General features: G+C 33.5%; 8 protein-coding genes and 1 pseudogene across 11 annotated transcripts; 3 read left to right on the forward strand and 6 right to left on the reverse strand.

The window, feature by feature from the left end:
- Positions 1–28,408: 28,408 nt before the first annotated feature.
- On the forward strand, positions 28,409–186,670 carry LOC129946199 (netrin-B). Of its 2 annotated transcripts, none has more exons than XM_056056292.1 (7): positions 28,409–30,480; positions 132,210–132,398; positions 170,426–170,575; positions 170,668–170,766; positions 185,423–185,488; positions 185,620–185,854; positions 185,926–186,670. In XM_056056292.1, the coding sequence occupies exons 1-7, from the start codon at positions 29,322–29,324 to the stop codon at positions 186,065–186,067; spliced, it is 2,040 nt and encodes a 679-aa protein (XP_055912267.1). In that variant the 5' UTR covers positions 28,409–29,321; the 3' UTR covers positions 186,068–186,670. The 2 variants fall into 2 exon arrangements, with proteins under 2 accessions (XP_055912267.1, XP_055912268.1); XM_056056293.1 differs by having other exon boundaries at positions 170,668–170,770; positions 185,926–186,062.
- Positions 186,671–194,434: 7,764 nt separating this feature from the next.
- On the reverse strand, positions 194,435–194,542 carry LOC129948636 (small nucleolar RNA U3; annotated as a pseudogene).
- Positions 194,543–195,785: 1,243 nt separating this feature from the next.
- LOC129947307 (uncharacterized) lies at positions 195,786–197,746 on the reverse strand. Its single transcript, XM_056057824.1, has 4 exons — positions 197,166–197,746; positions 196,897–197,101; positions 196,651–196,735; positions 195,786–196,590 (listed from the first exon to the last, which is right to left on the reverse strand). The coding sequence occupies exons 1-4, from the start codon at positions 197,176–197,178 to the stop codon at positions 196,324–196,326; spliced, it is 570 nt and encodes a 189-aa protein (XP_055913799.1). The 5' UTR covers positions 197,179–197,746; the 3' UTR covers positions 195,786–196,323.
- An 8,549-nt stretch (positions 197,747–206,295) lies between these two features.
- On the forward strand, positions 206,296–207,519 carry LOC129945572 (ubiquitin-conjugating enzyme E2 G2). The gene is made up of 5 exons (XM_056055384.1): positions 206,296–206,507; positions 206,578–206,659; positions 206,719–206,837; positions 206,894–207,034; positions 207,094–207,519. Exons 1-5 carry the CDS (start codon positions 206,465–206,467, stop codon positions 207,210–207,212), a joined length of 504 nt encoding a protein of 167 aa, XP_055911359.1. The 5' UTR covers positions 206,296–206,464; the 3' UTR covers positions 207,213–207,519.
- Positions 207,520–210,821: 3,302 nt separating this feature from the next.
- LOC129945520 (protein arginine N-methyltransferase 1-like) lies at positions 210,822–212,260 on the reverse strand. Its single transcript, XM_056055306.1, has one exon. It carries the CDS (start codon positions 212,124–212,126, stop codon positions 211,041–211,043), a length of 1,086 nt encoding a protein of 361 aa, XP_055911281.1. The 5' UTR covers positions 212,127–212,260; the 3' UTR covers positions 210,822–211,040.
- Positions 212,261–216,180: 3,920 nt separating this feature from the next.
- Positions 216,181–225,287, reverse strand: LOC129946698 (uncharacterized). Its single transcript, XM_056056972.1, has 4 exons — positions 225,047–225,287; positions 217,145–217,749; positions 216,817–217,083; positions 216,181–216,752 (listed from the first exon to the last, which is right to left on the reverse strand). Exons 2-4 carry the CDS (start codon positions 217,713–217,715, stop codon positions 216,334–216,336), a joined length of 1,257 nt encoding a protein of 418 aa, XP_055912947.1. The 5' UTR covers positions 217,716–217,749; positions 225,047–225,287; the 3' UTR covers positions 216,181–216,333.
- A 15,489-nt stretch (positions 225,288–240,776) lies between these two features.
- Positions 240,777–242,839, reverse strand: LOC129945825 (uncharacterized). Its single transcript, XM_056055756.1, has 2 exons — positions 242,256–242,839; positions 240,777–242,205 (listed from the first exon to the last, which is right to left on the reverse strand). Exon 2 carries the CDS (start codon positions 242,161–242,163, stop codon positions 240,811–240,813), a length of 1,353 nt encoding a protein of 450 aa, XP_055911731.1. The 5' UTR covers positions 242,164–242,205; positions 242,256–242,839; the 3' UTR covers positions 240,777–240,810.
- Positions 242,840–251,773: 8,934 nt separating this feature from the next.
- LOC129946367 (zinc finger protein 467-like) lies at positions 251,774–275,729 on the reverse strand. 3 transcript variants are annotated; one of them, XR_008781571.1, is made up of 8 exons: positions 275,030–275,729; positions 262,091–262,198; positions 258,726–259,201; positions 258,441–258,624; positions 258,151–258,371; positions 253,205–253,376; positions 252,811–253,131; positions 251,774–252,751 (listed from the first exon to the last, which is right to left on the reverse strand). XR_008781571.1 is itself a non-coding variant. In XM_056056522.1 (8 exons), exons 2-7 carry the CDS (start codon positions 262,187–262,189, stop codon positions 252,868–252,870), a joined length of 1,416 nt encoding a protein of 471 aa, XP_055912497.1. In that variant the 5' UTR covers positions 262,190–262,198; positions 275,030–275,729; the 3' UTR covers positions 251,774–252,751; positions 252,824–252,867. The 3 variants fall into 3 exon arrangements, 2 of the variants coding, with proteins under 2 accessions (XP_055912497.1, XP_055912496.1); XM_056056522.1 differs by having other exon boundaries at positions 252,824–253,131; XM_056056521.1 differs by having other exon boundaries at positions 251,774–253,131.
- A 2,563-nt stretch (positions 275,730–278,292) lies between these two features.
- On the forward strand, positions 278,293–285,410 carry LOC129947537 (moesin/ezrin/radixin homolog 2). The gene is made up of 6 exons (XM_056058130.1): positions 278,293–278,603; positions 278,775–279,238; positions 283,658–283,760; positions 283,828–284,037; positions 284,259–284,495; positions 284,563–285,410. Exons 1-6 carry the CDS (start codon positions 278,520–278,522, stop codon positions 285,232–285,234), a joined length of 1,770 nt encoding a protein of 589 aa, XP_055914105.1. The 5' UTR covers positions 278,293–278,519; the 3' UTR covers positions 285,235–285,410.
- Positions 285,411–288,358: the final 2,948 nt, after the last annotated feature.

The following is a 288,358-nucleotide window of genomic DNA, read 5'->3' on the forward strand; positions in this document are numbered from 1 at the left end:
AAAACGTTCAACCAACTCTGTATCCAAGTCTATTATTCGAACGGTTTTCGCTGGATCTTTGAAAAATATTCGAGCTGTTTTGCCATTATTGGTGTTCCCTCTGTGTTAGAAAATCAATTAAAATTCCAGGCTCAGTTCTCAATGCGTCCTGCAAAAGTTCTTTCTTTTGTTTAACCGACAGTTTTTCTTCAAAACCTTTGGCCTGTTAGTTTTTGCTTTTAATTTTGTACGATATATGTAAAAGAGCTTCCATAAAGCTTTGCATATGTAGAAAACTGATGCAGCCCTGTTTTCCATCAGGGCATTGCATCTACCATTGTTTTAAAAAAAGAGTGGTGTACAAAAACCGTTTTTACTTCAAAATTATGCTTGAAGTTTCAAGGTTGTTAATTTTATTTTCCATTCGGTTAAACTCTCTTTTTATCGTTTTAATATTTTATTTTTCAAACTCGGATAAGATGTTTTCGAGTTAGTCCATATATGATCGTTACTAGTTCTTTTCTTTAAATATAAGAGAAATATGCACGTTAGCACCATATCGGTAGCACTCGCTTCTGGATTTGCTAATAAGTTTTGTTTATATCGCGGGTGCCCTCCACTTCCATTTGATCCCCATTTCCAGGAACACACGAAGGAATCGCCACTAAAATACGATGGAAAAGAATCTCGAACATTTTCTTAAGCCATGATTCTTTAGATTTTAAAAATCGTTCTGTAGAATTTTTTTAAAGAGTTGGCTTACAAAAGCCTTGCTGTATGCAAGAAATGAACATTCTTGACATTGCGTATAGTAAAACAGCATTTTCACAATCGGTAACTAATGTCTTCAACAAGTTATCATTCAATGTAAAAGAAAAACTGTCTTTACGTTACAAACGCAAAGGGCGGATTGGTATCTATAAACGAGAAAAAAGAAGGTTGCGCAATGTAACGGCATTTAAATTTAGGTTTCTTTTGAAACCAATATTAAAATCATTCGTGACAAAAATTTTGAGATTTAACTTTACATAACTTTTTTTCATAAAGGTTTCAACACATGGTGATTTTCACTGAAAAAAAACACACTTTTTTGTTTGAATAACTTTATTATTTAAACTTTCATGTAGGTATCGGTCTATCAACAAAATTTATAAAAATGTATGAACAACTTCTCTTAAATACGACAGCTGTGGTTAAAAATGGCATGAACACGTCGAAACAATTTAAGTCAGAAACAGGTGTCCCACAGGGTTGCATTTTGAGTCCCTTGGTTTTCTCGCTCTTTATAAATGACATTGAAGATAATATACCAGGTGGTGTTGTGTTTGGTGATCTAGTTATCAAGGTGCTCCTTTATGCGGATGACCTTGTTATTTTAACTGATAATCCTGTGACGATGTAGTACACGTGGCATGATAGTTAGTGCGTTGGACTGTCATGCAAGGGGCTTTGGGTTCAATCCCTGCCTGTGCCACCTTAATTAAAAAAAAAAAAAAATTTCGCGGGTACTACCTCTTGCGAGGAATTGACAAATCCTTCAAGAGTAATTCTTGTCATGAAAAAGTGCTTTCTCAAACTAGCCGTTCAGATTCGGCCTAAAATTGTAGGTCCCTTCCATTCCTGACAACAGTACTCGCACACAGGAATGGTTGAGAGTTGTAAGTCACTAGGCCCTGGTTCACAACGGACTGTTGCACCACCCCATTTGATTTTTTTGAATCCTGTGACGATTCAACTCCAAATTAACAAGTTAAAACAATATTGTGATTTGTGGAACCTTCAAATAAATACTGCGAAGTCTAAGATCATTCAGACACCATAATCGCAGTGCACGCAATGACCGTTCTTGGAACTTGAGCGGTTCAAATATAGAAGTAGTGAAGGACTTCAAATATCTAGGTTTCACAATAACACACAATTGAACTTTCCAAGTCATATAAGAGATACATTGACCGCAGCAAAAGCAGCTATTAACTGTATGTGGTCAAATTTTTTCAATAGCAAAAATATAGATCCGGCTTCGAAATTTAAAGTTTTTGATTCAACCGTTAAAAGCTGCCTTTGCTATTTAAATGAAGTTTATGGCTACATGCAATTAGACAAAATAGAAACTATCCAAAGATATTTCTTCAAGCGAATCTTTAGACTCCCATCTAATACCCCCAATTATGCCATACACGTTGAGTCGGGACTACCACCAATTTTTTTAAAGAATCTAAAAGCGAATGCAGACTATATAATCAAAGTCATGTAAAGATCTAACAAAAATTTGCGGAAATGGATTCTCCTAACAGCCTTACGCTACAGATAGACACCTTTTAAAGATTGGAGTGAGTTGGCCTCAGAACATAACTTTCCTTTGACGTTTTGTTTTTATAATCTAGATTCGTGGAGGAATGAACTTTACGATTGTATTTCTGTTATAGATGACAACATTTTTTAGACATTTCTCAATCGGGCAAGGGAGTCCGAATCTAGATCATTATACAATACAGTAAACTTAAATTCTCTTTGGGGGAAGCAAATTATTTTCGAACCGAGTTCACTTTTGTTGAGATAAGTATGATATTTAAAGTTCGCACGGAGATGCTTGAGCTTAACTATAGACCTCACAGAAATGATATAAATCCTAATTGTACATTATGTACCCTCAATCAAATTGAAAATGTTTTCCACTTCCTAGCGTTATGTCCGATCTTACAAGAGATCCGGCGTTTCTACTTCAATAAGAGCTTCCTTTCGTTTGAGGACTGTCTTGGAGTTTTGAATGGTGAGGGTGGTTGGAAACTTCTTATCCGTTTTTTCTCTGAAGCTGTTGCGTATAGAAATTCATTCGTGGACATCTAATGTAATGTTCATTCTATTATAATTTTGTTTTAGCTAAAATTAAAGCCCGTTTCAATGTTGATATTGAAAGTCTTTTACTGCTCTTCCATTTTTTGTATGTATTTTTTATGTATCTAAATATCAATGATTAAACCTAAAAAGTTACCAATAAGCTTAACTATACCAAACTAATATTTATTTCAAGATATATGTTAGTATTTTGTTAAACTGAAAGCCTGTAACATTTATTATTTTTAAATCAAATATGTAAATCGTAAAATCTGGCATACTTAATCATAATCAGTATCTTAATCTTAAATTATTTTGTAAATTGTTAATTTTTATTATATAACAGCTTAAAAATAACTTCTCTCTCAATGTTTAAAATTTATATATAACTGGCAGACGGCTTAATAGCCTTCTTGTAAATCTTTAAAATGTAAGTGAGCCTGCATTTTTTTGTGAAGAAAAAATAAAGATAACAATAATAATAATAATATTGAAATACTTACCTGTACTAGATTTTGACATCTTGTCTTTATCTAATTCCACAACTTTTATTTCAATAAAATTACTCGTAAACGCTTGCTTACACTGAAAAGGTAAATTCAAATGTGAAGGAAATTTCAATGCATTGCATTACCAAACTAACGGAAATAATTAAAAAAAATACCGTTCCTTGCTATTGGAGCAATAGGTTCAATGATAAACGGCTTTTTGTTGGTATCAAAAGACAAACAAAATCCTACTTTTGAACGAACTATTATACCTACCAACTATGAATTGTCATCACTTGCACCCGAAAACATATCTTTTATTGTTTTAGGTCTTTTCACTTTCCGTAACTGAATTCACTGTCACAATTGTCAATAAAATACTTATAATTATGTACATTGTAATTTTTTTCATTTCATCAAAGAATTGTCAGCTAAAATTTGTCGGGAAATTCTTGCTAATTATGGAAAAATGCTTGACAATTTATTGTTATGAAAATTTCTTTATGAAAGAAAAAGATGAAATTTGTCGGGTTTATGGAAGAGATTTTGACAGTTGTCAAGTTGTAAATCAATACATTGTCACCTGTCACAGTTTCAGAAATGGGCACCTGGTGTAAAATAGAGAAACAAATTTGTGGATCACAATAATAGATCCAAGCATAAAGCAGGATCTCGATTTGTTGATGTGACGCAAATAAATAGGTGATCTGGATCACGGTAGAAATAATAGTAGAATATTAGCTCTACTAAGAGGTCAACAAATAACTTTTGTATTCCCAAAATTGGCACATATTTGTGAGTTCTTTAAATAATGCGCAATTATTATGAATGGACAATATTTTATAATTCTTCAAACCTAAAAAGAATCAAGGTAAAGGGTCCGCGTGCCAATCTTTAATAAAACTGTAAAATGTATCAGCGATTTAGATTTAAATATAAGATGAAAATTGTCAAAGTACCCAGTAGGACCACCAATTTCCATAATACTTTGAGCAAAGGGAGACCAAACGACAACAAAATTTTCTTAAAATCTTATCCGAAAAAGTTAAAAATTCTTTCACATTTTGTATTATAAGAGGTATGGAACTCTGAGTTGGCAGCCTTTTTTAACTAAAGGCCATTTTGTCTAAGTTTAGTTTTTCATCTTCTCAGCACTGCAGTATTAAGAGAAATGATAACGTTATCATGTGTATGTTAAGACACTGTTACATCCACAAAAACTGACTAGTGTGTTTTACAAGTTGGTGGAATAATTGATCATTACAACTTTAAAAGCGATTTCTCTGCTTTCAACAAGAAGATGAATCGCGATGACGCAGCATGTCACACCAATCGTGTCATAATTTATTTATTAAAGGAAAGTTTGCTAAACGCATAGTTTCACTTTATAGACCTGTGAAATAGCCTCCAAGATCGGTCGATTTATAACAGTGAGGATATGTTATGTAGTTAGTTTACTCTCATAATAATTATCTTACCCACACTTAAAAAACTTACATATATACAAATAAAAGATGGCCAAAATGTTCTTTAAATTTTAATTAAAATTTGTTGTGGCATTTTTAAATCATTATAAGACTTTGAAAACCTATCAAAACTAATAAAGTAATTTATTGAGTCATAGTGTGTGTGGTAATAAAACTTATCTACACTATCCAGCTCCTGAAATCCACACAACCGCACACATTCTCATATGAACATCATAGTTCCCATTTGGTAGGTGGTAGATCTACTTTGGCCAAAATAAAAACTTTAAGATAATCTGTAGGAGTGTAAGGAGGTGTTTCTTAACTAGAAAAACAAACCCATTATTCTGCTGGCAAACAACCCTTTTCTAAGTGCCACATCTATGAAGATGACTTTCGGCTTTTAGGGCGGAAATTACACTCATGTAACCACCACATAAGACCCTCCTAATGACAACACTGCACTTTGCAAAGTTTTAAAGTAAATTGCACCAGACACCGGATATTATCCGGTTACTTTACATTCTGTGCATCGGTATAGGTGTAATGTTGTCCGTTATTTTGACACCATAAAACCGAACAAAAAACCATCAACGTTGTTTTAGAAATTTTGCATCATTGAGAAAGGTTTCGAAGTATGCATTGCATAGGATGTAGGTGTTAGCAGGTGCTTGAAAATTGTGTCTAACCTTTAAAGGCAACATTTTTAGCTGAAAATGAGTACCTACATAAAAGTTAATTTAGTTCAACCGCCAAACAAACAATCAAAACCTGCAAACGCGAGAGATGATTGCATTCAGTACAGTACGAGTACAGCATCAGTACAGAACAGATACAGATACAAAAGAGCATAGGAACGTTGTACAGTGTGATATGAAAGTGGTCCGTAAAAGTCATTGTGATTCCGCATATCCCTTTCAAATTATGCTGCATAATTAAATTAAATGGTGTACTTCCGTTGCTCGACTTTATAATGTAAAAAAGAATGAGTTCTTTTTTCTGAAATGGGCTCTTGCTCGCACAATGATGGTGATGATGATAAAAGAAATTTAAATTTTTATTCTGCCACATTTTTTGGCTGCTATTGTGATGTGTGCAATGGCGATGTTGACGATGACGACAAACATCCTTCTTCATAGTCGTGCGTAGTAAATTGAATGGTTAAATGTTAATGTTAACTGCGCTGCTTTTGTCGGTCTCGGTATCGGTCTCGGTAGCAATAGCAACCCTACGTAACCAGACCTGAGAGCTGGAGTTGTTGTGTAAGTCCATGAATCTCTCTTCAATGATCGTCATCACGTTTGATTTTATATATGGCAAACAAAAAGGTATAAAAGTAGGTGCCTTTATATAAATACACCGAAGTCATGTTCATTTTATATGCAATCAGAAATATGCTTTCCTTTTTATGAGCCAATTTTTTAATTTTATTTACTTTTTTTTAAACACAAGGGTAATTAATTTGGGCTTAATTTAAAACAAGGGTTTTACTTATTTGATTGAAATTTCATATGGTCCTTAAGAACTCGTGTATGTATATTATAAATTGTATATTTCCATAGGTACTGAAGAAAGTTAAATGCATAACAATTTAAACGCATCGATGGTATCCCCTGTTGCACCTCGAGTAGTCACGCCCGTCCCCATTCGCATTGAAGTTTCCTCATGTGATTTAATGGATGGGGGATAAGATCGAGGAAATTATTTTTAAAATTATTGACACTTTTTTTCAAAATACATATCATAGACCCTATATTTTGTAACTACATCTTCGATAGAAATAACGCGAGCGAAAAACTTTTCCTGCAAAACTGATGCGAATTTTCTCTATTTTTTGGAGTAAATGTTTAATAAATTTAATGCGTTGTTACAGCTTTTAAAGTGCTGAACAACCTTAAATGTACGTCGGTCGACAGGAGAGACGCTTTGATCGAGATTTCGGTGTTGTAGGTCCCTTCTTCATGACAGCATGTACTTTGTTTTGCCCACATTAGCCGCTAAACCCATTTTTGTCGCCTGTACACTCTCACAAAAGACATCGCGCTAAGAACTTCCGATTGTGTCAATGTCATCAGCATATGCTAGTAGTTGGACAGACTTTTAAAAAAATAGTGCCTCAAGTGTTGATGTGGGAGTTTTGCACTGTTCTTTCAAGGACGATGGTAAAGAAATCACATGACAGCGTATCACCTTGTCTAAACCCTTTTTTGACAGCGAAGTGAAGTTGTGAAGTTATTTCCAACTCTTCCAACCAGAGCAAATTATGCGTATTCATCTTGCCGACAATTTTTTTTTTTAATTGACAATGAAAATAATATGACAATTATAATGGGATATTTCAAATTAAACGTTTTATTGGAAAATATTGTACCTTTTATTGGAGAATTGAAAAACCTGCCGTATTTTAAAGTTGGATTTCAAAAAGCGTAATTTAATTGCAAGACCTTACCATTTACGATAATACGTGTGCAGAATCATTTCATCTATAACGATAGCATCGGTGGTATTGAGCGGCTCCCGGAAATTACGCCAGAATTTTTTTTTGGAAAAAATGTTTTCTGCTTTAAATTGGAAAAAGAAGCAACATTTTTTGTGGAAAATAAGCCAGAAACATTGGAAATTGTGCCAGACAGAAATGGAAAAAAAACAGACACCAAAATGGGAATTACTTAAGTTTTCAATAATTTGTTTTATTTGTAACAATTTATTTAACAAAATAGAAAAGAACAAAATATTTTTACAATTTCGTACTCATAACTTTGCATGTTTTTTTGTTCTGGCGTAATTTCCGGGAGCCGTATTAAGCTTAAGTGGTAACGTCACACCAAATACGTTATTTGCAATACAAAATTAGACCTTGCTATGAATACACTCATACCTACTTTGCCATCAAATATGGTGATTAAGGCTAATAAAAGCTATGAAAACAAAAAGTAGCACCGAAAACCAAAGAATAAGAAAAGGAATTTATTAAAGGAGACAATTTGTCAACCAGAACTGTCACATTGAGTAACAACAAAGCTGTGTAAGAAGAAGGCTCCAGAAAAGACATTATTAAAGGTATTTATTTAAAGATTGCACCCCTCCACTTCAGTAGAGTAAGGAGTCGAGATTCAAATATGTATCAAAGCATTTTGTTTTGCACCCAAAACTCACGTCCTCCATGGAACTAAAGCATAAAATAGGAGGTAGTTTTAACGGGGAAGCCTATGTCCCTGAGTTTTCATCCGTCCGTAATTTGTCTGTTAAATAAATTAAATATAGTAACCTAAGAACTAGGAGTTGTAAATATAGGCCTTTAGGTTAGGTTGAAGGGCTGGCGATTGATGACCTTATCGCAATACTTAGATCAATTCACATCCATTTAAATACCTAGGAGAACTGAACTTCTCTATAATAGTGATTAAAAACTATGATACTATCGATTGTCTCGTTTAAGCCATTTTGACGCTATGATGGAGCCTAATAGGATGTTTTCTGGAATGTCTTCCAGTTCTTCAAGATTATTGAAGAAGTGACTGCCTAAGAGTTAGAAGTGGGCTGTGGCTAGTTGATCATACTTTTCACTGCAGCAAGCCGTATTTTACTTTTTTGACTAATCAGCAGGTTTTAACCTATTATAAACCTCTCAAGCAATAGTATTTTTTTTTTCTAGATGCGTGACAAAGCTTTCAAGGCATTTTCTTCTTGGAGTGAATTTGTTACCAATGATGCTATTTCATTTACAGAATGAGTTGGCTAGGGTTGAGTCTATACGCGTTAACTTATTTCCAGGTATACTATACCGTGGTTTGTTATTAGCAGATTGTAAGGAACTGTACCTTCTTGGCGACAGTAATTGACAAGCATCGATTTGGTTGTTGATGCAGAAAATGATTCTGTTTAGCTTAAATCATCAGCTTGATGATAGCATTATCATTGAGACCTGTTTTGCAGCGTATGCCACTGCCAATACTTCGGCTTAAAATATTCTGCTATAGATATAAGGAGTTGGCAAGATTGAGAAGATTAAGTGTCTCAAAGAAGCAACCTGATCCTACTCCAGCATCTGTGTTCTTGTCTTCAGTATATATGAATATTGATGACTGATTCATGTCTGGAACATCGTCAACCCATACGTTCCTCTCATTAAAGTTGGTATTAAAGGTTCCGTTGAAGTGAAGACGTTTAAATTTAAGCTTATGTACTTACTTTATTTAATGATAATGCGGCACTAGGTCTTTTTGTCCAAAACCATAAATCAAATCAAATATATCATATAGCCCAAAATTGTTCACAAGAACCAAAAAGAAAAAAAAATAGCCAAAAACCCTAAAGTGAATGTCTGAACAAATTTTAAATTTGACAAAAGGGTTCGGATTTGTGACATTTAGTTTAGGTATTACGACGATTATGGTTTCTATCCTTTCTTACGTTTTATCACCCAACGAAGTTTAACCGAAATCATAAAATGACAAAGAGTCCAAAAAAGAAAAGCGTCGTAGAAAATATCACTACATATTTCACTGGGTGCTCAGTGCTCACACTGTGAGCTAGAATACCAATTCGTTTTATTTCACTTTAAAAATTGGTCGTTTATCGCTTTCTGAGAGTTAAATAAGGCCAAACATATTTGTTACGCTTTTTTGACGTTCCAAGTTCTTGGACGATTTGTAATTTTTTTCGTTTTATGTTTACTTTATAATTTAAAAGTCAAAATTTCGTTATGCTCAAAATAAACTAAAATTTTGTCAGATTGCCCGAATGTTGAAACGCATGAAATATTTAGGGTGATATGTCAATTAGTAATTTGGGCGTTTGACATTGATTATGGACTCAATGGCATGACAATGACAAATTTTTAGGCGATGAAGTCATTTTTGGGCGCTATGATCGTTTTAGTATTTTATTTTTTTTTAATTGGGCTATAGGACCAAACTCATTTATTTTATTTGGAATACCTTAAAAAGGTTTAGTAATATTGACCAAATCGTTCAACAGCAAAATTTTGATAAAATTACACTGGGCACCAAGACATTTTTAATTTGGACGGTATGTTTTAGGGCCAAAAGACTTAACGCCGACATTGCTGTTTGATAATGTCGTCATTTAATTTAATAACGAATATTCTTTAAAAAAAAAACTTTACTTTTTCAGAAAACTTCATGGTCATATAAGCTCTAATTTATTAGCTTTTTTCGTAAAAGTCTAAAAGTCAGCTGTTTGAAAATCATATTGAACTCAAAGGAAATGACATTTTACTACAACCTTTAAAACAGGAACAGAGAAAGTAAAATGTTTATAAGTTGGTGAAATTACATTTCAAATTATATAAGTACTTTTCAAAATTCCGACAATTTAGAACTTTTTAAAATTAACACTAACTCGAAAACTATGTATTATGTAGCTTAAAGTAATTAACATTTGTAGATGTTTTTATCGGACTTAAAACAAACATCAAATAAACAAAAATTCTTACAGTATTATTGATTCACTCAAAATGTAACAACTGTTTGCATGTAAAATTCACAAAAAAGCACTTCAACTTCTTGAGCTGTTCAAAGTCAACTTGCATATTTATTAAACTTAATATTTCACCACTGCACTGCATCAGTTAAGTAAAAGTCTATTTATTATCAAAACACAACCAAGATGATGAATGAGAGAGTTTACTCGTTCACTTTATATTGTGAAAAAAAAAATAAATAAGAGTAACCTTATCTTCGTAAACTCTATTTTTGTGCTTCTATATACCTCCCAATAATATGTAGGTACGTTCTACAAGATTCAGGCGACAAAAGATACAACTTGATGTTTAACTTGTGGTTCTTGAGGAAGTTGATTTCTGTTTGAAGAACAAACTAAAATACATAAAACTTGAGATGGTTTCATTTCTCCTTTTTGCTCTCAGCTTTTTGCCAGTCTAAAAACTAAACCATAAATACCGCACTTACAGCTTATAAGACCCAAAAAATAGACATATATAGATATCTTTTTATCTTGAAGACTATTCAGAGGCATCAAAATAAAACTCAAGTAGAACACTGCACCACCACCGCACCGTAGTCGTAGTCTCAATCTCAATCTGATGGTTGAGATGGAGATATTCCAACCAAATGGCAACGTCTTGGTCTAAGTATTATGAAGGTACATAAAATATATAATCATCTTCATGCGAATTTTGATGTATCTTTTGCCAAAAAAAAAGATTCTATAAGTAAGTTCAAACTTAAATATTTAAAAGTTCTACAGGTTTTATAAGTTCATTTTATGTGATATAAGGCACGAGTATATGATGGAAGAGAGAGGGGGGATGTTTTGGGGGTTTCACAACTGGCATAGATTCCCTGGTGATATATTTTTTTTTTTAAGATATACAACATGGCAACGACATAATGATGCTTTTTACTGCCATCACTAGGAGTACAAATCGTTTTGAGCGTCTGCATTGAGTTTTGAAGTGGATCAGGAGTTTTGAAAATGTTTAAAGGACTTTTCCAGGTATAGTGCTTCAATTGGATGAGGTTTGATATAAATGTTATAATCGTATAACTGAGATGATAAATTTTCTATTTTAAAAGCTTTTGTTGGTCGGTCTTATACACACACATATCTTATGTAAACATAAGACTAAATTAAATATTCTTAAATAGGGTTTGTTACCATGAAATGTAGGTTTTTTTGTATTCGGGTTTTAATTGTTAACCAGTTTTGAATTCATTAATATTTAAGGGGAAATTTGAAATAATTGAACTTTAACATCCATTTGGATTTTTATGGAAATAAAGAGGCCAAGCCGAGGAGTTTTCCAATAAGAGCCTTCATTTTGAAAACTCCGCTATTTAGGAGGATGTCAACTTTAAAGCTGTCATCTTTTGACTATTGTCAGTACAAACTACCAAATTGCCAAAAATGAGAGGACACACGCTTTAACAATGCATTTAAATTATAAAAAATCACTTTTAAAATATATAAAATATACCATATATGAAATTCATTGTTAGATACCGTAAAAGTTTTATTTTAGAAGCTCCTTAAATAAATAAATCGATTTTATATTATTGAAAGACCACACCCAGGACAAACCCAAAAAATAAATCCACTTCTGAGTAATTTACTAATTTATGGGATTACTTTTATTTCAGGTGGCATTGTTTTTTTTATATTTTTTCATAGAAAATAACGACGACAACAAAAGTTTTATTCCAAAAAAGAAACATATCACCCTCGAAGATAGATGACCAACTTTTGAAATTAATTGCACAAAGAAAAGACCAAACGTAAATTTCAGCTAGCTTATTCGGTTGTTAGGTGCGGATCCATTAAAAAAAATAAAAGAATCATAGAATATGGGGGATGCTTTACAAATTATAAAAAATTGGCCTAATTAAGGTTTTTCATTGTTTTAATTTAGTCTTTTGAATATGGGCCATCCCATAGACGATAATGTCGTTGTTAGGAAAAGTTTACATTGGCCATTTATAACAGAGGAAATGAATTGCCGCTTAGTATACAAGATAAGAATAAGGGTAGATTTTTCTTTCTATTTTGTTGATACTTAACAGAAATTAAAATAAAAATACATTTAAAGTATACGTTATCTAGATTTTTTGAAATGAATATTTCCCATATGAAATATGCTTGCTTAGAAAAACAGGTCATTCCCAATTTCAGGTAAGTTCTTGAAAAGGAGACACATGTCCTAGGCAGAATTTATAACATTTAATAATTCTTTTTTATTTATTTTTCATGTAATTTAGAATTTCTTGTGAAGATTTAATCTCACCATAGTTTTACCAGGGGTACACTATTTTTAATTTTATTTAACTACAAATACATCTTTAATAGCAACACTGATGTGCAGGAGTTGTGGTTTTAACAAGACGGTGCAAGATGTCCATGTTCCATAATTGATTTATTCAAGAAAACTTTTGGTAACCGTATGGTTTCACTTTACGGACACCTGAATTCGCCTCCAAGATCATACGATTTAACGCCGTTTCACTATTTCCGAAGACGCTAGTATAGGTACGCCATTTAGCTCAAAACGATTAGCCATATATGTAAGCCTTCAACATTGAACTTCACTTTAGGTAAATCCTGAGCCAGCTGTAGTGGTTATAAGCCAAGAATCCTATATATATCCATTTTGCGGTTTCATAAATAAATGTACATAAAACTCATATAAAATGTTGTTTTTTATGATATTTCTTTTGTATTATTAATTTTGCACATTGCTTATTATGTGTGAACGCGTAGCCCCACAAAAAACAAGTCCAAAAAGGTCAGTTATCATATGACCAAAGCTCTAAAATAACGGCGACAATAGTTAATTCGTCGTTTTCGAATAAGTAAGGTCCAATCACACCTGCGGACCAAAGAGTGCACTAAACAGGACATTTTTTTTGGATGTAATGGCCTCTCTCCAATTACTTAAGGATTCTCAGGACCCCAAATACAAACATTTTATTTAATAACATAACCACCAAGTGGGAAATGTGCTTCGTCGCTGAAGAATTTTTTTCCTAAAAATCGACGCCCCCCCCTCATTCGACGTATCTAAAACGTTGTAATCAGTTGGCTTCAGTTGTTGTGTGAGCTGGGCTTTATATGAATGTAGGGGTAGATCCAAATGCAAAATACGACATAATGTGCCGTAAGACAGAGCTAATTCTTGAGACCGATTCGACACTTTCACTTATAGCGGCGATACTTTCAGTGGAACAACGAGACGATGATGCACAGGCCTTTCAATATCTGTCACCAATCCAGTCTATTTAAATTTCTTCACAATTTGGCCTATTACTTGAGTAGTTTTACGATTATGTAAGCCATAATCACCTATTCTTAAAGGACGATATGTGGCTGTGGCAGAATCACCATTTTTGCTTCTAACAATTTGTTTGCGTTGCGTGATATTTAAGCGGTCCATTTTCGTAAATGTTAGACTTTCAACTGAAATTAAAATTGGGTTTACAACATAGTTTGACAGATTTTTAATTCCAGCCCTATACTTTTGAAACCGTAAAATGGATAACCCGTTTTTATAATGCCTAAGATTTTGAATCTGTTTTTCTGAAATAGATTACTGCACGATTATTTTGAAAATCGTGAATATTATGTCCGATTTAGATCCGCACGTTCCAATCCTATTTTAGACACTTCTGATGGTGTCCCCCAAGGTAGTCATTTAGGCCCTCTCCTCTTTATTTTTAAAATTAATGACATTGACATAGTCCTTAAACATTGTCAACGTAGCAGCGCTGATAATGCGAAATTTCTTAAAATCATTTTGCAAGCCATGAAGACATATTCTTCCCAACCTGGTGTACCATTCATTTCTTAAAGCGCTACATAAGCAAATGCCAGACATTTACCATTTCGCATGAACGGATTAAAACAGTTCTTTATCATAACTCGCTTTATAACCATTCTGTATATAAAGTCGAAAACATAAGGAATCTCGGCCTTTAATATGACCACCAACTGAAATTTCTACTTCACATTGATGACATAGGTCATAGGGCCTATTCAATATACTTCAATATTTGCCACATAATCAAGAATAGAAAACATCTAAAGAAGATTTCTTCGTTTTGCACTTTAGTACCTTTCTTTTTAATTCAATACGTTTTCTATGAATTTCCTAATAGGGAGTCCATACCTGCGAAGCATATTCAAGACGAGGACGAACATGACAATTGTACAAAGAAAGAGTGCAATAAGGATCATTGAACTTCGTTTTATAAATCCAAGCATAGAACTTGCCTTATTGACAATAAAATTAATGTGATTTCTAAATTCTAAGTTGAAACTGAAATTAACACCTAAATCTTTAAATGTGGACACGAGACAGAGTTATTGCTGTGATATGCAATAATCAAGTACACCGATTCGTTTTTTTTTGTAAATGTTATCATTTTAAAGGGTTGAGGACAAGGCTATTTTTCCCACACCAAAATGTGAAACTATCAATGTTGGTTTGTAAAAGAATACGATCAGTGTTAGACTATTATTTTAAAATCCTCATGTCTGAGAATTTTACTTGAGCGTAGGCAAGACGATACATCGTTAATAGACAGGATGAACAAAAAAAGGGCTAAATGGCTTCCCTAGGGAGCACCAGATTGAGCAACAAAAGGTTCAGAATGACAATTTCTAAATTTTACCTCATAGGATCTGTATTCAAGGTATGACTTGATCCAAGCTAAGAAAAATGCTGGAAAACCAAGGGCCTTAAGTTTAAATAAAATAATTCCGTTTCTAAGTTGGTCAAAAACTTTAGAAAAGTCAGTAAACGGAGTCAACTTCATAACCTTGTTCTAAAGCGTTTTAACATATGTTTCAGAATGTGAGAAGATTTGTAACGGTTGATCTTTTTTTGAGATGAGATTTTTACTAAAAAAGCTACACTTTCACAATCAACTTGTTCAAGCAATTTACGAATGCAAGAAAGCTTTGCAATGGGCCTGTATTTTGTTATATCCACCTTGTTACCTTTCTCGAAAATTGGTGTTAGAAATGACTTCTTCCATATACTGGGAAATTTGCTTGTTTTTAGAGAAAGTTTGAATAATGCATTACTACACTTTTTTTAATACTATCAGGGGTATACCATCGGGACCGGCTGAGCAGTCATCACTCAACACGGATAAAAGATCAAGGACCGTATACTCCGTAGCAGAGGTATGTTACTCCAGCTACCTTGCGAAAAGGGGTGAAGATTATAAAAAAAATATACTTCATCAACTTCTTCAGGGCTATTAACAAATGACTCACAGAAATTTGTTGCGAAAGAGTTACAGATATCAACAGTTTTATCTAATGAAAGATTTTTTAAGTGAAGTTAACTGTAAAACTATCTGATTTCTTCACTAAGTTTATAAGTTTTCAAATTTGTTTAGTATTCTCTTTCAAACAGTTGCCCATATCAATATAATAGATACCATATAAAAATGAGATAGAGGCTTAAGTTCAACATAAAAAAAAAGTTGATTGGAGACAGAGTTTTGAAATAATTTTTCCATGCCTTATTTCTTTTTTTACGCAGTAAACGCAATTATTTCGTTTACCAAGTGTGACTTAAGTTTGTATTTCTTTAAAGGTACATTTTTTTCCGAACAATATTTAAGGATCTAATACAAATTTGAAACTGCTTCGTCAATGTTAGAAAATGCTAATGTATCAGCAATTCCAGAAATGGTTAAATCTCGAGACAACAACTGGAAATAAGCTCTATTGAAATCAAAATTATATAAGCAATGAAAGGAATTACTGTCTTCAGTATAGCGATTACTTAAGTAAAAAAAATTCTAAAGGGGGGTGATATTTATCATATTAGTGATTCCTGATCTAAATTCTAAAACAAGATTACTAATAGCGTCAGGAGAATATACTAAATCGAGAATTTGATTTTTTGAGTTTTTAATACAGCTTGTGTGTTGTAAGTCAGGAAGAAGAGATAGTTCCAATTTCTTGGAAAAATCCTTTGATCTTCTTACCCTCTTATTATGATCGCCTCCATCTTGTAAAAGTCAACTTATTACAAAAACGTATAGAAATTGCTGACATACTTTTCATATATCGGCTTCTCTCTACAATATAATTTCTTTTAACACTAACACCTGCAATCTTGCCTCTTCTCTTTACCACCACACAACCTAGCTATGACCTTAAAGAACTTATAAACCATATGCTTCTGTTGGCCAATTTGAATCAAAATTCATTTGATTTCACATTTCATTAACCTATAACCTCAAACTACTTTATCCGCAACCCTCCAACTCATAGCTTTAAGTTTACATTAAAGTTAGTTTTCAAGTTATAGCTTAAACTAAGAGAAATTACTGATATTTAAGAATGTATTCCAATTTAAAGTTCTATACCTCTAACAAAAACATCTTTTCAACATCGAAAAGGAACATAATTTTGGTTCACATTGAAAACGGTTGCCAGCAGTTGTACCTATTGAAAAATTCGCTTCGAAATCCGCTGAAGGTTGCTTTCTTGGTAATTACGAGAAATCGCCTTATTGTGATACAGCTGCATTTATTTGAAGAACATTTACAAACATCCACAAAACTTCTATAAAATCTGTGTCCTCCATGTAACTTTTCATTTTTTAACATCGCTTCGTTTCGAAATTTGTTTCTGCTGAATTCTTTTCAGTTTATAAATCCCTAAAAGGGACCTTTGCACAAAACTTATTTTCGAACTATTATGCATATGTTGCGAGTGTTTTAAATTTTGCAAACCGAAAATTACGGCGCAAAATCTTCAACATCATACCATCACTTTCTGCTTCAATGAACACAGTTTAAAATGCAGAACAACAATCTACAACATCTGCTTGATTGACAGCTTGAAGCCACCACCTCCTTTTCCTAAATAATAACTTTTATAATAATAAACACAGGCGTTTTATGACTTAGCCTAAGCCTACGCAACGCACATATCAATTGATAATATAAGAAACATTCCGTCAAAATATTCTATGTTGAATTTCTTTCACAAATTCGCTTGGATCTAAAGTCCATTAATCATATTCATCATTCACCAATCTGCACTATCATCAGCTAAACACCTTGCCTTGAATTGCCTTTCCAATTTGCAACACAAACCATTAATAAAGATATATACAAGATCCGAGTTTCACTAATGCTATACATTATATACTTTTAAAAGATAGCATTTTTGCCTTATAGCTTGCGCTCCTGTATTTGCTTAAATCCTCCATCAGCTCTCAGAAATTCCCATCAAAACGGCCTTTTGGTCGGCCGTGTTGGTCCTACCGAGAAATTTAATTAAGCAATAAACCGTAAATTTATAGGTGTATATACATAGAAGAACTTCGTTACAGGCATCTCACTATGCCCCTCCGGTCAAATGAGGCTTAAACCAACTCTTGTTATAGCCACTTAACTCTATAGGCCGCATCAACATATACGAGACAAAAGAAAAACAAATATTGATCCGTCTTTTGATCCGCAAGTTTATCTAAATTACCACGATACCGCAAGGGAGTTACCAATCTGACTTGGGGGATAAATATAAATATATAAATAAAAACCATAACCTCGTGTGATCTGCCTTGATTGGCGTTCATTTCTCTTCTTTTCTTCACTCAGCTCTCAGCCAATACACCAGAGATTATTTATAATTCCTCTTTGCTATCGTGAGATTGCATCAAACGATTTGATAAACCGGCTAATATGACTCGCGACTTCACAATGTGAAGTTTGCTCCGTGCGGACAAGATATGTTATAACTGCTGCTGACCATCGACTATCGACCGCCACCACCGTCCTCTGGGCTTTGCTGAAATCCAGTTTCTGTATTTACTTTGAAAGATTTTCCGCTGTTTGGTTTTTGAAAATCCCATTTGGAATGGTTGGAGCACCCTGTATGATTTTGTGTTATTTCTTTTGACACACACAGTTTATGGTTTCTTAGGGCCATTTTAAGGATTCGTAAAAAATAAACGAAAAACAACAACCTCTACGAAATGGTCTCCGAGCCAATCCAATTGTTGCATTGTCCTTTATACTGTGCTATCGTTCAACATCAAGCATATTCGTAGTCCGTCCATAGCAAAACTAGATAAATATTGTTAAGAAATAACAGAAATTCAATTTACTAAGATTTTGATCAGCTAAAGAATAAAAATGACCTAAGATTAGGGTTCTGCCGGTCGAGGTAAATGAAAATTAAAATGTTTGTAATTTTTGATTACATTCTAATTAATAGATTATTTTAACAGTCAATATCGTACTTCCACTTTTTCAACAAAATTGCAGCTTTTGCGGCTTGAAAAACCTGCACGTTATCTACAGACATTGATAGTTTGGTGACGATTATAAAGCTTGTTTCTTCATAAATGAGTCAAGGAAAAATGTTTCGGTAAATGTGAAAATGGACTGCTAACCAAGCTTTTTACCAACGATGAAAAATGAACTAAAAGGTGTTGCTTAGAGGTCCTTAAAATGAAATAGAACAAATATGATTTGTGCAGAATTACTGCCACGCTGGCTCAGACTTGCGTAGTCTAATGTGGAGGTAAAATTTGCATTGCCTTTTTGTTCGTATATCGGCAATACCTCGGAAAATTTTGTCGTCAAAGTTTCCAATCGTTTCAGGCTTGCCAAGGTTTTGGCAAAAACTTTCCAAAAACCCGAAAGTTGTTCGCACTGGACATTTACCCGTTTTCGTTTCACATTTCAATTTTTGAAACATAAACTGTAAAATAATTGTACACTCTGCAATGAGTTAAAGAAGCTGAAAATAGAAGGTACGAACTTAAGGAAGTGTATACGTCTTCTACTAATTCAAGGTTATTGATTCTATGCTCACCAAGCATGAACTTTATCAAACAAAGCTTATTTCGATGGAAAGTCTCCGGAAGGGCCGATATTTACGTAGTTTAAAACGAGTTGGAAATTTTGCACGAATGCAAAACTTAATATTTATAAAAACTGTATGAACTAAACTATAACTTCTTATAAATATGCCCATTTTTTTCTATTGCCAAGCAGTTCTGGTTCCTTTTCGGCCTACAATTGCAGAAGGTAGCCTTCGTATTCTCTAACCCACAGTTTTATTTTCTTATTTAACACGCCTTTGATGGAGAGATTGCAATTGAAGAAGCTGAATGCGATGTTCATAGGGAGGCGAATCATAACGATCTTCCCCAGGAATACCCTTTAGGGCAAAGCGATTGAAATAATGTTGATTCAATACGTTTTCTATAAATTTCGTAATAAGGTGTCCATACTTGCGATGCATATTCAAGATGAGCACGAACATGTCAATTGTACAAAGAAAGAGCTACATAAAGATTATTGAACTCCTTTGCCCAGCGTTTTATAAGACCAAGCATAGAAGTTGCCTTATTGACAATAAATCTAAATCTAAATCTTTAAATGTGAGGACGCGACAGAGTTTTTGCTGTGATATATAATAATCAAATACACTAACGATTCCTTTTTTAGTAAAAGTTATCGTCTGTCACCAAAATGTGAAACTATCAATGTCGGCTTATAAAAGGATACAATAATGTGTGAACTTTATAATCTTAAAAATGTTCATGTCATCAGCAAAAATGAGAACTTCACTTGAACGTAGGCATGACGATACGTCGTTAATAGACAGGATGAACAGAGAAGGGTCAAGATGGCTTCCCTGGAGAACACCAGATTGAGCAACAAAAGGTTCTGAAAGACAATTTCTAAATTTTGCCTCATAGGATCTGTTTTCAAGGTATGATTTGATCCAATTTAAGAAAAATGGTGGAAATCCAGGAGCTTTGAGTTGGTCAAAAGCTTTAGAAAAGTCAATGTGTACATAATCAACTTCATAACCTTGCTCTAAAGCGTTTGAATATAATATGTTTGGGAATGTGAGGAGATTTGTAACGCTTGATATTTTTTTCACGAAACCATGTAGCTGTTCGCAAATCGGATTTTTACTAAAAATGCTACACTTTCACAAACAAGTTGTTCAAACAAGTTAGGAATGCAAGAAAGCTTTGCAAAGGCCCTGTAGTTTCTTATATCAGCCTTGTTATTTTTCTTGAAAATTGGTGTTAGAAATGACTTCTTGTATATACTGGGAAATTTGCCTGTTTTTAGAGAAAGTTTAAATAAGAACGTAAGAAATTCAACTAAGGCATTAATTCACTCTTTTTTAATACCATCGGGACAGGCTAAACAGTTATCATTTAACGCGGATAAAAGATCAAGGACCGTAGCACAGGTGCTTGACTACATCTAGTTTGCGAAAAGGAGTGAAGATTATGAAAATATACTCCATCAACTTCTGCAGAGCTATTAACAAATGATGAAATTTGTTGCTCAAGCGTTACAAATATCAACAGTTTTATCTAATGAAAGGTTATTGTAAGTGAAGTTAATTGGAAAGGCATCTGATTTTTTCTTTAAGTTTACAAGTTTCAAAATTTTTTTGAGGATTCTCTTTCAAAGAGGTGCCTATATCAGTAACATAACTAGCGTATACAAAATTACAAAGAGACTTAAATTCGTTAAAGAATTCAACATCAACAGAGAAGTCGATTGGAGACAGAGTTTTGAGAAAATTTTTCCATGCCTTATTTCTTTTGTTACTAAGTAAACGCAATTTTTTCGTGTACCAAGGGTGGTTAAAGTAAGTATTTCTTGATTTCTTAAAAGGTAGATTTTTTTCTAAACAATTATTAAGGATCTTATAAAAAATTGTTTGACAGCTTACAACAGCTGTTTTGTTTACATTTTATTCAGCGCTATATGTTTCCGAAGGTTATTTTGTTTGGTTCATCTTTGGATTACTACTAGTTTTCGACAGGTTTTACATAAAACTTATGGCTTACGATAATTTACGCGAAAATTTGAGTTTTCCCTGTAGGTTTTCGGCCAAAACCCATAGTTTCACGAAAACTTGTTTCAGGATTTGTTTTGAAAAGCTTAGTATCGACGTAGGCTAACGAATCCTTATATCTTATAGTCAAGCGAAATTAAATGGCACGATATTGGAGGCAGTAGCGTCAAACTATGTGGGAACCAAACGTTTCCTTCAAAACATCAATTCTGTCACGAGCTGTGTGACGATTCGTCTTGTGCTTCAACAACAGCTGTTGCAAATCATGTTTGTTTAATCGATGATCTTGGCTCTATAGCGATCGCCATTAAGTGTAACGTTCTGGTAAGCACGGCTTTTAAAGAAATACTGTTCAATTATTCTACAGCAAATAGTTTCTTTATGGGGATGTTAAGATGTACCAACACACACTCGACAAATATTATACCTTAAAATATTACTTCATTGCTAAGCAAAACCTGCATTTGCACAACATGCGTTGTTCAGGTGTCCATGTGTAATTTGATCAGCTTAAAAACGAATCAATTGACAGCTGAAAAAATGGCACTTAAAATAGTGTCGTTAACTGAAAGTTCTATACCCCTAAAATCAAACCTAATTTCACATTTGGTAAAAAATTCTAGCTTAGGATTTTGTTCAAAAATACATCAAGATGATAAAGAAATTGAATTAAATGGGACTCTTGATTCCATCAATAGGCACTACAGTCTAAACTTAAACTATAATGTCGATTGAGTTTAAATTTGGAATTTAAAGTTTAATCAGATTCGTGTCAATCAAACAAAGACCAACATTAGTCCTCGCACAATTTTTTGTATTAAAAATTGAAACAAAAATCAAAACCCCCAGGCGATTCTCGGAAAAAAAAATTATAAATAAAGGTTTTATTTTCTTAAATTAAAGAGCATTTATAATTTCGAACATAGACTCACTTTGCAGGTTTATTTATGTATGAATCTTAAAATTTAGGTACTATTTTAAAACAAGCAATTTGAGTGCAAAAGCAATTTTGTGCGACTCAGTCGTGCGTTTTATTTTAACTGAAATTTAACACATGGATTTGAAAGACTCTGATTCATGCAGAATGATGCACCATTCCAAATTATTGTGCACAATAAATTCCAAACTGCGTTCTCTTTAATGTTGTTAATTTTATTGTATTTGAAAATAACATAAGTACCTATCCGAATCATTGATTTAAGAGCTTTTAAAACTTAATTATTTTTAAAGAGGCTTAAGCAAGGAAGGCATGCCACACTATAAACTACTTTCCTTTCGTTTTTAATACTCTTTTTATGCCAAACACACATTGCGAGCGATGGGAAAGAGAGAGCAACTCCTAATTCCTGAATATTGAAATGACAGGAAAAAACAAACAATAAAGCCCATTCTACATTCGTGTCGTACTGCTAAAGAACTAATATCTGTACTTACAAGTACGACCCAAGTTGGAACATTTCTGAAGACACGAGTAATAATGTTGAATTCTTGTTAAAGTCAAACTTTGGTGAGACAATTTTCCTGCATTGCCTTAGGAAACTCAAAGATCTCGTAAAATTTGCATTTATCTGACATTTGTTTTCGTTAAGCTCACATTGAGTAATTTAAATTATTTTTATAAATTTCAAAATTATATGAACAGGTCCATACGACCTAGTCTTGTGGACTGTTTTTTTTTAATGAATTGTGTATGACACTCTCATTGAGTGTCCTCATATGGGACCTGAATCTGGAAAAGCTGGCAAGATTTGTATCTAAGACGATAAATATTACCTTGCACTGGATGTAAACTGCCGATTTGGCTTGGCTTAGACTTGAGGCTCAACGTTAGCACATCATAGTCTACCTATAAATCGACTCAGCCAGCAGCGGTGCTATGAACTAGTTGGTAATGGCGGTGGTGTGGTGGTCCGCGAACGCCAGATTTGTTCCGGGAAAACGGTGTGACACTACAAATAGGTATACGCGTCTTTTAACGAGCATCTATCTATATGGGACCCAGTCACTATGTGCAAACGTGTAGGTCAGTATTTTGCTGTTCCATTCCATCTCCATATGGATGTTATGCTGAAGCTGGAGCTGGAGACTGATGGTGATCTCACACACGGCACACGGAACACGGGACTTTAACTGGGACTGGGTTTGGTATTGGGATTGGGACTAGGGCGATTGCAATTTATGGTGGGATTTACCTGTGCTCTTTTATATGCACAGCCAAGCAGAAGTTATTTTACCTTTTACCGAACGTAACGCAATGCAACACAGCAACAACAACAACAAGAGTAGTGTGTCGTCTGAGTTTTCTTCTTTATACTCATTTCACTCGTGTGGCGTGTCAAGATTTTGTGTGAGTAATCGCATTTTTATCTCAAACCATATGCGCCGCGCCGGCCGTGCTTGCCGGTTGGACCGCATGATGCATTTCTTTCGACCGTCAAGCCATCGCATCGTACTGAAATTCGAAAACGTAGAAAACTGTACATAGGTATAGTATTAAAACAAAGTATCAATGAATCAGCATGAAAATATAGGTCTCTACAGTTTTTCAAAAAACTTACGAATTGAGATTTTCAGATTCAGATAACAAGCGCACGCTGTCAAGGTTACGCACATTAGTGTTATTCTTTGTGTATAAATATTAGTCAAGTCGGTCGAGTTTATTTGAAGTGGAAAATATTTGTTGTTATTTTATTTTCTTCTTGGTCAGAAAACCAGGAGTGAAAAAATAAAAATAACGTCGATTTAATTTGAAACGATAATTGAACTTCAAAGAAATTGCAAATTGATTGAGAATACACAACTCAACTTTGGAGGGAGCAATAAAAGATATCATCTGTCTTTTGTCAATTTCTGCTAAATGAATGGTTTTGAGATGTTAAATGCATGTTAAGCTGTCAAAGCGTGAATAAGATTTTTTATAAATAAATTTATATTCCTAAAACAAGTTAATAATTTGCTTGAATTATGCAAATTTGTTAAAAAGATTTCAATCTTTTGTGTGTTGATTTATGGGTGGTTTTTGATATTATTAAAACAAGATCCAAACGGAAAGGCGATAAGGTCATAAATAAAGTTCATGCTACGTTTATAGTCCAACCGAAGAATGCTGGAGTGAAAATTATGTTTGAGATTCATTTTTCAAGAACTAACAAACTTTTTAGAAACTCTATTGATTCAATGTCAGATTTAAAATGTCGAATAAAGAAAACGGGACCTTAAATCGGTAAATATTAAACAATCTCAGGGAAGAAGGGGACCTACACTTTTTATTACAAGAATTACTCATGGATGAGTTGTCAATTCTTCGAAAATGACAGTACCCTTGATAAAAATGTAGGTGGTGGATGCAGGGATTGAATCCAAGATCTCTCACATGACAAAGTCCTACGCACTAACCACCATGCCACGGGTAATCTCAGGTAACAATTTTTCGAATTTTTGTCCGTCGGCAGCTGTTAAAGTGAAAAATTCAGGTATAAAAATCCAGCATTAAAGTGCGAAGTCCCTAAACAAGGTTGTGATTTTGATTTTTGTGTGTTATTTGTGATGGGCCCGGCTAAAAACTTAACTTCTTCACGAGGTCCATTTTGCACTAATCAGTGTTAAAAGAAAATGCACCCAGGAAGATATTATTTTTTTTAATGAAAACTATGCTTTAGTCACTTTAAATGAGAAAACCCTTAATCTGCCATAACATAAGCACCTTAAACCAATAGTTAGATAAATATTTATATTTCGGCAAACATATAAATACCAGGGCCAGAGGATCCTTCGCTCTGACAAAACTGCTGTTTTACAGCAGTCGGCTTGACCCCAGAGTGAAGTTAATTTGCTACATGACCCTCATACTACCGATGATCCTTTATGGCTGTCCTGTGTGGTTCAACGTTGCCCCTTCCCAGATGGAGAAGTTTCGGGTGTTCGAGCGGCAGTGTTTACGAATCTTCTTACGTGCATTACTATTCCAACGAGGTCCTATATAACGGGGCTCGATCAACAGACTTGACAATTTCGTGAAAAAACTAGTTCAAGGTCACATTGCAAGAGCTATGTCTTCGACCAACAATTTAATTTTCAGGGTGTTCTATCCGAACAACGCTTGAGCGGCTTCATTCCCCCAGAGGCTGTCCTCTTTTTAGATAGATGCGGTCTTATCTACCACGTCACACGAAAAACCGCGGCGACTCCTGTACAATCGGGACGTCATGGCACAAGGCGGAGTTGAGCTCCTTCGGTTCAGTAGGGCTGTTACCGAACGGGACCGAACTGATAGGATGAAGCAGTTTTGGTGGATTCAATCGGCACTTGATAGTTGGTAGTTGGGATGGGGTTGTAAGCCTTGTCCGGTTTAGTTTGAAGTAGAATAGGCTTGGTGGCCCAAACAAAATTAATAACAAAAAAAAATAATAGAAAAAAAGTGAAAAAAAATGGGATAAGGAACAAAAATTAAAAACAAAAAATATAAGTTAGTTAGATTTGCTGCTGTGGTTGTTCTACTTTTAAGTAGTTTATAGGTAGAATGGGTATAGTTAAAGTTTTTTTAAGGGAATAATTTTAAGTAGTTTTTACGTAAAAATAAAAAAGGATATTGATATTAGTTTTTTTTTTTTTAATTTTCTAATGAATAAAAAAATAAATAAAATTGAATTGTAGTTAAATTAAACTCAGGGCCGAAAGGCATTAGAATTAAGTATTATTGTTTAACTTAGAGTGCCCGTATGGGACTAGTAAGTTAGTATTAAGTTATGGTTAGTTAGGCTAGTTTTATGAATTTTTGTCTAGCTTTAAGATAGTTTTAATATTTAATGAATTAAAAAAAAGGGCATTGGACTGTCATGACAGAGATTTTGGGTTCGATCCCTGACATCTAAATTTTTGTTTCACGGGTACAGCCTCTTGCGAGGAATTAACAAATTCTGCAAGAGTAATTCCTGTTATGAAAAGTGCTTTCTCAAATTATCCGTTCGGACTCGGATTAAAACTGTAAGTTCCCTTCATCCCTGACAACAGTACTAGCGCATAGCAATGGATGAGAGTTTTAGGTCACTAGGCTCTAGTTCTCAACGCACTGTTGCTCCGCGTTTTAAAACTCGAAAAAAGACTCTTGAATTAGTCTTTTCGATGTTATGTTAATTTATGAAAAAGTTTGTTTACTTAAAATTCGTGATGATTTTCCAAAACAACAATCCCTTTCGTTTAAAAACGTTTAGCGTTTTCATTGGTTGTAAACCTTCACCTGCCCAACATAAATCGTAAAAAAAAACAGCTGAAGCTTTTACGCTTAAGCGATTCTGAGCAAATATATTTTTGATCTTATTAAGTTTCATTAAGTTAGTCTCAAGGTTATAACAACAAGTTGTTTGAATATATTGAAAGAAATATAAGAACAATGTTGAAAACGTTTTTTTCGTAGTTTGTGGACATAAACTAGTATCTCAAATCGGATTTTGAATTCGGAATATCACTAAAAATTTATTCTGAAACGGATTATTCAAAAACATTAAGAAATAACATTGTAAGGTTTGCAAAACTACAAATAGACTCAAATTAAGACCCCTTATGGAGAAATTATGAAAACTAAGTGAGATACTAAAATGATTAAAACTGTATTTAAAAGATTAAGACTTGTACTTTGCAAAATTATCATACAATTTATTGTTAGAAGATGTGTTATGTTTTAACTTAGCCTTAAAAAAACTGCTGTTGGTTGTCTTTGCCATTTTTAAAGAGTCATTTGAAAAACGTCAACCAGTGTAAACTTGTATGGAGCCTACTGTTTTGTCGGGTCTTTTGAAAAGTTTAAAAAAAAACGTCTAACTCGAGTCTGATTAAAACCTTAATTTCCAAATTTCAAGTCAATCGAGCGACAGTCAAACGGAGTTTCTGGACCCTTTTTTGTCGTCTTCTTTACCATGGCAATTTTATGTTTGATTACAAGCCTATCGGGTATACTAATTAATTTTTTAACATCTTGATTTTGTTCACATCTTCAATTTTTGTTTTCAATTTCCTTAAAATACAATTTAGCTTAATAAGAAAATATCATTTAAATCTTGTGAAGGCAGCAATTCGAAGTTTTACTTTCGTAAATTAGGCTTTTTATTATTTTAGAATCTAGGAATATTGGTATTATTTTGATTAGATATTATTGAATTAGCAGTACCCGTGGCATGATGGTTAGTGCGTTAGACTGTCATGCCAGGGATCTTGCGTTCAATCCCTGCATATGCCATCTTAAGTTTTTGCACGGGTACTGCCTCTTGCGAGGAATTGACAAATTCTCCAAGAGTAATTCTTCTCATGAAGAAATTCTTTCTCAAATTATTCGTTAGGGTTCGGCATAAAACTGTAGGTCCCTTCCATTCCTGGCAAACTAGGTCACCAGGCCCTAATTCTGAACGGACTGTTGCGCCACCTAATTTATTTATTTTTATTATTGAATTAATTAATCTTTCATTTGAAAAAAGGTTAATGTATGTATATGAATTGTTGGTCTGTATCGAAAATTAATAAGCAACTCTAGGATAATTCTCCCTAACCGCTATGCTTAACTATTGGACATCCTTAGCTCTCTATGGGAGTTTTAAAATAATTAGGAGACTATTATAAATGAAAAAGCATAACTTGACAACTATTATCGTCTGGTGCCCACAAGTAGAAAGACGTTATTTTCAAAGATATTTACAAAGGCAGTTAGTCAAGTTCTGTTTATAATCAAAGCTAAAAAATTTCCTTTTTATTATTCGAGTTCATCAGTTAAAAGCTTAAAATTTCACTTGGCCTTCTTTATCATGGAAGTGTGGTTCTCAGGTGGAAACAATAAAAGTTGCTCAAGACAAACTTAACATTTGCCTGCATTTCTTTTATATTTCGCAGAATGTTATTAACACTAACCAACATGTTTCGCAACAATTACCAATCAACATTTTCTCCAGCAACACAAAAGTCTCCACTCCATCAAACATCTCAGTTTTCGCTCTCTAACGAAGGTCACATTCTCAAATCACGAACATCAAATTTAAGAGTTCGCTGTTGTCTGCAAAAAACAGAGAATCCAAATCAGAGCACAACCAAACTCACCACACACTCATTCGCCTTAGCCGAGACACCTTTTAGACCGCTGCACACAGCATCTTTGTATATGAAAACAATACATATACAAAGACAGCATCTTTGCAACGAAACAAGATTTCGACCAACTAAAAACCACCACCGCCACCACCATCATCGACATCGCCATCGACACCACTGTGGCACTGTCATCGCATAGCACTGAAGCTACAACAGAACAGCAGCAGCAGAAGCAGCAGCATCCATCCATTAGCTGATGTAGCTGCTCATGGACCATCAACGTATCTGTGTCTGCTTTCGATTTTTAGCGCAACACGATTCGGCTAAAAAACGTATCTACGGATTCTACTCTACGACTACGCTACGTGCAATTACGGAACAGACGACGACGACGACTTCGAACGGTGAATGAATGCGAACGAGTCTTAACAGCATCAGCAGAGCACCAGCAGAGCACTAGCATCAGTTGACTGTGAACAGCCGGCTAGCTCTGTCGTGGTATCGTGAGTACCGTGTTTTTGATTCAAACAAAATATATTCTTCTGTCGGATTATTTATCTCGTAGTCGTAGTTGCGTATACGTAATTATTCGTCTTCTAATCGAGAAGACCTTTCGGCAGGTAGGACGCCTAACGAGTACCAATATTTTTGTTGTTGCTTTTTTAAATCGGTAGCGGATAGTTTGTCAGACTCGTTGACGCCTCGACCGGCCTGGCCCGTCACTCATCATTTATTTTTAATCCTCGGGCGTGATGATCAGAAAAACGGATTCCCATCAGGTAACAGATTCCTTCCTCAGCACGTTACGTTGTCGATCTTTGTGCGAGGAAGCATAATACCTAGTTACAAAAATTGTGCATCCAAGTGTGTGGAACGGTTTTAAATTATAAATATTAGTCAAGTGGAAATTATGAATTAAACGCCCATCAACGATTTAAAGTAGAATACCTACCGTTCAATTAATTGTTAACCAGTGATATCGTTGGTCGATCAAGATTATAACTAGCGAAGTGGGTTCGGGTGGTGTAAAGTTTCTGATATTTGAACCAAACTAAAGGAATCTCCTTGCATATCGAATTTGAATCTGTATTTGAAAAAAATATTTAACAAGTCCTTGCCCTGTTTTTAATCTATCATGAAAGTGATTTTCTGTGCGTGTCTGCTGATCGTCCAGTTGGCGATCAGAGGCGGGGCCATACCCTCCGACGCGTATCTTAAAATGTTTGCTTCCCAATCGTCTGTGGACCCGTGTTACGACGAGGACAAAGCCAGCAAGTGTATCCCGGACTTTGTTAATGCCGCTTATGGCAATCCCGTCGTCGCTTCGAGCACCTGTGGCCAAAACGGTGCCGTTCGCTATTGTGACGTTGCGCAGGGCAACGAAGAAACCCAATGTCATGTGTGTGACGATTCGAACTCTAAGCGACGTTTTCCCGCCTCAGCAATGACCGACCTTAATAATCCCAGCAATGTCACCTGCTGGCGGTCGGAGCCCGTTATGCCAGCAACAAGCATAGTTTCACCGCCGGATAATGTGACACTCACTTTGTCCTTGAATAAAAAGTACGAACTGACCTATGTAAGCTTACAATTCTGTCCGAAAGCTCCAAAGCCTGACTCGATCGCGATCTACAAGAGTTCCGACTACGGCAAGACCTGGCAACCCTTCCAGTTTTATAGTTCACAGTGCCGCCGAGTCTATGGGCGGCCAAATCGAGCAACCATAAGCAAGTCAAATGAACAGGAAGCCAGGTGCACTGACGCCCACCGCCACATGGGCGAGGGCATGTCCACTCAAGGCACTCGGATAGCCTTTAGCACCTTGGAAGGACGTCCCTCGGCCAGAGACTTTGACTCCTCGACCGTTCTGCAGGATTGGGTTACTGCCACCGATATTCGAGTGATCTTTCATCGTCTGCAGATGCCTGCGGAACACTTCCAGCAGACAGGACAGACTAATCAGGACAGCAACGGGATGACAGCGCCTGCATCGAGAACCAAATACACCGACGACTCTCTGGGTTCTAATGCCATCGATCCGCCCGTGATTACCGTGTCAACTTCGATGGCCATCACATCGATGGTCGGACAGCATTATGCCGTGTCGGACTTCTCGGTCGGCGGACGATGCAAATGCAACGGACACGCTTCCAAATGCATTACAGATCGTGACGGATTACTGACTTGCGATTGCAGGCACAACACAGCCGGCAGGGATTGCGAGCGCTGCAAGCCGTTCCATTTTGATAGGCCTTGGGGCAGAGCAACTTCTCGAGATGCCAATGAATGTAAAGGTAAGTGCGCTGCTTATGACAGTACAGTTATGACGTGTATATAGTGACTTGTTGTTACACATGTTTTTATTTTGTTGTTGTTTTTGTTTTGTTTTATTTTATTGAATGGGGGATCGGGTTCAATCGACCAATCGACCATAGCTGTCAGATTTGTGCTGCTGTTTGTATACTTATAAAGCTCAGGGTAAGGGTAAGGGGAAGGGTAGGTATTGGTACACGAACAATTAATAAATTAATAACCATATGCGGATGGTTGGGAATACTTTTTGCTATACGTCAAAAAAAGGGGGTGGAAATTCCTTTCGTCGCCATCGTCGTCTTTTTATGTGTAAAAACCTACTTTCCTACCTACATACATATACGTTTCAAGGTACATATTGTACTGTTCTGTATTTCGAGTAAATCTGTTCCGGAGTTCACGCTTGTGTGGCTCTGGATGGATGGATTTACCCTTAATGGAGGGATGTGTTTTCGGTTTCAGGACTTTCCCTGCATATAAAATCTGCATTCTATATATATATATAAACCTAAAGGATGTCCTATACTTATGCGTAGGTACATAGATTTATATGGTATATTGTTTTGTTCGACAGATGAAGGCAAAGGCAATAAAATATAACGCTCCCTCAATCGCACCCAATCGGTCTGTGATTATACGCTGAATGCCTACTTAATGATTTTATTACGCTTCACTCGACTCAATTGCAATGAATTGGACTCTTGGTTTTGTTCTTGATGCACATGTGATTGTCATATTATCGCCCTTAGCTGATGCTACTACGGAAATATTGAAATGTTTTTGAATTTTTGTTTGTTGTTGTTGAATTTTGTTTTACAAATTCAAAACGGAAACACTCGCACAATGCGTTTTGGAGAAAATGTTTGACTGTTGTTGTTTTTCAAGGATGTTGTTCTTTTTGGCTTGTTGATCATTGGACATTTTGGGAATGGCGCAATGTTTGGTTTTTATCAAGGTTATTATTATGACATTGAAGTTTTAAATGCTAATGCGTGGTAATATTTCGACAAAATGTCAAGGATTATTTGGGTATTGAATAGAAGTTTAAAAATCCGTGAAGGAAGTCCACAGACATATTATGGGGCTATGGGAACATCATTTTCTACGTAATGTTCCCTGTCGACGAAATTTTGAAATAATTATGTATATGTTTTTAATTTAATTTTCAATCCAAAAATTACACATTGAAATAATTAGAGCCCTGGTTTTCTAGAAACAAAGTTCTTGATATGGACCAATTCCAACGGAGAATGTTGATAATATACATTTCTTATTTTCAAAAATGGGAAAAATTCCGTATAAAACTTCTAACGCCGCAGTATATTTTTTTAAAGTAGGCTTTCGTTTTTTGTTAATAATGAAAGTTCCTCCACTTTGCAATATTTAAAACAAAAATAGAAAAAATAATGTTACACAAAAATTCGGTAATACGATTTTTCCTAAGTCTGCTTAAGATTGTTTCAGTTTCTTTGTAACAAGTTTATTTAATTTTGTTTTTATTTACAATAAAGCATAGCTTGCTTTGATTTTAGATCAAATTTTACTTATATCTGATTGAAATCGTTTTGCAGATAATTTTGTTCCATTTTTTAAGTTAGATTATGTAAGTTTTTAAAACATTGAAATAAACTAGGCAACGGCCTAGTCACTGATAAAGCTTCGGTTCCCATCGATCACCGAAATCAAGCATCAGTGAGCATCAGTGAGAAATAAATAATATTCCTAATTTTTTTCGTTTCTACCTCTTAAAATATTAGCACACAATTTTAAAGAAAGTTTTGTTAAGGCCTTTACATTTAACTAAATAGCAAATTATTGACATCAGTTAGGTATCAAAACCATGTCTAGGTAAATTGTGCAATTGACATTTTGTAAAAAAAGATAAATTAACGCTAGTAAATATATAAACACAAATTACTAAACATTAAGAAATTTACTAAGAGACTTCAAAATTTAAACCAAACTTTTTTTGTTCTTACTATCAAATTGTTAGTTCCCTTTTATAAAAAAAAACTTTCATTCGAACATGTTTTAATAGTGACAGTTCGTGAAAATGAACTTAGCAAGGACGTTTCAAGTTTCAAACGAGGTCCTCTAGAATTCCAAACTGTAGACTGGACCATTCCATAGACTGTTCTTAAATAATTAATGGCACAGTTTTCATTTGGATTTAAGAAATTGCTAAAATTTAAAGTAGCTATTCCGTGATTTTAACTTTTGACAAATTGTCAATAAGAGACAATAAGAAGATAAAATCGTTTAAAAAGTCGTTAAACATTTTACTAAATTGTTTAAAATTGTGTGTCATTTGTTCAAAGTATAAAAATATTTAACTTAAGTATTTTTAACGATCTTATCTTATTACCTATTAACTAAAATAATATCACTAAATTTCTTCTGTAACTTTTAGTAATTTACTAAATTCATGTGAATTCCGGGTTCCCATTATTTCGAAAAAATAGTTTCGTCTGTCAATTTTAGGTTTGTTTGGTTGTTTGCTTTTGAAAACTGTAACTACTTAGCCCGGATCTGATGCACGGTTCTTAATAAAAAAAAAGGTATTTAACTATTTAGAAGACGATTCAAATTTTTGATAGCTTTTAAATTGCTAAATATTAAAAACCGCTAACTAAATTTTAACAAATCAATTTGTATTCAATTTGTATGCAATTTTTTGATATTGATTTCGTTTGTCAAATTGAAATTTTGGGTATTGTATTTCATCTTTAAATACATTTCATTTTACGAATAACAAAACATCAAAATATGCAAAACGGATTTTAAAAAAATCAGACAAATATTTGTCTATTTTTTATCATAGCAATTTAAACACCAAAAAAGTAAAAATTTAGATGATCCCAAATATCACACCAACCAAAAACAATGCTATTTTTTATGTATCAAAAAAAATAATTTTCAGTTCAAATACCTAACAAACCGAATATAATGTTACCTTCAAAATAATTTTTACTCGACAATAAAAATTAATTTTCGACCCAAATATCTTGAAAACAGGATAATTAACTACGCCCTTAAACTTATTTTATCTTATACCAAATATTTTTTTTAAATAAAAAAAAAAGGGAATCATGCCAAAAGTTTAAATTTAAATTATGTTTCTTGTTTCTTTTATAATTTCTTTTGTTCTTTAAATAATAATTCTAATTATTAGAAAAAAAAAATTTAACTACAAAATATCCAAGGGCCCAAATAGGGAGTTTTCAGTGTTATTGCCTGTTTTATTGAAAAATCTATCAATGGTATAGTTTGATTTTAAACGAATAAGAAAAACGATATCCGTAGTATGAATACTACCGATAAAAGTTAAAGTAGACTCTTACTACGGATGGGTTTTTGACATTTATACGAGTCTCGAATGGATCTTATGTGATTTCGTAAATGTTGGTACGATTGATATTGCATTTGTATCTTGATGCCTGTGTTCGTTCGGTAGTTGTGCATTTGGAATCATGTGTTTTCCATTGGGAAAAGAAATCAATCTGTTACTGTTGATATTATTTAGTTTTTTTTTAATAAAAATGAACTTACTGGGAATATTTTGCAAGAGAAAACTATATGTTTCCACCAGAGGGTTATCTCAGTTTAGATTAAAAAAATCTTTTTTGTGTTTCCACCGCACAAGAAGATTTAAAGATGATTAAGTTTGACAGCACTTTCTTAAATGCAAATGGTGTTTCGATATTTCTTATGAAGTGCAAGTGAAATAGTTTGATTCGTTTTTAACAATGAAGAACTGAATAGTTCAGCACCATATAAAACAAAACTATATTTTTTGTCTACAAACATGGAAATAAACAGACTATGCAATATCTGCAAAAACAACTCCTCCACACAGGTTTTTCTTCACAAATCTCGACTCAACTCCGATCCCCCACCGAAATCGAGGCGAATCAAGCTCATTTCAACTCGATTTAGGTACATAAAGAATTTAAGCGAGCTTCAAAATGCTTCAACAAAACATGTTAATGTAGTAGTCTACGAACAAACACCCTTTTGGATGTTTTTATTTATGTCAAATTGTTTGATTAAGACTTTGAAATTGACAATCACATAACATAGACGTAATTTATTGATTTTGATAGTCAACTATCAAATATCAGCTTAAACGATTTCCCCCCTGGTCTGAATTCACATATTTTTTTTTTATTTTTTGATGAATTATTCTTGCTAATATTCAATTGCATCAACTTTCAAATATAAACACCGGACTACTGCGGAAAAAAAAACTAAACAAAAATATTTCTAACCTCAAATATTTTACAAACACAAAATGATATTTCATCCAAAATTATTTTATACATCAAAGAATAACGGTCGAAGTGACATAAATACCAAAAAATAAAAACCTACGAGAAACTTCTAAAAGTTGGTAAAAATTATTTTTCGATTCGAATAACAACAATTGGCAACAATTAAAGATGTTGACTTCAAAATAATTTTATCTTGTACAAAAATCTTCACAAAATTTTTACAAACTAGCATCTTTGACAGTCCAGTTTCCACGTAAATTGCGTAGGTTAGGTGTGTTTTGGGTTAAATTCAAAAGTGATTTCTTAAGAAATTCCTATGGAACTTTTCAATAAACTCGGGCTCATCGATTCCCAAAACTGAGAAGCATAGCACACAGTTGATTTTTACCACCGAACCAGATATTTTATATTTTGTTGAAAGAATTATTATCCTTTGTTTTAGAAAACATTTTTTCATTATAGCTTTAGTAAGCTTTACGAACTATTTGCTTTCTCAGTAAGATGTTTACTGAAATCTAGGGTTGGATTCAGGCTTACACCGTAATATTTAATCTCTTTCGATGTTTCCAAAAGATTCCAGTCATAACTATATTTCCGTAGTATGTGAGGCTTGAGAACATCACTATTTTTGATTTTTAATTGTTAATAGTTAGTCCCCATCGCTTACAGTTACTTGATACTGGAATATCATCGTTATGATTAATAAACAACGAAAACAGCAAGGCACTGAGAAAACAGACTAGCTTCACAACCAATACTTGTTCGAAACCACTTAGAGAAGATACTGCAATCCCAAACAGCTGTATTCGTGTCCGTTTTCTTTTTGTTGATTTCCTATTATAAATTTGGTAGATTGGCCAACAAAAACTTTGTTGGGATTTAATTTAAAATATTACTGTAGAATCTATGCATAGAAGAAATTCACACAGGGCAAAATTTAAGTTTGAATTGACTTCCTTTTTTTGTATGCTATGAATAACCCTAAAAACCCTAACCCTATAATAATGGAATTTAAATCCACTGCATAAAATATATTGCACCAAAAGGAATGGCTAAGTATATTACGTTTGAAAAAGCCAAACAGTCTGAACTTGTATTTTGTTTCAATCTCTTTTATTTCGAATCAAACTTATACTGTGACTGTCTGTTTTGAAAATTTGTAGTGTATGGAGTTTTTAAGGAACTTTTTCTTCTTTTGTGAATTTTGCGTTAAATAAAATTTAAAAAGCCATATAAAAAACTTTTTGACTTTATGTAGATACTTCTATTCTATACGTATGTATGTACATCATAATAAAGTTTAGGTTTCATTTTTTTCGAAATGCCAGTTGAATGTTTTTGTATGTTAAAGAAACTTTTTGAAAAAAAAAGGAAAATCAATTTCCAAAGTTTTGAAGTTGATTTTTACTGTGAATTAAATTTAAATTTAATGAAATTGATTGTTTTGACAAAATAAAATATCTGTGATTTGATATTCAAAGAAAATGAAAATACTTGTGTTTTTCAGGAAATGTGAAATCAATTGGTTTACTTTTTAAATAAATTACATTATTGTGACTACAAGCCAGGGTCGTAGGTACTTACATGATATTATTTTATTGTTCAAGTGATATTTTCCTAATAACGATTTTTTCACAAACATTTTTAAAAATATAAGTATTTGGTTGAAAAACTTTATCTTCTTTATTTTTTATTATTTAAGAAACAAAGCCTCACAATATCAAAATAAATCAAAGTATTTATTTAAAAAACAAAATGGAAAAACAAATTGATAATTACTCCAAAACAACAAAGGTTTGATAACAAACAAAATTTACAAAAATTGACACAACGCTCAGAGAATGCTAGAATTTCTGTTCTAGTCTACCGATTTCTTAACCATCAAAATTCTTTACTTAATCATTCTTAAATTCTCTAGAAGTTAATGGTAGGTTAATGGTTAGTGCATAAGACTGTCATACCAGTGGTAAGAGGTGCAATCTATCTTTGTCAGACAAACCCTTCTAGATAAAATCTTGTTCAGTTTTCGCATAAGAACGTTGGGTCTTCTTTATTCCTGAAATTACACAGGAATGGTTAAAAGTTTTTCGTGCTATTAAAAAAATTTGTATTTATAAATAAATAAATAAATTAGGTTGGTGCAACATTCCGTAGAGAAGCAGGGCCTAGTGACTTACAACTCTCAACTATTCCTGAGTGCGAGTAATTTCAGGGATGGAGAGACCTACAGTTTTTTCAGGACAAGAATTACTCTTGGAGAATTTGTCAATTCCTCACAAAATTTAATACCCGTGAATATAACTTTATGTGACACAGGCAGGGATCGAACCCAAGACCTCTCGCACTTACCATCATGCCACGGGTACTACTATTAAACATTTACTCCTTTTCTAAATGTCATTTTAAACGTTTTTCAAGTAAAACCTAAGTCATAACATAAAATGGAATTATTTGTACGTTTCAACAACGGATTCAAATGCTTTTTTTATGGTCTTGGTTGTGAGTATTGGCAAGACTACCATCCTGCACAGCAGCAGCTTAGAAGTAATAGTTTTTTTTTTAATATCTACACAAAGTTGTACTTCTCCCACAGACTTATACTAGTTAAGATTTTTACTCTTGGCTTTTAACCGATTTTGTTACAATGAATTTCTTCTTACCTAGAAAACAGCGTACCTATATGCGCTCTCTCCTAAATTTTTCTTGCTATCTCTGGCGTAATACAGGGTAGCTACTTAGGTCGTCTTCTTTTCATCCTCACTATTAATGATTCATCTCTTATTTAAGGTTATTCGTTACCTTTGACTCTTATATGACTTCCGTGTTCAAAAAGATGATAATGCTCAAAGCTAACTCAGCACTCAGAGGTTAAAAAACGTTGGCCAAATTAATTTTCTCTCTGAATCATTTCGGTCTATCCCCTCCTTTAATACACCTATCATGCATTGTCCTTTTACCAAGGCGTACATATTTCAAGAATAGAAATTGTTCAAAGGCGTTTCCTTCGATTTGCTCTTAGAGGCTTATTTTGGCATGGTGGTCTTGTTATTGAAGGTAGTGGATCTTCAATATCAAGAACGCCTTAAATGAATCAATCTCATCACTCTTGAGAAGACCGGTAACAGATATCTGACATGTCGTGTATACCTTGTTTGATTGTTGTCGCTATCAACTGTCCTAATCTATATAATCCATCTTCCTTGATACTAATCAAAATAATTTGTGAAATACTCAGCTCATCTTCCTCTATCCACCGTACTTTTTATGGCTCAAATGAATCATGCATATTTAAATAAAAACTTTTTCGATTTAAGCCTTCTTCATCATTATCAAAGGTGTCCTTTCACCAGCCGTATATTTAGCTATAAGTAACTTAGTTTTTAAGCAACATTTTTTTAAATCTTGAATCAAGTCGAATATACGGGGATTTTGACCCGATAAAAATTTAAAAAAAGATTTATAGAATTGAAAAGCTGGAAACGAAACCTCTTATACCGGAAAGCCCAATGCAACATTTAAAAAAAGTTATGTTCAAAAATCAGCTAATATCAAAAAACTATTCCAGCACAAAACTTCCTCGGTACTCTATTCAACATATTTATGCATTAAAAAAGAAAATGCTTATTTTGGAACTCAAAAAAAGTACCTACACCATAAATAAAAAGGACCTGAGCAAACATTACTTCAAAGTCTGGCAACTAGCAACCATCATCATGAGGCCAAATAAAGATTCATATGGTCTGTGTTTTCATTAAATTAAAATTTAGAGAGACACTTCAGTGAAACTTAAAAATGTACTTTATGTAAACATAAGTAGAAATGTTTTTTATAAAAATATTAAACTTCTTGTTCCATGTTCATTATTAATTAAATAAACATTTTTGATTCCACATAATTATAGTAATTACATAAAATTTGAGTCTTATTAGTTTTTTTGGCACGATCTACAAACTTGAAATCATTGCTCTGGCACATTTTCTGCTCCAAAAACTAAAGCAACTCAAAACATCCAAACATCCAATTTAAGATGCTTGTGCTCATAATTCATCTGCTTTAAATATAAATTCAACTCTAGCTATAACGAGGAGCATCCATAGCGATAGTCGTTTTGCCTGAGGTCTGCAGAGTGGCTGGCCGTTGCGCTAGCCGCTCGTGCTTAAGAAAATAAATTCCCGAGATATCGCATTTTGTATCTGTATCTCTCGTTTTGTTCAAAATTCGAAAATAGTATTCGTATTGTTGGACGATGCGATGGCGCTTTGTTTATTTACGAACGCTGCAATGTTGTATTTTCTTATTTATGAATTTATTTTTTCATTTAAAATTTACGATTTGTGAAGAAATGGCCTTTTCGCACATATGGATGAAGTAGATACAAGGTACCTTAACTATCCAGATGCGTTGCATATATTTAGTTGTTGGTTTTGGTTTCGACTTTTCTCGGAATAACATTTTGTCGATTGTTTGTAGGATTGCTAGATTACACCTTCCTCCTTTTGTTATCTACACTTCATTTTGTTTCTGATAAAGTCAAATGATTAATCGAATTTTCGTAAATTTTAAGTCTCACATAAATTTTGTTGATGCATATTTCGATGCCGAAAACCCGCGACTTGAAATTATTGTATCATCCCAAAAAAAAAACGAAAGAGAAAAAACAAATGAGTCTGTCGGAATCGTGAGGCAGGCAGCCAGGCTAAGGCTGACACGAATAATGGATTTTAAAACGGATGGGATTGGGCTGTTGGTATTTAGTGTCGAATATGTCCAATTGCTAGTGTCACAACATCAGGCTCTTAGTGATGGCATTTTAAAATTCCATTAAATCTGTTGATTTGTATTTCATTTAATTGGACTATTTATGGACGGACCGAAAGGGAATAAATATATCGTAAGACAGTTTGATAGGCCTCTTTTTTTGTAAGGGGTTATTCACTTGTTGTGGCGAGGCGTGAGGATAAAATAGACAAAAAACACTTTATAGTAGACTGAGATAATTTAATTATAGATATTTTTTTGTTTCTATATTTTGAATGAAATTTATGAAAAATATGAGTGGTGTGTGGTTTTGAGAGAATTTAAAGAACTATACTATGATAATTTGTGCATAGATCTTCATCAACATTATGACGGCAACAATAAATAATACATTTTATCAAGTCTTCAACATATATTTTGGAGGAAACATTTTTCTTGGAGAGACTGGTCCAATTGAGGGTTAAAGGAAGGAAAAACATTTTGACAGTAAGTGAAAAATGTGTATTTGTTAGAACTTTGGTATTTCCTTAAATTATTCGATAGGAGTTTTCCAAACATCTCCAGTTGATGCCAAAAAAACACTAAAAAAAACGCTTGTTTAATTAGTTTCTAGAAATGAGAGCAGTCTGCCTTAGTAATTTGTATTAGAAGTGAAAAGTTGCCAAATAAAATGCTGTCAAATTTATAATGAGTCCAGTTAAAGATGTGTCTTTTTAACTTAAAGAAAAATAGCATATAAATAATAATTTTCGAATTTCATAATCGTGAAATTATAACAGTTTTTTGATTTGGGTAGCCCTTAAGATGTTAAGAAACACAAAAGTTAAAACAATTATCCCAATAAAACTGCGGGTAATGAATAGGTACAACGACTATTTAATCGTTGCTTATGAGCATTTTCAACACTTTAGGTGTTTTCAGTAAAATTCAATCTCAAGACCAATGGGTAAATCTCCATGCCTTGACAAGACCTTACCGGACGTGCAGCAGCTTAAAAAATTGAGATAAGCTCGCTGTATAGTGTTGCCATAAGAAGTGATAAATTGTGATATTAGTTTTAACTTTGTTGTGTTTTTGTTAAATTATTTTAAATTTATCTTTTTATTTGTGTTATTTATTTATTTATTCAACTTTTTATAACAACAAAAAATGTAAAAAAAACTAATAAATTTGAAAAAATCGCTTGAAGAAGCTAAAAAATAGCCAGCGAAACGTCGGGTAACAGAAGATGAATTAGTTTTTTATTAATTGCATCAAGAATATTGATCATTAAAGCCCAATCAAACAAACATTATATATTTAATCAAGAACTTATTATCCAACAACCAAACCCATAAATTGACTTAATAGTTTTTATGCTAACTTAAAAAATAAATATTCGTACAGAAAATTTTTTAAGAGATACAAAAAGCAGCTTGAAGACGACCAATTTAAAGGTGTGCATACGTTTTTTCTGATTCTTAGGCTAAAATTTAAAAAAATCAGTAAACGCAAGCCTCTCAATAATTTACATACAAGTTTCAACCATCTAAAACTAATTTAACACAAGAAAAAATCCTTACTTGACGAAGAGCGGTAAGTTATACGATTAGAGTTTTTCAAAACTCAAATAAGCTGGAAAAGGAATGGTTTCACTTGTTTTTTTTTCAGACGAAAAAATATTCCATTTCAATAGACAACCATCAGGTCTTTCATTTCTACGATTTAAAAAAAAAAACTGCTTTTAACGTATTATCAAAGCCGTGAAGAATGTGTTTTGATATGAAGAGTTTTAATTCCGTATGGAACAACTTTCTCGCAAAGAAATGTTAATAAATATTCTATCATTTCTTGACCCTTAAACATAGCCTACCAACATGATAACGCGCCTTTTCACTCGGTGTGTTTAATTAAAGCTTGGATAGATTTGCAAAATTTGAATTTTCTTCAATGACTGTAGTTTTATCAAGTATCAATAGTTAATAAGAGTGATCGTTAGTTTAAAGACAAATGATTCTTAATTTCTGCAATTAAGGAGCACAATTTCGTTGAACTATATCAAAACCCTTTATACCGGATCTGATTAACAAGATTATCAAAAGTAAAAATGAAAGTATCCACTTCTAAACTTAACAAATCTTGGTTTTATTGCAATTCAATAACAATTTTAATTTTTGTATCTATTCAGTTGACTTAAAAATTTTAAAAATCGTTTCATAACATTTTAAGGAAGTAGTTAACATAATTTTTATTAATAGTTGTCTTTAAAATAAAAGCGATACAACTGTTAGAGTAAAACAATATTTTCTAAAAATCTTCAAGACTCATTTTGGACTGTGGTGTGGCGTTTAGTAGCATGAGAGTCTTTTCCAAACCGATACTTGAAAACTGTTTTCCCCAAAAAATTTTACAAAAAAAAAACACTTATGCATATTTTATTGCTTATTAAAACGAGGAAAAGATGCAATTTATGACAATCTAATAATTGTTTTATTGACTGATATGTTATCAGTTGCTTTTACTTGAAGCTATTTTGAAAACTATTCGAAGCAATAAATCGATCGAAAATAGAACCTTAAAAGCCATTTTAGTCGATTTTAAATGTGGATAAAGATTCTAATTTACTAGATTTTTTGAAATAAGCTCACAATTATTATACGTGTTTTTTTTACATTCTATAAATAGTAGAAAATTCCCAAGAAAACAGATTTTAAAATTGGTTCAACTGAAAGAAGATCTGTCAGAATAAAAATTAAAAAAAAAAAACACAAACAAAAGAAAGTTTTGTGAAAATCAAAAGTTAAAATTAACTTAGCAAAAAAAACTAACTAAAACTAGTAAAATAGACAATTTTCAAAAAGAAGTGGTAAGAAGCATCTGGAAATTGAGTTTCTATAAAAAAAAAGTTAATTTAACACTTGCTTCAAGAAGAATTTGTTCGTAGACTACTACATTAAATTAACATGTGGTATTGAAATGACATTGAAGCTCGCCTTAATTCTTTATATTCCTAAATCGAGTTGAAATGAGCTTGATTCGCCTCGATTTCGGGGGGGGGATTGGAGTTGAGTCGAGATTTGTGAAGAAAAACCTGTGTGGAAGAGTTGGTTTTACAGATATTGCATTATGGTCTATTTATTTGCATGTTTGTATACAAAAAATATAGTTTTGTTTTAATGAAATTAACAAAAAAAAATGCACATGGAGTAGGTAGCATATTCTTATATGGTGCAAAACTATTCAGTTCTTCATTGTTAAACACGAATTAAACTATCGCACTTGCACTTCATAAGAAACATCAAAACACCATTTGCATTTTAGAAAGTGCTGTCAAACTTAATCACTTTTAAATCTTTTTGTGCGGTGGAAACACCATGAATATTTATTCAATCTTAACTGAAATAAACATTTGGTGGAATTATAGAAAAACTTAAATATCTTTCCTATTGTTTTCTCTTGCAATATAAGCCCAGTTAGTCCATTTTCACTAACAAAACTAAATAATATCAATAGTAACAGATTGATTTTTTCCCTAATGGAAAACATACGATTCCAAATGCACAACTACTCAACGAACACAGCCATCGAGATTCAAATGCAATATCAATCGTACCAACATTTGAGAACGAAATCACATAAAATCCATTCGAGACTCGTATAAATGTCAAAAACCAATCCGTAGTAAGATTCTACTTTAACTTTTATTGGTAGTATTCATACTACGGATATTGTTTTTGTTATTCGTGTAAAATCCAACATACTATTGATAGATTTACCAACAAAACACGGGTATTATTTGTTATGTTTAAAAGTAATTTAATATGTTTAAACATTTTTTTTTTCGGATAAATAGAAACGTTACATTTTTATACTATATTTTTCAAGCTAATTTTTAAGTATTTTATGCATTTGAACAGCCTGAAAAAAAACAAACATAAAATCAAGAAATTGAATAATTTAAACTAACTTTGTAAAGGTTTATTAATTTACACTAACCTCAGTAATTTATAAAACCCTATTCTGTTAAACGACATTAATAAATCCATCACTATTTAAATTTAACAATTGTTCTTTTTATTATAGTGATTTAATAAAATAAATTAATATTTATAATATTGATGAAATATTGCTATTATCAAAAAAGCTTTAATTGAAAGTTTCGATTGGTTTGGATAGTAAATGGGGGTGTTACAGTTTTGTCCCAAATTCTAAATGTTTTATTTTTTTTTCAATTTAACATGACCGAATTTTAAAGTAAATATAGAATCAAATCAGATCTAGTTTTTACACTCTATCGAAATGTTTGCCAAATTTAATTATAACACAACTACTACAATTGTTAACAGTCATGCAATACAAATTTTAATTTGCACAATATCTTTCCTGAATACAAACAAAAATATATACGATATCCATTTTAAATTAGAATACAAAAAAATACTATACATTTTAGGGTTATTAACCTTTTCAAACAAATCAAAAGAAAGAAAATATCATTTAAAAAGTTTGAGTAACTTATTAATTAAAAGGGTTTTTTTCAAAACAAATATACGTCAGCATAAAATCAAAAGTCAATCTCAAAACAATGTTATCTGTAACTTAAAAGTTTGATAATATTTCATTTTTTACTTGCGACGTATAGGAACTATATGGCAAATTTTGCATTCGTAAAATTGTTCCAACTCTAGATTTTAATCAAACATGATATTACGATGGTAGAGAAGGCGAAAAAAGTGCGTCCCCCGATTCCCTCCGGTCTGTTTTGTCTGTCTGTCCACGCTCCTACAGCCTAAATCATTACGTCGATTGAGTTCAAACTTGGAAGTTTAGGCTTTGAGCAGATTCTTTATTTTGATAAATATGATAACTGAATTAATTAATCAAAAAAGTAATATTAATGCTAAAGAAAATTAAACAAAAAAATAAAATTCAAAATAATTACCTAAAAACGCATTTCAATGGTTAAAAACAACAAAAAAAAATGTCAAACTTGTAAGTTCAATACAAAATTTGTATGTGAACTTATTTTTTAAAAATATTGTTCTTCTTTTCAAAACAATTGTTAAACTCGTCACAAAATACAAAACAAAATTATAGCTGCAAAATGTAAAGGCTAGAAATTATATATATTTTTTTTTTAATTTCAAGTTCTATTCATTGACTACTTCCATTGAATTTAAAGCTATAGTCTTGATAACCTAAAATTGTTAGTAAAATGAAAATTCCAAGACAATTTTTGTCCGCGTGGATGAAGAAAATACTTAATATTTGAAGGCATTTATTTTCAAACAAACCATTGTTTGTAGTATGTTTAATTTCATCAACACCTCCATATTTTTAAAACTTTCTGCAACCCGTTCACCAGTAGGAAATCATTGTTCCTGAGTTTTTCTAAATCATAGTTAGAACTTTGAAATAGAATATTGATAAAGATTTATTTGCATTCCAAATGTAGATAATTCAAAAGAATAACCTTAGAACGCAAATTTAATGAAATTTTAAACTGAACTAGAAATTTCGATTGAAACAGTTGGTACAATATGTTAAAGTGTCGTAATCGCATTGACGGAAACGGGTTACCCTTAAATCCAATTTGTTTGAGTGTCAAAACAGCCCCGAACATTCATTTATGTTAATCTACTTTGATAACCAAACCAATTGAAATCTTTGGACTAAAATTTAAATGAATTAAAAAAAAAAACAGCAGAAGTCACTAGTGTAATCAATTAAAGGTACCCAATTACACATTTTATTAACTTCCTAAAATCCCATGAACTTTTGACAACCCCTTAAATTAGGAAGATCAATTATTAAAACGATTTAAAAATTATATACCCATCTAATTGTACATCCAAAACATGAACAAGTCACTTCTTCAAGGCATAAGGCGAATCTAAAAAATCCTTCTGTTCTCTTTCATTAATTTTCTCTTTCCCCTCTCGCAAATTGTTATTAATATTTTTTGACAAAAATTTCTTAACATTAAATTAATTTTTAATGACCTCTAACATTTAATATATTCACCCAGTGTCTCATAACATGTTCCCTTAAACGTTATATGGATTTCGGGTAAGTTGGTTGTTGCTATATTTCCCCAAAAATGTTGCCAAATTATTTCAAAATGTATTGCTTGCACCGTCTTTATAAATCTCCTTATGAAACAACAACACATAACACACAAACTTAACAAGCGAATAGGTTGTAGGTACCCTTTGTATGGATATGAATATATATTAGGGATAACGAGCACCCCCCAGTTCCAGCTCCAGCTTCAACTTTAACTCCAACTTTACAGCCAGCCATCAGCGCAACACCACACCACACCAACGAACGTATGTGGCAATGGCACTGGTTCAACATAATCACACACACAAAAAAAAGGAGCCATGTAGTCAAATGCTAACGCTACCCTTCTTTATTTGTCATGTAATTCAAGGCATTGTGAGTGTAAGGGCAAAAGACCATTATCCCATTCATTCATAATAATCATAATCGTATGTAGTATGTAGGTAGCAGAAGCGTAGGTTTTGAAGGTAGTTAGAAAAAGGACCCATACCCCATTATATCTACCTATGTCCTTATCAAGAGACTATATATGGAGTGTTCTTTTTGTTATGAGAAGGGTTTGTTGAGCCGAGCTGAGCCGTCGACCTACCGACGACCGTCATCGTGGTCCTTGTTGTTGTTTTGATAGCAAAAGGTGTTCTTTGTCGTCCTTTAATTGCTATTTACAGAGATTTCTGCTAATTCCCAACCGCCCCCAAAACCCACCTTTACCATTCCTTCTAACTGGCAATATGCCTTCCCGTTTATGTAGGCATAGATATGTAGATACATATGTACCTATATATCTGCAAATAATTTGCATTGTATCTGCGGCACTTGACATTCGTTTATTTGGCTGCAACAACAGCAACTGATGTAGATAGATACTCAGCTTCTTATGAGCTTGTACTTATACCTATAGTAGCTATATAAAGTAGCTTAAGCAATGTGTTTCTTTGGCCGGCATCTGAAGTCGGTGTAAAGCACCGAATAAGTGTTAACAGATACAACATACATCATTTGTGTTGATGGCACAATCATAATACAAACGTCTCCGTCGCGTCGCATAGCCATCGTCTCTTCGTCGGCTTGGAAGCTTGTGCCATCTATTATAATGGCAGGTGTATACTGCTGTGCGGCGGCGAGCGGTAGATGGTGAAGGTGGGACACGGGACGCAAGAGAGGCGGACACATCAGGTCGACCGCGACGATCAGTATACATCTTAGCCATCAGAGATACAAAGATACTTCTTGTTCGCCTTTAGAGGTGAGGTATACCTTGCCTATTCTACACTCCATCTTCCCCGTTGCCAACTCTAGGTCTATTCACCAGCTCCTATGTCTATGTCTATAAGCAGAAGCGGCTTCGACTTTGAGTGCAATAAAACACTATAGCAATGTGAGCGATGGTTTATGTTGGTTGTTTGGCACTTGGTGCTGGCCTGGAACTCGTCCTGCGTTTGTTTTGTTTTTGCAAATTGCATATTTACATTTCGTTTAGAGGACCGTTTCGGCCCAGCCTGGTCGGCCAGGTCGGCACTTGGCACTCGGCTGGTCGTGTGGATGCAGTGGCGGTGTTGGCGGTAGTTGCTATATTGGTATCCTTTAATTCATCACTCTGGAATGGCCGAATGCAGCTGGCTGGTTGGGTGCCGACTGCCACTGCCACTGCCGACACCATCAAGGGGTACCTAACCTATACAACGCTAATCTCTGTACTGCTTTTCATTGTTTACCTACCTACTAACAGTTTGTATTTTTGTATGGATGCTTGCTCAGGTTCAGGTCTTTAATTCCATTTGATGATGCGATTCGGTTGGCGTACGATTAAGTGATGTCGACTAAAATGACGACGCCGAAGTTAAAGTAGGGGGATTGGGGGTTATCATGGGAGGCTCTGCGTGGTAGGTAGCGGTGAAGATCTATTGATTTTTTATTCATACGCCGCGCATCTTCCCATCTCAGAGAATAGGACCATCTTCTCCAGGGAATTGATTTGTCGACAGTTGGCCGAATTTTTTTGATCCGGCCCGAAGCGGTGATTAGGTGTGAACGAATGAGTTCGAGCAATCAAGATGGAAATTAATTCTTCGACTTCCATTTCCATCAGACATCAGCGCTTTTCTTTTTAAATTGTTTATGACTCAAAAGGCTAAAATGAAATGAAATGAAATGAAAATTGCCTGCAGATATATTTATTTTCGAATTTGTGACGCACATTATAATATCTATGGCGTGTTCTTGTAAGCAGAGGGAGTTTCTTTTCTTTTTCTTAGAACACTCGATCTGATCTTCTGCAAGCGGGATGCTGAGTGATCGAACTCATTATTTTCTGTTTGATTTGAATGTTCCTTTGGCTCGAGGCATTCTCCTAAAGAAACCCAAAGCACGGGCTGCACAAGGCACAATCAACCGAAGAGTATTAGGAAAAATAAACCATCTGAATGAGGTGCGATCATTAAATTTAATTTCCTTCAAGATGAGTTACCTCTCTTATAAAACATATACCCACGGATGTATCTGCATCTACATTTTAATATAAGCACAAGAGAGGGCGTTGTATATTATTCTGTTCTCACATCAATGAAATCAAAATGAAACAAGTGAAAAGCTTTTTGAAGAACTTAAGTATATCGATATGTGAAGCAACAACGCATTCTGGGATTCTTGTAAAAATATAAAAGAAATATTTGTAACATCGCATCAGTTCCAATTCCAATCCAAAACAGAAAAAGAAAAAGAAAACTCATCTCAACTTAACTCCTCGATTGAAAAAGATAAAAATGTTTGTGTTAATAAGGTATTTAGACAGAATTTTAAGAAAGATACAAAGTGTGGTCTTTAATTAATGTTTTTATTGCTTACATTTACAAAAATGAAGAAGTAAAATCTATAAATAGGGGAGAGGAAATACTCAATATTCTATAGCAATGTGCAACAAGAGGAATCTTCGACACTAATGGATCACTTAGGTTGTTTACACTTAAAGTTGTAAACATAAGTTATTGGAAGAAATTAAAATAGATTTTTAATTTTTCTTGTTTTTTTTTCTTTTTGTTTGATTGCGTTGAAAATGGGAGCATTGGTACATAAACGATGTCAGTTATTTGTTTGTTTAAAGTGTTTTTTTTTAAAGAAATTTTTATTATTCTTTTTTACTATTATGCACAGGTTATTGGATTAAATCGTAAAGGTTTACCTAGATTGTAAATTTTATTAATTTGTATGTGTCGAAGATTTATTATTTTTTTTGGGGAAGATGAAATTTGGGCTACTTCCGTTTATTTTTTGTTTGTTCCCCTCTTCTATCACTGCACTCATTTGTTTTTTGGGTGTTTTGTGACATAAACATTAAAATTTAGTTTCAAAAATATCTTTAATTGTTGAAAAGATATTCGAGTCAAAAATTAATTTTTATTTTGTTTAGGTTTTTTTGGAAAATATACATACAGATGTCAAAAACGTAATGCTTTGTAACATGCAATTATTTTGGATATAATTTTATATTCATTATTTTTTTTTTTCAATTTTTAATTTCCTATAGGAAGTTTATTTATTGGGTCCAATTTGTCAAATTAAAAATTTTGACATTTCTAGACGTTTCAAGGTCCCTAGAGAATTGACATTTTTTTAACAAAAATAAAAACCTACAAAAAAACAATACAATAAAAATGTACTTTCGACTCAAATGGCTTCTCAAAAATTAAATATATTGGTTTCAAACTTATTTTATCTCACATAAAATATTGTTTTCAATATTCAGTGAATTTTTGATAAAAATTCAACAGTCCGTTTTTTCATAAGAAAAATAAAATCTACATAAAACAGTAGAAACATTTCGTAAAAATGATATTCGGTTCTCGATATCACGTGAGCAATAGAAGATATTGACTTTAAATTAATTTCATTCCTCCAATTTGTATTTGTTTATATAGGAAATAAAAACTTTAAGAAATGCTACTAAAATTGGTTGACCACTAAAAAATTTCCTTAACAAAAAAAAAATTTGAAATCAAACTATTTCATCATATACAAAATATTGTAATTGATTTTTAAATTTTTTGGAATAATTTAACTGATAACTTTCTTAACAAAACACGAAAACCTGCAAACTTTTTTAGCGAGGTAAATCGCCAGACAGAATGGGAAGTATGGGTCACATCCCAACCTCTTTTGAAAATTTACAAAAGAAGCAATTTGTTTTTGAATGTATTCCAATTTGATTTCATGACAATCTGGCTCAGTTAGTTATCGAGCAAACTCCAATTCCTGATGTTGTAGGTCAATCTGTTAATAATCTAGATTGTTTCTTACATCTGCTCCTTATTAATAGTGTATTATCGTCTCTAGGCACGTCAGACCATTGTGTTATATCTGCAAATTTCCCATGACGAAAAACCCCAAATAAAATAAATAACCCGTACGAGAACTGTTTCCCAGTACAAAAAAGATAACTGGAGCGGTCTCAACAACTTCTTCAAGAACTTTGACTGGTCACTATGCTTCCTTGATAGTGAACGGCATTAGAGGGCAGATATGGTTACAAACTTTATTATTTGTGTAATGAGAACTTGTATCCCGAATTGCTTAAAAGCTACCAAACCCAAAGAAGTCTCATTTTCTTGATTCGAGCTGTAAAGAGGTTATTAGAATCAAAAGTTTCCAGCCAACCCCACTGAGGAAAAGCAGAATAGTTTAAACAAGCTTTAAGGACCTGTAACGACACATTGAATTTTTGGATGACCAGAAACTACGGAAAAAGTAACTACAATGTTCCAAAGATAAGCCAATTTGCTTACAGCACTGTTTCGCTATTAATTCAATAATGCCTATGAGTGACATGACTAATCCTGTACTTCTGTCTCACCTGTACAGTAGCTATAGCACTTGAAGACCTCGATATTCACAATTCCGTTACCACGGATAGTGATGTTCTTCAAGGCTTGCAAAACCACTGCCCAAGCTTTTCCATCTGTCTTATTATACACTTATACAGGTCTGGCATTTATGTACCTTCTTTCCAAGCTTCTTAATGAGTGGCAGTATGGTTTTCGTAGCAATAGGTCCACCGGTGATCCTATGATTTATCTCACCGAACAGTGGAACAAATCTTTATATCGTTTTGGAGAACGTAAGATTATTGCCTTTGGTATTTCAAATCTATTTGATATTTCAAAAGCATTTGATAGAGTTTGGTGTCAAGCTTTCTTATCGAAAATACGCGCATTTGGTTTTGATGACTTTCTTTTTTGTTGAGTGAAAGAATGTGTTACTGCGAAGCCTACCCACAGTGTTTTGTTTCATAATTAATTGAAACTTTTGCCCTTACCAATAAAGCCATAATACGCAAATAAAATTTAATCAAAACCGTCACTGTCTATTTCGCATAAGCGATGAATAAATTAGGTGGCGCAACAGTCCATTAAGAACTAGAGCCTAGAAACTTACAACTCAACCCTTCCTGTGGTGCAAGTTCTGTTTGTCCGGGATGGAAGGGACCTACAGTTCTGAATCCGAACGTATAATTTGAGAAAGCTATTTTCATGACAAGAATTACTCTTGAAGGATATGTCAATTTCTCGGAAGAGATGGAACCCGAAAAAAGTTTTTAGATGGCACAGGCAGGGATTGAACCCAAGAATTCTGGCATGACAGCCCAACGCACTAACCATCATGTTACTGGCGATACCCTTGCCCAATGTCACTATCCATGGGTGGTACTTGCATATAGAGTAGACTGAACAGCCTTTAGTTCTTGGTATGCATCACAAACCAACTCTAGTGAAAGAATCTGCCAAAAATTATATGATAAAGTCATATCGAATCAAAAAAAACCACTAGAAATATAAACTGGACAGACACGAAATACAGTTATAGTTACATTTGAAAAAAATTCATTTTCATTAAGTCTTATATCAACACTATGAATTTAAACTCCTAAAGGTCTGATTTTTTTCTATTTTGACTCTTTATTTTTTCGTAATACCTTCCTTTTTATTTCGTCTGTAAATAAAAAGTAATATTAAACTTTTCAAAAACATTTCATTTTTAATGTTGCACTTGTTGCAAGTCATTGATCCTTTTAGTCATAATAATACCTGCTCCTTAAACAGAGCACAAAAAAGAAGCAAACAAACTTTTGCGACAACTTAAGTTCAGCCCAACTTTTACTTCTAGGTAAGTGAAATTTAAAAAAAAAAGAAGAAGCAAACAGAAACAGAAACCTTTGTCCGCCCCAAATTTGTTTTATACTTACTTTTCGTAGTCGTCCACTTTTTTCACTTAAGTACCTCTTCAGGGTAAGAAACCTTCATTAAGTTTGTCCTTTCCGTCCCTTTTAACTATTTCTCGGACACTTATTAAATGCAGCCACTGCGCTAATTTGACGGCAGGTAAAAGTTCACAAAAAATAATAAAGAAGAAGAAAACGAAAAAAAAAAACACACAGAAACTGTCAGGAACAGAGAGGATAGGTATAGGTAGGGGCAGCAGGTAAGGTAAGGTACATAGGTACTTTAAAAAATAAAAAGAAAAACCCTAACAAAACTTCAATTGTGCCCGGAAGTTATAACAAATGAATACAAAATCTGTAAACAAGAAGTCTGACTTCTTGCAACGCCTCTGTTTGCTGGCTTTGCTTGTTTTAAGGAGGGATTGTGTGTGTTTTACTTTTTTTTGTTGTTGTTGTTTATGAACTTCTACAATTATTATTATAGGTAGACTGTCCTTTCAATCCTGAATAAATTTATGAAAAGGTTTTTTTTTTTCTTATTCTGTGAAGCTATTTTTGTTGTTTTAACGAAAACGAAGAACAAGTACATACATCGACATCAGACTTTGGACTTTCCAATTTAAATCCTGGTACATAGATCCTTTCTGTTCTCTTCATTTATTATCCTTTTTCTTTGCGTCATTGGCGTTTAGAAAATCTCAACACAAACATTCAATTGCAAGAGAATAGAAAATAATAAACTTTTATAATATCGTCACCGAACAGTCAAAATCTCGTATATCACCAAATTACTCGTACTGTAGTAGTAGACGAGATTTGAAAATAAAGGAAGAAATTGAATATACAATTTTCTTTAATTTCTTAATTCAATATCATTTTCAGATCACCTAGAGTCTTTTGATTTTATTAAATAAAACAAAATGAAACCATTTGGGAATGCAACCTTTTATAACTTCGACAAATTTAACAATCACCATTCATTTGACCTTAAAAACGATGCAATCTTTTGTCTCCAATCATTTCATTGCAATCAATTCATTCATTGAATTCACTTGAAGTCATTGCATTCACTGGAAATCTTTGTATTCTTTTCAATTCTTAAGTAAAATAGCTACATTATTTTGAAATGTTGGTTTTAATCCATGGGCAACTTTAGAATATTTTGTGTAGTAAAATTTTACTTAAGAATGCAAAATGGTTTGTAAGGATTGGATTCCAAATGACAATAACTAAATTTCTAATTGACCATTATTGTGAAAATCAACTTTTGTATGGTAATTTATACATATCAAATATTTTTTTTAATCAGTTTTTATTAAAGAAAATGTTATTCAATTTTCTTTCCAACAGTTAATTTGCAGTTGTTAAAACCCAACAAAATTTCAGTCTCGAATTCAATGTTTTTGGAAGAAAAATTATTATTATTTTATTATTAATATCATTTATTAACTTGTAATTTAAATAAATGGTTGATATTATTTTAAAGAGCCTTGCTGCGGAAAGTATTAGCTCTGGAAGAAAAATGAATCGCAGAAAATAATGCACCAAAATAACTAAGCCTTAAAATTAAACTTTTAGAATCTTATGCACGATATTTTAATATTTTTAGCAGTAAAACTTATTATAAATATATTCAACTAAAAATCATTCTACTTATGTTATACAATTTATAACATGAGAGTTGAAGTCTATAATAGAAATTAAGCAACTTTTTTCAGGAACTTTAAAATTATTTAGGGAGATTTCTTGCACTATTGCTTTACTTAAGTCAAACTTTCAAGTGATCAACCTTAGAGTTGATTACAACTATAGAGTTAGAACTCATGTTGAAAATTATGTTTATTCACTAATATGTTTCTTAACTCATAGGTTAAAATCATAAGTTGGTCTACTTTAGAATTTAAAAATATTCCTGGAATATTTTTGAAAATGAAGCAGGTATTGACTGTTTCATAATTAATTTCTGTTAATAGATTATTAAGATTAAGTGATTTTTAAACGAAAATATCGTGTTCAAAAAGGCGGGGTTAAATTTTTGGTTCAATCTTGGGCGTAGATTATCAAAAAGACTTCATACGAACACGAATCGTTATCGTTACCATTCTCAGTATCTTGGTCCTATACTGACTTTAAAGGTAGAGCACTCTGTATTTTGTTGTAATTTGTTAAAAATACACTTGATATTTAATTAAAAATGAACACCAAAGGAGAACTTGCTTGACTGTAAAATTTCACTTTTCTAAGCATTACAGAACCTTGGGTTTAAAAAAATAAGGGTTTTCGTTTTACGACGCTTTAAACCATTCTAATTTATATTGAGTAAAGGTTGTTTTTTTTTTGTTGTATAATAAGAACAAATTTAGACTTCAGTTTAGAAATGTTTAAACAAAATTCTAGTGTTATTTACATCAAAATATTTCAATATTTCTTAGTCAAGACTCAAGTTCGCTTTTCATCTTCCATTTTTGTTGGGACTTGTAAGCATTTAAGGTTGATTAACTTCTAAAGTTGAAACATTTAGCGAATAAAATCAAAATCCCGAGGTCATAATAAAAATACTCAAGTTATGTTCAACTTTGACTGAACAAAATCGACCTTGCTAAACATAAGTTATGACATTGTTAGCTTTGATTCTTCCAAAAGATTTCACCAAGTACTAAGCAATAAACACATCTGTTGTTTAGATGTTTCCAGTCGAAAAAAGAAACCATTGATTTCGTTAAGAGTTTTTGACCAAAATTTACCCGTGCTTTGTTGGAAAATCTGTGAATAGTATAGTTGGATTTTATACGAATAACAAAAACATATAGTATGAATACTACCGATAATAGTTTAAATAGAAGCTTACTACGGGTGGGTTTTTGACATTTATACGAGTCTCGAATGGATCGTATGTGATTTCGTTCTCAAATGTTGGTACGATTGATATTGCATTTGTATCTCGATGGCTGTGTTCGCTGAGTCGTTGTGCATTTGGAATCATGTGTTTTTCATTGGAGAAAAAAATCAATCTGTTACTGTTGATATTATTTAGTTTTGTTAATGAAAATGGACTAACTGGGCTTATTTTGGAAGAGAAAACAATCGAAAAGATAACTAAGTTTTGCTATGTTTACATCAAATGTTTATCTCAGTTAAGATTAAATAAATCTTTTTGGTGTTTAAATTGCACAAGAAGATATTAAAAATGATTAAGTTTGACAGCACTTTCTAAAATGCAAATATTGTTTCGATTTTTCTTATGTTTGAGAAAGTTTGATTCGTGTTAAACAATAAAAAATTGAATAGTTCAGGAACATACAAGAATATGCTACCTACTCCATGTGCAATTTGTTTGTATTTGTTGTACACAAACATGCCAATAAACAGACCATAATGCATTATCTGTACAACCAACTCCTCCACATACGTTTTTCTTCACAAATTTCGACCGGAATCAAGCTCATATCCCCCCCCCTTATTGAAGTTTTTATTTTACGGCAAATTGTTTAGTTAAAAATTTGAAATCGACCGCCAACATCTCAATTTACAGATGACTTTCTTACCATTTCTTCTTGAGAATTATCGATTTCATTAGTTTTATTAAGTTTTTTTTTGCTGAAGTTAATTTTAACTTTTGATTTTCACAAAACTTTCTTCTATTTGTTTTTTTTTTTTAATTATTATTCTGACAGATTTACTTTTAGTTGTACCAATTTTTAAATACAGAAATCTGGCTACTGCCGATGGGTTTTATTGGGAATTGTCTACTATACTATTTATAGAATGCCAAAAACACACGGGTTTTATATTGGGACTGGTTTATCATGATGAACTCCAAGTCTTTTTTATAGAAAATAGGACAGCAGTTCAGTTGAATGTTCAATACCGAAGTTGAACTGTATTCCCATATTCACAAACGTTATTGGCGTTGTTAATAATTTCAAATGTTGAATTTTGTCTTCAATTTCTTGGAAAACTTCGATAACCAAAAGTTAAAAAAGAAAAGTAGGGGAGCTGAGCTCTCACTTAGACACCTTTTTTCAATTTCAGAAAATTAAAGATTTCTGGACAGTTAAACTTCACTTTTATATCAAAAAAGGATTAAGTTGAAGTTATTTTGTCAATAAAAGTTACTTTGTTACGAAGATTTCTTTTCACAATAAAATCTAATCGAAGGTATTTACAAAACCAATATTTTATCAAATCATTTTCCCAATACCACTTTTTTTCAACCGAGAAATTATTAGTCAAACTGATGATAGTTGATCTCTGTGGTAAGTGTTGAATGGAATGATATAACTGTTTTTTTTTTTTGTAATTATTCGCAAAAGTATTTTCAAAACAGAAGTCGTTTTTCCAAACTCCATATTTCAAATAGACGACATTGTAGAACACATGGAATATGTATTGTGTGCAAGGAAGATGATAATTTGTATTTTTTATTTATGAAAATAAATCCACTTAATTATTTTTCTACAAGTAAAGTTAAGAAAATATATTTCATGTTTATACAGGATCTTTTATAGGAAGTTGCTGTGCAGTTGAAACCCCCACCTATTGATATAAAGCCAAGTAATGTATAGATGAACGAAAAAATCTCATGTTTTGAAAATGTGTCTCTTAAAAATCCCCTCTATTTCATTTTCAGTCATTTTTTAAATGTTTAGGGGTTGTAAGGAACTATCATGTTTTAAGGAACTATCGTTTTCCACCAAGTCAAAAAGCATTTCATGTAATTTATGAATCTTTAATTAAAATTGTGTATACCAGAACACATACCATATACAAGATTTCGACTGTAATCCATATCAAAAGACATCCTCAACTGCAGGAAAATGAAAATAAAATACAAAAAAAAAAGGAAAAAAAAACAAATAGAAATTGATCCCCCCCGAGCCTGAATTCAGATACTAAAACAGCAAACATATCGAAACGAAGAAGGGATGGCAAATAAATATTTTCGTCATTTTAACGCTTCACTGGGTTAATCCCCCTTTTGCATTTGAATGCGATTGCCATCATCACAACCCTCTCTCATTTTAGACACGGGGCGGGAGGGTTTGAAAAAAAAAAACATTAAAAACAAACCCAAACTCAATTCCGCGCTTACATATATCCAATCCATGGACCTTCATCAGGATATCAGGGAATACTTTTAGTTATTTACCTTTCGTTCTCCAATATTGTACATGAACAGAAACGTATAACAACAAAAAATCCAAAGTACAAGGAACAATTTATCGAAGGAATTTTTCATTACAATTAAAGCCATAACTTTTCCCGACCTTAAGCGGCAGGAGCGGTAAAGAAGCCAGAAGCAGTTACGGCGGCTGTAGCGGTGGCGGCAGACTATGGTTGTCTTTATGTTTATCATCGAATTATAAAAAGCAAACATTCAACTTAAACATTTTTTTGTTAAACATTCTTTCACGGGGGTAACGGTATAAGGCGGTAAGGGTTTACAATTTTTGCCAGAAACTATTTTCATTACTCCCAACACTTTTTCTCCAACAACTCTACCGACTGACAACGACGACGACCGACGCAACGAACAATTATATGGCAGGCAGTCCGGAAAAAAAGGGAAAGAGGTCCTTATTTATTTATCCGGGTGCGTCGTCATCATCATCTTCAATGCCACTTTGAGATACTTGTTTAATTAATTTGAACATGTTTGCAAGACGCACTTCTTGTAACAGAGGTGAACAAACACATGTTTAGTTGAGCTACTCCCAGATCTTATGGGTAGAATAGTGATTTAACAAGGGTTAGACATAGGCACCCTTGAAAGCTCATCAAGAAGTGAGCAAATGTTGAAAGTACTTATAAGGGTGATGCCAAATGAAGTGCAAGTTAGTAAGTACACCAAATGGATGTATTTGCTGATGATTTACACAAGGAATTAGTCTAAACGTTATAATCAAGAGCAGATAACAGCTATATTTTGACACATGAAGAGTCTGTAGTGCGACCACACTGCTAACTTTTCTCGGTGCCCGATAAAAACTCCCCAATCGTATTTTTTTAACAAGTCAATTTTTGAATTTCAAAAAAAATTAACAAAAACGTGCTTTCTGTCGAAATAAAGGGGATTTCTTAAGAAGTATAAAACTTTGAAATGAAATAAAGGTTAGGTTAGGTTAAAGAATCTGTATTAAATGGAGTAGGACACACTTAGGCTAGTTGTTATCCTATTGTGATACCACATAAATCTTGAGGCTTTCTTTCGAGTTCAATGAAGCCCTTGCAAACGTGCAAAGCTATAACATATATTGATGGGATTAAGATCTATTAGATCTTAATAGAAGAATTCTCCTAAGTTAGTCTTGCGTTTTTGGGTTAAAGAGGCACATGTACAAAGAACTGTTTCACCTTCCTCATCCATACAGCTTCTGCAAAAGTCATTTGAGAATACGCCTAGCCGTGTGGCGTGATTTCCTATGAGACAGTGTCCGTTTAAAAATCCGATTATCGAGCTTATATGCGATCTGCTTAGAGATAGCAAGCACCTTGAGCGCCAAAAATTTAATAGCGACTTGACTGTCTGAGAAAATTCCGATATCAGATGTTGATATGCCGTTTTCTTTAAGCCAGTGCAAGACTTCTTTAATCGAAAAAAAGTTCTGCCTTTAAAATTGGTCTGATTACCGATGCTTACTACCAATGCCTAAGCCTTATTTATTTACAATGGCTTTTTAGCATGAGAAGAGAGCTATAGTAACTTTTTTGACTCTCTCTTATAAAGGGGGATTTTTAACTTTTATCTTTTAGCAACGCTGGTTTGAGCAGCTGACGCACGTTTCGGGTTTTGTTTCACTGTCAAACATCTTCTGTTTGGTCTGTAATTTAACCATTAATCGTCTTACAAACGAACAACGTTTGCAAATTATTGAATTTTAAGAAAGTTCAGAATCCACTTTTTTACTGAAAAATTTTGTTCTGCGACGAAGCTCATTTTTGGCTCAATGTCAATGGGTAAGAAAAAAAGCAGAATTGTCGATTTTGGAGTGCATATCAGTCAGAAGCATTGCAAGAGCTACCAATGCATCCAGAAAAATCCACAGTTTGGTGCGGTTTACGGGCTGGTGACATCATTGGAACGTTCTTCTTTAAAGATGATGGGAATCGTTACGTAACTTTGAATGGTGAGCGCTACCGTGAGATTATATTCAACTTTTGTTTTGCCCAGCACGCGCAACAATGGACTAATTGAGTAGCGAGTTAGGTGAACATTTTATTTCATGTTCAGGACTGCTCAATTGGACGCCTAGATCGTGCGATTTCACGCCTTTTTGGAGCTTTGTTAAAGCTCATGTCTAAACAGACAAGCCTGTTTTCAATGACGCATAAGAAGACAACATTAAAGCATTTATTTGTGAGATACCGTCCAATATGTTGGAAAAAATATCCCAAAATTCGACTAAGCGAATGGAACGTTTGAGATGCAGTCAAAGTCAACATTTGCATGAAATAATCTTCAAACAATAAATTATATGGACCGTACTATCGGCCGTACTAAGATTTCATGCGTTTTTCTGAATTGTATGTGTTTTTTTTTTTGAAAAACTTTCTTATAGCTTTTAAAAAATCATTGATAAAAAAAATAGGACTAAATTGGTCAGCCCAAAGTATTAGTTTATCTATGGCGCTTTGTAAAAGTTATTTTCAGATGTTAAGATGCTTTCCTGGAACCGCTATTGAAACGTCATCCGCATAGGCAATCACTCTGAAACCCTCCCTATCCATACCAGCTAGAACTTCATTTACTAACAGGTTCCAGAGGAAAATTAATAGAATAACTTCTCTGGCAGAGGATGCCTGGTTTTAAGTTAATTATTAATTTGGGTTGTCCTATACTTGGTCAATCATTTCAGGCTTATCAGCGTAGACTGAGGACTTTTTATATTCCCAATGTAAAAAGTCAAGTGGTGTTAAACCACAACAATGTGGTTAATAATCGTTTCCTTCAACAAATCAATTGTGACATGAGCTACGTAAACGGTTTCTTCGCCATTTTTGTTTGTATCCATTTCTTAAAATAATTCGGTCTTTTCCACTTTTTCAAAGTGAAATATAACAAACTAGTAATACCCTCGGCGTGATGGTTAGCGCGTAGAAATGTCAAGCTAGAAGTCTTAGATTCAAACCCTGTGCTGTGACAAAGTTTTTTGCACCTGTACTGACTCTTGCAAGGAATAGACAAATTCTGAAAGAGTAATCTCCTACAGATTCGGCATAACAACAACTGTTGGCCCCAAAATTCCTGAAATTACTCGCAACACAGAAATTGTTAAGAGTTGTAAGTCACTAGGCCTTTATTCTCTACGGACTGTTTCGTGGCCAATTTTTGAAAGTTGATCTTATTTCGTGGTTCCCTTGATATTGCTAATTCTTGCTCTAGTTGCTCTTGTTCTTAAGATTTGGATGATACTGGAAAAAAGTATTTCGAACGGACGTACAAAACACTTCTGATCTACATTTTAGGGACCTTGAAACGTCAAGAAATGCCAACATTTTCAGTTCGTCAAATCGGACCATAACTTCCAATATTTGAATTTAAAAAGCACTGTATGATTCTCGTCAGCAATTATATACATAATGAACTTAATGCGGTCTTTGCAATTAGATTATTTTGATAAAATTCTGATGGTACGAAGAGCGTGCTTATTTTATCCTTGTAGAAACACTTAAAACAATATCATCAATCTCATTATTATAAGCTCCAAGGCAAAATGTGTGTTATTAAAATTATATTAAGGCCACCATCATTGTTCTCAAAAAGAATAATACAAACACACAGAGTAAACAAAGATTTTCATTTAAACATCATCGTGAAAAGTGTTTTACTAAAGGTTAGGTTGGTAGTCCTTTCCGTATAACCCCCAGGATTATTGCTCAAACCTTCAAACTTTCTAACGCGTATTCTCCTCGACCACCGACCGTCACCGTAATATAGTCTGTATGCTGTATATAGGAAACAAAAACACCATCATCATTATTATCATCATCGTCATCATCGTCCTTATCCAAAACAACAACAACAATAACAAGCAAAGGCAAATCCTTTGAAGAGTCGAGTCGAGTTGAGTCGGGAGCAAATACTTTTCACTTGGAAGCAGGATATCAATGTACCAATCTACCTGTGAAATATTTTCCGTAAACAAAGAGAATTTTTGAAATTATATTTTCCAAATGAACACAGGAAAAGTAGAGCGGATCGGAGCGGTGCGTGGTGTGGTGTGATGTGGTCTGTCGGTATGGTGGTGCCGTATCCGAGGAGTATATTGTGCGGAAGTCGGTAACGGTGGCGGCGGCGGTGACGACGACGCAACGGTACGGTAGCAGTGGGGATTGTACCTTTTTTACCTTTCTGTTTCTTGCCAAACAAAGCGTAAAGTACTGAAGTGCGCTGGCCGTGAAAGTCCCATGGAAATATTAAATTCTTATTATTGTGCCATCATTTCGCATTCGCCCTCTTCTTCTTCTTTTGGAGTATATAGTAGTTATATAGAAACACAGGATCTGAGATTCACTTCAGCCAGTGCGCTGCCGTCCTAAAAAGGGACGAATAGCTTCTTCGTCGTCGTAGTCGTCGTCTTCATTCGACTGATGCGGAAAACAATCACTGAGCACCTTTTTGCGGTATAATATGCGAGCTACATACAAACATCCATAGTTTTAGTAGATATAATTGGATTGGGAAAGGGGATGGGAAACGTTGAACTGCATTATCGTTATTAATAAAATGTTGATTATTATTTCTTTCGACCCTCTGTTAAATATGGTACATTTATATAAAAGACCGTTGCCAGTTTTCGCATGATGAACTTTTCAAAATTTATTAAACAGAGAGAAATAAAAATGCGGAGAAATTCAAATCAAAATAATTTTGCTTCGTTGAACTTGACAAAAGAAAGGCACGTGTTGTTGTTAACAGAAGAATAAGAAGAAATAAAAATATGTTTTTTATCAACTTACTTACTACAAGGACGAAAAAGAAGAAGATAGGAAAATCTAATGGCATAGAAGAAGGTATACTAAACTATACTATTGTTAGGGTGCCGTTACCTGTTATACTCGCATATAAGCTGAAAAAGGGAAGAAAGGTAGTTCAAAGTTTATTTTATTTTTTAATCCCATTGCATGGAATTATAAAGAATTCTAGAATACAACCCTTATGTTCCTTTGAGTTAAGGTAATGGCATACAATAGTTTAAAATACTTATGTACATAATGCTATTTGTATAAAGATGAAATTAAGGAGAGATTTTAATCATCATGATTACGACTAAAGTATACGTTTTTAATCAGTACCTTTGCTTAAATTGATTTAAGTCCTTAGAAAAGACTAGTCTAATCAAATAATTATTTTGATATTCATAAAAATGCCCCCAACCTCTGCCTACCAAAAGCACACAGATCGGAGTGAAATAATTCTTTTAGGCCATTGCATTTGGTCATCACCCCTTAGAAGCTAGAAAAAAAATATTTAGGCATATTCCAAAAAGTCTCCGCACAGCAGCTTTCTTTTTGTTATAGTATAACAATTTATTAAAAACAGGTTTTTGAAAATCACAATTACAATTTGTTTTAAATTTAGTAAAAAGGTGGAGGTAGAAATTAACTTTTTTTCAATGCTACTAGTTTGGTTTTTACATTTATTCCTAGTCCTTTTTTTTCAAAGAAATACTAAAATTAGGCTGTTATACGGAGACTTTTTGGACTAGATGTATTTACTTCACTAGATGACCCCGTGATATTCGTAACGCCATATTTTATATTTTTCGAAATCTTGACAGAAAGTCAGTATCATATATCAGCAGAACAGAATAAGTCGACTTGTACAACGTTAAAAAAAAAGATTTAAACCTGTTTCCTAAGTGAGTGCTGTGTAGCCGAAACAATGCGTTTTCTGAAAGAAGTTTTTGTTTACAAATTTTTAAACTTAATATTTTAATCACGATGGTAGAGAAATCAAAAAAAGTTGGTAGCCCCATTCCGTCCGTCTGTCAATATATCTGTCTGTCTTCACTCTTACAGCTAAAGCCATTGGGTCGATTGAGTTCAAACTTGCAATTTAAGGTTTCAAGCTGGCTCGCGCTAGGCGTTTTTTCAATTTTTGTTTGTAAGGTCAAAAATAACAGTAGCATACAAATTTGTTGTTAACAATCGAACGTACAGATGTAAGAGCGTACGTATAGACACGCATTCAAAAACATCTCTCTAAAAATCCTTTAATCTGATTCTAGGGACCTTGAAACGTCGAGAAATGTTAAAATATTCTCTTCGACAAATTGCACCGATTACAATAGCTTCCTTTTGGGAAGTTAAAACTCAAATCAAATGAAAAATAATATATTCGAAATAACTGAATAACACAAACATTTTTTAACAAAAGCCTACACATTTTATGTATACAAAAATTAATTAAAACAATCTACCATTTTCAAAAAAAAAATGAGGATTATCAAATCTGACAAACTTATTTTGCTGCTATTTTTTGAAACCTTAAACTATAGGTACTATTCTTAAACAGACTAAGTCGTGCAATTTATTTTAATTCGAGCTAAAGGATTTTTCAATAAGGGCGGGTAGATGTTGAAATGGAATGAAATGGCGTTTGCTGTGTGGCACGTAACGCGTGCCGTTCTTCTGAAACCACATGTCGTCTAGGTCCGTATGATTTAATTTGAGCCATAATAAATTAGTTTTAATTAGTTAGTTTTTTATGCAGCGCTCGCTGTTAACGGTGACCGCCTCACTAACGTCGTTTTCAAATTCAATTACGACGCCCGTTGCGCCCGTCCAAAAGCACACCAAATGGATTATGGATTATCACCTGGTGAACCTCGCGTGGGTTGGTGTCGTGCCATGTACGGCAATTTTGCTTCTTAACACAGCCTTTCATCCAACAATGGGCCTCGTCACTAAAGATGATTTTTCGGCCAAAATTTTGGTCCTCTTCCAAACGATTCGAAGCCCAGTCAGCGAACAAACGGCGTTTCCTATGGTCATGAACTTTGAGAGTTCCTTGGTTAGTTGGATCTTGTACGGGTGTAGACCCAAGTTTTCGTTAAGTCTGCAAACGGTCGAGTTCTTGTGCACGGCGAGGAATACACTGCTTCGGCTTTGCTGTACATTTTCAGGGAACGCTGCAATGTTCTCGGCCGATCTTCCGCTCCCTGAAAGTACGAATGTTGGCTGAGTTTTTAGTGAAACGGTTGCCTCAAATTTAGCCACGAAACGTTGAAGAGTCGACTATAAAGGGTCACCACGTCTACCTCAAAATGGGCGCAATGCGCGCAACGTTTGCGTTAACGAACAAACATTTTGATAAAGGTTCTATGATTTTAACGTGCTGTTCTATCATGTAACTTGCCACCATAATTTGACATAAACAACCGAATAATAAAAAAAATTGACAGATGTCACCAAAACAAAATGGCCAACACGGGAGCCAAAATCTACCCGCTCTAATTGAAAGAAACCCTTTACAAGTATGTTGACTACTGATTACCCTCCAATTCCATAAATTTGAGGAATTTCCTCATCAATATGACGAACTCAATGTGAGTAATAAATATGATGATTGATTTCATAAATGTGACCAAATTATTCATCGTTATGATGTTTGAATTTGCTATTATGATGAAAAATCATTACTAACTTGGGTTCATCATATAACTACATTAAATATTTTGATGAATTGAAAAAATTTCCCCTGCAGACATTTGTATGGAATTGGTGGTGAAAAAGTTGATGAAATGTCATTCTTCATATTGAAGAACGGTTCATCAAGCTATTTTTCATAAATAAGATGAATTTTTACGTCAATATGACGATTTTTTTCATCAATATGATGACTTTCCGTTGAAGAACGGCATTCATTAATATGATAACTATTAATTTGTCAATGTAGAAACCTTAAAACATTGTCGAGCTTTTGAAATTCGAGAAATCGAATCGATTTTAATAACTTCCTATTGAATGTTAAAATAATCGCTTTAACATAAATTAAGTAATATTTAAATCTTTGAACATATACTGATCTTGTAGAAATACTTTTAGATCTTAAATAAAATAAATAAATAACACTGTCAGGAAAATTTTCTTGCAAAACTGCGAACTGCAAAATGTTAGCAATTTTTTTTGAGAATTTTAGTAAATTTTAATTTATTGCTAAAGGGTTTATAGTTGTATTTTTAGTGATGGAGTCATATAAACGTGTTGCAAACGTAACAGTTTCTAAAAAGACAGCTACCCAACCTAAGATATATTAAAAAGAAAGCTTTTATTGAAAAACAATTTGTTTATTAAGTAAGTAATAAGTAACAAAATAATTTATTTATACAGATTTACAATATTATGAATTGATAAGCGATGGCTTGGCCGTCAGCCTGGTTAGCAAATTTTATAAATAAATTACCTGTTTTGTAAATATTCATATTTTTCAATCTTAAATTGATATAAAAATCAAACATATTCCGTCATTAGTAAGAAATAAAATTAAATAAATTGGGTGGCGCAACAGTCCGTTGTGAACCAGGGCCTAGTGACCTACAACTCTCAACCATTCCTGTGCGCGAGTACTGTTGTCAGGAATGGACATTAGTAAGAACCTATACTTAAATATGGCTTTTAAAAAGTTGTTTGGAGAGTTTCTAGCATGGTTAATGTATTTTTACCAAAAAACACTAGCCTCTGTTGGTAAAATATTAGACATACACTTATGAAGTGATAACAATCCTTCTTTGATTTTAAATTGCATAACGTACAAAATTGATTGAAGCTGCCGTTATAGGGTCTAGCATTTAAACTTATAAGTTCACATCTTGCTAAAAAAAAGAAATGTGATTGTAGCTAAGTTCATCATGGAAGTAGTTTAGTTGGTTTAGGTTATATTTGAGCTAAGAGTATAGTACTCTACTATCTGATTCACAAGCTTTATTTATAAAGGATTCTCGAACTAGGTCTTCATTCTTCTGAATAATCCTGTAAAGTTGCTCCTTAAGTTGTTTAAATTGTTGGAATCTATATACAGTTTCTCTCCACCAGTATTACCGATATCTTACCATTTTTTCATCCACCAATCTTTATTCCTCAGTTCGTACAAAAGCATTTTTTTCGACAGTCTATTCTCCTGGCAGGTACAAGTTTTAATGATGTAATCGGCCTGCGCCTTGAGTGTGCTCGTGAGAAATTTCGGTATTCCGGTTTCCAAATAAATTGCATAAATCAGTTTATTTTACTGTAAGTTGAAGAGTTTTTTCAAAAAATATTCCTTTGAAATTTTTCTATCACTTCGTAGGTATTCATCTGCACCCTAGACCTGAAAAGCGTAACAGAGAGTTGATTTCACAACGGCTTCAAATATTTTATATTTGGCTGAATGGATTATTCTGTTGTTTGGAAAAACATTTTTCCATGATAAATTAAACAAGCTTTGAGAGGTGCTGGCTTGTTTGTCGAAATTTAGGGTTAAATTTAGCTTAACACTAAATATTTAATTTCTTTGGATATTTCTAAGAGGTTTCCATTAAAGTAACATCTATTTCCGCTAAGGTTTCGTGAGAATCGTGAGAAGATCATTATTTTTGACTTTTATGTATTAATAGATAGTCTCCACGTATCACAGTAATTTGCTAAACGATTTATCATCAACTGTAGGTTTGCTGGTGATTCCGTCAACGAGACAATATTTATAACAGAATCAGTATTCCTATTCCTCCAGGTTAGGCTTCCGCTATGTCATTTATGAACAGCCAAAACAACAAGGGACTGAGTGGACAACCTTGTTTTACTCTGGTACATGTTTCGAACCATTCCGAAAATACCTTCCCATCCCAGACTGCTGCATTACTTCCAATTTATTAAAAAAAAATTAATAAATAATATTATTTTATAACAATGTCTTTGGCTTTATAAGTATGAAAAAACTTTCCCATTGTCCATCATCGCCCAAGTGGCTGCCTTAGGTGGCTATGCTAGCGCATTATATCATTTTAATTCTCCAGTATTTAGATGTAGCTTCTTAAATAGTAAATATAGCCTCTTAAATTTGAGTGAAAAGTAACCTCTATAACTCCCATGCTCAAGGAAATTTATTAACTCGCTAATGGTGACGCAAATTTGACTGCTAGCCCGTCTCGTACAGACACTCTGTAGTTTACTAGCGCACGAATTATTCACACAAACTTGAGTACAGCTTCTTTTCCGCTGAAACTTCGCTTCAAAAATAAAAACTGTTTGGGCAACACAGAACTCACTTTGGTAATAACAGTTCGATATTTACCAATATTATTATAATGACCTACCTTGTATTATAACATCCTTATTATGACATCAATAACCTTAAAGAAAAATAATTTGTTGCTTATTCCAATTCCATTTCAATGTCCACTTACAAAAACCCATTTTTTAGGAAAAAGAGACGTTACTCTATTTGGACGTCGAAGTTCACCCATCTTAATATTGGATTCATCAAACGTTCGCTTAAAGTCGACTGTTCCATTCGCTTTTTGTTATTCAGGCCTTAAATTTATTATATTTGCTCCGACCCTATGCGATGGTAAAGTGTAAGCCCAGCAGCTTCAAGCCAAAATGCTTTGTCAAGATGAACTTTAAAATTAAAACCTTGTCCTCATAGTTCATTTACTTTTGTCAATTAAGCATAAAGTAATATAAACAAAAATAGAAGAACCTTTGATTTTCAATTGAAAAAATAACTGTTAACTCATCATACCTAATATAGAAACTATGAACGACCAATGACGCACTTATGTAGCTCTAGCCAGCCACACACGCTCTGACTCTGTCGCTGACCATGGAAGTCTGACGCCTAGAGTTTATACGTCGCGTCGGTCGTCTCGTTCGTTGTCTGTTTTGCGTCAAGTGCAAAATCACTATAAAGCGTAAGTCATTGATTCAAACTAATGATTCTGCTGCCACAAATAAATATAAAAATAAAAGCATCGCACCGGAATTTAGACTCATTACTCAAAACGTGATATAAACCATCAGCATAAAATGTCAAGATCTCATAGTTAATCATGGGTTCACCGCGTAGTGCTTAATAAAATCATGACTGGCAGAGATGAAGATCTCATGCAGATCACCTACGATCTGATCTACGAAGAATGATATCTTTTTACTGATGTGATGAGTCTGCTGATCTAAAGCTAAACGAATGTAATTACTCTTCATAAAAGCCAGAGATACAAATAACAAGATACGACGCACGGACGGACGGATTTCGATGAGTCTCTAAACTCGAGAGCCAAAGCGATGATGAGAACATTAAACTGATAAACGATCAATGATCAAAGATTTATTGAGGATCGGCTCTGTCGTTTGGCTGTGTGTTTCAAGAGCAAAAGACTCCACCCTCGCTCCTTCGTCTGTCGACAACTAGCTGCAGCGACGTTTACACTACACTAATTAAACGTCAACATTTATAGGCTGTCCTGGCACTGGGTGTTGCGGTTGCAGTTGCGGTCTTGGCATGGTACGGCATGGCGTGGTGGGATAAGGTATAGCTTGCCTGGCCTGTGGGTATCTTCCTCAATTGCCTTATAATAATTGTCTTATTCTTCGGCATCTTGTTGCTTGCTTTTGTTGATGATGATTGTTATCAAAGGATATTTCGTGGGGAATTGTTTAGGTTATCCTTCGATATATCGATAGATTGATTATCTTCACAATGGAAGGGGCTATGACTTTCTCAATATATTATTATAGGTTGAGTATATGGTTCAAGAGGTATACCTTACTTACCTATCTACCTACGTATATCACCGTTGTGGTGCAGTGGTATGCTTCCAGAAACGTAAACAATCTCCTGTGTGTGTGGAACGACATGATGGTTTTCCGGTGGTTATTTTCCTTGTTCTTCGTTTTCGGCTCAATACGACTCGAATCTCACTCTCACCACCGCCGCCGCCGCCATTCTCGAAGACCGTTTGTCATTTTCATCTAGGATGAATAGAAAAGGATTTAGTGCGGTATTCCAATATGCCATACCGGAATCGTTTGGTTGAACAAATAAACAAAACTCCAAGGATAAAGAAGCAATGGCAATGTGGTTAACAAAACGTCAACTATACTTAAGGCGTAGCGTAGCATCAGAGGTATCGACTTTGGCTTTGGCTTTAGGTTTGGGTTTGGTTTTCCTTCAGTATTGCAGCAGTGCGAATGAGATGTCTCGTTCGACGCGCTCCTGGAGTTCTATTTCTGGTTTTGTTATTTTGTTTTTGTTTTTATTTTGTTTTTAACTCTTCCACTTTGGAAGAAACTCTGGGTTTTTTGGTATTTGAAATATTTTTGTTGGTCTTTATTATATTGACTTTTTTTTGTTGGTATTCAACTCGAAAACTCAAACACGAGAAATATCTGTGAAAAAAAGGAATGCATCGGTTAATTTCAAATTAATTCCTGGGAGGGAACAAAACTCTGCTACTGATTGTTTATCTTTCTTTGGTAATATTAAGTTTGATAAACTTAATTAAGAACACAAATTTATGTTTTGGGATTGAAAATGCACCTTGAGTGGATTTTGTTTTCTTTAAGTTTTTTTTTTGAATTGTTTTTCGGTTGTTGCGTAAGGATTGGGTTTTAATATCGGGAATTTAATAATTTCATCTTTTTTAGTGATGATAATATGTCAGAAAGGTGATTTCCTGAACTCTCTTCCAGTAGGTAATAATGATGATCAAAAGAATTATGTTTGTGTTCTTAGAAATACTAAAATCAAATGTTTACTTTAGTGATATCTAATTGAAATCAGATATATCCGAGTATTGTTTATATTACAAGTTAGAATTATTTGGGTCTGTTGAACGGTCAATCCGTTTAAGATATTGATTATTTGTTATCTATTAGAATATACATAGAAAAAAAGGTTCCTTTTAAGATTGTTTGATAGTGGTTTTTTTCACTGTCATTCTTGTTCTCACGATAAAAAATTTAATTTTAAAACGATACAAACGGTTAAAAAAAGAAATGTAAGTAAAGCAATAACAAAGTAAATGATTCTATGAGACGAATCTTCTTTCGCACTCGTGCAGTCGAAAGAGTATTGAAAGATCTTGACATACACAAATCCACTGGGACGGATAGTATCTCCCCAATTGTTCTGAAAAGCTATTCTTCATCGCTGGCAAAACCACTGCGTACACTTGTCCATCTGTCCTACTCTACAGGTCTCTTTCCGAGCGGATGGAAAATAGCATTTGTCCAGCCTGTCCCTAAAAAAGGCGAATCCTCCTCTCCCTCTAACTATCGTCCAATAGCACTCACGTTCCTTCTTTCCAAGGTCATGGAAACGCTGAATTATTATCAGCTCAAGAAATATCTCGAAGAACGGATGCTTCTTAATGACCGACAGTATGGTTTTCGTAGCAATATATCCACTGGTGATCTCATGGTTCATCTCACCGAACAGTGACACAAATCTTAACATCGTTTTGGAGAAAGTAAGATTATTGCATTTGATTTTTCAAAAGCATTTGGTAGAGTTTGGCACCAAGCTCTCTTATCGAAAATGCGTGCTTTTGGTATTGATGAATCTATTTTTTGTTGGATTAGAAATTACCTTTCTAACCGTTCAATAAAAGTTGTATTAGATGGTTTCAAGTCTGAAATTCATAAAATAAATGCTGGTGTCCCCCAGGGCTCCGTTTTGTCTCCGACACTCTTTCTTATATTCATAAATGATCTTATGTCTGCCACTTCTAATCGCCGACGACAGTACCCTTAGCTTCTCATACTCGTTTATAGATTCACATGCTTGTCCTTCGGAGTCACTACCTGGTATGTGTATCACAGATCACCTTTTATGGAACGATCATATATTTGATAATGCCAAAAATTCTGCCAGGTGCTTAGGATTTCTCCGACGGTGCAAGAAATTTTTCACCCCATCTGATCTGGCTGTAATTTACAAAGCCTTCATCCGTCCAAACTTGAATATAATTCGCATATCTGGGCAGGTGCCCCTAAAACAAGTTTGAATCTCTTGGATAGAATACAAAAAAGGGCTTTAAAAATGATAGGCTATAGAACCCTTGAGCTCAATTTCGGGCGTACTGTCAAGTATAGAGATTCTTTCTTAAATCGCACATCGAGAATGTGGAATGCTCTCTGCCAACTCTGTTTGTCCCTCCCATTTTGATGTTCAGAACTTTAAGACCAATGTGCACCGGTATCTCGTTTTAAATCCTTCCCTATTTTCCTAACGCTCTTACTGTGGTTAAATATAAACATATAAAGGGTACTAATAACCCCTTGAGTGACTGCAAATTATTAAAAAAAAGATATATAACATGGCTGCATTCTTGAAGTTTTGTGGCTGTGCTAAAAATCTATTGGATACATTTCGGCAATAGTCTCTCTTAGTAGTATTGTAAACTCTAAGCTCTTCCAAAGTCATTAGCTTGAGAAATAGACTAGAGGTGTTAAATAATATGCACGAGGCGGACAATCGACTTGGCCATTTTATGAAATAACTCGCTCATCAAACTGACTCTTTAGTATTATTGATTTTAAAATATTTTGTGGAGCTTGTAGCATCAATCTGTTGAAACCACATGTCGTCTAAGGCCATATATTCCGATTGGGGCAAAAATGGCACTATTAGACCGATTGTATAGCAATAAACACAGCTTACCGACTGCAAATTTTGGTAGAATGTTTTATTATTTTCACACGTCCGCTCATTTGGAATGAAAATAACGAACAAATTAAATTTTAAAACTAAATTAAAATCTATAACTATGTTTTTTTCTTATTTCAGGTAAGTCACATCCGTCCAATGATTTGATGAAATTCGATCTTTTTGTAAGTATTCGCATTTTTTCTTGGGCGCTAACTTTAATATTATTTTAAGAAAATAACATTTTGATAGTTCTTTTGAAAATGTATTAATTAGAAAAATTGAAAAATACAGTCCGGTAAAAACGAAATGTTTCTTGTTTTTTTTCATAGAGTGTGATATTTTAACCTTGACTGCACCTCAAAAAAAAAAGTTTTATATCATCTGATGGTAGTGCTCACCAGTTACGTAACGATTCGCATAATCTTTGAAGAAGAACGGTCTAATGACGCCACCAGCCCATAAACCGCACCAAACTGTGACTTTTTCTGGATGCATTGATAGCATATCGCTGATATTCAATGCTTGCAATGCTTCTGGCTGATATTCAGTCCAAAATATACAATACTGCTTATTTACGTACACATTGAGCCAAAAATGAGTTTCGTCGCTGAACACAATTTTTCAGTAAAAAAGTGAATTCTGAACTTTCTTAACAAAGCACGCATTTTGATAATAAAATTCAATAATTTTCAAGCGTTGTTCGTTTGAAAAACGGTTCATGGTTAAATTATAGACCAAACTGAAGAAGTTTTACAATGAAACAAAACAGCAAACTTGCGTCAGCTGCTCAAACCAGTGTTGCCAGTGTTGATAATAGCTAAAAAATCATCTTTGCATCCATTTTTCAGTTTCAAAAGTAAACATAAATAAAACACCTACAAAATATATTTTTATAATATTTATTTTTATTATAAAGTTTGAACGTTGACTTTATGTGTGAAACACTACATCACTTAAATGAACACTACGGGAATTTTTGCAAGCATCGATTCTTTTGAGGCAATTTTCGACCACTTTTTGACATATTGGGCGGTATCACAGCCATAACTTGACGAATTTTGGGTTTTAAAAGCTCAAGAGTTAAAAGTGTAGATCGTATGTGCATTAAGACGGTCTTTTTAGTAGCCTTACAAAAAAATCCAGCGGTGTTAAATAGCAAAATCTTGGTGGCCAGTTGATAACGCCACTACGAAAAATTACGCAGCATGTGGTACCGTTTGGAGAAACCACATATTTTTTGTGTGGATGTAATGTCCTCTCTTCAAATGTTTGGGGATTCTTAGAACCCCAAGTGGTACAATTTTGTTTATTTACTTACCCGCCGAATGCGAAATGTGCTTCGTCGCTGAAGAAAATTTTGTTCAAAAAATCACTGTCCACTGCTTGCGTTGCTCAAGCACTCATTCGACATATCTACGACGTTGTCAGTTGTCAGCTGGCTTCATTTGTTGTGTGAGCTGGACTTTATATGGATTTAAGTGTAGATCTGAATGCAAAATACGCGATATTTTCAGTGGTACGAGCGAAACGATGATGAACAGGCCCTACAATATTTGTAAGCAATCCAGTCTCTTCAAATTTCTTTACAATTTTGCCAATAACTTGCTTAGTTAGACGATTATGTAAACTATAAACTCCTCTTAAAGCACGGTATGTGGCTGTATTTTTGTAGCAGGTTTTAAAAATGTTTATGCTTTGTGATCCATTTTCGTAAATGTCAGACTTTCTGATCAAAAAAAATTGGTGTACTTAGCAACTTAGTTTGATAGATGCCGAATTCCAGCCCTATACTTTTGAAACCGCAAAATGGATAACCCGTGTTTGTTCTTTCACACGATTAAACAGTGTTACGCTTAACATATTTAAAGTTAAGACACAGTGCTAGTATTATGAAAATAGGGAAACATTTTAGAGAAGCTACCAGTGTACATTGGTTTTAAAAATTTAAATATCAAAAATAGAGGGAAGAACAGTGTTGGCCACATTTGATGTGCAGTTGAAAATAGAATCTCTTACTGGACAGTACATTAAAAATTGAGCTAAAAGTTAAACTGATAACTGCTGATTTATTTGAGGAAGGAAATGCAGCATTGTTTGTAAAACTATCGAATCGAAAAAAGCTAAAAACATTAAGACGGTGTTCAAGCGATGTGAGTGTTTCTATATTTATGTTGCCTATAATTTTCAAATATCCTTTTTGGATTCTGTGCCAAGGGATGTAAATTATTTTAGGGCACCTGCCAAATTATACAAGTTACATTCAAGTTTTGCACGAATGGAGGCTTTTAAATGATTACATTCCTAAATGAAAGTAACGTCCATGGCTAGCGAATTGAGATGGGTTACGCTTTAATGGCAGGAGACAGCATTGAGTTTTTAAAACACGGTTAAAAATTCCCCTTTGGACAATGCTGTCGAAATCAAACTTTCAACGTTCCTCATTTGCTACCATTAAATACTAACATCCGAAATACAAGTGTGTGATGCCTAAAAAAAACTTAAAAATGAATAGATAGTTAAATGTTTTTAAGGCTACCTTAAAACACAACATAGTTCCTAACAAAAAGAAAATTTGGTGATGCTTCGGCATAGTATAAATCTGTGTTAGCTTCTTAGTCGGAAATCCTCATTTGTTATGATACTACTTATAAATCTTCATTTGATTCCATGTGATGTTTTAAAAACGTTAGGAGTTAAACTCTCTCAAGGTTTTGAAACATACTTTTTTTAGTTATTTTTTGCGGTAATTCAAGCTCAAATTTATAGAAACCAATCTCCACCTTTTTTTTTGAATGTTTTTGAAAAACTTTAGTTTAAAAATAAGTTCAAGTTTGTTATATTAACAAATAGTTACTTTTATACCGTGTTGCATTTTTTTATTAAAACTAGTTTCTTAAGGACATCAGGTGGAGGCTTATAACTATTTTTAAAATTTTAAAAGCTTATAAGTCATCTTTTGATTTTCAAATAAAAAAATGATTAAGACCATCACAAAAATCTTATGAAAACTTTTATAATAATGGCAGTTACAAAATCTTGTTTGGCCAGTATTTTAGGCAATATTTCGAATCATTTTTATCGGTTGAAAATTATTCTCATGTCGATATTTTTAAAAGAACCGTACTATTAAAATAGCCAGTTATCAGTTTACCTTTGACATGGATTTTGGACTTACTGTCAATTATAGATATTATTATTTTTTAACAGCAAATAGAGATTGTAGAATTTTGCACCCAATTCTTATTTTTCTTGCCATATCGATATTCAAAACTTTGAAATTATTCCTTCGTGTTAAAAGTGGTAGAAGCCAAAAAACTAAAGAAACAGTTCTTTAAATTATTCATATTTATGTCAGTAATACGAAATATTGAATATTTCTTCTATGGACAAATTTAAATGCCATTAAAAATAACTCTCAAAAAATACACCTTATTATCTCTTTCCTAAAATAACTGTTAGAATGTTTATATTTTAACGCTGAATTTATTCCCACTTTAACTAAATTAAGGACCAGTTCTCAAAACAAAAAACATATCACAAACGACACTTTCTTCTGATTTATTCAAACACATCTTTTAGTTGACGAAAAGTATCAATAAGGCATATCTAAGGTTTCTAAACTCTCTTTAAGAAAAAACTTTATTCTCAGTTCACCAAAATAAAACCTACATTTAGCTTTTGAATTTTTATCTTTGCCTTTAATTAAGTCATCTAATCAAGCATTCAAATTAAATTTCCAAAAAAAACCGAAAGCATAGAAAAACAAAACAAAAATAATCAAGTGACAAAAAGTATCCCCATTATTATCTTAAAAAACAAACCTAAAATTGTGTTCTACAAAAGCTATTCCATATATTTCCCTAACTATCGCCTGTTAAGAAAAACATAAGCACGTACAATTGTTATCTCTTTGCGAGGAGTTAAAAACTTGTTGGTTGTTTTCAAAAACCTCTTTTATACAAGAAGTTGGATGTGAATGTTGTGTGTATGAACTTCCATTCAACATGAAATTACACACAATAAATAGAAGTTAACAGTTCGTCGTCCGGTCGGTCGGTCGGCTGGTCCGTAGGGGGCTTTACACACAAGTAAAAGTTATTTTTTAAATAGGACACTAGGCCATGATGTACGAAATAACATTCCAAATTCCAAAACCCTTCCTCCCTTCTTAAAAAAGGTCAAGCAAACAAACAAGAGGGCAGGAGCAAGATGAATGGTGAGGGAACTAACTCATGGAGAAAATTCGGCTAGGGTTTGTTCTAAACACACATTATTTATACTTTCAAAAGTACATCAACAAACATAACACAACAAGATCCTTTTAACTTATTTAATACTCATATAAAAATGTCTTCAAAGGATGTTTGTTATGTTGGGTGCTGCGACTGACAAAATTGACTCCATTTGCAATGGCAACTGTGGGGGAAATCGGGTCTCTAATCATCACTTCTTTTACAAAAGCTTATTATGTTCCGAAAAAAGGAAGTGTAATCAAAACATAGCTTCAAAACTACTACGATAGATACTTTTTTGTGTTGCTTTGTTTAGCTACTGCCACACACTACTTGAGTACTACCCTAATCCTCATGCAAAGTTAATTACGCCCATTAACAAAAAAGGACCGACCTAAGGATGAGCTCTGTTAGTCAGCAGGGTAAGTGTGTGTTTAAGCTTGGACGTGTTGCTGATAAAACTTTTCCTTTGAAGGCAGAGAGTCTATCCGAGGGATGGCTACGGGAGTGAGTTCACATTCCGTATTCCTTTTGTAAGGGATTTCTTTTATTTCTTTTTGTTTACATTTTTGCTAAAAGAACAAAAAACAAACTAACAAAAGGAGGCCCATTCCATCAGTAAGGGTTCCACAAGGATTTTTTTTTTCTAACCAACCGGATGACCCTAGGTTACCTGCTCATCTGTTTTCCTGTTGGTTTTTATTTGTGAAATATTGTTTTTTAGTAAATTTTTTTAATTAAGGACATTTTTGTCATTGTCAAAAAATACCTCCACTAGGACTTCATATCATCCCTTGGCTAAAGGAATTTGTTGCCAGTGTTTGCTTTTTTTATCACACCCCATGGGAATTTATTTTTATCTTATTTCTTAAGACTCTGATGTGCAGCAACAATCAGTGAAATAATGACAACAATTCCTCTGACCATATCTCCAAGGAACCGAACGGCAAGAAAGTCTTATCGCAGACACAAAGATTATTGCTGCTTAAGAATAATGTGATTGTCCTTTTATACTCTCGAATCTGTATGAACGTATCTTCTAAAAACTAAACAAAGAGATTTCGTTTTTGTCTGTAAATTCGACATTTTTCTTTTTATTTTTATTTTGCAAGAAATAAATAGCAAACTTTAATGGATTGTGTAGAAAGTAAACAAAAGGACATTCGAATATTCTCACCACAAAAGGAGGCAATAAATAATCGTACTTATCTAAGTAGACTATGTTCACTTATACTGACTGGCTATAGAGGTATCAACTTATATAGTCTATAGGGATATTACTTGACAAAGGATTATCTGGTTTAATGGGGAGGGGGGGTTTTGAACGATGAATTTGAAGGTAAACAACCGCTTAGTGCAACTTCAAAAAATAAACGGACAAATCTTGGCAGTGATTTCGTGGTAATCGCTTCCTTGATGACTTCTATATTTTTGAATACGAGTTTCTTCAGCGCAGATGAATGAAAAGAGAGTGAATTAGTGTTGAATTTTCCTGAAGTAATTATAGCTTGATTTATTACATTAGGCGTACGGTGGCGTACAATGATGTTAGATAGGTACTCTTCAAGAACTTCTTTTGTTTTTTGGGGATTTATTGTAGAATTTATAGAGAGATCTGTGAATCTTTTGTTCTATCTTCAATTAAGATAAGTCCACAAAGTTTGAGCTCTCGGGGTAAGATTTTTGTTTGTATAGAATTGAGTTTGGATGAAGATAAGAAGTGCGAGTGGAGGAAAGGCTTTAAAATAATTGTAGGCAAGTAGTAATTTAATTAAGTACCAAAGACGCTCGATTAGATGTTTCTTATATTCATTTATACTTATATGATAAGGTTCTAGATAAATTCTGAAGAGAAAGGGTGTTTGCTGAGAAACTGAAATAATGAATTAACATCATCATTCTACTTACATCATTTTTTACAACGAAGCTTCTGTTTCGTTTTTTTTTTTTTAATTCGTTATCTAGATACATTTTGAGACTTCTAATGTTTTGCAAGTTTCAGGACATTAGTTCTTGCAAAAATGCTGACTTTATTCTTTTCTTTTATAAATGTTGATATTAATTTCTTTTGTTCACGTGGTTTTTATTATTACAGGTGCATTGTGTTGAAGATATAAATTTAATTTTAAGATAGTTTTTGAAGAGTTTTATACACATTATAATTTTGTTGACATTTATGTATTTTTTCTTACTGTGGGTTTCTGTAACATAAATCCGTGAGAAGTTTACTTAAGCGATTACAATTGACATTATTAATGATGACATTCAATAATATTCATGCTTCACTTACATTCCAACTAACAAACAAAAACTAAGTCTTTAACCGTTTATGACTATGAAATATCCTGGGTGTGGCTGGGTAGGAAAGGTAAGGTACTTTTGATGCATGTTTCTACATAAAATGCAAGAGGTATAAACTTTTATTTTTATTTTTTTTATAAGCCATCAAAAACTAACTTTAATGTAGACATAAAAAAGTGCATGACATTGCAGCAATAACTTTGAATTGCCTCAATATGCAGTTTGTCAAAATAATTTTGTTTTTTGTCATTTAAAGTTGATGGTATTTGGGGTTTTATTTTCGCATGTTTATAAGATGGATTTATGTAGACACTTATTTATTTGCATGCACTTTAAAAGAAAACGTGAGTTAAAAATGCTCAAAATGGATTTAAAATACTTAAACAGAGAAATGGAGAAGTTTTCTGATTCAGTCAGCTTTTTATTAAATATCCAACCGCTACTGTATCCCTTCAAAAATCTCATAAGAAACATTTTGATTTAGTATTGGAGCTTTATCGTTAGTGTAATTTAGTTTGCACAATTTCAAAGATTAGAGAGAATTCGACAAACTTGGATTCTCGTCGACATTACGCCTACGGGATAAAGCAGCAATATTTAATATTTTTATTAATTTTCACCATTTTTTTAGTGACTTAATAATTTAAAAGCCTTTTTGAAACTTGCATCTTGAAATTTTTAATAATGGCGTTGTTTTCACTTATCGAATAACGGAAGATTACAGCTTCAAAAGTGACAGCTGCCAAAATAGGAGACTATAGTTGAAATGAAACGTCTTACTGGAAAACACAATATTTGTATATGCCTTTCTTTTTAACTCCATAAAGGAAGGACTTGTAATGGATCCGATTCGTAAAATTAACAATTTCCACATTTATCGGCGTTTCAAGGTCCTAAGAATCAATAACAATAATTCTCAGAGGGATGTATGTGTACGTACATATACGTACGTCTCCAATACCCTTTTACTTCGGTCATATCTCAGAAACCGGCGGATATAGGGTTGGGTTGGGTTAACGTGCCTGTCCGTGATGAAGTAGGAGACACTTAGGCCAGTTGTGATACCACATGAGGCTTGAGGCTTTCTTCAAAATTCAATAAAACCAGTTTAAGTCAATTACGAAATCCAAGGTAATTCTTGCGTGTTTGAGCTAGAGCAGGGGCTGGATTTAGAGGAGGGCAACCGGGGCGAAAGCCCCGGCGACTCCACAAACGGAGGGCCCCCACAATAGAGGCTTGTAAAATACAAATTCCAACTAACTTACACTAGTAAATATATTTTCCTTTGATATCTTTTTTTTTGCTCTTTCACCTTTACCTACAGCCTGCAGTACTTTGTGCATACATGATTATTTGATTATATTAATCTTAAGTAACAGAAATCATTGATCTATATGTGTTCACTCCATTCAGGCAATCAGTGGAATATCAAAATCTCAAATGGAAGCACTTCCAATTCAGTACCCATCTTGAGGGAATACCCTAATCGCTTAATGGCTGAGTGCGGTGGTACTTGCCAGCAACCTCGGAGGTTTGGTATTCGATTCCAAGTCTCGGCAACTTTTTTTGTATATATATATGTACATTTATATGTACATAAAATCGCTGTATATGAAGAATCGGTTTTCTTCAATTTTTGGAAACATTAATTATTATTGACTATTTAGTAATTTGTCCATCATCGGTTCAATTCTTTGATTTCGTGCAGAATTTGTTTTTCACAGCCAGGACAGAACGGCATTGAATTCTGATTGAGAAATTATCGGAGAAAAAAAGCGTCCAGTTTTTAGCCTTGAAAAAGCTCAGCGACACTCTTTATTCTTGTCAAGCTGAAGCACCGAAAGCCTAAAGGCCCAACTATAAAAAGCATAAGCTAGCATATGCGCGCATAAGTAAACGTGCGAATACAAAGAACCTCAATACGAGTGAACATAATGGAGTCTAGTTCCGTTTCGTTCAATTTTTCTCAGTTTCGTTAACTTAAGCACACTTAAGCAAGAGCGATCCCAGTCGCTCGCCGCATAAGTAAAATTTGACATTTAGATACGTGAGCAAAATTACATTATGGCTATTCAGTAATTTCGCAAACTTAAGTGAATTATCGTTGGGTTTTTGACATAAGCTTATGTTTGATTATGCCTATTATAGTTGGGCCTTAAGTCAACGGCTATTTGTAAATCGAAAAAGCTCGAACCAGCATACCTTCCAATAAAGAGCAAAAAGAAGATCAAGGAAACAGCCAAAAAAATATCCCATACTGATGAATATGTACAATCACGCACCCGAACCAGAACGAGAAATGTTAGGTCAGTTCATCTTACTGAAAAATTGCATGACTATGAAACTGTATGTCCGAGATTTGGATTCCTGAATCACATCGAGGAGATGGATGCTGAAAATTTGCAAGCTGCAACAGAGCCATTGGTGAAAGTGTATCCGGATAATTTAAAGCCTATTAATGGTAATGAGTTGGTTCAATTTGTGTCTTAGATTGCCTCATACAAAGAGGAAAAGGACTATTTTACTACCAAATTTTCGAAAATCCAAATTTCAGAGGTACATTCCCAAACCTCGAAATTGCGTTGAGAATGTTTTTGGTTTTGATGATAACAAATTGCACTTGAGAGCGCTCATTTTCAAAAACGAAAGTTATAAAAAATAGGCTTCGAACCTCGATGGGACCAAACCGTCTGTTGAAGCTTTCTCTCCTGAGCATTGAAAGCGATTTACTCCGAGAACTGGATTTCAACGAAATTTTTCAGCGAGAAAGCTCGAAATATTCCGTTCGTTAACCCTAAAATTTAATTTTAGATAATTCTTTTTTTTTCGTTTATATTTATATGTGTTTGTTCAATACTAAAAGAGTCTACAATAAATTATTTATTGAAAAACTCGAATGAAAAAAATGGTTTACTCTATTTAAAAATAAAATATTTGGCACGAGGGGGCCTCTGCTTCTTTATTGCCCCGAGGCCTCTGGACTTGTAAGTCCGGCCCTGGCAGGTCATTTGAGAATACGTATAGCCGCGTGGAGTGCTTTCATATTAGACAGCGTCCGATTGGTGATGTTATTCCAACCGGTGTTTGCCTTCATAGCGTCCTGAATTAGCAACAGTGCGTGCAACATGTAGCGTTTGATGTGCCAGCATTTGCCAAACGTGGTAGAATGGGTTGCACTGTATCATTCCTGGCGAGTTCATCTGCCTTAAAGTTTCCTGCAATGTCTCTATGGCTCAGCACCCAGCGCCATCTCCGTAAGAAATGATCGACAGTTATGGACTAGATTAGAGTTTGTACAGACAGAGCCCATAGATTTGATAGGAGCCTGACACTGTTAGAAAGCTTTGAGGTGAATAGCAGAGCTTGCAGTTATTTGTTTGCTAAATATATCAAGAGATCAACAAACTGTTTATTATCTTCAATATTTTACTAACAATACATTTAGCTAAACTGACTTAAATTTTGGGCTTACAAAAATTATCTATAGAAAGTTATCAGCGTAATTAGTCAGCTGTAGTTTGGAACTGGCTACGAGATGACCTCGGTTTCACGAGCAACCCAGTGTCGTTGGTTGTGTCAGTTTAATCTAGTTCTAGGCTGCTAACGGTCAACGTACCAAATGATCATCGTGTTGACTCTCTGACATAAAAATAGCGTCAAAATCTATCTCAATATAGTCAAATTCATTGACGCTCACGTGAACACACATTTTTGTATCAACGCGTTGAGAGTTTTTTTCCTAAGTGAAAGATAGGCCTTAAAACATCGATAAATCTGAAGATGTTCATTTCGAAAAAAACGGACCGATTACAATATTTATTTTATTTATTTATTTCATTTTTCGTGATTGCCTACAATCTGTAAGATATAAAATCTTATAAAATAGAGGTAAGCTAATTTTACAGAATTGAGCCAAAAATGTTACTTTAATTAATAAAATTGAAAACAAATTAATTATATGAGATATCTAAATATATACATAAGTTCAATTAATATCGTATAATAGCAAAATTAAATTCAAATTGAAAAAAGAGCTTTTAGAACTTTTTTAATGCTTGTTGCACTTTGGTTTTCTTTTAAGTTACGCGGCAATGAGTTCCAAAGACGGACGGAATTTACAAAAAATTGTCGCTCCGATGTTAGATATGAGAACCGAGGAACGATTAACTGATGAGATCTGTGCGAGGATCCAATTCTAATTTTTTCAAAGCAGTATTGTGGCTGGCGTGTTATAAGAATATCAGAGAATAAAATTAAACTTCGATAATCGAGATAGTTTTCAAATGGCATATTCAGTAGGCGCGAAGCAAAACCAGATATTCTGTCGTATCTCCGTAGCCCGTATACATAACGTACGATAGAATTAAATGCGACATTTAGTTTACGTTTGCTCACATAATTACAATTACAATAAATTTCGCTACCATATAATAGGATAGGAATAATCAAAGACCTAGCAAGGAGAAAACGCGTTTTTGTTGGAGTAAAAGCTTGTGTAACCCAAAGTGTACGAAGTGCACCATATACTTTGCCAACAATTCCATTAATGTGGTTATCCCAGGTCAGAAAGCGGTTAAAAGTCACACCGAGATTTTTTGCTGTTAAAACGTATTCGATTGGAGCATTGCTCAGAACAATCGGTGGAAAGTACGTGAGATCAATAGATCTTCTAGAAATGACAAGACACTTAGATTTTTTAGGGTTTAAAACAAGACCATTTGACTGCGACCAATTTACCACTTTTTCTAAGTCCTCATTGACACAAAATGCTCCATGCTCAATAAGTCCCAGTGGGCAGCTAAAATATAACTGAATGTCATCAGCGTACATGTGAGATGAACAATTTGCAAGTGAAGATGGAAGTTCATTTACATATATTGAAAATAAAAGGGGTCCGAGAATGGATCCCTGGGGCACACCAATAACATTTGGTAAAAAACTAGATAGTCTATCTCCAACTTGCACTGCTTGTCTTCTGTTAGTGAGGTAAGAAAAAATTAATTTTGTAGCACCGGATGAAAAATTAAAATTTTGCATAAGTTTTCTACACAAATTGACATGATTGACAGTGTCAAAAGCCTTTGAAAAGTCAAGCAAAACCAAGAAAGTAATCTGATCTTTGTCCAAAGCTTGCCTCAGGTCTTCAGTTACATTTAAAAGTGCAGTTATACAACTGTGTTTTTTACGAAAACCAGATTGCTTTGGACTAAGCAATGAGTTGGCAGCGAGGTAAGCATTTACTTGTTTTTGCAGAATCCTTTCAAAGACCTTTGACAGAAATGGCAGTATGGAGATAGGCCTAAATTCGTCTTTTTTGGCATTTTTAGGAAGCGGTATGATTTTGGCATCTTTCCATAAGTCCGGGTACACGCCAGACATCAAAATAGTGTTGAAAGCAAAAGTTATGTAGGGTAATACAATTGGCAAAATCATACACAAAAAAGAAGGATGAACATCATCGAGCCCAACAGCCTTTGACTTAATAGAAAGAACACTTTCGACCACATCAGCACTTATTACAGCGGAAAAACCAAAGCCATGTTCATCGCGGTGATCGGTAAACGAAAAGGAATTTTCGACGCTGATTTGGGGGGTCTGCCCAGATGGAGTGGACACAAATATTTTATTGAGGATGTTACAATCAATATCCTCAGCTGGTCTGATTTTTGTCTTACCTATCCCAATATTATGAATGTTTTTCCAAAGCTGACGTCCGTTTAACGTTGTGGTGAGCTGTTGAGAGAAATGAAGGGATTTGGCTTTACGTATTTCCGCTACCACTCTATTTCGGAGCGAACAGAACGCACGACGCAGCTCATTCAAACGATACCGCTTCCAATTCGTATAAGCATCATCTCGCTGTTGGATTAAGTTTCTAATATTTACAGTGAACCACGGTTTATTGTTTGGTTTAAGAATTTTTGTTTTTAATGGAACATGAGTATTAAACAGATTAGAAATATTATAAGTTAAAAATTCAATCTGGTCGTTTGATGACGGTAGATAATACATGGCATCCCAGTTTATTTCTCGTGTACGATCGCCAAGTTCCTGAATATTAATATTATGGAAATCTCGATAAGTAATTTTTTCAACGGAGAAATCAAGACTAAATCTAAGAGTGAGAAAAATTAAATCATGCTTTGAAAAAGCTGGCGCAGAAAGCTGATCATAAAAAGCAACGTCATGAATATCGCTAACAAACATCAGGTCCAACAACGAAGCATCTCTACCAAAATAATGAGTTGGTACGTTAGTGTTGACTGGTTTTAAATTGTAAGTTTGCATATTATGTGTCAGAACATTAGTATTTAAAAGATTGCAATTGAAATCTCCACAGAGTACAATATTGGGGGAGCTCAGAGAGATTTCCTCCAATACTGTATACAGTGGTGAGAAATCTATGTATCTATTAGGCCTGTAGATAGTACCCAAAAGCAAATTTCCATCATTACCTACAACTTCAACGAACAAATATTCAATAGTGCTATCCACAGTGGCTGAAAGTTTAAGTTTGCATTTAATTGTTCTCTTAACATAAATCGCAACGCCCCCCCCAACACGGTTCACTCTATTAAATCGAAAAACTCGATAGCCCTCTAAGCAACAGATATCATCATTTAGTTCATCCCTCAACCAAGTTTCAGTGACACAAATAACATCTACATCGGAATCAGTAAAAATATCGCGAAATTCATCAATCTTTGGAAGCAAACTTTGCGCATTGATGTGACAAATCCGGAGCCCACATTTCTGCTTGCTCAGAACTCGAACCATCGAACGCATTGATCTATTATTAGACATTACAACAAGCAAAAATAAAGTTTTTTTTTTTTTTTTTTTTTTTTTAAGAAAGAAAATTTAAAAAGTAAATAATTTAAAAAAGAACTAATAAAAAAATTAATTTAATAATTTAATTTAATTTAATTTAAAGTTAAATTATAATTTTAAAAATATATAAGAAAAAAAGAAAAACAACAAAAAAAAAAAATTCAATAATATTAATTTTCATTCGAAAGTGATGATCTGGCAACGTCTTCGAGTCCCTCGATGCAGTCAACAGGAACAGCTGTGTCATCCGCTTTACCTTTGACATAAACAACTCCCCGCGCGGAGAAGACAAGTGTTATTTGTTTGCTCTTTCTCAATTCAAGTGCACGCTGCATTATTAATTTATTTTTTTGAGTTAAGCTTTCGCGTATATGGATTGCAGAAGATGATGCGGGGGATCCATCAAGAACGAAGTGAATGTCTTCAAGGCAAAGCTGCCTATTGTTTACTTTACGGAATTGTGCGATGGAAGTTAAAACATAGTTTTTGTCATACGGGGAAGTAAATTTAATTTTGATCGCAGAGTTTAGCGAATTAAGCTTCGGGCGAGTGCGGTATAAACTTGTGTGATAGTCAACTTTTATACATTAACACTGTGAATGCTACTAAGAACAATTTTGACTTTTAGGTTAAGTGATTTTACGTTGACCATGAGCTAATAGTTTTAACACACAAAGTAACTAAAACTGACTTCCAACTCTAACTATTTTCAACCTTTCATAATTACTGTCTATAGCTTATTCCCAATGTTTAAATCTTTAAACAGTATCACAAAACAGAATAACACAAGAACTAATTCAAACCTCTTGAAATCAATCAGAAGCCTACATAACAATTTATTATACCTAGATCAAAGCAATTGCATAAAAGCTTTTGTATACATTTCAGAAATGTTGAAAGGCATAGATATTATAATAGGCTTTGCTTATCTTCCAATCGATATTGAATAAAAAAATAACAACAACATTTTATGACACCAAAGCAAAGACAGATGACGCGAACAAACAAAATGTGATTGAAGATTTTGAAAAATGCATTCAAAAACCTCAATGGAATGATTTTCCTGATGCTGGATTTCTAATTGGTGAAAAGCAAAACTTATCGAATGCCCCGAATGTGTGTTTATTTTTTTTTAAATAAAACGATTTCAAGTGTGATGGCTTCCAATCTGCGTGCACAACTTCCAAAGTTATCCGCACTAAGATAAATATCCCGAAAGCCCTCCTTGTATATACCACAGAGTTCTGTGTACTCTCTCGCCTTATGCCCATGGCATTTCAATTGAAAACTTTATAGGGGGCAGTCGATAGTCTCCTAATCAACATGTGGCCTTATACGAGTTGAGTATCGAGTATAGCAGCAGTAGCAGCAGCGGGAAACCAATCAATCATTGAGGAAGACACCATCACTTGATTCTACTCCAAGATGAGATAACAATTTGTCATCGTAGCTGGAAGCGCCACAGTTTGACAAATGCCAAACGAAACGATAGACCGGCGGCGGCAGCAGCAGCAGTATAGGGCGACGACTATGTGCAGTGTGCCTGATGTGCACCATCGTAAAGTCGTAGCTCGGAGACCAGACCGGTTGTACCCAATAGAAAGTTTATATCCCCTTTCGATTTTGTGTTTTCGTGTCTGGCACTAGATGACAGATGGAGTTTTTCCAAATGATCACACAATGTGGTGTGCCTAGATGTAGCCTTCAGTTCCGATTCCAAGAATACCTGTAAAGTTGATATAGGTAGTTTCAGTTTTGGATTTGGAGGCTATTATGATGTGAATATGATGACATTCCTATGCATGTGTATAATCAAGGCAGAAATACCTATGCCAAAGCTAATCTCGACACAAATCGTTGTGGCCTCTTGCACTTGACGTTTTTATTGAACATTCAATAATTTGAATCTGATTCTATATACATTCGTACATATGTACATATATAATATAGATATGTTTGTAAGATTTGTAGGCAAGTTGTGTGGAATAAGAAAAATTGTTCTTATACTAGACTTATGACATTGCGTTGGGGCAATCCATCATAGGCTGTTGGCAGCATTTAAGACCTAAATATTCACAAAGAGCTGCAAGCTAGCAATCACAATAAATCTTATTTTGGTTTAATATGAACATACATACATATGTCGTATAAATTGAGAGACTTGAGGAAGGCAAGGCAATGGGCTGGGCTGATGGCTGTGCTGGCTATGCTGGCTTGACTCTCGCTATATGTATGTTGACGCTGGTCGATATGGCAGTGCTGTGATGATGTGGTATGGAAACCCAATGCAGACGTATACCATATTCTTCAACAACATTAATGCAGACATAACATGAAATTTCCCTTGAGAATTGAAAAACAACCCACACTTTGTTTGAGGCTGTTTTTTGTTTGTGTTCATGTTTTTGTTTTTGTATATTGTTTGTCAAGACAGTTAAGTCTTTTGTTATAATTAATTCGTTATAAGTGATCGATAGATTTCAATTTATTTGGCAAATCCTTTTGTTTGCATTCAGATTAGTTTGACAAAATCCCTTTTCTCTGGCACTGATGGTAGATGCCGGAAGTAATATTAATAGTAAACGCTTATAAGAAATGGAAGTGTGCATTATTTCTGAAGATCATTGAGTGGAAAAATTACTTTGCTAGAGTAAGGAATATAAAAAAAAATTAAAGAATAAATAACTATGTACATTGGTCTAAGAGTTCTGAACATAAACGCAGTGAGGTAAAATTCCACATTCTTGATGTGCGGCTAAATAAGGAATCATAAATTGCATTTCTGCTTCATAGTTTTATTATTTACTTCCCATAGGAAGTTATTGTAATGGGTATGATTTGTCAAATTGAAAATTTTGACATTTCTCGACGTTTCAAGGTCCCTAGAGTGGAAATAAAAGATTTTTAGAAAGATGTCTGTGCGTGCGTGACGCGTACGTACGTTCGTACGTTCGCGACGTTTGATTTGTCGTCCATAACTCAAGAACCAGAAGAGATATCGATTTCAAATACATTTTGTTATAGAGATAATAAGGTAGAAAAATGAAGAAAGGGCTGTCGAGAAAATTGCGTGGGTGGTTATCAAAGCAGTTTGAAAAAAAGGTGAAAATTTTGGTTAACCCTAAATATCTTACGAACCAAAAACGCTAGAGACTTGAAATAAATTTTATAAAATATATTGTAACGTGATATCAAAGAAGTATATTTTTGAAAAAAATCCATTTAACGGTTTTTTTATAAATCAAAAAAACTGAAATAAAAATTTGTTACCTCCAAAATTTTACGACTAAAATATGATTTCATCTCCAAAACAATTTTGTGCAACGAAGAATAATGTTTTTGTGATCTGATAATGATTTGAGAACAATCGAAATGACAGTTTTTTTTTTATAAAAAACAAAAATCTAAAAAAAACATTATTCAAAGTTTTTTTTATTATAAACACACACTCAAGGGGATATTACTACCCTTATTATGCAGAGGCACAGTGTGAGCACTAGAAAGAGGAGAGAGGGTTTAAAAGGAGATGTCGGTGCACATTGGTTTTGAGTTCCTGAATATTGCAATGACTAGGAAAGACAGAGTGTGGTAAGGCATTCCACATTCGCGTAGTACGGCTAAAGAACGAATCTCTGTATTTGACAGTACGACCGAAGTTGGGCTCGAGGGTATACTGATTTGCATTCCTAAAAGCGTGAGTATTTTGGTTAAACTGTTTAAGGGGAGGAATGCAACTGGCTATTTCACTAGAGCATAAGCCATTCAAATAACGGTAAAAAAGGGTCAGACAAGAGACCTTACGATGATATTCAAGCGAAGTAAATGAACTTATGATGATATTATCATCTATCAATTTAAATGCTCTACGTTCAATACTATCCAAGAGGCTTAAGCAGGTTGCAGGAGCACCAGCCCAGAGATGGGAGTTATACTCAAGCTTTGGACGTATATAAGTCTTGTAGATAACAGCCAGATCAGAAGGGGTGAAATATTTCTTGCATCGCGTAAGGAAACCCAAATATCTTGCGGCATTTTTGGCGGCATCGTGTATGTGATCTGTGATGTGTGTATTTCGAAGCATTAAATTCCACGCGGTTTCTTATTCCCCATTGTACAATGCTGTTTAGGTCGGAATTTAATGAGCTTATCATATTTTGTCGTTGCAGTTCCACATCCGAAGAAGAAGGGTGTGAATATGAAAACGAATATGAAAAGCTAAGAGTACTATCGTCAGCGAAACAATGTATTGGATTAGATGTTGCAGACAAGAGATCATTAATAAAAATGAGAAAGAGTGTTGGAGATAGAACAGAGCCCTGGGCACACCAGCATTTATTTTGTGGTTTTCAGACTTGAATCCATCCAATACAACTTGTATTGACCGATTCGAAAGGTAATTACTAATCCAATGAGGGAGGGATTCATGCAAACCGAAAGCACGCATTTTCGATAAGAGATCCTGATGCCAAACCCTATCAAATGCTTTTGAAATATCTAGTGCAATAATCTTATTTTCTCCAAAACGATGTAAAGATTTGCTCCACTGTTCGGTGAGATAAACCATGACATCACCAGTGGACCTATTGCTACGAAAGCCGTATTGCCGGTGATTAAGGAGCTTTCGATCTTCAATATATTTCTTGAGCTGATAATTAATCAGCGTTTCCATGACCTTGGAAAGAAGGGACGTAAGTGCAATCGGTCGGTAGTTAGAGGGTGAGGAAGATTCGCCTTTTTTGTGAAAAGGCTTCACAAATGCCGTTTTCCATCCGCTCGGAACGAGACCTGAGGAGTAGGACAGATGAAAAAGCTTACGCAGTGGTTTTGCCAGCGTTGAAGAACACCTCTTCAGAACAATAGCGGGGATACCATCCGGACCAGCGGATGGTGAAAATTGAATATCGATTCAAATATCCTTTCAAAAACTTAAAATTAGGCTTCGAACTTATTTTATCTTATAAGAAATACTGTTTTCAACATTCTGAAAAATCGAATTAACAGTTTTCTTACAAAAAATAAAAACCTAATAAAAAATGTATAAAAGTTGGTTAAAATTGATTTTCGACTTAAATGTCTTTTCGAAAATTGTAGATATTGGCTTTAAACTACTTTTATCTTTCAAAAAATATTGTTGTTAAATTCAGAAAAATTTTGAAAGAAAAATAAATTGACAGTTTTTTTACAAAAAATAAAACTCTAAAAAAAAACAATACTAAATCTTGGTAAAAATTTACTTTCAACTCCAACAGCTTTTCAAAAATTAAAAATATTGGCTTAGAACTTTATTTATTTCACAGAAAATATTGTTTTCTATATTCAGTAATTTTTATATAAAAATACAGCAGTCCGTTTTATATTTGAAATAAAATCTACAAAAAATAGTACGTAAATTTGGTAAAAATTGATACGAGTACATATAGACAAACTTTTAAGCAAGACAAATCGACGGACGGGATGGGAAGTTATCAGTGTGGGTCGCATCCCAGCCTCTTTTATTATTTAATTTTGTTAACGAAAATGTGCTTATTTTGCAAGAGAAAACAATAAAAAAGATAATTAAGCTTTGCTATGTTTACACCAAAAGTTTATCTCAGTTTAAATTGATGTTTTCACCGCACAAGAAGATTTTAAAATGATAAAGTTTTACAGCACTTTCTAAAATACAAATGTTGTTTCGATGTTTCTTATGAAGTGCAAGTGAGATAGTTTCATTCGTGTTAAATAATGAAGAGCTGAATAGTTCAGCACCATATAAGAATATTGGAAATACTTTATGTGCAATTTTTGTTTTAATTTTATTAAAACAAAGCTATATTTTTTGTACATAAACAAACAAATAAAAAGACCATAATGTATTATCTGTAATACCAACTCCTCCACACAGGTTTTTCTTCACAAATTTTTACAAGACTCCGATTCCCCACCGGAATCGAGTCGAATCAAGCTCATTTCAACTCGATTCAGGTATATAAAGAATTGATGCGAGCTTCAAGTTCGCTTCAACACCACATGTTTATGCAATAGTCAACGAACAAACTCCATTCTTGAAGTTTTTATTTTATGTCGAAAGTTGCAATTGTTAAATGAATTTTTTATAGAATCTCAATTCCCAGATGTTTCCTTACCATTTCTTTTTGAAAATTGTCCATTTTATTAGTTTTAGCTAGTTTTTGTTTGCTGAAGTTAACTTTTGATTTTCACAAAACTTTCTTCTATTTGTTTTTTTTTTTAAATTATTATTCTGGCAGTTCTTCTTTCAGTTGTACCAATTTTTAAATACAAACATCTGGCTACTGCCGATGGGTTTTATTGGGAATTGTCTACTATACTATTTTTAGAATGCCAAACAAAACTGGTGATAACCTGCATAAGTATCGATTAATGGGCAGACAAAAAGTTTTCAAACAATTTTAGCTGCTTGTTATTTTTTTTAATTAAAACACAAAATTTTGCTTTATTTAAACTTGATACTACTTATAACAATGACATAAAATAAAAGCTATTTTTTTTTTAAGAAATTATCAACTTTACATTATCTTAGAATATTTTCATAAAATAAAAATAGTTTTGAAACCAAAAGTACATAAAATAATAATAACACGAATATCTTGGGAAGAACTAAAAATATTATTTTCAAGTCAAAATTATCGTTTTTTACTTTAAGTATAGCTTTTTTAAGTATTTAATGGATACATTTACAAAAATACAATACAAAATTGTTGAAACTGAAGTTCAACTCGAATATCTCGAGAATAAAAAAAAGTAATCACCTTAAAGCTTTCAAAACAAGCTAGTAAAATTTGTGCAAATATGTTTGTGTCGAAAAATGTCGAGAAAAAAATCTTGAAAACAAACCTATTTTATCGCATGCAAAATTTTGTTAATAACTATTAATTTGTAAATAAAAATCCAATTGAAAACTTTTTTTACAAAACGCAAAACCCTAAAAAAACAACTTCTAAAATATGGTTTTCCACTCAAATATTATGACAACCCAAAAAAAGTTGACAGTATTGTTATTAATATTTTATAAAACCTTTACAAATATGTATTGGCAGAAGGGTATACATTAGAAGTTATCGGTGTGGGTGGTATCCCAACCTAATTTTAAAAATTAAATTATGATTGTTATTCGAAATAAGTGTACAGAATGGGGTATTCATCGTTTTTAAAGATACTTATAGGACCAATTAATTTAATATGTTTGTTGTAAATACATAAATACTTGCAAAAGATTCCATAAACTTATTAAAAATCCTTCAACCTTGATCTACCATTTGTAAAGACTCCTATAGCTCAGCGAGACCGTTAATAATAGGTAGGTTGACTTCATTATTAACTTTCTAATTTAAATGAAAAATCCCAGACTCAAGGATAATACATACTATAATGCCTATATGTCTAACCTGTGTATTTGTAAGTCTCTTACAACGAACGCTTTCTTTTGCGGATATACACTGACTTTCATTCACACCCCAGAACAACGGAAATCCATTGAAAACTATTGTCAAAAGAGCATGACAAAATGTATAATCCTTGTAATGGGCAATAAAAAGGCTTCATACCAAAAGTCCTTTTTCAAAATTCCTCCCATTTCATTTAGTGTTGCTCCCTTTCACAAATCACAATGTGTTAAAAACTCCAAAATGAAAATTGTGAGAAACACCATTTTCTTACAATAAATATGAATGAAGAATGGAATACAGTGTCGAGGCATTTTTGTTATTCTTGTTGTTGTGGTTGTCATCATTCTGTCTGACTCTGAATCCTTGACGACGATGAAGAACGAAAGACCGACCTGTAGGTATATAAATATGTATGATTAGATGTTTGTCAGGATAATTAGAGAAGCATTTTGCTGTGATTCGAATTGGATTTTCCTTCACATTCGCTTCAAGGGTTTTTGCCTGTTATGGTTTTCTTGCTAAAAAATGGAGCAGACACAAATATCCTGGGCATATTTCCATTCATGGATTATTCTATTATACGTAATGAAAAATCTTATTTCATGCGCTTCAAGCTTATAATGCATCTGCTAAAGACGAAGGATGGAGATGAAGCTGGTGCGAAGAAGTTCCTAATGCCAGTTCTTCAATGACATCAAGCCGACACGCAAAGGACGAGATCACATAAAAGGCATTGCAGTGCACAGGTACAGGTACAGGCACACCTATTAAATACCGAATTAACCTACCGCAGATATTTTTTTTAAAATAAAGTACTTACCAACAACAACGCATTGAGATATTATGCACTCCGAATAATATGAATATGCATGCAGCAAATTTAGCCTTAAGGCATTTTATTGCTTTTTTGTTGTTGTGGTTGTTGCTGTGAATGATTCGAAATCTGAATTCAAATCCGTGTGCAATAATAATTTAATTAAAATGTTTATCTTGTTGATATGAACATGCCAAATGTTTTATTTATTCATTTTGTATGTTCTTTTTTTGTTGTTGTTGGAGTGTCTGCTGCTGCAGCCACGAACGCGACGCGACCGCGACTATGTGATAGATGCGGGGCGGTAGGAGTGAAATGTTGTGAAAATCACCACAAGGCATCATAAAGTAATGATAATTACTATTAATAGCATGGCAGCATTAATTTAAAAACCATGTCGACGAGAATCAGAACTGAACTCAAAATGCCATGCATATCGTGGTAGTATTTATTTATAAATCAGTGATGACACTTTAACAAATTTTTAAATTATTTTTTGATGAAAAATTCCTTATAAATATATTAAATATAAGTTATGAGTTTCCATGAACTACCATTTCCTTTTTATGTGATCAAATCTTGACGTGTTTAGTTAAAATCTTTAGGAAAGTCTGCAATTTTTGGCAAAATGTATTTACTCTTACTTCCGTAAAGCTTAGAACTATTTAAAATTTAAAATTATTATGAACTTTGACGCCTTTAACTTAAGAAAACACTAAAACATTTAATTCACTACTTACTTATAGTTTAAAACTATTTTAAAGTGGCAACCCTGGAAAGGTTTATGTTCTTTTTTATGATACATTTAAGGTGCAAATATAATGTTGGAGATTTTATTTTGATAAACGTGGATTGCACTCGATTTGCATTGAATGTTATAATAATATGAGATGGCAAAGAGAAACATGAATAACCGATAAAATACCTGATAGTGTTGTTTGGTTTGATCTCTGTTGTCTGACTATAATGTCAGTGAGTACGTTTTGACAGAAAGAAATTAACGCTTAATGGCCTTGAGGAACAAAAATATAAATCTACTTTAATTATGATGAATTTGTAAATTAAAACAATATTAAGGTTATTTCATTTGCAGATGAGATAAGTGGAGTGTTCCCAAAATAAACGTAAAAAGGATTAGTTTGACAGCTGTCATTTAAACATTTGTAAGAACGGGGTTAAAAAATAATGACAGTTTGATGTTGAAGTTTTTTTCACACAAGTGACGACACTTAAAAATTACAAGGAAACAACGTACTTCCAATATTGAATAATTTTTTTCAAAAAAAAAAAGACTGAACGTTTGACGACTACAGGTTTTTTTCACTTTATAATTTTTGAGCCTCTAGAAAAGTTCTATTCGTAATCGCCGTTATATTATACCTTAAGAAATAACTTTCTTACTTACTTAAGTTGACGCTACCATCCTAGGGAACCACCCAACAAACTTTTCCATCTAGCTCAGTTCTTAGCTAAATGTCTCTAATTGAACATTAAGATGGGTAGAAATGGCGATCTCAAGGCAACCTAGCCTGAGATCCAATTAGCACTGTAGTACGCCGCCGTTATGATAAAAAAAACTCGTTTGACCTGTGATAGAAAGGAAAATATTTATAGAGAAGCTTCATAGCGATTATGTTAGAGCCATTATGTCGCATTGAGAAAAAAGGTTAGGTCTCTAATCTTCGTCTCGGATAGCTCATCAAGTTCATGAATGAATGCTTTTCCTAAGTATTTCATTCTTGTGTTTGCCAAAGCAGGACATTTGCAGAGGAAATGGATTATCGGATTAAGAGATATCCAACTTCTCTGCATGAACTCCTATAGGCCAATGTCCGGTACAAACCGCAACAATTCTAGCTACGTCTTGCTTTGGCCTGCATAGAAGATCGTTTGTACAGGATTTATTATAGGTGGGCCATATCGTCCTAGATATAATGCAGTTATATAAATTGCTCCACCTTCAGTTTGATTCAGTTTGGTAGATAGAAAAGATTTAACCCTTTATAGCAGTAAGAGGAATGTTAATTATTTCCGCAAGTGAGCTATGAAGGGCTGATCCTTGCCTAGCTAGCTCGTCAACCCGTTCATTTCCCACAATACCACTATGGCCCGGAACCCAGATCAGGTTGACACTGAGGTTAATATTCAGGCTCGCAAGCTCATCGCGACATTGCTGGATAAATTTAGATGAGGATGTGGCCGAGTTAATGGCTTTGACAGCAGCCTGACTGTCTGTAAAGATAGCCACATTTCGGTTTTGGTTTGGGTTTTGTTTAAGTATCTTACATGCCTCCCTTATTGCCAGCAGCTTAGCCTGAAATACGATAGCAAAGTCAGGAAACCTAAAGGATTAAGCTACATTTAGGGACTCAGAAAAGATCCCAGAACCAACTCCGTTCTCCATCTCTGAGTCGTCAGTAAAGATGGTTGTGTCGAAACTATCGACACGATGTCATCCTCCCAATCTTTTCTGGATGGGAAAATAACCTTAAAACCCTTACTAAGGCTCAAAGTAGGAGTGCAGTAGTCAGTGTCTACCAAGATAATATCTGAGGGAATCAATTTCGTTCTGTTTCTGTGACCATAAGGTTTTGACAACCAGCTGTTTTACTTCATTCTAACAGCGCTGCAGGAAACCATGTATTTAATAAAAAGGTCGATTGGTAGAAGGTCCAAAATTACGTTTAAAGCGTCCGCTGGGCAAGTACGCATGGCCCCTGTGGTGCCCACGCAAGCTGATCTCTGAACCTTCTTTAGCTTATTAATATTAAAGGCTTTGCTAAGAGCAGGCCACCACACAATCGAACCATATGTTATGATTGGACGTACTACGGATGAGATCACTTTCCACTTATGGTCGTCACCTGATTTGCGGTCTTCCATTACTGCACTGTCATGTGATTGTGAATTCGAATACTTTTCGACCCGGAGCCAAAGAACTGTTCTCTGGAAACGATCCAAGTTTCTTTCATCCGCTTTTTTCATAAGTCTAATATAGCTACAGCTCATAAGACTTTCTTTGAGAGAAGGCTTTACTACTCAATTGTTTTCTTAGCCCAAATAAACAGCAGTTATCAAGAGAAGTTCTTCGTTTCTTCTCAGCTCTTGTGTTATTTTTTTCATTCATAGTAGAGCCTAGGTAAGGTAGACAAAATCCGTAACTACCCAAAAGTTACGTCCCTCAATGGTGATATTTTTATCTAGATTCCGGGGTTGTAGGTCCTTTCTTGATGACAGCATGTACTTTGTTTTGCTAAACCCAAAGCCCCATTGACATCACGATGAGTTCTTCCCATTATGTCAATATCATCAGCATATGCCAGTAATTTTACTGACTTGAAAGATAGTGCTTTTTGAGTTGATGTGGGAGTTCTGCACTATTCTTTTAAGGACGATGCTAAAAAATCCCATTACAGTGAATCAATTTTTCTACATCGAAAGATTTGGTTAAGTTGTTTTTAATTTTAATTTACAGTTCGTCATATTCTTGAGTTTCTTAAAGGATCTGCTGCAATGATATAATATATATATTTGATCGATTGTGAACTTTCCTGATTTAAAACCACAGTGATAAGGTTTTTGAGGATGGGTCTCATTTTTTCAGCTTCGGCCGCACATGTTTTTTTCCAACCATATTTTACAGATAAGTTGGTAACTGCTCCTAACCAAATTTTCATCACCCGCTTTGAAAATGTCGACATTTAAGCTCCAGTGGCTTTGTTAGACTTCAGCTTAGATATGACAATCTTTACTTCGTCGGGAAAGTCGGGAACATGCTATTGCTGGCTTTCGACATCTATTTTGTTGGATTATCCTTCCTGACAGTAGAATTCGGTTCGTCGTCGTCACTGTTACACAATTTTCAGAAGTAGTCCTTCCATATTATCAGCATTGAATGCGGTTTTACTATGATGATTCCACTTTCGTCTTTTCAACCTTTGGTTCGAGGTTTATGTTTTGTGAATTTCGTTTCACCAGCTCATAAGACTTTCAAACTTCATTTCTGTTTTTGAACCTCTCAAATTAAGAATGATTAATTAGTAGTCATTGATTGATTCGGGTCTTTTAATCACCAGAGTTTTTAGCTTATACAAAAAAAATAAAAAGGACTTATTTCTAAAACACGCGTGAAGCTATCCGAAGTCTAGATTAATAGCAGAGTTCAACCTTTCTATGAAAATTTGAAACACAACCTACAAAAAAGGCTACATTTGGCTTTGAAATCGTTAAAAATTGAAGCTCCTTTCAAAAGTCCATTTCGCGAGCGAAGATTAGATATTTACGAAGAAAATATTTCCAAAATAAAAACCATTTGAAAAGGGTTTGTCAATTTATGTGGAAAGGAGTAAAAAGTTGAGGATAAGAAAATGAATTTCTTTCTAGAAAAGAGAGCACAAATTAAAAAATTCAAGGTGTGAAAATTAAATAATGACGTGAAAAAAGTACGTAAGACAAAATCAAGGGTAAATACACAGTCTAGAGTCTAGACCAATAGGATGTGAGATCTAACAAGGAAAATAATATCCCAGAAAAATTTGTATTCAAAAATTCAAAAATCGCAGTTTTCGACTTCCAACAAAAGTACCAAAAATATTGACAAAGGGAAATTAATTTGTACTGAGAAAAGTTTTTAATTTGTACACCAAAATAAAAGTTTAAAATATAATAATAAATGAAGATGATTTCGAGATGTAATCATTTTAAATTTAAAGGAATTTAAACTATTAAAACAATAAGTAGTTTTATTTTGATTTAAAAAAAGAGAGTTTTTGAAAATGGATAAATAAATTATATTGTATTTTAGTTAAAAGAAAAAGGTAAAATAATGAAAAACTACATAAGCCAAATGGCCTCCATGACTGAGGTTGAAGCAACGTATCCAAGTATGAAATTTTTTCTGATCGCTTCTTATTTTTAAGTCTTTGGCATAACCCTTATCTGTTACCCTTAGATGTTAAATCACAAAATCTCAGTAGCAAATTATGATTATTTATTCCAAGAAGAACACTCTCAAGAAACATTTCTTGCAAAATTGAGAACTGTGAACTGTTCGAAATTGTCAGCATTTTTGTAAAGAATTTAAACAACTTAAATGCGTTTTTTGCGTATCGTTATATTTTTAGTTATGGCGTAGTTTTTTTCCTTGTAAAACGCTAAAAGATGAAAGCTTTAAATATTACAGCTGTTCAAATAGCGACTATTCAAAAAAAAACTTCTTATTGGAAAATGCTTTACCATACAATTTGTCAACTATGAATTTATAAATCAATATGAAACATCTATTATTAATGTCACTCGGTTAAATTAAATTGAGCTCAGTGAATAGATCTTTTAAAAAAATAGAAAACAAACAAACAAAAATAATGGCTTATTAATCTCCGTATATACGCATTCCGCATATTGCGCATTATTAGCTACTTATTCATTGTCTCGGATTAAGCGGATTATATTGCAGTTGCTAATATAAGAAAAATCCGTCCTTCCCCCTATTATGGACCATGAGTGATTTGCAGAATCAGATTTTTAAAAATATTCCCATAGAGGTTCCATTACTCTTTTAGCCTTTACATGCGCAGAGTACGTTCATAAATGTTTAAATGAAATCCCCCTTAATTTCACAAAGCCAGCCGTCGCCGTTGCCGGGTTATAGTCTCAAAGTCGTTGTGTCATATAAATACGTATTCATAACTATCCGATATGGTTTGCTATAATAATACATGAGGGCTTGCTCGCTACAAGCAAGACAGCAATAAATTCATTACGTTGAGGATTGCCACGTTCAAAATTTCAATTAATCATATGCAACCTTCTTGATACTTAAGATGTTGACAAATGCCGCCAAGGCAAATATTTGTTTGCCCCTTGGTCAGTAGCCAGCTTTATATGTGTAGCTAAGCTATGCACGTTCGACTGCAAGCTGCGGAATTCGAAAGGATGCGAAACATCTCATCGCATGGCTCATTGTCGCGCATCAGGAGAATAAATTGCTGATTGCAACATTGAACAATGGTGCTCTTTTGGATGACTTTAAATTTGAATCCTTTGGTGCAATCTACAATTTCAAGTCAAGAATCTTGCATACGCATTTAAGATACATTCATACCTATAGCTACGAGTATAAGAAATAATGTATCTTAGGGAATTGTTCACTTGTTTGAAGATACAATCGCTTTAGGTGGACACATTTTAAAAGAAAACAAGGACTGATGCTGATGGCCATGATGCTATGGTGCTGGTGAACTAGCCTACGGTCATAGTCGTCGTCGTAGTCTTAGTCGTCGACCAACGGACACACGGTCAGGTATATAGTTTTAGTTTTTTGAAGAAGAATGGTTTTGCTATTTTCCATTGTTTGGGTTAAATGTATTCTCAATTTCATGGGATGTTAACATTTGAGCTATCTTTTTGAAAGGAGCCGTAGACAGGTGGTCAAAATTGTTTTGAAACCCAACCAACCAATGCCAACGGTTTTATCTTGTGAACTTTAGAAAATATCAAAGAGTGAACGAAAGGTGAAACCTACTGCAATAATTTATGAATTAACCGAATGCATTGAAATTGAAATAAAATAAATGAAAATTTTACAAATAATGAATTTTGAATAAGCAAAGAAATAAATCTAAAAATCTCCTTTTTTTAGTCAAGTCATTTAAGAGAAAACTGTAGAAGAAATTTGTATAAATATAAATTTAAATTTATAGAAATCAAATTAGCTCGTTAGTTTATTGTAAGACCTTTCAATTGAAATACTATTTAATTTGACTTCTCAAATAGACAACGGAACACATTTTATAGGGTGCAATACTTGGATTTAGCAGGTATGGAAATTGCTATAATTTCGAACTCTACAACTTTTATAGGATTTAATAAGTCAGTACTATGTTTGTTACAAAAGACGTGAATTTTATGTTGTTTAAATTTATTTTAAAGGGGAACCAAATGACACATAAATACGATTTTCAGAACTTCTCTTTTAAGAAGAACATGTTTTCTTTTTGTGTTAAACTCTTTCAACACTTCCCAAGAAAAGTTATTGAAATCGGTCAGATTTTTCGAATTGAAAATGTTTACATTTGTCAAGGTCCCTAGAGTAATAATCACTGATTTTAAGAGAGATAATAGTACGTTCGAAATACGTTTTTTCAATAATAACATCAAAAGATACAGAAACGACTTGGTTGATATTAATTTTATTAAACCGATTTAAAAAAAATGCAACAATTAGTTCACCTCAAACATTTCAATAACCCATAACCCTAGCGATGGGTTTTTGACATTTATACGAGTACCGAATGGATCTTATGTGATTTCGTTCTCAAATGTTGGTATTGCATTTGTGTCTCGATGGCTGTGTTCGTTGAGTAGTTGTGCATTTGGAATCATGTGTTTTCCAATGGGGAACAAATCAATCTGTTACCGTTGATATTATTTAGTTTTGCTAGTACAAACGGACTAACTCGGCTTATTTTGCAAGAGAAAACAATAGAAAAGATATTTAAGTTTTTCTATAATTCCACCAAATGTTTATGTCAGTTAAGATTGAATAAATCTTCATGGTGTTTCCACCGCACAAGAAGATTTAAAAGTGATTAAGTTTGACAGCACTTTCTGAAATGCAAATGGTGTTTTGATGTTTCTTATGAAGTACAAGTGATATAGTTTGATTCGTGTTAAATAATGAAGAACTGAATAGTTCAGCACCATATAAGAATATGCTACCTACTCCATGTGCAATTTTTTTTTTAAATTTGATTAACTCAAAACTATATTTTTTGTAGACAAACATGCAAATAAATCAGACCATAACGCATTTTATTAGTTTTAGTAAGTTTTTTTTTTGCTGAAGTTAATTTTAACTTTTGATTTTCACAAAACTTTCTTCCATTTATTTTTTTATTATTATTCTGACAGATCTTCTTTCAGTTGTACCAATTTAAAATTACGAAAATCTGGCTATTGGGGATCGTTTTGTTGCCAATTTTTTACTGTACTATACATGGAATACCAAAAAAACACACTTAGATCTTTGGATATAAGAGAAAGCTCGTGCGATCCAGTCGTGCACTTTGTTTTTTATAAAGAATAAGAATCTACAAAGAATCCTGCACAAAATGGTTTGATTCGAATATCTAGAGAATAAATGAAGGTTTTGAGTTAAAAATTATTCTATTTAGAAAAATCCAAGCGGTATTTTTTTAAAACAAATAAAAACTTTCAAAGAGCGCTAATAAATTAGAAAAAATTGGTTTTCAACTTAAATATCTCCGAAAAAAAGAAATTGAAGTCAAACTTATTTAATAATTTACAACATATTGCTACTGTCGTTAGCTTTTAGTAAATTATTTAAAAAAAATCCAATTGACATCTTTTTTTAGAAAAAAAAAACGAAAACTTAAAAAACCAGCGAATACTTAAAAAAAGGTTTTTGACTTAAGTATCTCAAGAAAAAAATGTTATCTTGTACAAAATAATGTTATTGGTATTTTTTGAAGTAATTTAAACAGATGCACACCATTCCAAATCAATTTAGCGATGCCTTGATTTTCCCAATCCACAAGAATGGAAGCACTGAAATTCTGGACAGTTACAGAGGAATCAGGATATTAGAATTTATTCATTTATTTTAACGGCTGAGCAGAATCGATGTGATTCTCCACCGTCGATCACATTTTTGTACTCCGCTCGATTGCTGACTCGTTTCTATCGAGAAATAACTATTTACATTTCTCGTTGATTCCAAAGCTGCTTTCGACACCGTTAATCGCAATGCCCTGTTTTACAAGCTTTTCCAGATAGGAATGTCCCTTAAGTTAGGTAAAGTATTGCAAAAATGTATTCAACGAAATCAGGAGTTATACAACGAAATCAGTCGAAGCATTACCAGCAGAAATCGAGTACGCAGGCGTTAACATTAAATATGTTCAAATTCAGGGTTTTCGAAGCTGTATCAGAATCAGTTATGTTTTATGCGGCCCAAGTTTGAAGAGGTCGGAAATATGAACAAGTGGAAAAACTGCTCAAATTTTACATAATGGATTTTCCATCTTCGAGTACGCCAAACTACATGATCATGCTGGAAACGGGTTTATCGCCCTTATTTATAAAAACTCTCAAGCTGCAGGTCAATTACATCCTTGAAGCTCTAGATATGCCAAGTTATCGTCTCCCAAAGAAAATAGTTCTTAAAACAATCAAATACCGAAGTAGAAGGTTTAAAGACTGTAACCTTGCCTCTTGGAAGCCAACTTTATATCGCCTAATAGCTCGTCTGGATGAAGCCTCAAGAACACAATACACGGACCAAGCCAAAAGCTCACTGCACCGCATGATTTACAGTAGATTAGACTACGATCTCCGGGAAAGAAACTACTTCCACGAAAAATATACCATCGCACAAATTTCGTGCATGTTCCGGCAAAGAGGAGAACTCCTTAATTTGAACGACGTCAGCAACGCTGTGTTAGTATTCTAACGCTTCAATTTTCCTAGACCTTATGTAGTGCCTGGCTTCTTTCTGTTTATGAGTTACCATACAAATTCTGAATCAGACGTCATCCAAATCCATGTCTTCAATTTCAGTTGAACAATAGTTGGTTATCATAGCTCTGTTTTTTTCTGTATAACGTAAACGCTTGACCGAAAACTTTATACCAGCGTTATTTTTGAAGAAATTGGTCACTCTTTTCAGATTCAGCAATTTTGTTCGTTCACGTACCCACCGAAATGAACTTTATTTCCAAAAAATGTTGCACACGACTCAATTTGAAAACAAGTTTTCAAAATTTCCCAAAGTAGTTCAAGCGTAAAATAACTAAAATTTTCAGTGTCAGCCAGAAGTTACTCAAAAAAACTCAGCACGCAATATCGCTCACCAAAAACTACGAATCATATCCTAGCATTAAGACAAAGTAGAAATTAAAACTTGTTTCAATCCAATATACAAAAAGAGTCCTGCACGACATTACGTATAGAAGACAATACTTCAAAACAGGAGCATGTTCTGTCCATTTTTTTAATTCAATTTCAATACCCCCGTACTTTGAGCTGAGCTGCACGTTGTAACATTTACATTACTATCCACAATATTATTACAAAATATAAATATACAAACTAAGAATGATAATCAAGTTTGGCTACTCTATATAGTCAAGTGAGGAGGCTTCTGCGAAATAGACTCGAATAAGCCTGTAAAGTCATTCAATTGCAACATTAATATTTTAGTTTGCTTTTTTTCATGAGCTATGATGATCTTACAATAATCCTTAGGTACAAGAAGCTATATCTTCCATAATGCTGTATCTAGTTTTAAAATGTTATTTGACTATGAAGATCCAATGAGGGGTAACTTTATTCACTATTACGACTTTGTTTGCATGTAAGGTATGAGTCTCCGTGTTCCTGGCGCAAAGATAAAAATGATTTTTGAATCTTTTGTTCGCTACTGCGGATTATGCTATCGTTATAAGATAGAAGACTACGATGATGGAGAAATACTTTTTTTTTCTTTTTTGATATTCAGATATGTATATGAAAATCGAAAATAAATTATAATTCCTGGCGAAACATGTTTTTTTTTAAAGGGTACCGCGGCCGTTGTAGTTCAGCGTGGCGGTCGGTATGGTAGTAGAAGTAGTTTTAGTTAGGTTAAGTACATTCTTTTATTTTGTATGACCCCGAACTCAAAAAAGGCACTGCTCATGGTTTCCTCTTAAATATGGACATCAATGTAAGACCTTAACCACAGAAAGCCACCAACCCTGCACCGCACTAGCGCCCGCCACGCCGTGACGATACACTTTAAGATGCATAAATGCATATTTACAATTATTGGATTAAATGCTTTTGTTTCTATTAGGTAGGTTGGAACATGCCCTCAAATGTCGGGAGCCACGAATTTTGTTTGCTAAAATATCATAGACAAGATATTTGCATAAGCATTTGATTTTTTTGTTTTCGTTAAATAAATAGAACACGGTTTTTGTAGACTTACTTTTTTTTGCAATTCTTTTTGTTTTACATGAAATTGATTATGCATATAAAGGTTTGTTTAAACTAATAATGATCATGACATTGTTAAACAGAGTAGGTTATTTAAGGTTTCTGAGACTTATTTTTAGCCTACATACGATTCTAGGAACATACAAATAATTTAATAATACCTTTTAAATAGATAAAAGAAGTAAATATTTCAATTCTAAGGCAGGTCTTGATATTTTAAGGGAAGTCCTGAAATTTTGGAACAATTCTCAAAACTTTAATGAAGTTCTGGCGGTTTACCTATAAATATCAAGAAAAGTGCTGCAATTTCAAAGCAAGTTTCATAATTTTAAGAGGGATCTTGGTATTTCAAGAGATGTCGTGAGATCTCACTGAACATTGGAAAAAATCTTTACATCGTTTTGGAGAAAGTCAAATTGTTGCACAATATATTTCTAAGGCATTTGATGGAGTTTGGCATCAAGCTCTGTTATCGAAAATGCGTGCTTTTGTTATCGATGAATCTCGTCTTTGTTGGATAAGAAATTAACTTTCTGGTGTGCCCTGGGGCTCCGTTTTGTCTCCGACACTCTTTCTTATTTTTATAAATGATGAATGAAATTTATTGGGTTAGAAGTTTCAGACTTCTAGCCTACTAAATTTCGCTGATGAATGTATCCTCACCTTTTTATATTCATTCTTAGATTCGAATCGTTGTTCCTCAGATGTGGACTACCAACGGTAGCGTGTAATAAGATCATTAAATTCTCCTCTTGAAAGTTTTGTCCAATGGGAAATCAAGGACCGTGTATAATTTAATGCTTAGAAAATTCAATTTTGTGTACTGTCTCAAAAGCGGAACCCTTCCCCAATGCCACAATCCAAGCATGAGTGGTACTTGCATCGAAGGGACTGAACAGTCCTTGGTAGGTGCATAACAAACCACTTGTTTTGGAGTGATCACCAAAAATGTTGCTAAGTGTTTAGGTTTTCTCCTTTGGATCTGGCTATAATTTATAAAGCCTTTATTTGTCTGAAATTTGAGTAAAATTCACATATCTGGGCAGATGCTACTATAAATCACTTGAGTCTTTTGGACAGAATTCAAAAGAGAGCACTGAAAACAATAGGTGGGGAATGGGAAATCTCCAATGAGGTCTTAAGATTACGTGGCAAATTTGAAGACTTCAAAGCAAGTCTTGAAATATAAAGGAGGTTTAAAATATCAAGTGAAGCTTTGACAAAGTGCAACAAAGCCGAATAGTGAAAACAACGTTATTTCAGTTTTGTTAAGAACAATTAAGAGACATTTAAAAACTTGGCGTTTTTTTTCTTATTTTATTGCACTCAAAAACGTAATCAGAAAATTGTACCGATTACCGAAAAACTGACAAAATATCATGAAAATTCCAAATACTATTGAAATCAGTGATATGTTTTATGGGGATTCGGACAAACTTGATACAAAATCAACAGTTACACAACTTTGATGCAAAAACTACTGCCTCAAAAAATGTTCATAACTTAAAGTAAATGTCATCTATCAGGAAAATGGCGTCGAAATATTGCTCCAGACAAAATGTATGTGGCGGATATAACAACGCTGCTGTCCATCACAATTACACCGATTCTCGAGACTTGAAAGAAGCTGCCTGTAGAAACTGTACAGAAAGTTCGAGAACAGCATTCTACCACAGACATCCAGTGAAGTAACACCAACTCCTATAATTAAGTAATAATAAAGAATTTAATTCTAAGTCTTTTTTCATTTTTTATGCAGCAAACAAATGTGCAGATATATGACAATACAATACGATCCTTTTTTTAGATATAGGTTCAGAACTTATTTTAAACATAATTTGGATCTCGTTTGTTTAGAAGTCACGACTATGGAATTATGGAGAGGGCCACGGCTGACGTTGTCTAATCTCCAGATCCAATTTTCAATGCCCGTAGTTGTCCTCCAAGTGGTCAATCGTTCCAAACTTATCAATCAGCGTAGACTCGTGAATTCACAACTCCCCACAAAAAGTTGTCAAGTAGTCTTAAATTGCATGATCTTGGTCCGTAATGTGAAACTATGCGGTTACCAAGCGTGGCACCAGCTTCCACTAGACAGCTGACAAAATTATCAACAAGCTCTGGAAACATTTTATTAAGAGACATATGATCTGGTGTTTTTGTTGCCATACTTAAAGACCAAAGGTCACAAGGTTTTCTCACTCATTAAGTGACAAATTTTATTGAGAATTCCGGGACAAATCGCCAATATACCGATTTTTGATTGCAAAGCTATTACAAACACTTAAAGAACCTACGCTTCTAAAAAAATAAACACCAACTGTGTGTCTCTTATTAAAATGTTTCAGAAGCTTCTTGTCACAGATTCGTTTAATGACATTTACTGGAAGTCTCTCCCTCGTAAAACAAAATTTAATGCTTGTTAAATATGCGACATTCATTTAAAATGATTCTGATTAGCGTGACGTTGCGTTCGTTGGACATTTTTATTATAACATCAACACCAATTTCATGAATGCACAGAAATATGCTGTTAACAATCTCACCAAACTGGATATTCTACTGCGCTAAAGATTGGCATATTATGTATCTTCTTATTATGATTTAAAGTCGCGTCGTCGGTCGATACGTGTTAGAATAAAAGCTAAATGGTGTAGGATGAGTTTACCATAGTCTTCATTCCCATACGAAAACTCGTTCGAAACATATTTACATGTCTATATTATTTGTCAGTCTATAATACAAGATTCTAATCAGAATAATGTGAACAAAACGATTTAATTAGACACGCACGTGTCAATAACGGTCTAATTATGTAAAGCAAAAATAATAATAAATACAAAACCTTAGGGGGCTGCTGGCTGCATGCATATATTTAATGCATATATACTGCACAGTAGGTACATTGTTTAATATATACAATCTTTTGTTCCATTAGATTAGGAATATTTTGATTTCATTAACTTAATATGATTTTGACACATAAAAAGTGTTTCAGTGTGTCATAAATTATGTGTGCCTACCTAATTGGGCCTGTTTAACATATTTATGACAAGCGCCCTCATATGACCCCATGTCATATTAGGAGTTTTTCCATAAACCAACATATGAACTTAGAATTGAGGTGGCTATGGGAAGAAAAAAGGACATTTTTAATATTTAATTTAAAATCAAAAAATAGCTACTCTATATCTTAAGCTTAGTCACAATTAATTGTCGGGTATTAGATTATTGTTTATAAGTTATACAAACACTCTTATTTAATATAATTCGTTAAAAAATGAACTGTCATGCATTCCATTCAACTGTCAGTATAAATCAGTAGCTTTTCCATAAATCAAGGGCATAGAAGTTTTAAATTCGGGTTTGATTGAATAATAGAAAAAATTGGGTTTTTTCTGCAGGATAAAATTGATATGATTTAAAATCTCAATTTCTAAATTTCAGTACCCTTACACGATTGGAAGATTTTCCAATAAGATGACTAGACATTTTCTATAAAGTGAAAATTTTGCGTTTATACGGTTGGATGATTTTATCCAAATATTAGACAGTTTTTCCGGTTGATAGTTGCCGACAATTGTTTGTCCTAAAATTCAAAATTGTCCGTTTACTCGGCTGAAAAACAACAAAATTGGTACAATTATTGGAAGACAATATTCTCGACAGATGACAGAGAAGTGAAAACAACAGATCGTTCAAAAACATTTTTAAAGATATAAAATAACGACATATGTATCTTGTAAAGTTTATTCATTCGTCATTTGATAGAAAACTGGCCTATGATTAGCTGGAAATTTCCTTTCTGTCACTTTTGACAGATAAAACATAATTTATTGAAAATTGGTTGAAATATCTAATCGTGTAGCTTAAAGCTAACATTAGGTCACTGTCACAAAATTATCTAGCAAAAATCTGACAGTTAAGTTGTATATTTACAAGGTTGGTAGACGATCTACACATCTATTACAATTTTTTGGCATGTATTCGGCTTACTGTGACAGTAAATTGATGGTAACTTCTGACAGTTAATTGCAAGAGACTGATAGATTGCTTATAAGCTTATAAGCACAAAACTTATTCGTCAGCTTATCAGTAGATAATTGTCAGTTAATTTTGATAAGTTTCTCAATAATATGCACTTAGCATAAATATAGTACTAACAACAATTGACAATCTATTTTAAATAAATTGAGTTCTTGTTTAAAAAAATTGCTTCCTATCTTTCTATTTTATTCGGATCATTCTGTACAATTAAAAATGTTGACCTTTCACCGTCAACGACGCAACGCAAGCCTTAATGGCTGAATCACAAACACGCTTCGGCTTCACCTGACGTTTACGAGTTCAGCCATAGGGATTCAATGCATCCTATCACAATGGAGCTTCGACCTCACGTTTCGTTTCTCAATCGTAGGGAAAAGAAAGTAATGTAACGTAATGTGGCTCCAAACGGAAGATCTAGTTCAATTATTGGATCATTACAAATAGAAGGGACAACGGGAAAATCCTGCTATAGATGGCGACACTAATTGCTCATAAGTCGCTAGTATCGCGAGGCGAGTTATTGAAACATTTTATCGGTCTATCAAATACGACACCCAATTTTACAGATTTTTATTTTTGTAATTATTCAATGGTTCAATTATCTGAACATTTGCTTTGTCTGACAGCTCAACGGCTGTAAAAAAATGTAAACAAACTAAATATTTGCTCTTTGAAGGGATGAAATAATAGAAATGTTATTCAAAGAAACCTCGAAGCAGGTCCACCGTAACACAGAAGAAGCCGAAGCGTGTTTGTGATTCAGCCATAAGGTTCATAGAATCTTAATAGATTGTTTTAAGAGAGATAGCTGACCATGTACGACGTACTGTCAAACGTTTATAATATAAGAGTGACATCTCTTTTTTTTGTAACGTATCGAATGCCCCGACAAAAAGCTGTTTACAACCTCAGCAGAGGGAATATGGATTAGTTAACCAGACTAAGAAACTGTCGAGGTCTAGTTACATAAATTAAGAATGATGTAAATTTTGTGTCATCGTTGTAAAATGTAGTTTGGAAATATAAAGAAATAAACTTAATATCATTAACGCGTGATGATAAAAAAAAAGAGGACTCAAGTGGCTAGCTTGTGATTCATCAAATATTTTAAGGAAAGGGTAGGAGAGAGCGCCTCTGAAACGAACATTGTATATACGGTTTTTAAGGTAAGAACAAATCCATTGCAAGAAAATCGGTTCAAAGCCAAGAGTAAAAAGCTTTAAGAGTATAAATCCGTGGGTGATTCTGTCAAAGGGTTTGCTTAAGTCAGTGGAGATTACGCCAACATTGTACGTTTCCCTTTTTAAGCGCCGAGAGTGTGTTTTCAAATAATATTCGAAAATGGCACAGTTTAGAAATTAGGCGATAGTTTGTAATAATACTTTTTTTGAACTGGGGTTACGAAGAAGGTTTTTCTCACATGTGAAAATCCGCCCTTAGCTAATGTTAAAATGAAAATAGTGAGAGGGTAGAAAATAGTGAAGCCGAACACTTTTTTCAGAAATATAGCAGAGAGACTATCAAGCTCAAGTTAAAATTCATCATTAATGGACCAAGAAAGAAATTATTCAGATATTCAAAATATGCCGAATAAAATTAAACTATGTGTTTTAATCGGTTTCGGAAATAATGAACATACAAATTTAAAAAAAAAAAAATGTTGGTAGAATTTGTGAAATTAAGTGCTAATTGTTTCTAAACCGGGTGGGATAGACTCTCCTCCAATGCTTGTTTCTGACCCCCCACTAACCGTTATCAATTTTTTACGCTTAAGTTATCTTACTCCAGTGAGAAAATCCCAGCAATTACATATGTTTTTGATTATTTTCTTTGAAGCAATTTTAATGATTTCGATTATGTAAAATTCTTATAGATATTTTAAAATTTATAAATATTAATCAATGGATTTATCAAAATGAGCTTAAATCAAAATGCGTTTTGTGGACTTACTTTTACCTTGTCAGATTCGTTAGCATATAAGAGGGATTTTTAAAAGTCTTTGGAAAAATATAAAAAAAGAAGTTAAATAATATCAGAATAAACTATTCATGAGCTAAAAGGATGTGAAAATTTAGCACATTAACGATATTGAATGTCAATTATACTAGTCGACACTTCAGGTTTCTGAGATATTACTTTTTAAAATTCAAAAAAACGCGTAAATATGGCTTTTTAAGGAGATCTTAATTTATGAAGTAGTTTTTTTGTTTCAATAAAATTCGTGGTGGTTTTCTAAATCTATAATGTTCTTTAATGATCAGTTCAAATATTTATATTATTTGATATAATATTCGAAAATCTTCATAAGATGTTATATTTCACTTGTACTACAAAAATCAAAAAGAAACGCTAAATCATTTATGCTAAAACGGTTTTAAACAAAAAGAGGCAAAACGTAATGAAAGTAAGTTTTTCTCTTCTAACAAATCTGTTCTATAAAAAAGTGTACTATATCAGGTTTTTTAAAATAAATAACAAACAAAAATTTAAATAACGTTGAAAACGGATATTTTAAAAACTTGAGCAAACACTTAAAATTAAAAGTTTTATTCGAAATCAGCATTTAAAATTAACACAAAAAGTTTGGAGTTTATAACGATCTCTCCTTTGTATTAGACTATCTTATAAATTTGTCCAGCTCTGACACCAATATCTTACTTCTAGGTGATTTTAATTTACCACACATTGCCTGGATTCCATCCGAAGACGAATCCTGCCTTGAAGCCTCTCCTTCTTCTTGACAAATGGAACTATCTCTTCTCGATAAAGTCCTTCTTACTGACTTACAGCAAACAAGCTGTATTAAAAACTCAAAAAATCGAATTCTCGATTTAGTCTTTTCTTCTGATGCTATTAGTACTCTTGTTCTAGAATCAAGATCACGAATTTCTAATATTGACAAATATAACCCCCTTTTTGACTTAAGTAATCACCTTACTAATCACAGCATTTCTTTTGATTGCTTATATAATTTTGATTTCAGTAGAGCCAATTTCCAGCAGTTGTCTGAAGATTTAACCATTTCTGGAATTGCTGATACACTAGCATTTTCTAACATTGACGAAGTAGTTTCAACTTTTTATAGGATCCTTAATTATTGTTTTGAAAAAAATGTACCGATAAAGAAATCAAGAAATACAAACTTTAGCCATCCTTGGTAAACGAAGGAATTGCGTTTACTGCGTAACAAAAAAAAGGCAAACGTATTTCAAAACTCTGTCTCCAATCAACTTCTCTTTTTATGTTGAATTCTTTAACCAATTTAAGTCTCTTTCTATGTTGAACTCTGTAACCAATTTAAGTCTCTTTCTAATTGATTATATGCTTGTTATGTTACTGATATGGGCGCCTCTTTGAAAGAGAATCCTAAATAATTTTGGAATATTGTAAACTCAAAGAAAAAATCAGATGGCTTTCCAGTTAACGTCACTTACCTTTCGTTAGATAAAACTGTTGATATCTGTAACGCTTTCGCAACAAATTTCCGAGAATCTTTTGTTAATAACCCTGAAGAAGTTGATGAAGTATATTTTCATAATCTTCACTCCTTTTCGCAAACTAGCTGTAGTCACATACCTGTGCTACAGAGTACGGTCCTTAATCTTTTAACCACGTTCCATAGAACTAACTATTTGAAGAATGAAGCTTTAAGTCGAATGAGCATTTTATATAACTTAAACTATTCATCTATAGATTTAAATTTAAATAAGGTGGGATTAAAATCATTGTTTAGAACCAGCTCCACTATCCTAAACGTTCTCATTTTATTTTATGTTCTGTAATAGTTAAATGTCAATTTTGTTTTGTATTTTGTGCGTGTGATAGGCTATAATTGTATTATTTTTGACTAACAACTAACACATGTTTGACGCTTGCTATAAGCTTACTACTTTCTGAAATTCTGAAGTGTAAAACATATTTTACAAAACTATGAAAGTATTTAATTTAAGATCTGCTCAAAACTTCAAATAGAGTCACGTTAATATTTATAACTTATGAAAATTTTCAAAGACGAAGAATTTTCAAAAACTAAGAAAGATACTTCAATAATTTAAATTTTATCTAGAAAAGGAAGATTTGAAATCATGATATATTTTTTTGTTAAGAAATATTCAGATTTTTAACTTAGCCATTGTGTTAAGGGTTTTTAAAAAGGAAATATTTTAAAATGTGATACAAAAATTTAAAGGCGATATTCGAACCATTTATCGGTATTTTATTTCACACATAAACTTCATATACCTTGATTATACTCTAAAACCTTTTTGATTTATTTCAATTTGTCAAAAATCAAAATCGGGCCTTTACAAACCCTTTCCGGATTTAAAATCCTAAGTAAAACATGAATTCCTATGCGTTTTAATCAAAACATATCAACGGATTTTATAAAATTGTATTCGATATTATTATATGCAACCGAAACTAACTAAAAATATAAATATTTGTAAAAATTAACATACAAATGTAGAATTTAATTTAATTACCATTTTGTTTGTCTATATAAATCAATTTTCCAATACAAACTATAATAAGTTCCATTTTTAATTTTCAAATTTATTATGGATTATCATTAAAAAACAATGCAATAAAATTCCATATAACCATTCAACACAAAAAGTCTTAAACCACAACCTGCCTACTCAAATAGGCAAAATGTCGTTTTGCTAGCACAATTTCTGGTCGAATTTCTTTATTTTAAAGTCGTTAAATAAATAAAAAAATGCATACATTATAAACATTAATTTAAGCAACACCATAATAATATTATCTACCTGAGAAGAAACTTACCCAAAACGAATGAAAAATTAAATAAATAAAAACTTATGTATAATGCACATATCTAGAGATACCTACATCGTTATAATTTGAATGGCTAACATTAATTTTATAACAAAATATTAAAGTGCAATTTCATGCTTCTCAAAATCTACACTAATGCCATCTACATATACATATTTGTTTAAATAACACTCCAATTTGAGTTTAGTGTTCAAAAGTTGGTAGTTCGGTAGGTAAATGTGTAGTATATATGTTGGGTCGTGTGGATTTCAAAATTATAAAAGGCTCTTGTACTTTGCAGAAAAGAAACAAATAAAATACGAGTATATGAAACTTGGCCATAAAACGATGAACTCTCATAGAAAAAAGTAGAATAGAAAACAAGGTCATAAAACCTTTTTGCCAAACCGATAGCAAACGTTATGCGTTCTTATTTCAAAACAAAGGTTATGTTTAATAACTTTTTTGCGTTTAACTTGAGTAATTCAAACAAAAAAAAAAACATTTACCAAATTATGTTCTTTTTTTACCCCCAAAACTGTATTAAAACTTATTTTACATCATACCCTTCATAACTCTGGATAATTCTGGTACAAAGAAGAAAGCATTAAGAAATTTTATGACCAAAGTCGCAGTCGCAATACCCCCAAAAGACCCGAAGAATTAACCACCACAAACAGATTATCAAGAAGTAAAAGTAACAAAAAAAACAGACTCATTACGACAAAATTATGACTTCGGTAATTTTCTTTTGTTTTTGTTGTGTTTTTCGAACTTCTGTAACCTCTCGTTTTATAACTTGTTTCTTGAAAACGAGACATCACTCGGTGGGAAGTTGAAACAATAAAGGTTAACATGTCACTAAATAGTAACTTAATAAAATAAAGACCAAAAAATAGATAAACTTTCCTAAGTCTATATATAAGTTAAGTGTTTGTATCAAATGAAAGCCTTTTAGTCCACACATCCCATAGTTGAGCCCTCGCACGCTCATTAGCTGGCAATGTTTTTCGATATAGACGACATGGGAAATTCGTGTAACGTGATAAGGGTAACTATATCGACATCCACTTTTATTCACAGTGAACAGTTCAGTTTTGGTTACCAATTAATAGCTCCTACCTGATGGTCGAAATATACGCACGTACCTACCTTACCTACCGTATAAATATACCGGCTCTCTGACTATGATGCTGATGGTATAGTAGGTAAGGTAGGTATATATGGGTAACAAGACATTTAAGGAAAAACAACATGGGCCGTAATAAATTGACGATTTGAGACATTGTGACAATCGGACAAATCTGGTTTAGTATAGTTACAGTACACTGGCCAAAGTGTGGGGATTAATCGAAATCGAGATACCTATCGCATCGAGAGATCGACTGGTCGCAGTCGCCCGGTGCGGTACGGTGCGGTATTTTTGGGAGAAGCTATTTGGAAAATGCAATCCATAAACACAAACACCCAAAACAACATACCGAAAGGGTTATATTCGTCTATCGAATGCACAGCATAGGAGACCACAGCATATAGACTAGGCTAGACATAGCATATTATTGAGTGTTGGCGTTTATTATGAGCTTTTGGGAAACATTCACCGAACCGCGTCAGATTAATGGTTGGAATCTAAATTCAATACGGTTGCTATTAATCATCGAAATGCATGAAAGTGAGAATTAATGATTTGGAATCTCGAACGAATGACTTATTTCCTGACCATAAGTAGGTACTTGAGAGAGTGAGAAACATATCTATGTGGCTTGGTGGTGCATATATACTTAAAGCTATATCGCTATGAAAGAAGCAGACGGCTGGCATGGTGATGAAGAAATCTATTTCACATACCTACCTTTAAAAACGTACATATGTATAATCAATATTTTTGATATTAATGGGCATTTAAAACTATGTATTTTTGAATACCCACTCACTCACCCATATGACCAAATGGACCGGCAAAAGAGGATTTGAAGGTTGTTCAAGACGTTTGTAGGTGATGTAGAAATGCATTAGAAACGTAGGAAGTCTGGGTTACATCTTTAAAGGGATTGCTGAAATCTATAAAAATGGTGTCACTGTGCTTTTCTATAATCAAAGTGATTAACAGACTTATAAATCTGTGATTATTTAAATCTGAGACGCTTTTGAATTAAAGTTTATTTTTTCACTAAATATATGTCACAAAAAATAGAGCTCATTTTTACTGAAACAATGTTGATTCCTCAAGTTTTTTCCATGAATCAATATTAAAGATTATCAAATCATAACGCTTATTGTGATTCACATCTTAACGCCAAGTATTTTTCTTTACCTACTTGACATTTCTTTGTTTTAGTATTTGACAAATTGAACCATGGAAAGTAAGAGAGTTAGAAACACGTTAAAATTGTTTAAGTGTTTTATGAAAATTTACTTCCAGCATAAGCGACTCAATGTGTGCACAGTCCTATGCGTGCTCGGTCCGTACTTTTCGAAAATGATGTCGGCTAAGTATTTCAGTAAATGGTTACACGAGATAAGAATAAGAATTTTGTAAGTAACAAAACAATAGCTCATTTGCATGAAAAATTCAAATTACCATGATGTCTCAAATCTGTCAAGGCGGTGTTAATTGGCTGCTACTATTATGGAATTCGACAACGTTTGACTTTTAAACAATTAATTCCAGTTCTAAGGGATGAGATAATTCGGATTTGTCAAATGTAGAGAAGGCCTTGTAAAAGGCAAGTGACCCCAAACAAATATTATTGGAGTGATCTCGCTGTGAAATGACTTATCCTTCCTAGCTTTGACCATTTTTTCTCTTGTTTGCTTCGCACCATGATATTTTTTAAGTGACACCTTGCTTGAATTAATAAATATTCCTAGTTCCTGGTGAAAGAGATTTCTTTGGACGCTTACCGTACTTCCTTTTTGATTTCAAAATAGAAATAAAAAACAGTAAATCATTTGTACAAATATGTTTTGCCATTTTAGTATTTGTAGCAGCTGAGAACAATGAATCTTTTCGTGGGTCCACACCAAAGAAACATTTGAGGAAGCGTTATTTAAAACAACGTTAGCGAAATGTTACATATGATCTGGTGTTAAGCTTTAAAAAATATTTCTTCATTCTAAATTTCAGACAAATCGCTATTTAGTTTTTATCAAGTGGATCCGCTACAACTACAGACTTATTACGTAAGACTGTACAGCTGGGTGCAAGATGAAAACAAACTTTGCGAAATTCAAAGTGGTTTTCGTAAAGGATATTTCGTGGATAATATCTTTGTGCTTCGTTCACCTGCGCAGTGGAAACTCGACCAACATAACAAACGCTACGCCTTTTTTGTCGATTTCAAAGTAGCTTTTGATTCGAGCTATTTAGCCTAGGAGTGTCAACTAATTTTGTCAACATTATTGAAAAACAGTACCAAAACACCATAGCATACATTTATAATGGAAAAGAAAAATCAAATAGGATTGAATTGAACCTAGGGGTGAGCCAAGGCTAAGCCCCTTGTTATTTTCCCTTTTTCAAGATGATTTAGTTGAGTACCAATTGTGAAGTGAAGTGTTCTTACAAACGGATCAAAGTGATCATGTATGCCAATGACATTGTCATTCCTGCAGAGTCACCGACTGCTCTACAGTTGATGATCAATAAACTTGAAGAGCATTGTCAAGTGTGGAATATAGAAGCTAATCCGGAAAAATCAAAATTCCTGTATTTTTAAGAATGGAACTGGCAGAACGGCAAGATTATGAAAACATCTCAAAAGCAAACTAAATAAGTCTAAATCGGCAATATGTGTAAATTATAAAAGAATTTATAATAACAAGCTAATAGCGACTGTCTTAAAATATAGAGTTTTTAATGCTAATGCGCAAGCTATCCTATTTTATGTTGCGCAGGCATGGGTAGTACAGAAGTTTGAGTTAGTTGAAAGCCTATTACGTTTTTTCTTAAGGAAAATATTCTTTCTGCCGTTAAATGCCCAAAATATATGTATTATTTGGAAACTGGTCTCCCGTCATTGTTTATTTCAACCCTTAAACTGAATGTTGACTACATTGTGGGAGTACTATACATGTGGCGGAGCCGAGCTAGGCTACCGAGAAAGATAATGGAGTATGCGATTCAAACAAAAAAGGTGGTTGTAAAAGATTGGAAAAAAAAGCTCGCTCATCATTGGAAAGGCAAAATTATTCAAAGTGAGTGCTTAATCTCAGCAACATGCCTGATCAGAATAAACTTTAGGCCCCATCGTAACGAGGTTATCGATCTTTGCACCCTCTGTAATCTTCATGAGAGAGAGGATGTATTACACTTCGTAGGTGCTTGTCCAAATAAGGCGTGCTCACTTTGAAAAAAGCTTTCTGCAAGTTAAAGAGATTGTGGACTATCTGAATAGTGCAAACTGGATGTGTCTTAACGAATTCTACAAAGAAGCGAAAAAATACAGAGCCCGAATAATCGATGAACATTTTTGATTCAAACCAATAACAGGCATACTATTCCCTTTACCGAATAAATTATTGTTTTGTTTTGACTAATATAAAAATCCTTTAAAAATGTTCTTAATTATATTGAAAATCCTCTCAAATTTTGTTCTAGTTTCGATTAAATTCATTGGAATTCAATAAACTTACGTAAAATATTTCGATTTAACTAATCTATAAGCTCTTATTCCATTACAATTTGTTTCTTAAAACCATTTGAAATGAAAATTTAAAATAATAATAATAATTATTATGTTTCAATGTTTTAAATTTCTTAATTACAAAATATAAATAATAATGCCCCTCAGGCAGACGACTGTCCATGTCATGTCTTTAACATTTATTCAGAAGTTATAACTATGTAAACTTAAAAATAATTGTAAAAACAGAATAAAGAATATCTATATCTATCTATCTACACTACTGGTCAAAAGTTTGAGACCACCTCTGAAATTTGAGAAATATCGAGTTTTAACCCCTAACTGAAGTTTTTGGAAAAAAGTTAATATGTGAAAAAAGTGAAGAGCATGTCTAGTTGCAAATGATAGAAAAATATAAAATAGTTTTGCACTAAACATAAATTATTTATTTTAAAAACCAATAAAAGCTCTAAATTGAGTTTTCATCAAAAATCCTCCATTCAATATTTTTTTTTACAATTCTGGGAAATCTTCTTACAAGGTTTTCTATTTTTTCTTGTGGAATATTATTCGCCGATTAATAGGAGTTCAGATACCAAAACGTGGTCTTCTAATATTGTGTTATAGACTTCTTTATCCATTCTTCCGATCACTCGTGTTAGATCTCCTATACTCCATCGAAGGAAAAACATCCCCACACCATTACTGAACCGCCTTCATGCTTTACAGTTAAGACCAAACAGTCTGGTAGTATCTCCTGTTCACTCTGCGATTTGAACCAAATATATCAAACTTGGACTCATCGCTCCATAAGACTCTGTTGAAGTCTTCATCTGTCCAATCCTTATGAGTTATGGCCCATTGATCTTGTTTTGGGGTCGTAGAAGTGCTTTTCGCACTGCAAACGCACCCAAAAAGTCCAGAATGCCTTAACCTTCATTGTATCGTTGGTTATTTCCGGATTTCATTGATCTCGGCTACTTCTGTTTTCTTCCTAGAACGCTTGTTTATGGTGATGATATGCAGATCTTCGGTTTTCGTCGTAACTCTAGGTCGTCCTGACCTCGGTTTATCCTTAAAACCACCGGTACTAGAGTAACGCTGTATGGTCCTTTAAACTGCTCCTTTGGATATTTTTAGTTTTGTGGCGATTTTCCTTTGCGAATAGCCTTCTTCAATAAGGGTCATAATCGCAGATCGAGTTTCAATAGTTAATTCCTTAACTTTTCCCATAATGCGCACTTTGTTTACTAGAAAAGATCACAGTCTCAAATAAATTTAAATTGGATCAAACCGAGCATTATATACAAAATCCTGAATATGTAGGTATTCAAATTTTACATTTTTTTACCCTTTAATATTACCCCAGTCATAAAAAAATTCCAAATTAAATGTAAAAAGTCATAAAACTAAAAACTATGGGGAATCCAAATAGAAGCCAAAAACCCAATACTGGTTTTTCTTACCTTTTTTCACAAATTTCCTCATAATTTACAGAAAAGTATTAATATCTGGGGTTTTTTCACTTGCACCTTTTATGAATGGTCTAAGTTAACAATGCATGTAAAAAAATCCTATATTCATTCATAAACCCAAGCGCCAGGTACAAATACTTTTAACCGGTAGTGTAGTATAAAACTTTTTTTAGTTTTCTACATTTTTATCACACTTTTCGTGGCATTTTTATATCTATATGAAACTATCTACTTTTTTAAAAATTTCCAATTCATTTGTAATGTTTTTCATTCGATCTGGGAAACAGAAACATGTCAGAATATTTCGCCAGCGCCCAGCCAGAACATTTAAAAACAATTCAGAAACTTTTTTACAGTAGTTGACAAATCCTGCAAGAAAAGTGCTTTTTTCCAAATAAGCCGTTCGGATTCACAGCTACTAAACTTATTTTGTTTACTTTAATTGATTGACAATTAGCCATGATCCCGATCTTGGAACACATGCTTTTTATACGATTGTATAGTTTTGGAAACAAATTTCAAAACACAAAATAATCCTGGTTGATTCTTAGGCCAATAGTGATTACAACAACATCGAATTCGGGCCAGTAATTCTTCATTAGACTTTTTTCTCCAATACAACCATTTAGTAAGCACACAATTCTCAGGTGCATATAGACATTCCTATACAGAAGTAGCTTAGAAAGTATAATGGTTAAGTTATGAATTTTGTACTATTTTGTCAAACATGCATAAAGAAGTTAACCTCTTAACAAACATTTAAACAGCTACATTTTATTGGTGATTTATCAGCTGTTTTAGAAACACATCTACAAGAGATCGAATCAAAAACTGTTGGCATGTTAAAATATCTATCCGGATATGACAATAAAAAAAAGCTGAATGTACAACAAAGTCCAAGTGTCAAGTAGTGTCTAGATCGTTGCGTCTGTCTATCCAATTCACAGCTTCACATTTAAGTACGATGCAAATAAGCTCTTAATAGAAAAACCTAAGAATAAACAAAGGGCAGTCTTGTCACTCACCTTTGCATTTTATTCATTCTTAAGATAAAGTTTATAGTTTTCATTTCCCGTTTGTTTGTTTGTAAAAAAAACATAAACAAGAATTCCAGTTCCATGTATAGAAATGATAAAACAAACACTCAAATCCTATATAGTCTTAAATCTTTCGCTAACCTTCTAACGATAACAAGTATTTAATTAGGAACGCACTCTATCATAATGTATACCTAACTTAAGTGGCAAGTGGTGCTATAATATAAGCTGATTTTTGCATTATTATTAGATATACATGCAATGCATAACTCAAACACTAGACTTTGCTGCGTGCATACTGCATGCATGCATATTGCATAGGCATATACAGAAGTCACCAGACGACAGTTTTCTTCACGTTGTCATGTCACCTGCACTCGTTCTTCATCACACCACACCACCAACAGTGTTGCGCGTATCTAATCACCATTAGAGCCACTTTATTAGCCTCACAAAGTTTATTTGCAAACATCGCTCGTTTTACTCCAACGAGCATGAATAGCAATCTACTGAGCATTGCTGCACGCTGCATGCTGCTGTTGCTGCTACTACTGCCCCACCTGCTGATGCTGTTATGCTAATTCCATGTCAAATGCATCACGCTGCGACACTTCTTGTGCGTGTGGCGTTTTCCAGTTGACATTTATACACGTTAAATTAAATGCCTTCGTATACCTCTGCCGTAAAGTCAACTAATAAACTGATTTACAACATGATTGTGGTAACATAAATTGAGTTATACTTTTTTTAAGAAATCCTTTTATCATCAAACAAACAAAAAAATCAAACACCAAAATTATCATTTTGATGCATCCGCAAGTAGGTACCTACCCTTATGTCTCCATCTTTTTTGTAGTTCAAAATTTCGCCACGTCGCGTCGGTCGTGTCACTCGTTGCTTCAAAAATGCCCCAAAAAGTCATAAAATGTGTCATAAAAAAAACTCCCATAAAACTTTGTGGTGAGTCTTGGTTGGATAACATTAACTCACAGATGAACCGCTAACTGCCTTCAGCAATTTTGCACGTGTTAAACTCATTTGCATATAGAACTTAAACTTAAGTTTTCAATGAAAACATCAAAAAAAAAATAAAAGCAAAAACTGAAAATTAATAACGTATGTAGTACGAAAAGGAGTTTTGAATGAGTGCCTAGCACCTTTAGCTATAGCTATTGAGTTTAAGTTTCGACACCAAAAGCATTTACTCTCTTTTTAACAAGGCATTATATTTTATGGATATGAATAAATTTTGCAGTTTTTTTTTGTTTTGAAAGGTTGAAAAAGCCGTGTGTTGAATAATTTGTCTTAATTCTGACACGTACATTTTTATAGTTTTGATATTTTTATGCTGATTTTTTATTAATTGGTGCGGAATAAAATTAATAAATTTAGTAACACAACGGCTCTTAAAAAAGGAAATAAATTGCTGCTATTAGGGAAGAATAATGTGGAAATATAAATGTTAAATCAAATCGAATGGTTTATGCAATGCACTATAATGTGGTCAATGGTCAATACCAGTGCTTTTTTTGGAAAAGTCATACGTACTACATTTAGAACGTATGCGATAAACTGAATCGCAATCCTGCTGTGGATAGAGATTTAACTTTTATTCGAGTATCGGAAGCCGTTTTCAAGTCTCTAATTTTAAGACGTTTTTAACTTTGATACTCGTCAAATCCCTCAAGTTGAACTCTGATATTTCGATATAACTACTTTTTACTTTATTTTAACTAATTTTTTGCTAATTCAATAATTTTAACGTTTTTAGAAATAAGTATATCTTTATGTTAATAAAGCTGCGAAGATGATTTGTTTGTTTGAACGTTCTAATGTCTGAAACTACGGGCCTGATTCAAACAATTCTTTGAGTTTTAAATAGCTTATTTATTTAGGAAAGTTATAGGCTATACAACATCACGCTATGCCAAAGGAGAACCAATTAAGAATCACTATAACCTTTTTTATTAAAACCAAATTTATTCTAAAATGAGGCATGCAATTATGCATTTTGTTTCGTGAAAATAGAAATAATTTTTAAATCTATCTAAAAGTACAGTTTTTCTAACATGGGGCATTTTTTCTAATATTTTAATATCTTTTTATAAAAAAAAAATTGTTTTGTATTTTTTATTAGTTTTATTTCAGAAAATTGTTTGTTAAACCTATCATCTTTTTCTTACAGTTTCACCTTAACATCATTCAAATCCAAAGAATTCTATAAGACTTAATCTTATTGTTTATCTTAAACTACGTTTGATTCTTAAATATGTGCCTTGAATCCAAAATCTTGCTATAAGTTTTATCGTAGGAGTTCTTTTTCAAATAAATTATGTGGTGCAACATTCCGATGAGAACTAGGGCCTTGTGTTTTACAACTCTCAACCATTCTTGTTGTTAGGGAAGGGGGAAGAGGGAAAATACATTTTTAAGCCCATACCGAACTGCTTATTAGAGAATGCACTTTCCATGACAAGAACTACTCTTGGAACATTTCTTAATTTCTTACAAGAGGCAGTACCCGTGAAAAAAAACTTAATGGAAAAGGCAGGGATTGCACCTAAGTATGCTCTTAAATCAGAGTTGATTGATATCAATCAAAATAAATAAAAGTCCGTTCGTCTGAATCAAATTTCACTTGTCTAAAATCAAATCAGAAAGTTAACATTCTTAGTCCGTAACCAAAAATGTTTTATGGCACAAAAAGATTTTTGCGCAACTATTCTGGAACAAATTTGTGTTTTTCTAAAGTATTTAAATATTTAAATTCAGCTCTGTACTTCGGTAACCTCCTATTCGTGCGTACATCCTACTTTTTTTATAGGAAGTTATTGTTATGGGTCCGATTTGTCAAATTGAAAATTTTGACATTTCTCGACATTTCAAGGTCCCTAGAGTCGAAATAAAAGTTTTATAAAAAGATGTCTGTTCGTGCGTGTGTACGCAGTTCGTACGTCGGTACGTTCGAGACGTTTTTTTCGTCGTCTATAGCTCAAGAACTAGTTAAGATATCGACTTCAAATAAATGTTATTATACAGATAATAGTGCTGACAAAGGCAAAAGAGGGCTCTCAAGAAAATTGCGTGGGTGGTTTAAAAAAAGAGGCAATTTTAGGTTACTTACTTACTTAAGGTGGCGCTACAGTCCTGTGTGAACTAGGGCCTCACCCAACAAACTTCTCCATCTAGCTCGGTCCCTAGCTAGATGTCTCCAATTTCGCGCTCCAAGTTGGGTGAGGTCACCTTCCACTTGTGCGCGACACCTGATTCGCGGTCTTCCTCTACTGCGCTGTCCTGTAGGTGCGGATTCGAACACTTTCCGGGCCGGAGCATTGGTTTCCATGCGCTCTGCGTGACCCAGCCATATTAGTCGTTGGACTTTTATCCTTCTGGCTAAGCCTACGTCGCTGTACAGCCCGTACAGCTCGTCGTTCCATCTTCTCCTCCACGGGACCGTAGATCAAACAAAGAACTTTTCTATCGAACCGACCCAAAGTGTTTTCATCCGCTTTTGTCATAGTCCATGCTTCTGCACCGTATAGCAGGACGGGGATGATAAGGGTCTTATATAGCAACACTTTGGTCCCTCGAGAGAGGACTTTTTCACTCAATTGTTTCTTAGTCCAATGAAACAGCGGTTAGCAAGAGTTATTCTGCGTTTGATCTCAGCGCTGGTGTTGTTTTCTGCGTTTACAGCGGAGCCTAGGTAGGCGAAGTCCTTGACTACCTCAAAGTTAAGTCTGTCGATGGTGACGTTTTGACCAAAACGTGCGTCGGTGTTGTATTTCCTTTCTTGAGGATAGCATATACTTTGTATTGGCCTCATTAACCGTTAAACCCATTTTTGCCGACTCTGCCTCGATACTCATAAAAGCCCAATTGACATCACGCTGAGTTCTTCCGATTATGTCAATGTCATCAGCATATGCAAGTAATTGGACAGACTTTTGAAAGATAGTGCCTCTAGTGTTGACGTGTGAGCTCTGCACTATTCATTCAAGCACGATGTTAAACAAATCACATGACAGCGCATCACCTTGTCTGAAACCTTTTTTGACATCGAAAGGTTCTGTTAAGTTGTTTCCAACCTTTATGGAGCAGCGTGAATTCTCCATGGTCATCCTGCACAAACAGACGAGTTTGGCAGGACATCGAAAGGTTCTGTTAAGTTGTTTCCAACCTTTATGGAGCAGCGTGAATTCTCCATGGTCATCCTGCACAAACGGACGAGTTTGGCAGGGATGTCAAAACTAGACACGGCTGTATACAGTTCGTCCCTGTAGATGCTGTCATATGCGGCCTTGAAATCGATGAAAAGATGGTGGGTGTCGATTTGGTGTTCTTGGGTTTTTCCGTAATGTGAATATTTGATCAACTGTGGACTTTCCTGCTCTAAAACCACACTGATAAGGACCTATCAGGTTGTTGACGATGGGCTTTAGACGTTCACATATTACGGCAGAGAAGATTTTACAGGCGATGTTAAGTAGACTTATTCCTCTATAGTTGGTGCATTTTAGAGGGTCTCCTTTTTTCAGGATCGGGTAAACAATACTGAGGTTCCATTCATCGGGCATGCTTTCTTCTGACCATATCTTACAGATAAGTTGATGCATGCTCCTAACCAACTTATCTCCAGCTATGCTTTAAAGAGCTCGGCATTCAAGCCATCCGCTCCAGCGGCTTTTTTAGACTTCTACTTAGATATGGCAATCCTTACTTCGTCTAAGTCAGGAGGACGGGATTGTTGGCTTTCGTCGTCTATTCGTTCTAGGGCCCCCGCTAATTCTTCGGCCGCACGTGGTGTGTTAAGGGACCTAACATTCTACGTACATATCCGAAGTTCGTTGTCCTTTATTCGTTTGCGTTGGTTGTCAACAGTAAATCCGTCCGTATCCGAGGCTTGTTGGTGCTTCGCAACTTTGAAAGCTTTTACGTGGCCAGGAAGTCACCCCGACGCCCAACCCCCAACCTGGAGGGCCAGATCCTAAGTATAACTCCAAGGATGGGGAGCCGGATAAAACCGCTCCTTACAGGCCTGGGCTCCGAATAAGTCCAAGAAGAACTATAAGGTGTTCACTAAGTAGTTCAACCTTACTGGAACTGTAGACGCCACCGTTGATTCCATCTCGGGAATTCCTCCGCTGCCGTCTGGATAAGGAGAGGTGCCTTAGTGGAAACACCTCTCCCCACCTCTCTCGTTTGCTGCCCCCAACAACTTTCCACTGGGGTTGGAACCCAATCTCCAGTTGAGGTACTAGGCACCCGATGTTCACCACGGGGAGGTGAGAGTAGGAGTTGATAGACAGAGGTTGGTTTTAAGAAAAACCTGTGGACGCTTGTGTCCTCTTGAATGCACATGTCTATCATTTGAACATCTTAGGTTAACCTTTAATATCTCACGAACCAAAACCGCTAAAGACTTGAATTAAATTGAATATAATATATTGTAACGTAATACCAAACAAGTATTTTTTTTGAAAAAAATCCAATTAAAGGTTATAAATCAAAAAAAAAACTGAAAAAAAAATTTGCTCACCTCGAAAACTTTATGAACAAAAAATGATTTCATCTTCAAAACAATTTTGTGCAACAAAAATAACATTTTTAACATCTTATTAAGTTTTGAGAAAAATTGAATAGACAGTTATTTTATAAAAAAATAAATCTAAAATAAACATTACTCAAATTTGGTAAAAACTGAATTTCGACTTAAATATATATGATTTATTCGTACGTCTAATTATTTCTTATTTAAAACATTTTTTTTGAACATTCTGTACATTTTTTGAAAAATCGAATTGAAAGTTTTTTAACAAAAAATAAAAAGCTAACAAAAATTTTTCTAAAAATTCGTAAAAAAACGATTTTCGACTCAAATGTCTTTTCAAAAATTAAAAATACGGGTTTAAAACTTATCTTATCTCACATAAAATATTGTTTTCGAAATTCAGTTTTTTATAAAAATCCCACAGTCTGTTTTTTCATAAAAAAAAATAAAGTCTACAAAAAACAGTACGAACATTTGGTAAAAATAGAAGGTATTGACTTTCACTCATCCAATTTGTATTTATTTATATAAAAAAAAAAGTTTTAAGAAATGCTACTAAAATTGGTAAAAATTGGCTAACGATTAAAAAATCTCGTTTGCAAAAATAGATTTTGAAATTAAATTATTTCCTCATATCCAAAATGTTGTTATTAATTTTGAAACTTTTTAGAATAATTCAATTGACAACTTTTTTAACAAAACACAAAACCTTACAAACTTTTTAAGCAAGACAAATCGACAGACGGGATGGGGAGATATCAGTGTGGGTCGCATTCCAGTCTCTTTTCTTCCTTGAAGTCTTGGGACTTAATATAGATTATAACTAGGGGCTTCTTCTTATACCACAAAAAATTATCCAAAAGACTGCTAACCCTCTACCATTCCACTTGTTAACACTTAGTCTATTTAGGGTTAAAACATTACTATCATTGGGGGAGTCATTTTCGAACCTTGATATTGTTTATTGGGATACAATTGTTACTCTGTAGAGTCGAATATTAAGCCTTAATCTATTCAAGTGATTAATACTTTGTTTAACCTGGTCCTGATCCCTGTTGCATATAATGAACAACATTATTCTATGCCCCAACAATTACTAAAACTATGACTTTTGACCAACGACATTTTTGTTTCTTAGGTTTCGGAAATAATAACCGATATCTTATTTATAAGTACTTCGATGATGAACAAATTATTCATGTACAACAGGGAATTATATCTTATTGCTATTCTTTACTTCTGCTGACTTCTTGAGCTTAAAAGCTTATAAGTAGCAGATTATTAGTAATAAAAAATACAAAGAAGGTGCATGAACAATATTCTCCCTACCTTCAGCATATACAAAAGACACGTATTGATTTTAGCACATGCTTTTACATTAAGGTGTGTTTCTTCTTTGTATTATAAACTTTTTTTTGATTTATTATGATTATTTCATTAAAAATCATAAGCTCTTATCATGAAAAAAGGGATAAATGAATTAATTGGCGCCCAACGTGGGGTTATCTGTTTATGTAACCATTAAACAAGTTATGTAGCTATACTATAATTATTTAATCACAGTAAGCATTTGAGAAAACATCATCTTCATAACTCGATCTCTACCACGCATCACTATTTGACTTAAATTTATAACCCAAAACACCCAAACACTCTTTAAAACCCATTGTTTTCTATCACACCAAATGATCTACCTTCTGTTATGGCCTACCTGTAAGTTTTCACAAACACTCTAATCAATGACTTGACACACTCATTATAGTTTTTTTCTTTTTATCAAATACCGAACATTAATAGCATCAGTTCTTAATTATTTTCATGCCGCAGTCAATTCGAAAGACAAAGGTCTGCAAATTACACCGAAAGCCAACAAAGCATCCGAGCATCGACAGAAAATGAAGCATTCGAAATGATTTATAAATGTCATTTTGGTGGTCGTTGATTTTACGTCTTGTTGTTTTATGTTTTGGTGGAAAAAGTGTTTTTTTTTTTTATGACAGCTCACTCGGGCTTTAAGATTGTGTTGGCTGATTAAATATTCATGAATTTCTAAACAGTAATTAAGTTATTTGAAAATCTCAGCCCTGTCACTTGAAATTGGACTTGCTAAAGTATTCATCGGGATAATTAAAAAGAGACCCATAATAAAATGAGATTTTAATTTATTATGAGAGTGTCTGCATTCTGAGGAGGGACAAGGGAATTGAATTAATTATTATTTTAATTCACTTCATTGCTTTGATAATACTGTACTCTTATTCTATGTTATAGTGATATTTTGTAATCATTAAATTAAAGCGCAGTTTTGTATCTATTTCTGTACAAAAATGTGTAAATAGAAAAGGGGGTTTGTAGACTCTTCCCAACAGATTGTTTATGTTTTGATAATAAAACAAAATCTGCAAACAATTTGTTGGTTTTATTAAAAGAACAAAAATTAATTGAACAAAATCTTTTTCATCTTTTGAATAAACATTGGACGTTTGTCTGAAATGGCTTCAAGGTTGGTACGGATGGCTTTAGTGTTGTGGGATTCAAGGTCTGTTTAGAATAGAAAGTATTGAACCGCAGCAGTAGCAATGTCAACATATGGTATACCCATTCGAGTACCTCTACTTATGACAAAAATATAAAAATGTACAATAAATAAAGATGAATGATAAAAACGCTATAAGATTTCTTGAATAAACAAATTGTCCCGCCCAAAAACTAAACAGTCTCCAAAAAAAAGTATATGTACCTCCATGAAGCTTTTTCACTGTCTTAAATTGAAAATATATAGATTGTATATCTACACTTAAGGCTATTAGAGCAAAGACAATAATTTACGAGTATCTATATGTTTATTTAAGACAGATCTTAGGAAAAGTACTTATTTAAGGGTATAAAATAATTAAGTTAAGTACGTTAAATACAATTTAAAATGGAATCGTAACATATTCTGTTACGTGTGGGTAATCTTTACATTGAAAATATGGAAATTGAACTTTTGGAATTTTAAAGAGTAGGTGCAGTTATTAAATTGACATTGCGACAGTTTTTATATCGTTGTATGGGGTAATGTAACTCAAGTAATGAAGTTTCTATATTAAAAAAAAAACAATGAGGTAATTCATGCGTTGAGAAGCTGGTAGTTCAAACTGTGGATGCCAATTTACTTTGGAATTTGAAGGGAATTGATTTGACCTTCTTTAAAAAGTTAAATTGGTGTCAAGAAATGCTCTTAACGTGAATTACAATGAAATCTTTTGGTTTTAACATTTGTTTAGATATTCGAAACTTCCAAGCTTAATTTATTATTTTGATTTTTTTCCTCTCTAAATTTGTAAATATGCAAACTAAACTACATAAACTGTAAAAGGAAATTGAAATACTTGTTTAATTCAATCTTCAAAACCTACAAAAATAATATAGGTATCAAACTAGTGAATGAACAATTATCGAAGGAAGTCTTACCCTACTTGATAGATACATTTTCAGTAAATGTGTCTTGAGCTACCTAAGTCGTACATTCTATGTGTTTCTCTGTTCTGACAAATCGACTTTAGCTTCCAAAATATTATAGTTTAGAAAATTAACTAGGCTATTGTTTAATATTTTATAAAAATCTTTTAATACTGTCGAATTTTTAATAAGCTATTGACATTTAAAACTATTAAAAGGTATTTTAATGATAATTTATCGAACTATTTTCTTTGATAAAAACTGAAAATTTGACTTTTGAGGGGTCATCTAGTGGATTCTTTTTGAATCGTCGATTATTTTGACACTTACTTGTGTTTTCCGCTCGAAGTCTTGACAGAAATTCAGAATCATACTTTCGGATAACTTTGGAAAAGAATGAAAACTGAGCCATCACTACGTTTTATTTATTTATTTATTGAATTCGTTAAACAAACTAACGTTAGAACTTAAGACCAATATTACATTTTTTCTTAGATTTATAGATTTACAGTGCTTTAAGGAATTTGCAAAAAAAAAAGATAAACTGAAGGGTTAAAAAAAATTACTTTAAATGTTTTACTTTTTAAATCATCGCGGAATATACCAAAAAGTAATACTTGTTGTAAACTTAAATCAATTGGTTGAGGGGACTGTTTTTATCATAGTTCCATCTGCTTGATATAGGAGGTAAAGGAACTTGTCTTCTTATACTTGAACGGCTATAAATTAAGTTTAATTGTTTCAAAATTTATGGTGATATGACTGACCCATTGATTAATTTTATAATAAAGCACAGCTGAATGTACTCTCTGTGTTTAGAAAGCGATGGAAGATTTATGAGCGTAAGCCTATGATTGGTGGAAGTTCGAGCCTATTGGACCATGGGAAGAAACAGAGTCAGAAACGCATGAATCTTCTTTGTTCTTCTTCTAAAGGGGAGCCTATATTATGCAGCCATATTCCAATATTGGTCTTAAAAATGTTATGTAAAGAAGTGATCATGTGAATGAATCATGTGAAAACCCTTTTATAAATCCAGGAGTCTCATTAGCTTTTTTAATGATATAGTAAAAGTTTAGTAGAGAGTTTAGTCAAATAAAAAGAGTCTACACATTGATTTACATTTTTCTACGTTCAGTAAAAGCTTGTTCATAAAATACCGTTCGTGAAAACTATTTAGATCATCTTGTACGAGTAAACAGTCGTCAAGTAAGTCAATACGTTTGAAAATTTGTATATCATCATCGTAAATTAAAACAGATGGGTGTTTTATAATAGAAGGTAAGTCGTTAACGTACGAAATAAACAGTTAAGGTCCTAAGTGGCTACCTTGTGGTACGCCAGAGTTGGTATAAAAATATGATGACCGCTCATCAAAAACTACGCTGTATGATCTATTATATAAGTACAACGAAACCCAACTAACAAATTTATCGTTAAAGCCTTGGGATTTAAGTTTGGAAGTTAATGTTTTATCTCATAATTTATCAAAGGCCTTACTGAAGTTTATGCAAACAACTGAACTGAAATGAAAATGAAATTACAAAAGTAAGCTTCGTTGCTAAATAAAATCCATTTGGTATCACCGAACAACTTTTAATTTTTTGGGATCAATTACGAACTGTTGTTCAGGCGTCAATTTTTTTAATATTCAATTGCCAACCCAAAGCAATAATAAATCACGTAACAACTGGCAAAATAGACATCGTTAAAAATAGTTTTGCCAACATAAAGTTCTATCATTATCATCATTATCGGCTCGACAACCAGAATTCGGTCCTGGCCTCATACAAAAAGTCTGCATTTATTCTGATCACGATCCGACTCCATCCAGTTGCTTAGCCCAAGCCTTCGGGCGTCCTGGTCTACGCCGTCTATCCAGCACAAGCATGTTCTGGATGCATGTCGTCGACCATAAAATGAACTAGAAATTACTTTCCGAGCTAGTTCCTCTTCGCTCATATGAGCTAGATGTCCAGCCCACACGATTATACCGGGCTTAATTTTTGTCACAATATCAGCTTCCAAGTAGATTGCATACAGTTCTTGATTGTAGAGTGTCCGGAATCACCCTTCCTCAAATAAAGGACCAACAATTCGATGCAAGACCTTCCTCTCGAAAGCGCGTAAGAGGTCCGACTGCCTTTTTACTAAGTAGCCAGGTTTCGTATCCATATGTGAATACTGCAGAACCATCGCCCGAGTATTTCTTCTTCTATATTGTTATCGGCTGCTACTTTTGACCCGAGGTACATGTTTGAAGGATTGCATTTTTTCAAATTCATGCTTGGCTTCCTTGTTTGTTTGAACAATTGATCTTCTTGCAATCGACGTCACCTTGTACTTTGTTTTCCTTTAACTAATGTGCAATCCCAGTGCCGACTACTCGATCTGGGTGGAGGAATCGAGTACAGCTGGACCTGGTGATGATGGCCACTTTAGTTGAATGCCAAATCATCCAGTTGTCGGAGTCAATTGTAGATGTTGATTGGTCTGGATAGCAATCCGTCCATTTTAACTTGGATTAAAATCGTGTCAATTTAATTGCTAAATTCTCTCATGCTTACCTGGCTATGCAATCGATGGCAGCCTTTAAGTCTATAAAAAAATATGTAAAAATCTGATCGGTTGTTAATTTGCCTGTGATAAAGCCATGGTATGGGGCTAACGATCTTGTAGGACAGAGTAGAGTATTTTATATGCAGTACTGAACAACGTGATACCTCTATGGTTGTTACATGTTGTGATATCTCCTTTCAAGTGTATAGAACATAAATACCTTTTGCCAGTCTTCTAGCATTTCTTCGTGTTCCCTTACTATAATTTCATGTACTACTTAATTAAAAGTTCTATACGTCTGAAAAAAACATCAACTTAACTCGACTACTAAAACTTAAAGGTTGCTTAAGTTTGAGCTTATTTAGTAGACCATAATTATATTTTTTAACAAAATTAAAAGTTTAATTATTACATTGATACAAAATGGCAGTAAATGACTCTTAGATACCGATCTTCAATATACGCTACATTATTTTTCTAAAGTTCGACTCTTCAACAAAGATTCAGGCACTGGTTGTTTCTGCTTGTATAGTTTTAATCTGTTTCAAAATCTTTTTATTACAGATATAAAAATGTATTAGTTTTATCACATATTCAAATCAAAACTTTCTTTCTTTCATTAATTTGTAAAAATGTTTGCCTCAAAAATAGCTTTTGTTAATAAATCCAATATTTGTCTTCTTTAATTTTTAGTGTGCAACTGTTATGGACACGCCCGACAATGTCGATTCAATATGGAACTATTCAAGCTATCTGGACGAGTTTCCGGTGGAGTATGTCTAAATTGTCGCCACTCAACTACAGGCCGGCATTGTCATTATTGCAAAGAAGGTTACTACCGTGATCCAACTAAACCTCTTAACCACCGTAAAGTTTGCAAACGTAAGTATACATTTCTTTAACTTTGATTTGTTGTTAAAATGAAAGTAGTATTACATTAAAAACAAAAAACTACACATTACTGCTAAGTTACGTGTTAAGGTAGTAGGTATGTAAATTTCTTCTTTTTTTTTAATTCTTTTTAATTCCATTTTATACTCGTATCAGTCAACAGAAAACGAACATGACTCCTTTCTGTGATTTGAAGTATTGAGTTTACGACCAGACTTTTTATTTACATGCGAATTAAATTTTCACTTCATTTGGATCGCATGCATTCGATATGCATATATATATAGATATATGTTGCTATGTCGTATGTATATTTTTTACATTTATTGCAAATAATTGCCTGACATTGGTATTTGCACTCGATACATGTTTGCAATTTTTTCAACTTTATTTTTTTAGTTTTTTGAGCTCGTTGAACACGAATGGTGTTAATTAGAAAACATATTCATTGCATTCCTTAGATACTTCAACTTCACCCACTTAAATGCATTTATTGGTTATATAGTGCATAATACTTTATATTCTAGAGATTATGTTGAATAGTGGTGGAGGGCTCTCACGGAGGTGGGTGTGTGGCTTACACGTGGTTTTAAATTTTAATTAATTTTAGAGCGAATATTGAAGAGTTCATTATGAAAAAAAAGGTCAAACCTTTTTTAAATGGTAATAATTAGCCAAAAATAAACAAATTCGGAGACGAAACCTACACCACCCTTTGAGAATAAAGTTCTTTTTTAATGTAGAAACTGAGTATTACTTGAATTGCTACCTCCGGAGATTTCTAGGAAATTTCACCTTTTAGAGCTGGCTTTGTTGTTGATACTCAAACAAGTGTTTTCTAGGACCTGCTACTAGTTGCAATTAAAGTCAAATATTCCTACGTATTTCCGGTTCCGTTTTTGTGCTGTACAGTGTTTATGAGTTTATGATTTCGACAGAATTATTATACATTAATATGAACTGAACTTGCTGGAATTGTACATAGCTATCAGCCCACAGAGTATTACTAATTTCTCATGAAATTTCGTAGTTTCATTCGTGAATTAAGTGTAATTTAATATTTTTGCTCTAACTGTTTGTTTACATATCCATCCCCAAGAGCTAAATTATTTTATTACAACCTATACACATTACAAAATGTTCTTTTATAACATACGTAAGCAAAAAAAATTGCAAACGAATCCGATAATTTCCAGGAAGCTTATACTCGAACACTACGAGTACACAAATAACAAAGCTTAAATAAATATTCTTTTGAAAATAATTGGAAAACATTTAAAATTTAGTTATAAAACTCTAACTTATAGCTTTCACAGAAATATCCAAATGAAAATAGAAATGTGTAGGTAAACTTATACACATGTAGGTGTAAGAGAATAAAAAAGTTCTATACCTACATAAAATTGTTTAACTTAGATTGTTCTTGTGTAAACAAAATAAAAATGGCAAATTTATTTATGAAATCAGAAATTGTATTCATAGCGTTCCAAATATACAAATACAAAGTACATATAAGAGGGAATTGTATATTTCTTTGAGAATATATAAATACGTTTGTTTGATGAAATCACACCCTTAGTCATTTTTCTTTCAAATATTGCACAGAAAAGTCACCACTTACAAAATGGGATTTGTTAAAGAAGTTTATTTCCCTGTTTATACGCGGAATAATAGTTCAAGTTGAAGTTGAATTGATTTTTCGCACTGTTCTTTATATTAGTTGAGTTGAGTTCAATTGAATTGCACAAATGTTAAAATTAAAGTTGAGCTGAGAGCTTGGAAGACCCCAATTTTATAAAACAAAAAAAAGACTATTTATGAAATTGTTTCGGTAACTCGAGTATTTGAAACACAAATTTCAACTCAAACTAAATTTTTTTAGAGCTCCTAACTCTGAGTATTCCAAGCATATTTAACACTCTTTGAACGAAGCCCTTCTTTTTGAAACTAAGTTGTCATAAATTGACATTTGTTATATCTGACAAACTAAATTCTTTAACATTGTAGCCAAACTACAATTATGCGTGTCTTTCTTTCTTTTGTTAAATTTATAACATAAACAAAGGAAATTAATCAAGAAAATTTAAGTAAACTTAATATCTAAACCATACAACCACGCATTAGGTCGGTCATGTTTTTGAGAGGCTTCTTACTGACTTTACGATATGATGTGGCATAAAGCAAAACGTAATGTAGCTTTAAACATCGGGTGTTGAGAAGAAAGTTTATATAAGTTTATTTAAATTTGTTTGATATTTCTTGTGTTTTTCTTACAAATTTAACACAAACGAGGAAAAACACTGTTGCTACACATACAGATTTTGCAAAATAAAACAATCAAAATTCCCACAACAATACAGTTGTCAGCCGACAAAACGCAACAAAATAGAAAATAGATCCATTCTTACCATATTTACGATCTAAAGCGAGCACATAAATTGAGGTAACAATTCAGATTGCCTCATGAATCTTTTGAATTATTTTTATTCAAAATATCAATGAACTCAGCGGTTGTGGCTTCGCTATAAGTAAAATTTCTTCTCAACCTCCTAGGTTTAAAGCTTTGCAATTTCTTATAGGCCGTAAAGTCGGTAAAAAGCCTGTCAAAATCCGGGCTGAACTTATACGTCCTTGTGGTTAAGCCATTAAATTGTAGCTTTTTTTTTTTGTTTTTAATGAAAACATAAAATATTTAACATCTAATTTTTCTTAAGTTTAGTTGATTTTATTTATACGAGTACATAGTTCCAACCCCAGTGGAAAGTTGTTGGGGGCAGCAAACGAGAGAGGGGGGGAGAGGTGTTGTGAGGTGAGGTTGAACTACTTACTGAACACCTCATAGGGCTTCTTCGACATATCCGGCTCCCCTTCCTTGGAGTTATACTAAGGATCTGGCCCCTAGGTTGGGGATTGTGCCGTCGGGGTGACTTCCTGCGAAGCACCAACAAGCCTCGGATACGGACGGATTCACTGTTGACAACCCACGCAAACGAAATAAGGACAACGAACTTCGGATATGTACGTGGAATGTTAGGTCCTTTAACAGGCCACGTACAGCCAAACAATTATCGGACGCCCTAAACTGCTGCAAGGCAGATATTACAGCCATCCAAGAAGTGCGATGGGATGGACCGGGCAAACGCAAACTAAAAGACTGCGATATCTACTAAGGCGACTGCTACCGAGAACAAAGACAGCGTCTATTTGGGTGTGGATTTGTTGTTGGAACTAGGCTCAGGCAAAAAGTCTTGAGTTTCAACAGTGTGAGCGAGCGCATCACGACAATCCGCATCATGGCTAAATTCGCCAACATAACCCTAATATGCGCGCATGCCCCAACAGAGGAGAAAGATGAAGACACCAAAGACATATTCTTCGAGCTCTTGAACAAGACATATGAGCAGAGCCCTGGCTATGACATTAAAATTATCTTATTAGATTTTAATGACAAGCTAGGAAGAGAAGACATCTTTGGTGGCATTATCGGGAGGTACAGCCTGCACGACACCACCTCCGACAACGGATTCAGGCTGGTCCATTTCGCTGCGGGGCGAGACGTTCTGGTACGGATATCCTGATCCAAGCCAAAATAAGGAAGTACTGTGAGAAGATTCGACGTTAGACGGCTACAATCGCAAGAGGCTGCCATGGCCTTTTCCGATCGAGTCTGTAATAACCTCTTAAGGAGTCCTATGTTGCCTGAATTAAGCATTGAAAACCAGTGGCAACATTGCCTTGCAGCCATCAGAGATGCCGCCTCTGAGGTGTTATGTTTCACACGGCCACCACAGCGAAACCCCTGGTTTGACGACGAATGCCGGCAAGCGTACGCAGCAAAACAAGAGGCATACAAAACGGCGCTGCACAAAAGGACTAGAGCTGCTCGCGAGCTCTACGAGCAGAAGAGGAGAGAGGAACACCGGCTTCATAGATGGGAAAAAAGAGAGCATGAGAAGCTCGCGATCGAGGAGATAGAGGGATGTCTCAACAGAAATGAGGATCGTAAATTTTACCAAAAGGTAAAAAAGACCTCCCAAGGGTACCAGCCACGAACCGAAGCCAGTAAAAACGATCAGGGGAACATCGTAGTAGAACCGCAGTCCATGCTGAGAATATGGAAAGATCACTTCTCCAAATTATATAACGGCGATGACGAACCGAATTCCGCTGTAAGGGAGATAGAACCACTCAACCTCGGCGACGCAGATCAATAATTCCGCCTACCCGACCTTGACGAAGTGAAGATAGTTATGTCTAAACTTAAGTCAAACAAAGCTGCTGGAGCTGACGGCATCGCTTCCGAACTTTTTAAAGCAGCAGGCTATATGACTTAGTAGGGAGCATGCACCAACTCATCTGCAAAATATGGTCGGAAGAAAGCATGCCCGATGAGTGGAATCTCCGCATAGTGTGCCCGATACATAAGAAAGGAGACCCTCTAAACTGCGCCAACTACAGAGGCATCAGTCTCCTTGACATTGCGTATAAGATCCTCTCTGCCGTATTATGTATGTGAACGTCTGAAGCCATTCGTCAACAACCTGATTGGTCCTTATCAGTGTGGCTTCAGACCAGGAAAGTCCACTATCGACCAAATATTCACACTACAGCAGATCTTGGAAAAAACCCAGGAATTTCAAATCGATACTCACCATCTCCTTATCAATTTTAAAGCCGCGTATGACAGCATCTATAGGGAAGAGCTCTACCGAGCAATGTCTAGTTTTGGCATCCCTGTCAAACTTATCCGTTTGTGCAGAATGACGATGCAGAATGCACGCTGCTCTATCAAGGTCGGAAAAGATCTTACCAATGCATTTGGTGTCAAAAAGGGTTTTGGACAAGTCGATGCACTGTCATGCGACTTCTTTTTCAACATCGTTCTGGAAAGAATTGTGCAAAACTCAACCGTCAACACTTGAGGCACAATCTTCCAAAGGTCCATCCAATTACTCGGATACGCAGATGATATTGACATAATTGGAAGATCAAAGCGTGATGTCAGTGGAGCGTTTTTGAGCATTGCGACGGAAGCGAAGAAGATGGGTTTAGTGGTCAATGGGTTCAAGACCAAGTATATGCTGCCTTCAAAAAAGGACCCTGAACAACCACGTCTTGGACAAAACGTCACCATGCACAGCTATAACTTTGAAGTAGTTAAAGACTTTGTCTATCTAGGCACCGCTATTAATGCAGACAACGACACCAGCGCTGAAATCAAACGAAGAATAACTCTTGCAAATCGCTGCTTCTTTGGACTTAGAAGATGCTCTCTCGAGCATCCAAAATCACCATCTGTGAAACTGGAGACAGCTAGCTAGGGACCGAGCTGGCTGGAGACGCATGTTGGTTGAGGCCCAGGTCCGCCCTGGACTGTAGCGCCACCTTAAGTAAGTAAGTAAGTAACAGGTTTCCTCATTTTTCTCTTCACACGCTTGACATTCGTTGCGTTCAGTTTACATTGGGAAACCATCTCTAATGCAAACACAACTTTAAACTTCCGAACGCACTAAAAAATTCACAATTCAAACTGTGTTCAAAACTAAAAAATAAAAACACCAAATGAATAGAATAGCGACCAATTGAGTTTGTGTTTTAAATGAAGATTTAAAAAGTTTTGAAATGCAATTAAAACTATTAACAGTGCCCTTATTACAATGGTAAATAATATTATCTTATCTATCGAAATTAGTAGGTCCGTTCTGCAGATTAGGGTTTGTTTGATATTTTTTTTAAACTTATTGCGAAGCAACGTTTTCAAAAAAAGATAATTATAAGTACATTTTTTTTAAAGGATTGAATTGTTTATAAAAATTGTAACAAACAGGAAGTTGTTGTAAATCTGTCGTTAAGGTAAAATTAAAATTTAATTTAAAGTACAAAATAAAGCCTCGACATTATTCTATTTAACCTTCAGTTTTCCAAAAAATGTTCGTATTTAGCTTTGTTTAAAAATGACTACAAAATATACAAAAATTTTCCTACGGGTTCTGCTTAATATATGAAGATTTACCTATTCGAAAACTTGAAAAGGTTTAAAGGTGTTAAATTACAAGACTTCCTTTGTAAAATCAGATAACCCCATCTTTTGCAATAATGCGAAATGTGACTGCAAAATGTTTACCAATTTTTTGTTGAATTGTCAAAAGTCAGAAGATGACAGCTTCGAAAGCGACCTCTTAGTTTAAAACTTTATATTAGTCTCGTATTCACTGTATTACCTGCGTATATAAAATCAAATTTTTGACTTTGTACAAACTCTTTTGGTGGCTTTTATTATTTTTATATACATACATTTAATCGATAAAGTTGAAGTTTACATCTCAAATTAATTTGTTCTTCTAAAACTAAAATAATGGCTTAATTTCTCGTTTAAATAAGCCTTTTATAATGAACTTTTACTTATTTCCAATATCGACTTTATAATTAATTTATAAACAAATTAACTCAGCGTTCCCAATTACCATCTAAACTTAAAACAACATCAATGGAAAACTTAAAAATTCCCGATTTTTATTGGAAATATATTTTGAAATTTATATTGTGCAAGTAAGTTTATTTTGTGTTGGGTCGTAAAAATTTAATAAATATTTCAATGAGCTATGTCTGCTGTTTATGGTAAATATCTACTTGTCGGATGCTTAACATTTTAAGTTAAATTTTTGGAAAATAATTGTGTTTACAAAACGAAAATATAAAAACAAAAAGCTTTTAATTATGATGTGGAATTTAATGTATTTGCAGGTAAAATTTGTTTTAAAATAATAAACATACAAATGTATATTAACAAATTTACACTATGTACAGTCAATCTTATTTTCTTTTTATTTGTTCTTGTTTCTTTTATAAGAATTTTAAATATTGTGTTTTAAAGGGCTTTTAAAACATTCCCTTCTAAATTTTAAAATAAACTTTATTTCAATTTAAAACTTTTCAGTAAAAATAAGAAAAACTATCTACAAGGTGTTGTTTATTTATTTTTGTGAAACTTTGCATTAAGCGATAGTTTATTTTTGAAGATGGTTTCTTAAATATAACCAACAAGAAAATATTGTAGACTTCAATTTTCCACAAATAATCTTACCTTTGAATGAGAACAATAGGTTTAGTTTCGGAAATAACGCATCGTTTGTTTGTTTTCAAGTGCTCTGTTGTTATTTGTTTATTAGCTGAAGAAACTAGTTGCCATTAACTAGTTGCTTAGAGCTAATGATTATAGCTGTTTATCTCTTGATTATTTCTTAAGAAAGTTTCAGGCATTTTGGACACTTGGCTTTTAGTGTAAATGGTTAGAATTACTCTTATAAAATATTTATTTTTTTAAGGCAATAGCCCTGCACAAATTAGAGTTGTGTTGCACTCTTTGTATGGGAGGGAACTCTACACCATCATTTACAAAAGTGACAGCTAGCTACACCTTCTAGTTTTAATAAACTGAAGTGGTCGGAAAACAATGCAACACTCTACAGAAGCCTCCCCTCTCGGCACTTACTATCTCTGCCCCAACAATCCGCAGTCTCGTCTGACGTGGTGTGTGAAAGTATAGAACGGGTTTTAAAGACTATAGCCCCTTTTGCGTTGAAGAGTACACACACTTTTGTAGCTAAAAATGTATGGTTTGATAAGGATTGCAGAAATCTCCGTAAACTTTCGTTTTCTTACTTAAAACTGGTTAGAACGACCAATTCACAATTTCTCAAAAACATCTATCTTCGCGTTAATAATGATTTTAAAAAAATGTGCTCAGTAAAGAAAATCACCTATTTAAAAAACGTGGCTAAGAAATTGGAAAACTGCACAAACTCAAAGATGTTTTGGGAGACAGTGCGCGAACTTGGTGGACGCAATCAGGGTATGAGGTTGTCTTTAGAAGCTCAGAAGTTAACATCTCATTTTAAAACTCTACTCTCAGCTGATGAAGACCGTTATACCTTTGATTACGCGCTACCTGATACTAGAGACAACGAACTGGATTTAGAATTCTCATTGCCCGAATTGGAAGTAACACTCCAAAAAATGAAAAATAGCAAGGCTCCTGGGCTAGACGGCATACCAGTCAAGTTTTATAAAAACAGCAATATTGATTTCAAAAACTACCTAGTCTCCTTTTATAACAAGTTGTACAATGATGAAAGTGTACTTATCAGTTTCAACGAATCTATAATTTTGGCCATTTTTAAAAAAGGTGATGCTAACGCTGCGGAAAATTGTAGAGGTATTTCAATTTTAAATTCAATAAGAGAAACTTTTACTGCAATCCTATATGAAAGGCTCACAAAATGGATTGAGGATAACAGTATTTTGAGCATCTTTCAAGCCGGTTTCCGCCGAAGTTTTTCAACCATGGATCATATCTTTACCATTTCAAGCATTGCTCAACAATTTATAGATAGGAAAAAAACTATATACACTTGCTTTGTTGATTTTAAAGCTGCATTTGATAAAGTCAATAGACTAATAGCTTTAATGTACAAACTCTCTTGTATTGGTTTGTCACGAAAGTTTCTCCAAGTGTATGCAAGTTTTATTTCGTCAACAAATTCAAAAGTATGGGACGGTATCACATTTTCAAATCGATTTGAAACAACTTCAGGTGTTCCTCAAGGTTGTATCCTCAGCCCATTATTATTTACCCTGTTCATAGCTGATGTCTGCGATCTTCTCCCGGGTGGAGTTAATTTTGCTAACATTCTAATCAAAGTCCTGTACGTGGACGATCTAGTTATGCTTGCTGATAATCCTTTCACGCTAGAAATGCAAATAAACCGTCTAAGTTCATTTTGCGAGTCTTGGCTTGCAAATCAATAACCAAAAACTAAGATTGTTGTATTTGAAAAGAGACAATCAAGAAGGCGAGCGGAAGAAAAATGGTCTCTAAATAATAAACATATTGAGGTTGTACAGGAGTTTAAATATTTGGGTGTTCTCTTGGCCTACAATTTAAGCTATCTAAAGCACTCTAAAGAAAAAAGCAACGAAGCTAAATTAGCACTTAACATAATGTGGCCAAAGTTTTTTTTTCGAACTAAAATGTTGATTTAACGTCCAAGTACAAAGTTTTCAACGCGACAGTAAATCCATGCATGGCATATGGCGTTCAAGTCTTCGAATACGCCCACTTCGAAACTTTTGAAACTGTACAAAGGAACTTTTTTAAGAGGATATTTCGTTTTCCTAACTCAACACCCAACTACGCCGTATATGTAGAGTCAGGAATAGTCCCTATATACATATATACAAAATTTGAAGGCAAGTGCGAACTTTATTCCTAGAGTGATAAAAAGAAGTGAAACTTGTCTTCACAAAATCATTTTAAGAAAATTACTTCCCCGTATAAAGACTGTAACGAACTAGCTTACTCTTACGAAACAAGTTAAAACTTATCAGAAACTAATGTGACCGATTGGCAGGCTCAGTTTGCTGTTTGATTGCTAAGGTGGATCACAAAATCTTTCTGGATAACCTTTCCAGAGTATCTCCATCTACTTCAAGAGCTATTTATAGTCATTTAAACCATCAACTTCCCTCGGAAGTCTCTTACTTTAGTAATGAATTTTTAGACTCGGTTATTTAAAAGTATTATTTTTAAACAAGAGTTGAAATTTTAAATTTAAATTTGTACCTCATCGACCAGACTTGCCCCAGCAATGTGATCTATGTAACGCAAGAGTGAATGAACATATTTACCATTTCGTTGCTGCTTGTCCTATTCTACAAGAAATTCGTCGGTTGCATTTTCGGGTAAGTTTCATATCCTTGGAAAAACTTTTTGAAATTTTAAATGGAGCAATGTGCTGGCGCAGCCTCTTTAAATATTACCAACATGTTCTTTCTTACCGTAACTGTTTCACATATTAAACCTAGTCGATTACCCGCTTATTGCAGTTTAAACCAAATTTTATACCTAACAATTTAATGCTTTGTTGCTGATCATACAAAATTTGACATTATTTCTTTTGTGTCTCAAATCACGTTAAAATTGATAATATTTTGAAAATAGCTCATAACTGAGTTGTGTAATATTTTGTGTTTCAAATCACGTTAAAATTGATATCATTGCTTTATATAAATATATTTCTCATATCTTTTGCTATTTTTTTATGTTTTAAAATTGTTGCTTTTTTATTATTTCTTTAATTTTAAATCATATATGAAATGTCAATATGTCATTTCAGGCAGACGGCAGTATTGCCATGTCCATGATGAAAAAATAAAGAATTTATCTATCTTTATATCTATCAACAGTGACATTTCGGACAGCTAAATTTAAACATGGCCCATTAACGTAAGGGACGGCCAAAAAAGTATCTACCTTGGACGATAGTGTTTCTAAAGTTCATCAATTGAAATAGCAGAGGTTATGCAACTGTCCGAAGACCGTGTTTGTCACATTTAAATCAAGATTTAAGAATGGAAAAGGTGTCTGTTTTCACTCACATCAGATCAAAACGTTGTTTAAATGCACGCTCCCAACGTTTTGCTAGCGCATTTCAAACGAAATAAAACAGAGTTTTTGTGTCGATTTTCATCAATCCTTTCCCTTTACTTATACATTTCCTTTTTTTAATAATCTAAAAATTTCTCCGAAAATTCTGCAGATTCTGTGATCAATAATTTTACCGAACAAAGTAAACAAGTATTTCTCATGTACATATATAACTTTATGAATAAATAGTTTTTTTTTTAATTAAAACAAAGCGTATACATAACACTTACTTATTTTATCAAATGAACTCCAATATTTATTTCAATCTAGAAACATAAAAGATATCAAGATAGTTTGTTTGTACATAATCATCAATTCACACAATGCACTATGCATCACTACTGTCAATCAAAAAGTTTCGTTTAAGTAGACACTTCATCGCTTCCACTTTATCACGATAATAATTATAAATATATTTATAGCTCCCATATTGATTAGATGAAAACATTAGAAAACATTTGTTTCACAGACGTTCGGAGGAACACATTGGAGACTCTGAAGCCTCAACGTTACTTTCATTTATCTCAAAATTTACTTTTTAAGGAAATGGATTGCTTGAGATTTGGTGGCAAAAAGAAATCGTTCAAAAACAATAGTAGTTTCACTTTAATTAAACAATACTAAACTTGTTTGCATACTGCACTTTTTTTTTTTTTTTTTTTTTTTTTTTTTTTTATATATCCGATGGAAATCTTCAAAAGACACTCGGTAAGAATCGGTACCGAGTAGTGTGGGACTCTTACCGCACTAAAACCACCGGTGAATCAGGACCAATCTATGAAAGATCGACAAATGATTTTTATTTCTTAATTTTTAAAATCGCATTGGGGGAAGTTTAAGGTTATAACACTTTCCCGTAGCTTTTAGCCCATCAGTACATTGTCTCGTACATTTAATACGGTCTCCATTTCAGAGTTAGTATGACTTTGCAGCCGCAAATTACGAAATTTAACTAAACCCTGTTCGCGTATATAAAAATGTCGTAGTTTCTCGTAAAAGAGAGCGTTTACGAGAGAGTAAAATATTTCGCCAATCTACGAATTTTAGTCTAAGAAATTTCTTTGGGCTGATTTGGGTAAAATGTCAAATTTGATAGAACTTCAAAATAAATAAATTTCTCGCTTTTGCTGTCACTTATAAAATTAAATATTCTTTTCCCAAAGAACAGCAACAGGATTGCAATTTTCAAGTTTTAATTTAATCAAGTTTTTTCATAAAAAAAAAACAATGGATGATGTTGCATTTACAAAATAAAATTCTAAACACGAAATGAAACGATGATGTTTCAAAATTTATATTTGTTTGACAGTAAAATTATGGGAAAAGTTTGTTGTTTCCTCGTTCGCTTACTTTTTTTGTAGTTTTGTCTTTTTGTGAGAGAATTTTATCCCACTCTTTGAAATATCTCTTTTTACGAATTTAAGTGTAGAAAGTAAGTGAATGGATTTAATATTTGATGTTTAATTTTATTGAATAGCGCAGAAAAAATAAAAGCTTAAGGAACTATGCAAATTCTGACACTCATAAACATTTTTTATTGACCGAAGTTATATATTTTAGGCGCTTTACTTCCACTTGAAGTGATTTCGAAAGGAATTCGAAGTTATGAAATCGAATTCAAATAAAGAAAACTTTATCACTCGATTTCCAATTTACACTTAGATTTAATTTCACTCGTTTCCGGAAACCTAGCAGTTTTGCAAAACAGAAACAAAATGGCACCTAATTTGTTATTGTGTAATTGGCGGCTGTCATTCTCTGACAGAAATGTGTGCTCGGTGTAGCTTCACCTTTAATCGTCTCTGTCTAATGTTACCATCTACACTTGTTCTATTCATTTTACATTACCGTAATCGAAGTTTCGGAAGTAGTTTGAAATGGTTTTAAAAAGCTCAGAATAATATTATGAATATGATAGGAACTTCGCACACAAATGACAGTTCAATGTTCATTATTATTTTGAACTCAATAATGTTAAGTTTTAAGCCTTTAAAAATACGTCTTTTTTAATCTGGTTATGAGTGTACCAAAGTTCAATAATACCTACAAGCCTTTGCCATAACATTGAATTCTAATTATCAAAATTATTCTTGCAAGTGCTTCAATAAAAGCAATAGTACATACAAACCTTAAACAAAATCAAAAGTATCAGCGTTTTGGTGGAAATAATTTTACATTTCGTTTCTATTTTATATTATTCGTTATATAATTGAAATTTAATGATAATTATGCTGAGCCTTTTTGAGTTTAAGAAAAAAGAAAAAACATCTTTTGATGGGGCTTTTTTTTAACAACCGTGATCAAAAATCAAAACGCTCGCTAAGTACTTTTTTACGGTTGGCATAACCATTGAGTTCCTCACACTTTTAATTAAGGCTACACAACATTTCGGAGAATCTTTTTCATATTTTTTGTATTTTTCGTTTTTTTTGTTGTTGTTTGCCGTCTGAAATTGGAAAGAAGCACGATTAGCTGCTTATAATACGCAATGAAAGATATGAACAAAAAAAGTATATTCTCGTTTTGAACAAAGCCAATGCAGTAATCTAAGAGTTATATTCCTCATGTGGCCAATTGCACTACTCATGCGAGGCATTTTACATACCTTACTTCATCTTTCCGTAGCTATACCTTACCTACCTACCTTTAGGAAAACAAGGGAAGCGTGAAGCGCGCATTCGTTGTTTTGCATACATGTAAGGGATTAACTTGCGGAAATAATCCCCTGATGCTGGAGAGTTGGACATCGTTTCCAGTTATACATCAAGAGTACATGGTGTCCAGCAGACCAGCCAGCCAGCAAGTCAGCCAGGGAGCTAGAGACCGAGACTCCAAAAAGCAACAGGAAAGGTAAAAAAAAAGCTAAACTGGTTGCCATTGCCAACTTTGGACCATCGATCGCATCGCTCGCCAGCAACCAACCAACCATCATCCAGGAACATTTGGGATGTCCAGAATGCATGTAGCTGGATGTGACATTCAAAGCAACACAAAAAAAAGAATAAGAGGAAACAGCAGCTTTCAAAGAGTGATATGTGCTTTCCAGACATCATATGATATTAATTTGATACGTGATACGGATTGAAAAATAATTAAAAATGAATGTTTTAGCTTGCGGCAGAAAAATGAAAACACCACTTAATTACAAGGTTATATGGATCAAGATGAAAAAATGTTCTCTGATCTTTGCATAGGTACTTAATGTAATAGAATACTGAAAGTTGAAGACTTTAGAATCCTTTTTGGTATTAGTTTCAAAACAGCTTAAAAAACATTTAAGGCAAACTAAAATATCAAGTTTATAGAGAAACATATAGTTAAGCAGTCGTCATAGTCACAGGGATTAATATTTTGGACAGAAAGATGCAGAGTCTAAAATGCCAAATGGAGTGTTTAATGAGAAAGGTGATATCTTAATTCCCTAACGTCATAACTCGTGCAAGGTATATAAAATATTAGTAACAGATAAAATATGTGCTGTCGGTAATTAATATCGCTTTAAAAAGAATGTATTTATAATTTTTGTACAACTTTTCTATTTGAAAACTACACGTCATATAATTATACACAATGTGAAAGGATGTTTTTGTCGGAACATTTTGACATAAGGTCATAAACAAGAGACAAATGTTGTTCAAACGGCACGAATCAAATATGAACCTTCATCAGCAAATCAGATTGTATCGCTTTATAAGATATATTTCTGTCTGAGTAAGTAAAAAGCGACGGAAACTTTGGTCTAAAGGTCTATTACTCTATGCAATCAAAAACTTATGTTTTATCTGTTTTCTGACGAATTATCATCGAGAAACTTAATCAATAGTTTAGTTTTTAGTTTTTATTGACCAAATTAATATTCATACATGATACATTCAATAAATAAATTTGCTTAGAGTCTAATTGGTTAGGCATTATGGCGTCTACCAGATTGACATTAATTTTTTATTGTATACATAGAAAAAAGTTAACTTTAAATTAAATATGAAAAGATAGTTTGATTATTAAAAATTTGCCTTCAATAATATGTGTTCTGTAGTGCAGCGCATTAACAGTATACTTGTATACGTCCCATCCGCGGTCTCCATTCAAAATACTCAGCACATCCAGCATCTCCACAAGATTTGCTCCAAAGTATATCCTTCGTAGTTCGCACAAAATAAGGAATTTTCCAATAAAATGGTACACATCTTCTCTCTCTTTCAGGTTGCAAAGGGTACATGCAAGTGGAAGATCAGGTCGATGCGGTATTTTGACACAGTATCGTTAAAAAACTTCAAGAGTAGTATATGAGCGGTATCCCCACACTTGTGGTCCATATAGCATAATGGATGTTGCAGTTGCACGTACGATTTTTTGTTTTGCGCTGTGGTTTCGATATTTATTGCCTATGCATCTTCCCCAAACTGAACCGATAGCACGCTTTGCATCTGATAATTTGGTTACAAAATGTTTTTCCATATTGAGGTTAGCTGTGATAAGAACTCTCAGATATTTATATTCTCTCACGACTTCTATCTGCTCTCCTTCATACTTCCACTGCTCATTTCTTGAGTATCTCCCTCCACCATTTCTGAATATCATCATTTTTGTCTTCGCCAAATTAACGAACAAGTTCCATTTTCTACAATAATTTGTCATTCTATTTATCATCAACTGCATACTGTTAACGGTCTCAGCAAAGATAGCAAAATCATCCACGAACATTAAAGCAGGAATGCAAGTTGTGTTTATTATGATACCACCTCCAATGTTTTCTGTAATATAAAATAAATAGAAGTGAACTCAGGATGCATCCTTGTTTTACCCTCATCGTAGTTGCAAACTCTTCCGAAACTCATTTCCCATCCCAGACCATCGCTAAGTTACTGTCGTACAAGGCTATCAAAATTCGAATCATTCTTGTCGAAATACCGATCATATAAAGTTTGTAAAATAGTTGAATAGCCTTCTCTAAATAAAGTCTGAAGCTCATTAAGTACCCGCTTTTCTTTTACCCAATTAGTTAGTCTATTCTAAAGTAAGGCACTAAAAAGTTTCGAAGATGCATTTAGAAAAGATATCCCTCTGTAGTTCTGTGGGTCGTTGTAATCTCCTTTTTTATGTAGGGGATATATTATAGCCTTCCTAAAACTCATTGGAATATTCCCACTTTGGTATATTTTATTATTTTCTTCCGTGAGCGCTATTGCAAATTCAGGTGTTCAGTTTTTATAAAACTCGAACGGAATTCTATCTTCTCCCGGGGCCTTCTTTGCTTTCGAATGCGTATTGTTGTGTTAAAGATAACTGTTCAGTATTAAGAAGATTCTGAAAATGGACTGTTGAGCCTGTAGGTTTGGAGCAATGGCAGGTTTACTTGCCTTACTGCCTTCCAAAAGTTAGAGGAAGAGCTAGCAGAACTTATCATTTGAACTTTCTTCTGTTCAACAGCTATCTTTTTAGAACGGCATAATTTCTTGTATACACTGTTCGATTCTGCATATAATTTTTTGAAGATATTCGAGTTGTGTGATCTTAAGAGCTTTAGGAGTGCAAACGATTTCTGCCTTGCTTTCGTGCATTCGTTACCGAACCATTATTGTTGCTTCTTTCTGGTCTTATTTGCTGTGTTTTGTTTTGTTGGTGCAGATTTCTTAATTATATCAGCGAGAACTTCAACGTCTACAGAAACTTCTGATCTTGCTTTAATATCAAGTCTAGCATTAAGATTAAGCTGGTACAGATCGCGGTTTTGTTCATTCCAAAACAATTTAGATAGCAACAAATTTGAATTATTCGTGTAATTTGCAGAATTTGGCACTTTAATTATAATTTCCATGGGCATGTGGTCAAAAAACGTTTGCAATCCTATTTTAAAGTCATCGGTAATTGAATTTCAGTTTCCAGCAATAAAGCAATAGTCTATAACAGAGTATGATGTTCCACGTAGAAATGTAAACTCGCCGTTAAGATCGCCGTCGCAACTTCCGTTTAAAACTTTACAGTCAAACGTATCTGCCAAATCCATAATTTGTTCACCTTTTTGTCACATATTTCATCTTTAGATCTACGTTTTGCATTAAAAGTTGTATGGCTGTATCCGCTCGAAAAATTGTACTGTGGTAAATCTATCCTTAACCAATATAGCAACGAGTTGTTAGTTTCCTAAAGTTGTTTTCTAACTAACGCTTAATCCAATTTTCGTATCTGAAGAGCAAATGCTTCAATGAATGTAGGCTTTCAATACGTCAATCACATACATATACATACGTTTAACATAGCCCCAAAAAAATAGTTTAAAGGTAGTTTAAATCGCACGATGTTTGCGGTCAAACATAGAAATTAATTGTTCATTGAACTCGCGTTACACGTGTTGTGTTCTATATGACAATTTGCGATTCGTATCATCTTTGCAGAAATACTGTCCAATGATTTCGCCAGCTCATAATCCACACCAAATAGAAGTGGTTTTTCTACCCAAATATGACATGTTTGTCGTGATTAATGGAAAATTAAGTTTCGATACAGTGTATTGAATAAACTGACCATAAAATCGAAGAAAGACGCGATGTACTTTCTTAACAGAGCCCTTATTTTTATAAAAAGTTTCAATAAATTGCAATCGTTGTTAGTTTGTAAGACGATTTATAATTACATTATTGACCAAACTGAAGATGTTTGATAGTGACATGAAAAGTACGTGACCTATCAAAATTAGTGTTGTCAAAAAGAAAATACCAACAAAACCACCCATTAGTTTCTTAGCAAAGCTTTTATTTTTAAAAGAGTTTTTGTTCTTTACACCAAGGACAATATTTTCATATGTAAACTGAAGTTAGTCGATAATTAGAAAGGTACGTCAACTTAATACCTAAGCAAAAAGGATTCTAAAAACTTCCAGTTTCAGTATTCTATTATATAGGTACCCATATAAAGATCAGAGAACACTTTTTCTTCTTGATCCATACAACCTTGTTAATAGTTAAGGTTTTGAGCAAATTTGCGTTGGGCATTTTTTTTTAATTTTTTTTGTATGATCAAACCTAACATTGGCCCCCATAAAATATTGTTCGTCAAAAAACCAAAATTCTAATTTTGTCAAAAACAAACCGATAGATTTTCTTAAATTTTCTCTAAAATTTTATTTTTTAACTTTTTTTTAATAAGAAAAACATATTTTTGTTTTGCTCAGGAAAGGTACCGCTCGTAGAACCGTTATTTTGTTTCTTCAAATTTGTAAAAAAATAATTTTAAAAAAAACCGCTCTAACGAATTTCAAGAAAACATTTTGAAAAATCAAAAGTTTTTCGATTTATAAAATTGTATCAAATTTTTTGAAGACAAACTTATTTTTCAGGTAAAATTTTGAATCTTAAAATATTTTTTTAAATTATTTTAACTGCGTTAAATGTAACAAAATTTTAATTACATTCCTATCTTTTATCGAAATTAATGACTGAGAATAAGGTTGCTTCACATATATTTTCCTTGCCTTCGCCTATATAAAAGAATAAATACTTAGTACAAGTTAAAGAAACGGGCAAGAACGAGTATATGTATTTTCTATTCTATTTTACCTACCAATAACATTCCTTCATTGTCATCGTAAACATGTCTTTATATATCTATCTGCATAAAGCTGAGCACACCAATCAACTATTCTTTATTCGTTTTAGACCCTTACCTAACAACACAACCAATACGCGACCGCTTTGCAATTTAATCATACATGTTCTGCCTCTTTCTTATCTTCAGATAATTTATTTTCCATCCTGGTTCTTCTAATATGAACTTAAAATAAAGCTATCCAAAGTAAAAAGCTTTAAACGAACTAATTGAATACACAAACAATTGTTTTCGTTTTGTATGCTTACAAGTATTTTTCATTTCCGGGATGAGTTGTCCCAGGATGATGGGTTGTGTCTTGGGATGAATGGAGCGGTTTTTTTTGGCATTTAAATCTTTGCATACAGAACCAAGTTCGTGTGACCCAGTCGTGCATTTTATTATGTAATGCTTTTAATGATTTCACTTCATTGCTGAAGCATACATTGCTCCATTCTCAAAAGGCAAAAGATAACCACTTTAAAAGATGCTCAAATAGTGGACTATTCAAAATGAAATGTTTTCAGGGAACCTTTATAAGTGTAATATTTATGTTCGTCTAAAATGTGTGGCTGATTTCAATGACTTACATATTTCTTTCCTTAATTACAGTTCTGACTCTTTCAAATCTAGTTCGGAGTAAAAATGAAACATGGAGAAACATTATTACTACATTTTGTAAGCCCATGACATTTTCTTTTGGGCCATCTTAGTAAAAATGGAAAAATTATCCAATAATTCTTCTTATCCTTTTGTCAAAAATGAGAAACGAATACAGAAAAGTATTGCTTACACATATCAAAGTCAGCACAATATTTGAATTTGATGCCTGGCAACACCCACTTGTTTTAAAAATTTGTTTAAATTTATATTTTTTTATGGTGTCAATATTTTTCACAAACTTAAACCTTGCTATCATTTTGAATCCCTAGAAAATAATCCCCCATTTGTATCCCTATATAATAAAGTTGCATACATATATTTTAAAATGTTTGGGACTAATCTTAAATATTTTGTATCCTAAAGAAAAAAAAATACTTTTTAATTTAATTCACCAGCCCATTAAACCATCATGTTGACTTGCAATAATATTTCCCCGCAAATAAAGTTTAAAATCTAAATGAAAATTAATTTTCCAAATCAATAAACATTTCTTCAATCACACAACGAACAAATTTTTATTCCAGTAAAATTTTATTAGAATTACGACATAAAAACTCCCACCTACACCAAACCTATGACTTACCTATCCCATACCTACTCGTACCTTTGTAAATTAGCATAAGTTCCACCAATTCCTTTTATAAATTAACTTCTTGCTTCCTGCCGCTGTTGGATGGTGTGGAGGGTGTAGCGCCACTGCCGCCCTCTAAAATATAAGACTGAAACAAATTTACAGGAAATCCACTCATTTGCAATGACTTTCATAAAGCCTTTTCCTTCCGGTGCCAAAGTCGATGTGGTCGATGGCGGTATAGTGGTGTAGTGAAAAGGTACATAACCATGTTTACCCATAAATAAAACAAAAACTTAGTCATGCTTTTCGTGTCGTCGTCTTCGTCATCGTCTCACCGTCATTCACCGTTACCATTACTATCGTCAATGGTTCGACATCATCGTTGTCGAAGTTAGCTCAAAAACGTGTGGTAAGTGTAACGCTACACCATCTAAGTTTCAAAACTAATGTATATTATAGACCCCAGCCACCCTGATGTTCGGTAATTGAATCTAGAAGACGTTAACACAGATCCTTGGTTTCGAATACAAGGGGATTGTTTTGCCCTTCGGGTGGTTTTTGATGGATGCACTTCTAAATTAAATTTTACCCTTATACTTACCTTCTCGTCGTCGTAGTCGGTCGTGTCGGTCGACGCGTTTGTACATACATTCATACATACGGTAGGTATGACTTTATACCATGACGAAGTAAGTATGCTGCAGCAAATTTGTTAATCCCTCTCACAGAATGCACGTGACTTTTGGGCCTTATTGGATACTAAATGGTATAATACTTGGGTATCCTTGTGCCTTGTGCCCTGTGCTTGAGCTACATATGTACGTCTCGACTTGTCTGCTTAGCCTTATACTCTACATGGTTGGATTCTTTTTTTGCGTTGCGTTGGACCATAATGTGCTAGATAGCATTTGTGGAGTTATAATCTTATTTCGTTTTAATTACATTGCAATTTGGTTATGGGGTGATGGTTGCAAGGGAGGAAGGCAGTTTCAGGCGTGTTTATAAAAGGAAAAATCAACATTTTAGAATTTTACAAATATATCAGTATAATTTAGTGTACATAGGTATATTTAGAAAAGCTTAGATGAAAGTGAATGGAGATGAGGGGAGTTTGGTCTTTTGATTTAATTATTATTGGCAAGTCCAGAATAAACGCACAGTCCACATGATTTGTGCATCATTTTAAGGCTATGATTAGGCGTTCAATGTGGTCGTTGTTTGACGTCAAAAAAAAGTTGTAGCATTGTGATATTTTCACGGAATTATGAGTTTTATGAGCAAAGGTTGTATTCTTTGACTAACTTGTTAACTTATTAACTACACATTGACAGATAATGTATCACTCGGTTGGTTGGATTCTTTTGAACGTTGGTGAAATTGAATTTTCTGCAAATGTTGTCAAATCTTGTTGGTTGACATAACAAATCACATTTCTTTCACTGATTAACTATCCATTTTTCAACTGTGTGCAAATTTCAATTATTTTCATATTTAAAATCTGCTTTATTTTGGCCAAAGAAAATAACTCGTCAAAATTGGCTCCTGAAATAATCAAATCGGATAATATATTTTTAATGCACCCTGAGTTATCATATTGACATTTGAAGATAAGTAAAGGGTGATTTTGTACCTATTATCTTTTTGGCAATACTCGTTTAAACAGCTGATGCACGTTTCGAGTTTTGTTCTATTGTCAAACATCTTCAGTTTGGTCTATAATTTAACCATGAATCGTCTTACTAACGCACAACGCTTGCAAATTATTGAATTTTATTATCAAAATGCGTGCTCTGTTAAGAAAGTTCATCGCGAGCTTCTTTCATTTTATGATCAATTTATTTGACCCACTGAAGCGCTTTCGGACTATTGTGACTAAATTTTGCACGAAATTTACAGTGTTTGGCATTAAACCACCAACACGCTTAAGTACTGTGCGAACTGAAGAAAATATCGCAGCTGACCACCAATTACCGATTCGTCGCCGTTCGCAGCAATGTGGCTTCGGCTACTCAACAACGTGGAAAATTTTGACGAAGGATTTAGGTGTGATGTCTTTCAAATAGTTGGTGCCAGAATTGAAGCCAAACGACCTACTGAAACGTAAAATTTTTGGCGAATGGGCTCTTGGAAAGTTGGCCGAAGATCCACTTTTTCACCGAAAAATTGTTTTCAGCGACAAAGCTCATTTTTGTCTTAATGGGTACGTAAATAAGCAGAATAGTCGACTTTGGAGTGAATATCAGCCAGAAGCATTGCAAAAGCTACCAATGCTTCCAGAAAAAGTCACAGATTGGTGCGGTTTATGGGCTGGTGGCATCATTGGACCGTACTTCTTCAAAGATGATGCAAATCGTAACGTTACTGTGATAGTGAGCGCTACCGTGAGATGATATCCAACTGGTTTTAACCAAAATGTCTCAAGCACTAAATTAAGAACTATAGACCAGTCTCAAAACTTTCAGCGATTCCAAAACTTTTTGAAAAGTTGGTGTTCAACTGACTTAGTTTCACGGTGAAAAACATAATATCTTCGAGACAGCATGGATTTTGTAGTGGTTGCTCCACTACTACGAATTTGTGTCTGTTTACAAGTTTTTGTTTATCTGCTTTGGAAAAAAGAATGCAGGTCGATGTTTTGTACACGGATTTTGTGAAAGCGTTCGATAGAGTCCATCATAGACTTCTATTAAGAAAGTTGGAGAGAATGGATTCAGATTCGGTTTTCTTAAATGGTTAGAATCTTATTTGTCAAATCGAAAACAGATTGTTAAATCTGTTAAATCGAAGGCAATCAATCCTTTTATATTGAAGTCTTATAGGGACTGCCTTAGGGAAGTCATTTGGGATCCCTCCTTTTCAATCTTTTTTTCAATAACATTCCGAACTGTCTGCAATTTTCTAATTGTTTGATGTTCGCAGATGACTTGAAACTATATTTCCAAATTTCTTCAGTTGAAAATTGTATTTACTTTCAAAAAGATATAGATGCGTTTTCAATTGGTGTAAATATAAACATCTCGAGCTAAATATCTCTAAATGTAAAATATTAAGAGCTTCTCGTACAACACCTAAGTGCTGTTCAGTTACAGTCTCGGCAATGAAAGTCTTTCAACCGTGAGTGAAATAAAGGACCTTGGTGTTATTTTTGACACTAAGTTTTCTTTTTTTGAACACATCCATTTTATCATTTTAAAAGCGAATTCATTGCTAAGTTTTTAAAAACGCAACACGGGGGTATTTAAGGATAGTTTTACTCTGAAAACGATTTACATATCTTTAATATTACCCATACTGGAATACTGTTGTTTTATTTGATCTCCTTTTTATCGAAATTCCTCAGACAGGATCGAAAATATTCAAATAAGATTCACGCGCTTTGCTTTAAGGAATTTCAGGTGGTCAGACGGTTTGCGCAATTATGGTTCTATGTGCGTGGGGTTCTTTTTATCAAGGATCTTGGATCTCAATGGTAAAATAAATCTCCGGACTTACTAGCTCTTATGTCTTTTTATGTTTCTGGGAGACATCTAAGAAATAGGGACGTTCTCTTTTTGATTCCTAGTCACAGGACGAACTATGGAATTAATGAAACCATAAATTGTAATTTATCTCTTTTTAATTAAATTCACCTTCAAATGAAAAGGGATATGTTTAAGGGTATTGCTTTAAACCTTTTTAATGATGTATAATGATAAATTATAATTTAATTGTAGTCAACAGATTATGTATCCATTGATGAATAAAGAAATAAAATGCAAGAGCTTGACTTGCATGACATGTGGTTTCAACAAGACGGAGCCACATGCCACAATACACAGCACGCGAAACAAACTTATTGAGAGGCGAGTTCGTTGAACATTTTATTTCACGTTCGGGACCGGTCAATTGGCCGCTTAGATCGTGCCTTTAGACTATTTTTTGTGGGACTGTGTTGAAGCTCATGTCTATACAGACAAGCCCGCTTCGATTGAGGCTCTAGAAGCCAAAATTCCTTGAAGTATTTATACGTGAGATACAGGCACCGACCGTACTATCGATATCACTAAAAAAAACAGTTTACTGGGATCTCTTTTTCAGAGTTGTAAACTGAATTCTGATCTACGTTGACGGTTTACGAACGGTATTTTAAGAGTCGTCATTTGTAAACTTTCTGTCATATCTTCCTTCAATATCAGTTGATTGAATCTTTTAAAGAGACTAATTTGTATGTGCTTAAAATTAGGGTAAAGGGTTTTCCAATAAGCAGTTCCATGTTAAAAAGGCTGCTATCACTCTTGAAGCAATAACTATCTATTGAAATTAATGAGGTGGCAGAAGAACTCGTAAAAAATCATAGCCTAGTGACTTATAACTCTGAACTAGATTTTTTTTTTTTTTAGATTGGTTTTATTATTTTTTCAATGATTAAATTCATAATTTACAAAAACAAAAAGGCATGGCATTTTGCCGTCTGCCTAGTTGACAAAACATGAAAATTTCACATAATATACAAATTTGATTAAGCAATAATTCGTATGTATTTTTGCAATATATATTTATAAAAAAAAGATTAGTTTATCTTAAAAGCTTTCATTTATGATTTTGTTTTTATAGAGAAGAGCTAGCCTGCAGTATTTGTATAATTTTTGTATATCCATATTGTTAACCAGTTGTATAATTTGGCTTTGTGTCAACATGTCACTTCCGAATACATCCCTTCTGATTTCTCTTAAAATCGGACATTTACCCATAAAGTGAAAATTATCTTCTCTTTCACCTAAGTTGCACAAAGAGCACACAATGTGTAAATCATCTCTATGAGGTATGTAGTTCAGTGGCATAAGTTCGCTCCGCAGTTTTACCATCATTGAAATCTCGGCTGTACTATTGTCATCCCTAAAATAATTTTTCTCCTCCAGGTTATGATTCAATTGGCTATATAGTTGTCTGTAGATAGATTCTGTTGCATCATTTAAATATTTATCACGATGTTTTAAGTCCACTGCAGCAATGAGTTGATAAAGCGAAGTTTCTAATTCTTCACTGCACAGGTTTAAGACCAATCAGGGCACCAACTTGTCTTTGTCCTTATAACTTCAAGAGCTACTATTTTAGGTAGTCGAATATTATCCATCTTCAAGACTTTCGTGACATAATCCACTTGCATTTTTAATGTTCGAATGAACAATGGCGAGATTCCTGTTTCTAACATGATTACGTAGTTAGGTGTGCTACGCGGAAGCTGGAAGATTCTTTTGCAGTAGTATCGTAGAAGTTTTCCCACCGTATCGTACTGCCTTGTACCCCATGTCTGAGCTGAGTAGAAAATGATTGACGTTGATATCGCTTCAAAAAATTTGAATTTACTGCTGTCTGCTATACTTTTGTTATGAAAGCATCTTGAATTCCGTTACATCCTCTATATTTTCTCCATTATAATGCCATTTTTCGTTTGCACATTTGTGGCCTCTTCCACTTTTGAATATTAAAATCTTGGATTTGTCAAGGTTAACTATCAGATTCCAAACCCGACAGTATTCGAATAATCGGTTAATCATCAACTGCAATGATTCAGAAGAGGCTGCCAACAGAACAATATCGTCTGCAAACATCAATAGTTTTATGATCATCCCCCGTACTCTACTCCACATGGCAGAATGTCAACCAGATCATCAATGAAAATGGCGAACATGCTTGGGCTCAATGTACAACCTTGCCTGACTCCCGATTGTGTTTTGAATTCTTCCGAAAGCGCATCACCATTCCATACTTTACTTGTTGTGTCGTCGTAGAGATTCTGTATGACTCTTCCAAACTTCCATGACATACCTTTACTATATAGCTTATAAAATAGAGCCTTTCTATCGATCATATCGAAAGCAGCTCTAAAATCCACGTAGAAGGCATATAGCTTCTTTTTCTTACGAAGGAATGTTTCAGCCATACATCTAAGGGTAAAAATATGATCGATCGTTGAATATCCACTTCTAAATCCTGCCTGGTACTCCTTCAGTAGTTTGTCGCTATCAATTTATTCGTTGAATCCTTTGTGAAGTATTAGGGTAAATATCTTGTATGAAGCATTTAGGAACGATATACCTCTGTAATTAGCTGGTTCGGCCATGTTTCCTTTCTTGTGAATCGGAAAAATAATCGATTCCTTGAATTCATGTGGTATAGTCCCGGTTTCCATGATATTGTTAAATATGAAAGTTAGCCTTGTGAGTAGTTCTGGTATCCCATACTTATAAAATTCAGCTGATATGCCATTCGAACCTGCAGCTTTTCCATCTTTAAGCTTCGTTACAGCTGATATTACTTCTTGGTAACTAATTGTAGCATCAAGAGCACCACATTCATAGGCTGGTATAGCGTATTCCACCGAAGGTGTCTCATGTACTGGATTCAACAGTTTCTCAAAGTGAGCTGCCAGAAGGTTTGGACTCAAGTTCGTTTGGATTGAAAACCGTTTGCCATTGAGCTGTCTTGCCAAGTTCCAAAAGTCTTTTGAGTTTTTGCATAGCGCTAATCGTCTTGATTCAGCTTCGTAGAAAACAGCCTTTTTTGGTTTACATATTTTTTTGTACGCCTTATTAGCCATCAAATACTGGTGTCTGAAATAGTCCTCATTTGAGGTCATATACGCTCTTAACCAGCCAAACGATAATTTTCTGTATTTTCTATAGTCTGCATCATACCACGGTGCCGAAGAGTTCCGCTGAGTATTGGTGTTAACTGTGTAGTAAGAGGCTCTGATTATCTCTTCTATCTGGGGTATTCCTGTGTGAAAGTCATGTCAAGGAATGCAGGGAACCTATACAATTTGTATGCCAAATCCAAACCGATAATTTGACATAGAAAGAATTACTCTTAGAAGATTAAACCATTTATTTTCAACAAGAAAACTTTCCTAACCGAGTTACTTCTTGAAGAACTGACAAAATTTAACCACCAAGATCTTATAATTTAACTGTTTTAAGACTTTTTTTGGGGATGACGAGAAAAATAAGTTATATGCTAATGATCCCCTACTGGTTTGAGACTTCTTAGATAAAATTTGCGAAGTATCGCAGGACACACAAATGCAAATGTGAAAATTGTTCATGGAAATGATAACGTAACAACTTTAGCCGTGGCAGCCAGTTCGAAGGTGACGTTTCCTATTGTTAGTAGTATACCTTCTTGCTTGCTATGAAATAATCATTTACAAATTTCTTCTCGTTTCCTTGTTAATATCAAAATAAAACTTAGCTTAAAAGAGATATACAATTATTAAAGAGTGATATAAAATGATAAATCGTCAAAAAAGTCCTATTTGAAATTGTCTTTAAATCTTGTTGGTCCTGTCAGCTGTCAAATAGTTAAAACTTCATGGACAGTATCACATTTTTGTTTTACAGCAAATTCAAGACATTCTTAATTTTAGAAAATTATGTACCTTTTTGTATGTATAATAATTAAATAATAAAAAATAAAAATTGTAACAAATGTGATAAAGAATTATGTAGAAAATTCACAAAAAAATAATAACTTCAAGAAAAAATACACCAATCTAAATCCAAGCATCAAAATCTAAATCTACTTACTTCTGAAAAATGTAATGTCCATTCAAAAAAATACTTAGCTCACATTACTGTCGCTTGCTTCCTTTAATTCTAATAAATTCTTCCAGGAAAATTTCTTTTTACTTCATACCAAATATAGTATAATTCTCTATCTCAATATTCAAGTTCCCTAAGCCCATAAGTTAATATCCTTAATATTATAAAAAAAATATACTTATAAAAATCCAGTAAGATTAAAAAATAATCTTGCCAAAAGAATTTCTTTATCCAATTCAATTTAATTTTTTTTTTATTTTAAATAAACTTCGTTTTGCCTGCTAATATTTTTAACACCACACGAAACGAAACATTCTTTTTCGAAAAACCCAGATAGCTTTGTACAATTGTACACTATACAATACTTATAGATAGATAGCTGATATTGACGTAAAAAAGCCCAGCCAAAGTCACAACATTAACAAATCAAAGAGGATCAACTAAGGCAGACAGTCCTTTTTTTATCCTATTATCCTATTCAAAATAATGTGGCGCAAGGTATATGATTGTGGAGGCTTGAAGAACATACCTACCCACTTGCCGTTTTCAACGACCACTCTTGTTAAAAGAAACTTGAAGAAGCAAGCAGACATTTTGAAACTTCTCAATTGAAGCTCTCGGCTATAAAAGCTGGACGGACCATCCCCTTTAACAAATAATGTTTTATTTTTGGCAAGAGAAAGCAGTAGTAGCAAAATTTAATAACAAATGGGACGAATGTAAATAGACTATACAAATATTTTTTATCTCTATCAACATCGTAAACGTATGTACGTCGTCGTCGTAGTCGGTCTTACATACCTACTTTACTTTTATATAGAGAGCCAAGGCTTGCCTTAGGATTTTCCTTCTGTATTTCGTCCAATTTTTTCCATCTGTATAAATATATGTATAAGAGTGTATCTATAAGGTTCTTCTATACTTCTATACCCATGCTGCTCGGCTCGTTGTCGTTGGAATTTTTTTCCAAATTAAAATTTATACGTCTTTTACTTACATGGTCTTTGGCTCGGGGCTACTTTTTGTCTGTGATTCCTTTAGGCAATTCAAGAAACACAAAATATCCAAACATAGGTCTACCTATACGTACAGATAACATAGTCTCTTCGAAAAAGACATACAATTTCTAAAACAAAATTTATTTGCAGTGAATAAATACCATCGCACACTGTAATTTTTACGCGGCAATAAAAGAATAAAACAGAGTGTGTAGCTGATGTTATGTAGGCAGGGGGGGTTGGGAAAAATGTGAAGCCCAAAAAAGGATATGGATTTATCGGTGGATTAGATTCAATCACGTGAAATAAATTAAATTGAATTACTTTTTGGTATAAAAATCTCAGTTGATGCTTTAAAGCAATTTGATTGCCAAAAAAATAAAGAAGAAGGAATTTTCTCACCAACATTCTTTAAGTGATATTTTCCAGTATCACGAAAGATAAATTCGATAGAGGGGTTAATTTTGTATTGTGATACCATCAAAAACTATAGAAAGCTTATGCTACAGGCAACACTGCATTATCTGAGAATTTATGGAATATAGTTGATGAAAACCAACTTCATTTCATAAATTCATAAAGAAGGTGGAGGAAGTACGACTTTTATTTTTAATGCAACGAACATTCTTAACATTTATCTGATGTGATCTGATTAAATGATGATCATTTAAATTTATTAAAAAAGCTAGTAACAACATTTTTAAAAAGGGGTCAATTCAATATACTGAGATTACATACAAATTTACAAAACCCGCCTAAATTTAGCTTTTGGTGTACGTGCTGGTACCCAATAGTGTACGTAGAATTTTGATCAAAGAAGTGCAGACACATTCGAAAACTTAGAAAGAGGCTGGGATTCGACCCACACTGATAACTTTCCATCCTTTCTGTCGATTTGTCTTGCTTAAAAGATTGTAGGTTTTCGTGTTTTGTTAAAAAAAGTTGTCAATTGAATTATTAAAAAAAAAATTAAATTAATAACAATATTTAGCATATGATGAAATAGTTTGATTTCAAATCTATTTTTGTTAACGAGATTTTTTAGTCGTTAACCAATTCTTACCAAATTTTAGTAGCATGTCTTAAAAGTTTTTATTTTTTAGATAAACAAATACAAATTGGATTAATGAAATTAATTTGAAGTTAATACCTTCTATTGTTCACGTGATATCTATAACCGAACATCATTTTTACCAAATGTTCGTACTGTGTTTTGTAGATTTTTTATGAAAAAAAATTCACTGAATGTTGAAAACAATATTTTATGTGAGATAAAATAATTTTGAAACCAATATTTTTAATTTTTTGTTAAAAAACTTTCAATTCGATTTAAAAAAAAAAAATGTATCGAATGTTCAAAACAATATTTTTTATAAGATAAAATTAGTTTAAAGCCAAAATCTCAGTTTTGAAAAGATATTTAAGTCGAAAATCAATTTTTACTTACTTTTGTTAATTATTTTTTAGGATTTTAATATTTATAAAAAACTTGTCAATTTAATTTTCTTCAAAATTGTATCAGATGTTAAAAATGTTATTTTTCGTTGCACAAAATTGTTTTGGAGATAAAGTCATTTTTATTTGTAAAATTTTCGAGATGATAATTTTTTTTTGATTTATAAAAAAAAAAGTTAATATACTTGTTTGGTATCATGTTACAATATTTTATATAAAATTTAATTCAAGTCTTTAGCGTTTTTGGTTTGTGAGATATTTAGGGTTAACTAAAATGTTCACCTTTTTTAAAATTTTATGTCACTTACGCAATTTTCTTGGGAGCCCTTTCTGCATTTTTCAACATTATTATTTATATAACAACATTTATTTGAAGGCGATACCTCTTCTGGTTCTTGAGCTATGAAAGAAAAAAAAAACGTCGCGAACGTACGGACGCACGTACAGACGTACGAACAGCAAATCTACTGAGTTCACTTTCTATGATTTTCCCACTTTTTCCGTTACATAATCATGCAAATTGAACATTCAAACAGATATTAGTAAACTGTGATTTTATTATTGAATTAGACAATTCAAACGATCTTCGATCACTGTTGATCTAGGCCACATTTTGACTCTCTTTTAATCAAGCTGGTTTCGTTGTCTTTTGTCCGATATCGCATAAATCGATTTCTTGGAGATCTTCTGAAGATAATTTTTATTATTCCAAGGATTGTATTACAACTCAGTATTCCCAACAAATGTCCACTCCACTACGTTTACCCTTGCTGGTAACAGAAATTTTGGAGCTTACATATGATAGATAGATAAAGATTTTATTGAATTAAAGTCAAATTTACATTACACACCAAAAATGTTTACAAAAATCATTATAGCATGGCAATTGCCGTCTGCCAGATTGACAACAAAACACAATGAATGTAAAAAGCACTTAATATAATTACTTTTAAATATTGAAAAAAGGTATTTATAATATTGTTTAACTAAAAACAGTTCATGATAGATTACAAATAATTAAAGACAGTGAATAAAACACAATCAAAAATGTTCGTTCATTATAGCACTTCTATATCTAAGCGCAGTTTTGCAAAATTCGTTAAGATTGACAACGTCCATTTCATTCAATAAACTTATCACTTGATCTTCCGATAGAAAGTCTTTTGTAAATACATTTCTTCTGATTTCTCTGAGAATGGGACGTGAGCAGTATCCTCTCTTTCTGATAGGTTGCACATTTTACACTCTATAGTTAAGTCAGGTCTGTGTGGAATGAAATTTAAATCTATTAGTTTACTACGTAGTCTGACCGTCAAAGAAATCCAACGGACATTATTGGAATCCTTAAAATAGTTGTTCTCTGTAAGGTTATGATTTAATCTGCTGTTAGTTGTTCTGTACAAGGAATTAGACGCATCAGAAATATATTCAGCTCTACATTTCTCATCAACCTTTAAAATGACTTCATAAAAGATATTTTTAGCGCTTGTTAAATCCTCGATGGGTAAATTAAAATAATTTGACATTCTGCTGAGCAAGATCTTGTCACTCTCGATACCAACTGCTTTGATCTTGTATGGCTTTTATGGCCACCTTTTTCACGACCCGTGAATCATTCATTTTAAGAACGTTCAACAAGAAGTCCGCTTGCAACATCAATGTTTTTATAAACAAAGGAGAGAGACCCGTTTCCGGCATTATTACGTAGTTTGGCGTATTTAGTAGTTTGGCGTTAGGAGTTTTTCAACCGAATTGTACTTTTTACATCCCCATACCTGCGATCCATATAAAAGTATGCTCTCAGCTACTGCTTCAAATACTTTAAGCTTGCTACTATATGCTATTCACTTATTCATGAAGCATTGTTTCCAGGTCATATTAATAGCTGTATTCGCCTTAACTAATTTCTCCTTCAACTGTTTATCCATATTTAAATTATTTGTAACAGTAATGCCAAGGTATTTGTATTCTCGCACAGTTTCAATATTTTCGCGATTATTGCTCCATTTTTCATTTTATGCATTACGTTCACCACCACTTTAAACATAACCTAAGATGTATCTATAAATTTAAAAGTAAATTGGGTGGCGCGACAGTCCGTTGAGAACCAAGGCCTAGTGACTGTGTGCGAGTAATGTTGTCAGGAATGGAGGGGACCTACAGTTTATATGCCAACTCCGAACGGCTAATTTTGAGAAAGCACTTTTTCATGACAGTAGTTACTCTTGGAGAATTTGTCAATTCCTCGCAAGAGGCAGTACCCGTGAAAAGACTTTAGATGGCATAGGCAGGGATCGAACCCAAGACCTCTAGCATGACAGTCCAACGCACTAACCATCATGCCACGGGTACCAGATTTATCTATATTTACTATTAAATTCCATAGCTGAGAATACTGGTTCACCCTGTTAATCATGAACTGCAGAGTTTCCGGTGATTGCGCAAACATGACTTTATCATCTCATGCCTTAAACCGTATCCCTGCGAAATCTACTCCAACCGGCAGGTAGTCTAAAAGGTCATCAATGAATAATGCAAACAAGATAGGGCTTAATGTACAACATTGTCTCACTCCCGATGAGGTTTCAAACCAGTCTGAGAGTTCTTCACCCGTCCTTACAGCCGCCCTTGTTCCGCTATATACATAGGTGAAATGAAATCCCAAGACTATACAGCTTATAGAATAATGCACCTCTTTCGATTGTATCAAAAGCTGCTTTAAAATCGATAAACAATACATACAGCTTTTTCCTTTGTGTCAAGAAATTCTCTGCCAAGCTCCTGAATATAAAAACATTATCTATTACGGAATAATAATAATCTAAATGCAGCCTGGAACTCCCTCAGCAAGTTTCCGGTCTCAATCTAACTAGCAAGACGCTTATGCATCATCATTGTAAATATCTTGTAAGATGCATTTAAAAAGTAAATCCCTCTGTAGTTAACTGCATCAAACAACGATCCTTTTTTGTGGATTGGAAATATAAGAGAATCTCGAAATTCTACTGGCGACAATTCTCCCTCCAAAGCTGTATTAAAAAGTTTTATAAGGTGTTCTTTGAGCATGACAGTCCCTTATTTTAAAAATTCCACTGGAATACCATTGGATCCGGCTGCTTTTCCATCTTTAAGCGTCTTCAACGTTTCTTCCAACTCGCTAAGTATAAATGCAGAGTCCAGAGAGTCGACTACGAATCCAGCTGCTGCGAATTGCCACTTTGTCGGCGTTATTACAGGATTTAAAATATCCTTGAAATAAGAAAGCTGTTGTGAAAAATAACGAACCGAATAATACGATGGCGGATTGATTGTCCGCAAACTCAAAAGATTGTAATCAAAAAAACGAGAACGAATTAAAATTGAATAAAATAGGTAGCCGACGCGCACGAGTAGTACCTATTTGTGATTTATCGAAATCAAAGACAACTGTCAGACGCGAATAGGTTTGTTCGTCAATTTCCTCACAGACAGCAAAAGCAGTGATGTCGCCCGATAGCTCAGTTTTGGGGTGGGTTTAATTAATTGGGAACGAGGTTAATTTTATTAATCGAAATTATCAAATTAATTTGATAGTGGGTTGCGAATAGGGTGTTCTTGAAATATGTACAAAATCAAATTTAGAAGGAACAAGATGGGCGCCAGTAATTTTTTTTTTGCAAAAAAAAGGAAATTACAAACCTTTTGGAGCAGAACCGACCAGACCAATTTGTGAACAAATTAAAAAAAGATGTTTTAAATGGATGGAATATTTTTAACTGTTTTCGATTTTGCTTGGGAAACCTTACAAGTAGGATTAAAACCCAAGATATTTTAAGAATTTTTAAGAACAAAGAGTTGGTGTATGACACCGAAGATGGACCGTTAACCTTTTGTCCCTACTGGACAAAGAAAATTTCTAATTACGGGACGCGAGTTCCGCTTTCTCGGAATTACCTTTTTTTCTTTTTCGAAACGAAAGCCCAACGATTATTACACGATTCTCAATAGTTATTACCACGACAAATAAAAGAATTTTGCTTTTCAAACCCAAATTAGATACTTATCTTTTCTGGATATCCTGCCAAAGTGCCAACTTCCCTTTCCTAACTGTTTTTTTCTCAATCCTTATTTTTTCTCCCTTTAATTTTAAATTTTCTTTTTCCTCAAAATTTTAAAATTTTTCACTTCAAACAACACTTGAATTTCTTAACTTCTGAAAGTTTTTCCTTTTTTTTATCTTTCTTCCAATTTCTTGAACCTCCGGTTCAGATTCTATCTCGCAAAAAAGTGATCTTCCAGGCTTTCACCTTGCCTTGATGACCTCTCCTTTTTCTTCCATTCCCACATGCTTTCGGCCAATCAGAAAGTGTGGGTCTCGTTCGCGTTTTAATTCAGCTTTACCTAGCATATTTGCAAGAGTGAGCGAACGCAGTTGAGACACCACCACTTTTCCTACTCGCACGTTTCACCCCAGCTTTATGCACTACCACTGTCATTGAATTCGCCGACCTCTAGTACTTCTTCCAGTGAGCGGGAATTCAATGAGTGCATTCAGCCATCTATTAACCCCCATAATTTTGGAGAAACTTTGATAAATCGCATGAAACTCAAGTGTTTGACGCGTTCTTTTTTTTTGTACGAAATTACAATTATGTAAAAATGTTTGTTTTAACTATCGGAGGGTGGAAGTTGGCAGTGGTTTTTGATCTCGCGATTTTACTCTATTTGTCGTTGGACTTTCGCGCAGACTAGGGGATTAGGGACTCGTGTTAACGTTCCATCTTTTACATAACGAAATTGATTTATGTTGGGCATGCAGCCATTCTCATATGAGTAACATCAGCAATCGAGGACCAAGTGTCACTCGTGCCCTTTTTTTTTGTTGGTTTTGGTGTGACCAGACCACTTGTCTGTTACCTTGGTTGGTATTCGTGCAGACCGTCTGTCGTTCCAGCAATCACTTTGTGGACCGCCCGTCGCACAAATGTACCATTTTGTCCACACCTAATTTTGGTTGCTTTTCCATTATATATTAAGAGCAGGACACTGACTGATGGAAGACAGGATTCAACTGAACTCTTAGAATATATTGGAGCCACAACGAAAAACGCAAGGTTAAAAGGGAACGAGATATAGAGTAGGTGAGTGAAACTTGTTGTGGTAAATTTTACCGCAACAAAGCATTACGATTGAAGACAGTTTGGTGGGGATAGCAAAATTTTTTCCATTCAGCTTACATTATTTTGTATTTAAAGGTGATCTAGTGAGAACCTTAAGCTCTACAATTTGTTAAAAAAAATTTCTAATTTGTTCTATAATAAAACCTTTTTTCAATCAAAACGTAGTGCAGCTTTTTAATGATACCAATGACTGTAAAAATTAAGATGTAACATTCCGCTACGTTAAATAAATCTTGAAGATATAATACCCCAAAAAAAAGGAAATAACCCCCAACTCGGGGATTGATTGCATTATAAAATTATGTAATTCCCAAATTTGTAAATTAAATGAATTCCCGAAAAGGAATGAAATAAGTCCGCAAAAAATAGTTAAATAAGTCCCCCAAAAAGAATTGAAATAAGTTCCCAACTCTATAAGAATTATCTCATTATTTTATTTATATTCCAATGCGCTCCCCATTCCAATATAATTTGTTGGAGGGTTACATATTTCATATTTTTTTCCGGGTTAATGCGTAATTTTACGGAGATAACATATCTACCTTTTTTTTGAAGCTTCAAAAATACACTAGTGTTGTCGAAATGAAAAAAATGTATCGATTATGGTACTTTTATAGAGTATCTGTAGTATGAGTTTCGCCAAGATTTTAAGAAAAGTTAATGTTTGTATTTTTTACTTAAAATGATGAAAGAATTTGATTGACTAGTCCCAGCAATGTTTTCAGAAACGTTTTTTATTCCTGATTTTTCAACAGTGTTTATTCAAAAAGCTCTCAATTCATTGATTTTCTTCTCCTTGAAATAAGTTTTCAATGTTTCTAAAAATGTCCCAAGCAAAAAGTGACGCATATTTCGTTCCACGGTGCTATAATTCTGACTTCTGTCAAGATTTTAAAGTGAAAACTGTTGTTAGTATAGAAATAGCTTATGACTTGTTATTTAAGGGCCATTTGGAAACAATGCGCGTATTTTCTCGACTTCTATACATTGTACTAAAATAGATATTTCTGTAAGGTTTATGAAAAGAAGTATGGTATGCACTTTTTTTTGCAATCAAATTTCTGCATTTAAAGTCATGGATGTAAAAAAAATCACAAAGTTTATGTAAAAAATAAATCATAAGGCATCCTTACATTTTTGGTATCTTGATATATTTTGGACTTCGACAAAAAATGTCAATAATCATGAACAAAGTTATGTCAGATACTCTATATCCTTAAATTAAGTAGGCGTTAAGCTTTGCTCCAGTAATGTATTTTCTCAATGATAATGAATTCTTAAAAGTGTATTAGATCATCCAGTTCCTTAGCCATTTTAGTGAAATACAAATCTCCCTTAGAAATAAGGATTGAGTGAATGAGGTAGAGAATCAAAAAGTAATTTTTGACTGGTTGGGTTCCGAATGTTTCCCGGAAAATTACCTAAGCCGCTTAGAATATTTTTAGTTTAATTTTATACAACTCCAAAAACCAAAATAGAGTACAATTTTTATCTAGTTTTCATCTACTCTAAGAAGAATTTATAAATCTCCTTAAAGTGAACTCTTTTTCGTTCTTAACTTAAATGAATTTTTTTCACTAAAGAGATCTCTCCCCGTTTTAGTCAAAATTCCGCTTACGTGAAAGAGAGGCCGTGATATTCGTCTATTTCTCTAAAGCACTAAATTAAATTGTTTTGTGAAATAAAGTATGATAGCTGAAATAAAGACTATTTCAATGTTGTTCTAAATATTCGTATAATCCGGATAAATTATAGCCAATATCATCACAACTACAATAATTTGTATTCCATTCAGATTAACAGAAGTCATGTATGCCAACATCCAACAAGCCAACATCCAACAAGCATAAAGATCAAACGGCAATATCATATTCATGTGGCACGAAAAAGTTCGCTCTCATCCTACATCAGCCCGCATTGTTCAATTTGCACAGGAATAAGCGGACTTTTATAAATGTACCTATTTTATTTATTTGTATGTTTGTATTTTTGTTGCCAAAAGGTTTCATTTCCACATAAATCCAGATTATTTATTGTAAATCAGATTAGGTTACAGCCGTGTGACTTTAACATGACAGGAAACCAAAAGATACGACACATCCTGTCGCCGCCGCACAGCTCCAGCGCCGATATGTGCTAACTACACATTTTTATTATTTGTTGTTTTTGTTCTTCTAACAATGTATCGGGTGGAATTTCGCCTGCCTTCAGCCAACAAAGTCCATTTGTTACAACAGTGCATTAATAATTCGTTTAAAGTGAGCTCCAAGCATTAAATTGGTCAAATAGGTGGACCGTGGTGGACTGCAAACCATTCGGATGGCATCGCGATACATATAGCGTAAGCGTGTTGATTTCGGGCGGTCCAATGTTTCCCTTTTATTTATTGAAGCCATCGGCGCTAATAAACCAAACCGACGAGGACGAGGACGACGACTCGGACACGTATGTACCATTTACAGCTATACAACCACCAACTCAAACTCCAGAGCCAGTTAAGTGCACGTTTCAAGTCAAAAGATGTATCACAGTTAAAGGGACAGCTGAACGGAACTACAAGCAATATAATTGGCAGTTAAGTGCCATAAATGATTCAATGAGCACCAATGTTGACTTATGTAACGAGAATTTGTTTGGTAGACCACATATAAACGAATTGGTATTAATCTGGACCAAAAGGTGTTGGCGTTTATAGCCTTTTTTTCTGCTGAACGCTTTGCCACCCAAGTAGAACAACTTAAATACATACAAAATACGAAAACGATGGTCTTTGGTTGATGACATTTAACATGGATTTACAAATTTGTTCTTTTGCAAATATGTCATCGAACGACTTTTCCGCCGGGCGTGCTGTATAGTTACTTTAAGCAAGACTTTATTGAAATCGTGTTGATGCAATTGGTAAGGGTTTATTGTTTTGTAATCGATTTGACCTTAAAGCCAATCCAATCTGTTTTGAAGAAAATAAAATGAAACACAGAGTCCATTTCATTTCAACTGTCATTTGTCATAAAGAAAGATGGTGATAAAAATCTGTCACACAAAATACATCTTTTTTTATGTCAGTTTTAGCTGTCAAAAGATAAAATACTTTTTATTTTGTTACCACTGAAAATATTCAAAAATAAACCAATAATGAAAGTAGCTGTTCAACAACTAGGGAAATAGCTACACCTCGTATTATGGCCATCATAAATGTTGACCGGAATTTCTCTAAACTGGAAACCTAATGTGAGAGGGGATTTAAGAAATTCAAATAAATAGGCTCGACTTCGACTGAAAAATTATTGAATCAAATGTCAAACCACAATGACTTTTGACAAACATTGTGTATGTACATTTAGTTGTCAGAAATGGGGGAGTTGTCAAATGTTTAATTTAAAAAACACTGAAATATACTTGATTATGTCCAAAGAAACTTAAAATGGTTTCTCATCTCATAACACTTTTATAATAATGTAAATTTATATTGATTTCATTTGATTTTTTTCGTTTTTTGTTTTTGTTAAATTCTTTCAGCATGTGATTGTCATCCAATTGGGTCGTCAGGCAAAACATGCAATCACACCTCTGGTCAGTGTCCGTGCAAGGATGGTGTAACAGGCTTAACATGCAATCGTTGCGCACGTGGCTATCAACAAAGCAGATCTCACATAGCACCTTGTATAAGTGAGTATTTTTATATACATAGTTATTTTTTTCTTTACATCCCAATACAATTATTGTGCTAACACAAACAGTAAATTCAAATTAACCTTTAGAAATCCCAAAGGTAGTCAGCATGATGGACACGCAAAATACGGCGCCAGATCCAAGCCAAGGTGATCCTAGTGCTCCTTATCGCACTGAAGGAGGGAGGGGTAAGTAAGTGTTATTTTTTTATTTTCATTATGATTTTGTTTTTGTGTGGAAATACATTTTATAATTTAAAAAAAATAATAATTTTAATTTTATGTTGCTTCAATTAACTAATCATTTTTTATTTTGAATGTTGATTTAATTATATTCCATTTTTCCTGTCTTCGCAATCAACATCGAAAATGTTTTTCATTTTAAATATCGATTGATTTAATATATTAAATATTTAATGAATATCAATCGTTGTCAGTTTGTATGTGTGAATTTTTGCGTATTCAGAGAAATTTGTATTCATTTTGTTTTCATTTCTGATAGAAATGTCAAAAATGACATTTCATTAATTCCGCAGCCTATCCATTATGCCATTGGCTTAATTTTACTAAGGGTATAGTTACATTTTTCGACAATTCGATTATAGAGATCAATGAAAATTAATTTTGTGAATGAATTCTAATCAAATTTTTTTTTCTGACAGAAATTGGTTTATGTATCAATTGCAATTGGAATTGGTGCATATGCTTATCTGTGTTTCAGCACATGGTCGGGTCGGTTCTCGTCATTGATAATTATTCTGTAAATTTGATTTCTCATCTCTATCTGTATTAGTTTTAGACAATTTTTTTTATTTTGCAATGACTGGACAATTCAGAGTACGTTATTGTAATATTCGTGGGCTAAGGGCAAATTTTTAGTTGGCATACCGCCATACTGTTTCATACAGCCAGCTGTTTTGACACTAAGTGAAACCCAAGTAGGTGAGGATTCCGATCCTGCTGAATTTTGTATTCATGGGTATAGCTTGCTGCCTTTATTCTTTTCCCACCACGGCCTCGCCATATACATTAGGAATAATGTTGCTTATCAGCTCTTACCACTTACAGAGTATCAACTTCTCGTGAATTTGATGCTTTGTCTGATTCCATCCAAAGAATTGTTTAGACCTATCATCGCACTGAAATCGTTGTTACGGGCTATTTCAATGTACACAATTTTTCATGGCCTCAACATTTAGGCCAGACAATACCCGATAGAGTGTGTGCAGAAATCTTCGCTAAGCTAAACTACCTAACTCAGCTAGTCAACGAGCCAACCCGAATATCAGACGTTGAAGGTCGAGCAGAAAACATTCTTGACTTGTTTCTTACCTCTGACCCTGATAAGTACCCTGTTCTATCTCCTCTAGGCACATCTAACCATTGTGTTATATCAGCAAATTTCTCATGTCAAAACTGTTCAGTTAAAGAAAGAGCTCCTAAGAGAACCGTTTGGCAATAAGAAAGCCAACTGGGAAGGCCTCAATAATTACTTCAGGATCTTTAACTGGTGACTGCTTCCTCGATAGTGACGTTGACGCCAGCGCTGATATGATCACAAGTTTGATTCTCCTGGGAATGAGAACTTTTATACCAAACAGGGTTAAAAGTGTCAGACCCAAGGAAAACGCTTAGTTTGATGCGAGCTGTAAAGAGGTTATTAGGGCCAAAGAGGTTAGTTTCCGTTGCTTTAACCAGTTGCTTTAAAGTTCAAACACCTATATTCGACAGACCAAATTTTTACATGACCAAAAGTTACGGCAAAAAATACTGCAATGTCCCAAAGGCAGTAAAAATGTTTGGTCATTTGTAAAAAAACATGAGGAATTCTTTCTCTTCTTCGGTTCCTACGTTCGTTGTCAATGACACTCCTTTTGTTAACTCTTTAGAGAAAGCTAATCTCTTTGCTAGGCAGTTCGCTGCCAATTCTACGCTGCCAGTGAATTTTAAGACTCCGCCTGTACTTGAGAGAGTTAATGATTCTATGGGACCAATCTTTTTTCGCACTCTTACTGTGGCAAGAGTCCTAAGAGATCTAAACACACATAAATCCGCTGGTTCTTAATGACCGGCAATACGGCATTCGTAGCAATAGGTCCACTGGTAATCTCATGGTTCATCTCACCGAGCAGCGGAGCAAATCTTTACATCGTTTTAGAGAAAGTAAGATTATTGCACTTGATATTTCAAAAGCATTTGATAGGGTTTGGCATCAGGCTCTCTTATCGAAAATGCGTGCATTCGGTTTTCATGAATCCCTGCTTCATTGGATTAGAATTTTTTTTCGGATCGTGCAATACAAATAGTATTGGATGGATTCAAGTCTGAAAACCATAAAATAAATGATGCTGTGCCCCAGGGCTCTGTTTTATCTCCAACATTATTTCTCATTTTTATTAATGATCTTCTGTCTGCAACATCTAATCCAATACATTGTTTCGCTGACGATAGTACTCTTAGCTTTTCATATTCGTTTTTAGACTCATATTCTTCTTCTTCGGTAGTGGAACTGCTACGACAAAATATGATAAGCTCATTAAATTCCGATCTAAACAGCATTGTTCCATGGGGATTAAAAAATAGAGTGTAATTTAATGCTTCGAAAACGCAATGCTGTCTTGTATCGTTTAAGCGAGATAAACCCCCATTGCCATTATCCATGGATGGCACTTGCATCAATGAGACTGAACACCTCGATATTCTCGGTATGTGTGTCACCAACCACCTCTTGTGGAATGATCACATACGCGATATCGCTAAAAATGCCGCAAGGTGTTTGGGTTTCCTTAGACGATGCAAGAAATATTTTACCCCTTCTGATCTGGCTGTTATCTACAAGTCTTATATACGTCCAAAGCTTGAGTATAACTCCCATCTCTAGGCTGGTGCTCCTGAAACCTACTTAAGCCTCTTGGATGGTATTGAACGTAGAGCATTTAAATTGATAGATGATAATATCATCATAAGTTCATTTACTTCGCATTGTCGTAAGGTCTCTTGTCTGACCCTTTTTTACCGTCATTTTAACGGCTTATGCTCTAGTGAAATAGCCAGTTGCATTCCTCCCCTTAAACAGTTTAACCGTAATACTCGCTCTTCTAGGAATGCTCATCAGTATACCCTGGAGTCCAACTTCGGTCGTACTGTCAAATGCAGAGATTCGTTCTTTAGCCGTACCACACTCTGTCTTTCCTAGTCATTGCAATAATCAGGAATTCAAAACCAACCTGTACCGACATCTCCTTTTAAACCCTCTCTCCTCTTCCCAGTGCTCACACTGTGCCTCTGCATAAAAAGGGTAGTAATCTCCCCTTGAGTGTGTGTTTATTATCAAAAAAATTATTTGAGTAATATTGAACCGATCAGTTCATAATTTGTATTTCCAATTACAAAAAAACGCAATAAAATATTCGGTCAAACTTTTTTTCGCCATTAATTTCAGCAATAGCTATAAATGGGCCCTAAGTTAAACAAAATACCTCCACAGAATCAATTATTTCTTATTTCACACCTTTTTAACTCCCAAATTAGGCAAGACCGTAAGAAGTCATTTGTAATAATGACAATTACAGATCTTACAGTATTGCCATACCTGACATTCGAATGTAAACTTAGCTTAAAACGCACAACATAAGTCTTCAAAATCAATAATTCTCAAATATTCTTTTAATAGTGCAGGTGATATTGTTTCTATTTTTAATATTCTAGGGTACTGTTAGTGCAGTGCACTTCATTTAAGTATACAATTAAAATTTAAACTCAAAAAGTCATGACTCACAGTAAAAGAAAACAGAAAAAAACAATGAACGGAAAAGAGCATTTGCAGTCTGAATCGGTATCTATTTTTGAAACACCACACTCCTTTGACACCGAATCCATTGCTGCATTACTTACGGTACTAATGAGACAAGTGTATTTGGGCCCAACTGTTCCTACTCTGAGGGCTCCTAGTCTTTTTTTGAAATATACTGTATATTTTTAACTTTAATTTCGTATTTCAAATCGGTTTATGTAAAGAATTCACATTGGACAAATTTCGGCTGAAGTCTAAAAAAACTACCATTAAATGTAGAATTTTATATTAAAAAATGCTTATAAAGTCTTTAAAACTAATGACTTCCTAATTTCATCTTCTTATTTGGCTGAAATATAGATGTCGCTACAACAGCTGTCAAAATATATAGTTAATCTTACGAATTCAATGCAAACAAAGCTGAAGAAGAAGCCGTTCGAGTTGGGCAGCTTTCGGATGTAATATTTTTGACATTTCAATCAAATTCCCATTAAATCTCAATGCAAGCTCAATATATTGTTTTCGAAACAAACTTTAAACTGTTTTCAAACTTTGTAAATACAGACATAGATGTCAGCTACGAGTAATGGGAACCAAGACGTTCTACACTTTTTGACAGCTTATGCGAATATAACTCCGATGTTCGAGAAGTAAGGCGGTTATGTGGTATAGTCCGGTCCTGATGAAATCTCAAAGACAACCCAAACAAAATCCAAGCATAAACAAAACACAACGCACGCAAGACAGTTTCCTACCGTTCTCGTGGTTCAAAAATGTACCTATTCTGTCGCACTGAAAATTCGTTGGAATCTCAAAACTCACAACGAAAAAAAAAACCAAAAACGTTCTGATATTGAAATTTAGATCTAGCACTCTCGCACACGGTAATAAACTATTGGCACTTGGCAGCCGCGAGATAGGCCAAAATCAACAGGGAACTCCTTGAAACGCTGATCCCGATTTCGTTTTGTTTAAATAAGAAAATTCTTAATTTTGTAACTTCGTCTAAAAGTGAAAGTATCTATACTTGCGCTTCAAGTCGAAATGAAGCAGAACACTCACCAGTTTTTGTTTTTTTGTTTTTTTTTTTTTTAATTCTATAAATAAACCTCACGGATGGCACAGATGCCTTGCTAATTGGTGTATAATTGAATGAAATCATTTCGCGATACTGGTTAAAGTCTAAGTTTTATTTATATTGAGTAATTATTTATCTATTTAGGTAATCATTGATTGATAGGTTAGGAACGTCGAAATTTTAAGAATGCAATACGCTTTTGTTTATGCGAATGCATCAGCGTTATTTTCTTAAGCTTAATTGTATTTGTTTTTTTTTTTAAATAAATAAATTCAAATCATTTGACATGGAATTCTAAATATGAAACTCCTCTTTCTGGATGGACTTTAATAAATGTTAAATGGAATGTACTTCGCGTAAACGAATGACGCTTAATTAATTAAGATGCCTGTGTGAAATGCAAGTTGACATAGTTGACAGTCTTATAAAAGGGAAAAAAGTGACTGAATGCGATGTGGAATTGGATTAAGACTGGCGTTAGAGAAATAATGTTATTTTCCTTGAAATAAATTAAACACTGCGGACTGAAAACGCTATTTAAAAAATGTATACTGAATCACATGTTTATACTGTGTTGTGTATTTAAACAAGAATATAATAATTTAAACTTCAAAAACAAATCTACAAACTTTAAAATGGTGTCAGTATATTTAAAAAATTAAATGAAGGCCAACAATTTGATAACCCACTTTAAAAGAAGAGCAATCACCTGAATATTTACCAGGTGTTCTCTAGTTTTTATTAACTTACTCGCAGTCCTTTATTTTTGGGGTTCGCTGCGTAGAGGGAAACTAAAATGGTTAAGTTATCATTACTAAGATTATAATATAATAATAATAGCTAACGACTTTAACCAAAAGGCTAAAACTCACTTTTTAATCTGCTATCTTTTGGCATTTTACAAGTCAAAACTCCGCATTAGGTTTTCCAATAAGAATAGCTGTCACTTTTAAATCTGCTATCTTCTGGCATTTGACAAGTCAAAACTCCGCCATCATTACAAACGGACCGTTACACGCTTCATGAAAATATAAAAATTACTTTAAAAAGGTGAAAAAACCAATTCGCACTTTCGCCAGAAAATATTCCTGACTTTGATATTTTTTGAAGAGGTGATAGCAATGTACCACCAAGTTGTTGTTATTTATCACACCTTTATAGTTTTTTTTTATTTTGTGACACGTGAAAGATAACAGGTATAGCCTACGTCAATGCTCCACAATCGATTCAAAGCCTTAAAGATGTAATTAGTGAAGTTATCGCAAATGTGCAAATTGGTCATGGGACATTTTATGGGAATGATATAGCGCTGGACCCGTAGTCTTGGCTGACTATGTTTTCCTTTACAATAAAATGTAATGAATTTTCAAAAAAACATTGGGTTTTTTATTGTCAAAATAAAACCTCGCAGCGACACCTGCTGGCAGTCATTAAAAAAATCACTGGTATACCCATCAATGGATGCTATCAATCCTAAACTTCACCTTTCCTGGAACGTTCGTAAATGAGTTGGATAGATAAATTGAAGTAGCTGTCAAAAATAAAAATAACTTTTAGCAATTAATTTGAAAATATTTGTATCAACCGGCTTCCGGAAATTACGCCAGAATTTTTTTTTGGAAAAAACGCCAGAAAATGTTTTCTGCTTCAAATTGGAAAAAGAAGCAGAATTTTTTTGTGAAAAAAAAGCCAGAAACATTGGAAATTGTGCCAGACAGAAATGGAAAGAAAACCAGAAACCAAAATGGAAATTAGGCCAGAAAACCAATTGATATATTCTGGCCTAATTTCCTAATATTAATTTGGAAAAAAAGCCAGAAAATATTTTGGCCAATATTGTAGACATTTTATCACAACAGGAAAAAACAGCCCCTGACATGCACCCGCGGGGGGCGGGCGCGGGCCGGCGGCGCGGTTACGGCGTGGCTGCCACGCAAAAATTACTTAAGTTTTCAATATATTTTTTTATTTGTAACAATTTATTTAACAAAATGGAAAAGAACAAAATATTTTTACTAAATGTAAACTTGCCGGCAGCATGGACATTTGTAATTTTCGTTTGAATCTGCAACTGTTTGAGCTTGCAACTTTAAGTTGCACTTCGAGCATATTTTCATATGCCTGCACGGCAACAACACAACGTTTGGTGGAAGGACCTGACATATACTACATAATATTACATCCGCTTCGCAACTAAACAATAATTCTTACAATAGATGATAAAGACAAAGAATGTGTAGTTAAACTATTTATTTATTACAACAATTTATACAAAATACAGTATAGTCTGGCGATTTTTCCTAAACATAAAAAGGAAAAAACGCCAGAAATTTTATTACTGGCTTTTTTCCAAATATTTTTTTTTTGCCTTTTTTCTATTTCTGTAAATAAAAAAAAGCCAGAAAATTTTTAGGAAAAAATGCCTGAAATTCCGAAATTTTGCCAGAAAAATTTGGGATTTTTTCCTAGGAAAAGAAGCAAGAATTTTGTATGAAGAATTTTGTGGCGTTTTTTCCAAAAAAAATTCTGGCGTAATTTCCGGGAGCCGTATCAACCTTGTGTCTGCAAGATTTAGACTGCTAAAACTCGTTTGGAAATTGGTCAACTACACCTTAAATTAAAACAATTTCGTCATAGTCTGTTGTATAAAAATCCTTTTCAAAAATACAATTCAACTAACATCTCGAGATTTTTCTTTCCAACACATATCAAGATTGTCAGATTCAAATTTTTGTTTTGTACGTAAAACATTCACAGAAAGGTTTTCGGATACCCCATCTATCTGAAATTGTAGTTATGTAGAATACTGAAACTGAAATCAGCATGCTGCTAAACACTGTACGTTTCCAGCCGTTCGTAATTGCAGCTGCTCAACTCTCGTAAAATATCTTGGAGGCCACTAAGAACAATCATTGGTTTTCCTCGCTAACCAATCATTTATGTTTTTTTGACAGGTTGGCCATAGCAACCATTTAACATTTCTATTATTGGCTGCGTTCAATCTTAGACAGATAGGGTATACAGCTGAGATGTCAAAAAAGGGAATCCAAAAATTTCTGGGTTATGTAGGTAACTGACAGAACAGCTGAATCAACACATGGTTGAATTTCAAGAAACTTAAAAATTAATTTCAGCTTTTTGAATTTGTTGGTAAACAAAAACGCAAGGCAACATCTGCTAATTAGGAAATGAGATCGAAATTCTTCCAAAGTATATCTAGGTATTGTCACTTCATTGTAGTCCTCGTTTCTGTTAGGATAGTTTTCTGTTAAACGTAAATCGTTTAAAACCGTAGATTTTACAAGTAAATTATTATTCGTATAGAATTCCAATTGAGCTAAGAGGAAATTTAACATAGATTAAAGATTAACGTTATCTCTTATTTATTAGGTAAATTGTAACGCATCTATCAATTAATCAATTCAATATTTTATGTTACAACAATTTGGACTTCAAAGCTTAAATGTTTCTTTGCTTGTTGTGAACAGCTGAAAGTTGTTTTTATTTTTTGACAACTATCCAACTCGTTCGACAAGGTATCTTAAAATCCACCTATCCAAGATACCCTATCCAATACGAGATTGAACGCAACCATTTTAAAAAAGGTTCCTAGTCGAAATCTTACTTAAAAATATGTTTGACTTTGACAGAAGTGTGTCATTGGAATGGCATACAATTGAACCAAAAATTAATGAAACGATTTGGCATTTTTTTTACAGAAGAAAATCATCTGTAAATGAGTTTCCGTCAGGAAAAAAATTAAATACGTTTTTAGCAAGAAATGATTCTACAATTATACTTTTTATCCTCAAGAGAAAAAAGGATCCTTAAAACATCAATTTAATATGTTTATAAAGACATTGATATACATTTAGACGCCATATATCCTCACATTCCGTTGTACTGACATAAAGTCGAGCATGCACTTTGACATGTACAATGTACATATGACTTTTTTCATTATTATCAACGACAAAATACTTCTTGAATCAAATCAGAAATTGTATTTATTCAAACGGTTCTTCGATGCTCACGCATATAACTTTACTTTGACACAGTCACCCCTTGTACCCTTCTTAAAATCTCCTTATAGTGCCAGTGAACCTATAGAAAGAAAAAGCAAGGAAAGTATTGAAGAACCAAACGGTTTGTTGGTGCATTGAACGCGACTAAAAAAATAAAAGATAATGATAATGATGTTGAAGAAATTTGTTCAAAAGCACATTACGTAGATGCACATATCACAGATGTACATAGGTACAGCAACATAGCTTTGTAAAGATGTCCTTGAAAAAAATTGTGTGTTTTTGAAAATAATGATTCTATGACTTTTAGATTCCTGTCAGGGATTTTTACTATTTTTTTTATTTAAGCATTCTTAATAAAAAGAAAAACGGAATTACTTTTTCTCGTATTACCTTCTCATTAAATTCCTTTGCAGTAACAATTCTCAAGTCTTGCAACGCTTTGAGAAGACACCATCATTATTTATATTATATACTTTCTATATGAAGGTACTATTTAATTTAAGATTGCGTTGAAACCCGATGTATACACATGATAAGTTTGATTGAAGGATAAACTTGATATTCCGTTCATAAAAACTAAAACAAAAAATGATGCAACGGTTTTACACACTCCCCCTAATGCGTATGATAGGTTGGCAGCAATGCTGTCATCATCAAATCATCATCACTACTATACACATACATACATATTATTATGTATTCTTCAAGTATGCCGGTTGTTGTGACATAAACTGAGGAGAACACCCTCCAGACGACAACTTCCTCTATAAAGGCTCTTGGAAAAGTTTACATGTTCCGTAAAACGTATAAAGTAGGTAGGGGGTGTTGGGGTTGGTGTTGGTGTTGACGTATACTCGAACTATAGTACCGACACATTAGGTAGATGTTGTATCCATATCTATAGCTGTTTAACTCAACTTTCCGCGATTGGAGATAAGACATGGAGCTATAGGGAGACGTTCCTATAATATATTTGTTAGGTACATGTATAGTTTTATAGTTTTTATGCATATTACGTTTATAATATTGAATGACACTTTAACAAATTGTTTAGTGTTTCTTCTGCCTTTGAACAGAAACATTTTTTCCCTTGTTTTTAATATTTATAATCTTTAAGGACTTTATCCATGTTTAGATTCTTCCTTTCTATAGCCCAAAGCGCAGAGAAATATTCTTGACATGTATTTTTGCCCATAGAAAGAGAGAAACGATAAAATTTTATTTCTATGGAGGAGGTGTTAACTTTTTAAATTTACTTAAGTGATCAAAATAAGAATCTTGTCACGTTTAGCTGGGTATTTAGTGGGTTAGGTTATATTTTTGTATTTAGTTTAGTTAAGCAATGTTTCTTATGCTATATAGAATCTCCAGAGAATATTTCTAGAAGAGATGCTTATTCCATTTTTATAAGTCTGGAAATGGGGTATCGTTTTCTTTGATCTGGGCCAAAAGAAAACTGTTTACTTCCTTTCCCTAGATGGTGATGGCTTTATGAACTCTTAATCACTACCTTTATCGTACTTCATGCACTTTCTACAAAAAAGAGTTATAGGAGCTATCGCTTTGAGTTTGAATTTTCAAAACAGGGATTTTTAACTGCAAATAAGAAGAGATCCATTCTCGCCCCGTTTGTAAATATCTTGACTAAGGATAAATGTCATTATCCTTAAGAGTGAAATTCACGACATTCGGGAACTCGTGTTGTTTTTTTTTCATTGGTCGAGAATTAAGGAACAATAATTTGATTCTGCTGTTAACTGTCATATTTTTCATCACCATCTTGCTAAAGAGAAATATGTAAACACCACATCAATGGGTGCGTTCAAACTCGTGTTGGATGGCAATATTGGATATGTGGAATATTCACAAAAGAGAGAACATTTAGATTTCGACGTCCAAAAATATTGTAAAGGAAAGTGTTCTACCAATAATTTTAATGATTCATATTCGGTTTTTAGGAAAAACATACAAATTTGAAGTTCTTTTTCGGATTCGTTCAAATTCAAACATTTGTTAAATCAGCTGTTCTGTCAAATACCCAAATATACCAGAAATTGGTAGCATTCACAAAGCTAGTGGCTACATCTAACCACAAAAGTAGTTGAAATTTCCCCTCTGACGTAGTTTAAAAAAATCGGCTATAAAGTTAGTGGAGAATGATTGTATCATTCAGTAATTAAATACAAATATAACTCATTCAAATTGTCTTAAATTTGATTTTATTGAATTTAAAAACACAAAAGATAAGTAAAAGTTATCAAATCGAAAATGTTTCCTATTTCATATATCTGCATTTGTCAGTAATATGACAGTTCCAGATTGACTAGCTTTGTAGTGTAGTTTTGCATTCACAAAGCTAGTTGAATTTTGACTACATAGCTACTAGCTTTGTGAATGCGACGATTCTTAAATACCTTTGGATTTCTTTTTTGACATCCCAGCTGATTTCAATCAGCTGTTCAGTTCTTTTACAAACAGTAACAATAAGGTATCCGAAAACACCCTATCTGTCTAAAATTGAAGCCAATGTCATTCAGTTCAAGCCATAACGCCATAATGCTAATGCATGCTTATTAATGAAGTTTTTGATAAACATTTCAAGACCCAACCAGCGAGTATTCGGCGGCGTTGCTGATGAATGTGTTAAAAGCTTTAAAACCTTAGTCGGTGTTGTATCGGTTTTTTTTTTTTTTTGACAGGAGAAAATCTTTAAAAGACTCTTGGCAGTATTCGACACCAAGTAGTGTGGGACTCTTAACCACTAAAACCACCTCTTCATCAGGACCAATCTTGAAGGATCGACTTCCAATTTTTCTTTCTTAACTTTGTACAATCACTTTGGGGAAAGTTTAAACTTTTAATCCTTTCCCATGTTTTTTTTAGACCATAAGTACATGAGGCTTGGTTCTTCTTAATCTCCGAGCATGGTTTCTTATATTCAAGACGGACCTCATTTTAGAATTAGTATGACTTTGCAGTCTCTGGCTGTGCGATACAGCTTTCTTTTAACAACTTCTGTAACCATTTCTATTTGTAAGTCACGATGTAGATCGGTATTTCTTATGTACCAAGGTGCATTAACTATTCCACGAAGGACTTTGCTTTGGAATTTTTGGATTATTTCGGTATTTGTTTCCTTTGTACAGCCCCATAATTGGATTCCATAGGTCCAAAAAGGCTTTAGTTCTTGATTATACAGCATTATTTTGTTTTGAATTGATAAATCATTTAATTTTTCAAAGTACTGACTGAGAAGATCCCTTTGCAGTTTGTACTCAAGTCCCTCATGCCAAACATTGTCAAAAGCTTGAGCAACATCCAAGAAAATAGCTGAACATACTTGTTTTTCTTCTAATGCTTTTTCTATTACATCCGATATTCTATGAACTTGGTCTATCGTGGAATGTTTATTTCTAAAGCCAAACTGATGGTTTGGGATTAACCTTCTTTCTTCTACGATTTTGCTAAGTCTCTTCAGAAGCAGTTTTTCAAAAACTTTTGCCATAATTGGTATAAGCGATATTGGTCTGTAAGCCGTCACTTCTGTAGGGGGTTTACCTTGCTTTGGTATGACAATTACTACAGCAATTTTCCAATGGTGCTGGACATACCGGTGCTTAAGGCATGCATTTATTATATACTGGAGTTTTATGAAGGCTTTCAATGGCATTTCCTTCATAACCTGAGCAGTAATTAGATCGTAACCTGGTGATTTTTTATTTGGTAGTTGATGTAAACACATACTTTTTATTTTTTTAAGTCTTACAATTGGTATTTCACTTTCATCTTTCTTATCAAAAAACTGTAAGTTATTTTCAGCCGCGTTTGATGAGTATTGCTTAAAAACACTCGCAAGATGTTCAGCGAAAAGGTTAGCTTTTTCTTTCGAGTTACCGATCCATTTCCCATCTTGAGATTTCAAGGGCGAGTTTTGTAAATGCGGTCTTTTCAGGCGCTTGGCTGCTTTCCATAGCGAAAAATCGGTTGAAGCATCAGTCGTTAAATTCCTTAGGAATGTCCTGAATCATTTTAGAATTTGTTTATTTGTTTTTTAGGATTGTTGCTTATACGGTTAAACGTTGTTTTATCATCTGGAAATCTAATATTTTGCCATTTTCTTCGAGCTCTTCTTTTCTCTATTATCAATTCTCTTATCTCTAAAGAATATTTTATTTCATTTTGTCTTCTATTAGAAAATGTTGGAGTACTTTCTTCAGCGGTCTGTTGCACATCAGCAATAAATTGTTCCACTTCATGGTCAATTTTCTCGATCCATGGGAGATCTTAAATTTATAAAACTTAAAAGCCGTTTTCTAAAATCATTCCAGTTTGTTTTCTTATTTACAAGCTTTGGATTTTTTTTTCTAGTACTTCCGATTCACTTAGTGATAGAATCACTGGAGTATGATCTGATGACAGGTCATAATTACCTTCGACACTAATGTGATTTCGTTTGATTCCTTAGCTACGAAAAAGTCAATAACGTCTGGTATTTTGTTAGTATCGGAAGGACAGTAAGTTGGCGTCCTGGAGGAATAGAATTGCAATTGTATTTGCGGCCTGCTTGGAAAAGTCTTTTGCCATTTGTTTATATAAGTCTTGAACCCTGATGGGTGTGTTTCGCATTAAAGTCTCCGCCAACAAGAAAGTTATGCCCAAGAAGATCAAATAGATCTGTATAGTCATCTTCTGTCGGGGAGCGCCTTGGTGGGCAGTATATAGCTGCTATCTTAAACTCTTTCTTTTTCATACCAATACTAATAGTTGTTTCTTGCATATTTTCACCAGTAAAATTGGCTACTTCATAATGTTTCAAGCTTTCTTTTATAAGAATTGCCGATCCACCTCTTGCCTTGTCAGCTGGATGTAGAGCGTGGTAACATGAATAGTTTTCTTTACATTATCTAGACTTTGCCCATTCGAGAAATGAGTTTCGGACACCAGGCAAATATCGATATGTTCTAGATCTAAAAAGATTTTTAATTCGGATGAATGTTGTATAAGACCGTATACATTCCATGTAGCGATTTTAAGTGTTCTGTCCATCATTGTTTTTTAAGAGCGACTTTTTTGCTAAGCATTTGAGTCCTGTTTATCAATTCTTTTAAAAATAAGTTGTAGCATTTCTGTTATGGAAGTCTCTTCATTCTTCCGCACATTTTTCACAGTATGAGAATATGCTTTCTTTTCATCGCTTTTACTTTGAACAGCCTTTTTAGGCGGTTCCTTCTTAGTATTGTTTTCAGCTGTTAAATCGGTATTTACTGTATTACTGCGTTTGTCTCTAGCAGATGTATTTTTGCTTCTGAGCTCTTGGAATTTTTTGGCAACTGGGCAGCCTCTATAGCTTGCCGGGTGATTACCCTTGCAGTTCACACATTTTGCTTTCTGATCTTTGCTCATAGGACAACTCTTGGTTGCAGTATTTTTGGGTATAACCAAAAGCTTGGCAACGTTTGCCCTGCGGAACAACTTTAGATTTTCGGAGTGGTTCAATTTTAACAGATATGCCCAAGATTGATCTTACTTTATAAATCTCCTCGAGACTTTGTTTGCAACCAAAAGTAAGCATGAATTTCTCCATTTGATATTAAATTTTAACAATATGAATGCATTGTTGAAGAATAGAAGAATGTAGTTCTTATTTGTCAAATGTTAAAAAGTGACATCTTGAAGAGTGACAGAAGTCCAAATAGTATGCTAACTAACTGTCAAATGTTAGTCCAGAAATTAAAGTAAGATTGGCCAGCGACCAAAAGTATGCCTCTTGAAATAAAAAATGGCAAAATTTCTCAGTTGTGTGCTTAACTAATCTGTATTTAATACAACATCAATAATAAAGTACTAATAAAAATCAACGGTCCCGCTTACAATATCTTTGTGAACAAAATAAGTTGGAAATGAAATTTAGCTTCGTTAAAATTATTTCTTTTTATATTTTTTCAGAATGCGAAAAATGCAAAATAAACACAAAAAGGCTAAATCTCAACAAGTATTGCAAAAGAGACTACGGTAAGAAAATAAATCCTTTACCGATTTTAGAAATGAGCAAACCTCATTGCGAATTACTGAGAGTCCAATATTGCGGATTCCATAATCCACCCTTAAGAATATGTAATAAAACAGTGTACATTTATTTACAGCAATAATGGTAAAGGTAATTGGTCGAGAAACGAGCACAGAAGTGAGCAGCAGCGAACAATACACGAAGGAAAGCCAAGAAGAAATGGTCAAGTTCGATATAAGCATCCAAGCGGTATTCAAAAGGTCCCCGCAAGTAGCAGGCACTTCGAGTACGATGATGAAACGAGGACCTATGACATGGATGATACCATATAAAGATCTGGAATGTCGATGTCCAAAAATCAAAATTAATAGGTACATTTCATTTGTGTTGTTATATGTTTGTTCAAAATTAAAACTTTACTTCTATTTAACTATTTTTTCAGATCTTACCTTGTATTAGGTAAGGACTCCGAAGCTCCACCTGGTTATCTAGGTATTGGGCCACGATCAATTGTTATAGAATGGAAGGACGAGTGGTACAGACGTATGAAACGCTTCCAAAGGCGGGCGCGAACTTGCGAATGAAACAATAACAAAAACAAAAATTATATAGAAAGTCTAAATTAAAATAAAACAAAACAAAAACAAAAAACTGTATACACTAAATCCGTATATATATATATTATATTATTTGTATATTTAGATTTAATTTTAAACTTACAGAAATATATCCACAACGCGCATTTATTTATTTTTAATACTATACTTATTTTTTTGTTTTTTTATTTTTTTTTATAATTCAATCTAGTTCTTAATGTAAATTTAAAATTCTTTATTTATCAAAGAAACAAAAATATCTTAAAATAATATTTTAGTAATATTATGGAAAATATTTTAATTATTACTACAATAATTAGCAATAAGCAATATTATAAACAAAGAACTATTTAATTTAAAAGAAAATAATTGTGTTAAATATACTTAACCTTAACAATACAAAAAAAAGATTATTATTGCCATATTTAATTTGGATAAGAATTTTAGTCGCTAGAAATAGATGAAACCGAAATAAATAAAAATGAAACAAAAATAGCAACAATAACAATAAAAAGAAAAACAACAGAAAACCAAAAATTCAATCAATTGTTTTTGTTTTATTAAAAAAATAAAAAATGTATTGAACTCGAGGATTGTTGTAGTCATTTATTGTTTAAATATTATAAAATAATGTTTTTTTAGAAAAATCAAGTTCTTCTTTTTTGACTCAGAAAAATGTGCTGAGCCAAGTCCGGGCATATTAAGAATGCTCTGAATATCCTCTAAGCACTTAGCTATCACTATTTGACATTTGTCAATTAACGTCAATTTCTCCCTTTAAAACAAAAAATAAGATTCAAAACTTAAATGAAAATGAGAAACTAATTTCACGTCAACAGCATTAAATTTTAAGGAATGAGTTATTTTATTCTGAGCTAATAGAAGCTCAGAGAATGTTTAGAACGAAAAAAGAAAAACATTAGAAGCTCTGAAAGTTCAGAATAAACATAATTTTTTGTTAGACAATTCGGGCTCTACTCCGAACTAAAAAGCCACAACGCCTATGGTAGATAAAAAAGGAAACACTGGTCAATGAAACAAAGGTATTTCGTCTGCCTTACAAACCAAAAAATATATTTTACTTTCCTGGTTTGAAGTCTCACATTTCTATTATGTATGGTTATTTTTTAAGTACTTATCTTTATTAACTTTGTTATTTAAATATTTTCTGGAAACTGTCATTATGAGGTTGTTTATCATTATTCATTTGTTTCTATCAGCCTTTTTTTCTGCTATTCGTCAGTGGAGATTTTATTTTCCTTGAACTTGAAATTTTCAGTTTCTTGACATCAATTCAAAGTGAATCTGTATGAAAGTCTGTAACGTCAGTTATACTGCTTAGTATTCTGTTGTTTTGTTCACATGAACGCATTCATTGGGTGTTTGTAACTTCCCGTAGGAAGTTATTGTAATAGCTCCGGTTTGTAAAATTGAAAATTTTGACATTTCTCGACGTTTCAAGGACTCTAGAGTCCTAATAAAAGATTTTAAGAAAGATGTCAGTACGTGTGTGTGTACGTGCGAAAGATGCAGAAAGGGCTCTCAAGAAAATAGAGATCGTTGTTTTTTTACCATAGCAGTTTAAAAAAAGATGAACATTTTGGTTAACCCTAAATATCTCATGAACCAAAAAAGCTAGAGACTTGAATTAAATTGTATATAATAAATTGTGACGCGATACTAAGCCGCTATATTTAAAAAAAAAAATTTCACCTCCAAAATTTCACGAACTTACTTACTTAAGGTGGCGCTACAGTCCTGTGTGAACTAGGGCCTCACCCAACAAACTTCTCCATACGGGACCGTAGAGCACACAAAGAACTTTTATCTCGAAGCGACCCAAGGTGATTTCATCCACTTTTGTCATAGTCCATGCTTCTGCACCGTATAGCAGGACGGGGATGATAAGGGTCTTATATAGCAACACTTTGGTCCCTCGAGAGAGGACTTTACCACTCAATTGCTTTCTTAGTCCAAAGAAACATCGGTTAGCAAGAGTTATTCTGCGTTTGATCTCAGCGCTGGTGTTGTTTTCTGCGTTTACAGCGGAGCCTAGGTAGACGAAGTCCTTGACTACCTCAAAGTTACGTCTGTCGATTGTGACGTTTTGACCAAGAAGTCGGTGTTGTATGTCCTTTCTAGACGACAGCATGTACTTTGTTTTGCCTTCATTAACCGTTAAACCCATTTTTGCCGCCTCTGCCTCAATACTCACAAAAGCCCCATTGACATCACGCTGAGTTCTTCCGATTATGTCAATGTCATCAGCATATGCCAGTAGTTGGACAGACTTTTGAAAGATAGTGCCTCTAGTGTTGACGTGTGAGCTCTGCACTATTCTTTTAAGCACCAAGTTTAAAAAACTTACTTGACAGCGCATCACCTTGTCTAAAACCTTTTTTGACATCGAAAAGTTCTGTTTAGTTGTTTCCAACCTTTATGGAGCAGAGTGAATTCTCCATGGCCATCCTGCACAAACGGACGAGTTTTGCAGGGATGCCAAAACTAGACATGGCTCTATACAGCTCATCCCTGTAGATACTGTCATATGCGGACTTGAAATCGATGAAAAGTTGGAGGGTGTCGATTTGGCGTTTTTGGGGTTTTTTCCAGGATCTGCCGTAATGTGAATATTTGATCAACTGTAGACTTTCCTGGTCTAAAACAACACTGATAAGGACCTATCAGGTTGTTGACGATGGGCTTTAGACGTTCACATATTACGGCAGAGAAGATTTTATAGGCGATGTTAAGTAGACTGATTCCTGAGGTTCCATTCATCGGGCATGCTTTCTTCCGACCATATCTTACAGATAAGTTGGTGCATGCTCCTAACCAACTTATCTCCACCTGCTTAAAAGAGCTCGGCGTTCAAGAAATCCACTCCAGCGGCTTTATTAGACTTCAGATTAGATATGGCAATCTTTACTTCGTCTAAGTCGGGAGGACGGGATTGTTGGCTTTCGTCGTCTATGTTGAATAGATCATTATCCTGCCTGACAGCGGAATTCGGTTCGTCGCGTCATCGCCGTTATACAGTCTGCAGAAGTGGTCCTTCCATATCCTCAGCATTGACTGCGGTTCCACTATGATGTTTCCACTTTCGTCTTTGCAGCCTTCGGTTCTAGGTTTATGTACCTGTAAATTTGGTTTCACCTGTTCATAAAACTTTAGAACTTCATTCCTGCTTTTAAACCTCCCAACATCTTCGACCGCACGCTTTTCATGCCCTCTCTTTTTCCTTCTGAGAAGTCAGCGTTCCTCTCGCCTCTTCTGCTCATAGAGCTCATGAGCAGCTCTCGTCCTTTTATGCAGCGCCGCTTTGCGTGCCTGTTTTTGGCTGCATTTGCCTGCCGACATTCCTCATCAAACCAGGGGTTTGTTGTTAGTGGGTGTTTGAAACCCAGCACATCAGATGTGGCTTCTCTGATTGCATCTTGGCAATGTTGCCACTGGTTTTCGATATATTGTGTTGGCGGCAGATAACTTCGAGAGAGCTTAGTTGTAACTCGGTCGGAAAAGGATTTGGCGATTGTAGCCGTTCGACGTTGTACCTTCTCCCAGCACCTTATTGTTTTGCCTTGGGTCTGGAAATCCGAAGTGCTACCTTGGCTACAACGAGGTAGTGGTCCGACTCGATGTTAGCTCCTCGGAAAGATCGTACACCATAATGCTGGAAGCCTGTCTGGCGTCGATTGCAATATGGTCAATCTGGTTGACGGTAGATTGATCTGGAGAAGTCCAATTTCCTTTGTGGATGTTGAGGTGTGGAAAAAGCGTACTGGCTACCATGACATTTCGCAACGCAGCAAAATCTATGAGCCTGAATCCGTTGTCGGAAGTGTTGTTGTGCAGCCTGTTCTTCCCGATTATTCCACCAAAGATGTCTTCCCTTCCTAGCTTGGCATTAAAATCGCCCAGTATTATTTTAATATCGTAGCTAGGGCGCTGCTCATATGTTTTGTCTAGGAGCCCGAAGAACATATCTTTGGTGTTGTCGTCTTTCTCTTCTGTGGGGGCGTGCGCGCATATCAGGCTAATGTTGCCCAGTTTAGCCTTGATGCGTATGGTCATGAGCCGTTCGTAGATGCACCTATAGCTTAAGATTTCTTGCCTAAGTCTGGCTCCAATGACGAAGCCGCATCCAAAGAAGCGATGTTGGTTTTCGTGGTAGCAGTCACTATAGTAAATATCTCACTTTTTCATCCTCTTTTTGCCTCGTGTTATAGCAGTCTAGTGCCTTCGATAATTCTTCGGCCGCACGTAGTCTGTTAAGGGACCTAACATTCCACGTGCATTTCCGAAGTTCGTTGTCCTTAATTCGTTTGGGTTGGTTATCAACAGTAAATCCGTCCGTATCCGAGGCTTGTTGGTGCTTCGCAACTATGAAAGCTTTAACCTGTAGGGTAAGTATAACTCCAAGGATGGGGAGCCGTATAAAACCAATCCTTGTAGGCCTGGGCTCCGAATAAGTCGAAAAAGCCCTACAAGGTGTTCACTAATTAGTTCAACCTTACTGGAACTGTAGACGCCACCATTGATTCCATTTCGGAAATTCCTCCGCTGCCGTCTGGATAAGGAGAAGTGCCTTAGTGGAAACACTTCTCCCCACCTCTCTCGTTTTCTGCCCCCAACAACTTTCCACTGGGGTTGGAACCCAATCTCCAGCTGAGGTACTAGGCACCCGATGTTCACCACGTGTGGGTCGCATCCCAGCCTCTTTTTTGTTTAAACCTCATAGCAGAGCACTGGGAGTTTTATAAAAACTCACAGATTTATTTAAAAAAACATAAATTACAACTGAAATGTCAATAGTTTTAGAATTTGACATGTGTCTGTCATACCACACCAAACAAACGTGAAGTCATCAACGCTCAGCTTTTTATTCCTTTCACTCGGTCATCTTATTCAAAGCTCATAGAGATTGTTCCGAGCTACAGCTCTGATTAAAAAAGAAACACAAGTTTTTTAATATGCCCGACCTTAAAAAGAAATACAGATCTATTCTGATATGTTGGTTGGTTGTAAGGAAAATATAAGTAAAAACTAATTTTGTATGAATTATTTAAAATATTGCCTTGTAGTTAATAGATTTTTAGGGTTTAAACGACCAACAAAGACCGATTTCCTGCAATCTTTTCTGAAATAAAATTAAATGCCGATATACCAAAAAGTAATGCCGATAAATTTGTAATTGGATAAAACTCCTAGGACAAACAATTAAAGGGGTGTTTGGGTTAAAAGATCGATGTTAGGAAAATTGAATCATTTTGCTGCCTAAGTGGAAGACTCGATCCAACAATATACAATACAAAACGACGTGCTCTTTTATTAAACCAAATGTTTTTGGTAAGCCCCACAGTTTCAAACATTTTTTTTATTTTCTAATCCGAAGTTCACATGTCTCTGCTTACAATTAGAACAAAAATCAATACTGCAAATTCCATTTGAAATTAACAAATTGAAAAATGGATAAGTTATTGAAAGGTTTGTATGTACATGAGCGCTGTTTATTTGAATTTTAAATTACTTTGAGATAATTTTGTCTGACAGAATGTAAAGGTACTGCACTGAAACAAAATCGAACAAAAAAATTGAATATGATATGTTTTAAAAAGTTTTGAAAAACCGTGAATGCTATGCTTTTATGGGCTTTTCAACATTATTTAGACTTTTCCAATAGACAAGGAATTTGTTATAGGAACAAAACATAACTTTTCTACAGTTTTGCAAAATAATTTTACACAAATGCTTTAGCGTTCTTTTAAGCTTTATGTGAAACAGCTTAAGGCTAACAACTACTAAAGACAGTGGCAAAATTCAAACGTAATATCGAAGTTTATTTAGAAAACTAGTTTATGAATTTATAGCCTCAAAAAGTTCAATATAATTTCTTTTATAATTTTAAATGTTTTATCTCAAAAACCTCATTGATTGATTTTGAATTCGGACTCGAACTAACGCTATAAAAAAATCAAAAGGATAATTTGACAACCAGGTAGAAAATCTTGTTAACAAGTTTTGTCTATGATCTGTAAATATTTATTTGTGGAAAAGTTAACAAAAGATTTGTGGTGTTGATGAATGCTTTACAAGTTATATAGGAAAATTATGAAAGAAATAAGACCATCATTTTTTAGGAAAGCATTTTAAAGTAGAATGTCAACTGATCATTTTATTATAGGAATAAGAATGGCTATATACAATGTAATTTTTACATAGTATAGGGCTCACCAACAACAAGTGTCATTTTATTGTATTAAAAAAATAAACAGAAAGAGATATTCATTATTCTGCTATTCATTCGAAGTGAATCTGTGTATGTCGGTAACGTCGTAATCTTGCGCGGTATTAAAAGCATTAATTCTATACAATTCAGATCCGCATATAAAATGCGGTGGAGTTCTCATTTGATGTCTGGTTTGTTAATTTTTGTAGTCAAAATGTAAGTAAAAACTAATTTATTGCTAAATTTAGATTATTTTTTTTGTAAATAAAAGAATTTTAACATTTTTAGGGGAAGCAAGACACTCTTTAACATTTCTCCGAAGCTCTCTGTATGAGGATTAAAATGTCCAATACTGCCCATTTCCAAAAATTACACAAATTATTCTGTTTATGTGAATTTAATAAACTTAATTTTTGTGAGAATCAAAACAATTTATCCAACATTCCCAAGATTTTTACATGAACAGCTGATTGCTTGAATGTCAAATTGGTTTGGGATAATGTAGTTCACCCGATGAATAGCAGAATCTAAAGGCAGTGTGAAAGGGAATCGAATGGGTGAATCGAATATACGATCCACGTGAATAGAAGGATAGGGTTGATTAAGTAAACTCTATTTTACTGGTAATACAGGGGTCCTACTCCGTAATGCGTTTCGAAAGCAAATATTTTCGAAAACGAATATTTTGTACTCTCTATTTCTAATGCGGATAAGAAATCCAGTAATTACGGAATGATAAATCCACATTCTTATTTTTTGTACCTGGCAATTCGCTTCCGAATGTCATTAGCGTTCGAAAACGAAAATTTTGTTTCTACACCAAGAGAGGTACCGAATTGCAATTCGAAAGTCGTTTTTAAAGACACAAAAGGAAAATTGTGTTAAGTTGTGTGAAATAAGAAAATAATAATTTTATTCAATCACATGCATTTCAAACTATGGTGGAATTCGTATGACTTGAAAGAAAAAAAGTATGCCTTTGGCAAAAGACAAATTTCAACACAAAAAACGAATAGACTATGAAAAAAATCTGCTTATACTTTCTAAGCTTGAATTAAAAAGAGAGATGTGGCAAATGCAAAGCAGTGAAGTCTAAAAAAAGTCATTACGATAATTCTCAAGTGATAATATTGACTGAATTTTGATTTTAATTTTTTCCTCGTCTTCTTTGTGATTTGTTTTTATTTTTTTTTTTGACAAATCTCATAAGAAATACTTCGAGACTCGGAAAATCTATTTGATAAATAGAAAAAGTACTAGACGACTGTTTTATTCGACTCGAACATTTTACAGAGTACGAATTCATAAACGAATCGAATATCGGATTGGCTTCCGAAACGCATAACAGAGTAGGGCCCCAGATAATTACAGGCTTGCCAGAGGTCTTAGGTTCAATTAAAATTTACCGAGGTTTTAAGGTCCTTTGAATCTAAATAATTGATTTTTTAGTAAGACGTTCTTGTAGATCCTCTAGGTGTGTTGGATACTTTTTTCGTCGGTCATATCTCAAAAACTATAGAAGAGATATTAAATAAACTCTGTTTTACAAGTAATACAGGTAACTACAGGCATGCCAGAGGTCTTTGGTTCAATCCGTGCCTGTGCCATTTAAAGTTTTTTTCACGAGTCCTGCATCTTGCGAAGAATTGACTAAAAGTAATTCTTGTCATGAAAAGTGCTTACTCAAATTAGCCGTTTGCATTCGGCTTATATGTAATTGTAGGTCCCCTCCATCCTTGACAACATTACTCGCACACAGGAATAGTTGTAAGTCACTTAGCCCTAGTTCTTAAACGACTGGTGTGCAACCTTATTTATTTTATCAAAAAATGCTGAAAGGACTTTAAGAAATGAATTGTCTTGTATATTACAACAATTTAAAAAAAAAAATGGGCTGGGGTGCGAACCAGACTTTTAACTTCCCATCCTGTCTGTCGATTTGTCTTGCTTCAATCTTTAACAAAATATTCATAACAATATTTTGTATGAGATGAAGAATTTGAAGTCAATATCTCTCTTTGATCTTATCAATTTTTTTTTATGTCGGTGTTCCTTTTTTTATTACAGTTTTCAATTGAATTTTAAAATTACCAACAACATTGTACATAGGATGAAATAGTTCGATTTCAAAATATATTTTTGTTAAAGATATCTTTAGTTTGTTTGTAATTTCACACTTTTTCCAAAACTAAGAGAAGACTGACTACAGAAATGATCCTGTGAAGTAGAGATCTTTAGTAGAAAACCAATGTTTACCAATTTTAGTAGCATTTTTTGAACATTTTTATTTCTTTTATGAACAAATGGAGATTGGATTTTTCCAAGAACAACATCTTGCTTTAACAACAAATTCTATTACAGAATAAAATCATTTTGAAGTCAATGCATTCATTTATTCAATAGATATCGAGAATGGAATATAAAATTTTACCAATTTCGAATAATATTTTTAGCATATTTTAATTTTTATGAAAAAACTTACTGTTGAATTTTTATAAAAGTTTTATTTAATATTGAAAACATATTTAGTTTCAAGCCAATGTTTTAAATTAAAAAAAATCAATCAAAATCAATTAATACCAATTTTTAGTAGTTTTTTATTTTTTTAAGGTCTGTATTTGTTGTTTTCGAACAAAAAATGATATTATCTCCAAAATCATTTCATTCATGAGAAAATGACGGTTCTTACATACATACCTAAAGAAATTACCATTAAAAATTGTCTTTCGACTAAAACATTTCGGTAACAATAATATCAGCTTCATTGATTTTGTATTCAAAAATCTCGAGATTAAAATGATTGCATTTTTTTAAAACTTTTGTTGTTATTATAAGACTATTAATAAAAACCTTCAAAAATGCTATTGAAAACTCGAGAGTAAATTTTTTTAAATGCAAAATCTATCAAAAATCGAATATTTTACAAAAACAAAAAACTACGAAAACCGAAAACCCTTAAAAAAAAAAAACAACTATAACTGATACAAATTTTGTTTTGAGAATAAATAAATATAGTAGTCAAACTCTTTTCGTCGAAAAGCCTAGTACGCTGCTGATGCGAAACGAAATTTTTCGGTGGTCTCCAAGTGTAGAGCGAAATTAAAACGAAAACCACAACGGAAAAATATTTGTGTAGAGTTCTGTCAGCTGTCAAAAACAATTGAGAAGTTCTGAATGTCAGCTGCTGTAAACAAAAGTGCAAAACTTTCAAATAATTAAAAAAAAAATCAATGGAATTGCAAGACAAACCATCATGTATTTCGCAAACTACACGCTTCATTCGGATGGATCAAACGGTTCTGAGTTCTAATTTATGTTTCCTAACAAAATCAGGATACCATTTTTCAACATTTTCAAAAAATAAATGTTGAAATGGTTTTTATATGAACATTTTTTAAAATAACTTTTTGAATTGAAAATGGTATTCTGATTTTGTTAGGAAACATAAATTAGAACTCAGAACCGTTTGATCTATCCCAATGAAGCGTGAATTTTAGGTCATTCATCATTGGGACTATTCATCAAGGTTTAAAATTTTAGGTTGAAATTGCCAAAGAAGTCTTCTTCTGTCACGCGTAGGTATATTACAAATATGTAATATAAGTTTTGTAAGAAAAAACAGACAAAACAAAGATCAATAACGATGAGCTATATGTCAATTATACTTTCAATGGCAGCTTAATTCAAGTTATAGTAACTTGTAGCATATATGTATGTATGTATATAACTCCTTAGATTTTTGCCGATTCTTCTTTGTGGAAAATTAAACAAATATTCATACATTTTTTAACAAATTAGGAATTCGTACAAATCCCTACAAAAAGTAGTATAAATCCGTTAAACCAGAACGAACCAATTTTCAATACATCAAACATTTACCAATTCAATTATACATATGTACATATTTATTATTCTAAGTTATTAAATTACATTTAGATCCTTTTTTTATAACAGATACAAAACTTAATTGCAAACTTGCCATATAAATATTTTTAAACATTACATATATTCTATTTTACTGGCCACTATTGCCCCTTTTATACTTCTTAATTTCCTCATTGATGATGCATATGAATCTTATATTGATATCTTCTACAATATCCTCAGGCAATTTTTGCAACATCCGGTCAATATTTGCCAGCATTGTGAAATTTTGCAGTTGAGGTGGGAATGTTGCCTGCTTCAATTTATTTTTCTGGCATTCGATAAGCTCAGAAATATTATTGCTTAACATTTTTGCACTCTCCAGCATTGGATCTTTTTGTTTCCGGTTTTCATTTATCTATAAAAAAATGATTTATAATCAAATAGAAATATTTACGTAATGTACATTGTATATTACATAGGCATAGTTTGAGCTCTGTGCTGATGTTGTTGCGAAAACATCCCCTTGAGAATCATCAGTTCCAGCACTATTTGTAAATGTTCTGAAATTAAAATTTTGATTTTTTTTTTGATTTTGAATATATAGCCACAATCATTTTACACACATATATACAAATAATTAGTTTTTATAAAAGAAACATTTAAAAACCGAAACCATAAACAAACAAACAAAAAAAATGAAAATTAGTAAAATTTTTCTTACCGTCTTCTTTTTTGCGACGACAGAGGCGTCAAGAAGGACATACTTTTTTCGAATTCCCAGTCTATCTCCTGCGATTCTTCCTGTAATGTCTCGCCTTCTGGAACGCCAAGATCGGCCTCACTACCCGACTTCCTCTTGTTCCTGCTTGTGACGTGGTAGCGCATGCTATCACGTAAGGAACGCCACATTGCCTTGCAATCTTCAACTGGAATAAAAAAAAGGTTAAATACGGAATTCTATTTATTAATATTTTATTGAGCACTTAGTACCTGGTTTATTCATTTCTGCAGCTATACTGTTCCAGAGGCTCGCAACGGCGGAATTATTTTTGTGAAGCCTATGCTCCAACTTCCAAATGGCTTCACTAGTTTCGACCAACGAAGCCAGTTTCTTTTTTTCCTCCGAAGAAAATTCAATTTTTTTTTCTTTTGTTTATTTTTTGAAAGTTGAAGTTCACTGCTTGTCTTCACTTCTTTCACATCAACAATACATTCTTCAACATCCTGAGTTTCCGGCTCAGAAATGTATTGCTGCAAAAACTCAGAAAAATCCATTTTTTTTTTTAAATTTTAAATCAAAACTATCTATATTAAAATGAAAAACACCGAAAGTCACGAGTAAACAATTTTCAATTTTGATTTGTAAACAATTTTTTCCAATAAATAAATTAAACGTCAAAATTTCGCAAGCAATTAATATACCGGGCAATTAAATTGAGAACGAAAAGAGTGGAGAATTGTACTAAAAAATCTAGTACAGCTATCCACTAAAATGACACATTTCGTTGTTCAGCAGCGTACTGAAAAACGAAAAGCACAGCGAAATTTTTCGTTTATGATTTCGTCATATCATTTTTGTATGGGAAATTTCGTTTCGCATCAGCAGCGTACTAGGCTAAAAGAACAAAAAGATTGGAAAAACAATTCAATAACATATACAGTAAGTGTCATTAATATTCGTTTTTTATTCTTAAACATACTTTTGGTGTTTTTCTCGTCGTAAAAGTTGAATTTAGGTTTATTATTTGGATATTTTATAAATTAATATATTATTTCCTAAATATTTCCTTAAAAAAAATGGTGCAATCACTTAACTGCATTCAGATATACAATAAACAACCCAAAAAAGACGCATGTAAACGCTTCATTAATATTCGGTTTTTCGTTTTTGTTTGCTGAGTTTGACATTTGCCGATTAACAGTTTGTCTATTCAAAAGGACCGTTAAATACATTTTTAAGACAATTTCGTATAAGATCGTTTGGTTTTATTTAAAAAGTTAATCATGGGCGCAAATAAAAAAATGCAAGCCTTGAAAAAAAACCTTGTTATTTTTCACCATAATAAAGGTGAAACGTATAAAAAATTGCTGATATTTCAGACATGAAGCCAAATACTGTCGGTTATATTGTTCGGAGGTATAAAAGAGAAGGAAGGATCGAGCCAAAGAAGCAGATGGGTCAACCAAAAAATTAACAACGGAAGAAGAACGGCTTATAGTAAGAAAAATTAAAGCAAATCCTCGTTTAAGTGCACAAAAAATTGTGCAAGAATTGTTAATGGAATGCAAAAAGAAAATATCTGTATCAGAGGTACGCTGAACCATAAAGTCAAATGGATACAATGGTCGTGTTGCCCGAGAAAAAGCCATTTATCAATATGCGCAACCGGCAAATTCGGATCAAATTTGCGTCGGAACACAAAAGTAAGGTTGCAACTTGGTGGGATGATGTAATATTTGCTGAAGAGAGTAAGTTCAACCTCTTTGGATCGGATTAGAGAGTTATGGTGTGGCGCAAGCCAAATGAAGAGCTTAAAAGCAGGAACAAAAAGCCAACACACAGTGAAGCATGGAGGCGGGAACATCATGGTTTTGGGTGCGTTTCGGCAAGAGGCATGAAAAATTAGTATTTATTGACGGTATATTGAATATTTTTATTTTATTTAAATGAAAATTTAAGGCAAAGTGCTCAGAAAATGGGCATTTTAAGGAATTTGAAATTTTATTAATTTTAGAAATATGCCCAATCGACTGGACGGACGTTAATAAAACCAAGGGTATCCAACAAAATATTAAAATAAATGGTAAGAAAGATTAATTAAATTAATTAATATAAGTATGTAAACAAAACCAAATATTAATGAAGTGTTATTTTTTGAGTTATCGTATTCTTTATTTATTTTATTTTGTTAATTTGCTATTTTAATTAAAAAATGTATATACATACATATATTGGAACTATTAAATACAAAATATTTTAAAGAATAACTGGTTTTTAACTTTTTTAAAGTTTAAAGTAAAGTGTTTTTATGAAAAGAAACAAAAAAAACGATATTAATGGCACTCACTGTACATATTTGAATGTGCTGTGCATAAGTATTGTATGTGTATAGCACAACTAACAGCTGAAAATTTTCTTCTATCTTCTAAATCTTACTAAGTAACGCTTTAAACATATCTGTAGATTTAAGGGAAAAAGAGCTTAAAAACACAAACTGTCTACTGGGGCGTATACGTAATTGAATTTGGTCTCTTACATTTTATTTTTTTTTTTTAATATTGTAAGGAACATGACGTAGGTTAGGTCGCATCTTAATAATATTTTACACGTCATAAAAACAGTAAAGAGGACAAATGCTATTCCCCCTCTTACTTTTCATAAAATACCATACATCCTCCGCTTCACCTCGTCATAAAATATCATACTTCACCGAGTGAACATTATTATTAAAAATATTTAATATGTATTTGTTTAATTAATTCATATTATATATTAAAAAAAAATAATCTCATAGCTTCTCATAATCGACCACCTCCATCGAGACTCATTTGTTATGCAGATTCAAATTGATTTATTTTATTTGATTTATGTTAATTGTTCTCCATTAACAATTGGAATTTTTAGCTACATAGTGTAGTTGTACTTAATGTCTGCAAGCAATAAATGACATTTTAATTAAATCCAGATTTTTGAACCAACACGCGTTCCACCCACTTATAACGGTACAACACATAAAAAGATACATGCATATATGATAGGTTAAAACCTTTAAAACATATCGTATCGTCTATAAAGTTAAGGTTTCGCATCTCACTATTCATTTGCACCGGTGCATCAGTACGGTGCGTGCCGGTTGGTGGTTGCCCCGTTTCGATGCAAGCCCAGCGAGCCGGTGTTTCTGAAAACGCTTGACAGTGAGTCCCAAGGCTTGATGATGGTAACTTGTGCGGCGTACATCGTGTGTGCGGTTTAACCCAATTGAATTTTAATAAATGCACAAACGAGCCGATGAAATATTATTAATTTAATCCTCTAGGCGTTAATTATTATGAAATGACATTTACATTTAAACATTTTTGTTCCTGGTCTTCCACACTCTTGCCAACACAACATTGCGTATATTTCATTATCGCATGGTTAAGCAATTGAAAAAATAAAAACGCGTACATCTGGAACTGACGAACCACACATTAAAACATTAAATTTTGTATAATGTAGCCCTTCAACTGCACCCTGCAACACTTTTCAAGAGGGGGAAGAAGGAAAAGAAAAGGTTGAGTTCTTAAATAAAAATATCATTGGTGTTTTGATTTTTCTGGTTGATTTCAGGAATTAATAAATCCTTCAAATTTCAGGGTGATAAAATTAAGGCAAACAAAATAATTATTCAAACTATTTTCATCATTTCGTCGTACCTGTAGCGTGATGGTTACTGCGTTGGACTTGGCATAAGCAAGCCATTGTTGTCAAGAGTGGCAATGTAACTTCTACCACAACATTCTCAATTAAAAATGGTCTTCAACAGGGAGCGGTGAATTCGCCGATTCTCTTCCGCATTTACACCAGCGATCTGATAGGTAGTCTTACAAAGGCAATTGCGTACGCCGACGATCTAATTGCGTACAGAACGGCCCAAAAGGTTGAGGTTATTAGAATTCTCTTGCAGCGTGATTTCGACAAGATTCAGCGATATTGCGACAACTGGAAACTGAATATAATGTCCAGAAGTCAGAGACAATTCTGTTCCGGACTCCGTTGGCTAGGGCCACGAGGGATACGTGTAAGAATTGGCGCAAGATGGTCATCGTTGATCTTCACGGGCAGCCATTAGCGAGCAAAAGTGTAGTGAAATACCTCGGTATCTGGTTAGATCAGTATTTATATAGGAGCCTTCGCTCTCACGAAACGGCTTTTTTTTGGCAGTCGGCTTGACCCCAGAGTGAAGGTAATTTGCTACATGGCCCTCATACGGCCGATGATCGTTTATGGTTGTCCTGTGTGGTTCAACGTTGCCCCTTCCCAGATTGAGAAATTTCGGGTGTTCGGGAGGCAGTGTTTACGACAACAAAATATGAAAACAAAAAACGTTAGATAGTTAGATTTGCTGCTGTGGTTGTTCTAGTTTTAAGTAGTTTATAGGTAGTTTAAGTTAGCTTTAAGATTTAAATTAAGGACCTTTTTTAAAAGTTTTTAAGTAAATATAAAAAAGGATATAGATATTAGTTTTTTTTATTTTCTAATAAATACAAAAATAAATAAAATTTAAATTGAAGTAAAATAGATCTTAGGGCCGAAAGCCATTAGTAATAAGTGTTATAGTTTAACTTAGAGTGTCGGTTTACGACCAGTAAGTTAGTTGTAAGTTATGGTTAATAAGGCTAGTTTTATGAATTTTGTGTAGCTCTAAGATAGGTTTAAGATTGAAGTAATAAAAATGAATTTAAAAAAGTGCGTTGGACTGTCATGCAAGGGGTCTTGGGTTCAATCCCTGCCTATGCCACCTTAATTTAGAAAAATAATTTTCACGGGTGCTGCCTCTTGCGAGGAATTGACAAATCCTTAAAAAGTAACTCTTGTAATGAAAAGTGCTTTCTCAAATAAAAATGTACAAATTAATTGTTTTTAACATTTAAAAAAGCAACGACAATTGAAAATGCACGTCCAAATCTTTAATTCAAAAGACTCATTATACATTTGATAAATTCTGTACTAAGGAATGGTTGATTCCGTTTTAGAAATTCTGTTAATAAAGTGAGAAAAAATATCGTTTTGATAACCTACATGATACCTTCATCATGTAGTAGAGTGATGGTTAGTGTATAGGACTGTCACGCTTAAATATCTTGAGTTCGATCCGTAAAAGTGCCACCTTAAGTTTTTTTCACTTCCTCTTTATGATGCTAGCACCTCAAAGAGTAAAATCGTTGATCACTGAAATGACTCGCATGACAGATGTGGTCAAGAGGTTTAAGTCAACAATCCCAAGCTGTTTTCAAGATTATGGATAATTTTGGTAGTGGTTTATACCCATACAAGCTGAGTCAAGAATTGACGGTGATGAATTCTTTGTAGCGACGTACTTTCTCGAGTTGTGTAGTCCTTATTCCAAATCAACTTTTTGTACTTTTTTATTAATAGAGTAATAGTATTTACAATAATTATCGTGTTTAAGTTTGGCAAAAACTCGAGAGCGTCTTTACGTCCTATTCACAAAAACCCAAAAAAAATGAAGAAGAAAATAAAAAATTAAATCCACATTTTCGTTTTGTTTGAATTTTTTCCAAATGGGAGCTTGAGGCATTCTTTGATACCTTCTCGTTTCAATATTTAGGGTAAAAGTAATTCAGTTTGATGCAGTACCCGTGGAATGATGGTTAGTGCGTTGGACTAGGTCTAAGGTCTTGGCTTCTATCCCTGCCTGTGCAATCTAAAGTTTTTTTGCACGGGTGCTGCCTCTTGCGAGGAATTGACAAATTTTCCAAGAGTAATTAATCGCATTCACAAAGCTAGTGGCTACGTAGTTAAGGAATTCTCATTGGCGTAATCTAACTACAAAAGTAGTTGAAATTTCCCCTCCGTCGTAGTGTAAGAAATTCGGCTACAAAGTTAGTGCACAATGATTTTGACGTTTCACAATCAGCTGCTCGGTAAGGCAACACGAATTCAAAATGAAAAAAGAGGCTGGGATGCGACCCACACTGATAACTTTCCATCCCGTCTGTCGATTTGTCTTGCTTAAAAGTTTGTCCATATGTAATCGTTTTAATTTTTACCAAATTTGCGTACTATTTTTTGTAGATTTTATTTTTTATGAAAAAACGGACTGTTGGATTTTTATATAAAAATTGCTGAATATCGAAAACAATATTTTCTGTGAAATAAAATAAGTTTGAAGCCAATATTTTTAATTTTTGTAAAGCTATTTGAGTCGAAAGTAAATTTTTACCAAGTTTTAGTATTGTTTTTTTTAGAGTTTTATTTTTTGTAAAAAAAACTGTCAATTCGACGATATTTCTTATAAGATAAAATTATTTTGAAGCCAATATTTCAAATTTTTGAAACGATATTTGAATCGAAAATCAATTTTTACCAACTTTTGTTAAATTTTGTTTAAGGTTTTTAATCTTGTGTACAAAAACTGTCATTTCGATTTCTTTCAAAATTTTACTGAATGTTAACAACAATATGTTTTGAAAGATAAAAGTAGTTTAAAGACAATGTCTACAATTTTTGAAAAGATATTTGAGTAGAAAATCATTTTTTACCAACTTTTATACATTTTTTTTAGGTTTTTATTTTTTATAAAAAAAACTGTCAATTCGATTTTTCTGAAAATATGTCCTAATGTTGAAAACAATATTTCTTGTAAGCAAAAATTAGTTAGAAGCTATTATCTCAAATTTTCGAAAAGATATTTGAGTCGAAAATCATTTTTTACAAACTTTTATACATTTTTTTTAGATTTTTATTTTTTATAAAAAAAACTGTCAATTCGATTTTTCTCAAAACTTTATCAGATGTCAAAAATATTATTCTTCGTTGTACAAAATTGTTTTGGAGATAAATCATATTTCAGTCGTAAAATGTTTGGAGGTGACCAATTTTTTTTTTCAGTTTTTTTGATGTATAAAAAAAAAACGTTAAATGGGTTTTTTTTCAAAAACTTCTTTTTTATCACCTTACAATATATTATATAAAATTTAATTCAAGTCTCTAGCGTTTTTGGTTTATAAGATATTTAGGGTTAACCAAAATTTTCACCTTTTTTTCAAACTGCTATGGTAAAAAAAACCACTCACGCAATTTACTTGAGAGCCCTTTCTGCATCTTTCTGCCTTATTATCTTTATAACAAAATTTATTTGAAGTCAACATTTCTTCTGGTTCTTGAGCTATATACGACGAAAAAAACGTCGCGAACGTACGGACGTACGAACGTACGCACACACGCGCGTACAGACATCTTTCTAAAAATCTTTTATTTCGACTCTAGGGATCTTGAAACGTCGAGAAATTTCAAAATTTTTAATTTGACAAATCGGACCCATTACAATAACTTCCTATGGGAAGTTAATAAATTGTTCAATATTTAAATACAAATATAAATCATTCAAATTGTGTTTTAAATTTGATTTTATTGAATTTAAAAACACAAAAGATAAGTTAAAGTTTTCAAATCAAAAATGTTTCTTATTTTATATATTTGCATTTGTCAATGATATGACAGTTCCAGCTTTGTAGTGTTGTTTTGCATTCACAAAGCTAGTTGAGTTTTGACTACGTAGTCACTAGCTTTGTGAATGCGACCATTGTTGTCATAAAAAGTGCTTTCTCAAATGAGCCGTTATGATAACAGTGCTCGCACAGAGGAATGGTTGAGACTTGTAAGTCACTAGGCGCTAGTGCTCAGCGGACTTTACGCCACCTAAGGAAAAATCAACTTGTTTTTTTTTTGTTATACAAAAATTACAGGTGATGAAATCTTGAAGAAATCATTATCCCTTTTTCACAGAACATGCTCAATGTTGTTTTTAAACAGTGCCAAGCTTTTCTTTGAGGCTAAGTTATTAATTTCGGGAAATCTTCATTGTCCGTCCTTTCCGGACATGATTTTCAACAACAGCGCTGAGCAAGGTACCCACCTTGAAGTCCAAAAACGTTCCCACTTTTATTCTTTATATTTTAAAGCGTCAAGTAAAATTTAAACGGTCTCATAATTTTCTTTGTGATTCACGGAATGTGCCACTTTAAAAGATGAAAACAGATTTCCGTTCTGCAGTAAAATTGTGTCACTAGGAAGCCAAGGTATCCCAATTGCTTCACGTTACAAAAAAAATGTTTAAAAGGTAAAATGTTCAATCATTTTCAACTCTTTATTTTTATAAAGGTTGGTATCGAGGTGAGAAGAAGAGTATGAAATTTGAAGTTCCAATTTTTTGGCGAATAACGTTAGACCATGTTAGCGACTGCAAGTTTTGTATGGTTAATCCATCTAAACGCGGGAGAAGCAAAAACTAACCAATTCCGTATCCAGATTTGTGTTCATTTTCTACACCAGCCTCATATAGTCAGAAACTTTCAGTACCTGTACCCGTCAAAGTTAAACCCAAAGTTCAAGCAGAAATGCCGGCTTATACCCTCACAGAAATGAAGAGTTTATACGCTCACAGGAACAATCAACACTTTTTCATCTTATTACAGGAAAAGACTTTCAGGACTTAGTAAGAGATTTGAATTTACCAACATGTTAAACAGAAATGTTGGGTTTTCGATTAAAACAGTGGAATTCACTGGCTGATGTCAAAGTAACTGACCAACGGCATCGACACGAAATGTTTTCCACATTTTTTACAAAAGAAGGTGGGTTTTGTGTTTGCAATTTCTGAAACCTAAACATTATTTTTCATTATGACGGGTAGATGGCTATTTTGTTTTTCTAATGGTAAGGTAGTGTGAGCTGTCGTTGAAAGAAAAGAGGGAAAAAATGTTTTAAAAGTAAAGGAACATAATTAAAAAAACATAGCTGTAAAAATTTTGTTGTCTTGAATCTACATTTGTTTTATTTTCGCACGATAACCTATGATATGTGCCAATGGCGATAAGATTTATAAAATAAAATACAAAAATAAGAGTAAATGAGATTCACTGTTATCACTTTGGTGGTCTTAAAATCTGCGGCTTACAGGGTTGGCCGCATCAATTAACTGTGGACACAAGTATATAAATAGATATTCCTTTAAAACGGAAAGTTTTCAAAGCCACGAATGGGGCGAAATTTAATCGATAAGATTTGCAAAATAAAATAAAATGCAGCAAATGTTATCTACTCGATTTCGTTAGGTTAATTGAGATTAAAGAAAAGAATATGAATTAATTTGTACTACATAAACGAACACTGAACCATAGTTGAAAATCACTGAACTAATCGGATTAATTGTGTTAAGATATAATATGCAAATATATCTAAAATGTAGCAAATAAACCTATAATTTTTAGTGAAAGAAACCATATTACAGAACTAACCTTATACGTCAACACAAAACAAGCCCAATTGCTCTGTCAAATTGAAGGAATCTGTTTTTGTGGATAGCAGAAATATGAACTCGACCAATGGACTTCTTTTTTGACGTTTAGTCATTCATAAATTTTTTTAGTGACGAAAACAAATTTTTTATTTGCGTTTTATAATCAAATTTGATTATTTTTTATTCGAAACTCATCAATAAATTCAAGTACAAATCTAATTTGGAATAAAAAAAGAGACACTGCGATTATTGAAGAACATCAACATGGCTGGCTCCGCGCTCCGAAGATTGATGGCTGAATATAAACGTGTGTATAATTTATGTGCTTTTTGGTTCTCATTGCCAAAATAATAATAAAATTATTCTGTTCCACATAGAATTGACACAAGATCCGCCAGAAGGTATTGTCGCTGGACCAATAAGTGAGGACAACATTTTTGAATGGGAAGCTCTGATAGCGTAAGTAATGTCAACTCTTGCAAATCCAAGCTTATTCCCCAATTACCCAATACTTGTAGAGGCCCAGAAGGCACCTGCTTCGAAGGTGGTGTATTTCCAGCAAAGCTGGTGTTTCCCCCAGACTATCCATTGAGCCCTCCGAAAATGAAATTCACATGCGAAATGTTTCATCCGAATAGTAAGCATTTTCAAAAGTAAAATCCCACACAGGAAGTGACATCTTGTTTTTTATAGTCTTCCCAGATGGTCGAGTATGTATTTCAATTCTTCATGCCCCCGGTGACGACCCGATGGGATACGAACTCTCTGCAGAACGTTGGAGTCCCGTACAGAGTGTCGAGAAAATCTTACTAAGTGTTGTATCTATGCTAGCCGGTAATTATCCATGAAAAGCTATAATTAAAAAAAAAACACTTCAAAGTAAAATTTTGCAGAACCCAATGATGAATCCGGTGCGAATGTTGATGCTTCAATAATGTGGCGTGAACATAGAGATAAATTTACTGAAATAGCAAGAAGATTAGTTCGAAAGTCTTTAGGGCTTCCAACATAAATTTACTTAACAATCAAAAAACAATTAAAAAGAAACAAAACAAAAAACGAAAATAATCTTCTTTCGGGAATTTAGTTGGCGTGTTTTTAGGTTTATACAAATTTATATATTCTTAGTTGCAGCATCAGCATAATATAAAAGTTCTGGTATATAAATTTCGTTTATATTTTTATGTCGGAATAATCAGGAAGCAATTTTAAGCAAATTTTATAGCATAGTTACACGTTGCATAAATTAATTCTTCATTAACACTTTTAAGTATATTTGTACTTTATTTAAGAAGGGATATTGATGATGATGATGATGATGATGGAAAAAAAGAATGTTAAATAAATAAAAAAAAGCGGCACTGTAATGGATATGGGGTAACATTTTTGTATGAATTTATATTTTTAGTACGTGAAATGGGGAAAATAGATTCTTCACATGAATTGTGATGGCCCTTGCCCTTTTTTTGTTAGATGCCAACAAAGAAAGCTGTGCTCGAACCAGCAGTGCGTTTTTGTTTTCTTTGGGGTTAGATTGATGAAATGCCGGGAGCAAATGAAATTTGTTCAATTCTCGTTAAGTACTTAAGTATTGTTGATGCCAGAGAAACTGTGACTTCCATTGCCCTGTATGGCGATAGCTGTCCCGGCCAAAACAAAAATCGTCAGATTATCACAATGATATTTTTGTTTCTTCAAAAGAAAGCTAAGAAGATAAATCAAATCTCTCTCACCTTTCTTTTGCCAGGGCATACTTATATGCCTATTGACTCTGTCCATGCCACCATAGAGCGATTCGTCAAAAAAAGAATAATTTGGACGCCGAAGGAATGGTTAACCATGATTGCCAATTCAAGGATAAATCCAAGGCCTTACGAGGTTATAAAACTAACTATAGATGATTTTCGCGACTGGAAGAAAGAAGCTTTGAAATATTTTCCAACGCAGGGAGTTAAAACTAGGGAACAAACTAGTTTTAAAATATCTGAATCCAACATTTTTGTGTTCTCTATGTCATCCTGTGACATCAAGTATTCAATATTTAAGTCCGGAGACATGGAACCACCTTTATACACGTTGGATTTGTGTCAAACTCGAAATCAAGTTAAATGTCTTGAAAATTTTGATGAGCCTGACATTTTATACACCGCAAAACTGCCAATATCGGGACCAAAGAAAAAGGACTTAGAAACTCTACTCAAGAAGAAGTTTATCCCCGAACGGTATATCCAGGAATACCGAGAAATCATTGACAATGTTTGTGAGAAGGAAGATGTTTTACCAGAGACTGATGAAGAAGACGACTTATCAGAAAATCAACTGAATCAGTGATCTGTAAATTTTCATATCTGAAAAGTAAATTATTTTTATTTATTATAAAGTTGAACTGTTTTCTTTTTTATTTTCTGAAGTATAATGTTATTTTTAATGATTATTTTAACTTTTTTGATAATAAAAACTCAATAAAGCAAATGAACTAAATGACAACATTTCTTGGAATCTTTAAATATTTCCTACCACCCATTGATTTAAGCGCCATTTAGCCACTGTATCAAGCGACAATCTGTGGACCATGAAAATGTTCTAAGCGACAAAAACTTTTTATCTGATCAAAATTTCGTCCATGTAATGGTACAAACAAAATTTGGCTTAAATCTTAATCAAAATTATGCTTATCACTCTAAAATACACATAAAATTGCTTACACATGAGGTTTTTTTCGTCTCCTGTAAAATTCTTAAAATGTCGCTTAATACATTCTTCGGGGAAGGCATCGATATAAACGAACTAAAAACTGAAAATAAAAAAATCTGATGATCGGTTGGCATCCGTGAAAGATATGTAATTCCAGCCATGTGGTAGCGGAATCAAGTTGTTATCGCCAACCATTACTTACAATTTTTGTTGGCACAATTTAAACACTCCACCTCATGCAAAACTCTCTGTTCTTGTTATTTTACTTAACATTTGTTCCGATTCATTTCTTTTTGATTTATTTTTTTACCGTTCAGCAATCGACATTAGAAACTTGGCTTATTCAAAAATCGAAAGTATGTGATTAACTCCAAGAATTCCTTCTATTCAAATGACAAAGTTGCTTAGGAATATTTCCTTTTTATTCCAAACTAAACTTTACAGTCGACTTCAAGCCCCAGATATAACTTTTTAAACTCGACATTAAGTATTTAATTTATGAAACCATAGCAAATGAAGGTAGAGTTGTAGGCCTTGATCCCAAAATATACATTTTAAATTAAATTACATATTTTTTCAAGTGTTTTCATTATTTTTGGGACCCTTGGTACCTTTAAAACGAAATAAGGTTTCAATTGCTTCTTACCTTAAAATTTATTATTTTAATGTAGATTACATTGCAAGTTTAGGGACAAAGCTTCTCTGAATACATTTATAGTACAAGTTTTGAGCTTGAAAATATACAGAAAATTAACTTATGTTCTTATTTAGCTCTAAGCCCAATCACACTTTAGGCTTCATGAGTTTAACAGGCTTTTTAACAGTTAAAAAATAACATAATGGTCCCATCCTTGTAGACCAAAGGAAATACAACTTTTAAAGAATCAAGCGAGTCAAAAATATTATTAAGATTCAAATCAATTTCCATAATTTGGCCAAAGATCACGGACGGATTAAATTAAGTTTTTAATCAAATCTCAAAAGGTATAAGAAATATACTAAAATAAGGTGTGTTGGTAGCCTTGAATGAGGAAAAATGGAATAAATTCGATGAGTAAAAATTGGACACTTAATACAAAACCATGAGTGTCTTATTGAATATGGTTTCTTTTAAATGAATACCTTAGTAGGTAGTAGGTACCCCTTATATCGTTTTAACTGCAATAGCTTTAAATTAACCATAGCCGCCTAAATCCCTCTTACAGTGATAGTGAATGATCAATCGGAACAACCATTTTGCCAAGCTCCAAACCACATCTTAATGATGAATTTAGGCCGATTGCAATTTTGCCCTTTTTGTCCAGAGCTTTTTAAATAATATAAAAATCAAATGGCCACATTCCTTAGTTCTTCAAACTTACAGACACTTAAAGTCTGGTTTTTGAAAAGACTACAGGCGTATCACAGCCTTCAGAAATCTTAGGAAATGATCACATGAAGGCCTTCGGTATGGTCGACAACTTTGCTTTATACGGAAGACTTGTTCGGCAGTTAAAGTTGTTCTGAGGTACCCTTGCTTAATTGCGGGTTCTTTGTTATCTTTACTATATGTAAATGAATTCCCATCATTGATAACAAATGCATTTGAATTACCCTTTACGGCTCATTGAACATAGAGTAAGTTGCCATGATGAAGACCTTGAAAAAATTGCATGCTGGCCACATCAAAATAATTTCATACTAAACCTCTAGGAGTCTGCATGTCTTATGATTACAAAAAATGTTTTTGCGTTAACCTTTCTTGATTTCATTATGCGTTGCTCCATAACTCTCCGAAAAAAAGATTTTTAAAACTCCTAATAATCTTGAAATGGTTTTCAATCGAACTTTAACCTGGAAAATTCACATAAACAAAGTGGTTAACAAGCTGAAGCTGTATGAGAAGTAAGCTTCTTTTTTTTAGTTTTCAATTAAAAGTCAAATGAAATTAAGTACGTCTTATAAAGTTTCTTTTTATTTCTACTTTTTTTTAAAAAATGCAGGTAGGTAGGTACTTTGCATTATAAAAATGCAAAACTAATAAATTAAGAATAAACTTATTCACAGTTATGTAGGTAGTTAGTTATATCAATAATTAACATGCTAGGTCTCTAAAACAGAAAAACAACTCAATAAAAAAAAATTCCACTTTTAACTTTGAAGGACATCACGTTTTCTTCTTTTTGTCGATTTTCTTAGAATTTGCGCTACTTTCGTTCAAGCCTCGTCGTTTCGAAGTGCAATTTATGTCGCCGACGATTTGAAGCGGCTCCCCTGTGAGAATTTCAATACAGTAATCTATGTGGTCCATGCTTCCGCCAATTGGTTTCAATGCAAAGGCTCCAAAAAATGTCTGTCCATTCTGTATGTTGATTGGTTCGTCAAAATAGAATACAGATTGCATCCAATGAGTCGATGGAGACCATGGTGCGGTGTTAAAGCCAAATCGAGTGTGAGATTTCGAAAATATAACGTTGAAGTAGGTCATGATGGCATCTATGTGGCCACTGCGTTTGCCTTCTATCAGAAACGGCGAAAGGAATGTTAGATCCTTAACAGTTATTGTGTTGAGATCGATGTCTTTTAGAAGGTGCGATGATGTAACAACTTGGTCGGGAACTACGGCGCAGAAACGAGGTTCACAAATAGCAAATTTACGAATAGCTTTCATGTTGAAGCCGTGAACATTGCGCCACCAATTAATTTTGTCGTTTTTCCGAAACTGATCCTCAATGGCTGATATATGCAACTTAGCCCTATCGGGGAATATCAAACCGTCAGGTTTGAGCCACTTGTCACGTGCAAAAATTATGGCATCTATGATAGACTGGTAGAAGAGGCAATAGCCCATCCAATCGGATATTATAATGTCTACAGACTTTAGGTCGATTTGCAGGTCGACGTCTTGTATTCTGCCATGAATAACTTTGATAACGTCTCCGAATTTATTGTCCAAAGCAACTTGGCGGGCGTACAATGCTGCTTTGGAACAGTCGACGGCTATAACTTTGGCTGCTCCAGCTTTAGCCGCGAACAATGACAGCAAGCCGATTCCACAGCCTACTTCGAGTACAATTTTGTCTTTGAAGAGATGCTTGTTGCGGTATATGACTTCCCTAAAACTGTTTGTTCGAACGGTGTCCTTTATGAGGTGGCTGAAAACATCCAAATGAGCGTACGAGTCAATTTGAAAGTCTTTGGATGTCATATGTTCAACAGATGGTCCTTTTGACTTTTTATTGAAATTATTCATATTTGTTATCTTTTTTAAAAGAATTGATTAACTCGAAATTAATTAGATAAGAATGGGAAAGAGGTAATTTAAATTAACGAAGAACTTTTTGTTTTTTTTTTTTTATCGTGATGTGCAGTTGCAGTGTAATGTGTAGCCCTAGGACTAGACCGACATCCGATTTATTTGAAGGTGGATGTCAACTCAATCTAAATGTCAAAAAAAGTGATGCCAATATCACTAGTGAAAGAAATATCGTACGGTCTATTTTTAAATAGGAGATCGTATTAAAGTTGCATACAACTTTTTAAAGGAATATTCTGTTGTAGTTTTTGGAAGTAAAGGCTTCAATAGTGGAAATGAAAGAATTTAGGAGTTATATTATGCTAGTTCAGAAAACTTAAGGAAGTTTATTTGCAGGCAGGTTTATTTAATGAATGTAAATTTAGACTTTAGTTGCTTCTTCAGGTGTCATCAAACAAGTCTATGATAATTTTATAGCTTTTAAAGTCAAAGATGTCATGTTTAATTCGTAGTCTTTTTATCATAGGCATATTAGATATGTATAATAATAACCTTTTTTAAGGCAAAAAATCAAGTTCAAAAATGTCTCCATATTTCTGCTGCACCTAGAGAAGTTCTAGTTAAGGAATAGATGACGCCAACGCGATGTTGCAATCCATACCTAGTAGGTCAATGACTAAATACCATGAAGCAATTTTTGTTTGCGTTTGCTTTTGTTGCAATTTGGCTTTGAAGTTTTGTATACATTAACCTCAAAGTTGTGATGTTCGAATAGTAGACATGTGCATTCAAGAGGACACAAACGTCCACAGGTTTTTCTCAAAACTCACCTCTGTCTATCAACTTCTACTCTCACTTCCCCGTGTTGAACATCGGGTGCCTAGTACCTCAACTGGAGATTGGGTTCCAACCCCAGTGGAAAGTTGTTGGGGGCAGCAAACGAGAGAGGGGGGAGAGGTGTTTCCACTAAAGCACCTCCTCTTATATAGACGGCAGCGGAGGAATTCCCAAGATGGAATCAACGGTGGTGTCTACAGTTCCAGTAAGGTTGAACTACTTAGTGAAAACCTTATAGGGCTTCTTCGACTTGTTCGGAGCCCATGCCTATAAGGAGCGGTATTATCCGGCTCCCCATCTTTGAAGTATACTTAGGATCTGGCCTTCGGGGTGACTTCCTGGCCACGTAAAAGCTTTCATAGTTGCGAAGCACCAACAAGCCTCGGATACGGACGGATTAACTGTTAGGTCCCTTAATAGACCACGTGCGGCCGAAGAATTAGCGGAGGCCCTAGACTGCTATAAAGCAGACATCACCGCCATCCAGGAAATACGATGGGATGGGCCGGGCAAAAAGAGGATGAAAAACTGCGATATTTGCTATGGTGACTGCTACCACGAAAACCAACAGCGCTTATTTGGATGCGGCTTCGTCATTGGAGCCAGATTTAGGCAAGAAGTCTTGAGCTATAGATGCATCAATGAGCGCCTCATGACCATACGAATCAAGGCTAAATTCGGCAACATTAGCCTGATATGCGCGCACGCCCCCACAGAAGAGAAAGACGACAACACCAAAGATATGTTCTTCGAGTTCTTAGACAAAACATATTAGCAGTGTCCTAGCTACAATATTAAAATTGTCCTGGGCGATTTTAATGCCAAGCTAGGAAGGGAAAACATCTTTGGTGGAATAATCGGGAAAAACAGCCTGCACGACAACACTTCCGACAACGGATTCAGGCTCATAGATTTTGCTGCACACCTCAACATTTACAAAAGAACTTGGAGTTCTCCAGATCAATCTACCATCAACCAGATTGACCATATTGTGATCGACGCCAGACACGGTTTCAGCATCATATATGTACGAATTTTCCGAGGAGCTAACATCGACTCGGACCACTACCTCGTTGTAGCCAAGGTAGCACTTCGGATTTCCAGACCCAAGGCAAGGAAAAGGAAAAAAGTCGAACGGCTACAATCTCCAAAGATCGCCAAATTCTTTTGCGACCGAGTTACAAGTTACCTCTCTCGAAGTTCTCTGCCGCCAACACAATGTATCGAAAACCAGTGGCAACATTGCCAAGATGCAATCAGAGAAGCAGCCTCTGATGTTCTGGGTTTCAAGCAGCCACCAACAAGGAACCCCTGGTTTGATGAGGAATGCCGGTAGGCAAATGCAGCCAAACAACAGGCACGCAAAGCGGCGCTGCATAAAAGGACGAGAGATGATCGTGAGCTCTATGTTTCTAAGGTTTCAGACAAGGTGATGCGCTGTCATGTGATTTTTTTAACATCGTGCTTGAATGAATAGTGCAGAGCTCACACGTCAACACTAGAGGCACTATCTTTCAAAAGTCTGTCCAATTACTTGCATATGCTGATGACATTGACGTAATCGGAAGAACTCATCGTGATGTCAATGGGGCTTTTGTGAGTATTGAGGCAGAGGCGGCAAAAATGGGTTTAACAGTTAATAAGGGGAAAAGAAAGTACATGCTGTCGTCAAGAAAGGACATACAACACCGACGTCTTGGTCAAAACGTCACCATTAACAGACGTAACTTTGAGGTAGTCAAGGACTTCGTCTACCTAAAGGCTCCTCTGTAAACGCAGAAAACAACACCAGCACTGAGATCAAACGCAGAATGACTCTTGCTAACCGATGTTTCTTTGGACTAAGAAAGCAATTGAGTGGTAAAGTCCTCTCTCGAGGGACCAAAGTGTTGCTTTATAAGACCCTTATCATCTCCGTCCTGCTACACGGTGCAGTAGCATGGACTATGACAAAAGCGGATGAAAGAACCTTGGGTCGGTTCGAGAGAAAAGTTCCTTGTGTGATCTACGGTCCCGTATGCATCGAAGGGGAGTGGAGGAGAAGATGGAACGACGAGCTGTATGGGCTGTACAGCGACGTAGACTTAGCCAGAATGGTAAAAGTCCAACTACTAAGTCTTCGAATCCACACCCACAGGATAGTGCAGTAGAGGAAGACCGCGGATCAGGTGGCGTGCACAAGTGGAAGGTGACCTTACCCAACTTGGAGCGCGAAACTGGAGACATCTAGCTAGGGACCGAGCTAGATAGAGAAGCTTGTTGGGTGAGGCCCAAAAAGGTTCTGTCATAAACCTACATATAAAAGAAATTCTTGAATACCTTTGGGTTTCTTTTTTGACTTGCCAGCAGTTTTGGATCAGCTGTTATTTTAACAAAAATGTATCGGTCCGCGATTGAATGCATCCAATTTTTGTAGAACTGTCAAATTTAATTATCAGTTTTTATGGCAGGAAGTATCTCTAAGAACTGTTTAAAGTGATTACTTTTTAAAAAATAAGAGCTTATTTTCGGGAAAAGTAATCTATTTAGCAGAGAAAGGAATCTTTTCGTTTAAGTTCAGTTAAGATTTTTGGTGAAGTTTACGTATAAATTAACAGAACTAAGGACTCAAAATTGCAGAAATTCAAAGTAAACGAATAGACTATCAACTTAAATATGACAATTTTTTTTTAAAAAAGGGAAACGTTCAATGATGAAAGGAAATCAGTTTTTAAATTTAAATTTAATTTTTCTTTCATTTAGTGAAAAGTTCATAAACCTTTTCAAAAATAAAAATTCCCCCTTTTTTTCGTGTTGAAAAACACTTATACTAAGATGGTAAAAAGTTCAAAAGCTTTGAAGAATCTTTTTCCTTACAATCGATCGGTTATGAGATACAACTACTGTAAAAGTGAAACGTAAGAAATAAAGGTTGTTCAAACGTAATTCTCAACATTTAAAGAGATTATGCGACTCTTATATTTATTGTCTCAAATTATTGACACGTCTGATGAAGGCGCTAAGCAACCTTTAAACGTTATTATCTTGAAAATTATTTAATCTTGTTAGGTAACTTATTGCCATTTAGAAAAATTAGCTCAGAGAATTTGGATTTGTAGAAGGTGCTCCGGCTTATGTGAGATCATATAAAATATGGATTTATCTTCTTTATTCCTTTCATTAGAAAAAGCATCGCACAACATCAAGTTTATTAAAAAAAAAACACATATTGTTATTTTTCTGATTCATTTCTCTTCAAATAATTTACATTAATTTATTAAATGCATTTAAATAAATATAAATAAATAAATTAAAACTTAAACCTAGAATTTTTGATTGTATTTACACTTTTTTAGCTTGTATTGTTCGAAATGATCTTTGTATCTTCTTAATTAAAAAAATCAAGGATTCCATTTAGGAAATCAAGAGCGAAATAGGAATCACTAGCCTTCTTCTTCTTTTTCTTGTTTTTCTTAACTTTAGTACCGTCGGGTTTTGTTGCATCAGCAGTAGTATTTGTAGACTGTTCAACAGCCCCGGTCTCGGCTTCCACCAGTGGAATACCTTCACCTTCCTTACTTTGAGCTATGGCATTTCGATCATTTCGCGTAGCTTGAACAGGACTACTTGCCTCCTCAGAATCGTCCAAATCATCTAATAAGCCACTTCCAAGAAAACTGAAACCATCATAGTCGGCATCATCTGTAGCTGCAGCACCAGCACCGGCAGCATCATCATCATCATCCTCAGCATCATCATCGTCCTCTTCTTCGTCTTCCTCATCGTAATCATCATCAGAGCCACCACCTTTTTGTCGAGATAATTATTTAAAAACGTGTTTCTTTTATGTGGAAAAACCATAGAGTCTTACCAGCAGCAAAACCAAAGATATCATCTTCATCCTCTTCTTCTTCCTTTGGGACCTCTGGCAAGGGTTCAGCCTCTGCTACTTGCAAGCCTTTAGCTCCAAATTTGAAACAAGATACGCGCATTGATGCCTCGACTTCTTCCTCTGAGCGTAGCTCAAGCCCCAAACACGCCTTAAAGTCTTCTTTTCCCTTCGACAATCCATACACTCTGCCACAGAATTTCGAAAATCCTCCTGGTAAACTAACGCAAATGGGTTTGGCCTTCTTTCCTGTAAAATCAAAAATCGAAAATAATTCTAAGTTCTATGACTCTGCATATTCACAACATACCGGAAATAGTTCTCGTAGCAAGTACAAGGTCACCATACTTAATCGAAACGGACATCCTTTCATTGCCAAGATATGTCACTTTGGCACAGCCTGGACCTCGAACTGGCAGAATTGGCAACTGGAAGTTGCGACAACAATCACAGTGTGTATCAGAACATTTACAATACTTGCTCAGCTGATTTGGATCATCTTCATTAACTGGGTTTGATTCCTCTGTTAGAGCAGGACTGGACGAAACTGCTTCAACTGCATCAACAGTTTCTTCAGCTACTGCTGCTACTTCCTCTTCAGCAGTTGAAGCTGCAGATGCTACTGGTTTTTCAGCAATTTCTTCTGCAGCCGTCTCTACAGCTTCAGCAGCTTCTGCAGCTTCTGCGGTTTCGGCTACAATCCCTTCAGCATTTGGCAGTGTTGGTCCGATATTCGGATCAATTTCAGCTTCTGGCAGATCTAATTGCTTCAGCTGTACAACTTTATCAGCTTGTTTTACTTGTTTGCGGAGTGTCGATAAGGCATTTGAATAATTAGCTGAGATAAGTAACACACAAACACACAGGGCCCACGTCTTCATGATTGCGTGTTTAATTTATTTGTGCTTTGTTTTTCTTTAAGGAGAAATTAAAAATGTTGTGTTAAAATTGAGCCAAAGAGCGGTTTTAATTCAAATAACTTTCATTTGTTTAATATAAAACAAAACAAAAATCAATTAACATAAAGCGTGCAAAGAATCACCACAACCTTCGCATGGCACTGACAACGAATTAAAGTTATTTTGTGGACGAACCTCAATAGTTTTTCAATGACAAGCTTTTACTTAACCTGGTTTGAGTTGCCAGTAGAAGGAGTGGCCATGTCTACTGTCTGAATACCTCTTCAACCAACTGTGTGGAATTAATAATTTCTCTTTTATAAAAAAAATTAAAATTGATCAAAAATCTTTTGTTGTGTAACTCTTACTCTAGACACATTTGCACGATATTTGATCTTACGGGTATTTTAACGACCGAGACCTAAAGATGCGATTATTAAAAAAGTTACGTAAAATTAGAAGAGCTGAAAAAAAAGTTTATGAAGAGAAATTTGAGTTGGATAATGATGGTAGCCTCAGGGGCATGCCTGGTCAATACGTAAATGGTATGTGGTGGCTTACGGTATTTTGCATAAGATACACCAGAAGAGTTAAAAAAATCCTCAATAACGTCGCTAAGGACAAAGATGGAAATAGATCACAGTACAATGAAGTTACAGATTTATGACTTTTGCCGAGTGTTGAACTTACTCTTATACTCTACGACAAACACGTAAAATACTATATTCAAGAGTAAATAACCTTATTTTACATAAAAACGTTATAAGCCCAGTGATAAGTTAAAAAATTTCTAAGAATTTTTAAGAGTTCGAAATTCGAAACTTCAGTTTCCAATAGTGGTGAGAATAAACTTTTCATACCGCTATTTTAGGGCACTAAAACATTGGGGCACCTGTTTTTTATGAGTGGGCACTAATGTAGATTTTATGAAAAAAACATAGTTTGGTTTATTTTATTTTATTGACACTTAAAAATTGGGTAGGATCAGAATACACAAGGGGCTTGAAAGCAAGTATCTGTTAAGGCTGTTATAATACTTTGGTTCAAAAGTTAGTCGAAGAAAATCTTACTTGCTATCAATCCAAATCTACTTGTGTGAAAATATCAGCTGATGACATATTATTTGTATTCTACTTGTGTCAAAATATCAGCTGAGGATATTTTCGTATTCAACTAAGAGCTGAACTTCATTACTTTTTAGTTTTTAACTCTTTCCATAATAATTTCTGTAGTTAGATGCTTTCTTAAATTGAAAATGGAATAAGTACTTTTCACTGCCATACAAATTACAAAGAATACAAAATTTGCAGCGAGTGAGAAGAGTTGAACTTAATGTAAAGGTAAGTTAAGGCAAGTTTGACTCTAATGACCTTGAAAAACTAACCTTGATGCGTTTAAAGTATTCAGTTTACTTGCTATTGAGTCCTTGTTTCGTCATTTATTAAAGCTTAACAAAAAAGTCATTCCCATCACTGCACATTTTAAAAAGTATCCCTATATAATATAATTTTCACTACATATTTGGACAGTTTATATTTCTAACATTTCTGAGGATTTTCTTAATCAGATTGGCAGAGCAGGAAATTAAATATAAACAAAATTCACTATTTTTTCCCACCTACAAGTCTAGTAAACTTTGCATTTCTTTTTTCCTCTCTGAATTGTGCGATTAAGAATTCTTAAGAAATCGAATCATACAAATTCTGTTCCCAGATTTCTGACAGCAAAAGTGATCATTTTTTTATATTTCTGACAATTCGAAAATCCCTGGGATCAAAGCAATATAAACAGACCTATTTTAACATGAGGAGTAAAGTGAGACAAGATATAACATTTTTATTTTTAACTACATCGAGAATAATTGTTGATGCATCAAAATATGTCAATCAGTCTGAACACTGTCTTCAATCTTAAATGACTGTTATTAATAATGACGTTTTTAGTCCTTTTGACGTTTCATTACGTTATCTCGGGACATTGGGCAGGTTCAGATTACAAAAGGGATTTTGTTATCTGATTGGCGAACTGCCAAATAATTGTCTCACATTAAGGAAACTATTGGAAAGTTGACTAGAAAGACAAATCTTCTTTGCAATGATATCAAGTCTTCTTACATATGCCGAAATATCAACTGATCATGTTTTTGATGAAGCTAAACTTCTGTAATTTATTTACGTAGAATTCAACTTTATATTAAAGAGTTCATTGGAAAAGGAATAAGGAATTTTTCTTAACAATTCAAATACTTTCTGTAAGTAAGTAAAAGTCAATTAAACTTAAAAGTTTTAAATTAATAACATCTGAAAAATGATCTTATTTTGGGTGAAATAAAGCAATTGAAGGCATACGAAGTCCTTGAATGTCTGACCCTGTCCCTTAATATCGGTTATTTGTGTATCCTGAATTATTGTAATTCCAAGATTCTACATTAACTTTCGTTTAGTCAATTTATCTGAAATCGATGTTGATGAAAATTAGTCCTAAATATTCATTTGACATAATTATAAGTAATAACAAACGAATGTACAAAATCACAAATGTTGACCAATAGTGTTTCATAGTTAAATTTATTTCTTGCAGACTGAACTGTCTTAAATCTTAAATGACTGTTGTTAATGATGACGTTTGAAACCCTTTTGACGTTTCATTACGTTATCTTGGGACATTAGGCAGTGACGAAAGGGATTTTTATATCTGATTGGCGAGCTGCCAAACAATTGTCTTACATTAAGGAAACTTTATTGGAAAGTTGACTAGAAAGACAAATCTTCTTTGCCATGATATCAAGTCTTCTTACATATGTCGAAATATCAACTGATCATGTTTTTGATGAAGCTGAACTTCTGTAATTTATTTATTTACAATACAACTTTATATTAAAGAGTTCATTGGAAAAGGAATAAGGAATTTTTGTTAACAATTCAAATCCAAAATTATGAGTTATGACTGTGTGAGAGATTGTTTTTTGTTTGATACTTTCTGTAAGTAAGTAAAAGTCAAGTAAACTTAAAAGTTTGAAATGAATAACATCTGAAAAATGGTCTTATTTTGCGTTCAAATAAAGCTATTGACGGCATACGGAGCCCTTTAATGTCTGAACCTGTCCCTTGATATCAGTTATTTCTGTATCCTGAATTATTGTAATTCCAAGATTCTACATTAACTTTCGTTTAGTGAATTTATCTGAAATCCATGTTAATGAAAAACAATCCTAAATATTCATTTGACATAATTATGAGTAATGACAAACAAATGTACAAAATTCCAAATATTGACCAATACTGTTTCACAGTAAAATTTATTTCTTGCTGCAAATTATACTGATTGCTTTAATATAACAATAAATTCATGCATATTTATGTACATTATAAGGTATTGGAATTTAGAAAATAAACTATTCGAATAAAGAAAGTGAATTAGTTATTAATGTAAACAAATAAATTTCAATTTCTCCTAAAAAACGTGTCTCAAAATCAAATACCGGTATCGGTCTATTCAAACAAACATACGTACATAAAGTCCACTGTTGCTTATTGTTATGATGATTTAAAATTTTTGGAGATTCAATTTACGTCTATAAGAAGAACCGAAACAAGCAAAGAAACCCAAGAATCATCGAATTTCACTTTCGTTCAAGTTAAGTTTATAAGATCAGTCTGTGTCTGAAAGCTTTCAGATGAGTGGTTGTGGGAGAAAAAGAGAAATGTGACAAATTTGTATTATGTATTAATATGTTAATGTTAGATAGTTTGACTTGATTATGAGTTTATTATGCATGTTTTAGATACATTAAATTTGAGTTTAAATTTTTAGTTAAAAACTCAGGTTGATTTTATCTTTAAATTAAAGATTTTTGTTACATGAATATGGTTTTTAATCTTAAAAACTTTTTAAAATATTTCCGACCTGCTTTCTCTTTTTTTTGTTTGTTTTTGTTGACTAATCATGTTAATATTTATTTGTATTTTCGCAAAAATGTAGCGGCTTATTGACACCTTCTCAAAAATTCCAATTTAATTTATCACACATTCTTTCATTCCTAATATATTAAGTATAGTTTGCCACGATAAGTTTTTATTTAAAATAAAAAATTGCTGTTAAATGGTAGACAGATATAAATTTTGAAAGTTACATAATCAATCAGTTTTTGAAGATTTATTACATTAAGTTTTATATGGTCTTGCCATCTTTTCTTAGAAAATGTGAAACGACTTATAGATTATGTTTATACAAATATATTTTATAATTTTGTTTATGTGTGCGAATATATTTGAGTGAAAAACGCCATTTAAGAAAATTATATAAACAAAAACAGGAAAACGGTTTTTTCTGTAACTTCTTGACAAATCTTATCCCTTCCCTCTATTCACAATAGTTAGCAAAATTCAATCTGAGGATATTTGTTTTTATGTAAAGGTTGAAGATTTTATTCCAGTTTTATCGTGAATTAATGGTTTTTAAGCGATAAAATGAGCAAGGCATTTCCTAAACGAAAAAAACAAGCAAAATGTTTCTCTAAATTTCAGTTGCAATAATAAAACTGTAGTTGATTTATTTTCCGAAAAATAGTCTTCTTATATTAATTGAATCTTTTAACATTTTCCGCCCTTTTTCATGATCTAGTATTTCATAAGATCAAACAACTCTTGTTAACAACAAAGAAGTGATTTTTAGACCATTGCACAAGATGTTGGTTTAATTTTATACAGAGTTTTCCAACAATGCATTCTTTAAACATAAATTTTGACGACCAAGGTAAATTGGTTGGTCAAATGTCATAAACTTCAAGCTTGGAATTTAATTTTACTAAACTACTAAATTGTGATTTTTTTGAGGTTAGGATTTTCATGCATTAGTACTAGACAGATCACGCGGGATTTCAGACATGGTGTCAAAGAGAAAGATGCTCAGTATGCTTTAACATTTCATCATGAATAGACTTACTAACGAGCAACGCTTGCAATTGCAAATCATTGAATTTTATTACCAAAATCAGTGTTCGGTTCGAAATGTGTTTCGCGCTTTACGTCCGATTTATGGTCTACATAATCGACCAAGTGAGCAAACAATTAATGCGATTGTGACCAAGTTTCGCACTCAGTTTACTTTATTGGACATTAAACCAACCACACGAATGCGTACAGTGCGTACAGAAGAGAATATTGCGTCTGTTTCTGAGAGTGTTGCTGAAGACCGTGAAATGTCGATTCGTCGCCGTTCGCAGCAATTGGGTTTGTGTTATTCGACCACATGGAAGATTTTACGCAAAGATCTTGGTGTAAAACCGTATAAAATACAGCTCGTGCAAGAACTGAAGCCGAACGATCTGCCACAACGTCGAATTTTCAGTGAATGGGCCCTAGAAAAGTTGGCAGAAAATCCGCTTTTTTATCGACAAATTTTGTTCAGCGATGAGGCTCATTTCTGGTTGAATGGCTACGTAAATAAGCAAAATTGCCGCATTTGGAGTGAATAGCAACCAGAAGCCGTTCAAGAACTGCCCATGCATCCCGAAAAATGCACTGTTTGGTGTGGTTTGTACGCTGGTGGAATCATTGGACCGTATTTTTTCAAAGATGCTGTTGGACGCAACGTTACGGTGAATGGCGATCGCTATCGTTCATTGCTAACAAACTTTTTGTTGCCAAAAGTGGAAGAACTGAACTTGGTTGACAAGATGGCGCTACATGCCACACAGCTCGCGATTCTATGGCCATTTTGAGGGAAAACTTCGGAGAACAATTCATCTCAAGGAATGGACCGGTAAGTTGGCCACCAAGATCATGTGATTTGACGTCTTTAGACTATTTTTTGTGGGGCTACGTCAAGTCTAAAGTCTACACAAATAAGCCAGCAACTATTCCAGCTTTGGAAGACAACATTTCCGAAGAAATTCGGGCTATTCCGGCCGAAATGCTCGAAAAAGTTACCCAAAATTGGACTTTCCGAATGGACCACCTAAGACGCAGCCGCGGTCAACATTGAAATGAAATTATCTTTAAAAAGTAAATGTCATGGACCAATCTAACGTTTCAAATAAAGAATCGATGAGATTTTGCAAATTGTATGCATTTTTTTTTTTTTAAAAGTTCTCAAGCTCTTAAAAAATCACCGTTTAAAAAGGATATGGTACTGCAATTTTAGTATTGGATAGAATGGATTTATACTTCTTCTTTGAAATGAAATAAACATCCATTGATTTCTCTTAAAAAATATTCGTGTTTTTTTAACATCAAAAAGAAGCATCTTATTGGAAATCTCAATATCTGCTCCCAATGTTTTCCAATTTTTTTATTTTCTATGACTACAATAAATAAATTTGAAAATTAAAGGCAAGAATTTCTGTGGATTCAAAAACTATACAAATAGTCTGCATATTCTTACCAATCGTGAAATTTAAAATATATCACCAAAGAAAAACATTTTAGTAATTAATGGTAATCCACCTTCATTCTATTCCAACACATAAGCTTAGTTTTTAAAAATGTAAACCATCGGTTCTTAATCGTAGACAAAAATATTCTCAAACCACCACAAATGAGCACTGAGTTCTTATGAAGTGCTTCAATAACACAAGTTGGCTTCTAATAGGCACAAACAAATTGGGTCGCTTACCAAATACTTTCAAAACCCAACAAAAAAAAAGAATTCTTAACTAAGAAGGGTTGTTTAGCTCCAATTAGCAATAAGGATTTGATTAATATGAAATTCCAGCTACCTGCATCGATTCTACAAGAGGTTACCTGTTAGGAGTTACTTCAACTCCCAACATTGTTCCAGAAAAATGTTTAACTTTCATACGCACCAAGTCGACCCCATAACTTAAACCAAACTTAAGTACCGACCTGAATATTAAAAACCTTGCCATCAGCACAAGGTTAAAATAAACAACCTACAAAATTGAAAGTCAAGGAACTGCATTTAAGGTGCGGCTAAGTAACTTAACTTACGCCAACTCGAACAACATCACGTTTGAACTTAAATTACACATCTTAAATGTAATTTAAATCAATCAAACTTGACTTGAATGCATCGGTATTTAGGTCAAAATCTTGAGTTGTTTTCCGGATTTCAATAAAGTATTAAAATAATTTTAAAACTTCCTCCTTCTTTGTTTAAATATGTGAACAATTTGGACAAACAAATTTAAATTTGTTTCCAAATGTTGTAAAAGAAAAACTTGTATTCCAATTCTCACAAAATCAATCTAGGATCTTATCACACAACTTTTAAATAATCCTTCAAATTAAAATCATTCAATCCTTCAATACCGTTAGTTTAATAATTATGGTTGAAAAAATAATTAATGTTACCGTTAATTTGACTGATGGTTACGAAGAAGCTTTGTTCACATTAATATCAATTTAAATCGGGGATAAAAATAATTTTGTTTTTTGTTTCTACCCGAGATTATAATCTGACTTAAACCTTATAGCACAAAATTTAAGTTTTCACTTTCCGACGCGGTCGAAGCTCATCACACTTCTTGAATTCGAGAATAACTAAAAGATATAATCAGCGGACGGTGTATTCGTACTCTGACTGAAGTCAGATGCGACGCGACGGATCGGTTCAGTTCGGACCGGACGATTGTTGGCCAATTCAATAATCGAGAACGCAAGCCAATTAAACGGTAAAGTATAATTTGGATGAATAGGTGGGAATGACCTACCTGTTCGCGTATAGGTAACGTCTCCATCTCCGTCTCTGATGGCTAAAAGAAACGCAACACACAACCATCATCATCCATAGCAGAGCTTGGCTTTAAAATCCATCGTGTTCTTGCAGGCAGATAGTTAGCTCTTGGATGTAGCTATAGCTTTATAGCTATTCGCATCTATATAACCGTGCTAGCTGGTGCTTGAGGAGTGGTAAGTTAAGACATGGTATAAGAGCCAAGACAAGACAACACAAGACAGCACACTTTGTCCATATTAATAAATTATAAATCCCCCATGAGGTTTTCAATTCCTCTTTGAAGAACAAAAAACGGCTATGTTAGCCATATAATATTGGATACGTCATCCGCGTAGCGTAGCGTAGATCATGATCAATATACACCATGTATTAATACATAATGTACATATGTACAGTATGTATGTATAAATCCAATATGTTTTCAATTTATTTATTATTACAATTTTGTTTCTCTTCTGCTCTACAAAGGTGTGCAACTTACTTTATTTATTGTCTTTTAACATCAATTTATCTCTGCAACTCTGCGTATTATACAATCATGTAGATAAAGAAGGTTTATGAAGTGAGGAGAAGACACAAGAATATAGGTAAGACGTTCATCGTCCACTGCATTACCATTTGTTTGGTGTCACTGAGATGAACATTGAGAACTTGTTAGGAAGAATTACTATTAATCATTATAGGGCTGGAATTTTCAAAGGGAAAGTGAATACAACTCCAGCTCAGTGGTTTTATACAGCTTACAAAACATGTGAAATAGAATTAATTTGTGTAAACATAAGCGGTTAGTTCAGAAATATGAGATCTAATGAACCGATTTTTGCTTTCAGAAAAATGCATACAATATCGAAAGTAAAATGTATCAGTTCCTTCCACAAAGTTTGTATTCATGTGGGTTTTAATAAAAATTAAGAAACTTTGCCCAAACTTCCAAAAAATGCCAACTTATCATAAACGCTTCCTATGTACTGTGAGAGTATCATATTTATAAACTAGCCTCTTTAAAAATGACGTTTCTTGGTTTACTTTTATTTTACAGCATATACAAATTAAAAACAAAAACTAAAATGCATAGTGCTTTTGTGAAACTCAAAAGATGCACGATATTTTTTTCTTATATCCGAGTGTTTCTTATATTCTTAGAACGGTTGACTGGAAAGTTAGCTAGGAAGTCTATTTCTGTCAAAATACCAGTTTTTTATTCAACTGAAAGCTGAACTTTATTACTCAATGATATTTTTATTTTCTGCACAGCTTCATTTAAGGTTTTGTGTGAAAGAGTTCCTCGTCAATTTGGAAAAGATATCAGTAAAATTTCTTTACAGTACCAAATACAAGTCGTGATACTTTGCCTGGAGATTTTTTGTAGACAATAATGGTTTTGGTAATTTTTGTACTATAAATTCAAAATAGAGGTTTTTGAAGTAAAGTTCTGAATTTGAAATTAATAATGATTGAAAAACCAACTAGCTGCCTTGGTCAAAATTCAAGTTTAAAGAATGACGTTGACTGCAAATGATGTCCTCAATGTTAAATAAATTAGGTGGTGCAACGGTCCGTAATTTATAACTCTCAACAATTTCAGTGATGGATGTCACCTTCAGTTTATATGCCGGCTTATTTAAGAACGGATTTTTCATGACAAGAATTTCTTCTTGAGGATTTTTCAATTTCAATCAAGAGACAATTCCATTGAAGTACAACATTTTGGTGGCACATGGAGGGATGGATCCCAAGACCTCTGGAATGACAGTGCTACTCACCAATAACCAACACGACACGGGTACTACTAGAGAACCTTGCATTAGTGAAAAACAATTAAATGATATTCTAAGTACAATTCAATAGTTTTTTATTGCAAACAAAAACTCTCTTAAGTCATCAAAAAATGGATCGCGAAAAGCAACAAATTTGCTGAACGCTTTCATTTACACGTTGTTTTTCTCTTTCACCACATTTGTGTCACGAAAATGATATCTGAAATATTAATTGTGTATAGCCAACACCAAAAGATAAATATGAATATTTATAGTTTTAAATTTAGTAACATTATTTTAAGTGATAATACTGTTTTTCTCCATCTCTTAAACGGGTGTTACTGTTGTAAAAAATATTTATACAACTAACATCTTGTTGTAGCTTAACATAGAACCATCAAAAATTAATAACAAAAAAGAGGCTGGGATGCGACCCACACTGATAACTTCCCATCCCGTCTGTCGATTTGTCTTGCTTAAAAGTTTGTCTATATGTATTCGTATTAATTTTTACCAAATTTTATTTTTTATGAAAAAACGGACTGTTGGAATTTTATATAAAAATTACTGAATATCGAAAACAATATTTTCTGTGAAATAAAATAAGTTTGAAGCCAAAATTTTTAATTTTTAAAAGCTATTTGAGTCGAAAGTAATTTTTTACCAAGTTTTCATATTTTTTTTTAGATTTTTTTTGTGTAAAAAAACTGTCAATTAGATATTTTCAGAATTTTATCGAATGTTGAAAACTTCTTCTTATAAGATAAAATGAGTTTGAAGCCAATATCTCAAAGTTTTGAAAAGATACATGAGTCCAAAATCAATTTTTACCAACTTTTGTTAAATTTTTTTTTAGGTTTTTAATTTTTTGTACAAAAACTGTCAATTCGATTTTTTTCAAAATTTTACAGAATGTTGACAACAATATTTTTAGAAAGATAAAAGTAAATTAAAGTGAATATCTCAAAGTTTTGAAAAGATATTTGAGTCGAAAATCAATTTTTATCAATTTTTTTATTATTTTTTGTAAAAAACTGTCATTTCAATTTTTCTCAAAATTTGTTCTAATGTTGAAAACAATATTTCTTATAAGATAATATAAGTTTGAAGCCTTAATTTTAAGCTTTTGAAAAGATATTTGAATCGATATTCAATTTTTACCAACTTTGAGTAATGTTTTTTTTAGATTTTTATTTTTTATAAAAAAAAAACTGTCAATTCGATATATCAATCATATTTTAGTCGTAAAATTTTGGAGGTGACAAATTTTTTTTCCAGTTTTTTTGATTTATAAAAAAACCGTTAAATGGATTTTTTTCAAAAAATATACTTCTTTGATATCACGTTACAATATATTATATTAAATTTAATTCAAGTCTCTAGCGTTTTTGGTTCGTAAGATATTTAGGGTTACCCAAAATTTTCACCTTTTTTTAAACTGCTATGGTAAAAAAAACCACCCACGCAATTTTCTTGAGAGCCCTTTCTGCCTTATTATCTGTACAACAACATTTATTTGAAGTCAATACCTTCACTGGTTCATGAGCTATGGACGACGAAAAAACGTCGGAAACGTACGGACACACGCACGCACAGACGTCTTTCTAAAAATCTTTTATTTCGACTCTAGGGACCTTGAAAAGTCGAGAAATGTCTAAATTTTCAATTTGACAAATTGGACTCATTACAATAACTTCCTATAGGAAGTTATTAATAGATTGATTACATGAAAGATTTTTCATGTTGACAAAAAGTCCCTATTCATCTAACTTTATAAAACAACTGAGTTGAGTCGACTCTTTGACATTTAAATTGTATTTTTATGTATTTCAAATTTTGACAGCAATTCATATTATTGAAGAATGGACAGTTTCAGGCGACATACATAAGTGACTATAAAGTAGGCAAGTTTCTAACAGTGTCAGATGCAAAAAAAAAGTTGCCAAATTGCCTTCTAATTAAGGCAACTGATTTGGAAAGTTGACTGGAAACTTAGCCAAGAAAAATCTTCTTAACTAACCAGTCATGTCAACTTATGTCGAAATGACAATTGATCATGATTTTTCAAACAACTAAAAGCTTGACTTTATAACTTTATGATTTATTTATTTTCTTCACAATTCCATTTAATGTTTTGTGTAAAAGGGTTCCTTCTCAAATTGGAAAAGCTATAATTAATATTTCTTTACAATACAAAGCGTAAATCGTGATGGACTTGTAGCTTGCCTGAGGAGTGTTTTTTAGGCAGTAAAGTTTTGAGAGTTTTTTCACGACTAACTAATGCTAAAGGTTAGTAAAGTAAAGTTCCAAGTTACAAATTTATTGATCTTGAAACTAGCTACCTTGGTCGAAATTTAAGTTTAAAAAATGCAGTTGACTGCACATGAAGTCCTTTATGTTGTCTGAACATGCCCAATGAAAACTTTCCATTCTCGTATTTTTACTTATTTATAAACAGTTAACTGTAAAAAGTTAATTTTTGAAAATCTTTTTTTAAAAAGAACTGTGTTGCCTGCAACTCTCCTGTGATAAAGTACTCGTCTAAATGGGAAATAATTTATTTGTTTACCTACATAATATCTAAAATAGACGGAAGTAAATTAAATCCGTAATGAATCTTAAAGAAGAAATAAAAAACAAAAACTTAGCCAAAACCTTATTTGACAAACACTCGTCCATTTCATTTGGAACAACCCATAGCACATTTAGAACTAATGCGGCACATTCCAACGAAAAGCAGGAAAGAAATTCCAATTTAGTAAATTTTAGTCCATTTTCTGGGCAAAGAATGGCTTGACTTTGTTGGTCAGCTATATACCAACAAAGTCAAGCCATTCTTTTATCAATATAAGAAAAAGAATGGTCAACAAACCAACAGCCCATCGGAATTGGCCATTCAACGAAGACGACGACAACAACGACGAAGACGAGTGCCTATTCGTATAACCTACTTAATATTTATGCTGACTTACCTGCTTGTAGCACACTTTCTTCGATGAATACAAAACACTTTCCTATTGTCTTCGCCGTCGTACGTCGCAAGGTAGGTACATGGAGGTATTCCGGTGCGGGTTGTGTGATCTGCGATGTGTGGTGCTTGTGCGTGAGTGACTTATTTTATAGATATTTTTTAAATAATTTTAGAATAAACAAATTTAAATTATTTAAATTAAAAAATGTATGTTTATATTCACCAACTGAACAAATGATACCAGATGATTTCTACATAGACCCTACCTACATACATACGACAGAAAAATGTCCCTATTTTCGACAAATGAAAAAGAGTTTTTGGATTTTTGTATAAGTTATTATTAAAGAAGTTTTAAAAATTCAGCCGATTTCATGCGGCAAAGTCATACAAAAACTATGTTCTAATCTTAAAAGTTCCTACAATTAATAAATTTTTTTTAAATTAAATTGTGTTCAACGATTTTTTTAGTTTTTTTTGTAAATGAAATTTTCGTTTTCGAAAATTGTTGTGTTTAATTCTATTTTTTGTTTTGAACCAAATTCTTGATTTTAATAACTTCTAAAATATGTTGGAAAAATATTAATTTCTTTTTTGAATTTTAAAAACTTCAAAAATTAGCCATCAGCAAAATTCAAACTAGAAATCATTAAAATTATAAAATATAATCATAATAGCAAGTACAATCATCAGAGTACTTAATTAAATTTTGTCTTAAAAACTTTTTTTTGCAAGAAAATTGCAAATAACTGCTACAAGAGCTTCTACTGTTTGGAAAGCACACACGATGAGCTGACATTCTGCCCGAACTATGCGGCACATCGAGCGGTTACTCAGTGTTAGGGCATGCAACCAGTTATTAATCTTTGAAATAAAGTAGCTATCAAACATATAGGAACTAATCGATCGAACCGTAGCGTATGATATAGACCACATTAGTTTAAATCGAAGATTAATTGCAGGAAAATTCAACAAAGAACTTGTAAAGAATATCTATCAATAGCTTAAGTCTTTACTGTTTTCAAGCCTGGGTAAAGTATTTCTTGCTAACAAAAAGCTGTATGAGGTTCATTTAGCTGTTCAAATACAATACTAAGTTTAAAATTATGTTAATTCGACTGGAGCCCCTAGAAATATGCTATAAGGTATGAAAAGTCATTCATATGATGGTACTCTGTGGCGAATGCGTAATTAATGTGAGTTTTAGAAGTAGTATCGAACTGCGGATAGAACTTTGAAGATTGCTTGAGTCTCAAGTACAGGATTACCATTTTGCGGTTTCAAGAGGAAACGTTAATAAAGCATACATAAAATAATTTTGTTCATGATATTTCTTTTTTATCATTAAGTTTGAATGTTGAAATTATATGTGAAATACTTCATTATTTAAATTACCACCAAGCAATTGTTGCAAGCATCGATTCTTTTGGGGTAATTTTCGATAACTTTTTGACCGCATTGGGCGGTATCTCAGCCATAACTTAACAAGTTAATTTGCATAATTACGGTGTTTCGTGTAGCCTTACAAAAAAAGAGGCTGGGATGCGACCCACACTGATAGCTTCCCATCACATTTGTCAATTTGTCTTGCTTAAGAGTTTGTGGACTTTCGTGTTTTGTTTCTTAAAAAATTTAAAATTACCAACAATATTTTGCATATAATGGAATAGTCTGATTTCTAAATCAGTTTTTGCTAACGAGATTTTTAGTCGAAAACGAATTTTTACCAATTTTAGTAGCATTTCTTTAAAGTTTTTATTTCATGTATAAAAACAAAATTGGATGAATGAAATGAATTTAAAGTCAATACCTTTTGTTTTTCACGTTTTGCGTACTATTTTTTACTGACTGTTGGATTTTAACAACAAATTTACTGAATGTCGAAAATTATATTTTCTGTAAGTAAAATTAGTTTCATTTTTAAAAAGATATTTGAGTCTAAAATCAATTTCTACGAACTTTTAGAAGTGTTTTTTTTAGGTTTTTATTTTTTGTTAAAAAACTTTCAATTCGATTTTTAAAAAAAAAAAATGTTCGAATGTTCAAAACAATATTTTTCATTACGTTTTGAAAAGTTATTTGAGTCGAAAATCAATTTTTACAACATTTTATTGATTTTTTCTTAGATTTTTATTTTTTGTAAAAAAAAAACTGTCAATTCGATTTTCCCAAAATTTTACCGAATATTGAAAATAATATTTCTTATAAGATAAAATAAGTTGGAAGCCTTTACCTCAAATTTTTGAACAGATATTTGAGTGGAAATTCAATTTTTATCATCTTTCAAAAATTTTGTAATTTGTATCTTCTTATTTTACCAGATGTTAAAAATGTTATTTTTTGTTGCACGAAATTGTTCTGGAGATAAGATTATTTTTTATTGGTAAAATTTTCGAGGTGACAATTTTGTTTTCTTCTTATTTTTTGATTGATAAAAAAACCGTTAATTGGATTTTTTTTTCCAAAAATATACTTGTTTGGTATCACTTTATAATACATAATATAAAATTTAATTCAAGTCTCTAGCGTCATTTGATTTGATCAATTTATTTGAAGTTCTCGAGCTATGGACAACGAAAAAAACGTCACGCACAGACACCTTTCTAAAAATCTTTTATTTCGACTCTAGGGACCTTAAAACGTCGAGAAATGTCAATTTTACAAATCGGACTTGTAATGGGTCTAGCTAATAAATAAAAAAGTTCAGCTGTGACAAAACGCATGATCTTGGTGGCCACTGGCCAGTTGATGTTGCCACGACATGCATGAGAAATTACGTGGCCAGGAATTGTCTCTTGCAATAAAACCATATTCTCTCGAGTTGGGTGGCATTACGGTCTTGTGAAACCACATATTCTCCAAGTCATATTCTTCAATAGAAACAAAAAAATCGGTTAGCATGTGACCATAACGCTCTGAATTGACGGTGACAGTCCATCGTCCTTTTCGAAGAAGTAAGGTCCAATCACACCTCCGGACTAAGAGCCCACCAAACAGTGATGTTTTATGGATGCAATGGCCTCTCATAAATTACGTGAGGATTCTGAGAATCTCAAATTCGAACAAAATTTTTATTAACATACCCAACGCATGAGAAATGTGTTTTCGAAAAATCACAGTCTACCGCCTGTTGTTCAAGTTCCTATTGGACGTATCAATACGAAATTGTGAATGGTCATCTGGCTTCAGTTGTTGTGTGAGCTGTACTTTTTTTGGAATTAGGTATTAGATATTAGTAGGGAAGCCCAAGAAGGGATTTTGGGATTTACTAAAGCGCGGCAGATTAATATACAGGGAGGTACGTAGTACCCCATTGAATACCTCCACCAAGTATTAACCCCGTATCTGTGGCCGCGCGTCAAGGATAAAGGATCAAGTTAGTAAAAAAAAATTGATCATCTGAAATTCTCGAGCGCGTCAGATTAAGGTAGGTTAAGTTAGTTATATGCTAAAAAGTGTATATTCCACTAATCTGACAATTTTCGATTGACGATAAGAAGTTGGTGGGTTACAAACAAAAACGTCATCTTGACTTTCTCGAGCGTGGCTAGTTTTTTTTCATTTTAAAGGCAATAATTCAACGTTCACAAATATAATCTGATGATTTCCGTAAGCCGAAGTAAGGAAAAATAATCGATAAAGTTTAATGTGTGCAGTTACATGACGCCAGCATTCTCCTTAACGCTTTTCTATTACTCTCTCATTTTTTCTCTATCTATGACTTTCTCACTCCGTCCCCACTTTGGGTTCTGTTGCCATGACGCCATGACAGCTGATCGCGCAGTTGTTTTTTCGTTTACAACGTATTTGTAACGCCTGAAATTATTTTGCGATTTTGATGTTTATTATGTGAATTAAAATTTTAAAAAAGTTACTATGAATGACATTGATTTAAAGTGTGTGTTTTGTGGTGAAACTTATTTACAAAAACTATCAAATTTTAGTTAGATACATTATAAAAATGTATAAATGTAAATGAATGAAATCGAGCGAGAAGAGGAAGTTGATGCTACCGACGAAGATGATGATTGAAAAAATAATTCTCAAAAAAATATATATTTTTATACCTATTTTCTCATACATAAAAGTTTTGTACTTCAAAGAATATATACTGTTTTCTCTGCATGTTTTTTTCAGATCTTCAATTTGTTAAGTTAAAAGATTTGAAAAAAATACAAACAAAAATTCTTGCCATTGTCAGATTAGGCGAATCCTTCAGATAATCGTCAGATTATGAGACAGCACGTCTAGTTTAAATAAATGAACCATATATGTATATCATAATCTGAAGCGCTCGAGTATTTCAAAATGGCGTTTTCCTTAGCAAATTCTAATAATGGCCGCGAGTTTGGGTCACATCCAAATCATCAGATTATTACATAAGAGCCTTCTTTTAGGTTCACTTAACATCCCCTTTGAAAATCTGACGCGCTCGATTAAATTTTTTTTGTTTTTAACAATTATGCACGACCACCCCCATCATGGAAACAATCAAATTAACATCGTATATTTTCAAAAATACGTAAGACATGGATGCTATTAATATCTGACGCGTTCAAGTATGTCCATGCAACTGTTTTTTTTTTACATTTTTGAAAATGTATAGCCGCTCCCCCCACCGATGAAAGTGTATAAATGATATGACATTTTTTTCTTCTTATCATCTAAGCTTCGCTATCGAATATGTCTCTTTTACGCTCGAGTAAATCCCGATTTAGCACCCTAGGCTCTCGTGCTATAATGTGCAGTATGACAGCCCCAATTCCTGAGAACGACTACGAATCAACACATTCGCGTCTCGGCAACACTTCCACTTAAAGTAGCGATATTTTTAGTGGTACGAGCGAAACGATGAAGCACAGGCCTTACAATATCTGTAACCAATACAGTCTGTTCGAATTTCTTTACAATTTTGCCAATTACTTGAGTAGTTCGACGGTCATATAAAGCATAATGTCATTTTAAAGCACGATATGTGGATGTGGCAGAATCAACTTTTTAGTGTTGATAGTTGAACGGTCCACTTACGTAAATGTCAGACTCTTACTTACTTACTTACTTAAGTTGGCGCTACAGTCCTGTGTGAACTAGGGCCTTACTCAACAAACTTCTTCATCTAGCTCGGTCCCTAACTAGATGTCTCCAGTTTCGCGCTCCAAGTTGGGTGAGGTCACCTTCCACTTGCGCGCCACCTGATCCACGGTCTTCCTCTACTGCGCTGTCCTGTCTCGAAGCAACCCAAGGTGCTTTCATTCGCTTTTGTCATAGTCCATGCTTCTGCACCGCATAGCAGGACGGGGATGATAAGGGTCTTATATAGCAACACTTTGGTCCCTCGAGAGAGGACTTTTTTTAATTGCTTTCTTAGTCCAAAGAACCAGCGGTTAGCAAGAGTAATTCTGCGTTTGATCTCATCGCTGGTGTTGTTTTCTGCGTTTACAGCGGAGCCTAGGTAGACGAAGTCCTTGACTACCTCAAAGTTACGTCTGTCGATGGTGACGTTTTGACCAAGACGTCGTCGGTGTATGTCCTTTCTTGACGACAACATGTAATTTCTTTTGCTCTTATTAACCGTTAAACCCATTTTATCCGCCTCTGCCTCAATACTCACAAAAGCCCCATTGACATCACGCTGAGTTCTTCCGATTATGTCAATATCATCAGCATATGCCAATAATTGGACAGACTTTTGAAAGATAGTGCCTCTAGTGTTGACGTGTGAGCTGTGCACCATTCTTTCAAGCACGATGTTAAAAAAAATCACATGACAGCGCATCACATTGTCTAAAACCTTTTTTGACATCGAAAGGTTCTGTTAAGTTGTTTCCAACCTTTATGGAGCAGCGTGAATTGACGATGGGCTTTAGACGTTCACATATAACGGCAGAGAAGATTTTATAGGCATTGACTGCGGTTCCACTATGATGTTTCCACTTTGGTCTTTGCAGCCTTTGGTTCTGTTGAATTTCGTTTCACTTGTTCACAAAACTTTCGAACTTCATTCCTGCTATTAAACCTCTCAACATCTTCGACCGCAGGCTTCTCATTCCCTCTCTTTTTCCTTCTGAGAAGTCGGCGTTCCTCTCGTCTCTTCTGCTCATAGAGCTCACGAGCAGCTCTCGTCCTTTTATGCAGCGCCGCTTTGCGTGCCTGTTGTTTGGCTGCATTTGCCTGCCGACGCACGTTCCTCATCAAACCAGGGGTTCCTTGTTGGTGGCTGTTTGAAACCCAGCACATCAGAGGCGGCTTCTCTGGTTTTCGATACATTGTGTTGGCGGCAGAGAACTTCGAGAGAGGTTACTTGCAACTCGGTCGGAAAAGAATTTGGCGATCTTTGGCGATTGTAGCCGTTCGACGTTGTACCTTTTCCCAGCACCTCCCTGTTTTGCCTTGGGTCTGGAAATCCGAAATGCTATCTTGGCTACAATGAGGAAGTGGTCCGAGTCCATGTTAGCTCCTCGGAAAGTTCGTACATCCATGATGCTCGAAGTGTGTCTGGCGTCGATCGCAATATGGTCAATCTGGTTGACGGTAGATTGATTTGGAGAAGTCCAAGTTCCTTTGTGGATGTTGATGTGTGGAAAACGCGTACTGGCTACCATGACGTTTCACCCCGCAGCAAAATCTATGAGTCTGAAGTGTTGTCGTGCAGGCTGTTCTTCCCGATTATTCCACCAAAGATGTCTTCCCTTCCAAGCTTGGCATTAAAATCGCCCAGGACAATTTTAATATCGTAGCTAGGACACTGCTCATATGTTTTGTCTAGGAGCTCGAACATCATATCTTTGGTGTTGTCGTCTTTCTCTTCTGTGGGGTCGTTCGTGCATATCAGACTAATGTTGTCGAATTTAGCCTTGATGCGTATGGTCATGAGGCGCTCATTGATGCACCTATAGCTCAAGACTTCTTGCCTAAGTCTGGCTCCAATGACGAAGCCGCATCCAAAGAAGCGATGTTGGTTTTCGTGGTAGTCACCATAGTAAATATCACAGTTTTTCATCCCCTTTTTGCCCGTATTTCCTTTATGGCGGTGATATCTGCTTTATAGCGGTCTAGGGCCTCCGCTAATTCTTCGGTCGCGCGTGGTCTGTTAAAGAACCTAATATTGCACGTACATATCCGAAGTTCGTTGTCCTTAATTCGTTTGCGTTGGTTGTCAACAGTAAATCCGTCCGTATCCGAGGCTTGTTGGTGCTTCGCACCTATGAAAGCTTTTGCGTGGCCAGGAAGTCACCCCGACGTCGACGGCACAACCCTCAACCTGGAGGGCCAGATTTTAAGTATAACTCCAAGGATGGGGAGCCGGATAAAACCGCTCCTTATAGGCCTGGGCTCCAAATAAGTCGAAGAAGCCCTATAAGATGTTCACTAAGTAGTTCAACCTTACTGGAACTGTAGACGCCACCGTTGATTCCATCTCGGGAATTCCTGCGCTGCCGTCTGGATAAGGAGAGGTGCCTTAGTGGGAACACGTCTCCCTCCTCTCTCGTTTGCTGCCCCCCAACAATTTTCCACGGGTGGGTGAGAGTAGGAATTGATAGACAGAGGTTGGTTTTGAGAAAAACCTGTGGACGCTTGTGTCCTCTTGAATGCACATGTCTACCATTTGAACATCATGTCAGACACTTAATTGAAGAAAAAAAAATGTTTTAACAATTAGTTTGACAGATGTCGAATTCCAGCCTTATACTTTTGAAACCGCAAAATTAGTAACCCGTTATGTTGGTACAATTTATAAGTCTTGTGTATCTCGACGGTATGTTCGTTGACTAAGATAAGTATTTTATTGTTTAGCACTTCTTTCAGTTCTTATTTCATTCAGCTTCAATCAACAGAAAAAGAAACAAATTAAATATCCATAAATTTTTCCTCATATTTTTGTAAACATATGTATGCTTTTAAAATTATAGATTTTATTAAGTCGATTTTATTAAAGTAATTATTTCTGGTTTCTAAATAAAAGCTAAATGAAGACATTGTCTATAAAATGAATGATTTCCATAGACGTGGTCTTTTGCATATCGTCTTTGTCATAATCTTCAATCGCCAGCCAAGGAAATCGATAAATTCATGAGCAACACTTGCACTGGCAGCAGTAATATTTTACGATGATTCACAGGCCCTACGACTTCAGTAGCGCTTGCAATCGATTGCTGTAGTAGTCGGTTGATTGCGATGTCTGAATTATGTCTGCGTGATGCCATAAGCGTTATTCGATTGTTAAAAGATTTTATGAAACTTCAAGTGACAGGTGTCAAATGCCAGCTTAACCAACTTGAAACCACAAAATGAAAAACTTCATATATTTTCATTAATAACTTTCTGTTGAATAAGTTATACAAATTTAAATTGAATTGTTTAATGTTTTCTATGTTTTTTTTTTCATTTTTGTTAACTTCAAGTCAACTCAGTGACGAACATAGAAAGCCAAATCTTTTGCTGCGTTTACACGAATTTAGTGAAGCAGCAAACAACATACAAAGAATACACCAAACGATTCATTGAAAACTGTCACAGCTAATTAACGGTAAATTACATGCTAGTGAAGTATTCAAGACACAACTATTTAACCCGTTTTTAGGATAGTACTTTCTTAATTTGATAACAAGTTTTTAGAAAACTTAAAAAAGGCCTAGCAGACAAAGAACGACAAAATCATAAGACATGCGTTCAAATGTTTTAAACAATTTTTTTAAATAAACAAAATCACTAGCCTTCAAAAATTAATGTAAACATACAGAAGTCGTTAATTGAGAGCAGAATCGAATTCAGGATTGTACTAAAGGGTGGTTTTTTTGAGGTTAGGATTTTCATGCAGTAGTATTTGACAGATCACGCGGGATTTCAGACATGGTGTCAAAGAGAAAGATGCTCAGTATGCTTTGACATTTCATCATGAATAGACTTACTAACGAGCAACGCTTGCAAATCATTGAATTTTATTACCAAAATCAGTGTTCGGTTCGAAATGTGTTTCGCGCTTTACGTCCGATTTATGGTCTACATAATCGAGGCTCATTTCTGGTTGAATGGCTACGTAAATAAGCAAAATTGCCGCATTTGAAGTGTAGAGCAATCAGAAGCCGTTCAAGAACTGCCCATGCATCCCGAAAAATAAGTTTGGTGTGGTTTGTACGCTGGTGGAATCATTGGACCGTATTTTTTCAAAGATGCTGTTGGACGCAACGTTACTGTGAATGGCGATCGCTATCGTTCAATGCTAACAAGCTTTTTGTTGCCAAAAATGGAAGAACTGAACTTAGTTGACATGTGGTTTCAACAAGATGGCGCTACATGCCACACAGCTCGCGATTCTATGGCCATTTTGAGGGAAAACTTCGGAGAACAATTCATCTCAAGGAATGGACCGGTAAGTTGGCCACCAAGATCATGCGATTTGACGCCTTTAGACTATTTTTTGTGGGGCTACGTCAAGTCTAAAGTCTACACAAATAAGCACGCAACTATTCCAGCTTTGGAAGACAACATTTCCGAAGAAATTCGGGCTATTCCGAAATGCTCGAAAAAGTTACCCAAAATTGGACTTTCCGAATGGACCACCTAAGACGCAGCCGCGGTCAACATTTAAATGAAATTATCTTCAAAAAGTAAATGTCATGGACCAATCTAACGTTTCAAATGAAGAATCGATGAGATTTTGCAAATTTTATGCGTTTTTTTTTTCTTTTTAAAAGTTCTCAAGCTCTTAAAAAATCACCGTTTATTATTGCAAGTTATGATTACGTCGATCAACTAAATTTTGTTTGTATTTTTTCTCCCCACAGTATCCAAACCTCCATTAATTATGATGGATAAATAAAAAAATCTGATGCTTGATTTCCGTGATCGACGAAAACCGATGTTTTATGAGCCGCTATAGGCAGCTGCCTAGTTAAAAATCATCATTTACAAGTAAATCGTTTTAAATATCTATTAAATTTTTAATAACTCATTGAATACACTTTTTAGGTTTCATACTTTTCTAATTATACAAAATATAAATACTTATTGTGTTTTTATTGAAATGCTTATTACAGAACAGAATATTGTATTGAAAATAAATTAGTTACTTAAATAAATTTAGTATTTCACTAAGATTTAAAATAAATAGTTATACACGCTTTTTCAACTTTTGTTTGTTATTAAGGACGAGTATTGTAATAAATAGTTATTTCAGAAATCATTTAACAGAAATAAATGATTGAGGATTTGATTTTGGAATAAAAACAAAAAAAAATAATAAATATCTTACAATATCTTACAAACAACAGTTTTTAAATTTATGATGTTGTAAATTCCATAAAGAACCGAAGTTATAGAAGTAACCCATATTAAGTTTTCTGCCTTACATTGCTCAATCACAAGCGAAGCATTCATTTTTTCTGTAAAACAATATTTTGTTAATTGCAGTTTTTTCAAAGTACAAGGTGGAGCAAAAGCTGTCCTACCAAGAGAAATCATTATCAGCTGATGATGATGTGCCAGTTTAGTGTTGGTAAATCACATCAAATATACATTTTTATAATTTTTATCATTTGTTTTCCTGGTATAATATGAAAACTTTTGCACCACCTTATATAAAGAAAACGTCTATAATTCTAAACAAATACGGCTCACCTTGAATGAATAAAACAGACCAACAAATAGCCGTCTATTGTGTTATCCCCCATCTGCTATTAAATTGGTATGGTTCATTGTAAATTAACTCGAAGCCGTTTCTTTTATTGTTGTTTGTGTTTCTATTTGAATAAGCTTGCTGTTGGGCTCTTACATCATTCCAACTGCTGCTTTTTAAATTAGTGTAATATTGTACTTTTTTGGGTTCCGGTTCTTTGTAGTATTGTGCTTGTTTTATGGGGACACTCTGAAAAAACTGTCCTCGTCGATTTACATCCTGGCTATATGCGGCGGCGGCGTTCGCATAACCTTCATACAAATTAACCTTCTTTACACCCAAATCCGGATTAGAGTACTCTCGAACTGGCTCGCGGACCTTAAAAACTATATCTTCATTGCCGAAATTACGAAATTGATTTGCATTCGATTCATAAGAATTAACTTGTGGTTGATCGAATAAATCATTATTACGTATGTTGTCTACGGCAAAGAACGGACCCTTGGCCCGTTTGAACTCGGCATGCACATTTTCGATATTATCCGACACAAAAAACGGTCCTAGTCCGGCTCTGCCTGCTCGCCTAGTCATTTTATTTGTCTCGGGCATATCGAGTAAATGAACAGGTCTAGCTCTAGGGGGTCGATAACCGCTCTTATATGGAACTAGTTCGTTTTTAATCACTCTGGCATTTCGCCAAATCTTGACCTTGTCCTCTTCGTCGTCGGGCACACGAACTCCCTCAATAACTGGAATCTCTTCGGGTGAGAATAGAATTGGACTCGCTTCGTTGTTTTTGGGTTGTTTGGATTTCTTTTCGGGTTGATCCTTCGTCTCGAACACTGCTAACGTCGATTTGGCTATAGATTCGGGAATGCTTCCCATGATGTTGTAGAAGAAATTCTGTGCGGTTCGACCAAAGCTCTCCTCCTCCTCGGGCCGCTGATGATGGTGATCCGCATTGTCAGCAGTCTTTATGGCCGCATTCAAAATAAGTGGAAGATTAAATAATTTCAAGCTATCATTATTGTCCACAGCACGTTTGAAGTATCTGTTCACGGAATCACTAATAGGCTGCCCAAAGCTCTCTGCATTCCGAGGTCTCTTTTTAACGAGCAATTGAGTCATTTCACCATTATTACCCCGCACATTGATCACTTCTGTATCATCGAAATTCAAATTTCTGCTCACACGTAATTCGGTTCGAATTAATTTCGGTTTCAAAGTTGTGGCTTGTTGCTGATGTGATGGCGATGGCGATAGCGATGGCGCGGAGCCCGATGCAGATCGAGGCTTGCTATTTCCATTCTCTGGAAACTGAAAAGCTACAACCACCACTGAAAGGGACATCATCATTCCCAACAAAATGATGGAACCTAAAGCTGGCATTTTTGGTCCTTCGATGTGTCGTCCTTTAAACAAAATCAAACTCTGCAACCGAATAATTTGATACAAACATTGATCTCACTTTGTGCACTCACCGTTAATTTGTTATAAAGTTCCTTCGACTTGGGATACTTAGCAGAGGTGTCGTAATGGATCTAATAGTTAAGTCCTTCTGAACTTATTGCATCTTGCATCGGTTTTAATAATAAATTAGAGTTCGTATAATTTGCTACTCGAAGCACCCAAAGCCACTGTATCTTGGGGTATATTCCAAGTACTCGATATGAAGTATCCAAACGAACTGTGCACCACTACTCGATCAGCGCAATGTATCTTTGAGGTTGGTTGAGAGATAATAATACACTTTCACTTTCTCTTTATTGCAACAAGAAAGTAAAATACAAGATCCCCACCTTTCTTTGCAATAAACGAAAATTGTGTGTGCGTAAGATTACGTAAAGTTTTTTTGTATTATTATTTTTATTATTTTTTATTTTCTTAGTAAACGAGTAAGAAATGGTTTAATGTTGTAAACAAATATATAAGCGAATGTGTAACCGGAGGAGGAAGTGGGAGGAAGTAGCTATGTTGGGATTCACTTAGTTCATCCGTTTGCGCATTTGAATTCGGATGTGATGTTATTTTTGTTCGTTTAGTTTTTTGTTTGTCAATTAATGAGTTGAAGTATGGAAATTTAATGTCTTCGGAAGTAACAAAGAAAATTGGTTTAAATTTTGTTTAGCAATAATTTTGATGATTAGTTAAGGCATTGATGGGAACATTGGTGTTTTCGTTAGCTATATTTAGCTCTATTATGCAATTCGAAAGATTATAACAAATCTCGAATTTGAATTTTTAAAAACTTTGGATAGATCTTTTATTTTACGATATATGAATTTGAATAGGAAAAATAGAAGACATAATAATCTACTAAAATGAGAAAAGGTATGCAATATGAATTTAATTCACACTCAAGTTTGGTTTGATTATTAAATACGTCTTATGAGATTATGATGATGTGAACATTTAGATGTTTTTGATATTAGTGAAACAATTAAAGTTAATGACCTTACTAAATACTTCTCATAATATTGATTTTATACAAATTACTTTTTGTTAAACACCTGGATAAATACATTTTGAACTTTATTTTAAAGTTTGTCAATATACACTTACGACACATTTCCTGCAAAGTTTCTAGTCTCGGTTTATTGATAAATTGTAACTCGATAGAGTTCTAACTCAATTCTTCATAAAGTTTTCAATCGTAAGAACTCTGATTTAGATATCAGTGTAAGATAGAACTTCGATTTATTAAACCCTCAAATTGTGGAGTCTAGAATATTAGAAATCGGTTTAACAATATTTTTATTTCGTTCAAATGCCTAGTTCTTAGATTCATACCGGTTTTGTATTAAATTTTTAGAAAATATTTTTTGAAAATATACAATTAACATGGAAGGTTTGCCAAAAAGTCTTAAATACTAGTTCCATAATGATTCTAAAAATCATGTTTTTATTAAACATGGTCTTATTTTGTTTATCGAATTTTTAAAAAGTGTGGTAGTTGGGTATTGTAGGATACTCTTCCAGACAAAAATAATGGTATATGTCTTAGACAACAGTGTTATATTGCAAAAGCTTTAAAATCCAACCACGTTGACCCTAAAATCCTAAGACCTTTCAGCTTATCATCATTCCTTCTCAAAACTTTTGAACGTTTGATCGATATCCACTTAAGGGCAAGTATTGATAAGTCCCTCCTTTCAAAGACTCAACCGCCTACAACAAAGGGAAATCAGTTGAAACGGCTCTACACAGTATAGTACGTACAATCGATTATTCCCTCCATCATAAAGAGTACACCTTAATTGCCTTCTAAGATATAGAAGGTGTATTTAACAATGTCGACACATCTGCAATTGCACGTGTATTGACATCTCTGAAGGTAGATAAGTCGATCATCGAATTGGTTAATCTGCAGATGTTGATAAGCAGGATTATCAATTGAAAACTGGGCAATTTTACTGCAAAAAGGGGTGTCAGCAGAGGTACGCCACAGGGTGGTATCCTATCCCCTTTCCTCTGGAAATTAGTAATAAATGAATTACAAATTGCTCTAGAAAGACAGGGATACAGCGTGTTTGCTTATGCGGACGATGTTGCTATTGCAGTAACGGGTAAACATCCCAATATACTAAAAGAACTCTTACAAAACGCTTTAAATAAGCTCAACAGATGGGCAAATCGGTGTGGACTAGGCGTTAACCCACCAAAAACCGACCTTGTCCTCTTCACAAGGAAATACAAAGTCCCACTCATTGACCCTCCCCTCATAATCGGTGACTTAAATTCTCTGAACAAGCAAAATACTTGGGTCTCATTTTGGATAAGAAATTAAGTTGGAAACCTAATATTCAAGAGAGAATAAACAAGTAAAAAGTCCATTGGTAATAAATGGGGCCGCATTACACACTTTCTATATATCTAGGTCATAAGACCGATCCTTACTTATGGAGTAGCGGTATGGTGGACGGCGCTAGATATAGCGACAAATCGCGATAAACTCAGCAAAATCCAATGAACAGCCTGCCTGTGTATGGGAGGAGCACTTCGCTCTACCTCCTCCGCCTCACTTGATGTTCTGTTTCATCTTATACCTCTGGACAGTTTCAGCAAGCAAACGGCTGCTAATACAGCCATACAGCTTCAAGCCTCCTCTCTGTGGATCAATAATGGAATTGGCCACACTGCTATTTTGAACTCGTTCAGAACTATAAACAGTAATATTAACTACACCATACCTCATCCTCAATTTTATAACTATAGCTTCAAAATGACTATACCTTCCAGGTCTTCTTGGGAGAATATACATCATTTTTGAACGATGATCCTAAACTTTTATACAGACGGATCAAAAACGGATGATAGGGTTGGTGGAGGCGTTTACTCAGACAGACTAAACTTAAGTCTCTCCTTTCGTCTACCCGATAATTGTAGAGTGTTCCAAGCTGAAAAAAAGCTATAAAAGAAGTCCTATCATGGGTTAGAGAAAACGTTATATCAACTAATGATATACGCATCTTCTCGGATAGCCAAGCTGCGTTAAAGTCCCTAGAATCTGTCTCCACTAACTCACTAACAGCCCTAAATATTCGATCATCTCTTACGGAGATGGCTACCAAAATCAACATTCACCTTCTCTGGGTGCCGGGCCATAGAGACATTCCAGGAAATTGAAAATCTGACGAACTTGCAAAAAGCGGAACAACTTTACCTCTGCTGGTTCACAATGCTAGCATAGGTATCCCCTTAGCTACAAGTAAACTCATGCTAAAGCAAGATGCCATAGAGAAAACAAACATCAGGTGGAATAATACCACCACCTGTTTAGCGACTAAACTAATTTGGCCTAATCTTAGCGCCAGGTGCTCAAAACAATTAATTAATTGTAGGAGTTGCATGGACGAGGAGGAGGAGGAGACAATCTGTCCTGCCTTATCACAAAGACGTAGATAGACTAGTTGGAGACTACTACTTCAACGATACCAGCGATCTAAAAAATTCTAACATTATTTGTCTCCTACGCTTCATTCCGAGCTCCAATTGGTTCGACGAGTTAAGCTGATCAACTGATCCATGTGGTATCACAACCGACCATACTTTGGTCTAAGTGTGTTGGACTTCCCAACAAACAGCCACTTTAACCTAACCTAACCTAGGCGACAGTGCTCAACGTCTCGAATTTTCTATTATGTATATTATTCACAATCGTTTTTTTTGCAAAGAATTCAGAGGCCCAAGAAGTGGGAAATTCAACGGCACCGATTGATAAGTTCACTAAATGTTGACCATCACACATATTCGACATTGCCGAAAATGCTGGTAGGTGATCAGAATTTCTCCGAAGTTACTGTGTATGAAATTTTGTTTCTGCTTCTAATCTAGATGTTATTTAAAAAAGACTTCAATCATCCAGAACTTCAATATAACTAACGTATTTGGGCAGGTGTCCCGAAGAAAAGTTTCAGTCTCAGACATAACAACGCTAGAACACCGCTGTAATATAATTTCACAAAAAATGATCTGTTAAATTAGCCAGTTGCATTTCCTCACTTAAAAAATTCAGCCATAATACTCGGACTTACAAAAATGCCCTTCAGTTTATCATTGAGTTCAATTTCGGATGTACATACATATGTACTGTCAAGTACGGAAATTCTATTTTTAACCGCACATCGAGAATGTGGAATGTTTTATCCAACTTTGTTTGTCTCTACCATTTCGATATTCAAAACTTAAAGATCGAACGCTTGCAATATGTTTGAATATAAACATATAAAGGGTTTTGTTTTTTATAATAAGCGCACCCTTACCTACCCTTATTATGCAAAGACCCAGTGAGACCAGTAGGAAAGGGAGAGAAAGGTTGAAAGGAGGTGTCGGTGCATATTAGCTTTAAATTCCTGGCCGGGAAAGACAGAGTATGGTAAAGAATTCCACATTCGCGTAGTACGGCTAGAGAACGAATCTCTGTACTTGACGGTACGACCGAAGTTGGCCTCGAGGGTGTACTGATGAGCAGTTCTGGAAGCGCGAGTATTACGGTTGAACTGTTTAAGGGGATTAACGCAGCTGGCTATTTCTCTAGAGCATAAACCGTTAAAATTATGGTAAAAGAGGGTGAGACAGGAAACTTTACGTAGATGTTCGAACGACGTAAATGATCCTATGATGGTATTATCACCAACCAATCTAAATGCTCTACGTTCAATACTGTATAAGAGGCTTAAGTAAGTTGCAGAAGCACCAGTCCAGATATGGGAGTTATATTCAAGCTTTGGATGTATATAAGTCTTGTAAATAACAGCCAGATCAGAGGGTGATAAAAACTTCTTGCATCGCATTAGAAAACCCAAATATCTTGCGGCATTTTTGGCGACATTGCGTACGTGATCGTTTCCAGAGGTGGTTGGTGGTACACATACCGAGAATATCGAGATGCTCAGTCTCCTCGCTGCAAGTGCCATCCAGAAATAATGGTAACGATACAAGAGAGCATTGGGTTTTCGAAGCACTAAATTAAAGGTGGTTCTTTATTTCCCATTGTACAATGCTGTTTAGATTAGAATTTAATGAACTTATCATCTTTTGTCGTTGCAGTTTCACATTCCAAGGTGAGGGATGTGATTCTGAAAACGAATATGAAAAGCTAAGAGTACTACCGTCAGCGAAACAATGTATTGGATTAGAAGTTGCACGCAGGAGATTAATAATAAAATGACAAAGAGTGTTGGTGATAGAACAGAGCCCTGTGGCACACCAGCATTTATTTTGTGGTTTTCGGACTTGAATCCATCGAATATAACTTCTATTGAACGATTCGAAAGGTAATTACTAATCCAATGAAGGAGAGATTCATGAAAACCGAAAGCACGCATTTCGATAAGAGAGCCTGATGCCAAACTCTTTCAAATGATTTTAAAATATCAAGTGCAATAATCTTACTTCCTCCAAAATGATGTAAAGATTTGCTCTACTGTTCGGTGAGATGAACCATGAGATCACCAGTGGACCTATTGCTACGAAAGCCGTATTGTCGGTCATTAAGAAGCTTTCGATCTTCGAGATATTAATTGATACCGTTATCTATTTACTATTCTTAAATTTTGACGCTTTAAATATTGACAACCTGCGCAGTATCTTACTTTAGATTAACATATGTACAAATGTAATACAAATGTAATTATTACCAAATAAAAACAAAAACTAATAAAGTTTGCCAACTATCCCAACGAAGAACGTTCTAAAAACATAAGCAGAACTGCACTTACATATAAAACACATTTTTTAAACCTTTTCTAAAGGATTAAAGAGTTTTCATTTTTAACTGAAGTTGTTAAAATTTGCTATAAACATTTTTAATGGTTCGAAAATTTTGCAAGAAAAGTTTTCTGATATTTTTATTTCTCGAAGAGGTACTCATAATTAGCCACCGAGATACTTTTATACTTTGGGACCGCATACAAATGCTATACAATTGATTGATGACCATAAAGGAAGACTTCGTGAAGTTATCAAAAACTTAGACAATTTTGTCCATTTTTATTAGCATGACTTTCTCTTAGCAAAGGGTAGGTTCAGATAACATAAAGGACTTCGGAAGCCAACTGCTTTCTTTGAACACAAAATAAGACTAAGTTAAGCAGTTAACTGTCTACTTTAGTTGCAGAAACCACCAGAAAGGTTACAGGTCCTTCACAAGTTGTATTTTGTATTATTACGAAAAAGTCCTTATTCCATTTCCTTTATGACGAGGAACCCTTTAACACAAAACTTTGAATAAATTGTGCACTAAATAAATATATCAGCTTTTACTTAAAAGAAAAAAATGATCAGTTGACATTTTGACATATGTAAGTAGATTTGACTTGGCTGCGTTCAATCTCGTGTTGGATAAGCTATCCTGGATAGATGTTGAACGAGTTTGGGTAGCTCCCAAGAAATAAAAACAGGTTTCAGCTGTACACAAAAGGTAGACAAACATTGGGCAAGTTCAGACGACATAAGGGACTTGAAAGTAAGGCAAGTTTCTAGCATCTGATTTGCCAGCTGTCAAAAAATGTCCTTCCAATTAAGGCAACTTTATTGGAAAGTTGAGTTGAAAGTTAGCCAAGAAAAATCTTCCTAACTATCAAGTCAAGTCAACTTATGTCAAAATGACAATTGATCATGTTTTTTCATTCGACCGAAAGCTGAACTTTATTACTCTATGATCTATTTATTTTCTGCACACCTTCATTTAATGCTTTCTGTAAAAAGCTTCCTTGTAAATTTGGAAAAGAAATAAGTAATATTTCCTTACAATACAAAATACAAATCGCGATGGACTTGTAGCTTGCCTGAGAAGTGTTTTGTAGACCATAATGTTTTTGGTAGTTTTTATACTTGAGGTAGAAGTTTGTAAAGTAAAGCTCTAAATTTTAAAGTCATGATACTTGGAAAAGTAACTAGTTGCCTGGTCAAAATTTAAGTTCAAAGAATGAAGTTGACTGCAAATTAAACCCCTTATGTTGTCTGAACCTGCCCATTTACAATGCGATGTCCAAAAGTCTTGCAAAACAAAGTTTTTAGCCCATAATTTCAATAATTCACCGGATTTTTACCAAAAAATATAAAAATTTGAAATCAAATTTCTGGTTATTTAAGAAGTAAAACACTAACAAAAAGGTAGCCGGATCCCCTTTCGGTTTTCTTAATTGAAGGGCAATCTTTTTATAACAGGCCAATCAGATAGGTACTAAAAACTCAAATTGTACCTCAAGTCCCTTATGTCGCCAATCAAATTAAAAAATACTCAGAATGAAACCTCTTATTGGAAAATCCTGTACTTACTTATTTCTTTAACCCATTTTTCATTTTATATGTCTACTCTTTAAGTTGAATGTCTTTTTAACAGGAAAGCTATTTTCTCCTGTAAGAAAATGAAATCAAACCAGAAACTGATATCGTCGTCACATAAGTTCACTGAACCTGTCTCATATCATTAAAAGTAAAACCAATTTGTTAAGGATATGTTTCACTTGCGTCTCGTCGCAGCTTTAAATTAAAATTTCTATTTACATAGTTCTTTTTTTTTTAACTTATATAAACTACAAAACTTAAGTGGGAATATAGCTATTAGATCAGGTATACCCACTACCCAGTAAGTATATGAACATAAGAAAAGTTGACTTCTTCAACTGCGTAAAGAGATCAGCAACCCTCCAAAGCCACAACATCTTCTATAGTAGGTATATGCTTATTTCACTAGACATACTATATTTTTCAGTTTTTCCTTTTTTATTACATTTAATACAGATGAGTTAATTAACACTGGAAAAAAGAAACCAAAAAAACGAGAGCGTGGTGGTTTATTAATTTATGCTTTTCATGGTCTGTGGTAATATAAGCCGTCATCTTTGCTAATTTCTTGTTGCATGACTTTCCCAAATGAATATCAAGGCTGTTTATTCATGTGAATATTTGTATGACTTCCCATCGAATGCTTGAGATGCTCTCGGTCTTTCATCATCATCATCATACTACATACTACATATGATATCTACCTACTATTGGATAGCAGAGAAATTGATGGTGGCTTTATGTGGCTGCGTTGTGGCGGAAAATTTCATTTTAGTGACTCACACTTTTGTTTCTACTCGATACGATTCGAGTACATTCATTTATTATTTTTATTTGCTTATTCTTAGTCGTATAATTAAAATAATTTCCTATGTTTGTTGAAAGTAGATTAAGGTGTCATTTTATCATTGTTAACCAAGCGAGGCTAGGTTTGTGTAAAGATTAAGCTTTACTGGCATATATTATATTTATATGTATGTACATAGGCACATTGTTTGAATGAAATTGCATGTAATGTAATTGTGTGGAATTATTTGTTGTTGATAGGTGAAATATACATTTAATATTATTTAAAATTCAATAATTTCATTCAAATTTATTACAGATACCGGGTACCTACTAAATGACCCTGAAGAACTACCAACCTCGTTATTCATTTTAAGGTCTTAGCTTATATCTCAATTCACTTTCAACAAATTCCAATCAGTTTTAGACTTCTTCCTACTTCATCTATAGTTACCTTTTCGGCTCAAATAAGCAAACCTAAAACTTTGGAAAAAAGACCTCGAGTCAGCCGGCACATATTAGTGAGAAGTGACCTCATCCGACTTGGAGTGCGCAACTGGAGATCTCTAGCTAGGAATAACAAATGTTGCTATTTAAGTGAAACTTCGACTGCATGAGTAAGTTGCATATGGTTAGGAATATTTTGTCTACGTCACATTTTATATATCGTCTAGACTTTTGTTTCATCTAAGATGAAAATCTACAGAATGTATTTTATTTTCCTTCAAAGCTGAAAATATTCAGCCATTGCTTTGTGCTTTTGACAACTAGCCGTTCACATTTTTGAATTTAATAAGTGAGCAATGACCAGGGTTATGTCTAGAATTCTAGTGGGTTTTAAATACTACAAGAACAACTTCATTGTGCTATCACAAGGTGGAATTACATATCGTTCACAGGCGCCAACCGATCATCAGATTCGTTCATATTAATTAAACAACTTTTCTATCGTCACTGAGATTCGAACCTTCACTTTTTCAAAACTTATTTCTTTGCAGGTTCAGTTTTGTAAAACGATTTTTTACCTCTGTTTAATTTCTTATATCAAACTTTCATGTGCCAAAGTCTTAAGAAAAAGAACAACAAAATACAAAGGTACAAACGGAGAAAGTTGTAAAAAAAATAGATTCAAAGACAATGCTCAATGGAAAAAAAAAGTTGCTTGAAGGCTACGAGTATCCTCATTCAGTTCTGAATTTTTCTGAAAAGTTGTATCAATAATTTCGTAAAGTATGTTTTTTGTTAGTCTTTTATTTCGGAAGTCTCGACTTGGTATTCAAAATTAAAATTCAATTTAATATTCCATTTACTTCTATCTGCATACAGGAATAGTTGAATAATATGGTTTTAATGTGTATCCCAATTTCCAGGATGATTTTCTTTTCAAAATCAATACAATTTTTAAATAAATAAAATTCATGACTGCTTCAAGTTGCTTTTATTATTAAAACGACTATAAATAAAATAATACTTAATTTCTCTACTACAGTAACAATATAAATTAGAAAAGGGGAAAATAAAACGATTTGTCATGTTATACAATGATAGATTTAGTAGTTTAACCACTTGCCTCAAAAATAAATCCAATTTATTTAAAAATTTATTCGTTCTCTGTAAGATCCATTCGATTTGTTTTGTTTATAATTTATAAATTCATTCTTCAGATATACACTATCATTTAGTAGAAAAATATATTTTGTTTTGTTTTAAAGTTTCTGTTTTACATTTTGTAAAAGAAATTCTAATTGTTTTCAATTTGTGTCATCATCATGTATTATACCCAACATTTGTTTTTAGGCACATAAACTATCATAATAAAGTTTTGTTAATATTTATTAAGATATGTAACAAATTGTTTTGTATTGCTTCATTGAGTTTGTTTAAAAAAAAAATTAACAAAAGGAATGTGCAGTTTAAAATTAGTTCATATTTAAAACAAAAAAGTTAACAAAAGAAACTTCTAAGGTTTTAAGAATAAATACAACCTTTATGTAATTAAAGGACAGTTACAAATATAAACACAAAACTTTTATTTTCAATATACTCGTTTATGTAATTCTCAGAGAATAAATTAAAAACTTTGTTTTTGTGTAAACTATGAGCTGCGCATGCGTAAATTATTATTATTTTATATGAATTGTTATCTTTTTTGGAATGTAATTTTGAGTTAGAATTAAGCAATGGTTAAGGAATTAATAAAACTATATTAAAATTGCTTACAAAAAAGAAACGGAAGCACTGTAGAGTCGTAGACTTAACCGTACCGTTTTTCTCAGACCAGCTGTTTAATTGCTTGACCCGGAAATATAACAATAATTTTGTTTATTGCTTAAAATTATAACACTCAAGCGTATTGAATAACGTTTTTTTTGTTGTTGTTTGTTTGTTGTATAAATTGTTCCTAATAAAAAATAAATATATATTATTGATCTCTAAATTTAAATTACAATGATCCCAAACCATATTTTATTACATAGGTATAAAACAAGAAGATAATCATTTTTTTGTTGTTGTAAACTAATGCGGCAAAGTTATTGTTTGCGTATCTGTTTGTTTATCAGACATATCGACATCTAACGATATTGATATTGAACAATTATTGTTGTCAGTGACAATTTCCGGCGCTGAATTAATTTGGTTTTGTATTGTCAATTCAATATCACTTAGTGAACTTATGGATTTTGCGTTAAGTTCTTCTTTTATTCGTTTTGCTGCATGTGAATTGGCGTGTTTCCTTAAATGGTCTTTTCTATAGAAACCTTTCCCACATTCTCCACAAATCTGTTAATTTAATTTGAAAAAAAAGAAAACAATTAGGCTGAGTATACAAATATAATCAAAATTCAAATTTTACCTCATTCTTTTCTCCGCTATGTATAACAAAATGTAAATTTAAATGTTCCTTTCTTTTAAAGCCTTTTAAACAAATACTGCATATATATGGCCGGTCGGGATTATGGCCAGATTTATGCCTTTCCAAGTGTTCTTTACGTTTTAAACCAGCTCCACAAATGTCGCAAATATATCTGAAAGTTTAAAAATCATTTTTATCTTAGATGGTAAATAACATTTCTAATAAATTCTGACAAAAATCTTTTTTAGTATCTTTAAATTTATGTAAGAAAATAATAATAACATTTTAAAATTTAAAGTACATATTTTGTAGTAATGTTATATTAGTAGCATTAAAAATACACTACAAATTTTTCTAATTTAAAAACCATATATGTACAATCCGTCAAATTTATTGACTTTAACGCACCAGTTATATCTATCATTGGCTTTCATCATTGAAAACAAACATTGGAATTTGTTTGGCAAGTCGTTTATAGCTTTCATTAAAAATGTCTGTCAATGAAAAAAATTCCTGGTTAAAACCTACCGACAAATTTTTGCTGAGAGAAATCTGTCATTGGAAATAATGTCTTTGGAACAATTCGTTTAACTTTTTAATATAAAAGTATTAGCTGTTCAGGAAATTAATTTCCGTCCGGAAAATAAAAATATTTACATTTTCAGAGAAAAATAAATGCGTAATTACAGTTTTTTTTAATCAAGGGGAAACACCGTCAAATATAGATTCAAAAATGATAGCTATAACTGGCGCCTAAAGGAGATCTTTATGAACTGTAAATCAGAGCATTCAATATTAAATAAATAAATATTAATCTGGTAAATGAAAAGACAATTCTTGGGCAGAAAATTATTGAAGTAAAAAATGTTCAAGTTTTTCAATAAGTAAGGGGCTTTGACTTGCATCGAAAACAACGCATTCTTGAAGTTAGGGAATATCACCTTATGAATTTCAAAGAAACAGTTTAAGATATAAATGTAATAGCGTAACAATTAACAAATGCAGAACGATTTTCTTATACACATAGTCCAAACAATCTCCGTACAGCAGCTTACTTTTTGTTTATTCTGAGAAAAGTATTTACTATAACAATATATACAGGAATTTTGAAAATCACATTTTTTTTAAAATTTGGTAAAAAGGTAAATGAAAAATTCATTTTTTTTAATATTACCACTTTGGTTTTAACATTTATTCTTTGTACTTTTTTCAACAAAAAAAAAACAATACATTTATGCTGCTGTATGAGACTTTTTGGACTAAGTGTAGATCTCAACCATTCTTATTAACCTTTGTGGTATCATTTTTAAATATAGAATTTGAACGGCTTGTTTGAGAAACACATTTTTATTATTAGCAAACTCTTGGAATCATACAATCTTTTTTACTTTCTATTCTATAAAATAATTTATTGCGTGTCGAACACAGCTCACATTTAAAATTTTTGATAAAAAACTTGACTTTGTAAAGCATATATGTAGATTTTTTAGTTGCTAAAGGCAGTTCGATGATAGTTTTCATATTGCGAAACTCAAAGGAGTTTTCCGATCCACACACCTTAAAGTGTTTATATTTTGCGTTTGTAAGGTCTAATCTTAAATACTGCAGTGTAAACTGGAATCCTTCATATTTTCTTCATTCATTTAAAATCGAAAAGATCCAAAAACGATTTACGAGAGTTGTAGTGAAAAGACTTCAATGGGGCATAGATTTTCCTACATATGAAACGAGGTGTAAATTACTCTGTATTTTGCCTCTTAACATTCGCAGAAAGTATACAGAGGTTATGTTCATTCGTGACATAGTAGCAAATCATATTGATTGTTCACAAATTTTAGCTCTAATTGGGAAACCAACCATTTTTTAATGTTCCATGTCATAGAACTGTGTATGCTTCCAATGAACCAATATCCAGGTGTTTAAGAGAAACAAATACTGTTTGCAACATGATTGATTTCAATCACTAAAGTACCTATTGTAACTTTGTTTGATGAATAAACTAAACCAAAAAAAAAAAATCGTTAAAATGATTGAAACTTCGTACAAAAGTAGTGATTCAAACGTAGACATTATGGGCGCATTAAGCCATGATTATGGTCGTTATATTCCACTAAGGAAGCCAAAATTGTGCAGAAATTTGAAGAAAGCGAAATGTGAGAAGAGACGTTGAAAGATTATGACTTGAAAGATCATGTAAGGACGTCAAATGGCCAATTTATTTAAAACCAACATCAACTCAAGTAACGGCTAAGATACGCCCAAAATGTGCTTCGCTTTTCTATTCCTGTCCTACTACTTTGGAAACGAATACTGAATCAAATCAGAATTTCACGAAAATCAAATAATTGTTTAACTATAAAAGTTTAGTGGTAATAGAAAGAAACTGTCAGTAAGAACCAATAATCTGGAAAAATATTAATGCCAAGCACAGTTAACTTAATTTGGATTAGCATTTTAAACTTGAACTGCCAAGCTTAGTCAAATCTGGTCACAGTATTACAGCAAGTTTTCCATACTGTTCCAATAAAAGCAGAATTTTCATTTTAGTCTGCCTATTACCCAAGAAATATATGTTTTTGCAAAGCTTAGCCTTAGTACTTCATGAACTCAAGACTGTAAAGTTAAAACATGGGGTTTATTTTCAATGGAATTGAATGGACTAATTTCCAATAAACCATACAAACTGCTTTACAGTATGAAAATTATACTTTTTTATCCGAACTAGCTTATTAAATAAATGGAAATAATTGTGTCTTGTAACCACAATTGATGTTGAATTTCAAGGCCACCAGTTTAAATTATGTACACAAAATGGTAAACCATAGAAATTGAAGAAGTATATTTAGAAAAAAAGTACTCTCTTTTAACAGTACAAAATTTTACTATTCAGCTGAAACAAATTTAAGCATCTAAAACAGATTGTCGCCAGTACTAACTTTTCAAAGTTGCAACAAAATGTTGAATCAAGTCAGATTGTTTCTACTTTTTTGATCTAGAATAGCAACAACAGGATGTCGTACGATCAGTATGTGTGCGCGTGTCATATCCGTGTAGTTTTGATGTTGAGTTCGACATTAAAACGTAGTGATTCATCATACAATGTGAACACTTTATATCTTGATGAATCATTCATATAAAATTATAAAATATAAAACTGTTCGCATTTGCCAAATGTTTTTCTTCGCCTATTTAAGCCAACTCATAGGTTTCTTTTTAGGGTGCTCGGTAGGGCAAGCCCAATAAACTTTTGTCCATCCTCTTTGATAATACAAAATTCAGTTTAATTCTGTAGTTCAAATTCTGTCAGCGGATAAACAAGGTACGGTAGAAATATCATTTTCCTCATACTAAAGAATGCTTATAATTACTTAACTAGAATAATTTGGAGTTTAGATTGTCTATTTGAATAAATTGAAATATTGAACACCGAAAACAAGTTCCAAATTAATTGACTTCTAGAAATTAGCTGAGGAATAATCAATATTAATTGTTTTCCAGCTTAATACAACAAATTAATACTATCATAATTCTGTGACGAAAAGTGTACACCTGATGTTTCATGGTTAGGTTATAGTGGCTGTCCAAGATGGAAACGGACACACTTAGGCCAGTTTAATGGCCCATTGTGATACCACATGAACCTTGAGGCTTCCTCCTAAGCTCAATGGAACCAGCTTGAGTCCCTTACGAAACGTGAGAGGCTGATTATACCGATATGATTTAGATCGTTAAAGAAGAATTCTCCTAGGTATTTCTTGCGTTTTTAAGCTAGAGCAGGGCATGTGCAGAGAAGATGAAGAACCGTTTCTTCCTCTTCCTCGTCCATACAGCTTCTGCAAAAGTCATTTGAGAATACGCCTAGTCTCGTGGCGTGCTTTCCTATTAGACAGTGTCCGGTTATGACACCTATTATCGAGCTTATATGCGATCTGCTTAGTGAGAGCAAGCACCTCGAACGTTTTATATCCAGGGCAGATGTTTTTTGTGGCTTGACACGTGGAGATGTTGTTCCACCTGGTGCCTGCCCTCCTCGCAGCGTCTTGCATTAGCAACAGTTTACAAGTAGCGATTGGTATGCCAGTACTTGCCAAACGTGGTAGAATGGGCTGTACTGTACCGTTCCTGTCGAGTTCATCTGCCTTACAGTTACCTGGAATGTCTCTATGGCCCGGCACCCAGCAAAGGTGAATATTAAACTGTTGCGCCATCTCCATTAGAGATGATCGACAGTTATGGACTGTTATGGAGTTTGTAGAGACAGAGTCCAGAGATTTGATAGCGGCCTGGCTGTCAGAGAAAATACGGATATCAGATGTTGATATCACGTGTTCTTTGAGCCAAGACAAGACTTCTTTAATCGCCAAAAGTTCCGCCTGGAACACGCTACAATGATTGGGAAGGTTGAATGAGAGACTTAATTTCAGTCGTTCAGAATACACACCTCCACCAACCCCTTCTTTGGTTTTAGAGCCATCGGTGTAAAAATGGATTGACTCATCCTCTAAGAATGTCCTATCCTCCCAAAAAAATGTTTCATACATTTGAGAATTTTTAATCAGCATCTTTTGAAAATTTTGACAACATAAATTTGGTATACAATGACTATTTAAGAAACAAAAAAAATAATAAAAACAATAATAACTACCTATTTATGTACATATCTTATCTTTTACAATTAAAAACTTAACTTCCTTAGTAGATAGCCCTGGCAGAAAAATTTCTAGTTTAAGTAATTATTAAATTTGTAATTGATTTAACATTTAATAAAAGTAATAATAATAATAATCAGCAATAAACCTTAGTTTAATCAGAGTAAAAAAATTGAGTTCTTTTTGAATTATGCAAAATCTAACTGGTGGAATTTTGATGCCAAATTAATTTTTTTTACATACAAACCTTTTAAGGCAATTCCTAAAGAAACAATTTTTTTTTTTTTGAAAATTTACCTCCTTTCAATTTTATGTTCAGTCAAATGTTGTTCGAGATTTTCTTTTTCTGGATAAGCCATTTGGCACTCAGGACAACAAAATAACGTAGTTCCATCGGAGGCTTTTGCAATTAAGACCTGTCCAGGTTTTGGAGTCTTCTCTTTTGGTGGCTTTTTTTTAGTTTTTCTTTTTCGCTTGGGTTTCACTGGTTCTTCAGGTGTTTGTTCAACAGATTCAAACTACAGTTAATTAAAGAACAAATGTTTTGTGTTAGATTCTTAAAAAATAAAATAATATTTCCATATTACTTTGACTGGAGTCGAGTTGAATTTTAAATAAGGTTGTAAATTCAAAGGCACAGATGAAGACTGCGTAGTACAATTATTATTATTTTGTTGCTGTTGAAAGTTTCCATTATTAGTTTGATTTGTTGGTGCTACTGTAACATTTTCCCATTCGTTTGATGGTTCTTGTTTGATAGTGATACTTTCGCTAAAATAAACAAGGCAAGTATATAAAAGAAATAATTAATGCTTTGCTGATTTTTATAGAACTTGTAATAGATTCATTCAAACAAAAACAAAAAAAATTACCTATATTGCTCGTTCGAATGTAGGGCAGGTTGATCCATTGGTTTATTTGTAGGTGTTTGTGCAATTTGAGCTTGTGCTAAAAGGTGTAAATCTTGCGGTTGAACAGCTGCCACAACTGTCATATTCTCGGGAAACGCATGATTTGTTAAGAATTTATTGTCTTGAGGGCTGTATGCTACAGTAAGAACTGTAGTACCTGTAGGCTGTTGGTTTTGTACTGGTAATTGCATCGGTCCCATTTGATATTTTGATGGCACCTGGTGAACCGGAGTAATATTTATGTTCGGATTAAGAACTTGAATATGTACTATTTGTTGAGCATCGCCAGGTTTAGCTCCAGGTACTGTTATAGGAATTGTAAGCAATGGTTGTATTTGTTGTTCATTTGTTGTTCCTTGTTGAGGAATATTTGGAGCAACAAAGGTGTTACTCTCATTACGAACATAATGTAGACTTCCATCGGGCGCTGAAATAAACTATAAAACAAAAACAAAATATTTCAAAAAAATTTAACTTTTTTAATGTAATACAATTAAAAATATGGCCAAAATAATAGAAACATTTCATACTTACACATCATGAAAAAAATATACTACTTATATGATCAGTTAATGTGTTGTAAGAAAATAGACCAAAGTTCTAGAATGTGACTTAATCTCATTTTAATAAAATGAAAAATCAAATTAAGCCAAAAAATATCAGTTTTTTTGTCTCCTGGAAAAGGCTAAAATTAAGAAGTACTCGGAAGTTGGATAATTATACAAAATTATAGCCACTTCATACACCAAGATGTCATTAAGGCGTATAAGTTCAAATGTGGCACTTACAGTCCCTGGCCATATTATTAGACGCACTGCAGAATTTTTATAATTTATTAAATTATACGCAATATTTTAAACGTTCAAGAATTGATGTATGTTTACGTTTTTATGCAAGATGGAGATCCATGCCACAGAGCCCGGTCCATAAAGCTTATTTGAGGGAAGAATTCCTCAACAAGGAACAACAAATGTCAAAACTATTGAGTTAAAGAAAGAGCTCCTAAGAGAACCGTTTGGCAATACGAGAAAGTCAACTGGGACGGTTTCCATAATTACTTCAGGATCTTTAACTGGTCACTATGTTTCCTCGATAGTGACGTTGACGCCAGCGGTGATATGATCACAAGTTTAATTCTCCTGGGAACGAGAATTTTTATACCGAACAGGGTTAAAAGTATCAGACCCAAGGAAAACGCATGGTTCGATGCGAGCTGTAAAGAGGTTATTAGGGCCAAAGAGGTAAGTTTCCGTTGCTATAAAGCAAACCGTACTGAGGAAAACTGGAAAAAGTTCAAACAAGCCAGGAAGGCCTGCAACGCCCATACTTGTCCAGCCTATTCCCAAAAAAGGCGAATCTTCCTCACCCTCTAACTACCGACCGATTGCACTTACGTCCCTTTTTTCCAAGGTCATGGAAACGCTGATTAATTATCAGCTCAAGAAAAAACTTGAAGAGCGAAAGTTATTAATGACCGGCAATACCTAGCAATAGGTCCAGTGGTGATGTCATGGTTCATCTCAACAAACAGTGGAGCAAATCTTTACATCGTTTTGGAGAAAGTAGGAATATTGCACTTGATATTTCAATAGCATTTGATAGGGTTTGGCATCAGGCTCTCTTATCGAAAATGCGTGCATTCGGTTTTTATGAATCCCTGCTTCATTGGATTAGTAATTATCTTTCGGATCGTTCAATACAAGTAGTATTGGATGGATACAAGTCTGAAAACCATAAAATAAATGCTAGTATGCCCCAGGGCTCTGTTTTATCTCCAATACATTGTTTCGCTGACGATTGTATTCTTAGCTTTTCATATTCGTTTTCAGATTCACGTCCCTCTTCTTCGGATGTGGAACTGGAACGACAAAATATGATAAGCTCATTAAATTCCGACCTAAACAGCATTGTTCAATGGGGATTAAAAAACCGCGTGGAATTTAATGCTTCGAAAACCCAATGCTGTCTTGTATCGTTAAAGCGTGATATACCCCCTTTGCCATTATCCATGGATGGCACTTGCATCAATGAGACTGAACACCTCGATATTCTCGGTATGTGTGTCACCAACCACTTCTTGTGGAATGATCACATACGCGATGTCGCCAAAAATGCCGCAAGGTGTTTGGGTTTCCTTAGGCGATGCAAGAAATATTCCACCCCTTCTGATCTGGCTATTACTACAAGACTTACATACGTCCAAAGCTTGAGTATAACTCCCATATCTGGGCTGGTGCTCCTGCAACTTACGTAAGCCTCTTGGATAGTATTGAACGTAGAGCATTTAAATTGATAGATGATAATATCATCATAAGTTAATTTACTTCGCTTGAACATCGCCGTAAGGTCTCTTGCCTGACCCTTTTTTACCGTTATTTTAACGGCTTATGCTCTAGTGAAATAGCCAGTTGCATTCCTCCCCTTACAAATACAGAGATTCGTTCTTTAGCTGTACTACGCGAATGTGGAATGCGTTACCACACTCTGTCTTTCCTAATCATTGCAATATTCAGGAATTCAAAACCAATGTGCACCGACATCTCCTTTTAAACCCTCTCTCCTCTTCCTAGTGCTCACACTGTGCCTCTGCATAATAAGGGTAGTAATATCCCCTTGAGTGTGTGTTTATTATAAAAAAAACATCCCTCTGTTGGACTGGCCGGGAAACAGCCCTGTTATAAACCCATTTGAAAGCGTGTGGGAGCTAATAAAGAGAGAAGTAGCTAAAGATGCGGTCACTTATTGATAGATAAACTAAATAAATTTAAAAAAATAAAAATAAAATAATTCGTGTGGAATCATCACCCACAAATGCAGAAAACAGTAAAATCTTATTAAAGCAAAGGAAGGTTCAACAAAATATTGAAAAAAAAAAAATTACAAAAATAATAACAACAACAACAACACAACTTTAAATCTGTTGCTTTATTTCTATGAAATAGTTTATGTTCTGCAAAATAAAGTAAATGCATTACAATATTCGAAAACCTGATTAAAATAGCTGGAAATTAAGATTTTGCATAAAATCTAAAGTGCGTTTAATAATATGGCCAGGGACTTTAACTCTTCAAGAAAAATGTCAGGCAAACATTTCATAAAACCTGCAGCACGTGGACTTAAAAATCATGACAACCTTTTGGTTACTTTTTAAAAATGACAAATTCAAATTAATTGGTAAAATTTAAGATTGTTTGCCAGTAAACAAGTGAAAGTAAGACAGAATTAACAAAAATTAAACTTTGTTCACATAATTTTGGCAATCGGTGTAAATATTGTTTCTATGAAAGTATTCGAGCAAATAAGTCAAAGTTGTTTTTTATATTTACCTGAGGTATGTTAGGTGTGAACTTAGAAGTTGCAAATTGACCGACTGGATTCGTTGATATGTTGGTAGCGTAATGAGTTGGAAAAGAAGAAAAACTCATTTTTACGATCTGAAAAAAATAAATGTTTATTATTATTATGCTAAAAATATATAAACATTTAATAACAATAAAGAGAGGGAAATTAAATAAAATATTAAAACGGCTAGCGTGTTTTGTACTTGTTCTGCATTTTAAATATATTGTTAGAGACAGTAGGGAGGTCTAAATCCCAGTTTGTAACTATCACACAATGTGACTTTGTATTTCTAAGGAGTCGTGCACAAGACATTAATACAAGACAGAAGGTCAGAGGAGGAACAACAACAGACACAAAGAACACATGATAACAGCACACTTTATATTTCGAGAGTTCTCCATCTGTCCACTGACCGCGCTCACTGATGCTTGATTTTGATTTATCTATGGGAACCGATGCTTTATCAGTGACTAGGCCGTTGCCCATGGTATTTTTTTAATACTTTTATAAATTCAACAATTTTAGAAAGAATCCAATCTAACTTAACCACAATTTTGTGCAATGAACCGATTTTGAATAACGCGATGGTATGATTCATAATGAATACAAAGTTCCAAATAGCGATCAACTTGTATAGATGTTAGCTTTTGGGTAGGATGGAATGTAGTATCCGTGGCATGGTAGTTAGTGGGAAGAACCGTCATATCAAAGGCCTGGAGTCTAGCAAAAACCAAAAAACCAAAGACATACAAAACGCTTTTCCATTGACTTTTGTTTTTGTGTATAAAACCTTTCATATGTAATTATTGCAGAAAGAGCATCTTACTAAACCGGGTTTTAAAAAAGATGAAGCTTTAATTAAGTCCTTCCAATAAATATTACTTTATAATTTAGGTATAGCTTAAACAGAAGAAAATATTTAACAATGAAAACTATTATATTTTATTTCAGTTTCAACAAATCTATGAACAAATGATTTTTGAATATTTTTCTGTTTACGATTTTCATGAGTCTTATTTTTTACATGGAAAATGATTAACACATTCAGAGAAGATATCTTTACTCAGATTGTGTAGCCTACAAAATCTAGGTTAATTCAAGACTTTAATATGATTCTTAGCAATTTTGCAAAAACTAGTTTATTATTCAAGTAATAATAAGATTGATATATGTACACTATAAAGTGAGCTAATTTTAAAAATAAATAGAATTAACAAACATGATCATCAATAATAATTTAAAAGGTTTCTTTCAAGGTTATTGATTGTACAATTATATTTTAAATTATGCTGTATTTTCAGTCATGCAATTGGTAGTTGGTTAGAAGAGTTAAATTGAGGTGAAGTGCACAAGATCAAACCGGTGCACTTGTTCGGGTCCATCACGATTTTTAATGTCCAATTCTAAACGAATTTATGAACATTATAAACAAGCAGTGTTTTGTAACATTTAGTTCATCAAAAGTGTGTCTTTTTACAACTCTTGGCAACAGAACAACGTTCTTAGCGTAACAGCTATGTTAACAAGCAGAATTGTCGTTTTTGGACAAAATGAAAATCGTCATGAGACCGAAAAAAATCATTCTTTGATTTGTTGTGCCTTCCGAAGGACCATTTGTTTTTAAATCCAAAACTTATTCCAACATTATTATTAATTGCTATCACTACAAGCCAATAATTTGTGATTGTCTTATGACTCCTATCATTGCAAATCATTTGGAAGAAAAATGGGTTCAAATGTGCGACGCAACATGCCATACAAACGTTTGGTCACTGAATTATCTTAAAAAGTGGACCTTCGAATTGACCCCATGATTTAATTTCGAACATTTAATTCCATAAAGATCGAGAGTTTATAGAACCAAGAAATTTCAAACACTGTATTGTTTATTTGTTTCTTATTTTAAAAGAAAGGGCGATCCACACTTATAATTGCCTATTGTTGCGCTTACAAATTTGAAATTGTATTTTTAGCAATAAACCATATTGTCATTTTAATATATTTGAAAACTACATACAGTTGTGTTCATCAAAATAGCAGTGCTTGTCAAATTTTATTAAATTGTCAATTATTTAAATAACAGAAATTCTTACAAAAAAAGTTAACATGTTACTTGCATCTAACGGTCTTTCGTTTTCATATTAGAGACTTTTAGCTTAAAGTTATACTCTACTTTTCCCGGTGAACACCCATTATTTTAAACTCTGTGGATATAGAGTGTTCATAAAAATAGCAGGGGCCCTGCTATGCAACTCGATTCTACTTTAGATTCTATTCGAAACTCATTTCCGATTCTACTTTCAAATCCTACTACGTATGAAAGTAGAATCGGATGCCGGTTATACCAACTTGTTTTCAAAAAAATGTGTACTTTCGAACAAGTATCGAGTTGTTTGACATTTTTTAAAAACAAAAATAATACGTACAATTTCTGGACAGGAATAAATTTTACAAAAATGGACACCGTTGGAATTTGGTTCAATGAAATAAAGAACAGTATGAGCAAACTGAACTCAGAAGAATGAAAGATAATACCAAAATAATGGAGCTGAGTGAGGAAAGGTTTGTACGGTATATTTGAATAGTTTCTTAATGAAAAATATATTCTTTTATCGTCTTTCTAAAGACGGATTTATGTTCTTACTTAACACCATATCATCCGACATGACTACTCGCAGAAGACAAAATGCTGTTTCGATTATCATTAAGTTATCAGCACCATTTAATTTTTCGGCAACAGGAGGTTACCAAAACCAAATCGGTGGTGACAAGAACGCTGGATTTGCATAGCAAACTTCAATCGAAAGAGTCATGTGCCCGCTGATGATGAATTTTGAAATGAATGAGGAAGAGAAACGAAAGTCCAAACGCTATTTTTGGCAAAAATCTCAAATTCCCGGTGTAATTGGTGTGGTAGATGGAAATCATATTCAACATTTTACTTACACTTTGACAAAAACAAAATTTCGCTCGCAAACAGATTTAATTTAGAGTGATTATATTCGATTTTGCTTTGTTCTGAATTCTACTTTCGACTTACGTAGTTTCTCGATTATTCGAAAGTTCATAAGAATTTAGTTGGCACTACTAGAACTATTCGATTCTCGTTGGTTCGAAAGTAGTCAAATAGATACATGGTACCAATTTTTCGAATTCGAGCAATTTCATTGTAGAATCGAATTACATAGTAGGGTCCCAGTGCTTTTGATTTTATAATTAAAAAGGTTAAAAATTGATTTTATTTTTATTTGTTGGTAGGTAAATAGTTCCCTATTTAAAGTATTTGTAACATACTAGCATATAAAAAATTAATAAATATTAGCTCAAAAATAAACAATGGGACGGTCAAGACACTGCACCGAAGAAATTCGAAAACTTATTCGAAAACTGCGTTTGGAGGGAAAAAACTACCAAAATAAAATAGCGCTGTCACAATACGAAGACGTCTTTTATAAGCGAAGTTACAAGCCCGAAGTCCACGCAAGGTACCATTCTTGACGAAAAGGTATGTGGCAAAGATAATGAAGTTTGTTAAAGCGGATAGAGATTGGGAAAAAGAGAAATGGAGGAATGTTCTGTGGAGCGATGACAGCAAAGTCGTTCCTTTTGGATCCAAGGGTCGTCGAGAATATGAGAGAAGATCCCAAAATGCAGCAAACGATCCACGGATTACTATAAAAACAGTGAAGCATGGTGGAGGAAAAATTATGATATGGGCTTGCTTTTCATATAACGACGTGCGTCGGGCCTATTAATTCCATCGGGGGTATAAGGGATGAAACCGAGTATGTGAAAATTCTCGAGGAGGTTATGTTACCCTATGCTAAAGAGGAAATGCCGTTGGTTTGGGTATACCAACAAGATTATGACCCAAAGCATATGTCAAAAAAATCATAATCATGGTTTGCGCAGAAGAAGTTATCCGTTATGGAGCAGCCCGCTCAATCCCCCCGACCTTAACCTGATCGAAAATTTGTGGAGGGATGTTAAGAACGCAGTTCATAAAGCAAAACCCAAGAATTCAAAAAATTCGTGGGAAGCAGTGCGTGATTCGTGGAACGCAATACCAGTCGAGAGGTGTCAGGTTTTAGTGGACTCGGTGCCACGTAGATGCGAAGCATCATAAAAAACAATGGTTATGCAACAAAGTACTAATTGTAAGCTAACATTATTTGTATACTTTCATATAACTTATTACAGCTTTTCTTACTTCTTAAGTAATAGATCCAGTACTTTGTCATGCACTGCTATTTTTATGAACAGCCATATATTTTAAAAACGGGTTTTACTGTGACAAGGCTAACGGTAAAAAATCGATAATACTTATTTTCTGTTATTATGAATAAAATCTTTTAGTTTGTTATTAGAAGTTTAATGAAATATATTATAACGTTGATATTAAAGGCCTTTTTGTATTATCTTGAGAGCATTGCTATTTTTATGAACACAACTGTATATAATCAAAAATATAAGTTAGAAGTTTTTTATGGAGATATCGGAGACCTTAAACCAATTTAGTAATATTTTATTAGAAAAAACTGTCAATTTAAATTATTATTTATTTATTTTTGAAATATCAATTTACAATTAAAATTGTTATTAAAATGTGTAAAGAGCAAATAGCAGCAAAGGCTTTCGGCTCTAGAATTTGATTTCAAATTTTAAATATACATACATTTTAAATTCCATCAAAGGCGATAATATACCAAATTCACTCCCAAAAACATCATTACGAATTGAAGCAATTTCTGCACTACATCAAAAAAATTGCACGTACAGCAATTGAAAATAAATAGGTTACCCTTGCACTATGAACTTCCTACCACAAATCTGGGTTTATTGACTTTATTTGATAAAATTATAATGTATAATAAAAAATGCAACAAAATTGTAACAAAATTTTCGAGCTTTGCCTCATTGTTTTTTTTTTACCGTTAGTAGAATTTTGGCAGGAATGTCAAAAAATTGCTCGTACATCAAACAAATGTTCGTACACTGCTTTCTTCTCTGACAAAATGGAAATAACGATTCTTTTTGAAATGTAAATTGTGTACTGTAATGATATTGAGAGATCTAGGCTCAGTATGTCGTGGTGTATTGATCTTTTCAATTGTTTTTTTTTTTTAATTTTGGGAAGTTTATTTTGAAAATGGAGGCTTCTCATAAAAAAGTACCTCTTGAAGTAAGAAAACTGATTTTTAAACGACGGAAAAAGTTATGTTGAGATATCGTCAACTATTGGTAGACTACGGTCTACAGTTTAATATGTATTTAAAAATTATTTGAAAAATAAAAGCTTCGAATTGGCCCGAGAAGAGGTCGAAAAAAAATACTAGACGCTCATATGGAACGAAAAATTAAAACAATGGTACAGGCTGGTGGCAAGTTAAGTGCTCCTAAGATAGCTGCTGACATTCAAGCAAATGATGGAATATCGCTAAGCCCCCCTCAAACTGTTCGGAACTTTCTGCATTCAAAAGGATATAATGGTCACACGTTACCAAAAAAAAACCCTATATTTCAAAAGCAAAAGTTTCAAAACGCTTGAACTATGCGAATGTATACGTTTCGAAACCAGATGATTTTTGGAAGAATGTGTTATTCCTTGACGAGAGCAATTTTATTGTCTTGGGGTCAAGACGGTCGCAGATTTGTGTGAAGGAAACAAAACACACCATTAGATGTCAATAATTTGCAATCAACGGTGAAACATGGAGGCGGAAATGTTATGGTCTGGGGAGCTATGGGATCCAATGGTGTCTGAAATTTAGTTTTTTTAAAAAGAACAATGGATAAAAACAAATATTTACAAATTTTAAAAGAAAATTTGAAAGCCAGCGCTTTAAAAATTGGCCTTTAAGACTACTTTTTACTTGTGCAAGACAACGATCCTAAACATTCATCAAGGATAGTAAAGGATAATGTTAAATCGAAATTGCCTCATCCTCCCCAAACCCTAGAACTTAATCCCATTGAGCATCTTTGTGATTATTTAGGAAGAAAGGTCCGAGAATCAAAAATAAGTAATAAAACCAGATAAAAGCCGTTATATTGGAAGAATGGAACAAAACTTCGCCGGAAGTCACTTCAAAACTAGTTATCTCTATGAAGATGTTATAAAAGCGAAAGGTTATCACACTTGTTACTAAAACTTACATGTATATACATAATTAAGTTTGGTATCACTGTACGTGCAATTTTTTGACCTTTGATTTCCTACTTTGCCTAATTTGTTGCATCCTCACATCCTCATATAATAAAAAATACCGAAATTGAAAAAAGAATGGTTGGAAATCTGTTTTTCTTTAAATACCTTAGCTATTATTTTGAAGAATCACCTGTACGAACAATTTTTTGAGTTTGAGAATTTAGTGTATAAATAAAGAGTCAAATCTAACAGAAAAATATACATAAATATGTACATATATTAAAGTTCAAGATATACTTTTTAAACAAATGAAAAAATATTGCCTCAATTGGCTTACAAAGTTAAAAAAAAAAAACACTGAAAGAATGTGCAACTTTTTTCCAATTTTTGCCAATTTAAAAAATTATGTACATATTTTTGAAAAAAAAAACATTGATGTTCTGAAACTGTAAGCAATTCCAAAACTGTTCGCAAAATAAAAATCATAGAAAAGTGAAATTAAAATGTTTCGGTCATAGAAAAAACCTCTTTAAAGTTATTGCAAAATAATAAATTAATAGCTATAATATAATTTTTAAAGATATATACATACATACACAGGTTGACATTTTTGAACTGAGTCCTAGAACGAATTCCACATATTTTGCCTATTATAGACCTAGAATCCGCAGCAAATTTTGGGAGTAGAGTGATAACAAAAATTTCTTTATATACTCGTAAATGTGTAGATACGCACCGTTATATCAATTTCAACCGCCTGGCAAGTCGTTTTTCAGATTTCTATGTTCAAATGATAACCACATGACCACATGAGTTATACATCAAAAAATCCGAAAAAAAACTCCTGATTACAGAAATGTGTGTCCAAGAGACGTTTTACTTTTAGCCTTCTCCTTGCAAGGCGCATTATAAGCTTTTTAAAATGCATTTTTCAACTTATCAACTTACAAAAATATGTGTCCAAGACTTTTTGGTTGCAGCCCTCTGTTTGCCAGACGCATTTTAATCATTTTTTAAATGAATTTTTTAATTAAAAATGCTCATAACGTGTTTTTTTTTTAAATGCATCCCTTAAGATCAGGAGAAAAGTTATGTTATAGGAAACAATTTAAGAGGGTTTTAAATTGAAAAAATATTAAAATGCGTCTGGCAAGCATAAGCCTGCAACAAAAACTCAGGCTCTTAGACTAAAAATATAAATTATATAAGCCAACAGTTTGTTGAGAACTAGGGCCTAGTGACTTACAAGTCTCAACAACTCCTGTGTGCGAGTAATGTTGTCAGGGATGGATGGGACTTACAGCATTAAGCCGAATCCAAACGGCTAATTTAGATAATGAAGTTAATATTGAAAAATATAATCTTATTAGATGTGATAGCTTATCTAGGCATACAGGTGGAGTCGCTATTTATGTAAATGCAAATCTGCAGTGTGAACAAGTATATACACTAGTAGTGAATATGGATATTTGGTGTCTTGCTGTTAAAGTGCGATGTGGTTTTTGCTCTTTTGTAATCGCTGCTTTATATAGATCTCCATCATCATCTAATAGACAATTTTGTGACCGTTTTAATGAGTTAATGGATAATTTGGTGAAAGATAACAATAATCTTATAATAGTTGGAGACTTTAATATTGACTGGTTCGATGAAAATAATATTTATAGGCGTGATTGCAACAAAATTATACTTGAAAACGGGTGTACACAATTAGTAAATGAACCAACAAGAATAACAAGTACATCTAGAACCTTAATAGACTATGTCGTCTCAAATTTATCTTATTTAGTGGCTAATGTTAGTGGTGATTTTGATATCGCAGATCATGAAGCTATATCTTTAAAACTCCCAATGCGAGCAAAATTTTCCAAAGCAAAAGTTAAAAAAATACAAGTTTTAAAATATTCTAAAGCCAACTTATTATCAGCGTTTGAAGAAAGTGGTATAAATTCTCTTGTTGTTAATGATATACACCAGTACGCGAAAAATTTTCAAAATAAATTATTAATGGTATTGATTAAATTTAAAACGCTAAAATATCCAAGTAAAAAAGAAAATTCGTGGTTTAATCAACATTTGAATGCGCTCAAACATCAAAAACATAATGCGAAAAGTAAAGCAATCTTTACAGGTAGTTTGGATGATTGGTGTTATTTTAGAAACATACGAAATACTTACACTAAAGAACTTAATCATGCGAAAAATAATTTTATAAAAAGATCCCTTGAAAACTGCACTAATCAAAAAGCTATGTGGAGAACACTAAAATCGTTAGTACTGCGCGAAAAAAAAGTGAAATAACAAAAGTTCAGTTCGATAGTGAATTTATCACAGATGACAAAGAGCTAGCTAATCGGTTTAATAAATTTTGTATCAATAGTGTGCAAATAATAAATAATACGATTGAAAATGTTCCATATGTTAATCAAATAGACTTTTCTGTTGAAAATCCTTTCAAGTTTAATGAAATTAATATAAATGATTTGATGAAGACAATTAAAGAATTAAACAATAAAAAAGATAGTGATTTACTAAGTCCAAAATTATTTATTGACGCTTTTGATGTAGTCGGACAGTCGTTGTTAAAAATAATCAATGTATCATTAACACAAGGTCAATTTCCTCAAACATGGAAAAATTCTATTGTGACACCTATTGAGAAAATCAAAAAAACTTTAAAGTGTGAAGAATTTCGACCCATTAATTCATTACCGGTCTATGAAAAAGTACTTGAAAAAATCGTTTATAAGCAACTTTCACAATATCTGAATGAAAATAAAATCATCATCGAGAATCAATCTGGGTTCCGTCAATCACATTCATGCGAATCTGCTGTAAATATGGTATTAATAAGTTGTAAAGAATCTATCTCAAAAGGTAAGAAAGTTGTTTGTGTTTTTCTTGACCTCAAACGAGCCTTTGAGACAATCGATCCAAATATATTGCTTGATAAATTGCACTATTACGGAATAACGGGCTCCGCACTTGGTTGGTTTAGAAGTTTTTTTATTGGGGCGCTCTCAACAAACCAAAATTAACAACGTATTATCCGAAATTGAACCGATTGAACTGGGAGTCCCTCAAGGCTCAATACTGGGACCACTCCTCTTTAACTGCTACATCAACGACATGAACAAAGTTATTAAAAATTGCGAGCTTGCTTTGTTTTCTGACGATTCACTCTTGTTTGTTGAAGCTGAAACAGTCCAGGAATGCGAACGACTATTAAATGAAGACCTTAAAGTATTAAATATATGGCTTAAGGCTAATAAGCTTAAACTAAATGTTTCAAAAACTAAATGTATTGTTTTAAATGATAATGTTAATGTTAACGTAACAATTGATCAAGAAATAGTAGAACAAGTAGTAGAAATTAAGTACTTAGGTGTCATTATTGATTATAAACTATGTTTTGAATCTCATGTGCAGTATATTGTAAAGAAAATTGCAAAAAAGTAGGTTTCTTGCGAAGAATTAGAAATAAATTAGGCACTATTACCGCTATAAATATTTACAATGTTATAATAAAACCTCATTTTGAGTTTTGCTCTACAATTTTATATTTAATCAATGAAAGTTCAATGAATAATCTTCAAAAACTGCAAAATAAAGCTATGCGTGCAATACTTAGATGTAGTAAATATACTTCTATAGTGCTTATGTTAAATACTTTAATGTGGATGAATGTTAAACAGCGTATTTATTTCAATGTTTTATTTTTTGTATTCAAAATTAAAAATAATTTACTACCAAAATACTTGTCAAAACATATTCGTTACGTAAGAGATGTTCAACCGTTTTTGTTAAGAAATGGAGAGGATTTAAGACTGCAATCATACAGAAGTGCAAGATCACAAAATAGTTTAATTTACAAAGGATTTAAGCTTTTTAACGATTTACCAAACAATGTAAAGCAACAGACTGATAGATTTATATTTAAAAAAGCAACAAAACATATAAACGCCAATGCCATTGTAAATAACATAAAAATGTATATATATATTAATCATAATCATTTTGTAAATTATAAATAGCTAATTTGGGCTAAATAAAAAAATATTTCAATAATTTTTTTAGATGGCACAGTCATGGATTGAACCTATGGCATGACAGTCCTAAGCACTTATCATCACGCCACGAATACCACTATCTTAGAACTGTCAATTTTATTTTTGTAAAAAACGAACGTTAAAAAAAATGTTTGTTGAAAGATAAAATTATTTTAAAGGCAATATTTTTAATGGTTAATAATACTCGATTTTTATTGGTATTTACATTTTTTTTTTGCAAACAAAATTATGAATTCTAATATTCTAAAAATTGTTACCAACTGTGAAAACCTTTTTTTTATTCATAAAATAATTTTAAAGCTAAGATCATTTCTTGTTCGCAAATTTTGCGATTTGATAAATATTTATAAAAAAGGCAGTTGTTTTTATTTTCAAAATGTATACCATTTTGGTATAACGTTACAATGTATGTATAATATAAAATTAATTTGAAGACGCTATCGTTATTGTTTCGCGAGATATTTCGGGTCAACCAAATCCCAAAATTAACCACCCACTGCGAAACAAAAATTATTTCAAGTGGATATCTCTGGAGGTTCTCAAGTTTTGGCCAACAAAAAAAAAAGTATCTTGAATGTACGGACGTAAGATCGAAAATACATACACAAACACACAAATCTTTCTAAAAACATGTTGTTACCGCCACTGTCAACACCCTGTAACTTATTCTACTACATTTTCTTTCAAACTTTCTTACACCCTTTTTTCTAAATGTGCTGAATTACTTATAACTTAATCTTACAAATTCAATCCAAACTGATTATACTTTGTCTCATTAATAATCTTTAATTTGTGCTTTAATCCTTGGTTTCTTAACCATAAAGTAAGTTTATTATTAAATCATATTCTAATTAGTTTAAAAGCATAACAATATATTTCAGGAATTTTAATCTTCTTCAAACTGAATTAATAAATAAGGAACCACTTCTTCTAAATTGCATTTGGTTGTCTTTTCTTACAAAGAGATTCAAAATCTTCAAAAGCCAAGCGGATTAATCCAACATCAGTGATTTATATTCTAGAGTCCTTAGGAGAAGTGTCAAACATATTTAATTCGAAAAATCTAAAGGATTCCAATAATTTCCTTAGGGAAGTGAATAATTTAAACACATAGAAATTAAGCTTAGAACTCTGGAGATAGTATACATATACCTACATGCAGAACATGAAACACAATAGCTTTTAAAAATGAAAATACATTGGATTCCTAAGACATCAACGTCTACCTCAAAGACACTACTGGATTCTTCCCATTAGTTATTAATTCAAAAACACGAATTAAAAAAATGATTTTTCAAATAATTATTCCAATATCCTTTTTTTCATTCATAAAAGTTATCCACTATTTTCGCACTGTAAGAAACAAATCAGTGCTCTTATCGTTACTCTATTACTTGTACATAAAAACTTTATAAAAGACTCTTTTGTCGATGAAATATACAAAATCATCCATTTTTAGGTGATTATCACTTTTTTGTGATTATTTTTAGTGACAGTTATTTTATATATTTTCTCACCAAAATAAACAATGTTTGCAAATACAACTAATTTTTTTTTATACAGTAGGTATAGAAGTTGCAATTAATCTTGGCGCTGTTTAAATATCTTTTATAAGAAAAAAATCTAATTAGTCTCATTTACATTATATTGGTACTCATACACATCATCTTTTATCTCATTTAATATAAAGTACCTAAGGAATGTGTGTTACCTGCTTTTAATTGTTGTTTAAGATGCATTCCAGAAACAAAAAAAAAATTAAAACTTATAGAACCTTAAACTCCTGTCGCTCAAATGCAAATTAAATTTAAATTACAAAAGATTTAAGTGAAACTTTAAAACCGATTAAAAACTCATTGCGCAGAGAAGATACAATTTAACGCAAAGGCAATAAACTTGGCGCTGCTGATAACAACGGCGACTGTCTTTTTTATTAAAATTAGTTGGCTACTCCATATACCTACCTATCTACAATATATTTACGTAACTCTTCTTCTTGGGGCAATGTTCTACCAATACCATGAACAATTTTATAAATCATGAAAAGTGAGTTTCACTTTCTCATCAAGTTGCAATGGCAGTGGGGGGGAATGGGAATAGACAGGTATTTGGAAAACCAACGACAATCTTTTGGCTTTGCCAAACAAATCATTAATAGAGCTACGACTACGATTCTCTTCAAAGAACACAAATCCCGTTGCGACCGAGTACCGACCCAACAGAGATGAAGGCTGCACTCTGCAGCACGCAAATTCGCATTCTCATTCTCGTTCGGCTCAAATGAGGGGCCTAGCAAGGGGCGCAGGTGTGTGTGCCGGGTATATTCAACATAGAGTTCAACAATTGGTTGGGTAAAAATGTAGGTTAAATGCATGGAATCGAAAAGATTGTAACCGTATTGCATCGAACCGGTTATGAGTTCTGTTTCTGAACTTCTGTCTGTTGACTGTTGCTTTGGCTGTAGCGAAAGGGAAGGCACTTGAATCCATCTCACTACTGAAAAAAAAAATCCCAAAAGAACCTCAAGACACAATAAAAAAAAAAACAAGTATTTTGTTCCAAGTAGAGATGTTGAGCAATGAAATACGAAAAACAAAATGCAGATATACTTTGGATGGAGTTGGGAAGAAAAAATTATATTTATTTTACATATTTACTCATTGCATATTTATGTTTTCATGTAATATATGTAATCTAATACTAACGTGTATCCAACAAGTCTCTGGCTACGGCTACGCGTACGACTACGGCTCTGGCTTCAGCTTTCAGCTCTAGCTTAAGCTCTTCTTGTGTTTGTGGATCGTGGTTTGCTGTTCGCTGATGAAAAACGAATAATAAGTGCGTTTTATTGGGCTTGAGGCGTCAGCGTCAGCTTTAGCTTCAACTTCAGCGTCAGGTGGCACGGCACGGCGCGGCGCGACACAAAGGGGCGAGATTCAATTTAGAAAGTGGTGAAAGTAGAGAAACTTCGTGTTCGTATCGTTTCGATTTGGATTTGGAGACTTTTTCTTTAGATTTTCACTACAATTCACAACATTACAAATGATATATAGTAATTTTATTGCTTGAAATACCAACAAATTATATGCATTTCCACAACAAAAAGTTAAAAAACAAAATTCACTAATTAGCAGGTAATCAAATCACTACATTTTTAAATAGGTGCGACATAAATTAAGTCTTAATTGATAGACAAATTCTTCTCATTGGTTTCCTTTAGTTTAAGTGCAGGCGAGAACATATTAAATTCATGATATAAAGCTTGCTGTTATATAATTAATTGTTTAACTGGTAATATATTTTTTGAATTTGATAATTTTTATAAAGAAATAAACACTTTATTGTAATAAATTGAAGAAATGACAACACACAGAGTACAAAAAAATAAATGAAAAAAAAACAGTCTGTGGCAAATGACCTACGACGACGTATGATTTGACGAAGGTCTTTCGTTTGGTTTTGTTTTTCGATGAATGCAATGGGGTGGGTTCAAAAAGACGTGATATAAATTGTAGTAGATTTTGTTTTGTTTAATTTAATGGTAGTCTTACACGTTTTTAATTCCAATTTGAAAAATTGGTTTTGCTTTTAAATTATGTTGCTTTTTAAGATTTCTGATAGTTTTTAGCTTCCTTTTACGTGCTATGGAGAATTGTTGAGAAATCGAATTGAAAAAATTCGGTTCTCAGATTTCGAATAGCAAAAGTGAGACATTTTTGGTATATTACTGAGAATACAGACATCTTTGATATCTTAGAAAAATAAACTTGCCAATTCAATTCATATAAGAAAGATTAAGAAAAACATAATCAAATTGCTATGAAGATAACGACAAAAATGGAATGGAAAAATGTTAATGAATAAAATCGTTGACATACTAGATATGGACTACTAAGTGTGGTTAGCCTCTTGAAGGTTTGACGAAAAAAATTATTCATTTTCAAACGTATCTGTTGTTTCCTTGCTTCAAAAAATGTTGTTTGTCAAAGAAACAAAGACAACTAAAGTTTGACAAAATACAAAAATCCAAGTTCAAAAGTTTGTTCCTATTTCCGCTGAACTTACAGAAGGGATATGGTTATGTTAAGGAATAACACCAACGAGATGTTGGCTACTAGCAGTCCATATCTAAAATGTCAATGAACATATTAGATAATATATTAGGAAATCTTGATCACCACCTCATTTGTGCTTAAATTTAAGCGTTAGTTAAGACAATGTTTACTTTAATTAACTGCACATGAACTGCTTTATACAATGGGTGGCGTAATTTAGGTCAATTTTGATTTTGAATAAAACACAAATTATTTAGAAAATTATTATCATTTCTTTTTATTATGATAATTTTGGTTTGTTATTCAGGTATGGAAGAAAATATCGGCGAAATGACCAACGTGGTCTTGACGACACATCTCCATCCCATGGTCCAAATTTAGATGAAGCTAAAGGATAATTGAGTGTTTATGCCTCATCTTTAAGCTCTTCAATTGTTTCTGTTTTATCGACATACACCTTTTCTTTCAAACCCCAAAAAAAGAATTCAAACGATATCAAAGCACATGATCTTGGCGGCCAATTAACATCGCTATCACTTGAGATAACACGACACCGTCCTGTTGAAACCACATATCGTCCACATCCATATTTTTTAATTCGGGCCATAAAAAGTTCGTTAACATTTCACAATAGCGAACAACTGATGGTGATGCTGATTAGTTTTTCGACAGCAACTCTTGCCTATCATTCGACCGAATGTGCCAATTCTGCTTATTGACGAATCCACTGAGGTGCAAATGTGCCTCATCACTGAAGATGATTTTCGAAAATTGATCATCTACTGTTGCTACTTCTTGCCATCAATCTGGCTACTGATGACGCTTAAAATGGTCAAGAGGCTTTAGTGCTTGATTAAATTGCACCTTGTAAGCTTGTAAATGCGAGCAACGACGAGAGTGAGCGGTGTAGTTGTAGGGTACTCTGACGAGTAGAGGTGGATGGCTTTTCAGCCACACTATCACGAACGAACTAATCACGATATGCATTAGGATTTAAACGCCCATTTTCATAATAAGCTTGAATAACTTTAAATCGTTGCTGGATTGTGTATTTTTCTATGATTCTATGGTGCGATTCATGAACGTTGGCCTTAAAATTTTAGCAACACTTTATATGGTCAGGGTCAATATCCATTCTTTTTGGGGGATTATTCAATCTATTAGATCATCTTGAGTGAAGTGTTTTCAATGTTGGACACTACTCTACGATCACAGCCATTGAGTATCAATCAACCGTTTAAACAACGCATACAAATGTAAGCCTCGAATATTTCTTTTCATAATTACAGCAGGATTTAACTTTACCTTTAATATGCAGTGATCTGATGTAAAAATTGTAATGAATTTAGTCGTTGGAAAATTAAATTGCAAGCTTGACTTAAATTTTTTGAAATTCATGTTTTCGCAATAGTTTTGGTTCTTATTTGGGACTCGACAACTAATTAAATAAGTCTTCAAAATTATTTTAAGAATATCTACTTTACTACATATGACTTTTCCAAAAAAAAAAACATGCATATCGAATGGCTTAATAGTCTCTAAACTGTAATTTATTTCCAAGTAGACCATAATAACTCATTTGACATTTCATAAACTTTTCTTAAAATAAAGTCATGGAAAGATTTTGTTTTTAAATATTTTTAATTGTATTAACGTTTTTCTACGTGACATCCTCGCATAATAAAAACCTGCTTGTCATTTGTTGTGTTTTGTAAGTTTTGAATCTATCTTAAATACACAGCGTGTGAAATTTTATTATAGAGCATGGTATAAATATATTTTCGTTCATCAAGCTAATACTTTTCAAACACACTGTTATAATATGGAAAATCTTGTAGATCGCTTCAAATGCACGCAACAATCTACTACAATTCTCGTTTCTATTTGTCAAAAATGATAGCAACATGAATATATGAGACTTTAATTGGATATTTTTCATAGACCACAGAGCAAGAGTGTTTATTTTTACAAATTAATACACAGTGAGTGATCCTTCTGTAGCTGAAAGCAGAAAGAAAAAACTACTATACCTCGCCAAATCGATTGCCCAAGACGAATTCTCGAAATTTTGCAACATTAATTTACAAAAATTGAGTGCATCAAAGAATATGTGTCAAGATATCCACATAAAACCAACCAGATGAGTCCGTTTCGATCGAAAAAAGTCAAATCATTCCCCGTAAAAGTTATCACTTTTGAGTCCGAGCTAGAGTTCAATCTTGAGGTAAACTCTAGACCCTCTAGATCATTGAAATACAAATTATTATGAGTGTAGAAATAATAAATGATATGATAAAAGGAGAATGCCAATGCTGGTGCATGGTTATGTAATAAATCCTTTGTGTTTTGTGTATTGGACTAATTTGTGTGTTGCATTTTACTTAACTTATTTCAGTACAAAGCAACTGGACAGGATTTGTTTGATTTGGTTTGTCGAACAATAGGCTTGCGGGAGAGCTGGTACTTTGGCTTGCAGTATGAAGACGTTCGTGGGAAGGTTTCGTGGCTCAAAATGGACAAAAAGGTCAAGGATCAGAAGATCAATCTGAGCGGTGGAAATTGTGTGTTCAATTTCTATGCGAAATACTTTCCGGAGAATGTGAGCGAGGAACTTGTTCAGGAAATAACTCAGCACTTGTTCTTTTTGCAAGTCAAACAAAGTATTTTGTCAATGGATATCTATTGTCCACCGGAGGCTTCTGTGTTGTTGGCTTCGTATGCGGTGCACGTTCAATACGGGCCATACGACTATGAGACCTACAAGGAAGGAATGTTGGCTGATATTGATCTATTGCCTCGACGAGTAGTTGATCAATATCAGATGACACCTCAAATGTGGGAGGAGCGTATTAAAACATGGTAAGTACTTAAATATATGGTTCAACAAAATAACAGTCTAACTCACTAGGTTAAGAAACAAAACTTCCAAGTCTAACCAAAGTCCTTTTATGATTGTATTTTAATAATACATGGTACGACATTAAAGAAACTTGTAGAAAATTATTTTGTGATAAAATAAATAAATTAGTTGGAGCAACAGTCCATGAAGAACCAGGACCTAGTGACTTACAACTTATTTTGCGATAATTTACTTTACACTGATTTTAAAAATAACTTCAGAATACTTTAAAGACTTGAAGTCTCTCTCCTGTATGTTCATTGGCAACAATGTGAGTTATATTTAATCCATGATTATTTATTCTCAGAAAATCCGTAAATGAGTTTAATGCCAAAATTTTGATTAAAGAACACATAGACATAAGTTAAGTTCGTAATCTTAGCGATAGCTAATCAGCAGCCAAATGTTGTAGCTTCATGAAGTAAAGTTGAATTCAATTTTTGTCTGACTCACCTATATCAGGTACAAGAGCTTTGTCTTTTTCAATTTTTTGCTTGGCATGACAGTTCATAATTTTAGTTAAATTGAAATATAGGTATTATAGTTTTTAAAATCTGTAACTATCTAGGATGTACGAAATTTTAATACAATCCTTAGTACTCTAGGTTTTTCTTAAAAAAATATCTCCACAGATTCCAATAAGAGCTTCACTGGGGACACTTCTTAAAAATTCTCCACCTCTGTCCTGTATCGTTAACAGCATTCTCCATACCTTAAAAACAGCATTTTTTAACTGACAAAACCCTAAGCAAATATTCTATTTACTTTAATTTAACCTTAAAACATATTCAGGGTAAATTCATCCGTGAAAAATGCCTTCAATTTGTAAGCTAAACAAAACACCTCTCTCAAATCTTCAGAAAAAAACCATTTCTTAAGAATAAGTGGTTTTGGTCAAGTTAAGACGACATAAGTGAGTAAGGTAAATCAATGTCTTTCCATTTGAGAGAACTTAATTGAAAAGTTAGTAGTCAAGTAAAATCTCCCTTAATATCAAATCATTTCTGAACTTCAAATCTCTGTGATTTATTTAGTTAGGGCAAAATTGTATTCAAAGTGTAAAAAAGATCCTTGTTATATTAGAAGAAGAATAAGGACTTTTTCTTTACAAACTGAAAGACACTTTTTATGGATTTGTAACCTATGTAAGGAGTTGTTGGTACCTTCTGCAAGTAAAATATAATTAAGTTTAGTTCTAAGTTTGAAAAAATAACATCTTGAAAATTAACCAGCTGCCTAGATTTTATTTTGCGTTAAAAGAATGCAGTTGACTGCAAATAAAGTCTTTTTTCTAAACCTGCACTTTATTTCGAAAAGTCAGCTTTTTGGGCCGTTGTCACTTTTGAGGGCTATCATCTTTTTACATTTGACAAATATAAAACTACACCATTACTTAAATTGGAACTAAACACGCTTTAAAGATTCACTACAAAATGAGTTGAAATTGCTTTTCCGACGCACGTCAGTGTAAAATGTCCACATTCATTTTAACGTTTAACAATAAGCTGCTCGGTTAGAAAACAAACATTCAAAATGAAATTATTCGTTAAGTATTTAAATATAAATATAAACCACTGACATTATATTTGATATTATTAAATTTAAAAACAAAAATACCTTTTGCAAGCAAAAGATATTTAAGTTTAGTTCTAAGTTTGAAATTAATAAAATCTTTAAAATTAACTAGCTACCTAGATTTTATTTTGCGTTAAAATAATGCATAATAATGTTAAAAATTAACCAGCTGCCTAGATTTTATTTTGCGTTAAAAGAATGCAGTTGACTGCAAATAAAGTCTTTTTTTCTAAACCTGCCCTTTATTTCGAAAAGTCTGCCTTTTGGGCCGTTGCCAATTTTGAAGGCTGTCATCTTTTTACACTTGCTGAATATAAAACTATACCATTACTTAAATTGGAACTAGACACCCTTTAAAGATTCACTACAAAATAAGTTGAAATTGCTTTTCCCACGCACGTCTGTGTCAAATTTGCACACTCATTTTAACGGTTCACAATAAGGTGTTTGGTTAGAAAACAAACATTAAAAATGAAATTATTCGTTCAGTATTTAAATATGCATAAATATGAACCACTGTTATTATATCTTATGTTTGATTTTATTAAATTTAAAAACAAAAATATTATTTATGCTTATGATTCTTGGAAATTGAATGGGTGAAAGGCAGTTAAAATATAATCCAACCAAAAATAGAAGCTGAGCCATATCTAGATTTTATTGTCCAAGGACAGAATCTAGACCATTACAATTATATTCGAACATTTCAATACATCTCCAAAATTCCAACCAAGATGAATATGGATTTTGGTGGAGAGTTGCATTTATGACTTGTACTTTATTTCTGGAGATATTTTGTTTAAAAAGGTTACTTAAATATAAAACAATACAACATAAAAAGTCCAAGTCTTATAAACCCCCTTTTGACGAAACACTTCACTTTGGACTGCTATATATTATATATTTCACTTGGTATATTTTACTCTCTTTGTAGTAACCGTGGCATGATGGTTAGTGAGTTGCACTGTCATGCCAGAGGTCTTGGGTTCGATCCCTGCCTATGCCATCTTAAGTCTTTTCAAGGGTACTGCCTCTTGCGAGGAATTGTCAAATTCTCCAAGAGTAACTCTTGTCATGAAAAAAGTGTTTTGTCAAATTAGCCGTTCAGATTCGGCATATAAACTGTAGGTCCTCCATTCCTGACAACATTAATCGCACACTGGGATAGTTGAGAGTTGTAAGTCACTAGGCCCTAGTTCTCAACGGACTGTTGCGCCAGTCAATTGATTTATTAACTTCCCATAGGAAGTTATTGTAATGGGTCCGATTTGTCAAATTGAAAATTTTGACATTTCTCGACGTTTCAAAGTCCCTAGAGTCGAAATAAAAGATTTTTAGAAAGATGTCTGTGCGTGCGTGTGTACGTACGTCAGTACGTTCGCGACATTTTTTTCGTCGTTCATAGCTCAAGAACCAGAAGAGATATCGATTTCAAATAAATTGTGTTATACAGATAATAAGGCGGAAAGATGCAGAAAGGGCTCTCAAGAAAATTGCGTCGGTGGTTTTTTTACCATAGCAGTTTAAAAAAAAGGTGAACATTTTGGTTAACCCTAAATATCTTACGAACCAAAAACGCTAAAGACTTGAATTAAATTTTATATAATATATTGTGACGTGATATCAAAGAAGTATATTTTTTGAAAAAATCCATTTAACGGTTTTTTTATAAATCAAAAAAACTGAAAACAAAATTTTGTCACCTTCAAAATTTTACGACTAAGATATGATTTCATCTCCAAAACAACTTTGTGCAACGAAGAATAATGTTTTTGACATCTGATAAAATTTTGAGAAAAATCGAATTGACAGTTTTTTTTATAAAAAAATAAAAATCTAAAAAAGCATTACTCAAAATTGGTAAAAATTGAATATCGATTCAAAAACTTGAAATTTAGGCTTCAAACTTATTTTATCTTTTAAAAAATATTGTTTTCAACATTCTGAAAAATGTTGAGAAAAATCGAATTGACATTTTTTTTTACAAAAAATTAAAAACCAAACAAAAATTAATAAAAGTTGGTAAAAAATGATTTTCGACTCAAATATTTTTTCAAAAATTTGAAATATTGGCTTGAAACTTATTTTATTTCACAGAAAATATTGTTAAAAATCCAACAGTCCGTTTTTTTCATAAAAAATAGTACGCAAATTTGGTAAAAATTGATACGAGTACATATAGACAAACTTTTAAGCAAGACAAATCGACAGACGGGATGGGAAGTTATCAGCGAGGGTCGCGTCCCAGCCTCTTTTTTTTAATAGAAAACATTTTAGCAAAGAGAAATAATCCCTTAATCAAATATATAACTTTTCTAAATTTTGTATGTGAAGTCAAGACACCCAAGACATTTTTTTCAACAAAAGGCTTTAGTTTCCGAGTGAATTAAATACCTCCTTTTACACTATCTAAAATTTTGTAAACACTTCAAAATTTTAAAATTGTTAAGAAGATGGCAAAAATCAACCTACGCCAAATAAAGATTTTTTATGGAAAACCTTCAAGAGTAATTCTTGTCATCAAATCGTATCAAAAAACTGTAGTTTTCCACTATTCTTGACCTTACGGCAAACCGCAGGAATGCTTAAAGCTGTAAATCACTAGGGCTTGGTTGTTGACGACCTGTAGCACCACTAAATTTATTTGTTTGCTTACTAGGACGCATGTATGTATAAAAAGAGCTCTTTATCTTTGTTGGAATTTTGTTTATTTTAATACATTACATTTTTTACACCCTACAATAATAATAATATATTACAAATCTTAATTAAAACTTATGCCTGTCTTTATAAATATATTTCAGGTACATGGATCATGAACCTATGACAAGAGATGAAGTCGAAATGGAGTATTTAAAAATCGCACAAGACTTAGATATGTATGGAGTAAATTACTTCCCAATAACGGTACTTTTTTGCACAAGTTACAAGAACAAAACAAAACAATTAAATGTGCTTTTAATTTTTGTTTTAGAATAAAAATAAAACGAAACTGTGGCTTGGTGTTACTGCAATGGGCCTCAACATTTACGACGAACTTAACAAACTAACGCCGAAAACTATGTTTCAGTGGTCTGAAATACGAAACGTTAGTTTTGACGATAAGAAATTCACAATCAAGCTAGTAGACACAAAAGCCTCAAATTTTGTCTTCCTATCACAAGATCTTCACATAAACAAATTAGTAAGTCTCTTGTGAATATATATTTTTTTTTTTTTTCAAAACACAAAAAACAAGCTTTAGTAAGAAAACTCTTTTGCTTAATGATCCTTTTGTATGCTATGCCTATAACCAGCAAAAAAGGTAAGTAGAGGAATAGATATTGCACTATTGTTCGTTGTATAGTTCTTGATTGATTTTTGAATTCCTCGAGTTTTAAAGAAAATAATTTTTTCGTTTCCTAGATACTCGATCTCTGTATGGGTAATCATGACCTTTACATGAGAAGACGAAAGCAGGACACAATGGAAATACAACAGATGAAAGCACAAGCCAAGGAAGAGAAACAACGGCGACAGATCGAGCGCACTAAGTTCTTAAGAGAGAAAAACTTAAGGGAAAAAGCCGAAATGGAGAGAATCGATATGGAAAAGCGTTTAGATCAACTGAGAGCCGATATGATGGCGGCCAGTGATGCCCTAGTAAGACAAACATATTTAAATCTTTCTCTTTGATTTCTTATTTATATATATTATTACAATACTTTAGCGTCTCTCAGAAGAAACAAAGGATTTGTACTTTGAAAAAAATCGCATCAACGAAGAACAAGTTCAACTTACCGAATGCAAGGCAAATCGATTCAAAATTGAAATGGATCGCCTTCGAGAAAGTCATTTAAAGACTGAAAATGAAAAGGCGGAGCTGGAGAAAAAAATTCGTGACGTCGACTATTATGTCCAGCAATTAACTCTCGAAAAAGAAAGCAGAACCGCCGAAGCAGAAAAACTAAAACGAGAATTAAAATCTGCCAGGCTGGCCGAGCGTGAAGCAAATGCCAAATTATTAAGTTTCTTAAACCGCAACGTACAATACTCCATAGAGCCATCAATTATATCGGGTTCGAGTCGATCTGAATCATTGCCATCGGAAATGTCCGAAACAGTTTCTAAAGACTTTTACATATCAGAAAAGGAAATGGAGCAAATTTCGAATGAAATCGAAAAGAGTCGACTTGAATATTTGGAAAAGTCAAAAGTGATGCAATGCCAATTGAGAACTCTACGCTCAGAAATAGAACTGCTCAAAATCGACGACAATCAATGCCCTTTGGATATTATAAGTGCCGAACAACTTAAGTCCGGCGAAACCAAATATTCCACATTGAAAAAACTTAAATCGGGTTCAACGAAAGCGAGAGTGGCGTTCTTTGAGGAGCTTTGATAAACATTACATTTTCGATTTCATTTGGGGGATAATATTTTCCAAGATTATTTATAAAGCATAACGGGTGTGCTTGGGAAATATTCGTATTTCATGTATATAGTTAAGGATTTTTTTTTAAATAAACTTCATCGTTATTTTTAAACTAACAAAAAATAACATAATTCTAAAATATATATGCCGTGTTTTTGTTTTTTAAAGATGTTTTCAGTAGCAATTAGTATTTCAGCAAGGAATTAGTCTTACTATTAACGTTGTTATTTTCAATTATCGTTTGTCAGTTTTGTATCGCTCCAATCAATCGCGTTGGTTTAGGAGAGTTTTTAGATACATTTTTAAGCCTGCTTCAATTTCGGAATTGTTCTCAAATGGTATATAGTTGATATGGACATTAACTACCATTTAAAACAATGTTTTAATTAGAGGTTTCATCGTATTAAATATTGTTTCCTGAGTTTATGTTTTTATGTGTAACCATAAAAACTCTAACACATATATTTTGGAGCAGAATGCGTTTAGATTATCAGTTATCACGACGATAATAACTTTTTTAAAAAATGTATTTCCTAACTTAAATAACTTATAATAATGTGTAGAAATTCCTATTTTAACATAATACATAATCTTACATAAATCCAATACGAATTAGGATATTCAACTACGCCCCAAATAGTTTTATGTTTAAAATATCCAATACAAAATTAGAAGACCCCAAGGAAGTGAAGCGGGAGTGAGAAACTGTCAACGGTAGTGTGCGCGTGCGCTTTGCAAAGGAATAACGTATTTGTTTTGTTATATTTGCGGCGAATTCATTAAAGTGAGAGCCAAAAAAATTTGTTTGTCGTCCAATACGAGACTTTGTGAAGCCTAGTAACTGAAAAAACATTTTAGACGGTAAGGAAATACATCATACTTTTCATTAAAATTTGTATACATACATATATATAACTATACCTATTCTGACACATACATTAAATGAGTCATTCGTTATTGAATATTGTTAATTTTTTTCCATCCTGGTTCCGAGGAGAAAAAAAAGTATAAAGTTTGCAGTACCAAGAATATGGAGGGAACCAACTGACCATATTCATGATTGCTATTTTTGTGTAGTAAATCCAAGTAAGCGTTCGCGCTCTTAAAAATGCCAAAAAGATTGAATACCCAAACCTACTATTAACGTCTGCTCCAGTAGCCCACAATGAAAATTTCCCTGTGCCTTCGAGCCCAAAGCAGAAGGCACAAGAGCAGTTACAGCTATCACAAATATCTAGTAATAGCGGAGACAGCGAGTTCGTGATCACATCACCGTCTGTTGAACCACACCTTATTTATTCAGAAGAGTTTGATGACTTAATAAGAGATTTAAATCTACCTAAACTTAAAGCAGAAATATTATCTTCACGACTAAACAGTGGAATTTGCTCAAGAACGATGTTAAAATAAGTGACCAAAGAAAACGCCACAAAACATTTTCTGGTTTTTTTACAAAAGAAGACGGACTTTGTTATTGCAATGATGTGAAAGGTTTGTTTGAAGCAATCGGAATCCCTTGCATTTCTTCTGAATGGCGTCTTTTCATCGACAGCTCTACAAGAAGCTTAAAGCCAGTTCTTCACAATGGAAATAAATTTCCATCTCTTCCCCTTGCTCATTCTGTAATGCTAAAAGAAAATTACGAGAGCGTTAAAATTGCGCTTCAAGTTTTAAAATATGAAGAGTACGTCTGGCCAGTGATGGGGGATTTCAAAATGGTTGGATTTCTGATGGGAATGCAAGGCGGATACACTAAATATCCGTGTTACATTTGCATATGGGACAGTAGAGCCGATGCACTTCACTACCAGCAGCACTCATGGACACAAAGGAGCGAGTTTCAAATAGGACAACATAACGTCAGTCAAAAATGAACCAATTGCGAAGCCCGGTCATATTTGAATGCCTCCATTGCACATTAAATTAGGTCTGATGAAGCAGTTCGTAAAGGCTTTGCGTCAAGACTCTGAGGCCTTTCAATATTTAAAATCATTTTTCCCGAAATTGTCAGAGGCAAAAATTAAAGCTGGTATTTTCATGGGTCCACAAATAAAGAAAATAATGGCCAGTGAACAATTCGTACAGCTCCTCAGTACCCACGAAAAACAAGCGTGGCTCAGCCTTAAAGCAGTGATTCATAGCTTTCTTGGCAACAGAAAGGCAGAGAATTACACTGAGCTTATTACTGATATGCTCCACAACTTCAAAGTTATGGGTTGCAGAATGTCTTTGAAAGTCCACATGCTACATGCTCATTTGGATAAATTTAAAGACAACTTAGGTGCATATTCAGAAGAGCGTTTCCACCAAGATGTAATGAACTTTGAAAAGCGTTATCAAGGACAATATAATGAAAACATTTGGGGGCTCATACGAGAAAGTTCCAGAAGAAATACCAAATCTGTTCATTTTTAAATTCTTTTTTGTATTTGTGGGTTTATTTATGCCGTCTTGTATAATTTAAGTCAATAAAAATATGTGAATTCAAAACTGTTTTCCTTTTACATAATTGAAATTAAAAAATAGAGCTTTTTCATAAAAATTAAAATTTCGTTTTAGTAACTACAAAAACAAACTTTATTAGATAAAAATATTTTTTCTTTAATTAGTTAGGCATAAGAAATGAAAATCAGAGGTACAGAACTCAGACTCAAAGTTCGTGTTGACCCGTGTGAAGCACTCAAAACAATTAGTAAAAAATGTTTTATTTAATGATTAACAAACCTAATGCAAAAATAACAACAAACAAATCCATAAATAACATTAGTTAGTGCATCAAGGTATTGGTCACATAATTAGCACAGTAAATTAAATACTTTTTTTACTTCATTAATGTTTTTTTGGGAAACCTTTCTGTCTAACCTCCAAGGAAAACTCTCTACTAGGCGTTGACACCGATGATTAGAAATGCTATTCCAGATTGTTGTATTTAAGGTTCTGAAAATCATCGAGTAATTGAAGAATTACATTCACAAAAAGTCGCTGTTTTTTATTTTATCAAAATCTTACAACTACCTTAAAGTTACATAAAAGTTCTTTAAAAAAAACTAGCGTAAATATCAAAAACTTAAAAGTATCTTACTGGCCCTAC

Source organism: Eupeodes corollae, chromosome 2 (assembly GCF_945859685.1).
Source record: "Eupeodes corollae chromosome 2, idEupCoro1.1, whole genome shotgun sequence".
In the NCBI taxonomy this organism is placed as follows: Eukaryota; Metazoa; Arthropoda; class Insecta; order Diptera; family Syrphidae; genus Eupeodes; species Eupeodes corollae.

Bases quoted from the DNA above. Each gene is read 5' to 3' on its own strand.
- LOC129946199 (XM_056056292.1), top strand. From the start codon at position 29,322: ATGAAAGTGATTTTCTGTGCGTGTCTGCTGATCGTCCAGTTGGCGATC. The intron at 170,576-170,667 runs GTGAGTATTTTT...ATTAACCTTTAG, and splicing joins TCACATAGCACCTTGTATAA to AAATCCCAAAGGTAGTCAGC. The intron at 170,767-185,422 runs GTAAGTAAGTGT...ATATTTTTTCAG, and splicing joins TCGCACTGAAGGAGGGAGGG to AATGCGAAAAATGCAAAATA.
- LOC129947307 (XM_056057824.1), bottom strand. The intron at 196,736-196,896 runs GTAAGAAAAATT...TTTTAATTTCAG, and splicing joins TCGTCGCAAAAAAGAAGACG to AACATTTACAAATAGTGCTG. The intron at 196,591-196,650 runs GTAATATACAAT...ATTTTTTTATAG, and splicing joins AGAGCTCAAACTATGCCTAT to ATAAATGAAAACCGGAAACA.
- LOC129945572 (XM_056055384.1), top strand. From the start codon at position 206,465: ATGGCTGGCTCCGCGCTCCGAAGATTGATGGCTGAATATAAAC. The intron at 206,660-206,718 runs GTAAGTAATGTC...CAATACTTGTAG, and splicing joins GAATGGGAAGCTCTGATAGC to AGGCCCAGAAGGCACCTGCT. The intron at 207,035-207,093 runs GTAATTATCCAT...AAAATTTTGCAG, and splicing joins TGTTGTATCTATGCTAGCCG to AACCCAATGATGAATCCGGT.
- LOC129945520 (XM_056055306.1), bottom strand. From the start codon at position 212,126: ATGAATAATTTCAATAAAAAGTCAAAAGGACCATCTGTTGAACATATG.
- LOC129946698 (XM_056056972.1), bottom strand. From the start codon at position 217,715: ATGAAGACGTGGGCCCTGTGTGTTTGTGTGTTACTTATCTCAGCTAAT. The intron at 217,084-217,144 runs GTATGTTGTGAA...TTGATTTTACAG, and splicing joins TGCTACGAGAACTATTTCCG to GAAAGAAGGCCAAACCCATT. The intron at 216,753-216,816 runs GTAAGACTCTAT...CTCGACAAAAAG, and splicing joins TATCTTTGGTTTTGCTGCTG to GTGGTGGCTCTGATGATGAT.
- LOC129945825 (XM_056055756.1), bottom strand. From the start codon at position 242,163: ATGCCAGCTTTAGGTTCCATCATTTTGTTGGGAATGATGATGTCCCTT.
- LOC129946367 (XM_056056522.1), bottom strand. From the start codon at position 262,189: ATGAGTTTTTCTTCTTTTCCAACTCATTACGCTACCAACATATCAACG. The intron at 258,372-258,440 runs GTAATATGGAAA...AATTAACTGTAG, and splicing joins TCAACTCGACTCCAGTCAAA to TTTGAATCTGTTGAACAAAC. The intron at 253,377-258,150 runs GTAAATTTTCAA...TTAAACTTTCAG, and splicing joins GAACATAAAATTGAAAGGAG to ATATATTTGCGACATTTGTG.
- LOC129947537 (XM_056058130.1), top strand. From the start codon at position 278,520: ATGAGTCCGTTTCGATCGAAAAAAGTCAAATCATTCCCCGTAAAAGTT. The intron at 278,604-278,774 runs GTAAACTCTAGA...AACTTATTTCAG, and splicing joins AGCTAGAGTTCAATCTTGAG to TACAAAGCAACTGGACAGGA. The intron at 279,239-283,657 runs GTAAGTACTTAA...AATATATTTCAG, and splicing joins GAGGAGCGTATTAAAACATG to GTACATGGATCATGAACCTA.